Here is a 260,691-nt window from a genome sequence, read left to right as displayed (position 1 = left end):
AACTCCCACAAGCCCCGAGGTGACAATTTTACCCCCACAAGGCCCTACATGAGGACTTTAACCCCACAAATCCGAGATGACGACTTAACCTCCACAAGCCCCGAGATGACGACTTAACCCCCACAAGCCCCGAGACGACGACTTAACGCCCACACGCCCCGACATGACGACTTAACCCTCACACGCCCCGAGATGACGACTTTATCCCCTGAAGCCCCGACATGATGACTTAACCCCCACAAGCCCCGACATTACGACTTAACCCCCACACCACCCGAGATGACAACTTAACCCCCACACGTCCCGAGATGACGACTTTGCCCTCACAAGCCCCGACAGGATGACTTATCCCCCACACACAACCCGACATGACGACTTAACCCCCACAAACCCCGACATGACGACTTAACACCCACAAGCCTCGACATGACGACTTAACCCCCACATGCCCCGAGAGGACGACTTAACCCCCACAAGCCCCGACATCACGACTTAACCCCCACATGCCCCGACATGACAACTTTACCCCCACAAGCCCCGACATTATGACTTATCCCCCACACGCCCCCCGAGATGACGACTTTGCCCCCACAAGCCCCGACATGACGACTTAACCCCCCACAAGGCCCGAGACGACGACTTAATCCCCACAAGTCCCGACATGACGACTTAAGCCCCACAAGCCTCGACATGACGACTCAACCCCCACAAGCCCCGACACGACGACTTAACCCCCAGATGCCCCGAGATGACGACTTAACCCCCACACGTCCCGAGATGACGACTTTACACCCACAAGCCCCGACATGACGACTTTACCCCCACAAGCCCCGACATGATGACTTAACCCCCACACGCTCCTAGATGACGACTTTGCCCTCACAAGCCCCCACACACAACCCGACATGACGACTTAACCCCCACAAACACCGACATGAGGACTTAACCCCCACAAGCCTCGACATGACGACTTAACCCCCACACGCCCCGAGATGACGACTTAACCTCCATAAGCCTCGAGATGACGACTTAACCCCCACAAGCCCCGACATCACGACTTAACCCCCACATACCCCGACATCACGACTTAAACTCCACATGCCCCGAGATGACAACTTTACCCCCACAAGCCCCGACATGATGACTTATCCCCCACACGCCCCCTGAGATGACGACTGACCCCTATATGCCCCAAGATGACGACTTAACCCCCACAAGCCGCGACATGACGACTTAACCCCCACAAGCCCCGAGATGACAACTTAACCCCCACACATCCCGAGATGACGACTTTACACCCACAAGCCCCGACATGACGACTTTACCCCCACAAGCCACGACATGACGACTTTACCCCCACAATCCCAGACATGATGACTTAACCCCTACATGCCCAGAGATGATGACTTAACTCCCACAAGCCCCGAGGTGACAATTTTACCCCCACAAGGCCCTACATGAGGACTTTAACCCCACAAATCCGAGATGACGACTTAACCTCCACAAGCCCCGAGATGACGACTTAACCCCCACAAGCCCCGAGACGACGACTTAACGCCCACACGCCCCGACATGACGACTTAACCCTCACACGCCCCGAGATGACGACTTTATCCCCTGAAGCCCCGACATGATGACTTAACCCCCACAAGCCCCGACATTACGACTTAACCCCCACACCACCCGAGATGACAACTTAACCCCCACACGTCCCGAGATGACGACTTTGCCCTCACAAGCCCCGACAGGATGACTTATCCCCCACACACAACCCGACATGACGACTTAACCCCCACAAACCCCGACATGACGACTTAACACCCACAAGCCTCGACATGACGACTTAACCCCCACATGCCCCGAGAGGACGACTTAACCCCCACAAGCCCCGACATCACGACTTAACCCCCACATGCCCCGACATGACAACTTTACCCCCACAAGCCCCGACATTATGACTTATCCCCCACACGCCCCCCGAGATGACGACTTTGCCCCCACAAGCCCCGACATGACGACTTAACCCCCCACAAGGCCCGAGACGACGACTTAATCCCCACAAGTCCCGACATGACGACTTAAGCCCCACAAGCCTCGACATGACGACTCAACCCCCACAAGCCCCGACACGACGACTTAACCCCCAGATGCCCCGAGATGACGACTTAACCCCCACACGCCCCGACATGACGACATAACCCCCACAAGCCCCGACATGACGATTTAACCCCCAAACGCCCCGACATGACGACTTAACCCCTACACGCCCCGACATGAAGACTTAACCCCCACACGCCCTGACATGATGACTTAACCCCTACAAGCCCAGACAACACGACTTAACCCCCACACGCCCCGACATGACGACTTAACCCCCACACGCCCCGACATGACGACATAACGCCCACAAGCCCCGACATGACGACTTAAGCCCAACAAGCGCCGACATGACGACTTAACCTCCACAAGCCCTGCAAGTGACGACTTAACCCCCCCCCCCAAGCCCGGACAAGACGACTTAACCCCCACACACTCCGAGATGACGAATTAACCCCTACATGCCCCGACATGAAGACTTAACCCCTACAAGCCCAGACATGACGAATTAACCCCCACAACCCCCGACATGATGACTTATCCCCCACATACCCCCCGAGATGAAGACTTAACCCACACAAGTCCCGACACGACGACTTAACGCCCACACGCCCCGACATGACGACTTAACCCTCACACGCCCCGAGATGACGACTTTATCCACTGAAGCCCCGACATGATGACTTAACCCCCACAAGCCCCGACATGACGACGTAACCCCCACACGCCCCGAGATGACAACTTAACCCCCGCACGTCCCGAGATGACGACTTTACACCCACAAGCCCCGACATGACGACTTAACCGCCACACGCTCCTAGATGACGACTTTGCCCTCACAAGCCCCGACAGGATGACTTATCCCCCACACACAACCCGACATGACGACTTAACCCCCACAAACCCCGACATGACGACTTAACCCCCACAAGCCTCGACATGACGACTTAACCCCCACATGCCCCGACATGACAACTTTACCCCCACAAGCCCCGACATGATGACCTATCCCCCACACGCCCCCTGAGATGACGACTTAACCCCCAAACGCCCCGAGATGACGACTTTGCCCCCACAAGCCCCGACATGACGACTTAACCCCCCACAAGGCCCGAGACGACGACTTAACCCCCACAAGTCCCGACATGACAACTTAACCCCCACAAGCCTCGACATGACGACTCAAACCCCACAAGCCCCGACACGACGACTTAACCCCTACACGCCCCGAGATGACGACTTAACCTCCATAAGCCCCGAGATGACGACTTAACCCCCACAAGCCCCGACATCACGACTTAACCCCCACATGCCCCGACATCACGACTTAACCTCCACATGCCCCGAGATGACGACTTTACACCCACAAGCCCCGACATGACGACTTTACCCCCACAAGCCCCGACATGACGACTTAACCCCCACACGCTCCTAGATGACGACTTTGCCCTCACAAGCCCCCACACACAACCCGACATGACGACTTAACCCCCACAAACCCCGACATGACGACTTAACCCCCACAAGCCTCGACATGACGACTTAACCCCTACACGCCCCGAGATGACGACTTAACCTCCATAAGCCCCGAGATGACGACTTAACCCCCACAAGCCCCGAGACGACGACTTAACGCCCAGACGCCCCGACATCACGACTTAACCCTCACACGCCCCGAGATGACGACTTTATCCCCTGAAGCCTCGACATGATGACTCAACCCCCACAAGCCCCGACATGACGACTTAACCCCCACACCACCCGAGATGACAACTTAACCCCCACACGTCCCGAGATGACGACTTTACACCCACAAGCCCCGACATGACGACTTAACCCCCACACGCTCCTAGATGACGACTTTGCCCTCACAAGCCCCGACAGGATGACTTATCCCCCACACACAACCCGACATGACGACTTAACCCCCACAAACCCCGACATGACGACTTAACCCCCACAAGCCTCGACATGACGACTTAACCCCCACACGCCCCGAGATGACGACTTAACCCCCAAAAGCCCCGACATCACGACTTAACCCCCATATGCCCCGACATGACAACTTTACCCCCACAAGCCCCGACATGATGACTTATCCCCCACACGCCCCCAGAGATGACGACTTAACCCCCAAACGCCCCGAGATGACGACTTTGCCCCCAAAAGCCCCGACATGACGACTTAACCCCCCACAAGGCCCGAGACGACGACTTAGCCCCCACAAGTCCCGACATGACGACTTAAGCCCCACAAGCCTCGACATGACGACTCAACCCCCACAAGCCGCGACACGACGACTTAACCCCCACATGCCCCGAGATGACGACTTAACCTCCACAAGCCCCGAGACGACGACTTAATGCCCACACGCCCCGACATGACGACTTAACCCTCACACGCCCCGAGATGACGACTTTATCCCCTGAAGCCCCGACATGACGACTTAACCCCCACACGCCTCGAGATTACGACTTAACCCCCACAAGCCCCGAGATGACAACTTAACCCCCACACGTCCCGAGATGACGACTTTACACCCACAAGCCCCGACATGACGACTTCACCCCCACAAGCCCCGACATGACGACATAACCCCCACACGCTCCTAGATGACGACTTTGCCCTCACAATCCCCCACACACAACCCGACATGACGACTTAACCCCCACAAACCCCGACATGACGACTTAACCCCCACACGCCCCGAGATGACGACTTAACCTCCATAAGCCTCGAGATGACGACTTATCCCCCACAAGCCCCGACATCACGACTTAACCCCCACATGCCCCGACATCACGACTTAACCCCAACACGCCCCGAGATGACGACTTAACCTCCATAAGCCCCGACATCACGACTTAACCCCCACATGCCCCGACATCACGACTTAACCCCCACGAGCGCCGAGATGACAACTTAACCCCCACACGTCCCGAGATGACGACTTTACACCCACAAGCCCCGACATGACGACTTAACCCCCCACAAGGCCCGAGACGACGACTTAGCCCCCACAAGTCCCGACATGACGACTTAAGCCCCACAAGCCTCGACATGACGACTCAACCCCCACAAGCCGCGACACGACGACTTAACCCCCACATGCCCCGAGATGACGACTTAACCTCCACAAGCCCCGAGACGACGACTTAATGCCCACACGCCCCGACATGACGACTTAACCCTCACACGCCCCGAGATGACGACTTTATCCCCTGAAGCCCCGACATGACGACTTAACCCCCACACGCCTCGAGATTACGACTTAACCCCCACAAGCCCCGAGATGACAACTTAACCCCCACACGTCCCGAGATGACGACTTTACACCCACAAGCCCCGACATGACGACTTCACCCCCACAAGCCCCGACATGACGACATAACCCCCACACGCTCCTAGATGACGACTTTGCCCTCACAATCCCCCACACACAACCCGACATGACGACTTAACCCCCACAAACCCCGACATGACGACTTAACCCCCACACGCCCCGAGATGACGACTTAACCTCCATAAGCCTCGAGATGACGACTTATCCCCCACAAGCCCCGACATCACGACTTAACCCCCACATGCCCCGACATCACGACTTAACCCCAACACGCCCCGAGATGACGACTTAACCTCCATAAGCCCCGACATCACGACTTAACCCCCACATGCCCCGACATCACGACTTAACCCCCACGAGCGCCGAGATGACAACTTAACCCCCACACGTCCCGAGATGACGACTTTACACCCACAAGCCCCGACATGACGACGTAACCCCCACATGCTCCTAGATGACGACTTTGCCCTCACAAGCCCCGACAGGATTACTTATCCCCCACAAGCCCCGACATGACGACTTAACCGCCACAAGCCCCGAGATGACGACTTTACCCCCACAAGCCCAGACATGATGACTTAACCCCTACATGCCCAGAGATGACGACTTAACTCCCACAAGCCCCGAGGTGACGACTTTACCCCCACAAGGCCCTACATGACAACTTTAACCCCACACATCCGAGATGACGACTTAACCCCCACAAGCCCCGAGATGACGACTTAACCCCCACAAGGCCCTACATGACAACTTTAACCCCACACATCCGAGATGACGACTTAACCCCCCACAAGGCCCGAGACGACGACTTAGCCCCCACAAGTCCCGACATGACGACTTAAGCCCCACAAGCCTCGACATGACGACTCAACCCCCACAAGCCGCGACACGACGACTTAACCCCCACATGCCCCGAGATGACGACTTAACCTCCACAAGCCCCGAGACGACGACTTAATGCCCACACGCCCCGACATGACGACTTAACCCTCACACGCCCCGAGATGACGACTTTATCCCCTGAAGCCCCGACATGACGACTTAACCCCCACACGCCTCGAGATTACGACTTAACCCCCACAAGCCCCGAGATGACAACTTAACCCCCACACGTCCCGAGATGACGACTTTACACCCACAAGCCCCGACATGACGACTTCACCCCCACAAGCCCCGACATGACGACATAACCCCCACACGCTCCTAGATGACGACTTTGCCCTCACAATCCCCCACACACAACCCGACATGACGACTTAACCCCCACAAACCCCGACATGACGACTTAACCCCCACACGCCCCGAGATGACGACTTAACCTCCATAAGCCTCGATATGACGACTTATCCCCCACAAGCCCCGACATCACGACTTAACCCCCACATGCCCCGAGATGACGACTTAACCTCCATAAGCCCCTACATCACGACTTAACCCCCACATGCCCCGACATCACGACTTAACCCCCACGAGCGCCGAGATGACAACTTAACCCCCACACGTCCCGAGATGACGACTTTACACCCACAAGCCCCGACATGACGACGTAACCCCCACACGCTCCTAGATGACGACTTTGCCCTCACAAGCCCCGACAGGATTACTTATCCCCCACAAGCCCCGACATGACGACTTAACCGCCACAAGCCCCGAGATGACGACTTTACCCCCACAAGCCCAGACATGATGACTTAACCCCTACATGCCCAGAGATGACGACTTAACTCCCACAAGCCCCGAGGTGACAACTTTACCCCCACAAGCCCCGAGATGACGACTTTACACCCACAAGCCCCGACATGACGACTTTACCCCCACAAGCCCCGACATGACGACTTAACCCCCACACGCTCCTAGATGACGACTTTGCCCTCACAAGCCCCGACAGGATTACTTATCCCCCACAAGCCCCGACATGACGACTTAACCGCCACAAGCCCCGAGATGACGACTTTACCCCCACAAGCCCAGACATGATGACTTAACCCCTACATGCCCAGAGATGACGACTTAACTCCCACAAGCCCCGAGGTGACGACTTTACCCCCACAAGGCCCTACATGACAACTTTAACCCCACACATCCGAGATGACGACTTAACCTCCACAAGCCCCGAGATGACGACTTAACCCCCACAAGCCCCGAGATGACGACTTAACCTCCACAAGCCCCGAGATGATGATTTTACCCCCACAATCCCAGACATGACGACTTAACCCCCACAAGCCCCGACATGATGACTTATCCCCCACAAACCCCCCGAGATGACGACTTAACCCACACAAGGCCCGAGACGACGACTTAACCCCCACAAGCCCCGACACGACGACTTAACCCCCACACGCTCCTAGATGACGACTTTGCCCTCACAAGCCCCGACAGGATTACTTATCCCCCACAAGCCCCGACATGACGACTTAACCGCCACAATCCCCGAGAGGACGACTTTACCCCCACAAGCCCAGACATGGTGACTTAACCCCTACATGCCCAGAGATGACGACTTAACCCCCACAAGCCCCGAGACGACGACTTAACGCCCACACGCCCCGACATGACGACTTAACCCTCACACGCCCCGAGATGACGACTTTATCCCCTGAAGCCCCGACATGATGACTTAACCCCCACAAGCCCCGATATGACGACTAAACCCCCACACGCCCCGAGATGACAACTTAACCCCCACACGTCCCGAGATTACGACTTAACCCCCACACGCTCCTAGATGACGACTTTGACCTCACAAGCCCAGACAGGATGACTTATCCCCCACACACAACCCGACATGACGACTTAACCCCCACAAACCCCGACATGACGACTTAACCCCCACAAGTCTCGACATGACGACTTAACCCCCACACGCCCCGAGATGACGAGTTAACCCCCACAAGCCCCGACATCACGACTTAACCCCCACATGCCCCGACATGACAACTTTACCCCCACATGCCCCGACTTGATGACTTATCCCCCACACGCCCCCTGAGATGACGACTTAACCCCCAAACGCCCCGAGACGACGACTTAGCCCCCACAAGTCCCGACATGACGACTTAAGCCCCACAAGCCTCGACATGACGACTCAACCCCCACAAGCCGCGACACGACGACTTAACCCCCACATGCCCCGAGATGACGACTTAACCCCCACAAGCCCCGAGACGACGACTTAACGCCCACACGCCCCGAGATGACGACTTTATCCCCTGAAGCCCCGACATGACGACTTAACCCCCACACGCCTCGAGATTACGACTTAACCCCCACAAGCCCCGAGATGACAACTTAACCCCCACACGTCCCGAGATGACGACTTTACACCCACAAGCCCCGACATGACGACTTTACCCCCACAAGCCCCGACATGACGACTTAACCCCCACATGCTCCTAGATGACGACTTTGCCCTCACAAGCCCCCAGACACAACCCGACATGACGACTTAACCCCCACAAACCCCGACATGACGACTTAACCCCCACAAGCGCCGACATGATGACTTATCCCCCACACGCCCCCTGAGATGACGACTGACCCCTATATGCCCCAAGATGACGACTTAACCCCCACAAGCCCCGAGATGACGACTTTACCCCGACAAGCCCAGACATGACGACTTAACCCCCACAAGCCGCGACATGACGACTTAACCCCCGCAAGCCTCGAGATGACAACTTAACCCCCACACGTCCCGAGATGACGACTTTACACCCACAAGCCCCGACATGACGACTTTACCCCCACAAGCCCCGACATGACAACTTAACCCCCACAAGCCCAGACATGATGACTTAACCCCTACATGCCCAGAGATGACGACTTAACCCCCACAAGCCCCGAGGTGACAACTTTACCCACACAAGGCCCTACATGACAACTTTAACCCCACAATCCCAGACATGAGGACTTAACCCCCACAAGCCCCGACATGATGACTTATCCCCCACATACCCCCCGAGATGAAGACTTAACCCACACAAGGCCCGAGACGACGACTTAAGCCCCAAAAGCCCCGAGATGACAACTTTACCCCCACAAGCGCCGACATGATGACTTATCCCCCACACGCCCCCTGAGATGACGACTGACCCGTATATGCCCCAAGATGACAACTTAGCCCCCACAAGCCCCGACATGACGACTTAACCGCCACAAGCCCCGAGATGACGACTTTACCCCCACAAGCCCAGACATGGTGACTTAACCCCTACATGCCCAGAGATGACGACTTAACGCCCACACGCCCCGACATGACGACTTAACCCTCACACGCCCCGAGATGACGACTTTATCCCCTGAAGCCCCGACATGATGACTTAACCCCCACAAGCCCCGACATGACGACTAAACCCCCACAAGCCCCGAGATGACAACTTAACCCCCACACGTCCCGAGATGACGACTTAACCCCCACACGCTCCTAGATGACGACTTTGCCCTCACAAGCCCCGACAGGATGACTTATCCCCCACACACAACCCGACATGACGACTTAACCCCCACAAACCCCGACATGACGACTTAACCCCCACAAGCCTCGACATGACGACTTAACCCCCACAAGCCCCGAGATGACGAGTTAACCCCCACAAGCCCCGACATCACGACTTAACCCCCACATGCCCCGACATGACAACTTTACCCCCACATGCCCCGACATGATGACTTATCCCCCACACGCCCCCTGAGATGACGACTTAACCCCCAAACGCCCAGAGATGACGACTTTGCCCCCACAAGCCCCGACATGATGACTTAACCCCCCACAAGGCCCGAGACGACGACTTAGCCCCCACAAGTCCCGACATGACGACTTAACCCCCACAATCCTCGACATGACGACTCAACCCCCACAAGCCCCGACACGACGACTTAACCCCCACATGCCCCGAGATGACGACTTGACCCCCACAAGCCCCGAGACGACGACTTAACGCCCACACGCCCCGACATGACGACTTAACCCTCACACGCCCCGACATGACGACTTAACCCCCACAAACCCCGACATGACGACTTAACCCCCACAAGTCTCGACATGACGACTTAACCCCCACACGCCCCGAGATGACGAGTTAACCCCCACAAGCCCCGACATCACGACTTAACCCCCACATGCCCCGACATGACAACTTTACCCCCACATGCCCCGACTTGATGACTTATCCCCCACATGCCCCCTGAGAAGACGACTTAACCCCCAAACGCCCCGAGACGACGACTTAGCCCCCACAAGTCCCGACATGACGACTTAAGCCCCACAAGCCTCGACATGACGACTCAACCCCCACAAGCCGCGACACGATGACTTAACCCCCACATGCCCCGAGATGACGACTTAACCCCCACAAGCCCCGAGACGACGACTTAACGCCCACACGCCCCGAGATGACGACTTTATCCCCTGAAGCCCCGACATGACGACTTAACCCCCACACGCCTCGAGATTACGACTTAACCCCCACAAGCCCCGAGATGACAACTTAACCCCCACACGTCCCGAGATGACGACTTTACACCCACAAGCCCCGACATGACGACTTTACCCCCACAAGCCCCGACATGACGACTTAACCCCCACATGCTCCTAGATGACGACTTTGCCCTCACAAGCCCCCAGACACAACCCGACATGACGACTTAACCCCCACAAACCCCGACATGACGACTTAACCCCCACAAGCGCCGACATGATGACTTATCCCCCACACGCCCCCTGAGATGACGACTGACCCCTATATGCCCCAAGATGACGACTTAACCCCCACAAGCCCCGAGATGACGACTTTACCCCGACAAGCCCAGACATGACGACTTAACCCCCACAAGCCGCGACATGACGACTTAACCCCCGCAAGCCTCGAGATGACAACTTAACCCCCACACGTCCCGAGATGACGACTTTACACCCACAAGCCCCGACATGACGACTTTACCCCCACAAGCCCCGACATGACAACTTAACCCCCACAAGCCCAGACATGATGACTTAACCCCTACATGCCCAGAGATGACGACTTAACCCCCACAAGCCCCGAGGTGACAACTTTACCCACACAAGGCCCTACATGACAACTTTAACCCCACAATCCCAGACATGAGGACTTAACCCCCACAAGCCCCGACATGATGACTTATCCCCCACATACCCCCCGAGATGAAGACTTAACCCACACAAGGCCCGAGACGACGACTTAAGCCCCAAAAGCCCCGAGATGACAACTTTACCCCCACAAGCGCCGACATGATGACTTATCCCCCACACGCCCCCTGAGATGACGACTGACCCGTATATGCCCCAAGATGACAACTTAGCCCCCACAAGCCCCGACATGACGACTTAACCGCCACAAGCCCCGAGATGACGACTTTACCCCCACAAGCCCAGACATGGTGACTTAACCCCTACATGCCCAGAGATGACGACTTAACGCCCACACGCCCCGACATGACGACTTAACCCTCACACGCCCCGAGATGACGACTTTATCCCCTGAAGCCCCGACATGATGACTTAACCCCCACAAGCCCCGACATGACGACTAAACCCCCACAAGCCCCGAGATGACAACTTAACCCCCACACGTCCCGAGATGACGACTTAACCCCCACACGCTCCTAGATGACGACTTTGCCCTCACAAGCCCCGACAGGATGACTTATCCCCCACACACAACCCGACATGACGACTTAACCCCCACAAACCCCGACATGACGACTTAACCCCCACAAGCCTCGACATGACGACTTAACCCCCACAAGCCCCGAGATGACGAGTTAACCCCCACAAGCCCCGACATCACGACTTAACCCCCACATGCCCCGACATGACAACTTTACCCCCACATGCCCCGACATGATGACTTATCCCCCACACGCCCCCTGAGATGACGACTTAACCCCCAAACGCCCAGAGATGACGACTTTGCCCCCACAAGCCCCGACATGATGACTTAACCCCCCAAAAGGCCCGAGACGACGACTTAGCCCCCACAAGTCCCGACATGACGACTTAACCCCCACAATCCTCGACATGACGACTCAACCCCCACAAGCCCCGACACGACGACTTAACCCCCACATGCCCCGAGATGACGACTTGACCCCCACAAGCCCCGAGACGACGACTTAACGCCCACACGCCCCGACATGACGACTTAACCCTCACACGCCCCGACATGACGACTTTATCCCCTGAAGCCCCGACATGATGACTTAACCACCACAAACCCCGACATGACGACTTAACCCCCACACGCCTCGAGATTACGACTTAACCCCCACAAGCCCCGAAATGACAACTTAACTCCCACACGTCTCGAGATGACGACTTTACACCCACAAGCCCCGACATGACGACTTTACCCCCACAAGCCCCGACATGACGACTTAACCCCCACACGCTCCTAGATGACGACTTTGCCCCCAGAAGCCCCCACACACAACCCGACATGACGACTTAACCCCCACAAGCCTCGACATGACGACTTAACCCCCACACGCCCCAAGATGACGACTTAACCTCCATAAGCCCCAATATGACGACTTCACCCCCACAAGCCCCGACATCACGACTTAACCCCCACATGCCCCGACATCACGACTTAACCTGCACATGCCCCGAGATGACAACTTTACCCCCACAAGCCCCGACATGATGACTTATCCCCCACACGCCCCCTGAGATGACGACTGACCCCTATATGCCCCGAGATGACAACTTAACCCCCACAAGCCTCGACATGACGACTTAACCCCCACAAGCCCCGACATGACGACTTAACCGCCACAAGCACCGAGATGACGACTTTACCCCCACAAGCCCAGACATGATGACTTAACCCCTACATGCCCAGAGATGACGACTTAACCCCCACAAGCCCCGACATGACAACTTTAACCCCACACATCCGAGATGACGACTTAACCCCCACAAGCCCCGAGATGACGACTTAACCCCCACAAGCCCCGAGATGACGACTTAACCTCCACAAGCCCCGAGATGACGACTTAACCCCCACAAGCCCCGACATGAGGACTTAACCCCCCACAACGCCCGAGACGACGACTTAACCCCCACAAGCCCAGACATGAGGACTTAACCCCCACAAGCCGCGACATGACGACTTAACCCCCACAAGCCTCGAGATGACAACTTAACCCCCACACGTCCCGACATGACGACTTAACCCCCACATGCCCCGAGATGACGACTTAACCCCCACAAGCCCCGAGACGACGACTTAACGCCCACACGCCCAGACATGACGACTTAACCCCCACAAGCCGCGACATGACGACTTAACCCCCACAAGCCCCGAGATGACAACTAAACCCCCACACGTCCCGAGATGACGACTTTACACCCACAAGCCCCGACATGACGACTTTACCCCCACAAGCCCCGACATGACGACTTAACCCCCACACGCTCCTAGATGACGACTTTGCCTTCACAAGCCCCGACAGGATGACTTATCCCCCACAAGCCCCGACAGGATGACTTATCCCCCACACACAACCCGACATGACGACTTAACCCCCACAAACCCCGACCTGACGACTTAACCCCCACAAGCCTCGACATGACGACTTAACCCCCGCACGCCCCGAGATGACGAGTTAACCCCCACAAGCCCCGACATCACGACTTAACCCCCACATGCCCCGACATGACAACTTTACCCCCACATGCCCCGACATGATGACTTATCCCCCACACGCCCCCTGAGATGACGACTTAACCCCCAAACGCCCCGAGATGACGACTTTGCCCCCACAAGCCCCGACATGATGACTTAACCCCCCACAAGGCCCGAGACGACGACTTAACCCCCACAAGTCCCGACATGACGACTTAACCCTCACACGCCCCGACATGACGACTTTATCCCCTGAAGCCCCGACATGATGACTTAATCCCCACAAACCCCGACATGACGACTTAACCCCCACACGCCTCGAGATTACGACTTAACCCCCACAAGCCCCGAGATGACAACTTAACCCCTACACGTCTCGAGATGACGACTTTACACCCACAAGCCCCGAAATGACGACTTTACCCCCACAAGCCCCGACATGACGACTTAACCCCCACACGCTCCTAGATGACGACTTTGCCCTCAGAAGCCCCCACACACAACCCGACATGACGACTTAACCCCCACAAACCCCGACATGACGACTTAACCCCCACAAGCCTCGACATGACGACTTAACCCCCACAAGCCCCGACATCACCACTTAACCCCCACATGCCCCGACATCACGACTTAACCTGCACATGCCCCGAGATGACAACTTTACCCCCACAAGCCCCGACATGATGACTTATCCCCCACACGCCCCCTGAGATGACGACTGACCCCTATATGCCCCGAGATGACGACTTAACCCCCACAATCCTCGACATGACGACTTATCCCCCACACGCCCCGAGATGACGACTTATCCCCCACAAGCCCCGACATGACGACTTAACCGCCACAAGCACCGAGATGACGACTTTACCCCCACAAGCCCAGACATGATGACTTAACCCCTACATGCCCAGAGATGACGACTTAACTCCCACAAGCCCCGAGGTGACAACTTTACCCCCACAAGCCCCGACATGACAACTTTAACCCCACACATCCGAGATGACGACTTAACCCCCACAAGCCCCGAGATGACGACTTAACCCCAACAAGCCCCGAAATGACGACTTAACCTCCACAAGCCCCGAGATGACGACTTAACCCCCACAAGCCCCGACATGAGGACTTAACCCCCCACAAGGCCCGAGACGACGACTTAACCCCCACAAGCCCAGACATGACGACTTAACCCCCACAAGCCGCGACATGACGAGTTAACCCCCACAAGCCTCGAGATGACAACTTAACCCCCACACGTCCCGACATGACGACTTAACCGCCACAAGCCCCGAGATGACGACTTAACCCCCACAAGCCCCGAGACGACGACTTAACGCCCACACGCCCAGACATGACGACTTAACCACCACAAGCCGCGACATGACGACTTAACCCCCACAAGCCCCGAGATGACAACTAAACCCCCACACGTCCCGAGATGACGACTTTACACCCACAAGCCCCGACATGACGACTTTACCCCCACAAGCCCCGACATGACGACTTAACCCCCACACGCTCCTAGATGACGACTTTGCCTTCACAAGCCCCGACAGGATGACTTATCCCCCACAAGCCCCGACATGACGACTTCACCGCCACAAGCCCCGAGATGACGACTTAACCCCCACAAGCCCCGAGATGACGACTTAACCTCCACAAGCCCCGAGATGACGACTTAACCCCCACAAGCCCCGACATGAGGACTTAACCCCCCACAAGGCCCGAGACGACGACTTAACCCCCACAAGCCCAGACATGACGACTTAACCCCCACAAGCCGCGAAATGACGACTTAACCCCCACAAGCCTCGAGATGACAACTTAACCCCCACACGTCCCGACATGACGACTTAACCACCACAAGCCCCGAGATGACGACTTTACCCCCACAAGCCCCAACATGACGACTTTACCCCCACAAGCCCCGACATGACGACTTAACCCCCACACGCTCCTAGATGACGACTTTGCCTTCACAAGCCCCGAGAGGATGACTTATCCCCCACAAGCCCCGACATGACGACTTAACCGCCACAAGCCCCGAGATGACGACTTAACCCCCACAAGCCCCGAGACGACGACTTAACCCCCACAAGCCCAGACATGACGACTTAACCCCCACAAGCCGCGAAATGACGACTTAACCCACACAAGCCTCGAGATGACAACTTAACCCCCACACGTCCCGACATGACGACTTTACACCCACAAGCCCCGACATGACGACTTTACCCCCACAAGCCCCGACATGACGACTTAACCCCCACACGCTCCTAGATGACGACTTTGCCTTCACAAGCCCCGACAGGATGACTTATCCCCCACAAGCCCCGACAGGATGACTTATCCCCCACACACAACCCGACATGACGACTTAACCCCCACAAACCCCGACCTGACGACTTAACCCCCACAAGCCTCGACATGACGACTTAACCCCCGCACGCCCCGAGATGACGAGTTAACCCCCACAAGCCCCGACATCACGACTTAACCCCCACATGCCCCGACATGACAACTTTACCCCCACATGCCCCGACATGATGACTTATCCCCCACACGCCCCCTGAGATGACGACTTAACCCCCAAACGCCCCGAGATGACGACTTTGCCCCCACAAGCCCCGACATGATGACTTAACCCCCCACAAGGCCCGAGACGACGACTTAACCCCCACAAGTCCCGACATGACGACTTAACCCTCACACGCCCCGACATGACGACTTTATCCCCTGAAGCCCCGACATGATGACTTAATCCCCACAAACCCCGACATGACGACTTAACCCCCACACGCCTCGAGATTACGACTTAACCCCCACAAGCCCCGAGATGACAACTTAACCCCTACACGTCTCGAGATGACGACTTTACACCCACAAGCCCCGAAATGACGACTTTACCCCCACAAGCCCCGACATGACGACTTAACCCCCACACGCTCCTAGATGACGACTTTGCCCTCAGAAGCCCCCACACACAACCCGACATGACGACTTAACCCCCACAAACCCCGACATGACGACTTAACCCCCACAAGCCTCGACATGACGACTTAACCCCCACAAGCCCCGACATCACCACTTAACCCCCACATGCCCCGACATCACGACTTAACCTGCACATGCCCCGAGATGACAACTTTACCCCCACAAGCCCCGACATGATGACTTATCCCCCACACGCCCCCTGAGATGACGACTGACCCCTATATGCCCCGAGATGACGACTTAACCCCCACAATCCTCGACATGACGACTTATCCCCCACACGCCCCGAGATGACGACTTATCCCCCACAAGCCCCGACATGACGACTTAACCGCCACAAGCACCGAGATGACGACTTTACCCCCACAAGCCCAGACATGATGACTTAACCCCTACATGCCCAGAGATGACGACTTAACTCCCACAAGCCCCGAGGTGACAACTTTACCCCCACAAGCCCCGACATGACAACTTTAACCCCACACATCCGAGATGACGACTTAACCCCCACAAGCCCCGAGATGACGACTTAACCCCAACAAGCCCCGAAATGACGACTTAACCTCCACAAGCCCCGAGATGACGACTTAACCCCCACAAGCCCCGACATGAGGACTTAACCCCCCACAAGGCCCGAGACGACGACTTAACCCCCACAAGCCCAGACATGACGACTTAACCCCCACAAGCCGCGACATGACGAGTTAACCCCCACAAGCCTCGAGATGACAACTTAACCCCCACACGTCCCGACATGACGACTTAACCGCCACAAGCCCCGAGATGACGACTTAACCCCCACAAGCCCCGAGACGACGACTTAACGCCCACACGCCCAGACATGACGACTTAACCACCACAAGCCGCGACATGACGACTTAACCCCCACAAGCCCCGAGATGACAACTAAACCCCCACACGTCCCGAGATGACGACTTTACACCCACAAGCCCCGACATGACGACTTTACCCCCACAAGCCCCGACATGACGACTTAACCCCCACACGCTCCTAGATGACGACTTTGCCTTCACAAGCCCCGACAGGATGACTTATCCCCCACAAGCCCCGACATGACGACTTCACCGCCACAAGCCCCGAGATGACGACTTAACCCCCACAAGCCCCGAGATGACGACTTAACCTCCACAAGCCCCGAGATGACGACTTAACCCCCACAAGCCCCGACATGAGGACTTAACCCCCCACAAGGCCCGAGACGACGACTTAACCCCCACAAGCCCAGACATGACGACTTAACCCCCACAAGCCGCGAAATGACGACTTAACCCCCACAAGCCTCGAGATGACAACTTAACCCCCACACGTCCCGACATGACGACTTAACCACCACAAGCCCCGAGATGACGACTTTACCCCCACAAGCCCCAACATGACGACTTTACCCCCACAAGCCCCGACATGACGACTTAACCCCCACACGCTCCTAGATGACGACTTTGCCTTCACAAGCCCCGAGAGGATGACTTATCCCCCACAAGCCCCGACATGACGACTTAACCGCCACAAGCCCCGAGATGACGACTTAACCCCCACAAGCCCCGAGACGACGACTTAACCCCCACAAGCCCAGACATGACGACTTAACCCCCACAAGCCGCGAAATGACGACTTAACCCACACAAGCCTCGAGATGACAACTTAACCCCCACACGTCCCGACATGACGACTTAACCACCACAAGCCCCGAGATGACGACTTTACCCCCACAAGCCCCAAGATGACGACTTTACCCCCACAAGCCCCGACATGACGACTTAACCCCCACACGCTCCTAGATGACGACTTTGCCTTCACAAGCCCCGAGAGGATGACTTATCCCCCACAAGCCCCGACATGACGACTTAACCGCCACAAGCCCCGAGATGACGACTTAACCCCCACAAGCCCCAAGACGACGACTTAACCCCCACAAGCCCCGACATGACAACTTTAACCCCACACATCCGAGATGACGACTTAACCTCCACAAGCCCCGAGATGACGACTTAACCCCCACAAGCCCCGAGATGACGACTTAACCGCCACAAGCCCCGAGATGACGACTTAACCCCCACAAGTCCCGAGACGACGACTTAACGCCCACACGCCCAGACATGACGACTTAACTCCCACAAGCCCCGAGGTGACAACTTTACCCCCACAAGCCCCGACATGACAACTTTAACCCCACACATCCGAGATGACGACTTTACACCCACAAGCCCCGACATGACGACTTTACCCCCACAAGCCCCGACATGACGACTTAATCCCCACACGCTCCTAGATGACGACTTTGCCTTCACAAGCCCCGACAGGATGACTTATCCCCCACAAGCCCCGACATGACGACTTCACCGCCACAAGCCCCGAGATGACGACTTAACCCCCACAAGCCCCGAGATGACGACTTAACCTCCACAAGCCCCGAGATGACGACTTAACCCCCACAAGCCCCGACATGAGGACTTAACCCCCCACAAGGCCCGAGACGACGACTTAACCCCCACAAGCCCAGACATGACGACTTAACCCCCACAAGCCGCGAAATGACGACTTAACCCCCACAAGCCTCGAGATGACAACTTAACCCCCACACGTCCCGACATGACGACTTAACCACCACAAGCCCCGAGATGACGACTTTACCCCCACAAGCCCCAACATGACGACTTTACCCCCACAAGCCCCGACATGACGACTTAACCCCCACACGCTCCTAGATGACGACTTTGCCTTCACAAGCCCCGAGAGGATGACTTATCCCCCACAAGCCCCGACATGACGACTTAACCGCCACAAGCCCCGAGATGACGACTTAACCCCCACAAGCCCCGAGACGACGACTTAACCCCCACAAGCCCAGACATGACGACTTAACCCCCACAAGCCGCGAAATGACGACTTAACCCACACAAGCCTCGAGATGACAACTTAACCCCCACACGTCCCGACATGACGACTTAACCACCACAAGCCCCGAGATGACGACTTTACCCCCACAAGCCCCAACATGACGACTTTACCCCCACAAGCCCCGACATGACGACTTAACCCCCACACGCTCCTAGATGACGACTTTGCCTTCACAAGCCCCGAGAGGATGACTTATCCCCCACAAGCCCCGACATGACGACTTAACCGCCACAAGCCCCGAGATGACGACTTAACCCCCACAAGCCCCAAGACGACGACTTAACCCCCACAAGCCCCGACATGACAACTTTAACCCCACACATCCGAGATGACGACTTAACCTCCACAAGCCCCGAGATGACGACTTAACCCCCACAAGCCCCGAGATGACGACTTAACCGCCACAAGCCCCGAGATGACGACTTAACCCCCACAAGTCCCGAGACGACGACTTAACGCCCACACGCCCAGACATGACGACTTAACTCCCACAAGCCCCGAGGTGACAACTTTACCCCCACAAGCCCCGACATGACAACTTTAACCCCACACATCCGAGATGACGACTTAACCTCCACAAGCCCCAAGATGACGACTTAACCCCGACAAGCCCCGAGATGACAACTAAACCCCCACACGTCCCGAGATGACGACTTTACACCCACAAGCCCCGACATGACGACTTTACCCCCACAAGCCCCGACATGACGACTTAACCCCCACACGCTCCTAGATGACGACTTTGCCTTCACAAGCCCCGACAGGATGACTTATCCCCCACAAGCCCCGACATGACGACTTAACCGCCACAAGCCCCGAGATGACGACTTAACCCCCACAAGCCCCGAGACGACGACTTAACGCCCACACGCCCAGACATGACGACTTAACCCCCCAAGCCGCGACATGACGACTTAACTCCCACAAGCCTCGAGATGACAACTTAACCCCCACACGTCCCGAGATGACGACTTTACACCCACAAGCCCCGACATGACGACTTTACTCCCACAAGCCCCGACATGATTACTTAACCCCCACACGCTCCTAGATGACGACTTTGCCCTCACAAGCCCCGACAGGATGACTTATCCCCTACAAGCCCCGACATGACGACTTTACCCCCACAAGCCCCGACATGACGACTTAACCCCCACACGCTCCTAGATGACGACTTTGCCTTCACAAGCCCCGACAGGATGACTTATCCCCCACAAGCCCCGACATGACGACTTAACCGCCACAAGCCCCGAGATGACGACTTAACCCCCACAAGCCCCGAGACGACGACTTAACGCCCACACGCCCAGACATGACGACTTAACCCCCCAAGCCGCGACATGACGACTTAACTCCCACAAGCCTCGAGATGACAACTTAACCCCCACACGTCCCGAGATGACGACTTTACACCCACAAGCCCCGACATGACGACTTTACTCCCACAAGCCCCGACATGACGACTTAACCCCCACACGCTCCTAGATGACGACTTTGCCCTCACAAGCCCCGACAGGATGACTTATCCCCTACAAGCCCCGACATGACGACTTAACCGCCACAAGCCCCGAGATGACGACTTTACCCCCACTAGCCCAGACATGATGACTTAACCCCTACATGCCCAGAGATGACGACTTAACTCCCACGAGCCCCGAGGTGACAACTTTACCCCCACAAGCCCCGACATGACAACTTTAACCCCACACATCCGAGATGACGACTTAACCTCCACAAGGCCCGAGATGACGACTTAACCGCCACAATCCCCGAGATGACGACTTTACCCCCACTAGTCCAGACATGATGACTTAACCCCTACAAGCCCCGACATGACGACTTAACCGCCACAAGCCCCGAGATGACGACTTTACCCCCACTAGCCCAGACATGATGACTTAACCCCTACATGCCCAGAGATGACGACTTCACTCCCACAAGCCCCGAGGTGACAACTTTACCCCCACAAGCCCCGACATGACAACTTTAACCCCACACATCCGAAATGACGACTTTACCCCTACAAGACGCTCTGCGAGCTGTCTTGTACTGTAATTGTGCGCAAAATGTGCCCTGGGTTGTGTAATTGTGATTGAATGCTGATCTCTTTCGTTCAGCGATATGAATTACAACAACAAAATAAAAGCACGACAAATGGACAAATGCAAACAGGAAGGCAGCAGATAGTGCACGGTAAGTTTGTTGACGCCTGCCTTTTTCAAACGGACCTAGTACATATCATTACCAGTACATACCATTACCAGTACATATCATTAGTAGTACATATATTACCAGTACATTACCAGTAAATATCATTACCAGTATATTAACCGGTACATATTATTACCAGTACATTACCAGAATGTCATTACCAGTACATATCATTACCAGTACATTACCAGCACATATCATAACTAGTACATATATTACCAGTACATTACCAGTAAATATAATTACCAGTACATTACCAGCACATATAATTACTAATACATATTAATACCTGTACATATCATTACCAGTACATTACCAGAACATATAATTACCTGTACATCACTAGTACCAGTACATATTATTACCAGTACATATCCTTACCAGTACATCACCAGAACATATCATTACCAGTACATAGCATTACCAGTACATTACCAGTACATATCATTACTAGTACATATATTACCAGTACATTACCAGAACATATAATTACCAGTACATATCATTACCAGTACATTACCAGAACATATCATTACCAGTACATTACCAGTACATATCATTACTAGTGCATATATTACCAGTACATATCATTACCAGTACATTACCAGCACATATCATTACTAGTACATATATTACCAGTACATTACCAGTAAATATCATTACCAGTACATTACCAGAACATATAATTACCAGTACATATCATTACCAGTACATTACCAGAACATATCATTACCAGTACATATCATTACCAGTACATTACCAGTACATATCATTACTAGTGCATATATTACCAGTACATATCATTACCAGTACATTACCAGCACATATCATTACTAGTACATATATTACCAGTACATTACCAGTAAATATCATTACCAGCACATTACCAGAACATATAATTACCACTACATATCATTACCAGTACATATACATAATAAGGTATGTAAACATAATAAGGTATGTATACATGATAAGGTATGTAAACATAATAGGTTATGTGTTAGAAGACTAGACTAATACTTTATGTCTATCTCTGCGCAGATGAAGTGGATTATTAAACCGTTATAAAGAATCGTACTGACTACCGAACTTCTGCTGGAGGGAAAAAATGCAGCCTTCATTTATTCGGTCGTTTTGGGAGAAGAAGAAAATGAACAGCGTCTCAGTGACGTAATCAATCCGCGCATGCAAGCGCAACACCGCCTACTTGTGGACAAACAAAGTCGTAAACAAAATAATAGTACACAGTAACACATAGTCATACAAATACACTGGTGTCATATCTCAACACTCCCACTTATGAATCATGAGCTTACTGTATACCTTTTCATATTCATAGAACAAAATACAAAAAAAAAACTTGGTATAACCCATACCACTCACATTTCACACATCAAACATTGCCTTAGCAAATGTCTTCAGTTTTACCTTGGATGCGGGCTTCGTCATTACATCTGCAACCATTTCGTCTGTAGGGCAATACACCAATGACATCCTTTCCTCTCTTATGGTAGACCTTATAAAGTGGTATTTGATATCCACATGTTTGCAGCGTTGCCTACACACCGGGTTCTTCGCTAAAGCTATTGTCCCCTGGTTGTCCTCATAAACCACTGTTCTCTTGTATTCATATGAATCAATACCTCCCAGTAACTGTTCAACATAAATACATTCCTGGTTGGCTAAAGCCAGAGCCATATACTCCGCCTCGCACGTAGAAAGTGCCACAGTAGCTTGTTTCTTGGCTTTCCAAGAGATACACTACCGTTCAAAAGTTTGGGATCACCCAAACAATTTTGTGTTTTCCATGAAAAGTCACACTTATTCACCACCATATGTTGTGAAATGAATAGAAAATAGAGTCAAGACATTGACAAGGTTAGAAATAATGATTTTTATTTGAAATAAGATTTTTTTTACATCAAACTTTGCTTTCGTTAAAGAATCCTCCATTTGCAGCAATTACAGCATTGCAGACCTTTGGCATTCTAGCTGTTAATTTGTTGAGGTAATCTGGAGAAATTGCACCCCACGCTTCCAGAAGCAGCTCCCACAAGTTGGATTGGTTGGATGGGCACTTCTTTGAGCAGATTGAGTTTCTGGAGCATCACATTTGTGGGGTCAATTAAACGCTCAAAATGGCCAGAAAAAGAGAACTTTCATCTGAAACTCGACAGTCTATTCTTGTTCTTAGAAATGAAGGCTATTCCATGCGAGAAATTGCTAAGAAATTGAAGATGTCCTACACCGGTGTGTACTACTCCCTTCAGAGGACAGCACAAACAGGCTCTAACAGGTACTATTTAATGAAGATGCCAGTTGGGGACCTGTGAGGCGTCTGTTTCTCAAACTAGAGACTCTAATGTACTTATCTTCTTGCTCAGTTGTGCAACGCGGCCTCCCACTTCTTTTTCTACTCTGGTTAGAGCCTGTTTGTGCTGTCCTCTGAAGGGAGTAGTACACACCGGTGTAGGAAATCTTCAATTTCTTAGCAATTTCTCGCATGGAATAGCCTTCATTTCTAAGAACAAGAATAGACTGTCGAGTTTCAGATGAAAGTTCTCTTTTTCTGGCCATTTTGAGCGTTTAATTGACCCCACAAATGTGATGCTCCAGAAACTCAATCTGCTCAAAGAAGTGCCCATCCAACCAATCCAACTTGTGGGAGCTGCTTCTGGAAGCGTGGGGTGCAATTTCTCCAGATTACCTCAACAAATTAACAGCTAGAATGCCAAAGGTCTGCAATGCTGTAATTGCTGCAAATGGAGGATTCTTTGACGAAAGCAAAGTTTGATGTAAAAAAAATCTTATTTCAAATACAAATCATTATTTCTAACCTTGTCAATGTCTTGACTCTATTTTCTATTCATTTCACAACATATGGTGGTGAATAAGTGTGACTTTTCATGGAAAACACAAAATTGTTTGGGTGATCCCAAACTTTTGAACGGTAGTGTAAGTGCACTTCCCCTGCTCATGCTCACAGTAACCTGATGTGCTGCATCTATCCGCAGTATCTGAAGCCCAGTCGGCATCACTATGCCTGTAAGCCAAGCTTCTCGTCGCTCTTCCTGTAACAGAGCTGTTTGTCTGTGGTGCCCTTAAGGTAATGAAACACATGTTTTACTGTCACCCATTGCTCTTCAGTAGGCTCTGCAAAATGCTGAGATAGCTTGCTCACAACAAAACATAAATCTGGACGTGTACATGTAGCTAAGTATATTAGACTCCCGACCACCTCTCTGTACTTTTTCACATCTAACATTTTTGGTGCATCTTCTGAGTAGTCTAATTTCTGCTCACATGGGGTTTCTCTTACCCTGCACTCCTGCATATCAAAACGCTCCAATATTTTCTCAGAGTACCTTTGTTGTGAAACTGTTACACAGTTGGCGGACTGAGTGAAGTCCATCCCAAGAAAGCACTTTAACCTGCCCAGATCTTTCATCCTGAATTTTGTGGACAGCATCTTCTTCACTTTACTCAGCATCTCTGTGCTGCTTGATGCTATGATAAGATCATCTACCCAGGTTATAATGATCGTTTTCCCTTCCTTTGACTCCTTGGAGTACACACAACGGTCTGATTGGTTTTGTGTAAAACCATCACCTGTCAAACACTCGTGTAACAGTAAGTTCCAATTGCGGCCAGACTGCTTGAGGCCGTAGATTGACTTCTCTAGTTTACACACTAGTTTTTCTCCCTTCTCAATATAACCCTCAGGTTGTTCCATGTATATGTCATAGTCTATGGGGGCATGAAGATAGGCCGTCTTTACATCCATCTGGTGTAAAATCAAGTCATATTGAGCTGCCTTCTGTAGAAGCACTTGAACACTTGTTAGGTTGGCTGTCGGCGAAAATGTCTCCCTATAATCCACCCCAGCTCTCTGGCTATATCCCTTTGCTACAAATCTAGCCTTGTACTTGTCCGTCTATATCTGTCTTTATCGCATACACCCACCTTCCTCCCACTGTTTTCTTGCTCTCTGGCAATTTCGTAAGGGTAAATGTTTTGTTGTCTCTTAGAGACTCCATTTCCTCGTCCATTGCCCTGGACCACTTTTCTGATTCTGGCGATTCCATGGCCTCTTTAAAGGTCAGAGGGACACCGCACACTGCCCTGTATGCATAATCTATAGTAGTGAGTGAGCTGTCATCACTGTCGCCCTGACTATAGTCAATCAGGTATCTCGTAGGGTTGCGTTCCCTTTGGGGGTACCTCCCACTGGCTGAGGCTTGTGACGTCACCCTTGGGTGCTCCTCGTCATCATTCTCGGGTGCTGACTGTGTACCGTCAGTCTGTACATTTTTCTGTACTCTAGGCTGAGTTGCAGCTGTCTCAACAGACTTTCTCTCTCTTACCCAGTCTTCTGGGTGCAGACCTGGTGTCTGAGTCTCATTTTCACTAGTTGCCGTGTGCACAAACTTAACTAGTCTGTGTTTCTGTACTTTCTTTTGGTCAGGGTAGTAGACTAGGTAGGCTGGGCTGTTCTTGTCGTGTCCTACAAAACGCCCCCTCTCACATCTAGAATCTAACTTTCCCTTGTTCTGCTGGTAAGCATAGCATTCTGTCCCGAATTTTTGCATTCTAGCCATGTTGCACTTTTTTCCTGTCATTGCCGTGTATGGCGTAGTGCCTGTGTGCTTGTTGAAGCATCTGTTTCTGGTGTGGGCTGCCTCCTGTGTACAGCATAATGCCAGAGGCTCTTTGGTAGACCACTATCTATTAGCATACACCTTGCCATCTCGAATAGTGTGCGTCCTTCTCTCTCTGCAACACCATTTTGATGGGGAGAGTATGGGCAGGACGTCTCATGTCTTATTTTGTTCCGTCTCAACAGGGTTTGAAACTCCTTGCCTTGCCTTTGTTCTTCGTTTCTCTGAAGATCAGTCCCAAGCTTGTGTTGTCCAATAAAGGCGCCAATGCGCAGTAGGCGTCCGCGTTCCGCTCCTCGTCTAGGGCCTGCTCTTCCGCTGTCAAAGGTCCCACGGGCTCGGTAAGAATGGTGGTTTTCAGCCCCACACCATGCATGCAACAGGACGGGAGCCAAGATGGCGGCGTAGTGTTCGGTCTACTGCAGAACCCGCTCTGTCTTGAAAACTTTTTAAAAGCAACAAAACGAACTTTCAGGATAAAAAATTGAAGCCACATATGATGGCAATAAATCTGGGCTCAGATAAGAGAAAAATTACGACTCCCAGTTCTTCTCCATCCAAACGTTTTGGCAAGAGACAAAACATGGAAACCGACGCCGCAGAAAACATCATTGCTACGCTCAAGATGGCTATCAAAGAGCAAGGAGCTAGTAGCATTGGGAAAAGTATCAGTGACCTGCAGGTTACTGTTAACTTTATTTCTGAAGATCTCAAGGAGCTGAAAGGAAAGTTGACGCACACCGAAGCGAGAGTGAGTAAAGCAGAGGAAAAAATCCAAAATTTGGAAAGCAAGGTGCTGGAGCTGTCACGATACAAACGAAGATGGAATCTGCGACTTCACGGGCTAACTGAGGAAGACGGAGAAGACGTTCGCAGAAAGGTAATTGAAATCTGCCAAAACATGGCTCCTGACCACCGAGAGAAATTCCCGGAGGTACTCTACTCAGTGCACAGGCTTGGGCAAAGACGTGAGTCTTCAGCGGCACCACTGCCCCGTGTAGTAATCATTCAATTCACTATGAGGCATTTTCGAGACATTATCTGGAAGACGGCGAAACGATCCGACTATTTGACGACCAGGAAGCTGCGCTTTAAGGAAGACCTTTCTCCCGAGGACCGAGAGAGGCGCAACCTATTGTGGCCGCAGGTTGAGAAAGCACGAAAGGAGGGGAAGATTGCATACTTCGTGGGAGCCCGTGCGTTTGTGAACAGAAAGGAGATACACTGAAGTGCCTTTCATCATGTAAGCTAATATGACTCAGGAGTTATTTTTCCTTATTCGTTTTCTAAATATACAATATGCTGTTGTTGCTAAAAACACTTAATATGTAATGACAGAGTAGTTCTGTTCTCTCTGTAATTTACACACTTTTTCTCAGGGTGAAAAGTTAGTTAGACTCAAAATTTCATCTTTATCTTTTGTTTCTTTTAATGCTCGAGGATTAAGGGACAATACCAAAAGGAAAGCACTGCTATTATATGCTAAACGCCTGAATACTGATTTTTGTTTGATACAAGAATCTCATTCTGAACCTAATGACATTAGATTCTGGAAATCCCAATGGGGAGAGGACTTGTGGATGTCTCATGGCACAAACCGCTCAGCAGGAACTCTGACTTTGAAACACAAGTTTAAAGGGAAAGTTATCTCTTCACAGACAGATCCAAACGGTCACTTTATTTTGTTGGTTATTTCATTTAATGACCAGGTATTTTTATTGGGAAACGTTTATGGTTATAACAACAAACAGGAGAATATTACCTTAATGCATTCAGTAAATGCAAAAATTGATTCTATAATAAGTAAATTTGCAGATCTAAAGATCATATTCGGAGGAGACTGGAATCATTCAATTAATAATATGTTAGATAGATGGCCAAATAAAAGTAATACAAATAATAGTTATTTGTTAGATTTTATAAATGAAAGAGATCTGATTGATATTTGGAGGTATAAGAATCCTACAGTTAAAGAATTTACGTGGAAGAACAGGTCAGGGTCATTACAGTTTCGTATTGACTATTGGTTGATTTCTGATCCATTATCTGAACATGTCTCTTCAGTTAAAATGTTACCAACACCCTTGACGGATCATAAAACTATCTTTTTGGAGCTGTATATGTCTACTAGTCATCAGACTAAAAGAGTCAACTCATATTGGAAATTAAATAATTCTCTTTTATTGAATGAATCTTTGGTAAAGGAGATTAAAATAAAAATAGATGAATGCTGGGATAGGGCATGTGCTGAAAATATGTATGGCAAAAATTGGGAGTTCATGAAATTTGAATTAAGGTCCCTTATAATGAAAAGAGGAGCTGAAATAGTTAAAAACAGAAAAAAAGAAGAATCAGAAACGATCTCTGGAATTATTGCTTTATCATCACAGCCACTTGAAAATTTATCAGAGGATAACAAGAACAGACTTCAAATTCTACAATTAAAATTAGATAATCTATATATTCACAAGGCAAAAGGAGCCTTTGTGCGCTCTAGGAGGAGATGGCTTGAGGAGGGAGAGCAAAACTCTAGCTATTTCTTCAAATTAGAGAAACAACATAATACACTTTGCAGCATGACCAAACTCGGTTCAGATGGTGTCATCACACAAGACCCTAAAAAGATTTCTGAGACATGTGAACTATTTTATAAAGACTTATATAAGTCTAAACTGTCAACAAATGACATGGAAAGTTTCTTCAACTCTTTAGGTAATATTGAGAGCATCAGCAATGCTAATAAAGATTTGTGTGATGCCCCCATCACAACATTGGCTATTGAGGATGCTATTAAAAAAATGAAACTCAATAAGAGTCCTGGGAATGACGGATTAACCTCAGAGTTATATAAATGTTTCTCCAAGGACTTATCACGCTTTTTACATAAAGTATATATAGAAAGCATTGCTAATGAAAAGCTCCCTCCTTCATTGTCTCAGGGGTTGATCACTTTGATTCCCAAACCGCAAAAAGACTATTTGTTGTTAGATAATTGGAGACCTATTTCACTCTTGAACAATGACTACAAGATAATTGCTATGTGTTTGGCTAAAAAATTGAAAAGTACACTTAATGACATTATTGATGAAACACAGTCTGGTTTCATGACTGGTAGACATATAACAAACAACATAAGACTGGTGATTGATATCTTGGATCATTCAGAATTAATTACAGATAACAGCTTCATTCTTTTTTTAGATTTTTATAAAGCTTTTGATTCCATTGCACACAAATTCATATTTAAAGCACTTGACATTTTTGGTTTTGGGAATATGTTTAAAAAATCTGTCAAAACGTTATATGCAGGTGCAAATAGTTCAATCAAACTCCCATATGGCACTACTAAAAGATTTAACTTAAATCGTGGAATCCGTCAAGGTTGTCCGAGCTCGGCATATCTCTTCCTTCTTCCTATGCAATTACTCTCCATTCATTTCAAAAACAGTGATGTATTGGGTCTCTCTATTGTTGGCAGAACACTGTCTATCACTCAACTTGCAGATGATACAACACTTTTTTTAAAGGATAAATTTCAAGTTAATAAAGCAATCAAAGTCATTAACTCTTTCTAAATGGCCTCTGGCCTTAAACTGAACATTTCAAAATGTGAGCTTCTTCCTGTTAATAGTTGCACAGATACTATTATTTCTGGGATCCCTGTGAAGCATAAGGTTAAATATCTTGGTATTATAATTGAAAAAGACCAAAGCTCCAGACTATCTGAAAATTTTAATCCATTTATAGCTTCAGTCCAACAGAGGTTTAACCTTTGGCTTCAAAGAGATTTGTCTATTACTGGAAGATCCTTGGTAGCTAAAGTTGAATTCCTCTCCAGACTTATATATGCAGCTATGGCACTTGATGTCTCAAAAGACATATGCACTAAAATTGACAGAATATTATTTGAATTTATCTGGAAAAAAAGAATACATTATATTAAGAAGAATGTCATGATAAATAAGTTATGTTCTGGTGGGATTAATTCTTTAGACTTCACGTCCTTAAACTCTTCTTTTAAAGTCAAATGGATCAAACTTTTCTTAAAAAATCCCAACTCAATCTGGAATTTTATTACTGCCCATATATTTAATTCACTTGGAGGAATGCATTTTCTCTTAAGGTGCAATTACAATATTTATAAATTACCGATAAAACTGTCCAACTTTCATAGTCAACTTTTGTTATCCTGGTCAATGATGTACTCACACAATTTTTCTCCCCATAAATATTTCATTTGGAACAATCACGATATTAGGTTTAAGAACAAATCTTTATATATTAAGAGATGGGTTGATAATAAAACTTTACTTGTTATTCAATTACTGAATGACAATGGTCAGCTTTTCACTTATGAAGAATTTCTTTCTGTATATGGTTTCCCTGTTACACCAAGAGAATATTATATTGTATTTGATGCAATACCAGATGGAGTTAGAAGGTTATTGTTGTCTGCTCCTAAAGGTAAAAGTTGTACTATTCCAGGTTTAACTCCTGAAGACATATACATTGGTAACTTGTGTCCTTTATTAAGTGATAAAGCCACTAATCAATGCGTTAGAAATATTATTCAGAGAGACATTGTTTCTAAACCTGCAGCCATTTTCTACTGGAATAATATTTATAATGACATAGATTGGAGGAACACTTGGATTTTATCACGAAAATATTGTATTACAAATAAGGTACGAGAAGTTACATTTAAACTGCTTCACAGATGTTATCCAGTCAAGTCCCTTCTTGTAAAATACAAGATTAATATTGACACACTCTGTTCCTTTTGTGGCAATGTGGATGAAACCATATGTCATTTATTTTGGGATTGTACCTACTCTCATGTTTTTTGGATTGATCTAAATAATCTCATAAATAACAAAATTTACTCTTCTTGTAAACTGGACATCCAACATGTTTTATTTGGTCTGTCACAAAATGAGGAAATAAGTTCAGAAAAAATGTATATTGTCAACCTTCTATTAATATTTGCTAAATTTCATATTCATTGTACCAAATTTGCACACCAGCGTCCAAACATTAGTGTATTCAAAGCACTTCTTTCATCCTATTTAGAATCTTTAAAAGAATGTATGAATCCTAAAGCCAGCAAAACCAGAAGACTATGTGAAGAATATAATTTAACTTAAATCCTGTATCTCGAGCTTTTTTATTTTGTCTTTTCTTTTTTTTATGGATATGTAAATTTTAATTTTGAAATAATTTATATTTTTGTAACTACTTTTTGTCCTATTGTGATGTAATATTTTCTTGTTTATATGTTTTGTTCAATAAAAAAAAAAAAAACATGCATGCAACAGAGCATTCGCTCTTCCCACAGTTCATACTCATCGGCCTGTCCGTTGAATGTGGGCTACCTGCTCTTCTTCCGCTCCATCTCCCTAGGTAGCGTTAACTTAGCTTAGCGTTCCGTTAGCTTCCCGATAGTCTCTCTCGATGCTAACTAGCTTCACACTTGCTAACTTGCTACTCCGTGCTAACCTGCGCGCATCCCGCCATCCGAGGTTATCACACTTCGCGTACTTCTTTTATCAAACTACTAAATAATCCAACGTTATCTGGGCCCATAACCTGTTAGAAGACTAGACTAATACTTTATGTCTATCTCTGCGCAGATGACGTGGATTATTAAACCGTTATAAAGAATCGTAATGACTACCGAATTTCTGCTGGAGGGAAAAAATGCAGCCTTCGTTTATACGGTCGTTTTGGGAGAAGAAGAAAAATGAACAGCGTCTCAGTGACGTAATCAATCCGCGTATGTAAGCGCAACACCGCCCACTTGTGGACAAACAAAGTCGTAAACAAAATAATAGTACACAGTAACACATAGTCATACAAATACACTGGTGTCATATCTCAACAAAACATCATAAGTTATGTATACATAATAAGGTATGTAAACATCATAAGGTATGTAAACATCATAAGTTACGTATACACAATAAGGAATATAAACATAAGATATGTAAACACAATAAGTTATGTATACATAATAAAGTATGTAAACACAATAAGGTATGTAAACATAAGTTATGTATACATAATAAGGAATGTAAACACAATATGGTGTGTAAATTTAATAAGTTATGGAAACAATAAGGTATGTATACATAATAAGGTATGTAAACATAAGTTATGGAAACATAATAAGGTATGTATACATAATAAGGTATGTAAACATAATAGGTTATGTAAACATAATAAGGTATGTAAACATAATAAGGTATGTATACATGATAAGGTATGTAAACATAATAAGGTATGTAAACACAATAAGGTATGTATACATGATAAGGTAGGTAAACATAAGTTATGTAAACATAAGGTATGTAAACATAATAAGGTATGTATACATAATAAGGTATGTAAACATCATAAGTTATGTAAACACAATAAGGTATGTAAACACAATAAGGTATGTAAACATAATAAGGTATGTAAACACAATAAGTTATGTATACATAATAAGGTATGTAAACACAATAAGGTATGTAAACAAAATAACTTATTTAAACATAATAAGGTATGTAAACATCATAGGTTATGTATACATAATAAGGTATGTAAACATCATAGGTTATGTATACATAATAAGGTATGTATACATGATAAGGTATGTAAACATAAGTTGTGTATACATAATAAGGTATGTAAACATAATAAGGTATGTAAACATCATAAGTTATGTATACATAATAAGGTATGTAAACATCATAAGGTATGTATACATAATAAGTTATGTAAACATAATAGCTTATGTGTGCTGAGGGTAAGGTGCCTGTTCCTCTCGCTCATCTGACCAACATTCAAGTATGTGGTGATGTTTGTGACGCGCTTGCTCACTTGCTCTTAGTCTTCGCTCATCCAGGTCTCCTCTATAGGGGGACTTTAATTCTCTGCCCTGCTCCACCTGACCTTTAAGAAGTGTACTGCCCCTCTGAAATGGCTTTAGTACAAAGGGGCACCAACTGATGGGTGATCGATGCCACCTGTGTCAAATGGGTATTCATTACAGAGGCCTTCCCTGATTGGCCACAGACAGCAGGTGACAGGGTATAAAAGGTGTGTGAAGACGGCAAACTGTCGGTCTGTTGTGGTCCCTCTCCAGGACTGTGGAGAGGTTCCGTGTTTTGTAGCTCGAGAGGACTTTTCCACGATTTTTTTTCTGCAGAAGATAAAGTGGTTGAATGTGTTTCTTTGTGGCCGATCTGATATACTGACCATTGTCAAAGTATGACTCATACAGAATCTTAGAAGTTTAATTGGCCCTTTTTGACGTTTTTGGTCTGTAGACGTGTAAACATGGCCACTGCAATTTAAGGCATGTCTAACCTGACCAGAAAAGATACACACTCTGTGTGTGCTTCTATGATAAATACTACTGCTCATCTACCACATCTGAGCTACTATATCTAAAGTTTACAGGTTTTCAGTGCTCTGTTGCAGGCTTACTGTTGGTCTGTAGCTGCCACCCAGATTTAATTAGGCTGCAGGTGAGCAGCCAGTTCTTGAAGTTGTGTTGGAAGCAGAAAAATGGGCAAGTGTAAGAATCTCAGTGACTTTGACAAGGGCCAAACCATGATGGCTAGACGACTGGGTCAGAGCATCTCCAAAACAACAGGTCTTTTGGGCTGTTACTGGTATGCAGTGGTCAGTACCTACCAAACGTGGTCCAATGAAGGACAGCCAGTGAACCAGTGACAGGATCATGGGCGCCCATGGCTCATTGATGCACGTGGGGAGTGAAGGCTACCACATCTGGTCTGATCCCACAGAAGAGCTACTGTAGCTTAAATTGCTGAAAAAGTTAATGCTGGCTATGATACACAGGTGTCACAACACACAGTCCATCCCAGCTTGCTGCATATAGGGCTGTGAGGCCACAGACAGGTCAGTGCCCATGATGACCCCTGTCTACCACCAAATGAGCGTATGAACGTCAGAGCTGGACCATGGAGCAATGGAAGAAGATGGCCTGGTCTGATGAATAACATTTTCTTTTACATCATGTGGACGATGGGGTGCAGGTGGGTCATTTACCTGGGGCAGAGACGGCACCAGGATGCACTATGGGAAGAAAGCGAGCCAGTGGAGGCAGTGTGATGCTTTGGGCAATGTTCTGCTGAGAAACCCTGGGTCCTGGCATTCAGGTGGATGCTACTTTGACAGTACCACCTACCTAAACACTGTTGCAGACCAAGTACACTCCTTCATTTCCAATCAGATTAACGGTATTGTCAGTGTCAATAGCGCAGAAGTTGGTGCCACTTACCAAATGACCAAAGCTGCTACTTACCAAGTATAACCATGTCAACCTATGTGGTCGATCTCCAGTTTGTTAGCTTGGCTGTGACCGGTGCCTACACTGGTATCATCACAGTTGTGAGGGAAAGACTTTGCTGGACTCGACACCTCTGTGATGTTCCGCATCTCCATACATCATACTCAGATATATACATATTTTTTTTATTCCTGTATCACACACACACACACACACACACATATATATATTTTTCCTGTATCTGTGTGTATATATATATATATATATATATACATATACACACACACACACACACACACACACACTTGCTTACTTTAGGTTGTCCGTCGTGTCCGATGATGACAATCCTGCCTCTGTCACTTGTGAGTCTTCTTATGGCTGTAAAGCCCTATCCGCGATCCACAATGTCTGCCGCAGACAGAACAGGTGAAATCACTGACTGGGGGTGTAGGTGTGGTACTGGCTTCATGTCTCTTCAGACGTCTTCTGGTCCGTCGATCACTGCAGTCCTTCTCGAGGTTTTGCACCCCTTGTTGACAGAGCTGCCGCCAGATGGAGCGTTGGGCGGCAGTGTCTTCCAGCTGGCTCGGGTTCAGGCCGCACTTTTTTATGATGGTCTTCAGCTGGTCTTTGTACCGTTTTTTCTGGCCCCCTGTCAAGCGGCGGCCAAGATGTAGCTGGCCATACAGCACTTTATGCGGTAAGCGCTCCTTTGGCATCCTGATGACGTGACCGAGCCATCGAAGTTGGTGCTGGGTGACGGTAGCCTCCATGCTGATGCAGTTGGTCTTGCGGAGTATTTCAGTATGGGGCACTCGGTCATGCCAGGTTATCCTCAGGATGCATTGTAGGCATCTGATGTGGAAGGCCTCAAGCATCCTGAGGTGGTGGCTGTACAGGGTCCACGCCTCACAGCTGTAGAGGAGAGTCGTGATGACAACTGCCAAGTAGACGGATATTTTGGTGTGGAGGCTGAGGTCTTTGTTTTGAAAGACCCTTCTCCTAAGTCTGCCAAAAGAGGATGATGCTTGTTTAATCCGGTTTTGCATCTCCCTGTCGATGCTGCAGTCGTCAGAGAGGAAGCTGCCCAGGTATTTGAAGGATTCCACTGTTGCAAGTGGTTTGTCGGAGATGTTGAAGGTTGGTGAATGAGATGGAGGAGTAGATGCCCACTGGCATACTACTTCAGTCTTTGCCACATTTATAGAGAGCCCCAGCCTACCATACGCCCTTGCAGCAGCTGCAAGGGTAGCTTGTAGTGCCTCGGGTGTGTGGGCCACAACTGCACAGTCATCTGCGTACTGTAACTCGATGATGTGCTCCGATGTCATTTTTGTGACCGCTTGGAGCCTACGGATGTTAAATAGGTTTCCATCTAGTCTGAAGTCCACAGTAACCCCACTGTCCTTCCTGATTTGCTTGTGGAGCAGCAATGTCACACACAGGAGGAATATGTTGAAGAGAACTGGAGCAAGGATGCACCCCTGACGTACCCAAGTGCACACCCTGAAGGGCTCGGATTCCTGGCCTCCAATGGTCACACGTGCCATCATCCCCACGTGAAATCTTTGAAGGATGTTGACAAACTTTCGTGGACAGCCAAACTTCAGGAGGATGTTCCATAGGATGTCCCTGTTGACTGTGTCGAAAGCCTTTGACAGGTCGATGAAGGCTATGAAGAGGTTCTGATGTTGCTCCCTGCACTTCTCTTGGAGTTGCTGTGCTGTGAACACCATGTCCACAGTACTCCTATTCCTCCTAAACCCAGACTGTGACTCAGGCAACAGCTCCTCTGAGATGTGTTTTACCAGCCTGTGTAACATGAGTTTGGCCAGGAATTTTCCAGCAACAGCCAGTAATGAAATGCCACGGCTGTTGCCACAGAGGGACTTGTCTCCTTTGCCTTTATATATGGAGATGAAGTTAGCATCCCTCCACTGCCGAGGGACAGTTTCGTTCTTCCATACGTGTGAGATGAACAGGAAAAGTGCACATTTTTCAGCGACCTAACTACACAATGAACCTCTTCAAAGGTTGGTGGAAGGTCAAGGTCTTAGATGGTGGGGCGGACAGGTAGTTCATCCAAGATCGAGGGATCTGTTGGGGAGGGCTGGTTCAAAAGAGTCTCAAAATGTTCTGCCCATCTTTTTGTGATGAGTTTCTGGTCCTTTATGAGGGTTGTACCATCATCTGACTTCAGGGGGGAGACAGAGCAGTTTCTTGGGCCGTAGATGGTTTTCACTGTATCATAAAAGTTGTGCATATCATTTCTATCGGCATGGGATTGTATTTCATTTGCCTTCGATATCCACCACTCATTCTGCAGGGCACGCAATTTTGACTGCACCTCTCTCCTGGATGCTTGCCATTGTTGCCGGAGTGTAGCTGATGTGGGATTGTTGAGGACAGCACTGTGTGCTTTATGCATGCCTTTGAGTATGGAAGTTATTGTGCCTGTGTTGTCACTGAACCAGTCCTGGTGTTTTCTACTCTTGTAACCGATGGATTGGGATGCTGCCTTGTAGAGTCTGGAGCTCATGGAAGACCATTTTCTGTCAATTGAATCATCCGTGCTCAAGAGAAGCTCAATGTCTTCCAGGTTTTCAGCCAGAGAGAGGCGGAGATAGTTCTGGACCTCAGCCTTTTCTAGCCGGGTACAGTCAAGCCTCTTCTTTCCTGACCTTTGGAGACGAACAGCAGGGCGTACCTCCACCTGGAGCCTGGTCATGATGAGCCGGTGATCTGTCCAGCACTCAGCACCTCTCATTGCACGAGTGAGTAAGACGTCTTTTGTATCAGCACGTCTCACAATGATGTAGTCCAATAGGTGCCAATGTTTGGAGCGTGGGTGCATCCAGGATGTTTTGTGCTTATTTTTTAATTGGAAGAGGGTGTTTGTGATGGTCAAGCCATGCTCAGCACAGAGGCTTAGGAGGCGCAGTCCATTTGCATTGACTTTCCCAATGCCATGTCCACCAATGACACCACTCCACACCTTGTTGTCTTTCCCTACTCTGGCATTGAAATCGCCCAGCAAAAAGATCTTGTCCTCCTTGGGTATATGACGGAGAGCCTCATCTAGTGACTGGTAGAAGCGGTCCTTTACGTCATCCTCTGATGGCAGTGTTGGTGCATAGGCACCTAGGAGGGTGGCATGACGTTTCTTGGCCAGAGGGATCCTGAGTGACATGAGCCTTTCACTTATGCCAATCGGTGTTTCAATGAGTCTTGGTAGGAGGCTGTTTTTTATTGCAAATCCCACACCATGCTGATGTGGCGCTATAGTTTGAGCTACTTTATATACAGTTAGTACAATATTTCCCTCTGAAATGTAATGGAGTGGAAGCATAAAGTAGCATCAAATGGAAATACTCAAGTAAAGTGCAAGTATCCAGAAATTGTACAATGTCCATGTGTACTATTCACAGAGGGTTGGGGGAGAGTTGCAATCACAGTATAGTAAGATGGTGACAGATCGTTCCCTCCTCACATAGATGGCCTCTTTGACTCCCTGTTCAAACCAGCGTTCCTCCCTATCCAGGATGTGCACATCCTCCTCCCTGAAAGAGTGGCCACTGGCCTGTAGATGGTGTAGACTGTGGAGTCCTGGCCTGGCGTGGTAGCTCTCCTGTGTCGTGCCACCCTCATGGCCAGCGTCTGTCTGGTTTCCCCGATGTACAAGAGCAAGTGAAGAGGTCACTTAGATGATGATGAAACGTTTGTCAACAAAAGTTGTGTCCAGATGACCTGATTCAACCTTCTGTGATTCGTTGTCAGAGTACTGTAGTCTGAATCCTTACATCTTACACGAGAGATGACTGGGATGATAAAGCCTGACACTGAGCGCCAGCATTTACAAAATAAAAAATGATTGGGCCAATAAAGTGCCCCCTGCAGGTCAGAAAGACCCCAAGCAATCACAACTTTCTCACGGTACAGCTTGATACTTAAAAATAGTACACGCATGCATTTCCCCCATATTCTTTAAACATTAAGCTTCACCAACTTATATTTTCTTCAAATTTTAAAGTTTTTTTTTTTTGCTAGCTCATCCACAATCACCTCAACATCCACGAGGTGAAAGTTAATAAAATGTGGTCCAATTATTTCAGGGGGACACTTTCAGGGTGTGTCTACAGTGTACATATTTTTACGAGACTCTCCACAGGACATCGATGTGAAACACCACCTGATTCCTCACATTTTAACAAACACAACTCCCTGTACCAGCGGCACGGTGGGTGGTGCAGTGGTTAGCGCAGTCGCCTCACAGCAAGAAGGTCCTGGGTTCGAGCCTCGGGGTAGTCCAGCCTTGGGGGTCGTCCTGGGTCGTCCTCTGTGTGGAGTTTGCATGTTCTCCCTGCGTCTGCACGGATTTCCTCGGGGGCTCCGGTTTCCTCCCACAGTCCAAAGACATGTAGGTCAGGTGAATCAGTCGTACTGAATTGTCCCTAGGTGTGTGTGTGTGTGTGTGTGTGTGTGTGTGTGTGTGTGTGTGTGTGTGTTGGCCTGGTGGCCTGTCCAGGGTGTCTCCCCGCCTGCCGCCCAATGACTGCTGGGATAGGCTCCAGCATCTCTGCGACCCTGAGAGCAGGATAAGGTTTGGATAATGAATGAATGGATGGATGGATCTCCTGGTACCAAGACTCACAACAAATCTCAAGAAATCTGATCTGTGCATACATCTCTTAAACTGGGCATTTTCGTTCCCCATTATTGGGTTGGGAATCTGGATGAATGACGTCTTTTGCCATGGAAAAGCGGAGCAGGTTATTACTGCTGTGGCTGTACTGTCTTAAGCCAGGGGATCACTGCATCACTGGTGGCGGATTATATTTCCTGTTTTATCACAATTCATTTTGAGGAGAATTTAGAATTATCTGTAACACCGATTGACTTGGTATTGTAACATACAACACATCATGTATATTATAGCTTCATCAAGACTGAAAGAAATGTTGGCAATAAAACATCCTAAAACCAATTTGAGTAAAAATAAATACAGTACACATGTGGTTTAAGAGTTTCTTTTATTTGGTGTCGTGAGATGAAGCTCCACAGAAAACCCTTAAGCAGACGTCCTCCAGTAACATCTATCATTTTTCAGTTGAACTCACGAGTTTAATAATGCCGTTTCTTAAAACACTATTCTCACACAGCTAGAACGTCCCAGTGAGCACGTCATCACTCATCTATGTAGGTCAGATGAACAGAGATGCGATCGAGCGGTTTTATTGATGTAGAAACCAGTAAATAGTGGAGCTTGGGCACTGAACTCCAGAGGTGACTGTCAGACAGACACACATTGATGGAAGACCGATTTCCATCCAAAAGCCCAGCATTACTACAAACAATCCACACATTCAAATGGAGCAGTAAGAACATGGTGAAGCAGATGAGGCGGATTTCATAACATATGAAGCCAGTTTTTACCCTGTAGCACAGCAAATAGTTTTCTCTGGTTCAACACAGAGCATAGTTCCTTTCTTGTCATCCTCCAAAAACAGCCCGTAAATGTAAGAGAAAGGTACGCACAAGCACAAAGCTATTTTACTGTTCTACGGGTTTAATCTGTGCAGACTTTCAGTCCATGATACTGTCCTGCCACTCAGCAGGGTCTCTACTGACCTGTAATCACAGTCCACATGTGCCACTCAGCAGGGTCTCTACTGACCTGTAATCACAGCCCACATGTGATGTAGAGGAGTGTCTGTAGCTGGTCCCATTCTCAGACACTTCCTGAGGCCGGTGGGGCAAGCTGAAGGATGTTTGTTGTCTAGGTGTGTGTTTGCACTATAAGTGACGGTGGACTATTGCGCGGGGACAAGGTCATAGTTTCGCCGTCCCTTTTAAGCCATGGAGAAGAAAAGAAGTCAGACAGCAACAGTGGAGTGAGGTTGGCTTGTTTTTCAACTCAAACCTCATTTTCCTCAAAGTAAAAGGCACTTCAATGAATTGTAATAAATTACAGTACTAATATGTCTCTTACTTCCTATTCTTCTTTAAATATATAGCTATATATATTGTAAGTATACGGCATTGTTATACAGGATGGAATGCACAGGGAAGAGTATAAATACTATATAATGTAAAGAATAATACAATAATATGTGTGTGTGTGTGTGTGTATATATATATATATATATATATATATATATATATATATATATATATATATATATATATATATATATATATGTATAGTAAATATGTTTTCATCGATTTCTATGTTTGGAGATAGTGGGACATGGTAAGACATACAAAGATAAGGGGACAGTAGAAAAGTAACGGTTGGGATAACACATTGTGGAGTTATTTTGTGAGGTGAGGGAGATATAGTAATACTTACGGTGATGGCTTGTTGTTTTTAAACAAACTAAAAGAGTTGCATAGACAGGAAAACAACTTTTGTCCATATCGCTTGCATTTTACAACTAAAGAGGTGCACTGGTAAAAAAAAATTACAACATAGAAATAAATAATTTTGAGATTAACAAACAAACAAAAAGACAGGCTTTAACTAAATAATTGTTTTGACTTCTTTGAAAAAAAAATGTTATAGTTTTTTTTGTCAAAGAATTTCAACACAGCAGAAGTTTCTTACGAGTCAGCGGCTGGCTGGTGCAGGGCCAGCCGGGAAGCTGGTGCAGGGCCAGCCGGGAGGCTGGTGCAGGGCCAGCCGGGAGGCTGAGCCTGGAGGAATGGTGAGTACTCAGAATATGTGTGCTGGAAAGGACAGAGTAATCTATACTGTAAGGATATTGGTTTAAGCCTGTTTGTGCAAAGTAGCACCTCTAAGTAGGTGTGCAATATGTCCACAATGTGGAGGGATACGAGCCGTCTGGTGGTCCTACAGTTCAGTGTCTTGGTACTGGGAGTAGGCGGGGTGGTAACCTTGCACAGTGGGGTCATGCTGGAACGCCTCTCGCTCTTCCACCTCACTGGGCAGGAGGTGATAGCCCTCTGGATGTGGCAGATGGGAGGACGATGGTGTCTTTGGCTTTACGTAGGAGTTAAGGCTGGTGGGATACACACACAAAATGCAACAACAAAAGTTAAAACAACTTATTTGTCTCAGTCTGCAAGTGTGAAGATAAAGTTTAGAGCCATAATTTTTTTTCTGTAAATGTATATTAATATTATGTATTTATGCTAATTTAATAGTAATATATTTAATTAATTCAATTATTAATGTATTTAATTGACATTAATATTTAATATCAATATTTTGTACTGACATATGTGCAACCTGTTTGTTTAATCATACTTACCCAGGTAGTGTGTATTTAAAATGTGTAGGGCCTAGTTACGGAGAGACATACTGCTGTGGGAAATAAAACTGAAGATGCCAGTAAACATGAGGTGGTAAACATGACGTGATAAAACATGACGTGGTAAGCATGAGGTGGTAAACATGATGTGGTAAACATGAGGTGGTAAGCATGAGGTGGTAAACATGATGTGGTAAACATGAGGTGGTAAGCATGACGTGGTAAACATGAGGTGGCCCAGCGGTCCTCACACTTCTTCTGTCATGCCCCCTTTGCAGGAAGAAAAATTTCATGCCCCTGCCCCAATAAAATGGTGACAAAATAGGCCACGTTTGGGAACCTCCAGGTGGCGTAGCGGTCTATTCTGTTGCCTACCAACACGGGGATCGCCGGGTTCGAATCCCCGTGTTACCTCCGGCTTGGTCGGGCATCCTTACAGACACAATTTGCCGTGTCTGTGGGTGGGAATCCGGATGTGGGTATTTAATGTGGCATGGGGGAGGTTTATTAATCCTAATTACTGTTATGTCTTGCCTGGTCGCTGCACCAGGGCTGCCTCTGGTCGGTCAGGGTGCCTGTTCGGGGGGGAACTGGGGAGAATAGCGTGATCCTCCCACGTGCTACATCCCCCTGGTGAAACTCCTCACTGTCAGGTAAAAAGAAGCGGCTGGTGACTCCACATGTATGGGAGGAGGCATGTGGCAGTCTGCAGCCCTCCCCGAAACAGCAGAGGGGGTGGAGCAGCAACCGGGATGGGTCGGAAGAGTGGGGTGATTGACTTGGATAAGTACAGTTGGGGAGGAAAAGAGGGGAGAAAGGCCAAAAAAGGGCCGAGTTTAACTTTATTTAAATAACATCAGAATCATGAACACTCCTCTCACTGTTCTTTCAGTAATTTCTGCTGTGCAAAGAACAAACACAGGTTCCACTTCCACTTCATCACACCTCTTTTTGTGACATTTGTCACAAAATTGCTCTATCAGTCCGTGTGCTTTTTCAAAAACAGAGAAAAACGAAATAATGTTTAAAAATCACTTTGCTACAACAATAAAATTCGATCTGTGCAAAAAAAAGAAAATTAAAACAACAACAAATGGAGACTTCTGGGAAACCGATGAGCAAGTCAGTTGTGCGAGCAGGAGTCTTGTCATCACTGCAACAGTCAGTGTGCGAGCAGGAGTCTTGTCATCATTGCATCAGTCAGCTGTGCGAGCAGGAGTCTTGTCATCACTGCATCAGTGCTGCAATCAGCCTGTTTTGCACTGTATATCTCTTTAAAGCGAGGTTGCAGGTTTGATACCACCACCCTCAAGTCCTGCTCAGTGTTGAGCTTAGATGTGTACGTTGTTTACATGAGGCGACAGCAGAAAACCCCGCTTCACACAGACAGGGTGTGGTGCAGGTTGTCTGTCTGCCCCTACACTATAGGACGGGGTAAATGCAGAGAACACATTCTTGTACAGCGACAAATAGTGTGTTTTTGAGCCTGTGGCCTCAGGTTGTATTCTGCACAACCACACATGTTCTGCGTGTGTATCAGGTTTGAGTTTGAGCTGAGGTCACACACACACACACACACACACACACACACACACACACACACACACACACACACACACACACACACACACACACACACACACACACAAACACTTATGTGTGTGTGTGTGTGTGTGTGTGTGTGTGTTTGTGTGATGTCAAAAACTGGTCCCTGGAAGCTGCTGTTTTTCATCAACACGCCAGCACTTCCACCTCGTGACGCACACACACCTTTATTTACTGAAACAAGGGATTGTTTTTGAAAATGCTGTCGTTTACTTTAACTTTCCTGAGTCGCAGCTTCAGACTCGACATGTTGTTAGAAGCAAAGATGCAGTTGAGTTGTGGGGGGAAGAAGCACAGACACAGATGAGTTGTGGGGGGAAGGACCGCTGAGCGTTTTCGCAGTAGCTTGCCATATTTATATTTATTTACACAGCAAAAGGGAGGATAGGAAGCAAAACAGCAACCGGTCTGAAAATTGGACTTTCTTTTCTTTAACGATTCTTGTAAAAGATAAATACAAAATAGGATGGTCTGGCGGCCTGTCCAGGGTGTCGCCCTGCCTGCCGCCCAGTGGCTGCTGGGATGGGCTCCAGCATCCCCGCCACCTTGACAGCAGGAGAAGTGGTGTGGGTCATAGAATGGAATGGAAAGTTCCATCACAGAAACAAACTGGATGGGTGCGGCTGTCCATCACATGAAGATCGTGCACCCCTCCTAAAATAAATAAACAAATTAAAATGTGGCCTACCACATGGACTGGTGGTCCGTGTTATCCAGTTTGGGGGTCTTGAGCGGCACAGCGTAGAGCTCGGGGTTCCTCAGCGCCAGCTCCACCTGGACAGACAGGGAAAAGTTAGTGAAGAACTCGCTCAAGTCCACGCTCTTCCCTTTGCTTGAAAAAACGTGTTAAAGTTGTCAAAATGTTAATTTTGGGGTCAGTTAGCTTCATAAGACATACTGACATATGTAATGCAGTAATATCTCAACTGGGTATTTATCTTGACAGAATATAGAGTTTAAAAACCAGCGGTCATTTTGACCGCCCATGGCCGTTTTAGGTAGGGGTGAAATCCCGGTGGTTCTAGTGTTAGGTGGACCGTGTTCTTCATCCAGGATGCTGCTGTGAGGCTGCTCATTATTAGATGCAGTCAGAGCACCAACAGGAAAGGATTTTACATTTAGCCAAACAAGTGATGTCAATGAGCACATAACAGCATTTTATTTTAAACTAAAAACATGCAAAGCTTTCATAAGCAGCTACGATATCAAGGAGGGGTGACCTGTCCCCATCCCGGCAGCAGGGCACCTGAGCAGTTTCCCCAGTACCCAGATAGCAAAATTGCTGTGGCCCAGACCCGTCCCACACCCGCACTTTCATCCGGTCCACATAGAGCGTGGAATGATGGCACTTGGGCGGTCCGCTCCTGCTTGCCAGATCTGGGCCAGAACCAAGCCATAGCAATAACGCATGTCCCACATATTTGCCGAAGGTGGCCCATATTGGTTTTGTGATATTTGGTCCATATTCACCATTTACCACACGGGCCACTTCAGGATCACAACCAGATTACATGTTGCCCAGAGCACCACATCTTTGCCAAAAAAGGCCCACATTTGATTTGGCATATTTGGGCCATATTTGCTATTATAGATGTGGGCCACTTCAGGCTCACATCCAGTTTGTCAGGGCCAGAAGAAGACCATCAGTGCCGCATCACTGCCTAAAGTGGCCCACATCCGGATGCTGTCTGGGTATAGCTCTGACAACTCAGTGCAATGGTTTTGGTCAGTTTGTCCCACTCGGCTAGATCATTATATGCACCAGGATCCAATAACATTCCATGAGCAAATGCTGGCAACACACCGACATCTGATGGCCCTGGAACACAAAATGAGAAGAGCTCGTTTTTTCTCCCAACTACAGAAAAAAAGCATTCATCTAGACTCACTATCACTCAGAATTTGAAGGCCTATTTAATTGTGTGTGTGTGTGTGTGTGTGTGTGTGTGTGTGTGTGTGTGTGTGTGTGTGTGTGTGTGTGTGTGTGTGTGCAAACCATGTAATGTGCAAACCATCTGAAGAGGCATGCTCACAAAGCTACCCCTGCACCCCCCACCCCCCACCCCGCCAGCACCACTTTTACATGCCCATCTGCAACCGCAACTATGCATCCAGGATCGGACTATTCAGCCACCAAAGGACTCACAAATAGGAGAAGATGGTCATCATCGGATACGATGGACAACCAGCAAGTGTGTGTGTGTGTGGTTGCCATGCCAGGCTAGGAGATGTTGTTTAACGCTCGTCTTGGTGCCTGGTTAACATGATCTGTGATGACGCGTGAGACTTGTATGATTAAACTGTGCTGCATCCAGGCAAGTATGGTTGTGATTGTCTACTGTGGTTAACATCCGTTTCAGAAGCTATGGGGTATGCGTGGTCTTGGATGGTGATTTCTGCCTACAACACTGGTTTTTGCATGGCCTGTGTAAGATGTTGTCCCTTGGGCATGGTTGTAACTGCAGCTGATTTCAAACTACTTTTCAAAATTCAAATCTTGCTCTCCTTCTCACCTGTTTGTGCATTTTTTTATCTTATCATGACTGGAACCCAGCCAGGTTGCTGGAGTAGCACATACAGGCGTGGTCACATCTACTGAGAAGTGTGCAAAGATTCGCTGCACTATTCCCTGTTCATGGTGATTAAAGTACATGATGTCACACAGTGAAGGGTGCTGTGGCATCATTCTCAAGCCAAGATGAGGGACTCTTCTGAGTTGGGTTGTGTCGAGGTCATCCAAAAAGACTTCAGTTGCCCGTAATTTGCGAGTGCAAACTCATGGGTAGAAGTTCTACGTAGTGGAACTGAAGCAAAGTGGCAAAATTGCTTCACAACCACACATGATGCTATTTGATGGCCCTTTTCATGGTTTTAAACAGCAGAGAATGGTCGGTGAAGCAAATCTTTGCACTTTTCTGTAGATGTGACAAAGTGCAATGGCATCAGGACAAGTGTGAACGTGCCATGACTGCATTACAGGATAGGTTTTTAGATGTCTCTTATTCCTGTCCCTTTTGAAAACCTGCTTACTTTGACTTTCCAAGTTCATTCTGCAGGTGGTGCACTCACAAACCCACCCATCCACCCATTATCCCAACCGCTGACCCTGCTCTCAGGGTCGCGGGGATGTTGGAGCCTATCCCAGCATCCATTGGGCGGCAGTCGGGGAGACACCCTGGACAGGCCACCAGACCATCACACAAGCCCCCCCACCACCACCACCACACACAAACACACACATTCACACCAAGGGACAATTTAGTACAGCCGATTCAGCTGACCTACATGTCTTTGTACAGTGGGAGGAAACTGGAGCACCCGGAGGAAACCCACGCACACACAGGGAGAACATGCAAACTCCACACAGAGGACGACCCAGGGCGACCCCCAAGGTTGGACTACCCCGGGGCTCGAATCAACGACCTTCTTGCTGTGAGGCAACCGCACTAACCACTGCGCCCCCGTGCCGCCCCTGACAAACCCTATTCCCCTTAATTCTCTGCCAGTCACTCCCCGCAATTATCTCACAAACTTACCCTGGCTCTGTGAGCGTCCTGTAGCTCCAACATCCTCTTGGCATGCACTAATTGAGCCATCTTCTCAAAGTCCCTGATCTTGCTCAAGATTGACACGTTTTTGTCAGGGCTGTCTTCCAGTGTCTCCTCCTGTTGCCTAGTGGGTGCTGTGGCTGCACTGTCAGGAGCCATAAAGTGCACTGAGAGTTCTTGATTGGCCCCAGAACTGCTGGATTTGAGGTCGCCAGGGGATGGAAGTGCTCTGAGGGGCCAGGCTTTTCCTAGGTTGAACTCAGGAGGATGTGGACTTGAGGAGGTGGCTAGGGAGGAAGCAGGAGGGAGATTGCTGCTGCTGTTGCTGATATGGCTGCTACAGGATAGGGGATCATAGCTTCGGACTTCACTGCGAGGTGGAGAATGATGTTGAGGCTGGTGGTGACACAGGTACTTAGCGCCTGATGCTAGAACTTCATCTTCTCTTAGAGCCAGGTTTACCTAACAAAATTAACAGAATTACAGTGTGCACAAGTACTTTCATGTTAACCATCAACTTGCCCAGTGCTTAAGCCATTTGATAGAGTTAATACATGTTGTTTGAAAGATGACAGACCAGCCCCAGATAGCATCTGGATGTGGGCCACTTCAGGCAATGGTGGCCTTCTTCTGGCCCTGACAAAATAGATGTGAGCCTGAAGTGGCCCACATCTATAATAGCAAATATGGCCCAAATATGCCAAATCAAATGTGAGCCTTTTTGGCAAAGATGTGGTGCTCTGGGCAACATGTGATATGGCTGTAATCCTGAAGTGGCCCATGTGGTAAATGGTGAATATGGCCCAAATATCACAAAACAAATATGGGCCACCTTTGTCAAATATGTGGCACATGCGTTATTGCTATGGCTTGGTTCTGGCCCAGATCTGGCAAACAGGAGCGGACCGCCCAAGTGCCATCATTCCACACGGTATGTGGACCGGATGAAAGTGTCGGGTGTGGGACGGGTGTGGGCCACAGCAAAAGAGGTTACCTAAAACAGAGAGCCATGAATGTGGAAATAAAACCATGGGAACAAAGAAATGTGAAATATATTTTCCCAACATTAGACACCATACCCAGAAGAAAGTGCTAACATGAGTGAATTTGCTAAAATGGCAAGGCTACCGTCCACGGCGCCATCTTGATGGAGTAAGTTAAAAGAAAAACCTACCATTATATAAGATGCAATAGTGACCGAAATATACAGTAAAATGCAAAATATGTGAACAGTGATGCAAACAAATTGGCGACTAAAAGATGAGGGTAACTACCAACGGGTAGTAAGGCTCAAGAAGACAACTCATCATTGCTCTTCTAATGTTTGTGCTACTCTTGAGAATGCCCCACAGCAACCCCACTAACCCTATTCATGCTGTAGCAAGATGTCGGAATGGCCTTCCACTTGCATATGGTTTTCAGATGTCTAAACTGGGGATAAACTGTTTAATCTATGTGTAAAATGTACTGCCTAGCAATGTATTTGTATGTTTGTAGTATACATGAGTGTTTACACACATATGTGTGTGGTTTATTTGTGTCCATCGCAATTTTTTTGTCTGTTTTCCTCTCTAGCACGTTCAAATTTTCTGCTCTGTGGGGTCCCTCCATTGCACAGACCATATGGTGGCAGATGAGGGCAAAGACTTCCATTTTTACCCTCTGATATATGTGGAGTGAGCTAGCGGCTTCTTTATGCTGCCAGCTGCAGGTTTCTGGCCTCGCTAAGCCACCCCTACGTCTTTTGAGCTCATATTTTACTCTTAAGGTCTGGGAAAGCTGTCATAGGTATGAGCTGAGAGCACGAACCAGGCCCACCGGTGAATTACTGGGAGGGTTTAGATGATGACGACCAGTGAACAGCAGAGCCACTGTTCTTGTTTTCAAAATACGATGGTCCTACTTCCCACTGACAGGCTGAATCGAGTCTCAGTGGATGCTTTCCAGGCAAAGGCTGCATTCACGCTGAATCCAGCAATCCGGCACCTCCTAGTAGGGTTGTGCGGAGGTGTGGGCATTTCACTACAGGGCCCATTGTGATCATTGCAATGGGCTATCACAGCGATCATAGCCCATTGGCCTGTGGGCGTCTTTTGTCTGATCGCTGGCTTACATGGTTGGCCACCGCAGCGAAATGTTTGGTTATGTTCCGGCAAAAGTTGATTCTGGCTCTACACTCATTCAAATGAATGGAAGAACTGGCATGCCAGTGTGAATGCAGACTAATATCTTGTAGTGAAAAAAAAACAGAATTGGCAAGATTTAGACTGGCTGTGCGAGGCTAGAAGCTTTCTCCAGTGTAACACAATGTATTTGGACAATCACACTTTCCCTGGGATCCACCTACACCTGTATGAGTCCCTAGTTAAAATGGCAATACTGATTACCCATTCCAGCTACCCACCCATGGTCGGTTGAGCCAGATGCAACACCAGGCTTCAAACTAAGAACCTCAGTGTTGGGCTGCTTTTCCACTAGGCCACCCAAGTACCCCATGTCCATTATTTTAGGGGTGGCTGTGTTTTCATTGGTTGCTTTTATTTGTAGGCAGCTGAAGTAGAGCCATATCTCAATGACGTGCCAAAGAACAGCTTTTTAACCAGGTGTAGGTCTATAAAAGTTCAAGGAATGCAGAGTAGGTCCTGTACGCTGGGATTTTAGTAAGAGACTAACATGTCATCATGATTATTCAGCATTTTTCAAAACATGCTGAATTTTAGTCTTTTTCTCAGATCCCAGCATGTGTGCCATTTACATGTTCCAATTTATATCAGAGTTTGTGTGATCTGATGAGAGATACTAACTAGATATACAGTTGGGCTCACTTCTATGAGTAGCCGGTTCTGGAAGTTAAGTCCTTGATAATGAGACTCTCTTCTCTACATACACAAATAAAATTTCTAATCCCAATCTAGGTTGTTTATTGGTGTTGGACTTATAAAAAACATCATCCATACACCTGTCTGTTAACCTGCTGATGACTGGAGGAATTGGTGTACACACTTATTTTCTCAAAGGTCAAGTGCTGGACTTGTTATGCAAGTGGAAAAACATACACTGAGGGTTAAAGCCCCAGCAATACGTACTTGCAACATTTCACTCATTTGCCATTGAATGCCAAGAGTTTGCAGATATTCGTACCATCCTAGAACTCTCTAAGCTCTAATTTCAACTGGAAAGAGGGGGCTTATCAGTGAATGCAGCTGGTGTAGAGGTTGGTTTGAATGCAAGTCTGCAGAGTCATGGTCCTCCATGACATGACCACGGCTCTACACACTGAACCAAAGTCTTGGGAGCTTGAATCCGGTGTGTATGTGGTTTTTTTTTTCACTTGTGCCCCCACCTGCTGATGGCTGCCTATCTGTTATGCATGGTTTTTTGCTATGTCTAGAAAAACGGCATTGGTCGACACTAGTCCCTCATAAACTTTACAGAAATGGGATGCTGTTAGCTGATCACCAGCTTAGTCAAAGTAGCCAACTTATTTCCCTGCAGTATTCAAAATATGCTCATAAGTCATGAACACTTAACAGTTATGTCCTTTGGATAGAATTTGCTTGTAAAAGCAAACATTTGGGGGTGGCACAGTAGCACAGTTTTTAGCACGGTCACCTCACAGCAAGAAGGTCCTGGGTTCGAGCCCCGGGGTAGTCCAATCTTGGGGGTTGTCCTGGGTCATCCTCTGTGTGGAGTTTGCATGTTCTGCCCGTGTCTGCGTGGGTTTCTGGGAGCTCCGGTTTCCTCCCACAGTCCAAAGACATGTAGGTCAGGTGAATTGGCCGTACTAAATTGTCCTTAGGTGTGAATGTGTGTGTGTGTGTTGGGGGGGGGGGTCCTGTGATGGACTGGCGGCTTGTCCAGGGTGTCTCCCCGCCTGCCGCTCAATGACTGCTGGGATAGGCTCCAGCATCCCCGCGACCCTGAGAGCAGGATAAGCGGTTTGGATAATGGATGGATCATCCATGATCATGAACACAAGAAAGATCTTACGTGTAAGCAACCACCTTAAACCAAAGGTTAATGAGTAACTTTGCTGTTTTATTGGACTTAATGCAGTAATGTTCTGGACACTTTGGTGAAGAGGAACTGATTAATTAACTGATCATGTATTAGTTTTTGGATCAAAGAGCAGAGGAAAATTAGACCTGGAGAATGCAAATATGTCATGTAGTTGGGCTGAGGATGTGTTAAGGGCTTTTCAGACAGCAAGTGGCATCCTCTCAGATGCTATTATTGTGTATGGGGAGTGGCTGAGCAAGCAACATGGCGCGGGTGTGGCCAGCCTGCATGGCCCCGTCAAAATGCAGTGCATGTGTTTGTTTCATGCACACACACATGCACACTCGCCTCCAACTCGAGCAGTTCTCAGGTTTTTGGGTTGCAACAATGGTGCTGGAAAAAAGCCCTCTTAAGAATCAGAGCTTTGGCTAGAAGCTGGAGACAGAAGATGGCTGGTGGTAACTTAAGGTCCAGCTCTGTAAGGGTGCAGTGATGCTGACCTTGACTGGGGGTATGGTAAGTAGGTTTAAGTTTCCCTCCAGGGAACTCTTAAACCTGACAGACATAATTGTTCCATCACTTGAAACGGCTAGAGGAGTCTCTGGAGTATGAGCACATACATATGCTTGGTGGAGGTCATTGAGGTAGTTGTAAAACTCCCCAGTGACAAGGTGCAGAGGATTGCCAAGATTCATTCTGAAATGCTGAATGCTGAGACATTAAATGCAGCTCATAAACCATATGGCCAAAAGTATGTCGACACCTGAACATCACAACCGTATGTGCTTGCTGAACATCATATTTCAAAACTATGGCTATGGAGTTGGTCCCCCTTTGCTGCAATAACAACCTCCACTCTTCTGGAAAGGCTTTCAAACCTAGGATCAAGCGCTGTAGCTCTCTGGGGATAGTCTTGAATATCAGGATTTTTATGACTTCTTTCCAGGTCTTGGGTGATGGCTACCTTTGCTTCTTTGATGGTTGCACTGTCCTCATGTCTTGCAGCCAAGGATTTGAGTATCATTTTCTTCAGTGGGAGGATCATTAACACAGAGGGGGTTGTTTCAGTACTCATGAGGGCTGTTATTGTTTTCAGCAGTCGAGTAGCTGAATGAGTTTCTCTGACAGTTTCAGTTCACTGGCGGTCAATATGGCAATGTCTCTGACAGACCCCTTCACCGCCTTGTCCATTAAGGCAGAGTAGATGGCAGGCTGCTGCGCCACATAACATTCAAGCATGTGGTATTCCATTGAGTTGAGACATCATGGATTAGCTTGGTATGTCTAGCATCTCTTGTTTGGTTGAAAAAACATGGTGAGCTGTGGAGATTTTGTGGAAAAAAGTTGCCACTTTTTTGACCTTCCCCACGAGGTGGAACACTGGATTGAGTGAGACTGCCTTCTTAGCTGCAAGATTTAGAACGTGGGCAAAACATTCTATCTGTGGCCCAAGTCCATCAGCTTCCTTGATAGCATTCACAATGTTTTATGTATTGTCTGTGGTCGTTGTCGGATGTACCATACGGGTAACCTGGGCACATGCCTAGGGGGCCCTAGCGCAAAAGGGCCCTCCGCGATGGGGGGAAAAAAAGAAGTATGTATTTATTTGTTATTTCTGCTCCACAGAAATGACACAAAACTTGACTCATTCTCTTGGTTTTGATAATTATCCAATCAGAATGAAATAACAGTTGTTTCCAAGAAAATTAAGTCTCATGATTGATTGTTTTATTGGTGAGATGGCTGGGCAAATGGTGACTGGTGAGCAAGTGGTAATGCTAATGGTTAATGGTTAAGGTGGGTGGGCATAGAGAGCAGGGGGCTTACATGCACAGATTCAAGATCAGTTTTTCCTCAAGCCAAGTCAATTCAAGTCAAGTAAATTTGATTTGTATAGCCCAAGGTCAAGGTTAAAAACGGTGGAATTAATTTTTACCTGACCCACTATCAGTTAGGTTTTATCAGTGAGATGTGCGTGGGAAAACTTGCCAAGCAGCAGAAAATGGTCGGTGTTAACCAAAAGCCCGGCAGGGCTGCCAAAAGTAAGAAAGAAAGGAAGTGAAAAAAAAGAAAAGAAAGCAAGTGAAAGAAGCGGCCACAATAATAATAAAAAAAGCAGCTTTTTCAAAAAAGCTAAACAAAGTGAATAAGAGGGCATTCTGACGGTAGATGTCGAGCTAGCTAGCAGTAGCGCTAGCCTGGAAGTATCTACTGATGGTTGCAATGATACACAGCTGGATTTTGAGGACTTGATCAAAGAGTTTGCAAAGAAAAAGTAAAGAAAGAAAAACTTCTAAAGGTAAGAAACATTTGATTACGCTGTGTGTGCATTGAGCAGTATCTGTTGTGATTGTGTGTTGTTGTATATTTTGTGGATGAGTTTATTTGATATGCTGTTTGCATAACATGTATTGTACCACTGTGGTGTGATGCTGCTATATTGTGTTGGAGATGGATGTCAAGTTCATTATACAGAACCATTACATGCTGGCTTTTACAGTTCTGTGTGAAGTTGCCTAGCTCACTTAGTGAGTCTTATTTTGAAACCTGCATTCAGCTGTGCTGTGTTTACAACAATGCCTTAGAATGGCATTGTTGTACACCTATTCTTAGTCAGTCACATTATTATGTATCAGCAATAACTTGAGTTATTACTGGTATTATTACTGTTGTTATTACTTGCTTGTTGGTTACCAGCAAGAGTTAAAGGGAAGGTTTACAAGATGGTTGTGAGACCAGCTATGTTATATGGTTTGGAGACAGTGGCACTGATGAAAAGACAGGAGGTGGAGCTGGAGGTGGCAGAGTTGAAGATGATAAGTTTTCATTGGGAGTGATGAAGAAGGACAGGATTAGGAACGAGTATATTAGAGGGACAGCTCAGGTTGGACGGTTTGGAGACAAAGCAAGAGAGGCAAGATTAAGATGGTTTGGACATGTGTGGAGGAGAGGTGCTGGGTATATTGGGAGAATGCTGAATATGGAGCTGCCAGGGAAGAGGAAAAGAGGAAGGCCAAAGAGGAGGTTTATGGATGTGGTGAGGGAGGACATGCAGGTGGTTGGTGTGACAGAGGAGAACGCAGAGCACAGGAAGAAACGGAAACAGATGATCCGCTGTGGCGACATCTAACGGGAGCAGCCGAAAGTAGTAGTAGTAGTAGTAGTAGCAGTACTAACTGGTGTGCTGTCTGCTTGGGTGGTTTTCCATAAACACAAATATTGCCATAGTCTTGAGTCATACACTGCTTGGGATGATTTAATCCATTGTTTCCTTGTCGTGTGATGTGTGAGTGAAATGGCAGTACTTGGTCTGTTGAGCTGTACAGGCATACCTGCTCAGCTGGACTGCTTATTCAGCCTTTGACCCATATGTGTGTGATTAGCGTCTGGTAGTTTTCACATGCCAGCTTGACTGGAAGCTCAAAATAATTAAGGGGGGGGGCTTAATGGCTGCGGTGGGTGGCGTGGGGTGGGTGTGGCTTGTGCGTGGGAGGCTGGGGGGGGGGGTATGAGCTTTAGTGCCCAGGGGCCCCTGGGGGTACTAACCCAGCCTTGTCTGTGGTGACTGGGATTGTGATGTTGAGCCTAGCCAGCTTCCACTCATTCACTGCATTCATCGGTTCATGAGCTAAGTGTGTGCTTGTATGGCTCACATGTAAGTAACTTCTCATCTTCCAGTTCAAAATATAATGAACACTCACAGTCAGGTAACTCTGTCACCCTGGAGGTCCAACCGTCACTGACGAGAGCTGTGTAGGGGGTTTCGGCCAGTTGGTTCTCAATTCCCCCGCGTCTGTTCATAGAGCTCACACTATGAACAGACTCACGTTGTTAGTAACACTATGTTGTGTGTGGGAGGGCAGAGTAGCTCAAGCTATTTCACCAAATGGCGCAGTCATGCATCACTAACAACTGAAAATGGCTGTAAATCTGTAGCTATGAACAGCCCAATACCTTTGGTTATTTCTTTGTATTTGTCTGACTTTGTCTGAATGGTCTGAAAGGCCGCGAGAAGGTAGCGAGAGTTTGTTGTTTCTTCCCTGTGGAGTCCGGCTCGCTCCTCATTCCAGGCAGGGATATGTTTGATTGATGCCAGTGTAGATGCCCCATCATGTTAGATGTATTACCGTTAGCATATGTGACATGTCAAGCAATGCTTAGAGATGTAAGCATTGCTCGACCTATCACTTTTTTTATAGACGACCTTCACTCCCTAGCTATTGTAGCCAACGCTGGGTCCAAAATGTTCCCACACAGCAGACTTAAAAGATGATGGAGCATCCTCAAATGACATATTTTTCCCTCCACATGCCATCTCCACATGTATTCCTGCCTCTAATTAGCTTCCGTTCCATTCTCCTCTCTCCAGTTCCACCTTCATGATCCGTCACTGGTACACTGACGGTTCATTGGACAGCGGATGAGGAAAGGGAAGGGAGTCCTACTCTCTGGCAGAAAGCTCTGAAAGCAAAATTCTCCCGCATGCGCATGCTCACAACTTTACAACTTTTGTTTCCTTGTGGAACCGAAAAACTGCGGCTCACGTGCAAATTACGCTGGGGTTTGAGTAGTGAATGGTTCATTGTTTTATGGGTTGGTTTTACATCCCTAGTGTCCGCATACATTTGCTCATGTAGTGTATCTTCCTGTGATGGTAGTATGTTCCTGTTCCGAGTAGCGTAGCAGTCTATTCCGTTGCCTACCAACATGGGATCGCCAAATCGAATCCCTGTGTTACCTCCGGCTTGGTTGGGCATCCCTACAGACACAATTGGCCGTGTCTGCGGACGAGAAGCCGGATGTGGGTATGTGTCCTGGTTGCTGCACTAGCGCCTCCTCTGGTCGGTCGGGGTGCCTGTTTAGGGGAGAGGGGGAACTGGAGTGAATAGTGTGATCCTCCCACGCGCTACGTCCTCCTGGTGAAACTCTTAACTGTCAGGTGAAAAGAAGCGGCTGGCGACTCCACATGTATCGGAGGAGGCATGTGGTAGTCTGCAGCCCTCCCCGGATCGCAGAGGGGGTGGAGCAGAGACCGGGATGGCTCGGAAGAGTGGGGTATTTCGCCAAATACAATTGGGGAGAAAAAGCAGGAAAAATCCCCCAAAAAGAGGGGGGGTGGGGGGGACTGGAGGATGTGCTCCACCTGCTGAGACGTCAAACTACCAGTGTCGCTATCAGAGCATATGCTGAGGTCCTGACCCATGACTGATGGTTGAGCCTCACATTTAGACAGAACAGTTACAGAATCCCAGTTTCCTGAGCATTTTATCTTACAGCAAATACTCGCAGGATCACAGGAACTTGCAAATCAAGGCAGCATGTGTTGTGTGCATTGTAGAATGTCGATGAATGCATCCCCCGAGGTTTTCTGTAGGTTTGCAGCAGAATGCAGCAGGGCAGTTTAAGGCTATCCAGTGTATTAACCCTTGGATGGCATCATGCTAACGTCGTTGTGTCACAAGGCACACCAACACCTCTCCCCACTCAGCTAATTCAGTTTTGCCATGAGCATCATTTCACAGAGTCAGTCATCTGTATCGACTCTCCCATCTTTACCAACCCCCTCCAAGGCTGTATCACGTCATATCATGCCATCCTGTTACCTTTTAGTGTGTCTTGTGAGGTAAATATCAACAGGTGTGTTATTTGAGTGTACACAGTAAAAATCCCGAGTGTTAATTTAACTTCCTGAGTGTTAATCTAACTCTGAGAGTGTACAAATGGACCCTAAATGATCCATTTGTACACTCTCAGAGTTAAATTAACACATTTTTACTGTGTATGAAAGTTTGTCTATACAAATCTTTTTTTTTTGGCATCCCCCCCCCCCCCCCCAATTGTATCCAGCCGAGTGCCCCACTCTTCTGAGCGGTCTCGGTCGCTGCTCCACCCCCTCTGCCGATCTGGGGGGGTGGGGGGGCTGCAGACTACCACATGCCTCCTCCGATACATGTGGAGTCACCAGCCACTTCTCTTCACCTGACAGTGAGGCGTTTCGTCAGGGGGATGTAGCGCGTGGTAGGATCACGCTATTCCCCCCAGTCCCGCCACCAAACAGGTGCCCCGACTGACCAGAGGAGGCGCCAGTACAGCGACCAGGACACATACTCACATCCGGCTTTCCACCCGCAGACACGGCCAGTTGTGTCTGTATGGATGCCCAACCAACCTGGAGGTAATAGTGGGAGTCGAACCAATGATCCTCATGTTGGTAGGCAACAGAATAGACCGCCACGCCACCCGGACGCCCCTGTCTATACAAATGTTATGAATGGCACAATTCCATGGCCATTCATAAGCACAATTATAGGTGTTTCTGTGTGTGTGTGTGTGGGGGGGGGTTGAATGTGGAGGCAGTTGCATGGCCACAACAGTCCATTTTTTTGCTGACCTCCTCAGCTTTAACAGGTTCAGAGGAGCGGCTGATGGTGGAGGCGTGTGTTGGCTGGTGACGTTCCAGTGAGTTGCCCTCCATCCTGCTGTAAGCATGGGCCCCGCCCTCATCAATCATGTCATCCAGGTCAGAAGCTAGCCGGCTGTCTGTACTGAGGTAGTCGACAGACATCGCTGACAGGTAGGACATGCGGTCCACATCTCGGATGTCCAGTTTAGTTTGTGGCCCCTCCAGCTAAAAAAGACACATGATGGATCTTGGGTGCATGGAAAGGACAGACGGACAGATAGCGCAAGAAAACAGAGGACATAACAGTAAAGAGACACAAACACAACCAAGCTGTAGAGCACCACTGGCAGGAAACAGAAAACAGTGAGCATGCTCTGAGTGATGTGAAGCTGACAGGACCCCCCCCCCTTTTTTTTTCTCTACAATTGTATCTGGCCAACTGCCCCACTCTTCCGAGCTGCTCCACCCCCTCTGCTGATCCGGGGAGGGCTGCAGACTACCACATGCCTCCTCCGATACATGTGGAGTCGCCAGCCGCTTCTTTTCACCTGACAGTGAGGAGTTTCACCAGGGGGACGTAGCGCGTGGGAGGATCACACTATTCTCCCCAGTTCCCCCTCCCCTCCTGAACAGGCGCCCTGACCAACCAGAGGAGGCGCTAGTGCAGCGACCAGGACACACACCCACACCCGGCTTCCCACCCGCAGACACGGCCAATTGTGTCTGTAGGGGCGCCCGACCAAGCTGGAGGTAACACAGGGATTCGAACCAGCAATCCCCGTTGGTAGGTAACAGAACAGACCGCCACGCTACCCGGATGCCGACAGGACACTTTTTAAGGTCATTATAGTGAGAAAGCAACTAGATATAGTATTTGTTGACTCTCTTCATTGTATATATTTAGATGTCTTATGATGGAAAAGTGGGTTAAACTTTAATTTAGAGGGTCGAAATTACCTAGTAATTTCCTAGTAATAAGGTGGTAATTATCACGTAATTTCTTAGAAATAAGGTCGAAATTACCCTGTAATTTGGGTTAGGGTTAGCTGTAAAATTACCTGTAAAAATTGCCACCTTATTACTAGGAAATTACTAGGTAATTTCTGACCCCCTGAAATAAAGTGTCACCGGAAAGTGTAAAGATGGACAGAAATGGTAAAATGAATACAAGAATGCCCAATCAAATTAAAAATCGCAGCCATGAAAAGGCCAGGGAACCAGAATATATAACATAAAACTAAAATGCAGAAAATCGTCTGAAGTGTCTGTGTTGTTTTTTTTACCTTGCCATCAGAGACCCAGACAGATTGCATCTGCTGCTGTCTTATGGAGTCTTTTATACTGCCGTACCAGGCATCGTTGGCTGAGTTCAGATCTATGGTGGCTGCATGGGAGGAAAGGGTGGGAGAAGAACGTCAGAAATAAGGAGAAAGTGGATATTTCATGTTTCTTATCTCTTTTACATATGCACCATTTTGAGGTTGACACACAGCCAATTTGTTGTGCTCGGCACAATGACACAAAGTTGACACAAAGTTCTTCTTGATTCTTGAAACTAAACTTCTTCCATGTTCTTTAAAGTGAAAGATGGTAGTCTATCTAATGTTTTATAACTATCACCACATTGGTGCAATTACCTTAGACAGGGAAATCGCCAGTCCCCTGCCAAGAGAGCTGTACATTACCTACTAACTATTATGTAATGCGTGAGAGTTTGTTAATGGTGTAGATTATGAAACAAACATCTAAGCCAATCAGCTTCGTTGTTCTTTTGCCATCCACTGATTGTGGCAGTAAGCCAGTTTGTTATAACGGGCTATGGCGATACACACAACATTGACAAGAATTATGCACATTATAAAAATGTCACCTCCATGATTGCTCCATGCAAATAAAGTTGGACATTGGTGAAATTTCTCTTTGGCCAAAAACAGCAAATGATTACACCAACACACTAACAATATATGCAACCTTTTTTTTTGCCACATCTGCTTTATTTTTAATGTACACTGCACTACTTACATTGGTTTTAAAAAGATCACCTTGGATGAGGCCATGTACATTACCACAAGTTATACTCCTACTTTCAATCAGGCATTAATTGGGCAGCAATAGGATATCCTGGAGGGCCTATGTACTTGCACATTGGAGGGCAATGAAACTGGAAACACCACCGATTGCAGACCCTTCTATATACCAAGGGAATTTGTATTTGTTATGCCAGTAGCTGTTTACAAACCACCTGTGAAGCCAATTTGTCTGCCATATAATGTACAGTTTCATCTGGCAGATGGTTTTATCTAAAGCAACATACGTCTGAGTTAATAAGACACCAGCAAGGATCCAGTCAGGAGGCGACAACAAAAGTAAGTGTCAACAAACTAGGTTCAAGTCTGATAGGACATAGGTGTCAACAGGCAGTGCACAAAGGCAATGCATAGGGTGCATAGAAGCGACCCCCCCCCCATACAAATACCATCAGGTGTGGAGGTGTTAGAGAAAGAGCTGGGTCTTTAGCTTCTTCTTAAAGATGGACAGGGACTCAGCGGTTTGAATGGATTTTGGTAACTCGTTCCACCACAGGGGAACTACAGAACAGAAGAGTCTGGCTAGTAACTTAGGGCCCCTTTGTGGTGGAAGTGCCAGGCACCTTTCATTGGCAGAGCATAGTGAGACGGACTGAGTGTAGACCTGAATGAGGGAGTTCAGGTAAGAGGGAGCCGTTTTAGTTGCTGTTTTGTAAGCGAGTATTAAGGTTTTGAAGTTGATGTGAGCAGCAACTGGGAGCCAGTGGAGGGATATGAACAGCAGAGTGACATGACGTTTTGGGTTGGTTGAAGACCAGATACACCGCCATGTTCTGGATCATTTGCAGAGGTTTGAAAGTGCATGCAGGGAGACTTGCCAGTAAGGAGTTGCAGTAGTTAATGCTTGATATTACCAGGAGTTGTGCTGCATGCTCAGATAGGTAGGGTCTAATTTTCCTGATGTTGTACAGGGCAAATTGGCGTGACTGAGCAATCAAGGCCACGTAAACCTTAAAGGTTAGTTGGTCATCAATCATGACACCCAGGTTTCGGGCAGACTTTGTGGGCATGCGTTGGGTTGATCCGAGCTGGATATTTGATCTGTCGTTGTAAAGATGGACTGGCTGGGAGTTCAGTCTTAGATCGGTTAAGCTGAAGGTGGCGTTCACTCATCCATGCAGAGATATCAGCAAAGTGTGATGACATCCATGCTGAGACCTTTGAGGTCATCTGGCAGGAATGAGAGGAAGAGCTGGGTATCGTCAGCATAGCAGTGGTATGAGAAACCATGGGAGCGGATGATTGTACCAAGTGAGGTGGTGTATATTGAGAAGAGAAGGGGACCGAGCACTGACCCTTGAGGTACCCCTGTGGATAAGCCATGCGGTTTGGATGCTTCTCCCCTCCAAGATACTCAAACTCAATGAGTGTGGACAGGAGAATTTAGTGGTTAACCATGTCAAAGGCAGCTGACAGATCTAGCAGCAATATAGCTGAGGACTGACCAGCAGCTCTAGCCAAACGCAGTGATTCTATTACCAACAGGAGTGCCGTCTCGGTAGAGTGCCCCCCCTTAAACTCAGACTGATTCGGGTCATACAGATTGTTCTCTGAAAGGAATTAGAGACTTGGTTAAAGACCGTGCGCTCAAGTATTTTTGAAAGAAATAGTCCATGGGCCAGAGCCCAAAATTTCCTATTTCGGTACACTCAAGGTGGCAAAACTTACTTATAATTTTTGAAAGGATCCATGTCTGTAGATGATATTTTGGTATGATAACCATTCCTGAGTGGCAGCTGTATCACAGTTATCAGCTCATGAAGTTAACCACCCCCTAAAGTAAATTGCATTTTAGACGCTGGTGCATATCCTGGTTTAGCCTCATGGTCAGGACATTTTTCAATGTTCTATAATATTGTCTTTGGTATAATTTTAAAGGGGACCTTCTTAGCTTTCATTCAAGCCCTGTTGTGGATATTTCTCACAAATATAGAGGTCACTTGAGCTCTTCAACCCGTCAATAACACACATCTTTCTGCAATGTTCGCCTAAACTATATACTTTCTTTTAGCCCTGTGGCATCTAGGAATATCAGGGACACAAAACACAAAAACTGGAATACTCACAGGACTGTAAAGATTCAGGAAATGTATAATATACCCATACTATTTCATTGTGTGAGGTGATTGTGAACCTTAAATTAGAAGGGCATTATTACTAAGAAACTAACTAGACCAAAGCCAGTTAGTCCATGGGTCAGACCAGATATCGATATCACCCAAGGTGACACAACTTCACTGGTGCCATTTTATTTGGTACACTAACAGAAGTAAAATAATACATGATAACCTTTCCAAATGAGCAGCTATTTCATTTTTCTTTCAGGAAACCTGTTTCTGTGCCTCTCACGATTGTGTATTTGCCCAGATTTTTACAAATATAGCATTTCAACACCCCTGGTACTGATTAGCCTAGCTTAAACTCTGGGACAGTTCTTAGTTGGCCAACAACCAAGGATAACCAGTACTGTGTACTTCCATTCATTGTGCTAAGCTAGGCTAACGTGCAGCCAGATAGCTTTCTACTAAACACATATAGAGGAAACTGGTATCTATCTTCTTGTCTCACTCTGGAGAAGATTGTAAGCTAATTTCCCATAATGTTAGCATGTTCTTTTAATGTATATGTTAATATGATTAGTTAAAGTGGCTACGAGGAACTTTCATCTTGTGTTGATTTTAGCGGCCTCATGTGGACAAAATACAGCTGTTGCATAGCAACTAGGTAATGTATCTATTTGTGGCTATGTAAGATAAATAATGGTAATATGACGCTGGTGAAGCAAAGTAAACTTTGTTTTAGTAGTGTTCATACACCTAAGTTACATGTATTTGTTTGTATGTGGCAGGTAAAAACTGACTGAATATGGCCACTGGTGAACAAGCAAGTTTTTACCCAATACCAAAGCGCCCACGGGTGGAGTGCATTATCCACTGTTCTGATGATACAGATAAGCTGGTTTCACTACAAAGTGTCGACTCATGGAGAACTCTGCTCAGGGCAGCTCAGATACGAAATCATGCACCAGTTTTGAAACTGGCAAAAGACATTCCTGAGGGACAGATTCCAGCAATCTACTACCACAGAAAGTGTCGCAGTATCTTCACTATGAAGCAAATTCTTGATGGCCTCCTTGCAAAAGAAAAGAAAAGTTGTGTCTCTGCTGAAGAGAAACAATCTAAGAGAGTAGCTCGACATGCTCCAAGTACATCTAGGACTTATGATGCAGAGTGCATATTTTATCAGAAAAACAGCAAATATTCCAAGAGACAGAATACGAGAGAAGTACTGGTGCAGTGTCGAGAACTGCGAACTGATGCAAAGATCAGGAGTGCAGCCACAAAGAAAAGGGACAGCAGAATCCTTGCCATTGTGAGTAGAGACCTTGTAGCAGCTGAAGGGCACTACCACAGGTCATGCTATAGACTTTACACCAAAGAAGAGGTTTCCAAAGGAGAGGTTGCCAGCAATGAAGATGATGATGCTGCAGCCCAGTATGAAGCTGCTGTGAATAAGGCATACAATGAGCTGTTCCTCTTCATCAGGATGGAGCTTTTTGGCAATCCTCAAGTGATGACAATGACTGATCTCTCTTCTAGACTGGTAGCTTCAATGAACTCCCAAGGCATTGCCCAAGTCAAGGAATCAACCAAGAAGCACATAAGGCGAAACCTGGAGAGTGAGTTTGCTGGAGCCTTGCAGATATTCCCTGATGAGAAAGGAAAATTCCTCCTCTATCCCGATAACTTGTCCATGAGGGAACTTGCCAAAGAAAATCAGTCTCTCAAAAGGGAGCTGCAGACCCTGAAAAGTGTCAGTGCACAAGATGTTATAGCCAAAGCAGCCATCAAATTGAGAGCAGACATTAAAAGTCAAGATGTTCCTCAAACCTGGCCGCCTGAAGTCAAACCAGAAGCAGAATGTCCTACAATTCCAGAGTCGCTCATTATCTTCCTGTACTCTCTACTCACAGGCTCAAATGATCCTGATCATGCATCCCAGAGAGTGCAGTGCCTTCTGCAGTCATTTGGCCATGACATAGTATATGTAGTGACATGTGGAAATACCAAGCCTTCCAAGCACATTGTTCTGCCATTCAGTGTCAAATCGTTGACAGGAAATGTAGAGTTGATAAACATCCTCAACCGACTTGGTCACAGTGTGTCCTATTCACAGATGGAAGAGATCAACACTGCCCTGTGTCTCCAGAAACTCTCATCATCAGGGAGTGGCATTGCCCTTCCAGCTAACATCCATCCTGGCATATTCACAACTTTAGCCTGGGACAATATCGACCGTCTTGAAGAAACTGTCAGTGGTGAGGGAACATCTCACAGAGTCAATGGGATTGCTGTGCAAGCAAAGCCAGTCAACCCACTTCCTGTCCAACCCATGCCCACTGTTCCCAAAACAAAGAAGAGAAGCATTGATGGACCCCCACCAATGTTACCAACTTACAATGCTGGACAACGGGTAGGGCCACCACAAAGCAAAAAGTCAGATGCCGATACTGCGGCCAATACTAAGCTTGCCAGAGAGAAAAACCTTCTTTGGGCCCTAGCACGCATGTCCCAACAAGAAGAACAGTCAGTCAGCAGCTGGACAGGCTTCAACATCCTGACTCGAGGAGAGATGACGGTCATCCCCGACAATATAGGCTATCTGCCTACCATCAATGCTCCAGCGACACAAATGTCTACTGTCAACGAGGTGCTTAACCAGTCACTGAGCATCATGCAGTGCTTAGGCCTGAGGAAGATTGTCTGTGTCTTTGACCAAGCCCTGTATGCGAAGGCTGTCGAGATCACATGGAAACACCATGACAAGTTCCATGATATCATCGTTAGGCTTGGGGTATTCCACACCATCTGCACACTGCTGGCAATAATAGGGAAGCGTTTCCAAGATGCTGGACTCAAAGACCACTGCATTGAGTCTGGCATGATTGCAGAAGGCTCAATTGCTGGTGTTATGGATGGCCGCAAGTACAACAGGGCAGTGCGACTACACAAGCTCCTGTATGAGGCTCTCATGCGACTGACCTTGAATGGTTTCCTGTCCTGGTTGGAAGAAACTCACAGGAATGACATGGTTCACCTGAATGAGACACTGAAGACCATTGACAGCATTGAGAAAGAAGTCTCACAACATGCTTTGAAGGAGGTCCTCGAGAACAGCTCTTGTACACGCATCATGGATCTATTTGAAGTCTACCGTGAGTTCCTTAGAGGTGGAAACGGCAGCTTCTCGAACTTCTGGATGTCCTATTTGGACATGGTTGAAATCTTGTTGGGGCTCATCCGAGCATCCAGAGAGGGAGACTGGATGCTACACTTGGCTAGCATTCGAGCAATGATCCCATGGTGCTTTGCTTATGACAGGATGAATTATGCACGCTACCTCCCCTACTACTACGCCCAGATGTCTGAGCTGCCCATCACACACCCAGATGTGTACACAGAATTCATGGAAGGAGGCTTCTCAGTCCAACTGGGCTCCACCAATCCCTTTGGCCGAATCCCTGTTGACCAAGCTATAGAAGAAACGGTGAACAAAGACACCCAAACAGCTGGAGGGACAAAGGGATTCAGCTTGAAGCCAGGAGCTGTGACCAAATATTATCTCACAGCTGAGTATAGAAGCATGTACCTCAGACAGCTGAGAGACCTGACAGGTCAAGGCAGGTGCAAATGGTCTCATCCAGATCTACAGAGTCCAAGGATCAAGAGAGATGAAGCAGATGACCAGTCTCTCATGGACCTTATGGAGAATAACTGGCTCAATCCTATGTCCCCTGATGAGATTGATTTGGTTAGCCTCTCCACTGGCAACATGGCTCCACCTGATGTGACCATAGATCTCTTGAGAGCTCTTGAGAAAGGAGAAGAGGCCTACCAAGCATTCCAGCAAACAAGGTTAGATGCAGACCCACCACCTGTGAAATTCCACGACAAGATGACCAAGCAAAGTCTGAAAACATTCTCCAATGTCAGCACAAAACAAGCTCATGGAAAGAAAGCACAGGATGTGGTTCTGAAGGCAGATAGAAACCTTTTCAGTCACATGATCCTGGTGGCTGAAAGCAGGAAGGTGAATCTGAAGGATGTCCTTGCCTACCCATTGGGCCCACTACCATGGGCACTGGCAAATGCTGATGGGTCCTTACGAAAAACAAACAAGGCTGCACTTGCCAGAGAGCTTGAAAAGAATGTATCTCCTGCAGAAGACATCCCAATCCCATCTACTTCCATCATTGATGGGATGAGCCTGGTCCAAAAAATGAATGGCAACAACAAAACCTTTGCACAGGTGGCAGAGTCAGCCTTGACCCAGGTCCTCCATGAGGGAGCACAGAGTGGGAGGATTGATGTTGTTTTTGATGTCTATCACCAGACTTCGATCAAAGATGCTGAACGACTGAACCGGGGTGGAGACATCACTCTCCAGTACAATAATCTTGCAGGGGGACACCACGTGCAGCAGTGGAGACAATTTCTGTGCAGTTCCTCCAACAAGACCAGTCTCATCAAGTTTCTGGTGGAAGAGTGGAAACTCCCACGATACAGAGCTATGCTGCATGGCAAGGTGTTGTACATGACCTGTGAGGAAACCTGCTACAAGTTGACAGAAGATGGGTGTGAGGAAGCAGCAGAACTGCACTCCACACATGAAGAAGCTGACACCCGTCTGCTCCTGCATGCATTGCATGCAGCAAATGCGGGCTCAAAGTCAGTTATCATCACAGCTGAGGACACTGATGTCATGGTGCTTTGTCTTGGCTTCCAGAAGGACATCACTTGTCCTGTCCCATCTACCAGAAGTGTGGGACTCAGAACCGCACACGGTTTGTCGACATCACCAAACTGGCAAGTTCACTTGAAGACAGCATATGTGACAGCCTAATTGGCTTACATGCCTTCACAGGCTGCGACACTGTCAGTGCATTCGCTGGTCGAGGGAAGTTGAATGCCCTGAAGATAGTGAGAAAGCACACTTCCTGCCAAGAGACTTTTAGTCAACTGGGACAGACATGGAATGTGAGTGATGAGCTGTTCCAGAAAATTGAGCAGTTCACCTGTCGGATGTATGTTGCTAATAGCAGCACTGCTGAGGTGAACAAACCGCGTTACCAGCTCTTCTGCACCAAAAGGGGAGAGGTTGAGTCCAGCCAGCTGCCACCATGTAGAGACTGTCTCTTTATGCATGTTCAACGAGCCAACTATCAGGCAGCAATATGGAAGTGCTGTCTGCAGGCTAACCCTGTGGTGCCAAGCCCTACTGAGTATGGATGGACAGACGATGAAGGCAAGCTGGCCATTTACTGGATGCGCTCCCCACCTGCACCAGATGTGGTCTTGGAAATGCTAACATGCAAGTGTGTGCATTCATGCAAAATGCCAAGCTGCATGTGCCTGTCAAATGGACTTCCATGCACAGACATGTGCAGGTTACAGACCTGCAGTAACCAAAAACAGCAGGATGGTCCAGAACTGGACTTTGAACTTGGGGAGTCAGATGATGAGAGAAACGAGCAGTTTGATGAATGACAGTGTGATGATTCTGATGGTATTACTGTGGTAGTAGTCTATTGATGCACAGGATGTTGATTCTGGACTTGGTTACCCAGAGCTTGATAACAATAATGTAACCATATTCACATATACCCATTACCCTACCCATTACCATTACATATACCCACTAATGATATGGGATTACATGTATCATTGACTAAGTATATGTAAATGTCAATGTTGCTTAAAATATTAAAATAGTTCATTACCTCACTATGGTATTCCTTTTTATCATGTATTTTGATTGTGTATTTAAACAAATGTATAGAGACCAGTTTGTGACCTAACTGGCTTTGGTCTAGTTCTCATTTAAGGCTCACAATCACCTCACACAATGAAATAGTATGGGTATATTATACATTTTCTGAATCTTTACAGTCCTGTGAGTATTCCAGTTTTTGTGTTTTGTGTCCCTGATATTCCTAGATGCCACAGGGCTAAAAGAAAGTATATAGTTTAGGCGAACATTGCAGAAAGATGTGTGTTATTGACGGGTTGAAGAGCTCAAGTGACCTCTATATTTGTGAGAAATATCCACAACAGGGCTTGAATGAAAGCTAAGAAGGTCCCCTTTAAAATTATACCAAAGACAATATTATAGAACATTGAAAAATGTCCTGACCATGAGGCTAAACCAGGATATGCACCAGCGTCTAAAATGCAATTTAGTTTAGCGGGTGGTTAACTTCATGAGCTGATAACTGTGATACAGCTGCCACTCAGGAATGGTTATCATACCAAAATATCATCTGCAGACATGGGTCCTTTCAAAAATTATAAGTAAGTTTTGCCACCTTGAGTGTACCGAAATATCGTCTGGCCCATGGACTAAAAGGGTAGGAGTGAAACCAGTTTGTAGTTTTCAACCTGGGATGGGTTGAGTGTAGGTTTTTTGAGCAGCAAGGTGACCCAAGCTTGCTTAAATGCGGTGGGGAACACACCCCTTGTAAGCGAGGAGTTGATGATATGTGTGACTGCAGGGTTGAGTGCGGGGGAAATGTAATGATCAGACTGTCCCAGGGATGCCCAAGCTACGGAATGCAATGCATCAGAAATTACACTGTAACATTGATCCAACACTGTCATATCTGGTGGCGACATGGATAAGATAAGATAAGATAAGATAAGATAAGATCAGATCAGATCAGATCAGATCAGATCAGATCAGATCAGATCAGATCAGATAAGATAAGATAAGATAAGATAAGATACTTTATTGTCATTGTGCACACAACGAAATTACATTTGGTGACTCTCAGACCACCAGCACTAGACAAGGTAAATGATTAAAAAACAAGATTAAAAACAAGGACAAACAACATTTAGTATAAACAAGTGAGGGGGTAAAAAATAAGTGAGGTAGCAAAACAATGAAAATGAGACAATAAAAGATAGCAGCAGCTTTTAAAGTTAAAAAATGTGCATGGGATTATTGTACATAGTTGTCCATATTGCAGTGGCTTTAGTAGCAGTTAGTCCTCAGCAGCTTTAGGCAGGTGTGTGTGGGGGGGCAATGGAGGCTACAGCTCTGGGGAAGAAGCTGTTTCTCAGCCTGTTAGTCTGGGTTTTGATGGTGTGGTATCTTTTCCCTGATGGCAAGGGAACAAACAGACAGTGACCTGGGTGTGTTGTGTGTTTGCTGATGTTGCTGGCTTTCCTCTGTAGGCGGCCAGCATACACAGCATCCAGGTTTGGGAGCACAGCTCCCACTATCCTCTGTGCTGTCTTTACCACCTGGGCCATGTCCTTCCTATTCTCTGTTGTGCAGCTGGCATACCATACTGTGACACATTGACAGAGGATGCTTTTTATAGTGCTTCTGTAAAAGTTGACCAGGAGCTGAGAGGGGAGACCGGCTTGTTTAAGTTTCCTGAGGAGGATAAGTCTCTGTTGTGCTTTCTTCACCAGGTGGGAGGTGCTGAGGTGTAGTTATGTGGATTCCCAGGAGTTTGATGTTATCCACAATATGAACCTCTTCACTGTTTATGTGCAGTGGGGGTGGGGTGGTCTTCCTGGATCTCCTAAAGTCCACAATGATCTCCTTTGTTTTACTTGTGTTCAGGACCAGGTTATTGTCTGAACCCCACCCAGCCAGATGTTGGACCTCCTTTCTGTAGTGTGTCTCCTTGTTGTTGGTTATGAGTCCCACTATAGTGGCGTCATCAGCAAACTTCACTATAGTGTTGGAGGAGTGAAAGGGGGTACAATCGTGGGGAAAAGGGTGAAGAGGGCTGGACTGAGCACACAGCCCTGCGGCATACCTGTGTTCAGGATGAGGGTTGAAGATGTATGGTTACCTGTCCTGACATTTTGTGGTCTGTGAGGGAGAAAGTCCATAATCCATGAACAGATTGAGGTGGTTAATTCTAGGCTGCTGAGTTTGTGTACCAGTTTATGGGGGATTATTGTATGGAAAGTGGAGCTGAAGTCAATAAAAAGCATCCTGACATATGTGTTTGGATGCTCCAGGTGGGACAGGGCTGTATGAAGTGTAACTGAGACTGCGTCCTCTGTAGATCTGTTCCCCTGATAGGCAAATTGGTGGCTGTCCAGATCTGTGGAGATGACGTCCTTGATGTGAGAGAGTATAATCCTCTCAAAGCACTTCATAATAACTGGGATCAGGGCAATTGGGCGATAGTCATTGAGGCAGTTGACTGCTGTCTTCTTGGGTAAAGGTACAATGGTGGTGGATTTAAGGCAAGTGGGGACTACAGCTTGTTGTAAGGAGAGGTTGAAGATGTCGGTGAACACCCCTGTTAGTTGGTCAGCGCATGTCTTCAGTGTGCGGCCCGACACCCTGTCTGGTCCTGCCAGCAGGTTAAACCTTGGTAGAGTCTTATTCAGGTTGGCATGGTTAAAGTCACTGAGTAACAACACCACCGAATCTGAATGCAGGTTTTCAATATCCGTAATGTGGCTTTCTAACATCTGGGCAGCAGCTGATGCCCCAGTTTGCAGTGGAACATAGACAGTGATCAGTATGATGGAGGAAAATCCTGTGGCAGGGAGCAGGGTCTCCACATGATGGTGAGTAACTCACTCCATAAAGTATTATCTATTATGCATGGCCATGGACTAAAACCAACTGACAACGTAAGTGGACAGAAGCTCCCGACGCAGCTTTCACCCAACTAAAACAGAGTTTGGCTACCACACCTATATTATGACTGCCCGATGCAGACAGACCATTCACACAGACTGTGGATGAAAAGGCAGCCTTTATGACATCTGTTCTTTTACAAGAACATGGGGAAAACAATGACCAGTGGCATATTTTTCCTCAATATTAGACAGTGCAGCATTGGACCTGTCTCTCTGTCTGAGAGTAATAGCTGCAGCAGAGAAAGCCATAGTTGCATCATGGGATATAGTGGGTTATCAGAAAGTTAAACTATTGGTACCCCATTCAGTGGCCTCTATTCTGCAAGAGCAGAAAACAGCTAATTTGTCTCCAGCGCTGGCTGGGATACAAAAACATTCTCTTATCTTTGCCGAATGTCGAGATCAAACGCTGCACAGCTCTAAATCCTGCCACCCTGCCTCCTACTGCTGAAGATGGGGAACATCATGATTGTTTGGCCACGACTGTGCAAGTTTGCAGCACATGAGTGGTTTTACAGGAAATACTCATTGACTTTGACTATGTATGGTATGTTGATGGATCTGCTAGAATAAAACCCAGTCACAGTGCAAAATGAAGTACGAGATGCAGCAGTGGGTGATCATGACATCACTAAAAGTGCGTGCCTCCAAGGCCATTCATCTGTAAAGACAGTGGAACTCTTTGATTTAACCCAAGCTTGCAAACTAGCAGAAGAGAAAACATTGACTGTGTACACTGACAGCATATATGCTTTAGGAGTTTTCCATGATTTTGGCACACTGTGGAAACAACCGGGGTTTTTGACCTCTACAGGCAAGCCCATATCACATGGTCCTTGGATTAATTAACAGCCATTACACTCCCCGCAGCTCTTCCTGTCCGTAAATGGGAGGCTCACGCAACCAACAATGAGACGGTATCACAAGGTAATGCTTGAGCAAGACACAGCTGCAAAATCAGCAGGACAACCGAACATGTATTGCAGACGCCACAAATGACTGGGACTCTGTTAGTACCCTGAAAGAGCCAGCGACAGTGCAGGCCCATGCTAATAAGACAGAGAGAGCAGCCTTGCACATTTGTAAATAACATATGACAGTCTGAGGACGGACGTCCTTGCCTGCCCAAGTGTTCGTTTCTTTTTTATGCAAAATGGAAAGCTCATGTGTCAAAAGGATACCAATTGGGTGGCCAATTACCCCACTCTTCCGAGCCATCCCGGTCTCTGCTCCACCCCCTCTGCTGATCCGGGGAGGGTTGCAGACTACCATGTCCCCTCCAATACATGTGGCGTCACCAGCCGCTTCTTTTCACCTGACAGTGAGGAGTTTCACCAGGGGGACATAGCGCATGGGAGGATCACGCTATTCCCCCCAGGTCCTCCCTCCCCCCTTGACAGGCGCCCTGACCGTCCAGAGAAGGCGCTAGTGCAGCGACCAGGACACATACCCACACCCGTCTACCCCCCCGCAGACACGGCCGATTGTGTCTGTAGTGACGCCTGACTAAGCCAGAGGTAACACAGGGATTTGAACCGCAAATCCCCTTGTTGGTAGGCAACGGAATAGACCGCTACGCCACCCCGACACCTCTTCTTCCTCTTTTTTAAAAAATTCTTTTAAGCAAGTGTTATTTTCAATTTTCAAACACAAACCAATACAATCAATGGGACAAACAATGGACCCACAACTACAACACCCTCTGACCCCCACTGTCCACCCACCCTTCCCACCAAGGAATACAATATCCCCCACCAACTGCCACCCCGCCTGGCATGCCACCCGAAATAACATGAATTAAATCAAACCGTAACGAAAGCTGACCCAGAGTGTCAGCTCCTTGTGTTCCTCGACTGGACCGCTATTTGGACCCCTCGAACTGGCTGCCCTTCAGCCACTGGGCCCTTCTGCCTTGCAGTCTTGTCATCAGTCCCTCATCCATTACTTTCTAAATAAATGCCATCAAACTTACGTTTCCTATACACGTGTCATGTTTCCCAATCCAGCCCTCAAGCCCCCCCCCCCCGTTCTGTAGATTTTCATTGTAATCCTGTATAGGGTTGGCCTAGGGTAGACCTGCTTGTACTTACTCAGCCATCCATCCATCCATTATCCAAACCGCTTATCCTGCTCTCAGTGATGATGGAGACTATCCCAGCAGTCATTGGGCGGCAGGCGGGGAGACACCCTGGACAGACCACCAGTCTGTCACACAGGGCCCACACACACACACACACACACACACACACACACACACACACACACTCACACACACACTCACACACACTCACACACTCACACACACATTCATACCTAGGGACAATGTAGTACGGCCGATTCACCTGACCTACATGTCTTTGGACTGTGGGAGGAAACCAGAGCCACTGGAGGAAACCCACACAGACAAGGGGAGAACATGCAAACTCCACACAGAGGATGACCCGGGTTGACAAGGTTGGACTACCCTGGGGCTCAAACCCAGGACCCTTTTGCTGTCAGGCGACTGAGCTAACCACCGCGCCACCGTGCCGCCAGTATAGAAACCCCAGAACATTAAATCAGTTCATCTTATATTGCCAGTTTCAGTCGTTATGTATCTGTACTGTCGATAAGGGCGGGGACACCTGCAGTCAGCTGAGACTGATGAAGTTACTTAGATGATGATGAAACGTTTCTCCCACTGAACTCTGTGTCTGAATGAACTGACTTAACTTCCTGGAATACACCTCCGGCTTGGTCGGGCGTCCCTACAGACACAATTGGCCATGTCTGCAGGTGGGAAGCCAGATGTGGGTATGTGTCCTGGTCACTGGACTAACATCTCCTGTGGTCAGTCGGGGCACCTGTTCGACGTGGAGGGGGGAATTGGGGGGAATAGCGTCATCCTCCCACGCGCTATGTCCCCCTGGCAAAACTCCTCACTGTCAGGTGAAAAGAAGCATATGGCAACTCCACATGTATGGGAGGAGGCCTGTGGTAGTCTGCAGGGGGATCGGCAGGATCGGCAGGAGGGGTGCAGCAGCAACCAGGACGGCTCGGAAGAGTGGGGTAATTGGCCCGGATACAATTAGGGAGAAAAAGGGGGAAAAGCCAGAAAAAACAAAACTTTCTGGAGTACCTGTGCGTGTATGCATATGTTTGTTATGTCCTGGAGGGGGCAGGAAATATGGTTCACATTTGCATGTTGTAGTTCTGTGTATCCCAGGAATCTCTTTGTGCACAGTGCACACACAATACAACACATGTATGTAACACAATGTGCGGCTGAATCAGTCTGTACATGAAGTTTATGTGTGGTACTGACCAGTGAATAAGTGGGAGCAGGCCTTCCTGAGTTTTACCGCCTGGTCAAAGAGTTTGCGAGCACTTCGGTTGGAGCTGGGGATTATTCTCTGTCTCATGGCCTTGATGCCTTGCCTGCTGTCAGGGTTGAGGAAGATGACGATGGGTAACCACTGGGTGTAGCTGAGGGTGCCCACTGCCTTAGGGGTCACATCTAGCAGGGCGTGCTTGTCCTGCACAGGGTGATAAAAGTTGACATTAGATCCTGGATTTTATATCTAGTTTTGTAAGACGGCAGCCAAATGCAGCAGAGCTGATGTAGCTCCCTAACGCAGCGCTATAAACCCAGAGCGTCATCAAGCGCTAAAACTGATGACCCTCAAATCATTGTACATCCATCCATCCATCATCCAAACCGCCTATCCTGCTCTCAGGGTGGCGGGGATGCTGGAGACTATCCCAGTAGTCACTGGGCGGCAGGCGGGGAGACACCCTGGAATGGCCACTAAATTGTGGGAGGAAACCGGAGCCACCGGCAGAAACCCACACAGACACGGGGAGAACATGCAAACTCCACACGGAGGATGACCCGGGATGACCGCCAAGGTTGGACTACCCCAGGGCTCGAACCCAGGACCTTCCTGCTGTGGAGCGACCGCGCTAACCACTGCGGCATCATTGTACATATAACGTTATATATCAAACATATAGTTTTCCAAGCAGTCTTCTGCAGTCCTGCTGGTGGCAGTGCCAACACACGGTGGGCTGGTGGCAGTGCCAACATGTCGTGGGCTGGCGGCAGTGCCAACATGTCGTGGGCTGGTGGCAGTGCCAACACACGGTGGGCTGGTGGCAGTGCCAACACATGGTGGGCTGGTGGCAGTGCCAACACATCGTGGGCTGGTGGCAGTGCCAACACACGGTGGGCGGGTGGCAGTGCCAACACACGGTGGGCTGGTGGCAGTGCCAACACATCATGGGCTGGTGGCAGTGCCAACACACGGTGGGCTGGTGGCAGTGCCAACACATCGTGGGCTGGTGGCAGTGTCAACACATGGAAGGCTGGTGGCAGTGCCAACACACAGTGGGCGGGTGGCAGTGCCAACACGTTGTGGGCTGGTGGCAGTGCCAACACACGGTGGGGTGGTGGCAGTGCCAACACACGGTGGGCAGGTGGCCAACTGTAAATGACTTACTAGAGGCAAGAGAAGTTCGGTTATGGTACAAGTTGTGTTATGTTTGTTACAGTTGAAGTTACTGTGGCAAGTAAGATAATATATTTATCATCAACTAGAGTGAACCCTTTACCTCCGTGGAGGCTGTGTCTGATTAAAGTTCGCACACTGGCTCAACTCAATGACAAATCACATAAAATGCAGCAAAAATACAACAAGAGGCAAACTGTTAAAAAACATATGCAAATTGATACCAGCTACATTCTGCTACAAAGCAGCAGCCGTCTCATTTTGGAATCAAACTCTCCATGTTTTGTAGAGTTTGTGCCACAAAAGATTCAGTTGCATCATCAAGCACACAATTAATAAATGTATTTTCTCAAAAATACTTCTCACACAAGGGATTACAAAAGCACTAAAAGCACTACAGAAGGACCTACTTTCACAATGCATTTTGTGATGCATTGTATATATACATACACACACACACACACACACTCACACACACACACGTGTATATATATATATATATATATATATATATATATATATATATATATACACACACACACATTTTTGTGCATACATGAACTCTCATATATTTCAAAACACGATGACAGTCACTAAACTGTCACCGTGTTGCTGAACCACTGGTTGTGTCGCTATGTGTTGTTGGGTGCCTGCAAGAAAGTTTGTGTACCTGTTCAATGATTTGTCGGATGGTGTTGAGGCGCACCACACCTGAGGACTTCTCAGTCCCTGCGTCTTTCGGCTCTGTTTCTGTCAACAGGGTGCAGACACAACACACATTTAAAGCAGTTTTGAAAGAACGTGCATTTTTAAGATAAATACATGGTTTTGGCCCAAGTTCAATCTTAAAATTCCAGACCTTGTTTTCCAGACTTGGAGACAAGATCTGGAATTCCAGGAGTAATAACAATAACAAATACTTTTCCCAAACAGATAGAGAGCACATTACTTGTTTTTTTTTATAACTGGCAGTTTTTGGTGCCTGTAGTGTCAATTGTGCTGTATGCAGGTTTAATTTACTAGTGCCACACTGTCATTCCAGTTCCAGCTGGTGCTTTATAAATAAAATAATAATCATAATAATAATAGTAAAATAATAATAATAATGATAATTATAATAGTGATGAAAATAATAATAACAACAATAATGATGATGATGATGATGATAATAATAATAATAATACTGATATCTAACAAGAGCAGTGAAATGCTGGGCACTTCAGTGTTCACACTTCACATGTCACACTTATTAGCCGACAAGTTAACGATTCAGTCATGAAACCATAAGAGCACTTCATTTAGGAAAATGTCAATTTTTTCCCAACCAAATATTAAGAAACCCTTTCAGCCAACTATAATAAAATAGATGTGAAAAATCTGACTCAGTTTTGATGGAAAAGTATTGTCCAAGGAAACATTAACTGACAGCAGACATACTAGTGGTCTAGTTTCAGAGTTTGCCCTGCTGTTGGATTCAGAAAATAGAAAAAAAAGAATAAAAATTAGGGGGTTTTTTTTCCCCCTACTTTTCTGTACTTTCCAGACCCTGTAGATACACAGGCATGCAGCAGTTCCCACAAATTCACACAAAAATATAAACAGAGTAAAAGAGACTTACTGGCAATCACAAACAGATCAGGCATCTCATTGGCCAGCCTCTTGTTGGCAGCATCAGCAATTGGGCCGAACAGCACCACAGGCCGCCTGAAACCAGCTGGAAGGTCAGAGAAGTTCACTGTTAGCAGAGCCACATAGAGTATACAGCCTTTGCAGTTACTAAACATATGTTATTAACATATTTGTATGTATACATACATACATGCCAAATTAACATAAAAAATAACATTGAGAATTAATTTAAAGACCCCCTTCCAATGAAAATCAAGTTTTCAATGTCCATGTGGCATTAGGGTAATATTTCAAGACATCAGGGGCAAACTAAGCAGTCGATGCCATGGCTGAGCATATCTGCTTTGAAACTGCAGTGTACCAGGGACAGTCTCAAAAAATGGATTCAGTCAGGCAGGATTTCACACGTCACAATCCAAAACAACCAATCCCGTTAATGGACGAGCTGGTGCTTTACATATCATTATGTGCACCCGCTTCGGCAATGCGAGCTAGAGAAGAAGCCAGCCTACTCATTGCAATTTTTAAGTTTCACTGCTTTCAAAACAATGATCGAGGTGTGGTTTTTTTTTTGGTTTTTTTTTTGGCTGCAAATTTACTAAAGGAGAAACAGTGAGCCTTCATTTATTACCAGAGGATCAAAAAATCCAAGAGAAATGGGTGCAGAAATGGGTGGAAAAATCCTAACATCCCCGTCAAACTTCTAGAGAAAACACAGGTTTGCAGTAGCCATTTTCAAGAGCACTGTTTTGAAATTCTATCTCAAAAACAGATGGGTTTTCCACAAAACTTATATTTGAAGCCCACTCCCCTCCATTCACCCTGAGGACTCAGCGAGTACGAGCCAACATGTTTGTCATCTGCCAAGTTTATTATCTCCACCGCGTGGTACCCTGGAGGGGATACTGTGTTTGGTTGAGTGTGCGTGTGTGTGTATTGGTCCGCAGCTAATCTCGCATACTACTAAATATACTAAAAGCATACTATTTTTGTGCAGTTATGACTGTTTGATCAAGAACCTCTGGTGTTTGTGGTGATTCAAAACCTTTGAAAAACGTTTGTTCTCGCTACCGCCACGCCCTCTCTTCACTCACCCTGTAGCTCATTTGACCAATGCTGCTTTGTCACTACCCAATCTGAGACAACCGTAGATGTGAGTCGTGCATGAGACAACTCGTGCATGTGTTTCTAATGTTGTAGCGAGCCTGAGAGCGATACATAAAACACATTACCATTCTGATACATCCACTTGTACACGACCCTGCGCTATTCCTCTTCGGAATGGGTTTCCGGTTAGACCATGTATGGCTGAATTACTCTTATGTTACCACTTGCCATTTTGTAGCATACAGTAGCAAGCAACGTAGAGAACAAGGGGTCCTCCCTATAGTCCCCGGGTCCTATAGTCCCCGGGTCCTATGTTCCCCGCTTTGTATGAGACAGGGGAATAGCGGACCTTTTTGTATACAGAGGGCCCTATATTCCCCACTTTTCCCCAAAAGGGTCCTATGTTCCCCGTTTTGTATGTGCAGGGGAACATAGGACCTTTCTTTATAAAAAGGGTCCTATGTTCCCCGGGTGCCCTAGGGGAACATAGGACCCTTTTTATAAAGAAAGGTCCTATGTTCCCCGGTCAGCAGGTTTGACGCTGTTTGGCGCAAAAAGTGCATTTTCAATAATGCATTATTTAGGGCAGATTATTAAGAAGACAATGAATCATACGATTCCTATTTTTGTATCACAAAAACGAATTCACAAAGTCCAGGTTGGCTAAAGTATGTGGAAACTTTCGACACTACACCAATTTCAACTTATTAGGCTATAGCCTATATTTGGGCGCATAACCCACCCCGGTAGTTCTCTGATATTTATGCGTGAAATGTGTCACTTATCGAGGAAAATGTGCCTCGCCGAGTAGGTGAGCTGGCTCGTCTGTGTCTGAATGTAATATAGTAAGCCTATGTTCCTTGAGCAACTGTACCCGGGCATAGCTCAGTCGGTAGAGCTCTCGCCTATGGATCGCAAGGTCGTGAGTTCGATCCCGGGTGCCGCCAACTCAGCGTATGAGTAGCACATTGCGCGAGAAGTGCTGGGAGCTGAGGATAGGTGTTGTGTTCCGTCCTCAGCAGTCCATCTCCCAGAGGTCTAGCGCATTGTACCAGGGATAGACTCCTGCAAAAGCTGGCTGATACCGACAATAGGCCAATTCCGACCCACTTCTTCTATGTTCCCTAGAAAGCCGTCGTTCCCATCATAACCACACCAGCTTATTGGGAAAAGCATCTGACAGATATTAGATAGAAACCATCTGCTCAGTAAGGCCCTTTAAGCATCATAATTGTAATGATAATAATAATAGCCTAATAATAATAATAATAATGATGATGATGATGATGATGATGATAATAATAATAATAATAATAATAACAATATAGACTTATATTAGAAATGCTAAAAATTGGATAATTGAAATATTTATAATTATAAAGTAGGCTAATATAGCATGGTAATAACAATAAAATAATAACAATATCTGCCTGGTCTCTTAAGATTCTAAGATGCTGTATGCTACAGAAATAACGGGACATAGGCCTAGGCTAATGAATACGCCTTTTTGACAAAATATGAATGAAAGGCTAATCAACAACGCTAAAGCTGAATCACAAAACACATATTGCTCGAAAAATAATTTATAAATAGCCAAATGCACACATGATTTCGAGTTTGGAAATATTTAAGACTTGTTGTGGATGTGTGGTCATCTGCACGCAAGTTTCCTGGCGTTCTAAACCACATGATCAAAATTCACCAATGTCTAAACCGCCCGCCAACTTGCAACAATTTGCAACAATCGGTTGTTATCGGTGATAACTCGTGGACTCACTGTCATGTGCTTACTAGCCTACAAGAAGACAAACAATGGCGATAGTTATGGATGGTGATCGAGGGGGCAAAGTGTTGGTACATGAGAACTTCAGATATCAGAAGCACCGCACCAATCAAGACACCATTAGATGGAGGTGCTGGAGATGGAACTGTAGAGTGCCACTGATCACAAATAGATTTGAAGTGGAGGACGTGGATGCTAACATTATTGTGCACGATGTTGGGGAACACGTGCATCCCCCTGACGGAGAAATGGTGCACCGTGCAGAATTCCGACAGGGGGTGGTTGCAGAAGTTGCGAGGGAGCCAACAGTCCCAAACAGAAGGATCTATAATGCGCAAAGGGTCCTGCAGCGTCGGCAATGTCAAATCCAGGGTTTTAGCCCCTCTTTGTTGAGTAGCCTAATGGACTAGGACTACTCATTTTGATTTTTTGAAGAAGAAAAAAGCCTTAACGTTAGGCTAGTTAGGCCTTGGAGATTTTTGTTTTAGACCATGCCTTTTCTGGGGGGCTTCTGCCATAGACCAACCCTTTTTCAGCCAAGCTTTTACTAGAAGCATTTTGTTATTAATAGCCTATTATCAGCATTACTATTGATAGTATTATGCCTGTAATTGTTATTTGTTATTAGGCCTCTTTTATAATTAGGCTATTATTATTATTATTATTATTATTATTATCATTATTATTATTAGGCTGTTATTATTATTATTATTATTATTATTATTATGTATTATTTCTTATTATTATTATTGATATTATTACTATTACTATTATTATTATTATTATGATTAAAGAAGAACATCAAAGGATGTAAGGTAGCACTCATCAAATGAAAAAAAGACACAATTCTCTATTTTACCATTTCATTGTTTGGCATCAGTCATTAACTTGGCCGGGTGGTCTTCTTCAGAAACCTTAATGACTGATGCCAGACAATAAAATGGTGAAATAGAGGACTGCCTCTGTTATTTTTTTACCATTTGGTGAGTGTTACCTTACATCCTTTGATGTTCGTCTTTGATTCATGTTTTTGGTTTAGCACCTCCACAAGCCTTTAGTTTTTTGAGAAGCACATATTATTATTATTATTAGGCAATTAGCCTATTGTGTAAGGTAGGCGGCCCCCGTTGATGGATACTTTGTGCTGGTCCAAAATTTCAAGTCCTGGTCTAAGTTCTCTGCCTAAAAAGTTCATCATTAAAGTCTTTTTGAAAGAAAGTCTGCCAAGTGATTTAATATGGAAAACGATCTGCAAAGTAACAAGAAAGTGGCTGAAGTGTCCAGTGCTGTGCAAACTGGACTCTGAGCGAAGGTGGAAATGGCTACTGGTTATACTGGTAGGCGGGCCTACTGCAAGACAAACTTGCGTTGATTGCCGACTGTCCATGCTGAGCCGGAGAGCCAACTAACTAGGCCTACTGCAGTACATTTTGGTAAGAAATAACAATAAAGCAAATTACAGCCTCCTCTATAGGCCGAATTTGGATACGCACTCAAGGTGGCCTGCGATATACAACAGCCAACAATGGTAATACGGCCTAATTTAATCAGCGGAGGAATAGATTGTCGTAGCCTACAACTCAGCCATGACCCAGGTTTTTATTATTTTGGACCCGTTAAGGAAATAATTTGCAAAAAGGGTTCTAAGTTCCCCGGTTTGTTCCTCGATTGGCAATAGCGGGGAATATAGGACCCTTTATTTGGAAAAAGGTCCTATGTTCCCCTGGAAACAGCGGGGAATATAGGACCCTTTTTCAGAAAGAGGGTCCTATGTTCCCCGGTGTCTATTGCAACGGGGATTATAGGACCTTTTTAGGGGAAAACGGGGAATATGGGACCCTTTTTTTTCGAAAGGGTCCTATGTTCCCCGATCGGGGAACATAGGACCCGGGGCATATAGGACCCGGGGACTATAGGCACGGCCCCGAGAACAAGGGAGACTTCTGGTGGCGTAATGAGTGGGTAGGCAAAAGATTTTAGTGGTCTCTGTCAATTGTTAAATAATTCGATAAAAAAATGGTGCTTTGGCATCTACATTGCCCATTTTGTTCAGTTTGGAACAGATAATCGTTCTGGCAGTGGATTTTTCTATTACTATGTCTTCTTGACATAGTAGTAGAAATGTGTTAAGGGTGCTAACATGATGGCTAACACCGACCAAGTTAACTCCACCACCTTGGACAATGTTGTTCTCAGTCCTGTTAAATCACTTTTAGTTGATATAGCATCTGAGCTAACATCACTGAAAGAGGACATTTGAGCTCACATGGATGCTAAAATAGACACTTTGGCAATGTTTCTGAGGTCCGAAATTGCATCGATATGGACAGAACTGCAAGATGACTTAGCATCAATCAGATCCGATGCTGGGACTCTGTCTAGCCGCATGACAGAACTGGAAAAGGAAGCAAATTACTGGTCGGATGAGACAACATCCCTGGAGCATAAGCTACAAAGTCTAAACAACAGGTGGCTTTCCTATGTGATAATTGTGACGATTTGGGGGGAGGGGGGTAATGCAGGAACAATTTGAGATTATTGGTCTAAAATGGTTGTGAGACCAGCTATGTTATGGTTTGGAGACAGTGACATTGATGAAAAGACAGCAGGCAGAGCTGGAGGTGGCAGAGTTGAAGATGCTAAGATTTTCATTGGGAGTGATGAAGATGGACAGGATTAGGAATGATTATATTAGAGGGGCAGCTCAGGTTGGACGGTTTGGACACAAAGCAAGAGAGGCAAGCTTGAGATGGTTTGGACATGTGTGGAGGAGAGATGCTGGGTATATTGGGAGAAGGATACTGAATATGGAGCTGCCAGGGAAGAGGAAAAGAGGAGGTTTATGGATGTGGTGAGAGAGGACATGCAGGTGACTGGTGTGACAGAGGAAGATGCAGAGGACAGGAAGAGATGAAAACGGATGATCCGCGGTGGCAACCCCTAACAGGAGCAGCCAAAAGTAGTAGTAGTAGCAGTAGTAGTAGCAGTGGTAGTAGTAGTAGTAGGTCTACGTGAAGGCATAGAGGGACTAGGTCCAATTGACTTCATTACTGACCTGCTCAAATATGTTCTGCAACTAGAAGAAATACAGAGCACACCATTTCCTGCTGCTGCGTCCCCAATCTGGAGAGAGGCCATGTCCCTTCATTGTTCATGTACACTATTTTAATCTCAAGGAGGACATTATGCAATGCACAAGACAAGCGTGTCCACTTCTCTACAATGGCCAAGGATTTCTACTATTCCCAGACTACACCGCTGCTGTAGCTAAAAAGACAGCGGCATTCGATGAGGCCAAGAAACTGCTCCGAGATCGCCAGGGGGTAAAATATGGTCTGCTTTTCCCTGTGTGATTTAGGATTACACATAATGGAAACCAGTCTATGTTCTATACTCCCAAAGAGGCAATATTTTTAATCCGGTGCGATATCCTGGTCACCTAGTCAGCTCATGTTGGTTTAATGTTATTAACCAGTATTGGGGCCACTCCTTTTTATTATTTACTTCCTCCCTCTTGGCAACATCTTCCATCTCTATGGTATCAATTCTCACTGCTATGCTGATGATACACAGCTTTACAAGTCCACTAAGCCCACTTCCACACTCCCCTCCAGTACTCTCACTGCTTGTCTCCATAATATACAGATATGGATGACTAACAGTTATCTGAAATTCAACAGTAGTAAAACTGAGCTACTCCTCATTGACACTAAATCTACACTCTCAAAAACTAATATTTTCTCACTCCCCATTGCTGAAGCCACCATACCTGTCTCCACTCAGGCAAAGAGTCTTGATTTTATCCTAGATAGTACCCTCTCCTTTCCCAGTCATATAATCAATGTCTCCCAGACTGACTTTTTCCATCTGCAAAACAGACTACGCCCTGCTTTAACACAACACTCCACGGACATCTTAGTCAATGCTTTGGTCATATCACGCATTGACTACTGCAGTGTGATCTTGGCAGGCATCCCCAACAAACTTATTCACCAACTTCAACTCATCCAGAATTCTGCAGCATAGAATTACACATTCAATGTCCACTGATCATGTCTCTCCCCTGCCAATTCAACTACACTGGCTTCCTCTGTCACAGTGGATTAATTTTAAAATTTTATAATTAACATTTAAAGCTACTTAATCTATACCCTGCTTATCTGTGATTTAAGCAGGGTATAGATTATGTAGCTTTGAATTCTGTAATGGAGTTCAGACTTAAACTCCGTCTTGCTCCTTGCGGTCTTCACCAACAGGTCTATTGGCACTACCAGTCATCAACCTCAGCACAATGGGTGCCAGGGCTTTCTCCTATGCTAACCTCAAACTCTGCAACTCGATTCCCCATCACATCCGCTTACTGGACTCCATTACAGAATTCAAAACTACTCTTAAAACCCACCTTTTTAAACTAGCATACTCAATTTAACAGCATTAACAACATCAAACTCCACTGGATTTGTCAAAAACAAGCACTCTTCTTTTAATCATCATTGTCTTTTTAACATTCTTTATTCTAAGCCTTCTCAGACCCCAGATAGGGTGGTATCATTTGCCACAGAAAAGGCTTTCGACCGGGTAGAGTGGGACTACCTTTTTTTTACTTTGCGAAAATTTGGTTTTGGTGATAATTTCATATCCTGGTTCAGATTGTACTCATCCCCGAAGGCCTCAATACATACCATTGATATAATCGCTTCTTCTTTCAAGTTATGCAGAGGAACTAGACAGGGTTGCTCTTTAAGCCTCTTGCTCTTTGTGATAGTAAAAGAAACTCTGGCCATAGCTCTGTGTAGTGACCACAACATCTGTGGTATTCATAGAGAACAGAAACATAAAGTATCACTTTTTACTGATTTGTTGGTTTTTGCATCTGACCCCTTAATCTGCATCCCTATGATCTTAACATTATTGGAGGATTTTGGATTTTTTTCCGGATACACATTCAACTTTCATAAAAGTGAATTAATCCCAATTACCTCCGCAGCAGACAAATCTCTGCTTAGCTCTCTTCCATTCAAGATTCCAACTAGCAAATTTACTTATTTTGGCACTGTTGTAACACGGAGATATAATGATGTTTTTAAATGTAACTTTCTAACTCTGTTAGGCTGTACTAAACTTGATCTGGAATGCTGGTCTGGGCTCTATCTCTCACAGGTCGTATTAATGCAGTTAGAATGAACGTCTTACCCAAAATGTTATACCTTTTTCAAGCTATACCAGTTTATATCAAAAACTTATTCTTCTCTTCGCTGGATAAATTTATTTCATCATTTATTTGGAATGGAAAAAATGACTCGCAATGCAGTCCTTCAGAAACCCTGTGAGGCTGGTAGAATGGCCTTACCAAGTTTATAGCAACATTACTGGCCTTGTGATGTAAGGACACTGTCCTTTTGGCAGTCTAAGTTCACAGGCACCAAAATTCCATGTTGGTTAGCCTTTGACATGTCATCTGTCTCTCATGTATCTTTGCACTCGCCTCTCTGCTCAGCACTCCCTTGGGCTTACTCTATATCCAGATTTACCGATAACCCAGCCATATGTGAGTCTATTAAGATTTGGAAACAATTTAGACGGGCTTTCAAATTTAAAGATCTCCCTATTGGTACCCCTATTACAAAAAACAAAAAACAGTCTCTATTTCTGATGGAGCCTTTGAGCTTTGGAGACTTAATGGAATATTCACTTTGGACGACCTATTGATGACGATTTTATGTCTTTCCATCAGCTGTCTGAGAAGTTTAATTTACGTGGAAGTCACTTTTTCAGATAGTTGCAGATTCATGGTTTTACTCAATCTAAATTTAATAATTTCCCAGTTCTGCTTCCAAAGATTCAATTGGAGCACATTCTTGAAATTAATCCTTCTGAAAAAGGGTACGTCAGTAAATTTAATTATGCAATTAATACTTTTGGCCAAATACCACTTGAAATCCTAAAACAATCGATGGGAGAGTGATATGAAAATGTCCATTCCAGAGGAAACTTGGGATCTAGTAATTAAGAGGAGATTCTCCTCCTCTATATGCACAAGACATGGCATAATCCAGTTGTACTGCCTTCATTGGTGAAAAGAGAAATTGGCTCAAAATAACCCAGATTTAGATCCAACATATGACAGGTGCAAACAAGCCACTGCAAGTCTCTTACATACTGGTCCTGCCTGAAACTAACTCAGTTCCCGCATTCCATCTTTGAGGCCTTCGCCGCTGTTTTACATTTCCCACTTGAACCTTCTCCTCTGAGGGCCATCTTTGGGGTCGTTCCAGCTGGTGCACATTTAAATGCTACTCAGGCAACTCTGCTAGCTAGGTGATTGATACTGTTCAAATGAAAGGAGGCTTCCCCTCCTACTTTCACACATTGGACTGCAGAGGTTATGCAGTCATTGAAATGAGAAAAGATCAGATATACCATGAGAGGATCCATCCATCCATTATCCAAACCGCTTCTCCTGCTCTCAGGGCCACGGGGATGCTGGAGCCTATCCCAGCAGTCATTGGACAGCAGGCGGGGACACACCATGAGAGGATCTATATCCAAATTCCACTCAACATGGAAGCCCTTTTTAGACTTTGTGGAGGAGTTAGATGCTGGTGTTTGTGGTGGCTGGGGTTGATGGGTTGCAATCCAGTTCTAAACCCTTTCTCTTCTATTCTCTGTTTCCTTTTTGCTTATATATTTACTCATTTTTTTCTAGTTAATTTTTCCCCTTTTCTTTTGTTCATTTAGTTGATGCTTGCTACTGTTACTTGTTTACAAGTAACAAGCATAAAAGTAAAAGTTTTAGTGGGTTTGATACGGTTTAATTTAATTCATGTTATTTCGGGTGGCATGCCAGGCGGGGTGGGGGTGTGGTGGGGGATGTTGTATGGGTCTGTGGGGAGGGTGGGTGGCAGCAGGTTTGGGTTGTAGTTATGGGTGTGTTTTGAAAATTGCAAATTGGAAAAAAAAAACAACCCTTGTTTAAAAAAACAGAACAAACAGAAGTTACAGTGATCGATGAGCAGTCGACGGTGAGCAGGTATGCGAGCAGCGGAGGGGTGGGGGGATCTGAATTGAGGGCCGGGATAATTTGTATATTCATAGATTCTGGATTTTTTAATAAGGTAGAAAGAGCAGATGTGATTATAAGGATTTTAACAAGAGAATTGAACTTACTTTTCAGAGAAAAAACATCATCAGACAATTTATGAAATCACACAGAGCATTTTTTATGTCTTAAGACATGACTGAAGGGGGTCTTTAAAATCCATTATACCATTATAACGGCACAATTCTGCCCGCCCAGTTCATTCAATTTTTGGAAGACTACTACCTATGCTCACTACAACAAGGGCTGACCTCTACGCCCAGAACCTCTAGGTCCAGACTTCTCTCAGCCGGCTCAAAAATGGTAGACTGAACCTCTTCCTTCAATCAGGGCTGCAGACCTGCTTAGTCCATTAGAAAGCCTTCCCAGGCCTACCGTAATCCAGGGATGGCCCTAAGCATAAGTGTGATGCTGACTTGTGGCATTGTCTTGCTATTTTGCATTCTGAATTGCACATTATGTGTTGCTATTGGTGATATACACGGTTGCATACTTTACATTATCCACATCATTTATATTCCTGATTCATTTGACTGTTGGTGATCTGCCTGTTATGGGCTGACATTAACTTCACTTGTCATGACATGCACTCATGCCTACACTGTTTTACTGTTCGATGCTGTAAAACGCCGGTAGGTTCACACATGAACACATCTGCTGATTGTTGACTCGTGTGTAAGTGGCTGTGGGTGAAAGCATCTGCTGAATAAGACAATGGAAAACTGCTCAAGTGAAAGTGTAGCTGAACTGCATCTGTACCGTCTCATAGCAACAGCAACTCCACACAGCACTGATGCCACATTACTATACAAACACTCTCACTCATGAGAGATCTGCAAATCAACTTTTTCTTTTCTTTTAAAGATTTTCCCCCTTTTTCTCCCAATTGTACCTGTCCAATTACCCCACTCTTCCGAGTCGTCCTGGGCTCTGCTCCAACCCCCCCGCCGCCGATCCCGGGAGGGCTGCAGACTACCACATGCCTCTTCCGATACATGTGGAGTCACCAGCCGCTTCTTTTCACCTGACAGCGAGGAGTTTCACCAGGGGGACGTCGTGCATGAGAGGATCGCGCTATTCCCCCCAGTTCCCCCTCCCCCGTGAACAGGTGCCCCGACTGACCAGAGGAGGCGCTGGTGCAGCGACCAGGACGCGATATTATGAACCCTACATAGCCCTCGCCAAAATCCCGTACCCTGTCCCAAATCTCGCGAACGGACGCCGGATTTCCGCTGCGTTGCTAAGGAAACAATCAACTATCAACTCGGTGCGAAGCAAAGCTAACGTTAGCTACCTTCAATTTTGTAATTTTGTATTTTTCGCAATTTTGGACAGCTGGCTGCTTTTGTAATTTTGGACTGCTGGCTGTCAACAACAGAACGGAGGTAAGTAACGTTAGTTGTCTGAAAATGAACATATATCTAATAAATAGACTTTCTCACATTTAAGAAAGCTGATCAGTAAGTTGTTACCTGTGTATAAAAAGCAATCTCACTATTTACCAGCTAGCTAACTTACTGCACAAGTAGAGTTGACTTTGTGAAGGAAAGTGAGGTTTAACATGCCAAAACGCGCACTCCAGATGAACTTCCCCTCGCTGCACACCCATAAGTCCCTTCCTATCTCTCTCGCCCCCTCTCTCTCTCGACCCGCACGCACGCGCGCGCACGCACGCACGCACACACACACACACACTTTCTGTCTGCTCATCCCCTACTTCCTTTTGCTTTACAGAAATGGCAGATATTCTTTGCTGTCAGATTTGCAAGCCCACTCAGATTGCAGAGGAGAAAGCAAAAGAGCTCGAGGTTAGGTGCAAGTATTTTTTTAAGAGTAGTGTAGTGTAATAAGCTGACACTTATTTAAAGATGAACCAACAAAACATTTGAAAATATTCGTTTTGATTGTTTTGCTCACCATGTTACCCCATATTGTGGCAGTCATAATTCACTGTTGTTACCGTATTGATTTGCCACAGTCCAAATCTCATCTTTACACTGCTATCTCGAACCCACTCGCCATTTCATGCAGTCATATCTGTCGATTGGGTTGAAATTATGATTGTGAGGGAAAGAATAGCCTTAAGTTGACTAACCTAACAATTTTAGGTTACAAGGTCTGCCTCTGCTCCTTGGATACGTTATTGGTATTATATTAATGTTGATTGTGGATAACTTAGACAGGTTAAATTGTGGGTGTACAGCGTTTCCTTGATGAGCGCTAACCCCATAACAACATGTTTTCGCGTTGCTACGGTGGCGCACACGTGACAAAGCCAGAAACGGGATTTTAGCGAGGCCTATGTAGGGTTCATAATATCGCGACCAGGACACATACCCACATCCAGCTTCCCAACCGTGGACACAGCCAATTGTGTCTGTAGGGACGCCCAACCAAACTGCAGGTAACACGGGGATTCGAACCGGCGATCCCAGTGTTGGTAGGCAATGGATTAGACCGCTACACTACCCGGACGTCCGCAAATCAACTTTTTTAACCTGGTTACCATTTGTCAGTGCTGAAGCAATATTAAGAGCTCTTATTTTGTAATTACAACCCCCCCACCCCCAAAAACCCCAAAAAACAAACAAAACAGTATTGACGGTGTAGAACCCCACCCCACCCCCCAAATACAACCCCCACACCCCCCAAAAAACAAAAACAAAAAAAAACAGTATTGACAGTGTAGAGTTAATTGTGTATTTTTACACAATTAACTCTATTAACTTTAATTAACCGGGTGTATTTTTAGACAGCATGCCACCTGGGCAAATGGTTCACTGTAATGCACCTACTCCTGTGTATTTCATCTCTTCTGTTCACTGTCTGTGCTGTTTTGTGTGTCGCGTCATACCCTCTCGCAGCACAACCCTCTCGTATGCTGGGAAGTGGGGGGCGACACACTGGTTGCTCAGGTCATCTTGGCTCCTCTTGAGGTTCTTCTTCTGAGCTGCCCGCTGGCCCCGCATCCGCCAGAAATCAGCTCGGTCCCCAGCGCTGACCTTCAGGGGGCTCTGGACCGTGGCCATCTGCTCCGCTCTGAGACAGGGGAGGAGAGAGGAGGACGAGAGATAAGGGGGGGATGGGTGGGGGTTACATTTTTCCACAAATTGTTTTAAAAAGAAACAAAAAGAAGAAAAAAAAGAAAGAAAAAAAAACTAAACGAGTGAGGAGAGCTCTGTAGGGTCTGTTGTCCTGGGGACTTGATCAGCAGTGTTGAGCCATTGCGACACAGAGAGAGCAGATGTAGACTAAAGTGAGAGAGATCTGGAAGATCAGAAAGTGAGACAGAGACAGGGGAATGCAGGTGTTATCGAGCACGTGTCACAACGTTAGATGATGACCAAACACAGGAACGGGGACGGACAAAGTGAGAGAAAGAATGAAAGAAGGCAAAAAGGGAAAAAAATCAGCTTAAAGTTTAGGAAAAACTATTTTTTTCTGAAGTATTTTTTTTCCTTTCTTTGTTAAAACGAGTATTAAAAAGCGGTGCTATCTGGCCTTCCATGATGTCCTGTACATTACCGCATCACTCCACATGTAAAAGAGTAGCTGGTTGCATCTGCAGGTTTCTATAGGAGATGACTCTCATGAGCTAACCGGAGTAACATGAGCTAATGAACTGTTTCTCTGAGGGACACTTCTTTGCTGCAAGGCTCTGTCCAGCACAACATGCTGCCGTGCTCATGACACCAGTCATAGTCGCACTTCTAGAGCCACGACAAGGTGAGGTATTTGGAGAAGTTAACATCAAATAACAGCAAACTTCACCAAATACCTCACCTTGTCTTGGCTCCAAAAGTGGGACTATAACTGGTGTCATGAGGAGCAGTGGAAATGCGTTCCCTGGAGGGATGAATCACGCTTCACTATCTGGCAGTCTCACCAACCAGTCTGGGTTTGGTGGATCCCAGGAGAGTGCTACCTGCCTGAATATACTAGTCCACTACTACTTTTGGCTGCTACTGTTAGGATTCGCCACAGCGGATCATCCGTTTCCATCTCTTCCTGTCCTCTGCATCCTACTCTGTCACACCAACCACCTGCATGTCTTCCCTCACCACATCCATAAACTTCCTCTTCTCCTCTTCCCTGGCAGCTCCATCTTCAGCATCCTTCTCCCAATATACCCAGCACCTCTCCTCCACACATGTCCAAACCATCTCAATCTTGTCTCTCTTGCTTTGTCTCCAAACCGTCCAACTTGAGCTGTCCCTCTAATATACTCATTCCTAATCCTGTCCTTCTTCATCACTCCCAATGAAAGTCTTATCATCTTCAACTCTGCCACCTCCAGCTCCACCTCCTGTCTTTTCATCACTGCCACTGTCTCCAAACCATACAACATAGCTGGTCTCACTACCATCTTGTAAACCCTCCCTTTAACTCTTCTTGCTGGTACCCTTCTGTCACACATCACTCCTGACACTCTTCTCCAACCACTCTACCCTGCCTGCACTCTCTTCTTCACCTCTCTTCTACACTCCCCGTTACTTTGGACAGTTGACCCAAGTATTTAAACTCAAGCATTCATCACCTCTACTCCTTGCATCCTCACCATTCCACTGTCCTCCCTCTCATTCACGCATGCCTGAATATATAGTGCCAACCGTTGAGATTGGTGAAGGAGGAATAATGGTCTGGGACTGTTTTTCATGGTTTGGGCTAGGCCCCTTATCCAGTTAGAGGAAATCTTGATGCTACAGCAGACAATGGCTTTCTAGATACTTGTGTGCTTCCAACTGTGTGGCAGCAGTTTGAGGAAGACCACTTCCTGTTTCAGCATGACACTGCCCCTGTGCACAAAGCAAACATCATGACATGGTTTGCTGAGTTTGGTGTAGAAGAACTTTTTTGTGAAAGGTGGGGAACTCAGCGAGCTGGACTCAAACTCTGTGGAGCAACAGGTGATGGCTGTCCTTCAGTCTAAGGGAATTGAAGATGACAACAGCAACACTGAGGCATGCCACCCTCTCCCTTAGAAAAATAAGAGTGATAAATCAGCCATAATAATAAGGTTTTCAAACGCATAAGAAAGAAAGAAAGCATAGAAATGCACTGCTAAGGCAAGGACAAAAGCTGATGGGCTCAGATGTCTATGGACATCTGACTAAAAGGAATGTGGACATCGCCAGAAAGGCACATTTCCTGAGAAAGCAGAGGAAGATCCAGTCTACATGGTCAGCAAACTGCAACATCTTCATCAGACTGAAGGGAACGCCAGTAGAGGGGAAAGTGCAGGTCATCAGAGACAAAGAGGAATTGGACAAATACCAGCGAGTCCAAAAGAACAACACAACAAGGTAATGAGAAAAGCTTAAATGGTGACTAAATAAAACACACTACATACATCCATGACAAGTTCTGACAAATCATTCTTCTCCATTTGGAGACAATGATGAATAGCAAACAACAAGGATTACAGAATATGGTAAACCCGGATCGAAATATTCAAGGATGGGATGGAAGAAACGCATCCTGGAACAAATCAAAAAGTTATGTTTGTTTGTGGGGGTTTCAATATAGAGCTTTTAAAATCCAAATAAGAATAAAACAAGACACGAATTTATCAATGCAATGTACAGCATGACCTGGTATCCAAAAATCACTACACCTAACTGCACCATGCTAATATATAATATTAATAATATAACAAGATTATATATATATATATATATATATATATATATATATATATATATATATATATATAACAAGATAATATAACAAATGTTATGGAAGACAATATAGACAGAAGGCTATTAATAAAGGACATCAGTGACTTTTACCAGTATTTGCAGTCTATAACAGTAACTACAAGAAGGATGAGGATGCCATAACTTGAAATACAAGTGAGTAAGACAAACGAACCCATGAATGCATTTAGAAATTAATTAATAACACAAAATTGGAGAATAATATAGGATGAAGATGTCAACAAAGCATATGACACATTCTTAAAAATATTCAAATCATTATAAGACAAAAATTGCCCATAAAACAATACAGTAGGAAACAAATTATACAGATAGTCCATGGATCATAAAGGGATTACAAAATGCTTGCAAAAAGAATTCTCTATATATAAAGTATAGAACTAAAGACACAGAAAAGAAATATAAAAATTATAAAAATACGTTTACTCATTAAATTATAAAAATAAATTTACTCATTAAATTATAAAATTATAAAAATACATTTAAAAAATTATAAAAATATAAACAAATTATAAAAATAAATTTACGCATTAAATAATGATCATTTATCATTATTTAAGAAGGAATACTATACTAAGATATTAGAGACTAATAATAACAACATGGGAAAAACAAGGCACATTCTGGCTCATGAAGCACTGTACACACTATATTGTTCACTTGTCTTGGCATATCTGAGTTACTGCATGGAGGTATGGGGTAACACCTACAAAATCAACCTACACCCATTATGCATACTGGAATAAAGGGTCATGAGGATAATTAACAAGGTAGGATTTGGTGAGCACACTAACAAGCTGTTTTTAGTCACATGCCTTGAAGTTCATGGATCTCGTAGAATTAAAACAGCACAAATAATGTATATAGCAAGACATAATTTACTAGTGGATAATATACAAAACTGTTCTTCAACAGAGGGGAGAGGTTACAATTTGAGAGGAAAGTCTGATTTAAAGAAACTGTGTTCGTACAACTACGGAAAATAGCTGGAAACAGATGACCCGCTGTGGCGACCCCTAATGGGAGCAGCCGAAAGTAGTAGTAGTAGTAGTAGTAGTAGTAGTAGTAGTAGTAGTGTTCCAGCAGATGAATAACATAACTTCTGAAATAAGTAATAACTTTATGCATGCTCAATAATCCAGGTAAGAAAATCAAAGAAAGTTGAATCAGTTCATCTGGATACAATGTTTATTGACAAGCAATAAGTTATGTATTGAGGTGTTTTTGAACAACAAGCTAGTCACTGTTGGGTTTTTTTTTTCTGTGTCACCATGCTAACTTCTACATTCTAAGGTTACCTGCTCTTACTGGGGATGATGCCCTGGTCCTGTAGTTGCTTGTCCTTGCCAGTGCGTATTGCCAGCCAGTTGCCCAGCTTGCCATCATAGAGGGTGTCCACCACCTTGAAGATCTCTCCTCGTCTAAAGGCCAGGCTCTGAGGGGTCTCCTTCTCATATTCAAAATGGGTTCGAATAAAAAAAGAGTCGCAGCAGCCAGACACCAGGATGTCACTGTAGACTAGAAAGATGAAGAGGAGAGAGATGGAAATATTCGATCAGGATAAATAAACGAGATAGGCTAAAGATAAGAGGCTTTGAGGAAATGTAGTTGGAAGGAAAGAAGGTGGGAATAAGCAGCAGACTTGTCCATTTGCCCACTATGTGTTACATGATAAACACTGGAAAATGTGGTGTGTTACCATCTAGACCAGGGGTCGGGAACCTTTTTGACTGGGAGAGCCATAAAAGCCAAATATTTCTAAATATATTTCATTGAGAGCCATATAGTATTTTTAACGTATAATAAATTAAATATGTCTTACTTTTAATGCGACTTCTGGTGCTGCATGGTTTTGCTGATGGCCTTGTAGTCTGGTTCATACGTGGTGAGGTTGAGCTTCATGCAGGCGTTGAGGCTTCCATCAGTTAAACGTGAGCGTAGGTTGGTCTTAATGTTCCTCATATGCGAGAAAGACTGTTCACATGCATATGTAGAGCCAAACATGGTCAATACTGCAATACTCACACGCTGCATTGTGTGGTATGTCACAGGAAGCTCGTTCCAAGTTTTAAGAATCAGCTGGTCTTCAGGTTGAAGATTTTTAATTTCTGTCCACTTGTGTTCCCTCGCCAGCTCTGCTCGCTGTCGCGCAAGACTTTCCAACTCTCCATTAAGTGACTTGAACTTACTCATCCACATGTCTGATGCCTTCAGGTCAGCAACTTCCAGCTCAAAGTCTCCGATAGAGACCCCGGGGATGCATGTCAGGTCGATTTTGTCCACTGCACACTCATGTGGATGAGTGATGAACTTGAAAAGACCAGTGCGCGCACGAAATTCTCCAAAACGTGCTTTGAATGACTGCAGGAGATTGAACGTAAAGCCAGCTAGCTGCTGGAGATCCAGATGTTGAGTGGAGTCACTTGCTAAGCATGCATCTCTAAATTGTTGCAGTCTTTCAAAGTGCAGAAGACGACCTGTTTCAATGTCCCTGAGAAAGACTTCCAGCTTGCTTTCAAATGCAAACACTGCTTGTTGAAGGGATGAGATTGTATTTCCAATACCTTGCATTTTCACATTGAGCTGGTTCAGATGGCCAGTTATGTCCACGAGATAGTGAAACTGCAGGAGCCAGTCAGTGTTGTCTAGCTCAGGATGCTTGACGCCTTTCATTTCAAGAAAAGTCCGGATTTCACTCAGGCAAGCTGCAAAACGGCTGAGCACCTTCCCCCTTGACAACCAACGCACGTTGCTGTGTAAAAGCAGACCGGGATAATGATTCCCAACTTATTCTAACAGAGCTTTAAACTGGCGATCATTTAAAGCTCGGGCAACAATAAAGTTGACCACTCGAATGACCAGAGACATCACCTCGCCAAGCTCCTGGCCACACGTCTGAGCGCAAAGCGCCTCCTGGTGCAGGATGCAATGAAAACTTAGGATGGCTCTCTTTTCATGTTCACGGAGAAGCGCTACAAATCCTTTGTTCTTCCCCAACATACAGGGTGCACCATCAGTACAGACAGAAATAAGTTTATCCATCGGTAGTTTTTTTTCTTTAGCAAACTCCATGAAAGACATGAATAAATCCTCTCCTCTTGTTGTCCCTTTCATTGGCAAAACAGCCAAGCTTTCCTCACGCAGTGTGTCACCTGCAGCATACCTGGCAATGATACTGCACTGAGATAGATGGCTAACGTCTGTTGACTCATCTAACGCGAGAGAAAAGTATGTCCCGGCGTTTATGTCCTTAATTTGTGTTTCCTCGACTTGATTTGCCATCATGATGCTACGATCGTGCACAGTTCTTGCTGACAGGGGCATGTCTTTTATTCGTTTGATTATCTCGTCTTTATTTGGGAAGTCATCAAACAGTTCATTGGCCACATCAAGCATGAATGTTTTGGCATACTCGCCATCTGTGAATGACTTTCCATTCCTTACTATTGCCAAAGCCCCCGCAAAGCTAGCGGAATTCCCGTCACCTTGCTTGGTCCACACACATAGTTGCTGCTGACTCGTCTGCACTCTCCGCTGTAGCTCCTCGCATGCCCTTTTCCTGCTGTCCCCCGCTGGATATTTCGATGCAAATGAAGCATGGTGCGTATCGAAGTGCCGCTTTATATTTGACCGTTTCATCGATGCAATTTTATCATTGCATATTAGACATACCGCAGATCCTGCTCTCTCCACAAATGCAAATTCCTCTGTCCACGCAGCCTGGAATGCACGGTAATCATCGTCTTTTTTTCTTTTCGCCATCTTTTCCGTTACAAGGGTTGAAGCGGATAAACTAGTTGGCTATCTGATAAAATTGATTTCTTCACCTTTACAATGACCCGGACATGCTCGCGAGCCATTGGTTCCCGACCCGACCCACGGGTGACCCGTGACCCGTGAAATTTATCTTCAAAACTAATTTCTGTTTACTTTAAAATGACACAGTATTATTAAGAAATATCACAAGTATTTTAAAATCAGTTCCAAACAGATTTTTTTGAAAAAAAAAAATGTTCAACTCAAAATTGTCTGGGAGCCATATGCCGTCACCGGAAGAGCCATATATGGCTCGCGAGCCATAGGTTCCCGACCGCTGATCTAGACCATGGTCTACATCTAGACCATCTTAAGGTAGCCATTATTTCCACAGTAATGACAAGTAATGTGTACATAAATATTAGACGTCAGCGAGAGCCCAGGTTTAACTATAGCCTTTTATGTTTGGCCAAAAATCCACCTAAGCAGATGGAAACAAAGCGCCTTCTTAAAGACTCTTTACTACTGGTTGAGAAGAAGATCTCTGTTAAAGTTCCTACAACTGATCTAGGGATTTAAACTGGCAACTTTTTGAACACATGTTCACTTATCTCACGTCTCAGGCCTCTGTGGCACAATGACATAACTGCTGCAACAGTAAAATGCAACCTCTGAAAGAACATTTATTTATTTATTTGGATTTACCTCCTTTTGTCTCCCCAATTGCACCTGGCCAATTACCCCCCTCTTCCGAGCCGTCCCGGTCGCTGCTCCACCCCCTCTGCCGATCCGGGGAGGGCGGCAGACTACCACATGCCTCCTCCGATACATGTGGAGTCGCCAGCCGCTTCTTTTCACCTGACAGTGAGGAGTTTCACCAGGGGGACGTAGCGTGTGGGAGGATCGCACTATTTCTGCCTTAGTTGCTCCTACCCCTGAACAGGCATCCCGACCGACCAGAGGGGGCGCTAGTGCAGCGACCAGGACACATAACCACATCGGGCTTCCCACCCACACAGACATGGCCAGTTGTGTCTGAAGGGACTCCCGACCAAGCCGGAGGTAACACGGGGATTCGAACCACCGATCCCCGTGTTGGTAGGCAACAGAATAGACCGCCACATTACCCGGACTCCCTGTGAAACTTCTTTTTTTTTTAACTAATTCTCACAAACTGATCAACTTTTCTGAAATTCTAGCCCTATGGAATGAAGGCACAAGGTTTCCTGAGGTGCAAGAATGGACTGGCCATCAGGACTACTGGGAGAATTTTTTTGTTTGTTTGTTTTTTGTTTTCATTTTTTATTATTTTTGTATCCAAGTGGTCCAAATAACTGCAGGCAGAAAAGGAGAGTGAATGAGGATGAACAAGACAGTAATCAGATGAGCGGGATACATCCTACACCTGTTTGTGGATACAGGTGCAGGATGCCTCTTCATGGCAATCAAAGTTAAAACTGACTTCTACAGACAACAGTAGCTTACCAAATCAGATAGCTAAGCGCTAAGCTAAGGATAAGCAGCAAGCAAAAAAAGGTGTAAAAGTGCAAAGGGGATGTTGAGAAAATTAGGGGGGGGGGTTGCTGTCTAGAATTGGAGGGTGCAATATATGATGAGTTCCCAATGTAGGACATTTGGGGTTGATGTGGTGGTGGTAACTTTGGTCGGGTGCCTGGAGAGGGATTTTAATTTTTCCATACACAAGCATATGCTGTCACCCGTGCAGATAAATTGTTAGACCGCTTAATAAGCCTTACTGTTTAAACTATAGCTCATCATGAATAGTGTGTACACTAATACTGTACTGTATTAGTGACTGGTGTAGACCACCATGTTAAAGGTTTAGGTCTTATGTGGTGAGATGACTTTAGGCCTTGGCCTGTAGGAACCAAGCTTCTCATAGTAGGAGTGCTGCTCTTTATCGCTCATAAAGAATGAGGACAGGACATGAAATGGAAAACCTAAACACTGTTTGGACTGGATTAGGTTTTCTAAGGAAGGTCAGTATTTTTCGTGTGACAGACATTTCAAACAAAATTAATCCCGTGCAGATCGACCATGTTGTGTTTTTCATGCACTACCTCGGTGGAAGCTATGGAGCATCACCTCGTGTTTTCCATCAAACTGAGAACTGTAATGCCATATGTGCTGAAGCCCAGCTGTTTAACAGACACTTCCTTTCACAAACTCTTTTTGACAAACAGCTTTTCCGTGATTCCACTGGCATGGGTAGAATACATATCAGTTTATAACTCAGCCATTAATGATCATCCTATCAATGTCAACATGTTACCAACTTCCCATGACCACTCCACTTTGATCTGGAACAGTTTTGCTAAAATAACATAGAAAAACACGAGTAACAAAAGTGCATCACCAAAGATGACGCACACATCTTAGGCAAGTCACACTGGATCACACATGAGTGAAGCCAGAGTAATCAGTTCATACTGCAGTGACCTGTACTACTATATAACCCCATTCAGAAACAATCACATGAAACATTGCTAAGATGGGCAAAAAACACCCACCCTACTGAGCCCTGTTTTAATTGGTCCAATTATTCTTCCATATCATTTATTTATTTTTTATTTTTTTGCCCTATCTTAGAAAGTAAAAGGCTTAGAGGAACCAGAACTGGCAGATAGGCTCCAAAACTTCCTCCTGGCTCATGCAACAAAAATGAGCCTGATTGGCCGGATGTTGATGTGTTACAAACTGGTTTACATGTTGCCTAATCTACACCTATTGCATGCCCATCCATCCTGGAAGAGGAATCCCTCCTGTATGCTTCCTGGGGTCTCCTGCATTGTTTCGCTGAACAGGTCTTTTTGTGGAGCTTTTCCTCACCCAAATCAAGGGTTTAAAGACAGGAGAAACCTTACATGGTCATTTACTGTTTTTACCCATTCTGGAGAATGTAATGTGATTGACATGTAACTATGAAGCTCTTTGGGCCAGTAACTGTGATTTAGGTCAAAGTAAATAAACCTGACTTGACGAAGCATCATCCAGAGAGGGCTGAGAACTTCTTTATTTTGGTAGTGACAATGAGGATGATGAGGATGTCTGAATCCATAATTCACATGAGCATTTCATAGAGTCAAGCTAAATGTGCTGCTATGCTAACAGGCTGACTCCTCATACTGTAGTCATGAACCAATGAACTATTAGCATTTAGCGTCACTTTATCTTCACCTCCAGCCGACTGAAATAAGTTGTTGTTTCATTCCATTAACAATAAAACAGATGGGGATGTTGGCTGTAGATACATCTGATGAAAAAGCTTACGTGAAAATGATAAGTAGCCTGTTTAGCCGATTGACAGCTGCTGGTAAAGCTAGCTAAATCAGGCTAAAAGGAATAAACAAATAAATAGGCCCTGTGATGGCCTGCCTCCCCGTCTGCCGCCCAATGACTGCTGGAATAGGCAACAGCATCCCCATGACCCTGAGAACAGGATAAGTGGTTTGGATAATGGATGGATGGAAGGATTTTGAGTCTAAATTGGTAGCCATCTTCAATAAATGCTAACGTGAAAGGGTGTTGCCGCTGATAGTCTCACTGCCATCATGCCCCTGGTATTGACCAGGTTTGTCACAGTGTACAACTGGGAAAAGCAGTATACGTAGAAGAGAATGAAATGACTGCCAAGTTTCATCCACTCTTCACGGCACTGATGGCAAAATAAATAAATAAACAATCATAAAAACTCACCGACAGGCCCAAGGACCAGAAGTAAGTCCAAATGACAGTGTTGCTAAACATGTCTGACATCCTAACTGTATTAGCAGACTCCAATGGCCTTTCCTCTGCTCCAACCCACCATGCGAAGGAATTAAACAGCATAGCAGCTCCATGGTGATCCACCACCCCTTTTCCATTCACGTCCATATTTCAACCAGTTAACTCTCAACACATATTTTTATACACAGTGTCATGTGTCATTGCTCGGCTCTTTAGTTATCATAGAAGGATGCAACAATGTTATCTGACCAGGAAAATATATCCCAGAGTCGTTCATGTAGTGATATAATGCTATGTATATCCAATGGAACTACACTAGGTGTTATGTACAACCGGACTGCTATTATGGTTACACCACTACCATGTATGGTTATTACGTCTGCCTACTGAGCCACGATTAAAGCTGAGTTCTATAACCCGGTGTGGTCATTGATCCTCTACCAATACTACCCCAAGTATTACTTCATGGTGGCAGCAGTAAAGTACTCTCTATGAAGAATGAAGATAGACTGTGTACTGAAGCCCAGAGTCATACCTATATTTCCTCAGTTGATTTAGTTGATAGAAAGATCGTTTTCACCCTGGCCCCGCCCCACTAGGTTCCCTAAGTTTATTATTTCATGTTTGTTATTTTCTATAACTAGTTTGTTATATTCAAGTATGTCGCGAGCGTAGTCTTTCGTTAGTGTAACGTGTATGTTTTTGATTGGACGAGAGTACCACGTGCCCCTGTGTGTGGGTGTATGTGTGACGCCTGACTAGACGGTTTTTTGTGTGTCAGAGCCTCTCTGCTGAGCGCGAGAGAGAAGAGAGACTGCGTTTCCACTCAGACCAGAAAAGGATCCGTGTACAGTAGCAGCTAGGCTGTTACTAGAGTAGCTGAAACTCAGTTCGAGATTAGTTCGTCTGGTGAACTTCGTTCGGTCGGACGTTCTATGACCAAGTGAAAGCGTGAAGAGGAGATTCGGGACTGTTCACCGCTAGCCTTTTGTGCTAGCCTGGTTAGCTGTTCAGAGTGGGTTGCTAGTTTAGCTAGGTAGCGCTGGCTAGCCTCCCACTGTCCGCGTGATTCACGACCACACGGACTCCAGTCACTACAGCTTCCACCTCATCGGACAGTCCGTCTTCCCCCTTCCACCCTCCCTCAGCCAGTGGACCTTTTCACCCCCCCCACCCCCCCCGTTTGGACCGGGACCCTAGGACACGCTCACCAACATCGTCTGGCCACCCTTCCCCACCATCAGAGCTCCACCTACCCGCGGCACCCTGGTACCATTATAAATTAGGACCTTCATAATCTAAATTCTAAATTGCTTATGTTATATATTTGTTTTATTATTGTATATTACATAAGTTTATTATACTGTGTATATATATATATATTGTGCATTTATTGTGTTTATATTAAAGTGGCATTATTGTCTACCCCCGGTGCCCTCCCTTTTAGTTTAGTTAGCTACACGAGTATCCACCTGTACATTCCTTTATGTCCATAGCGGGACGCCGGCGGCAGCGGTCAGCGACAGGGAAATACAGTACGTTTAGCGAGTTTCAGTAATTGTAGTTTTGTAGCCCCCGCTACAGACTGATAAAATTGTCCGTGGATAATTTCTGTCATCATTCAAGCAAGAGTGCGCCGGAGCTGAGCTAGCCGCAAAACTAACTAGCTAGCTAGCAACAGGAGACGTCATGGCATCGCATCTATCGACGATGAATTGGTCAGACCCGGACCTGGGTGAGGCAATTTCACTGTATAAACAGAAAATGACTCTGTATTTAGAAGATGAAGAAATAAATGGCGCAGCTAAACAAGCTAGGAAAATATGTCGTGGAATCGGAGATGAAGGATTAAAAAGACTGAACGCCAGTGGTCTCACCGATGATGAAAAGAAAAAGCCTGCCAAACTATGGGACTTCTTTGAAAAACAGCTAAAGTTGATCGTAAATTTCAGAATCCGTAGACTGCAACTGATGCAACACAGACAGAAACCAGGTGAGAATATTGAGGATTTTGTGACCAGAGCCAGAACACTAGCACAGAAATGTCAGTTTTCAGACGAAGAGCTTAACGAGCATATGATTGAGCTTATTATTGCAAGCACTCAGTTATCACCGAACATGACTGCCTGAAGTACTATGATTCAAGCACACTTGAGGTCGATGCATCACAGAAAGGACTGGGCGTGGCATTAGTGCACAACAACAGACCCATAGCTTTTGGCTCAAAAACACTGGATGACTGCCAATCCAGGTACAGCAACATAGAGCGAGAAATGCTGGCCATAGTCTATGGAATGCAGCGATACCATACCTACCTGTATGGGAAGTCATTCATTGTAGTTACAGACCACAAACCCCTCGTTACCATATGCACAAAGCCACTGCATGCCACCCCGCCACGGCTTCAGCGAATGCTGATAAAAACACAAGGATACAACTATGAGGTCACGTATCGACCAGGAAACCAGATGGTCCTGGCAAACACACTCAGCCGACTACCCAACCCCGAGAACAACAGCAACATCAAGCTGGACGAGCGCATTGATGAAATAGAGGCAGAAGTCGAGGATTCAGACATCCTCACTGTTGCAATGATAAACTTCTCTCTCGAGAAACAGGACGCACTCCGCACGGAAACCACCAGCAACCCCAGACTCAATGCACTGAAAGAGCTGATCCACCAAGGATGGCCAGACAACATCAAAGCTCTACCAAGACAACTACGTGAGTACTGGTCATTCAGAGATGAGCTCGCAGTTGAAGCAGGAGTCATATTCAAAGGCAGACAGGTGCTCATCCCAGACTCCATGACTGATTCTATACTCAAACAGCTGTATGTAGGACACCAGGGCATCAAAAAGACATGGCGACTGGCGAGAGAAAGTGTCTACTGGATCAGAATGAACAATGACATCGAAAGAGTCTGCAGGTCATGTAGCGTATGCGTGGAACATCAGGATGCAAATCCAAAGCAACCTCTCAACCCACACAACACACTGTCAAAACCATGGCAATCCCTAGCTTCTGATCTATTCAAGGTCGATGGACATCAGTATTTACTGATTGTGGACAGATATTCTAAGTTCCCTCTAGTAGATGAAATGCCCATGCCTGTGTACAGCCAGGCAGTTGCACAAAAAATGGAAATGTACATGTCTCTTTTTGGAAGGCCTGACGAGATACTTACAGATAATGGACCCCAGTACACAGGGCAGGCGTTCCAGAAATTCACGGCTGACTGGGGAATCAGGCACGTGACAAGCTCACCCCACTATCCAAAAAGCAATGGATTCATTGAGAGGCATGTGCGACACATCAAGTCCATTGTGAAAAAAACCATGAGACAAGGAGGTAACATACAAGTGGCCTTACTACAGGTCAGAGCAACACCCATCAACAGTAAACTACCATCACCAGCAGAACTGATCTTCGGAAGGCCAGTCACCACCCTGCTGCCAAGTCAAGGGGACCCAGGCAAGGAGGAAAACCGACTCCACCTCAAGCAGAGAACAGCAGACATGAAGGAACATCATGACCGCAGCAGCGGCAGAGAACTACCTCCACTTGGTCCCGGACAGCACGTATCTGTCCTAAACAAGGAAAGAGGGACTTGGTATCCAGCCACCGTCGTACAAAAGTGCAATGAGCCAAGGAGCTACATTGTGCAAACATCAAATGGGAAGAAACTCAGACGTGGCAGGAGCCACCTGCGGGAAATTCACCACCCCCATGCACTGAGGAGCACAAGAACCCGCTTCACAGAACCTCAACAGGACACTCATGCAGCTGGAACTTCTTCCAGCCAAACCTGTGAAACACACAAGACAGTACGCACAAGATATGGAAGAGCTGTTTCCAAACCAGCTCACTACAAAGACTATCAGTAGAGACAATCACACACAAAAGGAGGGCTCTGAATATGTTTATTGTTTCGTGAGATGGACAATTCTGAGTGTGTTGTCTAAAAAAAAAATGAAGAAAAAAAAAGAGAAGGCAACCTCTGTGTAATGACTGTACAATGCTGATCAAGGATTGTACCACATTGGAATTGTGTGATATGTTGGTTTATATAACTGAATGTTCTAGAGTATTTTGATACTGAAAAAATTGTAAACTAAACAGGGGGGATGTAGTGATATAATGCTATGTATATCCACTGGAACTACACTAGGTGTTATGTACTACCTGGACTGTTATTATGGTTACACCACTACCATGTATGGTTATTACGTTTGCCTACTGAGCCATGATTAAACCTGAGTTCTATAACCCGGTGTGGTCATTGAACCTCTACCAATACTACCCCAAGTATTACTTCAGTTCACAGTGTTTTATTTTCTTCCTATCTCAAATTTTATGGAGAACATAAGAGAGAAAGTAAGCAAAACAGGCAAGATTTAGATGGTTTGGACATGTGTGGAAGAGAGATGATGGGGATATTGGGAGAAGGATGTTGAATATGGAGCTGCCAGGCAAGAGGAGAAGAGGAAGGCCAAAGAGGAGGTTTATGGATGTGGTGAGGTAGGACATGCAGGTGGCTGGTATGACAGAGGAAGACGCAGAGGACAAATGTGTAATTTGTGATATTGGGCTATACAAATAAAATTGACTTGACTTGACAGGAAGAAATGGAAATGGATGATCCGCTGTGGCGACCCCTAACGGCAGCAGTCGAAAAGTAGTAGTAGTAGTAGTCATAGCAGTAGTAGAGATAAGAGAGAAACTGGCTCATCATCTCACTGTTGTTCAAAAAGAGAACTGATTCAAAACAAGATTTACTTCTTCCCTCTCACCCAGAATTTCTGGTGTTTCATGTGTTCCCAAAGATACCCCCAAAAATGGAGAATCCTCTTAGAAGACCCGATAATCAGTGGCAACGATTCTATTACTAAACCTGACCTCAAATATGTTGACTACTTTTCAAGCCACTTGCAACCAAAGTTGCGATCATTTATTGCAGGAATATATAAATTCCTAGCAAGATACAGAAAATACAGTATGTGGCCTTGTGCATCCTGTCTAGAACGGAGCTTGAATCCCCACATAAAGTTACACAAATGAACGTTTTGAGGCTCTGACAATTTCTACAGATTCTATCATCTAAGGCCATTTCACCCAAACCACACGGTCCTACTTACTAAGTGCACCTTAAGGAACAAAATGTTTAAGTCCAATTTCTGTACATATATCCCATTACAATTCAAATCTTGACTCTTAATTCAAGATATTATGACAACTGGAGATTCTGCAAGAAAGACCATTGCAACGTTTTGGATCCACTGAATGAAGCTTTTGGTAAATAAGGTCTTCGATCATCATCATGTGCAATGAAATGGTTGATAGCAGTTCAATTGATGTGTTCAAGATTCAATGTGCTCAAGTGTTCAAAGCGTTGTGAAACCAGGTCATGTTAACAGCTAGATGCATATTAGGCCCGAGTGCTAGCTTGCTCTGCAGTAAGGAACGATTGGGTTTTTTTTGTGTTGTTTTTTTTACTGAATAAGGAGGTTGAGCTCAGGTCACAAATATCTCATATTTGATCAACTGGCTTTGGGTCTTTAGTCGGTATACCCTAGCAGAGTAGGAATCTTTTACCATTAGGTTTGCTCTGGGCCAAGATGGTGATGTTCTCTCCTTTTGGAATCTCCAACAAGAAGCGCACTGCCTCCTCTCTCACAATGCCCTGGAAATCTACATTGTTCACCTCCAAAACACAAACAAAACAGAAATTCACATTCAAATGTCTTTATTTTATTTATTTATTTTGTTTCCCCCCATTTTTCTCCCCAATTGTACCAGTCCAATTACTCCACTCTTCCGAGCCATCTCGGTCGCTGCGCCATCCCCTCTGCTGGTCTGGGGAGGGCTGTAAACTTCCACATGCCTCCTCCGATACATGTGGAGTCACCAGCCGATTATTTTCATCTGACGGTGAGGAGTTTCTCTAGGGGGATGTAGCGCATGGGAGGATAATGCTATTCCCCCCAGTTCCTCCTCCCCCCTGAAAAGGTGCCCTGACCAACCAGATGAGGCACTAGTGCAGCGACCAGGACACATACCCACATCTGGCTTTCCACCCACCAATTGTGTCTGTTGGGATGCCTGACCAAGCCGGAGGTAAAACAGGGTTTCGAAACGCTGATCCGTGTGTTAGTAGGCAACGGAATAGACCGCTATGCTACCCGGATGCTCTCAAATGGCTTTACTGGCATGACATAACACTGCATATTGCCAACATACCATTGTTGGGATTATGTCCAGCATAAATATGGCCAGCTCAGCAGGCTTTACTCAATTAACATACAACAAATTTTCTTGTAAAATCACTTTAAAACTATAAAGTATGCACAGAAAATCACAATTTTTAATAAGCATTACATATTCTATGTTCTGAACAGATACACTCCTCTCCAAGCTGTACAGCAACCAGGATTTAACTGTTGTGATTCATGTAGGGTAATATTGAATGTCATTCCAGTGCACATTGGCATGGCATTTTGTTGCAGGCAAGACCTTTCAGCTGCATGAAGACAGTGCTCAGAGCTCAACATCTCAACGTTTACTGAAGTCTGATGATGCTTATTTAGAAGGGAATTGTTTGTTTTTAAAATGGCTACCTTTATGATCTGGTCTCCTGTGCATAGACCTTCCTCCATGGCAGGACTGCCTTCCTGAACATCAGCAACGAAGATTCCGACATCATTCCCTCCTGACAGCCTCAGCCCTAAACTGTCTCCTTTCTGGAAGTTCACCATTACGATGTCAGGCCTAGAGGTGGAGGATGGGTGGTGTGGAGATTAGGTGGTGGGGAAGAGAATTAGGAAAGGGAGAACATGGGAAGAGAAAGAAGTGGAATTGAGTGGGGTTTGGAGATGAATAACTGAATAGAAACTGGAGCTTTCATTCATTCATTCATCTTCAGCTGCTTCTCCAGGGCTGGGTCATGGTGGCAGGAAGCTAAGTAGGGCACTCAAGACGTCCCTCTCCCCAGCGACGCCCTCCAGCTCCTCCAGGGGGATTCCAAGGCGTTCCCAGGCCACATTGGACATGTAGTCCCTCCAGCGAGTTCTGGGTGTACCCCGGGGTCTCCTCCCTGTTGGTTGTGCCTGGTAAACCTCCAAAGGGAGGCATCCAGGAGGCATCCTAATCAGATGCCCGAACCACCTCAACTGGCTCCTTTTGATGTGAAGGAGCAGCGGCTCTACTCCGAGTACTCTGAGCTCCCTCCGGATGTCCGAGCTCCTCGCCCTATCTCTAAGGCTGAGCCCAGACACTCTACGGAGGACACTCATTTCAGCTGCTTGTATCCGTGCTCTCACCCTTTCAGTCACTACCCAAAGCTCATGACCATAGGTGAGGGCTGGAATGAAGACTGACTGGTAAATTGAGAGCTTTGCCTTCCGGCTCAGCTCCCTCTTCACCAAAATGGTCCGGTACAACGTCCGCATTACTGCTGATGCTGCACCAATCCACCTGTCAATCTCCCGCTCCATCCTACCCTCACTCGTGAACAAGACCCCGAGATAATGAACTCTTTCACTTGAGGCAACAACAACTCATCCCCAATACGGAGGGAGCAATCCACTACTTTCCGGTAACTCTCCAGAAACTGGATCTAATTCTGTTAATACATTTTTCTAGTTAATTTAATCACGTAATTCATAACATTCACTTTTTATTAGATAAAATAAACACCTATATTAACAGCATTGCGTTGATTGTATGTGACTGGTACCAAGTAGAATTATTTAAGTTAGTGGTGTGTGAGAAGGCAACGTCGAGTTGTGCAGCTGTAGTTATGTGATGTTGGCCTGAACTACAACACACACACACACACACACACACACACACACACACACACACACACACACACACACACACACACACACCCAGCGAGAGGAACATTTAGAGCTCAGATAAAGAATTACTGTCCAACTGTCAACAGGTTGACTGCAAGGACAGGGAGACAATAAACCTCCGAACAGACAAAACCATAGAAAGAGAAGAAATTAAATCACAAATATCAATGTTTAAAGAGGAAATGAAAGGAGATACACATGATGAAAGCACTGAGAAGAGAGGGGATAAGAGAGAAGAGCCTGGAGAAATGAGAAGGAAAAGAGGAGAGAAGCAGAGATGTGGAGGGAAGAGGACTCACCCATATATCTCTTTATCTTCTGGGCTCGGCTGGAGGAGAACCTTAGGGGTTGTTTTGACAGTATCTACGAGAGAAGAAGTCCAAACTCAGACAAACAACAATGCTTGACAACCATTACACCAACAATAAACTGATTTCAGCTCAAGGCAGTACTCATTTGAGCATCTCTCCCCAGATAGCAAAGAATCTTTGGCCCAAATATGGGCCACATCTGCAGTTGTCTTACGGCCCACATTTGGCCTTGAATAACAGCGCTGACTCAGGGTGAGTCTGGCTGCCTCAACTCAGCCACAGGTCCACCTTATATGGCTCACATCTGGAGTTCTCTTATGGTCCACATTTGGGCCATGTCTGGCCCACACAACATTAAATTTGGGTCACATTTGGCCCACACAACCTTTGCCGTAACGTAAGCCAGGCCGGGCTCATGACATTTGGACCTCTTCATGTGCCTTAACTAAAGTCAAGTCTGACTCATTAAATTTGGGCCACATCTGGCCCACATAGCATGGGCTGTAAGCCCGGTTCATTGCATTTGGGCCATGTCTGGCCCACACAACACTTGCCGTAACCCAAGTCAGGCCCGGCGTATGACATTTGGGCCACATCTGGCCCACACAAGAGTTGCCAGTGCTGTAACTAAGCCGTAAGTACCAAAAGTGCCCCATATTAGGCCCAAAATGTGTCTGCTATCTGGGTCCTGCCACCTGTATTTCACACATACACCTGTGATAGATAGAAATATCTGTTGGCTTTATTATTTATTAAGATATTTTATTGTCATAGTAGTTTTGACCCCAAAGAAATAATAGATATATGCATAAAACATTCCGTTGTCACTGCAGCATTAATATTCTTGGACATAAACGTACTCTAGATTTAATCTGAGATCGACTTGATTTGAGTGAATGGTTCATTGCTTGATTGGTAATGCCTAGGATTGCCACAGGGGGGAGGATGCACTGACTTTTCAATACATTGAAGCAAAGGAAAAGCAACATGCCCGTCTCTTTCTCTTCATTTTCCCTTTTTAAGGTAGCTATGCCACCATTCTCGTGAACGTATCAATCAAGCAGTGGTTACACTTTATAAGTTCGGTGATGTGTATGAAATATATGTCTTCTGGTTGAGAAATTACTATGCAGAAACACATGCTAATCGTTAGCCGAGTTCCGTGTGTTTTTATGCTAGCTACTAGCCGAGTCCCGTGTGTTTGTATGGTAGCTACTAGCCGAGTTCCATGTGTTTGTGTGCTAGCTACTGGAGATCTCGTGCTCGCCACACAGTGTGGGGTAGCATCAGGGTTGCCAACTGTCCTGTATTAGCCGGGATGTCCCTTATATTGGGCTATATTGATTTGTCCTATACGTGACCTCCCTTGTCCCATTTATTGACTGCTACTCTACTCCAATCACGAGAGGGCACTCTCACAGTTGTATCAACTCTCATACAACAGCAGTAGCAGCAGTGCTGATCACGATGGGCGAGAATGATCACCTGTCATCATCCAATCACAGCCTCCTTCACGTACATCAGTTGTACATGTAGAGTAAATGCGCCAATTCCTTCAAAAACAGAAAAAGTGCAGGCAATGTCTGGTGCTGTTCGGTCAGTTTGGCATGTGGAAATATAGTTTAACCTGCAAATATGGATAAACCTGCAAAAAAGAAAAGACTGTGCAGCTACAATAAGCAATGGGAAGTAAAAAAAGACGTGGGTTAAGCTCGTGAGCAGTGACTCAACCTAAACCTTCTGTACTTTGTGTCGCAGGGAATTTTCAGTAGGCCATGGAGCTGAGAATGACCTGACTCAGCATGCTTCCACAGATATGCACAAGAAGGCCACACTAGCTAAAGGTGCAAGCAATATCGGTGCATTCTTCATGGCGTATACTGTGGAAAATGACAAAATTGCGGCACGTGAAACCTCATACGTGTATCACACTGTTAGACATGGACTCAGCTACAACAGCACACTAACTGTCTTGTTAAGCTCAATGGTACATTGTTTCATGACTCAAATGTTGTGAAGAAGATGCACTTGGGAAGAACGAAAGCTGAGATGATCACAATGAATGTTTTAGGACCAAAGACAGTGCAGGATATTCTGGGAGATCTGTCCCCGACTAAAGTGAGCCAGTGTTTTCCTCGGTTGTCACCAATGCCTCAAACAAGGGAAATAGAAGAATGTTTCCAGTGTGTGTGAGGGAGAGAGACCTGGCTGATATGACGGAAGAACAAAGGTAGGCATACTGTGTGTGCAAGAGACCAGGTGGAAGGGGAGTAAGGCCAGGAGGTGGGTTCAAACTCTTCTACCATGGTGTGAATGGGAGGAGAAATGGGTAGGGGTAATTTTGAAGGAAGAGTATGTCAAGAGTGTGCTGGAGGTGAAGAGAGTGTCAGACAGAGTGATGAGTATGAAGCTGGAAATCGAATGTTATCAGCACACATGCCCCGCAAGTTGAGTGTGAGACGGAAGAGAAAGAAGAATTCTGGAGTGAGTTGGATGATGTGGTGGAGAGGGTACCCAAGGAGGAGAGAGTAGTGATTGGAGCAGACTTCAATGGACATGTTGGTGAAGGGGACAGAGGTGATGAGGAGGTGATGGGTAGGTATGGTGTCAAGGAGAGAAATGTGGAAGGACAGATGGTGGTAGATTTTGCGAAAAGGATGGAAATGGCTGTGGTGAATACATATTTCAAGAAGATGGAGGAACACAGGGTGATGTACAGGAGTGGAGGAAAGTGCATACAGGTGGACTATATCTCATGTAGAAGGCACGATCTAAAAGGGATTGGAGACTGCAAGATGGTGACAGGGGAGAACGTAGCTAGGCAGCATCGGATGGTGGTCTGTAGGATGACTTTGGAGACCAAGAAGAGGAAGCGCGTGAAGGCGGAGCCGAAGATCAAAGGGTGGAAGTTGAAGAAGGAAGACTGTTGTGTGGAGTTCAGGCAGAAGTTAAGACAGACACTGGGTGGTAGTGAAGAGTTGCCGGATGGCTGGGCAACCACTGCAGAAATAGTGAGGGAGACAGCTAGGAAGGTACTTGGTGTGTCATCAGGACAGAGGAAGGAAGACAAGGAGACTTGGTGATGGAACGAGGAAGTACAGCAAATTATACAGAGGAAGAGGTTGGCAAAGAAGAAGTGGGATAGTCAGAGAGATGAAGTAGACAGGAGTACAAGGAGATGCAGCGTAAAGTGAAGGAAGAGGGGGCAAAGGCAAAGGAAAAGGCATATGGTGAGTTGTATGAGAGGTTAGACACTAACGAAGGAGAAAAGGACTTGTACCGATTGGCTAGACAGAGGGACCGAGCTGCGAAGGATGTGTAGCAAGTTAGGGCGATCTAGGATAGAGATGGAAATGTGTTGACAAGTGAGGAGAGCGTGCTGAGAAGGTGGAAGGAGTACTTTGAGGGGCTGATGAATGAAGAAAATGAGAGAGAGAGAGAAGGTTGGATGATGTAGGGATAGTGAATCAGGAAGTTCAGTGGATAAGCAAGGAGGAAGGGAGGGCAGCTATGAAGAGGATGAAGAGTGGAAAGACAGTTGGTCCTGATGACATACCTGTGGAGGCATGGGGATCTTTAGGAGAGATGGCAGTGGAGTTTTTAACTAGATTGTTTAACATAATCTTGGAAAGTGAGAGGATGCCTGAGGAGTGGAGAAGAAACATACTGGTACCGATTTTCAAGAATAAGGGTGATGAGCAGATCTCTAGCAACTACAGAGGTATAAAGTTGATCAGCCACAGCATGAAGATTTGGGAAAGAGTAATAGAAGCTAGGTTAAGAGGAGAGGTGACGAGTGAGCAGCAATATGGTTTCATGCCACGAAAGAGCCCCACAGATGTGATGTTTACTTTGAGAATGTTGATGGAGAAGTATAGAGGAGGCCAGAAAGAGTTACATTGTGTCTCTGTAGATTTAGAGAAAGCATACGACAGGGTGCCGAGAGAGGAGGTGTGGTATTTTATGAGGAAGTTGGGAGTTGCAGAGACGTATGTAGGAGTAGTGCAGTATATGTATGAGGGAAGTGTGATGATGGCGAGGTGTGTGGTTGGAATGACAGATGGGTTCAAGGTGGAGGTGGGATTACATCAAGGATCGGCTCTGAGCCCTTTCTTGTTTGCAATGGTGATGGACAGGTTGATGGACAAGATCAGGCAGGAGTCTCCATGGACGATGACGTTCGTGGATGACATTGGGATCCATAGCGAGAGTAGGGTGCAGGTTGAGGAGAGCTTGGAGAGGTGGAGGTATGCATTGGAGAGAAGAGGAATGAAAGTCAGTGGGAGCAAGATGGAATAGCTATGCGTGAATGAGAGGGAGGACAGTGGAATGGTCAGGATGCAAAGAGTGGAGGTGAAGAAGGCATATGAGTTTAAATACTTGGGGTCAACTGTCCAAAGTAACAAGGAGTGCAGGAGAGAGGTGAAGACGAGAATGCAGGCAGGGTGGAGAAGAGTGTCAGGAGTGATTTGTGAAAGAAAGGTAGCAGCAAGAGTTACAGGGAAGGTTTACGAGATGGTAGTGAGACAAGCTATGTTGTATGGTTTGGAGACAGTGGCACTGACGAAAAGACAGGAGGTGGAGCTGGAGGTAGCAGAGTTGAAGATGCTAAGATTTTCACTGGGAGTGATGAAGAAGGACAGAATTAGGGATGATTATATTAGAGGGACCGCTCAAGTTGGACGGTTTGCAGACAAAGCAAGAGAGGCAAGATTGAGATGGCTTGGACATGTGTGGAGGAGAGATGTTGGGTATATTGGGAGAAGGATGCTGAATATGGAGCTGCCAGGGAAGAGGAAAAGAGGAAGGCCAAAGAGGAGGTTTATGGATGTGGTGAGGGGGAACATGCGGATGGGTGGTGTGACAGAGGAAGATGCAAAAGACAGGAAGAAATGGAAACGGATGATCCGCTGTGGCGACCCCTAACGGGAGCAGCCAAAAGTAGTAGTAGTTTCCAGTGTGCATGTGATATTTTTCTGTGTCTGGTGAAGTGCAGTGTAAGTTACTTGACTTTTATTACCACAGTGATGAAACTGCAAATTGTATACATCAAGCTCTGGTGAACTGTCTGGAAAAGTATGTTAAACACATCACAGCCTATGCAGCAGATAATGCCAATGTCAACTTTGGAAAACACCACTCTGTTTACCAGTTATTGAGCAGTGCCAACAGTCGCATTCTGAAAGCTAATTGCCCCACTCACATAGCTCATAACACCTGCAAGCACACCTGTGATCAGCTGTCAGTGGATATTGAGTCACTCATTTTAAAGATCTACAGCCACTTCTCAGTATCTGCTTCCAGAAGCGAGGAACTGTATTTATTCTTTGCCTTTGTTGACATTGAGTGGCATGAAATTCTGCATCATGTTTGCACGCGATGGCTGTCTCTTCATCCAGCTGCCGATCGTCTCCTGCAGAGCTGGCCAGCTCTCACCTCATACTTCAGGTCCCTTGGGGAGACCTGAAGTTGATTTTTGAGGACGAAGAAAAAAACTGGAGCTGTTGAGATTTATCTGTGCTTTTTCCACAATGTGGAGTGTGTTTTTGACACACCCGTTGGAAAGCTGGAGCAAACAATGCTGTGCATCACAAATGTTAATGAGGAGGTGGGAAAATTCAAAGCGAAGATGCTTCAGCAGAAACAAGACAGCTTTTTTTTGGATATCAGACCAAGCAGCTGATGGACAAACAAGTGTCAGCACAAAGATCACAGCAGCAAAAGGACTTTCTGAGGTTCTATGACCCTGTCATTGCATACATTGACAAGTGGTTTGGTTTCTCATCAGAAAATGTAATGATGAATCTGAAACCGATCAGCCTACATGAGGAGCGCTCCTTCACTGACCTGGAGCAGGTGGTGGCTGCTCTCAAAATGACAGGGACAGTCGGTATGGACCAACTCTATGAAGAGTTTTGTGCTAGCAGGGAGGAAATACAGAAAGCCAGACAGGATACCACAAAATCCACCAATGAGAAGTGGGTGGCAGTTTTCCAAAACATAGGGATAGCCAACTTGATCAACATGTTCAGGATTATCTCATTTGTCCTCAGTGTGACAGGCTCAAATGCCTTTGTAGAGAGGATTTTCTCTCTAATGACCATTAACTGGTCAGACTCAAGAACCAGATGCAGCACAGAGCTGATCCAAAATGAACTTCAGGTATCTGTGAACTGTGACTTGTCATGTAAGGACTTTTCTCTGGCTGCACAAAAGGATGAAAGACTGCTTGAATCAGTCGAGAGCAGCAAAAAATATCCATGGAAGAAGTAGACTTGGTGAGCAGAGGCATGCCCCTCTTTTCCTCTTTTGCATTTAAATGTTTTTGTTGTTGTTGTTGTGAGGGTCCAAGTTGTGATTTCCAACTTATATATAGTTTTAGTGAATAAGAATATGAAGCATTCATTCCCCACCACTGTTTGTGTATGTAGAGGGTGCACCTTCTGTGAGTCTCTGCTGTTTGATTCCTCTGCAGAACTACAGCATACAGAAGCTATTGTTACTTCTAGTTTATCATTTGTAGGATTAACAAGAAGGGGATAACTTTTTCTAACCTACACTGCAAGAGCCACAGGTGTTTTGACTCAGACTAATAGTAATGGTAATAGGCAATGGTTCAAATAAAGGACTGTGTTAAAGGTACCTGCTGTAAATTAACAAACGATTATTAAACCTACCATATGTTGCCAAGGCATGAGAGTTGTGTACTGATCTTTAATTTGACTGTAAGTGATTAGCTATCATTATGACAAATGGTTTAAAACAATACACTGTATATTCACACAACACCATACCCACACCGCCACGGCACGCCGCCTTTCGTCTCTTATTTGGTAGTGAAAAAGTTGGCAACCTGTCACGTGTCAGGAAAGAACCCAAAAGCAGACGGGACAACCAGGTAAGGGAAGAATCAAGTCTTTATTGAAGTGACCGATCTCGGGGATAGAGCAGGAGTTGGCTCAGTGGCAGGTAGGCAGGCAGGCAGAAGTCAATGAATGGCGACGTTCCAGCGAAGACTGGTCCATAGTGGAGGCTTTTTAAGGGTGAGGGCGATTGCTTGATGGCCAGCTGGCGTGCCGGGGTGAAGGGGGGGTCAGCAGGTGTCAGCTGGTGTAGCAGGTGTCAGCTGGTGTAGCAGGTGTCAAGGGCGATCGCTTTGATGTCAAGGGCGAGAGGCTGTGACAGTACCCCCCCTCCGAGGGGCGCCACCGGGCGACCTACCAGGCCCATCAGGGTGCGTCTTGTGGAAGTCCTGGATAAGGTTCGCGTCCAGGACAAGGCGACGAGGGACCAAACACCTCTCCTCCGGGCCATATCCCTCCCAGTCCACGAGATACTGCAGGCTGCGACCGCGGCGACGAGAGTCCAGGAGACGACGAACGGTGTAAGCCGGATGATCGTTGATCATACGAGGAGGTGGGGGCGGGGGGGCCGGAGGAACTGGAGGGCTGGTAGAGACAGGTTTGAGGCAGGACACATGGAAGGAAGGGTGAACCCGGAGAGTGCGGGGCAGCTTCAGACGGACCACAGAGGGGTTAATGACTTTGACAATGGGAAAGGGACCAATATACCTGGGGGACAGTTTTTTAGCGTCCGATTTCAAGGGTAGATCCTTGGTAGAGAGCCATACCTGGTCACCGGGGGAGTAGTCCGGAGCAGGGGTGCGATGACGATCCGCCAAGCACTGGTAACGGCCGGAGGCCCTGAGCAGTGCAGCACGGGCTCACCGCCAGGTCCGACGGCACCGACGGACATGGGCCTGGACAGACGGAACCAGAATGTCTACCTCTTGAGAAGGAAAAAGGGGAGGCTGATAGCCGTAAAGGCACTGAAAAGGGGACAACCCAGTAGCAGACGATGGCAAGGTGTTATGGGCATATTCTACCCAGGGAAGTTGTGAGGACCAAGAGGATGGGTTGGCAGACACCAGACAGCGGAGAACAGTCGCCAATGCCTGGTTGGCCCTCTCGGCCTGGCTGTTGGTCTGAGGATGGAACCCCGATGACAGGCTGACGGTGGCACCGATGGCAGAGCAGAAAGCCTTCCAGACAGCAGAAGTGAACTGGGGGCCAAGGTCAGACACTATATCACGGGGGAGACCGTGGACCCAGAAAACCTCCCTGACCAGCAGATCCGCAGTCTCTCGAGCCGAAGGCAGTTTAGACAAGGGCAAAAAATGAACAAATTTACTGAAGCGATCAACAACAGTCAGTACAATGGTGTTACCGTCGGAGGCGGGCAGACCAGAGACGAAATCCAAGGACAGATGCGACCAGGGACGGTGTAGAACAGGCAGGGGGCGCAGCAGACCCGCACTGGCCCGAGTGGAGGGCTTATTCTGGGCACAAACAGGACAGGCAGAAACAAAAGACCCAGTATCCTCTGTCATGGAAGGCCACCAGAACCGCCTACGGAGGAAGGCTAGGGTACGGGTTACTCCAGGATGGCAGGTAAGTTTGGAAGAGTGAGCCCACTGCAACACACTAGATTTAACAGCATCTAGAACAAACAAGCGCCCAGGGGGACCGTTACCTGGGTCAGGCTGAGTCTGTTGTGCTGCCACGACCTCCCTTTCAATGTTCCAGGTGACAGCCGCAGCCGCAACCACACAGGTAGAGGGAACGATGGTGTCAGGTTGGAGCTAGGGCTCAGACTCCTCCCCATGCACACGAGACAGAGCATCGGGCTTGGGATTCCTGGAGCCAGGTCTGTACGTCAAAGAAAAATTAAAACGACCAAAAAAGAGCGCCCACCTGGCTTGGCGCGCGGTGAGTCGCTTTGCTGACTGGATGTATTCCAGGTTCTTATGGTCAGTCCACACTATAAAAGGAAGCTCAGACCCTTCCAGAAAATGTCACCATTCCTCCAGTGCCAATTTCACCGCCAGGAGCTCACGATTCCCCACATCATAGTTCCTTTCAGCTGGGGAGAGACGGCGAAACAGGAAGGCACAGGGGTGTGTCTTGCCATCCTCACTGGAGTGCTGAGAAAGGACCGCCCCCACCCCAATCTCAGAGGTGTCCACTTCTACAACGAACTGTTTGGTTGGGTCTGGCTGGATGAGGATAGGAGCTGTGGTGAAGCGGTGCTTGAGGGCTTGGAAAGCTGCCTCTGCTACAGGGGTCCACAGAAACTGTCTGGAGGTGGAGGTAAGAGCGGTTAGTGGGGCCGCAACGTGGCTGTAATTACGGATGAACCGTCTGTAGAAGTTGGCAAAACTGAGGAACCTCTGAAGCTGCTTATGGCTGGTCGGGCTTGGCCACTCAAGAACCGCTCTGACCTTGGCGGGGTCCATTCTCACCTGCCCATCGGCCACGATGTAGCCCAGGAAGGTGACTGAAGGGGCATGGAATTCGCACTTCTCTGCTTTTACGAAAAGGCGGTTCTCCAGTAGCTGTTGAAGGACTTGGCGGACGTGCATGACATGCTCTGACAGGCCTCTTGAAAAAATCAGGATATCATCCAGGTAAACAAAAACGAAACGATCCAACATGTCACGTAGGACGTCATTGACCAGACTCTGGAAGACAGCTGGGGCATTAGTGAGACCAAATGGCATCACCAGATATTCAAAATGCCCCAGGGGGGTGTTGAAGGCAGTCTTCCATTCATCTCCGTCTCGAACCCGGACCAGGTGGTAAGCATTGCGGAGGTCTAGTTTAGTGAACACTGTGGCTCCCTGGAGAGAATCAAAAGCAGAAGTCATGAGGGGCAGAGGGTACTTATTCTTGACTGTGATGTTATTGAGGCCTCTATAGTCAATACACGGTCGGAGGGTTTTGTCCTTCTTGGCCACAAAGAAGAACCCCGCACCAAGGGGTGATGATGATGGGCGAATAAGACCAGCCGCCAAGGAGTCCTTGATGTACCTCTCCATGGACTCCCGCTCAGGCTTGGAGAGGCTATATAGACGACTGCTGGGGAGGGGAGCACCCGGCAGCAGGTCAATAGCGCAATCATAGGGGCGATGAGGAGGCAGGGAGAGAGCTTGCTGCTTGTTGAACACGGCTTGGAGGTCATGGTACTCTGGAGGCACCACTGACAGGTCAGAGGTCTCAGAGCTTGACACCTGACTGGGGACAGACTGAGGCAGAGCAGACTGGAGGCATATGGCATGACAGATGGGACTCCAACTTGAAATTCTGGCCGATGACCAATCAATATGGGGACTATGCTTCACCAGCCAGGGATGACCAAGTATAATGGGAACAAATGGAGAATTGATAACGAAAAAACTTAGCTCCTCTTGATGGTTTCCCGACAACAGGAGGCGCACAGGCTCAGTCTTAGAGGTTATCTGGGCCAGGAGACGTCCATCCAGGGCATTAGCTTCAAGAGGCTGGTCCAGACTCACAGTGGCAAGACCTAACTGATTCACAACACTTGCATCCAAAAAGCTTTCATCAGCTCCAGAGTCAATTAAAGCCAAAAGTCTAGTGGACTGACCTTTAAAGCTGATGGTAGCTTGCAACTGGGTACGTGGACGAGGAGACAGAGGGCAGACAGCTGGGCTCACGAGGATCCTCCCCCTCCCTTGTGAGCCTGCTAGTTTGACGGACGGTGAGGGCAGGAGGCGAGAAAGTGACCAGGCTGACCACAATACAAGCAGCTGTTCTCGGTGATACGGCGTTGACGCTCCTCCGGGTTGAGCCGGAAGCGGCCGAGTTGCATCGGCTCCGAAGCTGGGGAGGAGTTACGCCTCGGGCTTTCTCGGAGGACGTCAGCCTCAGTCGAGCGAGCTCGGCCCCCAGCGTTTGGAGGTGTGGCCCGTGGAAAGTTGTTGTGACCAGAAAAGTGGCGCGTCCTCTCTCTCCTCCGCTCCCGGAGGCGATATTATGAACCCTACATAGGCCTCGCCAAAATCCCGTTCTGGCTTTGTCACGTGTGCGCCACCGTAGCAACGCGAAAACATGTTGTTATGGGGTTAGCGCTCATCAAGGAAACGCTGTACACCCACAATTTAACCTGTCTAAGTTATCCACAATCAACATTAATATAATACCAATAACGTATCCAAGGAGCAGAGGCAGACCTTGTAACCTAAAATTGTTAGGTTAGTCAACTTAAGGCTATTCTTTCCCTCACAATCATAATTTCAACCCAATCGACAGATATGACTGCATGAAATGGCGAGTGGGTTCGAGATAGCAGTGTAAAGATGAGATTTGTACTGTGGCAAATCAATACGGTAACAACAGTGAATTATGACTGCCACAATATGGGGTAACATGGTGAGCAAAACAATCAAAACGAATATTTTCAAATGTTTTGTTGGTTCATCTTTAAATAAGTGTCAGCTTATTACACTACACTACTCTTAAAAAAATACTTGCACCTAACCTCGAGCTCTTTTGCTTTCTCCTCTGCAATCTGAGTGGGTTTGCAAATCTGACAGCAAAGAATATCTGCCATTTCTGTAAAGCAAAAGGAAGTAGGGGATGAGCAGACAGAAAGTGTGTGTGTGTGTGTGTGCGTGCGTGCGTGCGCGCGCGTGCGTGCGGGTCGAGAGAGAGAGGGGGCGAGAGAGATAGGAAGGGACTTATGGGTGTGCAGCGAGGGGAAGTTCATCTGGAGTGCGCGTTTTGGCATGTTAAACCTCACTTTCCTTCACAAAGTCAACTCTACTTGTGCAGTAAGTTAGCTAGCTGGTAAATAGTGAGATTGCTTTTTATACACAGGTAACAACTTACTGATCAGCTTTCTTAAATGTGAGAAAGTCTATTTATTAGATATATGTTCATTTTCAGACAACTAACGTTACTTACCTCCGTTCTGTTGTTGACAGCCAGCAGTCCAAAATTACAAAAGCAGCCAGCTGTCCAAAATTGCGAAAAATACAAAATTACAAAATTGAAGGTAGCTAACGTTAGCTTTGCTTCGCACCGAGTTGATAGTTGATTGTTTCCTTAGCAACGCAGCGGAAATCCGGCGTCCGTTCGCGAGATTTGGGACAGGGTACGGGATTTTGGCGAGGGCTATGTAGGGTTCATAATATCGCTCCCGGGCTAGCGAAGGCTCTAAGATGGGTCTGGATTCCGGAGATCTTTGAGCCGAGCTCACGGAGGGCGTCAGCCATCTCCTGTAGCACCTGGCTGTGCTGGCCGAGGACCGATTCCTGGTTGGCTACAGCCTGGCAGACTGTGGCCAGGTCTGTGGTGGAATGGACTGTTGGGTCCATAGTGGCTGGAACGTACTGTCACGTGTCAGGAAAGAACCCAAAAGCAGACGGGACAACCAGGTAAGGGAAGAATCAAGTCTTTATTGAAGTGACTGATCTCAGGGGTAGAGCAGGAGTTGGCTCAGTGGCAGGTAGGCAGGCAGGCAGAAGTCCATGAATGGCGACGTTCCAGCAAAGACTGGTCCATAGTGGAGGCCTTTTAAGGGTGAGGGCGATTGCTTGATGGCCAGCTGGCGTGCCGGGGTGAAGGGGGGAGTCAGCAGGTGTCAGCTGGTGTAGCAGGTGTCAGCTGGTGTAGCAGGTGTCAAGGGCGATCGCTTTGATGTCAAGGGTGAGAGGCTGTGACACAACCCTAGGTAGGGCAGAACTGATCTAATTCTTTTTTTTTAACAATTGTGGAGTCTAAGTGTTTAAAGTTAAAATGCATTCCTGAGCAATAAGTTGACTGGAAATATGATCTATGGATTGTTACATTGTAATGGTTTTTGATGGGGATAAATATATATAATGCATGCTCTGTTAAAAAACTATGATTAAAAATATGAAGTACTGTGGTTAAAACCATCTGAGAGAGAGGTAAAAATATAATTTGCTTTTGGGTAAAGACTAACATTTGATATATGTATTGATTTATTTTGGTTAAAACAAGCCTGGAGCTGTTAGTGTTTCTAGTTGCACATTATTGTACTGTGCTGCACTGGAGTGCTACGAATGTGCGTTATTGTAAAAAATGTTTATTGTTTCTCATACAATACACTGAAGCAAAGGTAAAGCAATGTGTCCATCTCTTTCTCTTCATTTTCCCTTTTTATGGGTACAAAAACCACCCAGGAAAGTCTATGCTCCCAACAGATGGTCTTGAGATTAAAGGAAATAAAAATGGTGAGTGAAGAGAAGGCTTTTTTACATTATTTTTTTTAGCAACCTAAGTGCTGCTGGGAACTCCACAGAACACTAACAGATAACGGTGTGTGGCGTAGCGGACAAAGATGTGTGGTGTAGCAGGTGACTACCTAGCGGCACCTCTGTCTGTGGTGCTTCTTGGTCCAGCTCAGCCAGGTTCTGAGGGTCTGCAGACACTTTGAATAGAAGGTCCATGGGCAATGTGTCAGCTGCTCTGCAGTAGTCCCTGTCACACACACAGACAGGCAGATCCAGACAGGAAACAGCTCGACCAGACACAGAAGCACTGACACATACTGATCAAACCATGTTGGCTATCAACAGTATGTATTACTTCAGTCTGGAATTCATTTCTTTATAACTGTTTTTCCACAAACCCCACCCATCATCCTTACCTTGGATTGTCTCTTTCAGCAGAGGAGTGAGAGGACAGGTCTGACTGGTGGGATCTTCTGTCCTCCGGTGGAGAGGAAGAATGGTACGACTCCAACTCTGAGGGGTCAGACAGACAGACAGATAGACACACTACAGTTACTCATATATCTGAAATATGAACTGAATATCCTTTCTCCAGACGTGAAGCCGTAACCTGTTATGCAGTCAGAGGTAGTTGCCTTATAAAGCCCAGACAGCCCCTCTGTGATGGGATGGATAGTGGTTTTCTACAGGATTTTATAAAGCCCAGACAGCCCCTCTGTGATGGAGTGGATAGTGGTTTTCTACAGGATTTTATAAAGCCCAGACAGCCCCTCTGTGATGGAGTGGATAGTGGTTTTCTACAGGATCTTATAAAGCCCAGACAGCACCTCTGTGATGGAATGGGTAGTGGTTTTCTACAGGATTTTATAAAGCCCAGACAGCCCCTCTGTGATGGAGTGGATAGTGGTTTTCTACAGGATCTTATAAAGCCCAGACAGCACCTCTGTGATGGGATGGATAGGGGTTTTCTACAGGATTTTATAAAGCCCAGACAGCCCCTCTGTGATGGAGTGGATAGTGGTTTTCTACAGGATCTTATAAAGCCCAGACAACCCCTCTGTGATGGAGTGGATAGTGGCTTTATAAGATCCTGTATAAAGCCCAGACAGCCCCTCTGTGATGGAGTGGATAGTGGTTTTCTACAGGATCTTATAAAGCCCAGACAGCCCCTCTGTGACTGTGTGGATAGTGGTTTTATACAGGATCTTATAAAGCCCAGACAGCCCCTCTGTGATGGAGTGGATAGTGATTTTCTACAGGATCTTATAAAGCCCAGACAGCCCCTCTGTGATGGAGTGGATAGTGGATTTCTGCAGGATCTTATAAAGCCCAGACAGCCCCTCTGTGATGGAGTGGATAGTGGTTTTCTACAGGATCTTATAAAGCCCAGACAGCCCCTCTGTGATGGAGTGGATAGTGGTTTTCTACAGGATCTTATAAAGCCCAGACAGCCCATCTGTGATGGAGTGGATAGTGGCTTTATAAGATCCTGTATAAAGCCCAGACAGCCCCTCTGTGATGGAGTGAGTAGTGGTTTTCTACAGGATCTTATAAAGCCCAGACAACACCTCTGTGATGGAGTGGGTAGTGGTTTTCTGCAGGATCTTATAAAGCCCAGACAGCCCCTCTGTGATGGAGTGGATAGTGGTTTTCTGCAGGATCTTATAAAGCCCAGACAGCCCCTCTGTGATGGAGTGGATGGTGGTTTTCTGCAGGATCTTATAAAGCCCAGACAGCACCTCTGTGATGGAGTGGGTAGCAGTTTTCTACAGGATCCTCTGAATCTAAAAGACAAACCTTGGTGCTTCATGTCAGTTCTTTAAAAAGGCCAGTTGTGTATTATTATGTGGATATGTAAACACTCCAGAAGTCTTTACTGTGATCAGACAGCTGTGTGATGAATAACAGTGCCTTCTGAAAGGAATGTGTGTGGAAGCCTTCAGTGCTGGTGTGAATCCATCAGTGCTGGTGTGAATCCACCAGTGCTGGTGTGAATCCATCAGTGCTGGTGTGAATCCACCAGTGCTGGTGTGAGTCGATGTTTACATGGTGGTATGACAACAACGTTGGATTCTTTCTTTTCCAAGTAGTGACTAGCAGAAATAAGATGAAGTGGATGATGAATCATCAGAGGGAGCCTGCGGTATTCTCCAGGCAGTTATTCTGGGCTTTATTTGGCACATGTGATTATTTCATTTGAAGCGAGCGCCGACAGCCGTGCCTTTACTGACGCCCTAGCTGCCATCACAGGTTTGTCCGGTGGCACTGGGACTCTGCAGATGCAGAGGAAAGGAAAGAAGAAAGCACGGGGAGAGAAGAAAGCAGGAAAACAGAAAGGACCGGAAGATTCCAGAAGCTTTGTGGACCAAGAACCATGTCATAAAATGACCAAGTGGAACCAAAAGAAAATGAATGAAAGAATGCCGTTAGAGTTCCCACAAAAACTGACATACTGCAAAAAAAAAAAACAAACAAACAAAAAAAATAAACAAACTTGGAGAACAAACAGATTTGTTACTCACAGCTGTGTTTGGCAACTCCACCTTCATTTCTGGACGAGTTAGAGGTCAGTCAGTATGAAAGAAGTGATAAGCTGGGTCCACCATTACATTTTCACAAGGGACCGTTTGTTAATTCTCTTTTTGTTTAATCAGCATTACAGGCGGTCTGCATGTAATGCTGCAGCTAGAAGCGATGTCCTGTGAAAAGTGATAACCACCCAGAGTGAGAGAGAGAGAGCGAGAGAGATGGGAGGGAGATGGAGATGGAGAAATATAGATGAGAGAGAGGGAGAGGGAGAGAGATGGAGAAATATAGATGAGAGAGAGGGAGAGAGATGGAGAGATGGAGAGAGAGGGAGAGTGAGGGAGAGAGAGATGGAGAAATATAGATGAGAGAGAGGGAGAGTGAGGGAGAGAGAGATGGAGAAATATAGATGAGGGAGAGGGAGAGGGAGAGGGAGAGATGGAGAGAGAGATGGAGAGAGTGAGAGGGAGAGAGATGGAGACAGAGGGAGAGATATAGATGGAGAGAGAGCCAGACAGAGAGAGATGGAGAGAGGAAGCGTGAGGGAGAGAGAGAGAGATGGAGAAATATAGATGAGAGAGAGGGAGAGAGATGGAGAGAGAGTGAGTGAGAGGGAGAGAGGGAGAGATATAGATGGAGAGAGATGGAGAGCGAGAGATGGCAAGAGAGAGAGATAGATAGAGAGTGAGAGTGAGAGAGATGGAGAGAGGGAAAGATATAGATGGAGAGAGCCAGACAGAGACAGCGATGGAGAGAGAGAGAGAGAGAGAGAGAGAGAGAGAGAGAGAGGGAGCCCATATGACAGAAGTAAAATAAAAGTAAGGATGATCCATCCAGTGAAACAAAGATGGCACATGGGCAGTGACGTTTGTAATAAAGAGCTAGCTGTGATTTTAATGACTCATGAAGATGACCATGGGGACATAAAGACGACTACATGGACATACAGATGACTACGTGGACATAAAGATGACCATGTGGACAGGCACACACATCACCTGATCTGACTTACAGATCCAATGTTTCCCTCAGCTGGGTGGGCTGTCCAGGTATACCTGGACTTCCGTCTTAACAATCTGCTGTCTTTTTTCATTTGTTTGAGAATACAACACCATCTAGGGTTAGTTTTTAGACAAACTCCCTCCTTCACCCCTCCCTCATCCCTTGCTCCATAGTGTGCTATGCAGCATGCTCAGCCCAGGCGAGGAGGGAACGAGCACAACTCCACCTCCTCTGCTGAGAACCAGAGAGACACTCCTCTGGCCCTCAGTAGTAGAAACCATGCTCTAGTACTGTATTTCTCTATGGGTTGTTGTTACCAAAGAAATGGACTAACTAGGTTAACTAAGGTTAGGTTACTTATTTTTCATACACCAAAGCACTTTTTAACAACACTACTACTACTACTACTACTACTACTACCTCTGGCTGCTCCCGTTAGGGGGCGCCACAGTGTATCATCCGTTTCCATCTCTTCCTGTCTTCTACATCTTCCTCTGTCACACCAGCCACCTGCATGTCCCCCTCACCACATCCATAAACCTCCTCTTTGGCCTTCCTCTTCTCCTTTTCCCTGGCAGCTCCATATTCAGCATCCTTCTCCCAGTATACCCAGCATCTCTCCTCCACACATGTCCAAACCATCTCAATCTTGCCTCTCTTGCTTTGTCTCCAAACCGTCCAACCTGAGCGGTCCAACTAATATACTCGTTCCTCATCCTGTCCATCTTCGTCACTCCCAGTGAAAATCTTAGCATCTTCAACTCTGCCACCTCCAGCTCCACCTCCTGTCTTTTCATCAGTGCCACTGTCTCCAAACCATATAACATAGCTGGTCTCACAAACCTCTTGTAAAGCTTCCCTTTAACTCTTGCTGGTACCCTTCTGTCACAAGTCACTCCTCACACTCTTCTCCACCCACTCCACCCTACCTGCACTCTCTTCTTCACCTCGCTTCTGCACTCCCCGCTACTTTAGACAGTTGACCCAAGTATTTAAACTCATCACCCTTCATCACCTCCACTCCTCATCCTCACCATTCCACTGTCCTCCCTCTCATTCACACATAGGTATTCCATCTTGCTCCTACTGACTTTCATTCCTCTTCTCTCCAGTGCATACCTCCACCTCTCCAGGGTCTCCTCAACCTACACCCTACTCTCACTAAAGACCACAATGTCATCCACAAACATCATAGACCACGGAGACTCCTGCCTGATCTTTTTAACAACACTAATAGACCTTTTTTGTGCCACTGCTGATGGGTCATGACACATGACCCCTGGCACTGGAAACACTGAGATCCCTAATTTTTTCCCAAACAGATTTTTGTTAACATTTATTGCATACATTTATTTGTCCAGGTTTTGCCAAGAAAATCAATCCACCTGACAGTTGTGGGAAAATAAGGTGCTGGTAAAGGGAGCATAGGCATAGGTGTGCCTTGTGTTGAGGCAAAAACACAAAACAAAACAATACGTCCATCTTGTATTTTGACCACAACAAAAGAATAATTTCCAGTTAGTTACTTGTGCTGCTTGTATACTGTGCACAAAGTGCACTGCCATGATGTAACACTGAATATGAGACCACGATTGTCTGGGACCAGACACTCAGAGCACTGAGGACATTTCTGCACAAAATGTCCAGACCTTCTCAGGAAAACTTGTCATCTTTACCAGGTTCAAAGACGTGCCTGTTAGGGTTGATACTCCTGCCTGGGCCCCTGAGCAAGCCAACAGGGAAAACAACTGGACTTGGTCCCCTGGTGCTGTAGCTGCCCGCTGCTCCTATACGATAGGATGGGTTATATGCAGAAGACACATTCAGCCCAGACAGCATCCGGATGTGGGCCACTTCAGGCAGTGATGTGGCACTGGTAGTCTTCTTCTGGCCTTGACAAAATGGAAGTGAGCCTGAAGTGGCCCACATGTATAATAGCAAATATGGCCCAAATATGCCAAATCAAATGTGGGCCTTTTTTGGCAAAGATGCGGTGCTCTCAGCAAGATGTGATCTGGATGTGACCATAAAGTGGCCCTTGTGGTAAATGGTGAACATGGCCCAAATATCACACAACAAATATGGGCCACCTTTGGCAAATATGTGGCATTGCTATGGCTTAGTTTTGGCCCAGATCTGGAAAACAGGAGTGGACCGCCCAAGTGCCATCATTCCACGCGGTATGTGGGCTGGATGAAAGAAAGATGAAAGTCGTGCGTGGGACGGGTCCGGGCCACAGCAATTTTGCTATCTGGGATTGTAAGAATACAATGACAAAATAACTTGGCTTTCATTCATCCTTGAAAGACTGCAGTGGGCAGATACTCATGTTGGATGGACACTGGCATGGTGAAGAAGTGTCCTCTTTCCCTGGTTTCAACTGTACTAGCCACATAGAGAGAATTCATGACCATGTGTGGGGTGTGTGTCCCCTTTTGTTAACCTTGCGAATCGAGTGGCCCATTGTGGTAGTGGGTGTACGTCTTAGGCAGGCGTAAGGTACAGTCAAGAAATACAAATGCATTATCAGTATTAATACGAAGACAAGGAGTACTGTGATGAGAACTTCAGGTTGGCTATCTTGCTATTTATCTGCTGTCATCACCTTCTTTACCAACATTATCAGACAGACCCACATGGCACATGAGTTGGAGCCCAGTTCCTGGGGGCTGAGCATGTTCCAGCTCTTCAATATCCCAGAAAGCTGAATCAGTTCTTATGGACACAGCATAGTGGGATGAACTGGTTCAACCTTCTGGGATTTCCTTACCTGGATTATTGAGAATGCATCAAGGCACTTCTCCGATGCCTTACCAGCTACTGCTCCTACCCAAGCTGCAGTTAAACACCTGATTATGTCTGAATGCAACCCCAGTCATTCCACATAAAGCTACTGCCAGCAAGGGACTTGCCTTTTCTTCTGACTGACTTCCTTAATGTTCGGTAAAAGTTTAGTAATTGTTGCACATTCTTCATGTTTGTTTGGAACACACAGCTGAGATGGCTGCTCATACAGAGAAGATTATGCGGTTTGGTTGTGTGGGCAAATGTTTTTTGGTGCGCAAAAATGTGTGCCTGCTTTTTTTGTTTGCTTGTGGGCATGAAATTGTTGGCACCTTTAGCATACGTCTTTACAGCGTGTCGAGGTTTGTGTGTGAGGATGTAATCTGCGCTGAGCTGAGTCCTCAGTTCCTGCTCCTGTATTGTCTCTGTCCTCCAGAAGCTCCCTGATTTTCCTGCTTCATGCAGGTGTTTGGTTCATTGTCTGATTGTCTTCACCCTTTTACGCAGGTTTAAGTTCCCCACTCTCCTTTGTGCTTTGCTTAGTTTTCATGTGTCGTCATCCCTGTGTTCACTTGTGTGCTTTGCCACTAGTCCTATCGTGTCGAGCACTTTAGTCCCCATCTTCTCTTGGTGTTTTAGACTGTACTCAAACCAGATCAGCTTTAAATAAAGCTGCCAGTCTTCGCTCCTGTTACTCCTCCCTTGTCTCTCCGTGCCTGGTCTCCATTCTGTCAGTGACCTCACACAGTTTGATACGAGGTGTAGCTTTAGTTCTCAGAGCAGGGCTGATGGTTTGGCAGGTATGTTAAAATGATGAAGCATCAGTGTGTGAAGACAGTGTCTGTGGTCCTGCCATGATCCCACTGTCTGTGGCCCTACAGACACACAGCCACATACAGAGCAAAAGGGTTTAGCTTAAAATGTATTACTTTTAACTTATTTTATCTGTATTGTTGTTGAGTATTATTGTTTCCCTTGTTTTTAAAGCACTTTGAGCTGCATTTTATGTATGAAAGGTGCTATAAAAATAAAGTTTATTATTATTATTTGTATTATTATTATTATTAAAAGACCCAAAAGTATTGTAACGACTACAAATGACCAGACTCGTTAGCCCTTGGCTAAAGGGGTCGAACACTTTAGTTGACTGGTTAAAGTAGTCGCCCGTGGTGCGGGCGACCTGGGTCCACATCCCGGCTGTGGTGGTTCCCGGCTGCCCCCTGAATTCGCTACAGTATTATAGGACACTGGATTAAGAGTCCCTTCACATACACTTTATACACAATCATCAACACAACCAGAGGAATATTTATGTGCTAACAAGTTGTTGAAGAGGAATGGATTGAAGCACGTTCTCACAGAGAAGTAGATATTCAATCTTGTGTACACATGCACATCCAATACAACAAACCCACAAATAACAAACAACAAACAACAACAAACAAATAAATTGACAGAGAATGCTGTATTATTGTCCATTCCTGCATGGGAATTAACCATCCTAACAGTCCAATACAGGTCACAGAACTGGTGGCACTGGTTATTTGTTGGAAAACTGGGCGTCAGTGTGAAGTGAGAGATTTACATAGCGATAACCTGAGCATAAAAAAACTGCATTCTTATACATGGGAAAGCAAGGTGGTAGATGCTATCTACCAACTGATCCTGACAAAACCAAGCTGACACCTTTCAACATAGTTTTCAGGTGCAGGAAGCTGCATCTCTCACACTGACAGGTCCCATCAGCCGCCCAGCCAAGCAGCTACACACACGACACATGGCACATAAGTGACACATAAACATGGCGCATGGCACATAAACATGACACATGACACATTAACATGGCACATGACACATGGAAAATGACACATGACACATGACACATCACATAGCACATGGCACATGACATATGACACATGGCACATAACATGACATATGATGCATGACATGGCACATAACACATGGCACATTACATAGCACAAGACACATGGCATAAGACACATGGCACATGACACATGGCACATGACACATGGCACATGAACATATTCCACAGCTCATTGGTGTGGAGTATTTAGTCTCAGAGTGAAAACAGTGCATGTATGCACATGCCAGAAAGAGAAAACCAGAGAATAAGTGTGATCACACTGATATGGCACATGTATGGCACAGACAATGACAAGTTCACTGCTAGGAAAATAAATCAGCATTTATCTCAGTCACTCTATGCATTGGGGTTTGTCAAGCTACTTTAAAGCTTTAAACCTTTGTCTGAAAATGTAAAACTATTAAGGCATTTGAAAATAAGTCAGCTACATGTGATAGCTGTTCAAATGGGAAAAGAAACCAACACACTGCACGTGTGCACTACCACAATACAATGTCTACTTCAATTGCAAGTATTCAATTTAAATACTTAATAAACCACACAATTCAAAGTAAATCATGATTAAAATACTTTATTTGGATTAAAGGATTAAGGTGATTTTAATACTTTTTTTCAAAAAGTTAAAATATTGGGGGCAGTAGAAAACAGAAGTTTTACAGGGTTTTGTGGAGAGGCACAGCTGTTTTATAGCATCTTATAAGGCAACCAATCACTACATGCGTGTGTCTGGGCAGGTCCTTCATCTAAAAGAATGACATATTATCTGGAAGAGAACACAGACAAACAATTCCCCTTTCAGCGATTATAGAAATCGCTTCTTATTGACAAGATGATTTATAAAAATCAATATGGTCAATTCAGTTCCAATGATGAGTTTCACATTTCTGTAACTTCCTGAACAGCAGTTCTCTGAGCTACAGCCAACAGGCAGCAATCTGCTGTGTGGTTAATAAACGACTGTAGCTTGACTGGTTTCTAAGGCACTGCGAACAGAAAGCTGACACTGTTCACCTTCAGGTTTTATTTTTCATTCCTTCAAAGCATGGGAGTGTGTAAACAGGATCCATCCATCCATCCGTTATCCAAACCGCTTGTCCTTCCTTAAGGTCGCAGGATGCTGGAGCCTATCCCAGCAGTCACTGGGCGGCAGGCGGGGAGACACCCTGGACTGGCCGCCAGTCCATCACAGGGCCCACACACACACAGTCACACCTACGGACAATTTAGTACAGCCGATTGACCTGACCTGCATGTCTTTGGACTGTGGGAGGAAACCGGAGCCGCCGGAGGAAACCCACGCAGACACGGGGAGAACATGCAAACTCCACACAGAGGATGACCCGGGACGACCCCCAAGGTTGGACTACCCCGGGGTGCGAACCCAGGACGTTCTTGCTGTGAGGCGACCGCGCTAACCACTGCGCCACCGTGTCGCCCTAGTAAACAGGATCATGACTGTTTAATCTCAACTTCACAACTGAAGTAATACAAAAGAGTCCCTTATATACCAAATGTCTTAAATGACAAATTCTTTTATTCATCATACCGTGACGACGTTCAGGTTTGAGAACTGGCCTGATACAAAAAAAACGGTAAGAGAGAAAGGCCTATAAAATGACTTAATAGAACAGGCTATGTTATTTCATAATTTTCCAACCTATGCCCATAAATCATGACTGCAGTAATATGTAATGGATGTCAATAGTAATAGATGGTAATATGCAGGCAATATGGATGTCAGTGTAGCCCTGTCGTTAAGGTTTTGAGTCCGTCAGTGCAGCTGGTTCAATGACTCACCATCGTTATCCGAGTCAGAATCAGCGAGGGGTGGGATGCTGATCAGGGTCTGCTGATGGTCTCTCTGGATGACAAGCTGCAGTTTGCCTCTGGACCTCTCTATCAACTTCCCAGCATCATTCAGGGACAGGTTCTCTGTCACCGTCCCATTGATCTGCACACGGGACACATGACAGGGGGCGCTAGAGGCGTGACAAGGACTGAACTGTGTGTGTGTGTGTGTGTGTGTGTGTGTGTGTGTGTGTGTGTGTGCAAAAACGTTATTGTTATATGCCCTCTGAAAGTGAAGTTATGAAATCCTTTCAGGACGTGAAGAATTATTTCCTAATTTCAAAGCATGCTAAATAAATATGGTGGATTTGATGCTTTTTGTGACCTTGTGAAAGCAATTTAAATGTACAATCTGTGGGTGTCTGGGTAGCATGGCGGTCTACTCCGTTGCCTACCAACACAGGGATCACCTGTTCGAATCCCCGTGTTACCTCCGGCTTGGTCGGGCGTCCCTACAGACGCAATTGGCCGTATCTGCGGGTGGGAAGCTGAATGTGAGTATGAGTCCTGGTCGCTGCACTAGTGCCTCCTCTGGTCGGTCAGGGCACCTGTTTGGGGGGGGGGGGACTGGGAGGAATAGTGTGATCCTCCCACACTCCTCACTGTCAGGTGAAAAGAAGCGGCTGGCGACTCCACATGTATGGGAGGAGGCATGTGGTAGTCTGTAGCCCTCCCCGGGTTGGCAGAGGGGGTGGAGCAGCGACCGGGACAGCTCGGAAGAGTGTGGTAATTGGCCGGTTACAACTGGGAGAAAAAAAAAAACACACAAAAAAAAAGGAAAGAAAAAAAGTATTGTGTGTGCACCTTGAGAATAATGTCTCCCTCTTGCAGGTTTCCATCTTTGGCTGCCAGGCCGGTGCTCGTCATCTGCTTGATGAAGATCTGACTGCCAAGACGTAGCCCATACTCTGCATAAAGCAACACACACACACACACACACACATTAGTGCAACATTACCTCTCTATAAGTAGTACTGCGTGTTGATGAAGCAGACACTATTATAAAGTATGTAGTACTGCGTGTTGATGAAGCAGACACCATTATAAAGTATGTAGTACTATGTTGATGAAGCAGACACCATTATAAAGTATGTAGTACTGTGTGTTGATGAAGCAGACACCATTATAAAGTATGTAGTACTGTGTGTTGATGAAGCAGACACCATTATAAAGTATGTAGTAGTACTGCCTGTTGATGAAGCAGACACCATTATAAAGTATGTAGTACTGCGTGTTGATGAAGCAGACACCATTATAAAGTATGTAGTACTGTGTGTTGATGAAGCAGACACCATTATAAAGTATGTAGTACTGTATGTTGATGAAGCAGACACCATTATAAAGTATGTAGTACTGTGTTGATGAAGCAGACACCATTATAAAGTATGTAGTACTGTGTGTTGATGAAGCAGACACCATTATAAAGTATGTAGTACTGTGTGTTGATGAAGCAGACACCATTATAAAGTATGTAGTACTGTGTGTTGATGAAGCAGACACCATTATAAAGTATGTAGTAGTACTGCGTGTTGATGAAGCAGACACCATTATAAAGTATGTAGTACTGCGTGTTGATGAAGCAGACACCATTATAAAGTATGTAGTACTGTGTGTTGATGAAGCAGACACCATTATAAAGTATGTAGTAGTACTGCCTGTTGATGAAGCAGACACCATTATAAAGTATGTAGTACTGTGTGTTGATGAAGCAGACACCATTATAAAGTATGTAGTAGTACTGCGTGTTGATGAAGCAGACACCATTATAAAGTATGTAGTACTGCGTGTTGATGAAGCAGACACCATTATAAAGTATGTAGTACTGTGTGTTGATGAAGCAGACACCATTATAAAGTATGTAGTAGTACTGCGTGTTGATGAAGCAGACACCATTATAAAGTATGTAGTACTGTGTGTTGATGAAGCAGACACCATTATAAAGTATGTAGTACTGTGTGTTGATGAAGCAGACACCATTATAAAGTATGTAGTACTGCGTGTTGATGAAGCAGACACCATTATAAAGTATGTAGTACTGCGTGTTGATGAAGCAGACACCATTAAAGGTGCTGTGAGGGAGGACAGAATGATGTCACGCATCACAGGGACTTCTGAACAGCTTCTGAACAGCATGACAGTAATGTTAAGTCTCTGTTAAGCAGAGCATCGACTAACTTATGGTTTACAAACAGCAGTCAAACAACTCATCAAAAAACAGAGAGAAAATGTTTTGCGGTTCATGTCTCTGGTAGTTATGAAAGGCTGAGTCCAGTACCGAGATCTTTCTGTTTTCACTCAGAAGACTTCTGCAGAGACAGAACAACCTTGTCTCGGTGAGTTCTGCCTATCTTTAACAAATTCTCTCATGAGGTAAAACAGTCAATTTTCTCATCTCATCTCATCTTCAGCTCCTTCTCCGGGGTTGGGTCACGGTGGCAGCAGGCTACGTAGGGCACTCCAGATGTTCCTCTCCCCAGCAACGCCCTCCAGGTCCTCTTGAGGGATCCCCTAAGGCGTTCCCAGGCCAGTTTGGACATGTAGTCCCTCCAGCGAATTCTGGGTCTATCCCCGGGATGTCCTCCCAGTTGGACGTACTTGGTAAACCTCCAAAGGAAGGCGCCCAGGAGGCATCCTAATCAGATGCCCGAACCACCTCAACTAGCTCCTTTCGACGCGAAGGAGCAGCGGCTCTACTCCAAGCTCCCTCCGGATGTCCGAGCTCCTCACCCTATCTCTTAAGGCTGAGCCCAGACACCCTACGGAGGACACTCATTTCAGCCGCTTGTATCCACGATTTCACCCTTTCGGTCAAAACCCAAAGCTTATGACCATAGCTGGGGGTTGGAGCGAAAATTGACTGGTAAATTGAGAGCTTTGTCTCCCGGCTCAGCTCCCTCTTCACCACAACGGTCTGGTACAACGTCTGCATTACTGCTGATGCTGCACCAATCCATCTGTCAATCTCCCGCTCCATCATACACTCACTCATGAACAAGACCCCGAGATACTTGAACTCCTTCACTTGAGGCAACAACTCATTCCCAACCCGGAGGGAACAATCCACCATTTTCCACTTTTGTCATGGTAAACTGATTAAGCTCAATTCAATCCTTCAGTATATTAACTGTACCTTATATCAAACCTGTCAGTCCTGTAACTGACAAGCACCCAACTCCTGCTACCTCCATGGCAGAGAGGAACATGGACTGCTCTGAACAGGATGGGCAGGTGTTAGAAATCAGTGAGAGGAAGTCGAAAGAAAAGTAGAAACTAATCAGGTGGCTAAACAATCAACAAACGTACGCATCCCGCCTTATTGAATATACAGTAAATTATCTCGGTTAACCGGATAACCAGGCTGCGTGTGCAGGCAGGCGAAGCCAAATTGTCTTGAATTACCCCTGAGAGAACCACAAAACCACACAAGTAAAGCTACATGCCTTTCCCGTGTACATTTTATTTAGCACAAATAAAAATTAATTAATTAATTGTGTATATTCGGTGTGGTTAACATTTCTAAACAATCTGATTCAAATACCATGCCAAATCAATGTGGTTAGCCAACACATTAAATACTAACCAAAATATAGCTCGGACCACCAGGACCAGCTGCAGCAGCCTCAGAAAGCAGCACTGCTGCTCCAGGGACTTTCTGCCTCAGCTCACTGGCTCCTCACAGTGCAGGATATAGCTACACATATCCACAGTGCAGGATGTAGCTACACATATCCACAGTGCAGGATGTAGCTACACATATCCACAGTGCAGGATATAGCTCCACATATCCACAGTGCAGGATATAGCTATACATATCCACAGTGCAGGATATAGCTACACATATCCACAGTGCAGGATGTAGCTACACATATCCACATTGCAGGACGTAGCTACACATACCCACAGTGCAGGATATAGCTACACATATCCACAGTACAGGATATAGCTACTTATATCCACAGTGCAGGATATAGCTACACATACACACAGTGCTGGATGTAGCTACACATATCCACAGTACAGGATATATCTGTACACATGGGTTTGGACTGATAGAGTCAACAAATCCATTTAAGACATACAAACAATCGAGAAGAAGAATCTGAATGAGCAGAATCATTTTAAATGAATTCAAATACAAACGTGTCCCTCTGGACAGGAATAAAATTGTTGGATCACCTTTTTGTGCACCACCAAAAGTGTACAAGAAACAGGTAAGGTAAGCATAGGCAAGCAGGTTCGAAATTCACATACAGTCATACATACATTATCTGAACCGCTTATCCTGCTTTCAGGGTAGTGGGGATGCTGGACCCTAGCCCAGCAGTCATTGGGTGGCAGGCGGGGAGACACCCTGGACAGACTGCCAGGCCGTCACACAGCCCCCCCCCCCCACACACACACACACACATTCATACCTAGGGACAATTTAGTATGGTCGATTGACCTGACCTACATGTCTTTGGACTGTGGGAGGAAACCCACGCAGACACAGGGAGAACATGCAAACTCCACACAGAGGATGACCCGGGACGACCCCCAAGGTTGGACTACCTTGGGGCTCAAACCCAGAGCCTTCTTGCTGTGAGGTGACTGCACTAACCACTGCGCTACCATGCCGCCTCAAATTTACACTGAGGGCTGAGATCACTGGCATCATTGCCTCCTAAGAAATTAGAATAAACAAACAGCTCACATATCACACTGTCAGAACTGTATGAGGTTAATGATAGCGACAAGGCAGAATAGATGCGAAAATAAATTGGTTATTTGACAGAGACAAAGGTATGCAGAGTTGTCTACCTTCGCTGGGTGTGTTCTTCACCAACAGCACAGTGACAGGCTTCTCCAGTGGCTCAGGCTCTCTGGAGGATTTGGGGGAAGGAGGGTGAACCTGATGTTGGTCCCTGCCTCTGGCCTGGGTTGTACGTCTTCCACCTTCCTCCCCTCCTCGTTCATAACTGCTCCCTGGGTTATAAGCGTCGCATGTACTCCACCTGTCTCCACTCCATGCCCGCCTCTGATTCTTCTTACAGTCAGAGCGGGGTGTTGGTGACCGACCATAGCTCCTTCCCTTCCTGGATCTCTCTGGGCTGGAAGAGGCTCTCTCCTGACTCTTCCCTCGCTGGTTATAGTCCCATCCTCCTCTGTATTCAGGATCGAGGTGTCCCTTGTTGTCTGCTTTATGGTCTCGACCGCTGTCGTGGTGCCAGCCATTTTCGCGGTCGGCATCGTAGTAATGGGTGGAAGAGGGGTAGTCACAGCTATCTTCCGCTGGAGAGTGGGGCTGTCTTAGTGAATGGACTGCAACATTACGGGGTCTCTTCACCATCTGATAAGAAGACAGGACAAATAAAACCCTAGGTTAACAATCTTCAATGCTTGATGTTGCACAAAACTTATCCTAAGTCTGCAGTTCACTGTGCATGATGTACAGAGCTGTTGAACAACATTCCAAATAGCCACAACAGACGTCATCATTATTTGAACTGGACCCAGCAGTTGTTAAACCTGTCCAAACTATTCCTAGAAAGTGATCATCCTGGATTCCTATAAGATATGGATTTAAGTGGAACAAATGAGTGTTTTTGTGGTTGTGCAGTTTGCCTTTTTCTTTTCTTAAAAATATATCATTGAAATTTAAATAGGCCATTAGTGCAAGTACAACAACCACTGAATAATGTGTAAAGCACCAGGTAAATTAATGTCTGTGAATGTTCTCATTCATCCAGGTCATGGTTATCCAAAGGAGTTGAATCAAGTGCAAGTGGACTTGGTATATACCTGTGAAGACGTTTCGCCTCTCATCCAAGAGGCTTCCTCAGTTCGTGCCTTTCTGACTAGACCAAGCTAGTCTGAAGGTAAATTAATCCAAACCAAAATACATGGAATATATGAATACATGTCAACTCAAGACAAAACAAAGCAGAAATAAGACTTGGTCTACATCTAGTGTATGGCTGGACTGGGTATGGTCAGTGGCTGGTCAGTGTTAGACACTGTGGCCGGTTTGTTGAAGGACTAGTCAGCAGTAGAATATATAATGTTCATCTGCAGTGATCCCAGTAATATCTGTTGTTAAAATATAGTACTGAAGGAACAGACGACAGATGACATGCTACATTCGAGTAAAAAAAAAAATGTTATGTGTGTTTGGACAGAGTGAGTCTGTACTGAGTGTTTGGTCAGAGTGAGTCTGTACTGAGTGTTTGGTCAGAGTGAGTCTGTACTGAGTGTTTGGCCAGAGTGAGTCTGTACTGAGTGTTTGGCCCGAGTGAGTCTGTACTGAGTGTTTGGTTAGAGTGAGTGGTATTCAACTATGGACTCTCCCTCATGCCTCTCAGCGCATGGAGAGCTGTTTTCTCTCCTACTCTGCTCCATGCTGAACTGTTACAGTGCATAACCAGACGTGGAAAAAGCAGTAAAGTATTCTGTTCTTAGTGTTTCGGTAGTACCCACAAGCAGTAATATATTCCACTTGTTACCGTGCGATAAATGTGGAATGAGCTGGAACTGCTACACCAATTCATTTTGAAAGAGCAACGGTCAGTAGGGAAACTCCCACTTCTGTGTTTACCGGCGACGTTGTTGGTAGGCTGACCAATCATGTAAAACTTCAGTGACATCGTCAGTCACCTGATCCAGCAGCCCAATTGTGTAACTTGTTCACCCAGTCACTAACATGATCACTCAGTCACTCTCAAGATCATGGACAGACATTCACAGTTGCAGGACTGGGCCCGCTGGCCGGTCCAGCCAAAAAAGAATTAAAAGGAAAGAAGAAAAAACATTGGGGAAAAAAGCAGTGAACATATTATGACAGAGAGAGAAAAAGAGAGAGAAAGAGAGAGAGAGAGAGAGAGAGAGAGAGAGAGAGAGAGAGAGAGAGAGAGAGAGAGAGAGAAGGGGAGAGTGGTGGCGCAGGGTATTGGCAGGGTAGTCCAAAGGTGGATTATATTGGTTCACGAGCTCCATTACCATCCCTGTCCCCAATAAACCCTGTATCACAGGATTAAATAAATATAGGCCCATTATCCGAATGTCTGTGGTCATGAAATCCTCCGAGAGACTGGTGTTGGCCACCTGAAGGAAATCACAGGCCCCCTGCTCGACCCCCTGCAGTTTGCCTACCGAGCAAACAGGTCAGTGGATGATGCAGTCAACATGGAATTGTAATACATCTTCCAACACCTCACTTCCCCAGGGACATATTAAAGGGTCCTGTTTGGACTTCAGGTCAGCGTTCAACACCACCATCCCAGAGGTTCTCCACTCCAAACTCTCCCAGCTCACTGTACAAACCCCCATCTGCCAGTGGATTAAAAAATTCCTGACAGACGGGAGGCAGCTAGTGAGGCTGGGGAAAATCACATCCAGCACCCTGAAAATCAGCACTGGCGCCCCCCCAGGGATGTGTGCTCTCCCCTCTACTCTTCTCCCTCTACACGAATGACTGCACTTCAGGTGACCTGTCAGTTAAACTCTTGAAGTTTGCCGACAACACAACCATCATCGGCCTTATCCAGGATCGTGATGAGTATGCATATAGACAGGAGGTTGATCAGCTGGCCATTTGGTGTGGCCACAACAACCTGGAGCTGAACATGCTCATACTCAACAGCACGGTGTCTACCGTGAAAACCTACAGATTTCTGGGTTCCACAATATCCCAGGGCCTAAGGTGGGCATCAAACATAGACACAATCATCAAAAGGCCCAGCAGAGGATGTACTTTCTCCACCAGCTCAAGAAATTCAACCTGCCTCAGGAACTGTTGATCCAGTTCAATAATCCAGTCTGTCCTCTGCACATCCATCACTGCCTGGTTTGGATCAGCCACCAAACAGGACAGGGACACTACAGTGGACAGTTAAGTCTGCAGAGAAAATCACTGGTGCCAACCTGCCCTCCATTCAGGACTTATACACCTCCAGACTCAGGAAACAGGCAGGCAACATCACTGCAGACCCATCACACCCTGGTCACAACCTGTTCCAACTCCTCCCCTCTGGTAGGCAGAGAGTACTGTACCCCAAAACAACCAGATATAAAAACAGTTTCTTTCCACAGGCTGTCATTCAAATGAACCCTTAACACTGTCAAATAAATCCAACTATTTTGTATATACTGTACTGTAAATTGTACGCATACTAGTACACTGTCATGTACATCTACCCCAGTCATGTATGTAAGTAACCTGCTAACATCTATTTAAGCATCTGTGATATATTCTCTGCACCATTGCACTTTATCACCTCTTATTTCACCTGTATATAGTCAATCCTTGTGTAAATATCTGAAGAGTATTCTATGTAAAGGATGCTGAGCAAGTCATGAAACTGGAGTCAAATTCCATGCATGTGCAAACCTACGTGGCCAATAAACATGACTCTGACAATGGAGATGCTCTTGGATTTCCTGGGTTTGACCTTCAACCATGTCATGTTGGAATGAAGTTTTTCCAGCAGATGCTTTGTGCATGTGTGACCGGTGTACTTTTTCATTGCGTTGTGTAGGAAAGACAGGACAACTTCTCTCATGCATGGGATCTGTATTCTGTCGCATATAAATGAAACAGGACAGGTTTCAGAAAACATCAGATCAGCTCCTGCTGTAGCCTCTTTCTACATGTCCAAAGCGGAAAAGAGCGGGTAGCTAGCAACACAATTTTTTTTACAAAAAGAAATAAAACATACCTGTCGCATATAAACAAAACAGGACAGGTTTCAGAAAACGTCAGATCAGCTCCTGCTGTAGCCTCTTTCTACATGTCCAAAGTGGGAAAGAGCTCGTAGCTAGCAACACAATTTTTTTTACAAAAAGAAATAAAACATACCTGTCACATATAAACAAATCAGGACAGGTTTCAGAAAATGTCAGATCAGCTCCTGCTGTAGCCTACGCAAAAAATCGGGACCCACATTAGACATAAGACACATTAGGAATGGATAAAATAAATTACAGGGGCAGACAAAATGAACAGATACCTCTTTCTACATGTCCAAAGCGGGAAAGAGGCAGAAGTCAGGGGCAACATATGTTTTGGAGCTACTAACAGGAAATGGGGTCACAACAAGGAGGGGCTACTACAAGCGTTTCCTGATGACATAATAAAATAAAATAACAATGTTGGCAATGAAAATAATAATAATAATAATCATGTAGTGATACTTCGTGTAATTATATAACATTTTTTGGTTGACGTTTTTAACCATGCTACACATGCAATGGTTGAGGTCGGATGGGAGATAGGAAGTAGTAGCTAGACAGACAAACGGATGGACGCACAGACAGACACATGGACAGATAGGCAGACAGATAGACTTTATTGATCCCAAATTGGGAAATTCATGTGTTACAGCAGCATGGATGCACAAGCCAGTGCATTCTTAGTGCCGGTCCCAAGACCAGATAAATGGGGAGGGTTGCATCAGGACGGGCATCCAGCGTAAAATCTTTGCCAAATCAAATATGTGGATCATAAATAAGATAGGTTGAGGCCCGGGTTACCAACGACCGCCACAAGTACTGCTGGCCAGCAGGGTGCTGGTGGAAACTATGCTACTGTTGGGCGAAAGAGAAGGAGAGGGGGAAGGCATGGCCGGGGGCAGTGGGAGAGGAGGAAGGGTAGGAGTGTGGAGGTGAGAGCCGGAACTTTGAATGTTGGCGCTATGACTGGTAAAGGGAGGGAGCTGGCTGATATGATGGAAAGAAGAAAGGTAGGCATACTGTGTGTGCAAGAGACCAGGTCAAAAGGGAGTAATGCCAGAAGCACCGGAGGTGGGTTCAAACTCTTCTACCATGGTGCGAATGGGAGGAGAAATGGAGTAGGGATAATTCTGAAGGAGGAGTATAACAAGAGTGTGCTGGAAGTGATGAGAGTGTCAGACAGAGTGATTAAGCTGGAAATTAGAGGTGTATTGATGAATGTTATCAGCGCATATGCCCCGCAAGTTGGGTGTGAAATGGAAGAGAAAGAAGAATTCTGGAGTGAGTTGGATGAAGTCGTGGAGAGCGTACCCAAGGAGGAGAGTGTGGCGAATCGAGCAGACTTCAGTGGACATGTTGGTGAAGGGAACAGAGGTGATGAGGAGGTGATGGGTAGGTATGGTGTCAAAGAGAGAAATGTGGAAGGACAGATGGTGGTAGATTTTGCGAAAAGGATGGAAATGGCTGTGGTGAATACATATTTCAAGAAGAGGGAGGAACACAGGGTGACGTACAAGTGTGGAGGAAAGTGCACACAGGTGGACTATATCTTATGTAGAAGGCGCGATCTGAAAGGGATTGGAGACTGCAAGGTGGTGACAGGGGAGAACATAGTGAGGCAGCATTGGATGGTGGTCTGTAGGATGACTTTGGAGACCAAAAAGAAGAAGTGAGTGAAGGCAGAGCCAAGGATCAAAGGGTGGAAGTTGAAGAAGGAAGACTGTTGTGTGGAGTTCAGGGAGGAGGTAAGACAGACACTGGGTTGTAGTGAAGAGTTGCCAGATGGCTGGCCAACTACTGCAGAAATAGTGAGGGAGACAGCTAGGAAGGTACTTGGTGTCATCAGGACAGAGGAAGGAAGACAAGGAGACTTGGTGGTAGAATGAGGAAGTACAGCAAAGTATACAGAGGAAGAGGTTGGCAAAGAAGAAGTGGGATAGTCAGAGAGATGAAGAAAGTAGACAGGAGTTCAAGGAGATGCAACATGAAGCGAAGAGAGAGGTGGCAAAGGAAAAGGCGTATGGTGCGTTGTATGAGGTTAGACACTAAGGAAGGAGAAAAGGATTTGTACCAATTGCCTAGACAGAGGGACCAAGTTGGGAAAGATGTGCAGCAAGTTAGGGTGACCAAGGATAGCGATGGAAATGTGCTGACAAGCGAGGAGAGTGTGCTGAGAAGGCGGAAGGAGTACTTTGAGGGGCTGGTGAATGAAGAAAATGAGAGAGATGGTTGGATGTGAGGATCGTGCATCAGGAAATACAGTGGATTAGCCAGGAGGAAGTGAGGGCAGCTATGAAGAGGATGAAGAGTGAAAAGGCAGTTGGTCCTGATGACATACCTGTGGAGGCAAGGAGATGTTTGGGAGAGATGGTGGTGGGGTTTTTTACTAGATTGTTTAACACAATCTTGGCAAGTGAGAGGATGTCTGAGGAGTGGAGAAGAAACATACTGGTACCGATTTTCAAGAATAAGGGCGATGTGCAGAACTGTAAAAACTACAGAGGTAAAAAGTTGATCAGCCACAGCATGAAGATATGGGAAAGAGTAATAGAAGCTAGGTTAAGAGGAGAGGCTACAATTAGCGAGCAGCAATATGGTTTCATGCCATGAAAGAGCACCACAGATGTGATGTTTGCTTTGAGAATGTTGATTGAGAAGTATAGAGAAGGCCAGAAGGAGTTACATTGTGTCATTGTAGATTTAGAGAAAGCATACGACAGGGTGCTGAGAGAGGAGGTGTGGTATTGTATGAGGAAGTCGCGAGTTGCAGAGACGTATGTAGGAGTGGTGCAGGATATGTATGAGGGAAGTGTGACAATTGTGAGGTGTGCGGTTGGAATGACAGATGGGTTCAAGGTGGAGGTGGCATTACATCAAGGATCGGCTCCGAGCCATTTCATGTTTGCAGTAGTGACGGACAGGTTAACGGACAAGATCAGGCGGTAGTCTCCATGGACGATGACGTTCGCGGATGACATTGTGATCTGTAGCAAGAGTAGGGTGCAGGTTGAGGAGAGCCTGGAGAGGTGGAGGTATGCATTGTAGAGAAGAGGAATGAAAGTCAGTAGGAGCAAGATGGAATACCTATGCGTGAATGAGAGGGAGGACAGAAGAATGGGGAGGAGGCAAGGAGTAGAGGTGATTAAGGCATGAGTTTAAATACTTGGGGTCAACTGTCCAAAGTAACGGAGAGTGCAGAAGAGAGGTGAAGAAGAGAGTGCAGGCAGGGTGGAGTGGGTGGAGAAGAGTGTCAGGAGTGATTTGCGACAGAAGGGTACCAGCACGAGTTAAAGGGAAGGTTTACAAGATGGTTGTGAGACCAGCTATGTTGTATGGTTTGGAGACAGTGGCACTGATGAAAAGACAGGAGGTGGAGCTGGAGGATGTTAAGATTTTCATTGGGAGTGACGAAGAAGGACAGGATTAGGAATGAGTATATTAGAGGGAGAGCTCGGGTTGGACGGTTTGGAGACAAAGCAAGAGAGGCAAGATTGAGATGGTTTGGACACGTGTGGAGGAGAGATGCTGGATTTATTGGGAGAAGGATGCTGAATATGGAGCTGCCAGGGAAGAGGAAAAGAGGAAGGCCAAAGAGGAGGTTTATGGATGTGGTGAGGGAGGACATGCAGGTGGCTGGTGTGACACAGGAAGATAGAGAGGGCTGCTGAGCAGCCAAAAGTAGTAGTAGTAGTAGTAGTTGTGTCACAGCAGCAGGTTTCCAGGCATCGCATGGGAACACTAAATACAAAGTAAACATTCATATCAAAACTAAAAGAAAGTACATCCATCCATCCATTATCTGAACTGCTTATCCTGCTCTTAGGGGCGCGGGGATGTTGGAGTCCGCCAGGCCATCACACACACACACACACACACACACACACACACACACACACACACACACACACACCCATTCATTTCTAGGGACAAATTAGTATGGCTGATTCACCTGACCTACATGTCTTTGGACTGTGGGAGGAAACCGGAGCCCCCGGAGGAAACCCACACAGACACGGGGCGAACATGCAAACTCCACACAGAGGACGACTCGGGATGACACCCAAGTTTGGACTACCCCGGGGCTCGAATCCAGAACCTTCTTGCTGTGAGGCGACTGCGCTAACCACTGTGCAACTGTGCTGTCCGAAATAAGTATATATCGATAGAAAAATAAACACAACAAATAAATTAAAATAAAATAGCTCAATACAGAATATATAGTAAAAAACTTAGCATACTCTATATATCTATAGAAAATCTATAGAATACACAATATAAATAATATACTAGAATACACTACAAATATAATAAAATGTAAAATACATAGGATGACATACTATCTACATTAGTGAGTGAGAAAAGTAGTTAAAGTTTTAAACATGCAATAAGGTAGAGTAGGAGTATATAGATGTACAAATCCACCATTAGCAAAGTTACTGAAGGAGTAAAACAGAGAGGAGTTGAGCTGAGGCAGGAAGTATAAGGCTGAGATTTCTGAGAGTTCTCTGTTAGACAGAGATGAGGTGTTGTAGAGAGTTACCTCTTTGGATTGAAGAGATTACCTGTATCTATCGTTGTGACAGCAAAGCTGAATCAGTCTATAAGTAAGCGCTCCGCTGTCTGTGCAGTAGGTGGTGGAGAGGGTCGTAAGGATTATCCATAATGAATAACAGATTTTTCATGTTTTTTTTGTGTCCAGACTGCAGGCATGGGTGCTCGGATGATCAGTTCCTTTGCCATGATGGTAAAGGCTAAAGGGGATATGGGCAATGCACCCTGCCATTATTCCTATTTCCAACGATTGCCGTGATGTAATGTACTCAGATGGTGTGAGACAGAACTGCAGATCTTGCACATAGTTTCTAACCACATTTGTGATGGTCACTGGCACGTGGAAGAAACTGAAGGCTGTCCAGAGCAGAGAATGCAGGAAAGATACAAAAGCATTGGCTAGGTCTAGGAATAAGACACAAAGATCTTTCTTCCCTATTTGCAGCCTGAATCTGATGCCATATCATGCGTGTGTGGTCTAAGCATACAGAGAAGCCTGATCTACCATATTTCTGTACCAACATGTCAACCGAGTTGTTCTGTTTCAGGTAATTTGGCATCCCTTGCACAATGCTGCTAAAGACCCCCCCCCCCCCATAGCGACATGATCCAAACACTGCCACAAGTGTTATTTGACCAGCTGGGCACGGACACTTATTGTGCATGTTGGAAAAAATGACACTTATCCTGGAATGAAACATGGCTCAGAGAGGCATAAAAGGGGACTTCATACACCTAATGGGCATTCTACAACAAGTCCCAGCCCAGATATTTGTGTCAGGTCCAATCCCCATTTTGGGGAAAGGAATTGAACGTTTCAGCGCGCTCTGGCATTAAATACCTGACTTTCCTCCGCATGCACTGCTTAAAAACTGAAATTAATTGACAACTTCAACCTGTTCTGGGAGCAACGAAACCGTTTCAGAACGGATGGGGTTCATTTAAACAGAGTGGGGGTCCACATGCTTACTGCCAACTTAACCCATGGCCCCCAGCACCCCACTGCTGGCATTTGAAAAGGGTCAGGAAAATCTGGGAAGAGTAGAGAAAATCTTCCCTACGAAGGAAAACAAGGACAACACCATGGATCATTCCAAGCACCCCCTGCCTCACCTCTCAAGAGTTATCTCACACAAGCTAAGGATGCAGATAAAAGGGATTGATGAGGTATGTGGCACCAAAAGTTCCCACTTATCCCAACAAACCAAGGGCAATCTCCCTGCAGTCAGCATTACAGGGCATGCTGACTAATTGGACCAACTGGGTCCTTACCCCCCCCCCTTCAGCTCATGTCTCCCTCTGCTTACTGGGTATGGACCCTTTGCTGCTGATACAAGCCACCCAAGGCTGCGAGGAGGTCTGCAATTTCTGTTTTGACCAGCTTCAGGAGGAACAAAGTGTACTCAAAGCACACAGCTACTTTATCTAACCTGACTCCCGTTGTACACCATTAGCCACATCCTGTCAGAAAAAAATGTGCAGATAATTTTCTTAACACACTAAATCTAGCATTACTAATCATCAGATCTTTGGAAGGAAAAACATTTTTAATCAGTGATTTTATCACTAAGCACAATCCCAATTTTGTGTTTTTAACTGAAACTTGGTTTAGCAAGACAACAGCACAACTGTTCTTATCGAGTCAGCCCCTGCCAACTTCAGTTTTGTGCGTGAAACCAGACAGCATATATAAGAAAGGAGGTGGTGTTGCCATTTTGTTTGATTCTTCACTCCAATGCAAGAAGATATCTTCTGGAAACTTAGCTTCTTTTGAATATGTGGCTCTTCAGTTGAGGTCCTCTTCTCGAATTATAATTCTAAATATCTATAGGCTGTAATATTTGCTAGTAATATTTGATTTGCTAATGTCCCTTACGGCTTTCCGTAGCGCCACAACAAAGTCACGTGATGTACGTAACAACGTCAGTCGGAATCCGGTCGGTCAATAAACACCCAGCACGAGAGAAGTCGTCCTTGCTTCATTAATGTTATAAGTTAACATAGCCAGAGGGCACAGATCATTACATGGTGTCAGAGTAGCGGAGTTTAAATACCCAATATGGATTCGTACGGCGTTCCAGCTCCACGGATGGACTGGGAATCGGCGAACTTACCTGAAGCATGGAGACGATTTCGACAAACAACGGAGCTAATGTTCACGGGCCCCCTGCGCGGGAAGAACGAAGAGGAGAAATGCAGCTACCTCCTGCTCTGGATAGGGGAAAAAGGGCGCGATGTACACAACACTTGGACACTCAGCGGAGAACAAGCCAAGAAGCTAGGAACGTACTACGATAAGTACACTGAGTACATCACCCCCAAAGCAAACCCGATTTATGCCAGATATAAATTTCATGAAAAGATGCAGGGAGAGAGTGAATCCTTCGAACGATTTGTAACTGAGCTAAAGCTCCTAGTCAAAGACTGTGGCTACCCAAATGCCGACGAGATGGTCAGGGACCGCATCGTGTTTGCCACCAACTCACCCAGAGTGAGAGAAAAGCTACTTAGCCAGGGAGCTGAGCTAACGCTAGAAAAAGCCATAGATGTAGCCCGCTCACACGAGCTAGCAAAGCAACAGCTAACGTTTATGGGCCAGGGCAGCACACATGAAACGGTGCACGCAATAGGCAGAAAGACTTACAAACCGAACGCACCCAAAGCAGCTAACGCTAACTTCAGACAAAGGGACGTTAGCACCGCCGCCAGGGCGTGTAGCTATTGTGGAGGGCTACACGGCGCTAAAGCCACTTGCCCAGCTAAGGGTAAACAATGCATTAAATGCAAGAAGCTCAATCATTTTGCTAAAGTATGCAAGTCTAGCTCCCAGGGACAGACAAAGTACTACCGCGGCACAGTACATGCCGTCGGAGAGAACCCAGAAGAGTACACCACTGACAGAGAGCAGGAAGAACTGTACTTCGACAACATTACAGTGGAGAGCACCGCTGTGGGAGAACAGACAGAGCTGTACATAGACTGCATCTCAATAGAGAACAACGGAAAAAGCAACGAGCAGGCTTACGTAGAGGTTGGAATTGGCACACCTCCACAGAAGGTAAAGTTTAAACTAGACACTGGGGCACAGGCCAATACTATTCCCACCAACCTGTTCCAGGCGCTGTTCAAAAATGTGACACTGAAACCAGCAATACACAGACTCACTGAATATGGAGGAGGCGCGCTGAGCGTGAAAGGCACATGCAAACTCAAATGTAAGTACAGAGACAATGCAATGATGCTGGACTTTTACGTCATTGACACAAACGCCCCACCAGTCATGGCAATGAAAACATGCCGTGACCTAAACTTGGTAAAAATAGTGATGGCTGTGAGCGAGGAAAACAATGTCACATCACAGAGCATAATGGATGAGTATGCAGATGTTTTCCAAGGAATAGGAGAGTTCCCAGGCGAGTGCACCTTCCGCGTCACACCAGATGCAACGCCGGTCGTCTGCCCGCCACGCAGAATCCCCATCGCCCTACGCAGCAAACTGAGGGACGAGCTTGACAGCATGGAGAAAGGCGGCATAATCTGTAAGGTAACAGAACCCACAGAATGGGTGAACGCACTCGTCATTGTTGAGAAGCCAAAGACAGGCAAACTTAGAGTGTGTTTAGACCCCAGAGCTCTTAACAAAGTGATACAACGACCTCACTACCCCCTCCCCACGCTGGAGGACGCCACCACAAAGCTCGTTGGAGCTGAGTACTTTAGCGTGTTAGACGCGCGGTCAGGCTATTGGGCCATCAAACTGAGCACTGAATCCTCAATGTTGACGACATTTAACACAGTGTTTGGCAGGTATCGTTTCCTCAGACTGCCATTCGGAATCGTGTCCGCTCAAGACGAGTTCCAGAGACGCGTGGATGAAACATATGAAGGATTGGACGGTGTGACGGCCATAGTGGACGATATACTAGTGTTCGGCAAGACTAAAGAGGAACATGACCAGCGTCTCAGAGCGATGCTGAAGCGCACAAGGGAGCGAGGGGTGAGGCTCAACCCCGACAAGTGTCACATATGCGTGTCCGAGGTAAGCTACTTCGGCCACACGCTCTCACACGAAGGCATCAAACCAGACCCACACAAGGTGAAGGCGGTCAAGGACATGCAACCCCCACAGAACAAAGCAGAGCTGGAGACAGTCCTCGGCATGATCAACTACCTCGCCAGATTTGCTCCACACCTCTCACAGATAAACTCACCCCTCAGACAGCTTCTGAAACAGGACAGTGAGTTTGTGTGGGATGCAGTCCACGACAAGGCGTTCCAAGAGATGAAGAATCTCATTACACAGCACCCAGGTCCAGTACTCTCATATTTCGACCCGCAGAAAGAGCTGCGACTCCAAGTGGATGCATCCAAAAGTGGCCTTGGGGCTGTCATGCTCCAAGATGGCAAACCAATTGCCTATGCGTCCAAGTCACTCAACAGCACTGAAGAAAACTACGCACAGATAGAGAAGGAGCTCTACGCTGTGGTCTTCGGCTGCAAGAGGTTCCACGAGTACATGTATGGACGAAAAGTGATTGTGGAGTCAGACCACAAGCCTCTGGAGGCAATACTAAAAAAGCCACTGACAGCAGCACCACCCCGGCTGCAACGGATGATCCTGGCGCTCCAAAAATACGACATCCAAATCATCCACCGCCCCGGTAAGGACATACCGGTGGCCGACACACTGTCACGCAAGTCAATAGAACACCACGACAGTGACCTACAGGAAGGGATGGAGGCCCAAGTGCACACAGTCCTCAGCAACATCCCTGTGAGCGACACAAGACTCACAGAAATCAAGCAGGAAACAGCGCAAGATCCACAGCTCACCGCACTCAGACGAGCCACACTCACTGGCTGGCCAGACACAAAGAAAAAGTGCCCGCCCAGCATCCAGGAATACTGGAACCACAGAGCAGAAATCTCAGAAATGGACGGTATCCTGTTCAAAGGTGAGAGAATCATTGTCCCCCAAAAGCTTCGCAAGGACATGATACAGCGCATCCATGCCAGCCACCTTGGCGTGGAAAAAAGCAAATGCCGAGCAAGAGACTTACTGTTCTGGCCTGGCATGGGGAAACAGATCGAGGATGCGGTAGCAGACTGCAGCATATGCCAAGAACGGCGCAGCGCAAATGCAAAGGAACCAATGATGTCACACGCCATACCCGAGCGGCCGTGGCAAGTGATAGGCACAGACCTATTCACATGGAACTCACAGGACTTCATAGTCACTGTGGACTACTACTCCAGATTCTTCGAGCTAGAGAGACTTTACAGCTGCACCTCATCTGCCGTCATCATGAAGCTGAAAGCAGCAATGGCTCGACACGGAATCCCCGAGACTATCATCAGCGACAACGGTCCGTGCTACAGCTCTGGTGAGTTCCGCAACTTCTCACAGACATGGGGTTTCTCACACACCACCACAAGCCCCCACTACCCACAGAGCAACGGCCTCTCCGAGAAGACTGTCCAGACGGCCAAACGCATCCTGGACAAAGCCAAAGCTGAGAACAAAGACCCCTACATGAGCTTGCTGGAGTATCGCAACACACCGGTGGACAACCTGAAATCACCGGCACAGCTACTGATGAGTCGGAGGCTGCGGTCCATTCTCCCATCAACAGCAAAACACCTGCAGCCACAGATCGCCAGTCAGGAGGATGTTCACAAAAGGAGAGAGGTATGTCAACAGCGCCAGCAGGCATACTACAACCGAACAGCCAAACCTCTGCCCCACCTGCCCGCAGGCACACCAATCCGCTTCCGGCAGGAGGATGGATCCTGGAGACCTGCAACTGTGGAAAGACCAGCGAACACAGACAGGAGCTACCACATCCAAACCAAAGAAGGTCAGATCTACCAACGCAACCGTCAACACCTGCGACAAAGCAGAGTGAACACTCACACTACGCACACACACACTTCACAGCAGACTGTTACCAGCGCTAACAACAACACACAAGCCCATCAGCAAGAGCATGCTGAACCTCCAGACACGAACAATCAGCGACAACCAGACACACAGCCTGGTTACACCACGAGGTCAGGTCGCACGGTCAAACCAAGACAAATCCTTGACTTATGAATGTAAAAAAAAAAAAGAAATGAAAAAAAAGATGAAATGTTATTACGGTGTCACATTTAGACAGTGAAGGAAATGTTTTACACTACTTTGTTGCAGTCCAGTTATATAAGAGTTCCACTTTCATATTCTTTCTTATTAAGATTGTATTCGCTTATAAACGTGCTCAACGTGGTCTGTATCTCTGCAGAGAAAGCAGCACTTTTCAGAAAAAGGGAGATGTAATATTTGCTAGTAATATTTGATTTGCTAATGTCCCTTACGGCTTTCCGTAGCGCCACAACAAAGTCACGTGATGTACGTAACAACGTCAGTCGGAATCCGGTCGGTCAATAAACACCCAGCACGAGAGAAGTCGTCCTTGCTTCATTAATGTTATAAGTTAACATAGCCAGAGGGCACAGATCATTACATAGGCCAACTAAATACAATGCAAACTTTTTGATGACATATCACTAGAACGACCAAGGCCGTAATTTTGACGGTTTTAGATATTCAACGTTTAATAAATTTGCGAAAGAAAAAAAAAGAAAAAGATACAGACCTGCCGCTCCGTGAATGCTCCTAAAATTGCACATATTTGCATTGAGTTTAAGATCAACTGCGCAAAAAAAGGTATGATAGGTGTAGTGTATGGAGATACACACGAAAGCAAATGGTTTTATTTGCAGTAATATGTATTTTATGTTTGACATCTGACCCTCGATGTCTATTGGTTGTGTATGTTATATAAATGTACGTGCGCCACTCTGGTGCGCGCCCTTGGAAGAAGACAAAGCAAGAGGGTCACTCTTGTGTTTTCGTGCCTGCTTAACGCAGTCGTTTTGTAATGTTACTACGGTCTAGCAAATAAAAGAGGAAGACCAAGATACACCTTGTGTTGTATAATTCAGTTATCCTGTAGATACACGACAAGTTTTGGCGACGAGGATGGGATTTTCCTCTTTATTTTTATGTGCAGCAGGTTCCTCCCGTCTTGACCGGTAATTTTTTTAACGATGCTAGCAGTTTAGCAGCTAACCTACGTGATGGCACTGTATAGTACAGATATAGGACTGCAGTTCGACGAAATGGCAGAAACCATCAACAATTATGAAGAAAGGCTTATGCAATTCTTGTTTGCTAACAAAATTGAGCAAGATAGGAGAAGAGGCGTATTTTTGTCCGTGGTTGGACTGAAGAATCTTGCCTTGCTTAAGGACTTGCTACTGAAAAAGTTCAGTGAAGTTGCTTTTGCGACCTTGCTACAGATGTTGCGGGATTTTTACACGCCAAAGAAGAACGTATTGGCGGAAAGATTTGCTTTTAGAAGCCGTCGACAACAGTCGGGAGAGACTTTTGCTGGTTACATTGCTAGCTTGAAAGGATTAGCTTCTACTTGCAATTTTTGCGCAAGCCTCGAGGAGCAGCTCCAAGATCAGCTCGCGTGTTGGATGTCTAACAAAGAGCTGCGTCGAAAGTTACTGAATGCCCGCTATTTTCCAGCGCACTATGGACGAAGTCTTACTAGGGCTTGATGGCGTGGTATGCTACTTAGATGATATTTTGATAACAGGAACCGATACCACCCCACATCTGCGCAATCTTAAACAAGTGTTACAGAGACTGGAAGAACATAGGCTTAGGCTTAACAAAGAGAAATGTGCCTTCTTTCAGAACAGTGTGGCCAATTAAAGAGAAAACTGAGGCTATTGACAAAGCTCCTGTGCCGAAAAATGTGAAAGAATTGAGGTCGTACTTAGCCATGCTCAATTACTATTGCAAATTTATACCAAACCTGTCCAGCGAGATTAAGCCTATGACTGAGCTCCTACATAAAGATAAAGAGTAGGATTGAACAAGAAAATGTCAAGAGGCGTTTGAGCGTACTAAAGCACAGCTTGTAGCCGCGCCAGTGCTTACACATTATGATCCTAAACTGCCTGTAATTTTGGCATGTGATGCTTCGCCTTACGGCATAGATGCCGTGATTTCACATCCGTTTCCAGACAACAGTGAGAAACCTATAGCCCACATGTCTAGGACACTCACTAAAACAGAATTCAACTATTCTCAGATAGAGAAAGAAACACTTAGTATCATCTTTGGGGTGACCGAGTTTAATGACTATCTGTATGGACGAAAGTTTACTCTGCTTACAGACCACAAACCACTCCTAAAGATACTAGGGCCCAAGACTGGAGTGCCTACATTGGCAGCAGTTAGGCTGCAGAGGTGGTCATTAATTTTAGCAGCATACCAGTATGAATACGTTACAAGCCATCCTTACAACATGCAAATGCGGATGCATTATCACATTTACCACTACAGACTCAAGAGGCAGACTCAGATTATAGTTCTGTGTTTAGGGTCTCATTCTTGGATAGAGTGCCAGTGTCCTCACAAGAGATTGCAAAACAGACAAAGACTGATGCAGTACTACAGAGAGTGAAGCACTTCACATTGAATGGTTGGCCAAGGCATTTGAATGAAGATGAGTTAAGGCCATACTTCATAAGAACTGACTGTTGAATCTGACTGTGTGATGTGGGGTTCCCAGGTAAACATACCAGAGGTGTTAAGACCACAGATGTTACGTGAATTGCATGAAAATCACCAGGGAATGGTAAAGATGAAGGCATTAGCCCGTAGTGACTTTTGGTGGCCAAACCTTGATTCTGACATAGAGTCACTGGTAAACAGTTGCCAGACATGCCAGTTAAACAGACACCAACCTGCCACAGCTCCTGTTCACAATTGGAGCTGGCCTAACCGTCCTTGGCAGAGGATACACATAGATTATGCTCAGAAGGGAAAGTTCAACTTCCTAGTGGTCACTGATAGCTATTCACATTGGCCAGAAGTAGCTTTGATGAGTAGCACTACACCTGAAAAGACTATAGAAGTTTTGAGGGAATAAATTGCCACTTGGGATCTTCCAGACGAACTTGTGTCTAATAATGGACCACAATTTGTATCTGCTGAGTTTGAAACATTCCTGAAAAACAATGGGGTGAAACACATTGAGTTCTCCTTACCACCCAGCTTCTAATGGGGCTATAGAGCATTTGGTGCAGAACCTGAAAACAGCTCTTGAAAAGGGAAAGAGTAGCAATATGACGTTGCAGCACTGCATACACAATTTCCTATTCTGTTATAGGAGTACACCACAGTCTACTACAGGGAAAACACCTGCAGAATTGTTTCTCAGACGTCAATTCAAAACCAGGTTGTCTCTCACCAAACCGAATTTCACAGAGTCCGTGCAACAGAGACAGGACAGTCAACAGTCCAAGCAAGCAGATAAGTTGGCACAAGTCAGACACTTCCTACCAAAACAGAAGGTGTTGGTTCGAAACCACAGGGGAGGGGAAGGTGTTATATGGGTGCCTGGGTGCATTGTAAAGGCACTTGGTCCTCTCACATATCTTGTGAAAGTGTATGGAAAGGTGTACAAGAGACATGTCAATCAAATGGTCAATACTGAGATTGAGAACTGTAATGTGTCAGATGAATCTGATGATGATCTGAGGGTTGTTCCAAATGTATCACATGCATGTGTAGCAATGCCTGTAAACGTTCCAGAATCCACTGAGAGGGTTGTGCAGCAAGGATCCAGTGAGACTGCTCCCTCCTCAGTTGCAGAGGGTGTCCAGAGGCCGCAGTGGCATGTGAAGCCGTCTGATAGATTAAATCTGTGAGAACCCAGTTGTTGTTATAACAATGTAATGTTGAAAAGATGTAAAAAAAAAGAAAAAAGAAGAAGAAATGTTGTTGTACTGTAAATGTACTGGGTTCAGATTTCAGGGGAGGAGTGTAGTGTATGGAGATACACACGAAAGCAAATGTTTTTATTTGCAGTAATATGTATTTTATGTTTGACCTCTGACCCTTGATGTCTATTCGTTGTGTAGGTTGTATAAATGTACGCGCGCCACTCTGGTGTGCGCCCTTGGAAGAAGACAGAGCAAGAGGGTCACTCATGTGTTTTCGTGCCTGCTTAACGCAGTCGTTTTGTAATGTTACTACGATATAGCAAATAAAAAAGGAAAACCAAGATAGTACACCTTGATCGTTGTATAATTCAGTTATGCTGTAGATACACGACAATAAGATCTACCTAAAACAACCACGCACTGTAAAAATGACCGCTCATAATTTGTGCGTGATCGTGTGCGTCATGTCGTTATTTTTGACGTGTGTTGGTGGCGTCATTTCCTTCGTGAAGTTCATTGCACTGTCATAGAAACACACTAGCATCCTCCAGTGCAGAGAAATAATCTAAACTTGATTTTTGACTATTTCCAACATGTCTGGTTACAGACGCCATTACAGACGCAACATGACTACCACCGCAGTGCTGCAGTATTTACAGGCGTTGGACAGCCGCCATTTTAAATTGCTTGAAAAATAGTATTAAAGTTGTTAAAATGTTAATTTTGGTGTCAGTTAGTTTCTTAACAGACATACTAATATATGTAATGCATTAATATCTCAACTGGATATTTATTTTGACAGAATATAGCGTTTAAAACCGCGGTGGTCAAAATGACTGCCTACGGTCATTCTAGTAGTTTTTAAGTTGCGGTCGTTGTTTGGAACTGTTTCAGTATTTACTTTCAGTTCTTTTTTTATATTTCACATTTTATAGGCCTTGTTACGTTTGTTAGCAATATGTGTTTTCTGTTTTGTTTTTCAGGTAATATTTTCACTTTTTCAATTTTGCTATTCAAGTTTGACCATGTCTCTCTGAAGTTTAAATTATTTAAAAATAGTATTATAGTTGTTAAAATGTTATTGTTATAATGTTATTAGTATTATAGTTGTTAATTCTGGTGTCAGTTAGTTTCATAACAGACATACTAACATATGCAATGTATTAATATCTCAACTGGGTATTTTTCTTGACAGAATATAGAGTTTAAAAACTGGCCGTCATTTTGACCACCCATGGTCGTTTTAGGTAGGCGTGAAATCCCAGTCGTTCTTGTGTAACTGAACTCCTGTCTATAATTTGTATTGAATTTGACAGTGTAGTTATTGCTGGTGATTTAAACATCCATGCTGACAACCCCCAGGGCAGAGGAACTAAAGAACTGTGTCGTGTTCTTGATAACCATGGACTGTTTCAGCATGTGACGGAGCCCACACACAACAAGGGGTACACTCTGGACTTAAGGATCCAAGGATCTGAACAATTCTCAGGTTGTAGTGACTGATGTCGCTCTCCCCGATCATTCCTGTGTCTTCTTTGAGTACTATCTCCGTGCACACAAATGCTCAAAATAACAGCATATCACTGAAAGCACCAGTGAAATATTTATTCAGGCTTTCTCTTCCACACCCACCCTTGTCTTGGGTTACAGTCAATGAGCTTGTAGAACATTTTAATTCTAAGATTACAGATGTTATCGATTACCAAGATCTCAATGGAGATGTGCCACACTGGCCAGAGTAAAAAAAAAAAAAAGTGTCATAAAGCTGAAGGTGGCACAGCTGGCAAAAAAAAAACAAATCTTACTGTTCATTATGACATCTATAAAGACAGACTGCACATTTTTAATTTGGAACTGAGAAATGCAAGGCGGTCCTACTTCTGTGACATCATTGCCAAAAACAATGTACGTTCCTTGTTTTCTACTGCCGACAGACTAACAAACCCCCCTGTGGCAGTAACTTCTGAATTTCTATCTGTCAGGGCCTGCATGAATTTGCCTCCTTCTTTAATGACAAAATTCAGAAAATTAGACAGGCAGTTAACTGCCTCCATACTTGGTACAGGGCATGTGTTATCCCTGGGTCCATCTAAAATCAATTCAAATAGCATGACACAATTTGATCCCATCAACCATACAACATCTGAAATTCTCCTGCTGGCTTGATATTCTGCCAACATGCTTTTTCATAAATGTTTCTAATTGCATGGCCTCATATCCTCTACAAAACATCTCTTCTCTCGGGTGTCTTTCCAGAAGCCCTGAAAACTGCAGTTATCAAGCCACTCTTAAAAAAGAATAGTCTAGACACTGCCGATGAGATTATAGTGTATAGAGTATTGACTATTGCAAACTGCTCTCTTCTTTCATTTTTTCTCTCTATGAATGATGTCTTCTCCTTTCTCTTTTTCTGTGTGAATGGTGTGATGTGAGTCTCCCTTGTGTGCATGGGCAGTCTGTCCTTCTCCCAGGTCTCCATGGTCCAGGTGGTGACCACCTGGACACTGCTTGGCAACCCCCTCATCACATTTTCCTTTTCTATAGCTTATAAATCCATATAATTTTATTATCCTGTTTTAATGTTATATCCTTAATCTCTAAGATGTGTGACTAACTTTTTTTTTTTTACATGGTGATGGTGGTCGTGTGGCTTGGGTCCTGGGCTATTCCAGTGGCATCTGGACACTGCTTGTGTGTGTGTGTGTGTGTGTGTGTGTGTGTGTGTGTGTGTGTGTGTTTGTGTGTGTGTGTGTGTGTGTGTGTGTGTGTGTGTGTGTGTGTGTGTGTGTGTGTGTGTGTGTGTGTGTGTGTGTGTGTGTGTGTGTGTGTGTGAGCAAGAGACAGGGATAAAGAGAGAGAAGGAATGAGGTTTGAATTGTTCAATTCAAGCCATTTTCCTGATAAAACAAGAATGTATTTAACTTCAAACACATTATTAATGTCTCCATTATGTGGTGGAGTGAGAAAGGTTGTTGTCTTGTGTGGAGATGGGATTAACTCTTCTTCCTGTGATCAACGGTGAAGATAACCCGAAAAGGGCATTAACTGGTCCCACATCCCCTTTTAGATCGGATAACCAAGTCAGGCATAAACTCTCCCGAGAGAGTTTATTATCTGGTTAATGTCCATCTGTTATGTTTATGTGAGGTGAAGGAAAGGTGACTGTGCAGACCCACTTAATAGATGAAAGGCTCCTCATCTCTGGTAATTTCCGTTTTGTGTGTGTGTGTGTGTGTGTGTGTGTGTGTGTGTGTGTGTGTGTGTGAGAGAGAGAGAGAGAGAGAGAGAGAGAGAGAGAGAGAGAGAGAGAGAGAGAGAGAGAGAGAGAGAGAGAGAGAGAGAGACCTTGTTACAACCCAGATTTGAATACATTTGACCCAGTAAAACCTTCAAGCAAGTACTTAACCAGAACACTATGCTTTCTAAAGAAATCCATATTATGTCTACTTTAACTTACTCTGCGCTCAGTTGTGTCTTATGTGTGGCACACTAAAGCACATACTACTACTACTACTACTACTTTCGGCTGTTCCCGTTAGGGTTCGCCACAGCAGATCATCTGTTTGCATCTCTTCCTGTCCTCTGCATCTTCCTGTGTCACACCAGCCACCTGCATGTCCCCCTCACCACATCCATAAACCCCCTCTTTGTCCTTCCTCCTTTCCCCTCCCCTTGCAGCTCCATATTCAGCATCCTTCTCCCAATATACCCAGCATCTCTCCTCCACACATGTCCAAACCATCTCAATCTTGTCTCTCCTGCTTTGTCTCCAAACCGTCCAACCTGAGCTGTCCCTCTAATATACTCGTTCCTAATCCTGTCCTTCTTCATCACTCCAAGTGAAAATCTTATCATCTTCAACTCTGCCACCTCCAGCTCCACCTCCTGTCTTTTCATCAGTGCCACTGTCTCCAAACCATATAACATAGCTGGTCTCACAACCATCTTGTAAACCTTCCCTTTAACTCTTGCTGGTACCCTTCTGTCACAAATCCCTCCTGACACTCTTCTCCACCCACTCCACCCTGCCTGCACTCTCTTCTTCACCTCTTCTTCACACTAAAGCACACAGATGGATAATCAGGATGGTACCCCATGGCTTACAATAAACCAAACGGAAAGCTGGTGACTGTTTCATTTGGAACTAAACAAATAATAATGAAAGGTGCTATATACGATATCCAGCACTAGCATCTCAGACCAAACCACACCCCCCCAACCGCGTTCTTGGCTATTTCATTCGGTTTGGTTAGAATATGTATTTTTACAGCATAGCTTTTTTTTAAATTTTAGTTATGCATTCAGCTTGGTAACGAGCTATTTCTTGGATCTGCCGAGTAAGCTAAATCCATGTAACATAATTATTAGCTTGCTAGCTATCCTGCTAATACTAGCTACCTCACATGAACTGACATGCACACGCAGCTAGACTGGCTTCCAAAACAAAGAAACTCAGATTACAACACACACAGAGGGAGGGTGACATCATTCACTACTCAGGTCAACATTACTCCACTATCTCTTTAAAGTAAACAGTTGTTTGCTGCTATATTAATGTTTGAAATCTCACATATGGCACCTTCAACTCTGGTGTAAATGTTTCCATATATAAGTGCTGGTTAAACCCTGAGACAAAATACTTTGGTAAGCCTAGGCAACTCCTCCAGCTGGCAAAAGAGAGAGCACTCATTCATTCATCTTCAGCCGCTCCTCCGGGGTCGGGTCGCGGTGGCAGCAAGCTAAGTAGGGCACTCCAGACGTCCCTCTTCCCAGCAACGCCCTCCAGCTCCTCCTGAGGGATCCCAAGACATTCCCAGGCCAGATTGGATATGTAGTCCCTCCAGCGAGTTCTGAGTCTACCCTGGGGTCTCCTCCCAGTTGGCCATGCCCAGAAAACCTCCAAAAGAAGGCACCCAGGGGGCATTTTAATCAGATGCCCGAACCACCTCAACTGGCTCCTTTTGACGCGAAGAAGCAAAGGAGAGAGCACATCGATAAAATTCAGTTCAGAAAAATAGCCTTCTTCTTTTGAGTTGCTCCCCGTTTCTCAGGGATCACCACAGCCGATTTTACAGTTTCCATCTGTACCCTGTGAGGGCACAGCACCAATGGCGGCTATGGTTAACCCAGGCTTTGACCTCCCTATGGAGCCTCGACCAATCCGGTATGGTCTTGTCAATCCACATACCGATTTGGCAAAATTTTTCGTCGGATGCCCTTCCTGACACAACCACTAACCTGATGGATGAGCTACAATATATTCAGAATGCTGCTACAAGAGTTCTAACTAAAACTAGCCAGTCCCATTCTGGTATCCTTACACTGCATTGCAGTTTAATACAGGATTACATTTAGGGTTTTAGCGATTACCTATAGAGTCTTGGGTGGTCAGGCACTCTCCTACATCAAAGATCTAATTTACCTCTACATGACATCAAGATCACTTGGGTCCTCTGCTAATTTTTTATTGTCTGTACCTCATACCAGGCTCCAAACCAAGGGTGATCGAGCTTTCGCAGTAGTTTCCCCTCAACTGTGGAATGCTCTCCACTTGGCATCGTGGTCTGTTGACTCTGTCGACTGTTTTAAAAAGCAGCTAAAAACGTCCCTGTTTAGTCTGGTTTTTGTTTAATTTTGCATTTCTTGTCATTGTTTGGTTTATGCAATCTCTATTTATCTTTTAATACTTTATCTATGTTCTTTCTTTTCTTTCACTGTGAAGCACTTTGTGACTTTCTGTGAAAGCCCCTACGACTACTGCTACTACTACTACTATAATAAATAAATCAATCTTATATAGCGCTTTTCAAGTACTTAAAGTCGCTTTACAATAAATGGAGTGAAACAAGCCGACAGATGAACATAACACAGACATACAGCGGTGGATGGGAAGGGGGGCTACGAGAGGGAGAAGCGGCAGCCACAGACAACGCCAGCAGTACTCTCTCTCTGGGGTACTACTACTACTACTGCTACTGCTACTACTACTACTACTGTTGGCTGCTCCCGTTAGGGGTCGCCACAGCAGATCATCCGTTTCCATCTCTTCCTGTGCTCTGCATCTTCCTCTGTCAGACCAGCAGCCTGCATGTCCTCCCTCATCGCATCCATAAACCTCCTCTTTGGCCTTCCTCTTTTCCTCTTCCCTGGCAGCTCCATATTCAGCAACCTTCTCCCAATATACCCAGCATCTCTCCTCCACACATGTCCAAACCATCTCAATCTTGCCTCTCTTGCTTATAAATACATTTTACTTACTTACTACTACTTACACTAACTAAAGACCTCAGGCATGACTTGAGACTTGTGCCAAAAAATTTAAAAGCAACCCAGCCGCTAGCTCAGGGTATTGGGCAATACTGGCATGTTAAAATGCATGATGCATCATATTCTATGACCCTTTGATTAAATAATGCTTCTGACCTTGCTAATTACTAGATTAACAGATTTGTCATTAATACATTTGAAAAGTTTAGTTCTTAAACTGTCTGACCATGCATAGAATGTGGTACTGTGTAATCACTATTGTGAAATATCCAGTTGGCTTTCTTGAAAGCACATCACGTGACAGGCAGAAGTGGGCTTTTACGGGCCTTTTTTTAAATTTCATGTCATTCATGGTAAGAAGGCCAAGGATCTCAGCTTTTCAAGTACACACAAAGCAGGTTAATCTGAAAAATAACATGGCAGAAGGCATGCTTCATCACAGGGTCACACAATTTGATGGATCAAAGATTTTGGTACAGCATCTCGGCAAGTCTGTCTCATCTCAAACTGTAATAATTTGAGCTACATGCTTGTGAGTTTGTACCCTCAAGTTCAATTTGACATGCATGTACTCATCAAGAATGAGAGTTTGTACTTAAGAGTCATCATCATTATCAGTGGTCACTCGAAGCGAGTATGACCATACAACCCCCCCCCCCAAAAAAAAACTTAATCCACGATGTTAGGGTGAATTCCCTTTATGGAGGACGCCTGTGTGTGACTTTATTTAACGTGGAGAGACTGGTGCACAGACAGCCACCACACAGTCCTTGACAGATCTGGGTGAGAATCCAGTGGAATGGAGTCCAAGACAACTGGGGTCCCATTTCTGCTGCAGCCTTCATCCGTCTTCCCAGCCATTGTGACGCTTCTCTAAAGTCAGCCATCACCCTCCGCTCCGCCTGGCCACCATTGAGGTTTTGGTTAGATTGCTCTCTGTCAGGGACCTCCCCCTTGACCTTACTGCCATGGGTGACCCTACCAGGAGCATAGCTCCAGACAGCCTTGCTCTCAGGATCTCAGGACCACGCAAGCTTCTCTACCACGACAAGGTGACAATCCACGGAGAAGTTTACTTAGAATACTCAATATTACAAATGCCCTGTGTATTAGGCTACTGGTAATTACACAGTCTGGGGAACAAGCAAAACCAAATCCCAGACATTTTTAGTAATTTTATTAATCCCTGCCTGACTGATATTCTAAGCCTCTTTAAAAAAAGAGGACATCTGGTCAGCCTCCAATTCTTCTTTCTCAAAATGCACCACATCGATGTTCAAGTTCAAGGGTAGCTACAGCAGCTTCTGTACGGTTTTCTCTAAGTGGGTTTGTCCTTTTGGGCCCCGAAAAAAACATGGGGGTGCAACATGGTGGTGGAAAATGGCAGCCTGCATATGTAGGAACCCATTGCTCTGCAAACATATAAGCTATAAGGGCACATTCTAGGCTTTGCTAACATTCTTAACATTCATAACAACAATCTTCATAATATACACTATTAAAAGAGCTATGAATATTGAGGTTAATTTCTTTTAAAATTTAAGCTGAATTTTACACATTATATGCTATGTTCTGTCCTGGGTAAGATGCTAAACTGCAACCGCAAGCTGTAGAGGGGTAGCATCTTACCTCAGCAAGGGCCCTTTGGCCAAGGACGATGTCTCTATTGATAGATCTGGTCCTCCTTGCATGCCTGTATGGTACTTCCCATGGTGCCCAGCCCAGCCAATACATGGGATAGGAGAAGGGAACTCGGATTTCAAATCCACCTGCTGCCTTGTGGGTTGATGCCTCTTTAGGCAAAGGCTAGGACAGGGTAACTCTGAATTCAAATCCCCGGGCACAGTCTACCCAGCTGTCAGTACCCGGAAAGGGTAAACCATGGCGGCTCCGCTCAGTCAACTCGGCAGCGGTTCCGGCAACCGGCAGCTTTGTTTGTCAACTCATCAGCAGTTCTGGCAAAAAGCAACAGGATTCTTCTACGGCCGTCTCAGCTACGCTGTGCCACTGAACAACAGAAAATCTTGCCAAGGGACACTATAGAGCACACAATAGTGTCGTCATCTAGGGTGCAGCCTCATATTTGAATATGGAGATCGTGAATCATAGATTTGATATACTATCTTTGTATTAACTTGTGTTTTACTCGTTTCGGGTGAAGGCATGTATGTATGCTGATGCTATGTTGTGGTTCTTAAGACCGATATAAATTCTGCCAACATCGGTTAAAGGAACAACTCTTGACTTTCACAGGGAACATGCATTCAAACACCCAAAACAGTAACTTGGCAGGCTCAAATGCACACTCATACACTTACATAAAAGCACTTTCAATTTAGCCATGCAGTTGGTCTTTGCTAGAGTATCACAGATTTTGGTGTTGAATATTACTCTCCCTCATTTCCTATTTTTACACATGTTAATTTTCACACAGACACTGAGCAAGTCCTTTATGTATGTGGGAATGTACAAAAAAAAGTGTATGCACTTGAGTGCACACAGAACAAATCATACTTTACATACAAATTCATATCTCGGCTTCAAAAGCCACATAAAAAGGGTCTGCAATAAAGTTTAGTTCGGCAAATTTCAGGTTTACCAGAGACTTCCTATCAACTGAGGCAGCAAAGATATACTTCCACGCAATGGTTGTTTCCTACATCACCTACTGTCTGATAAGCTGCTCTAACACACACTCTGCAGCATTAAAACCACTGATATCATTATACAAACAAGCACTCAAAACCTTAGACAAGAAGCCATTCACTTTCCATCATTGCCACATTATAAAAAAGTATAATCTACTTAGTTGGGAAAACCTCATCAAATACAAAAATGTCTGCCTAGTTTATAAGATCATGTAAGGTTTAGCTCCTCCTCCTCATGGTTTAGCTCCTCCTCCTCACGGTTTAGCCCCTCTTCTGTGCAGATTTGTCAACTTCAAATCTACCACAAACAGAGCTACCAGAGGTGCAGCTAGAGGGAACTGCACAATCCCACTCAGGAGAACTGCAGTTACTCAGGCTGTCTTCTCCTTTAGAGCATCACATCAATGGAACTCAGTACCACAATCAATTAGAGTTCCCATCCTATCATTTAAGTGTAATGTCAAGACATGGCTTATTAAGAACCAACAATGTCAACATTGATGCTATTCACACACACCTTTAACACGCTGTTTAACTGTACTGTACATTAGCTGTGTTGTATGTCTGCTTTTTATATATATATATTATTTTCTATATTATCTTTATTGTCTTTTTCTACATTATTTGTATATTCTGTATATATTTTCTTGTTAGTTTGCTCTTGTTCTCGTATTGTATATTAACTATGTTGTATGTTTATTTTATTTATTTATTTGTACTATTTTATTATCCTAGCATGCCTAACAACATCAGGCAAAGGGACTGCCGATGGAAACTAGCCTCTCAGCTAACTCGAGTACATTTACAATTTGTTTCAAATGTTGATTAATGTACATTGTCCCTTCCCAAATAAACATTTAAACTTTCATGTCATTCCTGAGATTAAGGCAAAGAATGCAAAGCATCACTATCACTGAAAATGATCTTGTCAAGTAACATATTGCTTGTTGCCTTAACTGATCATGTTAGAAACCAGTTGCCACGACTGAAAATTCAAATTGCACAATTCAGGTCAGACCTTTCATTTTACTCCTAGAGCCCCACTACTGGGAGCTTCCAGTAGCATTTCTCTCACACCGCTAAACCTTGCTGCTGCAGCATTTTATCTATACATGAGCCTGGCCTGGGACCACTGCTGCTCCGGAGGGACAGGGACATACTCACAATCTTGGCCACCTTGCCACACTTGCGGAGGGACTGCACGGCAAAGGAGTGAAGCACATTCTCCATAGGGACCGAGTTGACCTGAATGACCCGGTCATTTTCACTGGAAGAGAAAATTATGCATTAATGGTTCAAGTTTAGGGATTCTGGCATGGAACAAATCTGTTTAATGGCATAACAAATCTAGAGAAAAAAATCATATTAGGGAGGCTTACATTTTCCCTTTAATTAATGACAGTAATTAATTAATGAATTAATCAATAATTACAGTAAAGTAGGTGACAAGTAGAAGAAGAAAGAAGAAAGACACTTTATTTTGTCATTATGTTCTTACAATGAATGTGTTCTCTTTAACCCATCCTATTGTCAGGGGCGTAAATTGGGTATGGCAAGGTGTGGCAGCTGCCATACCTTGGTTACCGGGTCAGTGTGAAAAAATGTATTTCAATTACACATTTCTCAGTGTTTTAAATGATCCTATTACTGTAGCAAAATCATTCATTGCACGAAGTAGAATAAAATCGAGTGAATCGGCACCTCACTTGGCTCAACTCCTGTCTTTCGGTCGTCACTGACTCAATAGTGAGAGTAGCTGTCTCTCTCTCTCTCTCTCTCTCTCTCCCTCTCTCTGTGCATGGGGCACATGTGTTGCTAACTGACGCAGGCGCCAGAAACAGAGAGGAAGAAGACCATGTGTACTGTGTAGCTAGCTAATAACTGTAGCATACGCAATGGATGACTTTGAAATTAAACAAAAACTCTCAAAGGGAGAGCTTCTTAAAATCCCAAATGAGTCGGGGAATGCTTCGTTAAGGAAACAGAATGACCTCGTTGTGACAACAGTAATAGTCTAACTTGTTTTAACTGTTGCCTTGATCAAGGTCAGTTGGCGGAGATGATTTGTGAACTGTTCAGCCATGTTCATTTGGCAAAGATTGGATTATTGAACCGTTGCCATGTCGTTATTTGGTGGGTGACAGTTCACTGTTTTACTGGAATTGCCGCGAACAGGTAAGATGAAAAAGTGGTTTATTATTATACTGCTGTGTTCTGTGTTGGTTGCCATGCCTAGCAGTGTGTAGACTACAACGAGCCTATGTGTTGCTGATTTGGACCACTATGCATAAGAAGTAGCCTAATTAGTTGGTTTGGTTTTCTGTGATTTATTTTTATTTCTGTATGCTGGTTGTGGGTGTTATTAGCTAAGCCTGTCTGAAGATGTAAATGAACTGTGCCGTTAATTGTCACATTTCAAGAGCATGATGACTCTTCTGAAATTGTGATAGATATGGTTCAGTGCCCGGTGCCAGATGACAAATTTGAAAGTATTTCAATATGTGACTGTCGTATGGGTCATATGTTGTGGTTCTGGTCTATTTAAGGGCGCTTGTGAGTGCTATGCAAGGTATAATTCTTCACCGATTTGAATAAATGTGGCAAGAAAAAATGCAGTGGTATATAAGTCAAGTCAAGTTTATTTACTATATAGCACATTTAAAACAACCACAGTTGAACCAAAGTGCTGCACAAGCTTAAAATACAATATAAAATAAGTAACACATATGAATATAAAAATATATGTAAAAAATACAGTAAAATAAAGAAATTAAAATGTAAACAATAAAACACAAGAGTAAAAGTATATTTCCACAATAAAATCATGGTATCAAGCTCAACTTGAATTGAATGTCAGTGAGAAGAGGTAGGTCTTTAACCAAGATTTAAAAGTCTCTAGGGTCTGAGCAGATCTTATGTGTACTGGTACGTTGTTCCAGAGATCAGGGGCAGCAACTGCAAAGGCTCTGTCACCCCTATTCTTAAGCCTGGATCTCGGAACAAGTAAGAGCATCTGGTTTGCTGACCTGAGTGCTCTGACTGGTGTATGATAATGTATTAGCTCAGATAAATAAGATGGTGCCAGCCCATTTAAAGACTCGAAAACAAGTAATAAAATCTTAAACTGGATCCTAAAACAGACAGGAAGCCAATGAAGGGAGGCCAGTACAGGCATTATGTGATCACGTCGCTTCTTTCCTGTCAGCAGGCAAGCGACTGCATTTTGTACAAGTTGCAGGCGACGAAGCGACGACTGAGCTACGCCAACACACAATGAGTTACAATTATCTAAACGAGAGGTAATAAATGCATGAATTACCCTTTCAAGATCATTTGGAGGGAGATAGGCCTTTACTTTTCCCAGAAGTCGTAATTGAAAAAAACTTGTTTTGACCACTGAGCTTATTTGTTTGTCAAAATTAAAAGAGCTGTCAAAAATCACCCCAAGATTCCTAACAGAAGAGTGACTGTAGGAAGCTAAAGGGCCAAGAGCACTATCATAACTATCCAGCAGATCAGGCTGTCCATATGCAATAATTTCAGTCTTATTTTGATTTAGTTTCAAGAAATTTAACTCCATCCATGTTTTGACATCCTTTAAACAATTCAGCAAAGCCTGTATAGAATCTCTGCTGTTTGTTTTTTAAAAATGGACCCCAAGGACAGCATATACAATGAGAAGAGAATGGGGCCCAAAATGGAGCCTTGGGGGACCCCACAGTTAAGTAGGGCCGCAGCTGAAGAGAATTGGTCTATATGGACAGAAAAGCTTCTATTTGACGGGTAAGACTTGAACCATTCTAGGGCAGTACCTTTAATGCCTGCACATAGCTCAAGACGTGATAAAAGAATATTATGGTCAACCGTGTCAAAGGCAGCAGTCAGGTCCAAAAGCACCAGAACAGCAGAGTTCCCAGAGTCCACAGTTAAAAGAGGATCATTAAAAACTCTTAAAAGGGCTGTTTCATTGCTGTGACATGATTTAAAACCCGACTGGAACTTTTCACAAATGCCATTAATTTCTAGGTGCATTTGTAATTGTACATAAACTGCTTTCTCTAAGACTTTTGAAAGAAAACGCAGCTTAGAAATTGGCCTAAAATTAGAAAGAACACAGGGATCAAGATTACTCTTTTTGATGAGGGGCTGTACTACAGCATGTTTGAAAGCAGCAGGAACACAGCCTGAGAGAAGAGAGGTGTTTATCAAATTTACAATACAAGACCCAACAGTGGTAAAAACATCTTTTAACAGTCTGGGTGGAATACTGTCAAGGGGGCAATCTGAAGGCCTCAAATGGTTAACTACCTCAGATAAAAAGGAGGGGGACACAGGCTCAAACTGCTCTAAGATGGCTGGGCACATAGAATAAATAGCAGGATCTGAGGCCGAAGAGGATGGTGAGGCCCTAATAGCAGAGATCTTATCTGTAAAAACTTTAAGAAATTCTTCACAGAGCGTGGGCGTTGGCACGATGCAAGGAGACTCACATGGATTTATAAGAGAGTTAATAGTATTAAAAAGAACCTGAGGCCTATGACTATTGTTGGACACAAGGTTTGATAGAAACTGTGTTTTTGCAGATTTAACGGCTCTCTGGTAGTCTGATAAGCAGTCTCTTAGAATTCCTGAGACATGAAGTTTGTCTTTCTTCCACTTTCTCTCAGCGCGTCTACATGTGCGTCTAAGAGCGCGGGTGGTGTCGTTGAGCCATGGCTCTTTCACTGGTTTAGGGCATTTGGTTCTAACAGGAGCAACCAAGTCCAGTATGTCAGTGCAGTTAGAGTTAAAAAGAGTGGTAATGTCATCAGATCTGAGATTACAAGAGTCATCCAGTGTGTGAAGCATATAATCTTTAAAAGCAACAGAAAACTGAGATGCCATCAAAGGGTTAATTGTGTGCAGGGAGCGTGCCGGGGCGCGCGATTTAACCTGAGAACAAGGCAGCATCACAGTAAATAACACAGGCAAATGGTCCGATATACGTGTATCACATATTTCAGTGATGCATACACTTAAACCAAAGGCCAACACAAGGTCCAGTGTGTGATCCTTCTCATGCGTCGGACCAGTCACCAATTGAGTGAGATTAAAAGAGTCAATAAGATTCAAAAATTCTTTGACCAGAGGTCTGGATTCCCAACAGACATGGATATTAAAATCACCGACAAAGTCTGTGAATTCCTGAATGAAGTCCTTATTGAATTTTGGTGGACGGTAGACCACTGCGCACAGCACGGGACGATTACACTTCATTTCAAAAAGTGTCAGCTCGAAGCTGGAGAAGCTGTCAGACGGAGTCTGTCGGCAGTGGAAGCTGGATTTAAATACAGAAGCTAGACCTCCACCTTTGCCAGTGGTCCGAGGCGAGCTGATGAATAAACAGTCAGGCGGAAGAAGTTCAGAAAATGGGGTGAACTCTCCAGCGTGAAGCCGGGTCTCCGTCAGAAACATAAAATCCAATTCCCGAGAGGTAAAGAAGTCATTCAGCAGGAATGTCTTATTGGCTAGCAATCTAGCATTAATGAGAACCAGACAGACAGTAAGTTCCTCTTTATCCGACGCTGATGCACGATCCAGCGGGCGAAGGTTCCTGTTATCCACGCCGCCTCTGCTGCTTGCGTCCTTCTGGGAAGAGGAGCCTCCACCGGCAGGTGAAGTTGGCCCACAGCAACGCCAGGAACAACAGGCAGGAGCCATCGAACCGGAAAAAGGTGATAACCACTGCGAAGGAGGCGAGGATCATTTCCATGAGAGGATGTTAGGTAAGCGTTGATTCTCACCCGAACACCACCTCGCTTTCCCCGTCTTCTGGGGCGCTCCTACGGGGAATGACACAAGTGGGCGGCGCAGGTATGCCGGTATAGCCGATAGCAATGGAGGAAGGTTTGAAAATGGATCTCCCAAATTGTGCTTTAACAGCAACTCATAGGACGCTCGGATATTGAGAAGCGCTTGGCGATCATATACGATTAGAGCAAAGACACCATGACAGCATATGCGGCAAATCAGAACAATCGCAAACAATACGCCAAACAGACCCGACAGACGGCTCGTCGCACACACTAGCGCCATTTTGCCGGACGTCTCTGAATGCATCGAGTTATTTGCACAAATACTTGCATCAGAACTTCTAATATAACCCTAAAATGTAATACTCTTAGAAGCTTTGATGTCTGTAATCCCACCTAGGAATTTCGCTCTAGATATCATAACCTGGGTCTATGTTGGACTCATGGGCGTAGTTTGGCTAGGGTAAGTGGGGTCACTGCATCCCCTAGCGTCCAGAGGCGCAAACTGCAACTCATCCAAAATGTATTCTGTGTAAGATTGAACGTTTGTTGGCTCTTTCGCAAGTAAGTTCTAAAATGTGTCAATGCCAATGTTGACAATTCATGTATTCCGGTGCTTGCTTATACTATGTGCAAGTCATATACAAGTGCAAGTCATATGTTTGTGGCTAGTAATGCTCCCACTTTTCAAGCTGTGTTGAGGAATTTTATGTACAAATTTATGTGTCGATTAATTGATTCTAAGAATGTAATTATAATGCTTTTAACGGAGGCTACACAGAGTGACACCAGGTACTCCTCTTGTTTCTGGAAAAATTGGAACGAATGTCTGTATAGCTTTTAATCACGGTGGATTTGTGAGCTGCTGTTTTTAACTATATTTTTGTGTTCTTGTCTTGTGTTGCATTTCTTTGTTGTTATGTTTAACATGGACCTACCTTTGTGTCTGAATAAAGTACGATTTGATTTATTGATTGGTTGACTATGTTATAAACATAAGGTACACAAAATTGTGTTCAAAGAGGCCAGGTTACTGTGGTAAGCCAATTGTATCATGGCTGTTGGTCGTAGCCATTATTTGTTGTTAGTGGTTAGTTTACCCTCAGCGAGAAATAAAGTTTTTTGAATCTAAATGAATGGACGATTATTCATAGAAGCCAAGCTTCCCCCAAAAGAAGGGACCAGTAAAAAATGTAACGAAATGATGAGAAAGTCTTAATTTTTGTTTCTTTGTGTTTTTTATTTCCAATGCGTGAATCTCTCTCCTGTCCAGGAAGAATGAATCGAGCGAGCGAAACTGCGGCAGCCCCCCCCCCATCTTGCAACGCCACTGATTGTACACAGTATCCGCTGTTGTCTTGAAAGTTTTTAAACAGCCATCCTGACAATAGACATCTTTAATTTGATTATTATAATGTATTAATTTTACATATTATTACTGAGAATAATATTTTGTTTATTATTGATGTAGCCATTTTAGCTGGTGAAGGAGAATGGGCTTTGCAAATAGCAACATAGCTTTTGACCGAGCTTTATTACCGTGATTTATTTGAACATTTCTTGTTTGTATTTCTTTATGATTATAGGATCAGAGGCTACGTCAGCTCCATATTGACAGGAAGCTATGTTTACGATGTTTTAAGAAACTCGCAGAATCAATTAATTGGATAGCTTTAGTAGGCCTTTTGTTTTTATTTATGTAATTAATGTAGGTTGATAAGTAAAACGTAGCCTATTATTCACCTGTTAAATGTTACAAGAGAGTGTTCAAGAGGATGCAATAAACTAACATTACACTGCTCTTTCTTTATTTAATGCAAACAATAATATTGTAGCATATCAGGATTTGGTAACCTAGCAACGAATGGAGGTGGGCTTTTTGGGGGTGGTCTTTGAGCGGGAGTCGAGAGGAAGTGGGCGTCTTCATGTTTTGGTCTGCGCGGCGAGCAGCTAGTGCGAGTCGTGGGTGTAATAAAAAAGGGCAATAAAACTCACATGTTGACCTGACATGGTGTCTCCGGGCCTCATCATGGATCGAAATGCTTCTATATTGTAGCCTAACTGGGGGTGCAACGGCAAAAGGAAAATACTTCCATAATAATTGCCATTAGCATGCCTAATGTAAACAAAGTGTAGTTAAAATGTTAAAACAATCTGTGCATTATTGGACATTTTAATTGTAACAGAATAGGTGGAGGAGCACAATACAACGTTCATGCAGGCCACATATTTTCGCTCATTATATCATCTATTTTTGGCAACTGCCCCCCCCCATTCAGAAAGTCAAACTACGTGGTTGGAATTCCCAGTGGCATAGATTTATAACCACAGGCATTATTCCAAAGCAATTTTGAACCATTGATAATCTTGGAAAAATAAACTGTTGAGTATGTGGTTGTCTCCTGTGGGGTTTTGTCCATTTACTGGGGACCATTTTTTATTTTCAGTAGCCATCTTTTATTTCGTGGAAAAAAGTTTCACTTTGAAAACATGAAAAACAATAATACATAGTTGCCATATTATAATCTGTAGCAGGGCCAAGGCGTTACACCTGTGGCGGGGGATACAGATTCCGTTGCGGGCGATGAGGAATGTCGAGGTGAATCAGTCAAGGCTCTGACTGTATTAGGGTGACGCGATTGTATAAATGAAATAAATGGTTGTAGATAACTATTGGCACAGAGCCACATGGTTGAGCTGGAATGAGAATCTGAGGGACTTGATTTTATGTCACGTGATGTCAGATGTGATGTCATCTGACTTTGACATAACTTGGCTTCTGGTGAATTGACGCCCCTGCCTATTGTATAGGAGCAGTGGGCAGCTGCAGCGCCCAGGGACCAACTCCAGTTCTTCTTTCCACTGCCTTGCTCAGGGGCACAGGCAGGAGTATTAACCCTAACATGCATGTCTTTTTGATGGTGGAAGGAAACCCACACAGACACGGGGAGAACATGCAAACGCCAAACAGAAAGGACCTGGGATGGCCTGGGGTTCAAACCCAGAACCTCCTTGCTGTGAGGAACAGTGATAACCTGGACCACCGTGCCACCTTTTTTTTCCCGTTTTTTTTAGTAGTATTGAGACTTTGTATTTCAGAGTAAAATTCATGTTCGTCATTACAGTTTGTAATCACAGCTTAATTTAATCCCTCCCAGTGTTTAGTTTAGGTAGAGCGGTGTGACACCAAGTAGTCTAACCAAAGCCAGCTTTACTCCATTAAAGGTGTCCAACTATTCAGTTATGTGTTGAAAAGTCTCATGATAAATTCCCCATGCAGTAGAAACCTGCATGCCTCTGGTCACTGCTAGAGAATAAAGGTGGTGGTCTCTTAAAGTTAAAAGACTGCAACGAGAGTGGTTACAAACCTGTCATGAAGCGGATTTGAGTAAATAATGTGACGTGTACATGGTATGCACCCCAGTCTTTTTTAATAACTTACAAGAGAAGTCCCTCAGCTGGGCCTCCCTGCAGCACATCAGAGATAATGATCGACGTCTCACCATTCTTCACATTGGGGTTGTCGTGCCCCCCAGACACAGCAATGCCAAAGCCCATCTTTGCATCCTGGCGTGACAGATAGAAAAAAGGGAGAATAAAGGAAACGAGATACTATAAGTCAGAGATATCTGGTACATATTCAACAGAGTAATGATCCACTAGACAGAGAGGCAGACAGATTGAATATAGACATGTCCCTAACAATTACAGAAAATCAGGAGGTAGTTTTTTTATATGCTGACAAAATATAATAAATACAGAGAGGATGGAGAACATGGGTGAGCTGGAAAGAACCAGGTGATACTGAGATGGCCTCCCTTTCCTATACGCATTTACAGGTCACATCACATCAAGTAAAGTGATTACTGAATTGCCCGAAATGATGAGATTTAGGCTTCGGGTACTAATAGTTAAGAAGCTGCGATTCAAGTTTTATTTATTAATTTTTAGTCACTCGGTAAGGTGTGACTTTGGAATGATGAGTATCAGGTGTACTAATGCAAACCTCAGCGTACCATGTATCTTAATATGGTTGCAAACAGCATGTGAGTCTTCAAGTGCACTCTAATAATGATTGGTAAATCACATAATCCCAAATAAATCTGTCAATGGTTTCTGGTTAAACTCTGTTCCAAATTGGAACCGGTTCCAAAACTCCGAATCCAAAGGAATCGTTAAGAAATTCAAATTTCGGTTCTGCCTATCGGTTCTAAACAAATTTCACTCGCGCTAAAGTTCGTTTCAGTTTCTGTGGTGGCGGCATGCAGCTTCCGCAGCTTCCGCCTCCGCAAGATAAACGTGCGCCATCATGGACCAGAGCAAGTGGCGGTCGAAAGTGAAGGGTTGGCACAGTGCAACGCCTGCGGCAAAAGTATTTCATGCCAGGGAGGATGCACAACAAATATGGCCAAACACCTTGGCCTACACGGTGAACAAATGAACCAGTGTACTGTGTCTGGCACGTGGCGCCAGTCTCCATCTCCTGCCTCAGTGTCCTCTTCAGCCACCCTGAGCAAACAGCAAGCAGCACCTCATCGCAGTTGGGTAGGTGAACATTAATAACGTTTGTCTTATTCACAACAGCGAGACAGCAAACAACTTATACATGAGCGAACTGCTATAAACTGTATGCAAACACTGAGATGTGTGTTTTTTCTGTGCTGAACGCTCGCGTGTACAGCCTGAGAAGGCAGAGATGCTCATTTGTCTAAACAAGAGCTGTTTCTAATTTAAGGAGTTTAATACCTGGTAGTCCGGACCAGGGTGTGACTGTGTCTTTATTTCTTCATCTTCATGTATGACGACACAAGTAAATGTAAATATATGAACGAGACATTCACATGAAGGATCCTTTCAGAATGGCTTGTATAAAGTTTTTTTTAATAAATGTTTCTTCTGTGAAAGAAGCATGTGACCTGTTTTGACCCTGCCTCTCAATGAACCGGAATCGAGAATCGTTAAGAACCAGAATCGAAAAGCAGAATCGGAATCAGGATCGTTAAAATCCCAACAATGCCCAACCCTAAGTAGAAGTCCCCCTACTGTTGGTATTTGTTGCTAGTGGCAGCGGCAAGTTGCCTTGCCCACATACAGTCAGTTCAGTAAAGTTACAACTCCTACATGATGCAGCACTTCCCTCCCTCTATAACCATGTAAACACAAGGATGAGAATTACGGTTGTCCCGAAACCAGTTTACAAGCTCTGGATAGTCACTGTATCTTCCAAAGGAATGTGGCGCTCATCAGAATCACTGTAAACTAGCCAGTAAAAACAAATCAGGGCCTAAGACATGTGGCAGATAGTGAATGCAGCCACAGAGGTCATTTGTTACCTTTTAATCATTTAATGTTGACTGAAAAACAATATAACAACAACAAAGTATGTTTTTGAAACTTTTATTAACGTTCGTTTGTGGCTCTGCTTACTTTTTAACAACTCCCTGCACTCCTGATGAGAACCGTGTGGACTCAACCCTCAGCTAATGGCATTCAAAGTGGAGTAAAAAAAAAGTGGAAGTGACCAACACTTCCACTTTTTTTCTACACTTTTTATCCTTTTTTACACGTTTTTCACTTTTTCTTCCTTTCATCGATCAGCTGTTCTGCAAGGATTTCCACAGAGCAATAAATGACAATATTAACCTCAAGGATGATATCCGACAGCTCCAGATGAACTGCGAAAAAAGAACTCTCTCTTATCTGATTTTATTGACACCGCAGCCACAGTCCAGTCTATCTGTTATGAACACAGCCATCTCCATTACCATCCCCTGGGACCCATCACCTCGCTGCCGGCCCTCCTCCTTCTCCTCTCCCAGCTCACAGGCTACCTGGTTGGAGGTGGTAGGCAGACATGGCAAGATGGAAATACCCTGAGCTGCCTCGCCTCCATCCATAAACCTTGCTTTACCATCCTGTCGGCTGATGCCATTGTTCACCCTGTTGATGCCCCCGTGAATGACGCCGTTCCCATGGCCGATGTTGCTCCTTCCAATGTGGAATCGGTCCCTGATCCAGCTAGGACTACTGCTGCTGCAAAGGCGGCCCTGGCTGCTGTGGTGGCCGACCCACCTCCTACAGTTGCTGCCATCATGGGTCCTCCTGGTACTTCTTTTATCAGTTTTTTTACTCCCCTCAACAGTTGTGGAAAAACTGCTTTTATTTCTGGCCCGATTGCGATGCTTGGTCACAGTGTTGGGCATTTTAGCAGAATTCTCAGCCTTCATTCCTCGCTCCAGTCCGTGAGTATAGTGCGCAACATTGGTTTTATTCGCAACTTTGACTTGTTCTGGAAGTGCTCCTCTCTGCATAGAAGAGATGGTTTTCACTTGAGCATGATAGGCAGTCGCATGCTTGCTGCTAATTTGCAGCACACTGTTCTGTCCTCCACATGGGACTGACTATTTACATCACACATGGGCCTTCCTGAACCTGCTTCATCCACTTGCCCACAACAATGACTGTTGCGTCCTTCGCTCACACCAGCTCCCAACTGCTGTGACCATTAACTGGAGTTACAATGGCAATGTGTACTATTCCCAGAGGATTGGGGAATAGTTCCAATTACAGCTTTGTAAAATGGCGACAGATGTACTCCTAGCCCCCCTCAGTTCAGGGATGGACGTTCCCTCTTCACACAGATGACCTCTTTGACATCCCATCCGAACCAGCATTCCTTATCAAGGATGTGCACATCCTCATCCTTGAAAGAGTGGCCACTGGCCTGTAGATGGGTGTAGGCCGTGGAGTCCTGGCCTGATAAGTTAGCTCTTTTGTGTTGGGCCATCCTCTTGGCTAGTGTCTGGTTTCCTCAATGTACAAGTCACGGCGATCCTCCTGGCACTTAACAGTGTACACTATATTGCTCTGTGCTGGGGGACCCGATCCTTGGGGTGGACCAATTTCTGGCGCAGCGTGTTTTGGGGTTTGAAAGCAACTGCGACACAGTGTTTTCAAAATACATCAACTGTTCTGAAACTCCCATATATGTCTCATGTTTTCAATTCTTATTACCTGGGATGATGAAATTGTTGCCACTGACAGATTGGCATTTTTATTTTTCAGCTGAAAACTGTTTCCTTTGCTACACTGATATTTTCTATCAGTAATAAGTGAAATCTACCAAAAAAGGGGCTGCACAATACAAAAGGTGTTGAATATGTTATTGAATAATTTTCACACAGAACTGACTTCCACCCAGGGGTGAAATAAATTTAAGCAGAAACTTCACATTGATTATACAACTTTTAGGTTTTTCAGGAAATAGCAAGACTTTGACCAGTCTATCACAGACTTCAGTAGTACAGGAAACCCAATGGAATAAATCACTCTAAGAATGCTCCTTATGACAGTAGCTACAATAGATGGATAGCACTAGGAGCTTTCAAATCTTAAAGTCGGTTGTTTTATTTAAAGGGAAAGTAAATCCATCCATTATCCACACACACAGACACGGTGGTGCAATGTTTAGCGTGGTCGCCTCACAGCAAGAAAGTCCTAGGTTCGGGCCCCGGGGTAGTCCAACCTTTGGGGTCGTTCTGGGTCGATAGTACATTTAAAATAAATACATGCTGGGTTGATTGCATCTAATCTTAAGAGTTTTTTTTTAAAGAAACTGTAAGTTGGTTATGCAACTTTTTGATTTTTCAGGAAATAGCGAGACTGACCAGTCTACCGTAAACTTCAGCAGTATAGGAAACCACACACTGGGACCCAATGGAACATAGAATGCTCTTAAATACAATGTTTCCCACACATAGACTTTACTTGGGTGGGCCGACCGGGTATACTAACGGCTGCCAGAGTATATTTGCTGACCCATTTTTCCCAATCTTTTTATTGATTTTTTTAAATTCATTCAACAGTCAGTACTGTACCATCAGTAAGAAACGAAACAGAGAATTTCTAGAACATTACTAAACTTTCATCCCCTTGCCCCCACCCTAACCCAACCTAGGTTATGAAATACATTAAAAAAAAGGACGAACAACAAAGAGAAGGCATGCAAGAGGAGTTAGGGAAAGGGATAATTTGGGAGGGGGTTCAATCCTCTCCATGTCTGGTGAGACTTTGAGCAGGTCAGTATGTATATTCGAAAAAAGGTTACACGTTTGCTGAAATGTTTTTATCGAGCCCATGAGAGAGAATCTAAGTTCCTCATGTCTTGATGCATGCTCAATAACCCGGTAAGAAAATCAAAGAAGGCAGAATCAGTTCATCTGGACACACCATTTATTGACAGATACGTTTCATCATCATCTAAGTCAGCGTTTTTCAAACCTCTCCTGGAGGATCACTTGTCCTGCATGTTTTAGATCTCTCCCTGCTCCAACACAGCTGATTTAAATGATCAGTTTTGTTATTAGGCAACTTCGGGAGCTCATAACGAGTTGATCATTTGAATCAGCTGTGTTGGAGCAGGGAGAGATCTAAAACATGCAGGACAAGTGGTCCTCCAGGAGAGATTTGAGAAACGCTGATCTAAGTGACCTCTTCAGTCTCAACTGACTGCGGGTATCCCCCCCCCCTTATTTACAATACAGTTGCATAACAACCGAAAGACTGACCAGTTTCATATGCAGATAATGTATGTGTACTCCCATATGTGGCGGGAGTGTCAGAAAAGTTGAGACACATATTTTCGAAACACCACGTCTCAGTTGCTTTCAAACCCTAAAACACGCTGTGCCAGAAGTTGGTCCACCCCAAGGATCGGGTCCCCTGGCACAAACAGAGTAATATAGTGTACACTGTTAAGTGCCAGGAGGATTGGCATGACTTGTACATCGAGGAAACCAAACAGATGTTTGCCAAGAAGATGGCACAACACAGGAGAGCTAACGCATCAAGCCAGGACTACACAGTCTACACCATCTACAAGCCAGTGGACACTCTTTCAAGGATGAGGATGTGCACATCCTTGATAGGCAGGAATGAGGCTAAGAGTACATCTGTTGCCATCTTACAATGCTGTGATGGCAAACATTCCCAAATCCTCTGTGAATAGTACACATTGAAACTCTAATTAATGGTCACACCCATATTTGCATATGAAACTGGTCATTGGTTTCAGTCGTTATGCAACTGTATTGTTTATAAGGGTGGGGATACCTGCAGTCAGTTTAGACTGAAAAGGTCACTTAGATGAGTGATGAAACGTATCTGTCAATACACGTTGTGTCCAGATGATCTGATTCAACCTTCTTTGACTAAGTTTGTCATGTTTATTATTAGAGAACTTCTTTAAACCATCTGTCGTGTGTAGGGGAAGAAGTGTGCTTCCATTTCAGTAAAATCAAACGACTCACCAGTAAAGTTGTGAAGGCTAGGGCTCACCATGTAGCAACAGAAAGGCCGGTACCAGGTGAAGCGCCAAAGATTACATAAAGAATTGGGGGCAGTGACCACAACATAAGCCTGGCTTATAGTTTCAAATATGTTCGACCAGAAGTTTATTAACTTGGGACAAGACCAGAACATATAAGATTGGCGGGGGATTGTTTGCACCAATTGCAAGCATCACTGACATCAGGATATATTTCGGCCAGTCTGGCATTAGTATAGCGGATTCTGTGTAGAGTTTTGCATTGAGTTAGCCCATGATGGACACATATGGAGGAGGAATGGACCAGGTCTAGAATATGGTCCCATTGTTCATTGGATACTTTTGTTCCCAGATCCTGTTCCCAGGCGTTTTTAGTTTGGGTAGGGAAACGCCCTTCCTTTAGAATCCATAGACAGAGGGACATCAATATCAATCAAGGTCGTTTTTTTAGGGGGGGGCGATTAGGGAAATGAGGAAAGTGTTTTGACAAAATCTCTAAGGTGGGAGAGGTGGGAGATAGGTAAGTGGTATTTTGATGAAACCTCAGTGAAAGATGAGAAAATCCCATCTTTATACAAATCCTTAAAAGTTACTATGCCATTATTGAGCCAGAATCGGGATGCTAAATCTGAGCATGAAGGTTTGAAAAGGTGATTGTTAAATATTGGAGCAAGATTAGAAGGTCTCTGCAGGCCCAAGTGTTTCATAAATTTGAACCAGATTTTGAGAGTTGGTCACAACAGGGTTGGTGCTAATCAGTATGGAAGGGAGGGGGAGCTGGGAGAACAGTATAGAATGTAACAACATTTGTGAGGCAGGTTTTTCCAAATAAACCCAAGCACCCAGCCAGTATGGGAGTTTTTGAATGTTGGCTGCCTAGTAATAATGTATATAGTTAGGGAGGACTAACCCACTCCCCTGTTTGGGGAGTTGCAGAACTGACTTCTGGATACAGACAGGTTTAGTCCCCCAGAGGACTTTGGTCTCTATCTTGTCTAATTTACCGAAAAAATGCTTTTGTAATGAGTACAAGAATAAGCTGGAAAAGGTTTAAGAACTTGGGTAGAACCATCATTTTGATCAGGCTTATTCGGCCTGGGGGTCTTTGATCTTTGATGATGATGAGGGGGTCTGTCTTTTTTAAGAACGAGTGATTGTAGCCTTCGATGGGGTGTCAGGGAGATGACGGAGTGTGATTGCCTCATTATATATACTCTGCAAAGAAAGGAGGGAAGGGAATGTTTTATAAAATTCCACAGTGTATCAGTCCGGGCAACTTGCCACTTTGTAGTGGCCTAATTGCCTCCTGTATCTTAGTAGCAGATATGGGCTTACCTAGGTCCCTGGCAAGACCACTTTCAATTTTGGGAAAACTGATTGGGTCTAATTTATTGTCCTCTGATGTATATAAATCAGAGTAGAACCTGACAAATGTTTCATTAATACTCTCTGGGTCCAGTAAAACATTGCCAGATGGAGATTTAATGGCTGGAATGACTTTCTTTCTTTTTTACTACTTTATTAATCCCCCGTGGGGAAATTCTTTTTCTGCAGTTAACCCATCCTAGCTGTGTAGCTAGCAGCATTAGGCAGCCACTGTGCAGCGCCCGGGGACCAACTCCAGTTTGTCTTGCCATGCCTCGGTCAGGGGTACAGACAGGTGTATAAACCCTAACATGCATGTCTTTTTGATGGTGGGGGAAACCGGAGCACCAGGAGAATACCCACTGCAGACACCGGGAAAACATGCAAACTCCACACAGAGGACAACTTGAGATGACCCCCAAGGTTGGACAACCCCAGGGTTCGAACCTAGGACCTTCTTGCTGTGAGGCGACAGTGTTAACCACTGGGCCACTGGGCTGCCCAGAGCAGAGGCGGCATCAAGAGGGCGCCTCTTCTCTGTCCTGGTGAGGCAGGAGATTACCAGCCTTGTCGCCAGATTCAAAGAAGCGATGTCTAGCCCTAAGTACAGGTAGTCCCCGGGTTATGAACAAGTTCCGTTTTTGAGTCTGTTCTTACGTCGAATTTGTATATAAGTCGGAACAGTTACATACAGTTCACATCTAGTGTCAATTAGTCAAATGTTTGTCTTAGTATCTAGTATATAGTTTAACTAAAACATCATAAATATTATAATGCAGTTGTATAATGTTGATGTGCTCACATTAAGGGCTCAGGGTGTGGCCATGGTGATGCAGCACCATGTGGTTGGGCGGGGTCATGTGTGTCTGGTCAGAGAGAAGTTGTTCGTCTCCGTTTTCACCCAACCACTACACAGTAACAGTAATAAATGCAGTACAGTATTGATAATTGAGAGAGAGAGAATGTGTGCATAGGTATAAAAAACATTAAAAGAAACAATTCTTACATTTCAAATTCCCAGAGCCGGCCCAAGGCTTTATGGGGCCCTAAGCAGAATTTGAGGAGATTAAAAGGAGGAGATTAAAAGGAGATGTTTATCTGTTTTAGGTGTTTCAATATGGAACGGTGCTAATATTAATTTAAGAAGGTGTAGCACATTTCAGATTTTCAAAAAGATGGTTTGTAAAGCAATTTTCGAGGGCTATAAGTGTCCATGATTTTGTAAAGGTTTTTTGTGTTCTTTCTATAATTTTGTTTCATTATTTTCTTCTACAGACTCTGTAACTTTATTTGGTCTTGTAAAAACTGTTCATGGGTAGCTTCATTTGTCCTAAAGGACAGGCTTAAATATAAGCATTATGCTTCTGCCTGTGCCTTTTCAGTCACTGTTTTGAGTACATTGTTTGTATTGTAAACATTTGTTAATTGTGGGTGACTGAATAAAACTTAAACTAAAACTAAACTAAAACTAAATTAAAGCCACTTTATATTGTCATTGTATTCTTACAATGAATTTGTTCTCTGCATTTAACCCATCCTATTGTGTAGGAGCAGCTGGGCAGCTGTAGCGCCCAGGGACCAACTCCAGTTCTTCTTTCCATTGCCTTGGTCAGGTGCACAGGCAGGAGTATTAAGCTTAACACGCACGTCTTTTTGATGCCTTGCATGTCTTTTTCTTAGTGCCGATTCCAAGCCTGGATAAACAGGCAGGGTTAGATCAGGAGGGGCATCTGGCACAAAACCTTTGCCAAATCTAATATGTGGATCATAAATCAGAGTTCTGTAAAGGATCGGTCAAGGCCCAGGTTACCAACGACCACCACCGGTACTGTTGGTAAGCAGGGTGCCGGTGGAAACTGTGCTACTGTTGGGCAAAGGAGAAGGAGAGGGGGAAGACATGTCCAGAGGCCGCAGGAGAAGAGGAAGGGCAGGAGTGTGGAGGTAAGTGTTGGAACTTTCAATGTTGGCACTATGACTGGTAAAGGGAGAAAGCTGACTGATACGATGGAGAGAATGAAGGTAGATATACTGTGTGTGCAAGAGACCAGGTGGAAGGAGAGTAAGCCCAGGAGCATCAGAGGTGGGTTCAAGCTGTACCATGGTGCAGATGGAAGGAGAAATGGGGTAGGGTAATTTTTAAGGAAGAGTATGTCAAGAGTGTGTTGGAGGTGAAGAGTGTCGGACAGAGTGAAATCGAAGGTGTATTGATGAATGTTATCAGCGCAAGTTGGATGTGTGCTGGAAGAGAAAGAAGAATTTTGGAGTGAGTTGGATGAAGTGGTGAAGAGTGCACCCAAGGAGGAGAGACCGGTGACTGGAGCGGACTTCGATGGGAATGTTGGTGAAGTGGGATAGTCAGAGAGATGAAGAAAGCCGATATACCTCTAGCCCCATTGTCACATCCACGCTTAAAATTTGAACACAATTCCGTCAACATTTTAAATTTCCAAAATGTCTCCCTGCTGGAGCCTATTTGTAATTATCATTTATTCCTCCCTGCAAAGCTGGATACTATTTTTGGGCAGTAGAACAGAAGGGGACTAAAATATTTTAGTGACCTTTATAGAGAGAAAAAAAAGGATGAGAGTAATAATAATAAAGATAGACTCCCTTATGATACATCCACACCCATGTATATGCACAACTCTCAGATATGTATTCTCTCACACACACACAGTCGTGTTTCACTATCCTTGTGCGGACCCCTCATTGACTACATTCATTTCCTAGCCCTTAACCCTAACGTTACCCATGCAAACTACATGCCTAACCTTAACCCTTACCCTAACCTTAACCTAACCCTAATTCTAATCGTAACCCTAAAACCAACTCCTAACCCTAAAATAGATCCTTTTCCTTGTGAGGACCTCTGAAAGGTCCGCACAAGGTACGCCCTGTCAGGTTTTGCTATCCTTGTGTGGACATTTGGTCCGCACAAGGATAGCTAAACATGTACACACACACACACACACACACACACACACACACACACACACACACACACACACACACACACACACACACACACACACACACGCACAGGCAAACCTCAAACATCCGAACAATACAGGAATGGGAAGAGATATAATACCGGTGGTGTTTAGCTGGTATGAAAGAATAAAAACAAGGTCCATTGGGCCAACTAATTGGGAGAACTTGGATAAAAAAATATTTTTTTTAAAAACACACAAATAAAAAGAACTAAAACGCAAACCAGAAGGAACATAGAGTAGTTGTCGCTGAATTGGAGAGCGGCATCAATAACTGAATCGAACCCATGTTGCATTAGGTAGCCGGTAGCTAACGTGGTTAATAGTAAAACATATTGTCAAAGTCACAAAAAAAGATCCAAAAAGGATTCACTTGAAACTTGACAGTTTAAACAGAATTTCAAGAACGTTGGTTAGAACGAGATTGTTGATTACCTATCGCACCTATCCATGTTTAAGTCTTGGGTAGCTGACCGCTAGTAACAACTAGCCGCTAAGGGCCAACAGTTAGCTTCTCATGATAACTCTCCGTAGTCTCCCCCAAGTCATGTAGCCATGCAAGTGTCCCTTAAGAAGCCCTGACTGTCCGACGTATGACAGCAGATAGCCACTAGGGGCTTGTAGTTAGCCTCTCATGTCAGCTCCATCCAGAGCTAGTCCCTTGTCAATTCTGGGTTGCGTAGTTGTTATGAGATGATGAATTGGCGAGCGTCCTGTAGGGTGGAGAGCTGCCTTCTTCCCCCTTTTCGGTCATGATAAACACCTTGGCTTGTTAATGAAGGGCAAGTTTGAGGCCTAGGTTATACAGCTCCTTCATGACATCTCGGTACGCGGAGGGCTGTTCCAGTATTTCAGGGCTGTAAGTCTTCAAATATGTGAATCGGGTTGTCCTTGTACTCAAGTTTACCTCTCAGTTTGTGAGCTTCCTGGACCACCAGCTCCCAGGTCTGGAACTTATGGAAACATATCACTACAGAGCTGGGTTTTTCTCTGGAGCCTGGTCTAGAGGTCAGGGCATGGTGAGTGCAATCAAGCTCAGGGGGTGATGTGAGAATCTACTGCCCCAAGATCTCAACCAGGAGTTGTGAGAAGAATGTTGCGGGGCAAGGACCTTCAATATTCTCTGGGAGGCTGACGATGCGTGTGTTGTTTCTGCCACTTCTGCCCTCCAGGTCAGTGATTTTAGCCCTTAGCTTAGCATTGTCTTCGGTTAGCATAGCTAGCGTTTCCAGGGACTATACGCTCTGGCTGATCATGTCAGCGTGCGATTCTAGAGATGAGATACATTGCTGATGATCCGTCATGGTGGTCTGAATTTTGTCCATTTTGCTTCAAGCTTTGCAGATTCTGAATTGAACTCTGCCAAGAGCGGGCTGATCTCTGTCGAGAGCGAGGCCTTGTTGTTATGTATGCACACATCGACAGTGCTGCATTTGATTTGGTGCTGTTCTATTGTGCTGGGATCGATTGGTGATGCCTGCGGGCTCTGGGTTGTTTGATCGGGTCTGCCTTTGATGCTGTGTCAGTCTAAATAAAGAATGCCACGGAGAGGTTGTGTCAAGCGACAGCGCTGTGTCCTGACGTGATTTCTAAATACAATATTGGCGACGAGGATGGCTGATATCTCTCTCCCACCACCTGCCCCCTTCCTGGCATTACCTGGCGAGCCTCCGGTACCATGGACTCGCTGGCTACATAGTTTTGAAAATTACATCATCGCCTCAGGGCTCGACGACGTGAGCCAGGCTAGGAAGACGGCTCTGTTGCTACACTGCTTGGGAGCAGAGGGTCATCGTGTGCTCGGGTCTCTGGGGAACGTCACAAGCTTTGCCGAAGCTGTGGGACTTATGAGCACCCATTTCACTGCTCCACAGAGTGCCCTCCTTCGGCGATTTATATTCCGTCAGCGACACCAACTGCCTGGTGAGTCTGTGCGGCAGTACGTAGCTAATTTGCGAGGGCTAGCTAGCTCATGCAAGTTTGGCGCGCTTCAGGACGAGATGGTTCGCGACCAGCTAATCGAACACACCAACAACGCAAAGGTGCGTGAGACTCTCCTGCTGGAAAAAGACGATCTGCTGCTGTCCAGAGCAATTACCATCGCACTACAGGTTGAGGGAGCAGCTGAGTGTGCTGCTATGCTAAATACACAGCAAGTGGCCACCTCCAGTCAAGCTGCCAACGACTCCTCCCTCTACTCACGGCTGCCCCTCGGGACGCAACCCAACCAGAGCGAGGCGGGCGCCGACTCCACTGGGGACGTCTTGCAACTGCAACGACGGCGTTCTCGGCCCCGCCCTCAACAGTCCTGTGGTAACTGTGGGTCTCAGTCTCCTGTTTCAAGGGCTCAGAACTGCCCTGCCCGTGGCCAGACATGCCGTAGCTGCGGTAAGCACAATCACTTTGCCAACGTCTGTCGATCTTCCCCGGCTGGGTCAGAGGGCCACACCCCCCAGTCTTCAACCGCCGTCATTCACAAGGTGAGCTCTGGGCCAGTGTCATTCAAATCATGCACAGTCAACATTAATGATGTGTGCATCCCCCTGCTGTTGGACACCGGTGCAAGTGTGTCTCTCTTGAATGTTGATACCTACAGTCAATTTTTCGGTTCACTGCCACTGTCCGCACCCTCAGCTGTCCTCTGTGGGTATGGTGACTCCAAAATCGATCTGGTTGGCTCTCTCCAACTGACTGTCCGCTATGGAACCAAGCTGGTGCCCAATGCAGTTTTTCATGTGGCACGCCGTGGGGCCAACCTGATGGGCCTGGACCTGTTCTCCGCTCTGGGGTTCTCCCTCTTAGACACAAGGGGGGCAGCAATCCTGACTGTCGCCACACCTTGGCAGCAGAAGTGGCCATCGCTGTTCTGTTAGCAGTGTTGCTAGCACCACCATATCCGTGTTGCCAGTCATATCTTCCCTTTTTGTTCGCCTTTCTTTGACTCTTTGTGCCAGATAGTTATGGTAACTTTGTTTGTTCAGTTATATCGAATTACACCATCAGAGCTGAACTAGACAAACAAACTAGCAACGATTAAGATCATGGTAGCATGGAAATATGCAACGTCTACTCCATGCTGGCGTCAACCGAAGTCCCCCATTTTAGCTTTTTTTTCTTTCTTTTTTTTATCCAGTTGAGGGAACGACACCATTCGCGATAGATTAATTATTGGACAATCTCCCCTTGCTCTACCCCTCCCGTACCTGTTCGTTCTGCTATCGCGAGAAGGGTCTACTACAATCTCGCACGTCCTCTGCAAAGACAACAAGAGGGGGAGTTGTCCCCTGGTATTACGCTAGAAGATGAAGACACAGTGAATATTTTACAAGCACAGACCGGGTAAAGTAACCCCTTTTCTCCTTATTGTATAACGGTTCTGTGTAGCTTCAAATTCTATGAAAGAACTTGCGTAACATGTAGTAAAGTTATCCTGACTAAATGTAAGAAAGATTATCATTTATTTTCTCTTCAGGCTATGGCAGTTGGAAAGACACAGACTAACTTTAGGTTAGACTACGCATTTTTCATGCACTTACTCAGGAGGGTAAATTAATTTTCTTTTCAGCACTAAATATATTTTTCATCTAATTTCTATAAAGCTAATTTAGAGGCAAGTCTTCGTTTTTCATCTGTTTTTTCAGGTGAAAACTGTCCTGAGAAACGGGCTGACAGGGGAGCGAGCGCCTGGCTGCATGTCTGCGAGTATCGATAAATGGATCAGCACCAGAGGTGTTCCCACATGCACAGGCATTGGAGCTTTTTGAAAAACCTAGAAAGATTAAGTCCTCTGACAAACAGTGCCATCTTTGTACACACTAAAGAGTGTTTCATTCTTTTTTTTCTTTTTTTTTTTTACGTTGCCTTACTCTTCCCATGTGGGTAGATGGAAGGGAGGGCTGGTGGGGTTGGATCTGTTAAATACATTATGTGAAATTGACAGAAATATTCAATAAATAAAAACACTGTGTTAAAGGTCCACGTATTTGTTGTTTGTTACATGTAGTAGAACATTTTTGTGCCGGCAGGTAATGCCAGCCCTTTCTGCCGACCACCACCGCAAGTATATTTCATACCTGTGAGAAACACTAACATGCTGGGTTGGAGACCTGAAATCTTGATAGCCCATAAAATATGTTTCAGGCATTTAACCATTCATGAGAAAGTTGTAAACGATTTTGTGCCAATGCTCTACTGCAACTAGGGGGGGGCAATATGCTGGAAAAAATCCAGAAGGGTCGAAACACTTTGGCTGATATCCACATCCAGACAAGATGGCAGAAAATGACAGAGAAAGCAGCAAATACAAATTGGACTAACGGGGTCTTTCAGTGCAGGGAAACTGCGTATACATTTTTTATTTAATGATCTGCTCCCTACATGCGACAACAAGCTCCTGTGTTCTTCATGTGTCTGGGCTGTGGAGTAGGGTGGCAAGACGAAGCCTTTTCACGTGAAAAAAAAACATCCAAGCCCAGCTACATTTTGCAAAAAGATATATCCAGTCTCCCAAATCCGTGTTGTGGTCTGATGAGACCAAGGTTGAAGCTTTTGGCTACAATACAAAAGGTATATTTGGTGTGAAAACAACACAACACATCACCAAAAGAGCACCATACCCACGGTGAAGCATGGTGCTGGCAGTATCATTTTTTGGGGCTGCTTTTCTTCAGCTTGAACTGGGGCTTGAGTCAAGATGGCGCAAAACCTCCAGGTGTCTGCTAGAAGGCTGAAGATGAAATGGAAGCATGACAACGCCCCCTAGCATACATCCAAATCAACAAAGGGATGGCTTCAGCAAGAAAAGATCAGGATTTGGAATGGCCCAGCCAGAGCCCAGATCTGAATCCTGTGGGGTGACCCTGAAGAGGGCAGTGCACAGGGGATGCCCTCGCAATTTGATGGATCTAGGACACTTTAGCAAGGAAGAGTGGGGACGATACTGCCAAGTTAAGATGTGCCAAGCTGATAGACTCTTACCCAAAAAGACTGAGTGCTGTAATAAAATCAAAAGGTGCTTCAACAAATTGTTAGTTTAGGGCAATGAACACTTGTACAACCAGGTTATTATAAGTTTTTATTTCTATTTTTTTTTTACCTTAAAGTTTTCAATTTGTTTTTCACTTTAATTTTATAGGTTGCAATTTCACATTAAAGGTGGAAAAAGTTCTGACATGATTTATCTTGGTTTCATTATTTTACACCACAAATAACTTTTTTTTAATACATTTAAATAATTTTAAATTTTATTTAAATACACGTAAATAATTTAATAAACCGCTTTATTTTAATAAATAAATATTTACATTTTATTTATGTTATTTAGATAATTTTATTTAAATACCATTTTAACAGGGTGTCTAGACTTTATATCTACTGTATCTTATTTGTATGAGCTTTTTATTTTCAATGATTACCATGAATTGTAGATTTATATCAAGTTCTGTGTTCTGTGTTTTTACTGTGGCTTTACTTTTCCTTTACATTGATGTTTCTGACTTTTTGGACCTTCTATTTCTGGGGTAAGCCATTGTCAAGACCCCAAATCCAACATCCCCACTTTCAATCCCCCACTCCACCTATGTGTGTATTTGGCATGGACTGGGACCATTTTCTCTCCCTAGTTCCCTCTAAGTGTACAGGCAACAGGAGACAGAGGAGAACTCTGCCAGTGGAGCTGTCGGGACACAGTACGCAGACACTCAACTGGAATTTTTTCCGTGGAGTAGCCAGGAAAATACAAACATCTCAGTTTCAAACAGCAGCTAACTATGAGGACAGGATCGTCAACCAGCCACAGCATTGGTGCTCCTAAAATGAAAGAAATTAGGGGTGACTGGGTGGTGTCGTGGTCTATTCCATTGCATACCCACACGGTGGTTCGAATCCCCATGTTACCGCCGGCTTGGCCGGGTGTCCTTACAGACACAATTGGCCGTGTCTGCGGGTGGGAAGTCTGGTGTGGGTATGTGTTCTGGTCGCTGCACTAGCGTCTCCTCTGGTTGGCTGGGCTGCCTGTTCAGGGGGGAGGGGGAACTGGGGGCAATAGCGTGATCCTCCCATGTGCTACATCCCCCTGCCGAAACTCCGCACTGTCAGGTGAAAAGAAGCGGCTGGCGACTCCACATGTATCGGAGGAGGCATGTGGTAGTCTGCAGCCCTCCCCGGATCAGCAGAGGGGGTGGAGCAGCGACTGGGATGGCTTGGAAGAGTGGGGTAATTAGGGAGAGTGGGGTAATTGGGGAGATACAATACAATTGGGGAGAAAAAGGGGGGGGGGGTCGACACAAATACTCAAAGCCATGTGCTGATGCTCATCTCCCTCTTCCAAAACAGCTGCTCACAAACACATATGAACACACAAAGCCAACATGAACTGGACTCACCCTCTGTAGCGTGACCGTGAACTGCTCCCAGACCCTCTCCTCCATCCCTGAGCTCTGTGAAGAACATAGAGCAAAAATTAGTAATGGCACCCGCAAACAGGGAGATTTTGATGTGTATCTTTTGCCTGAATGAATTTGGAACACACACACACACACACACACACACACACACATACACACACACACATATCACAATTTCGCACAAGGGTCTGTGGATGTCTCACACACCATCTACATGCCCTTTCAAATGTAAGAAAAGCTTGAGACATTGTCCCCATGCACACAGCTTGAGTTGTACACGAATTGCCTCAAGACATGTTAATGGAGGTCCCTGGCATGCTGAGTCAACAACATTAACAAACCTTATTTAAATAAAATATTTTACAGCCCCAGCAATAACACAAGAGATGCTTCTCAGCCTATCTCCACTTCATATTAACCCTTACTCTCCACCAATGCATTCATCCATCCAAACAATGCATACTTGCACTTCCTACCAATTTGAGTAAACAGGAGTTGCCAGCAGGTGCATAGAGGACAACAAGGCTGCCTTTTAATTTTTTCGTGTCCAGCCCCTGCAGCAGGATCCTTGCATCCCCACCGTGGTTGCTTCCAAAGCTGCCTCCAGCGCCTCCCCTGTCATCCGTGTCATGCATCATGCACGCTTTGGCTTGTTTGCGCCAGTGCCACCTGGGGTAGCCAGTGCAACAACTGGTTGGCAGACACTTCAGGCTCATGGTTCACAGAAGAATGTTCTCAGTGTACCCTCTTCCCAACCGGAACAGCCATGCCTCAACCAGCTGCTGCCCTGCCCTCCTCATCCATGCCGGGTTGTGCCATTTAATAAGGCAAACTTACAGCTTGCTGGGTTCAGACTAGCCAATCCTCATCAGAAATAGTGGAATTCCACTTCAGCCTGGCATGACATCTCACAGCTTCTTCTCGGCAGAGCTGCCTAACTGCCTTAGAATACTACTTCCTGTTTGGATAAGCCTGTGGTGTGGTGGATTAGCCTGAACAGGGGAGAGAGCGAAAGACTAAAAATAACCACTAACTCAGAGTGTCCCCACCTACCCCTGCAACTCTTGTTCCACGTAGAGTCCTGAGCATGTGCACTGCACTGATCCATTTCAAGTGTAGGCTGGATGACACGGCTAGACACGAGCAGCGCATCACAGGATTCATACGTTCAGAAACAGCAAAGAGCTGCCTTGGAGATGTCTGCTGCATTCCTCTCCTCTTTTCTGCTCCCTTTGTCTGTCACTCTGGATATGACCCTGCAGTTGTTGTTTCCCCCCCCCCTTCCTCTCTTCCTCATTCACGTTATCTCACACACACAGACATCACAGTCTGTTCTGGTTATGTGTGTTCCTTCAGTTTACCAGATGGCTGATACCACTCTTATGTAACCATCATAGAGGGACGTCCTACATTTATACACACACACCGAAGTCATCATAAGCAATTACATTAGGGGACTATTAGTAATTTCAAACAAATATACACTGGTTACTCAAAATCTCCCATTTTTTAAGAATAACTTTATTGCAGATTATTGTTGGATACAGTCCACATTGGTACATAGAAGCAATCTTATTCTTCCACTTTTTTTCCGTTCAATAACAACATAATAGCAGCATAAAGGAACATATAATTATTACTTTGGCGGATTTTATACATATCAGTGGGTGAGGTTGCTAAAAAGCAAGACTCATGCTGAAAAACGAGAACAAACCGAGAGAGCAGAACAAGAAAAAAAGTATAAAACAAATGACTGACAGCCTGTCCAGGGTGTCTCCCCGCCTGCCGGCCAACGACTGCTGGGATAGGCTCCAGCATCCTCGCGACCCTGGGAGTAGGATAAGCGGTTCGGATAACGGATGGATGGATGGAGGATGGATATATACAGCTACCACTGTCAAAGGATTAATATTGTCAATCACTCATCCCACACCTTCACCCTCCCTCAGACTCTTTAGATGTCTAAATGCTGGTCTCCATGCCTTATCCAATACCCACCTCCTTCCTGCAGTCTTGAATCTAAGCTTCTCCACATGGAGGATCTTGCCCAGCTCTCTGTTTTTTAGCAAATATAGTACCGGCCATTTGTCACTGAAAGAGTACAGAGCTGTGTCATTCGTAGACCCCAGAATGGCTACAAGAGGGGTCAGGGTCCCATTGTTTATCCCATTATTTATATATATATATATATATGAACAGTTCATCTGGACACAATGTTTATTTAGTCCAGATGAACCGATTTAAATTCCTCTGATTTTCTTACCTGGATTACTGAGCATGCATAAAGACTGTAGCAACTCTTTCCTCTCTTGTACTACTGCAGTGACTCTATTTTAAGGTGGCCTATATATTTTTCAGTCCATCTGCAAAACAGAACAACGATCAATCAAATTGACCTACAAGAGACAGCAATTAACAGTTGTATTGTCATGTCACCTAGCAAGCATCTTCAATCGCTGAGTGGTGATCACATCATAGCCAGCTGTGCATGTCACTTCGGGTGCAATTAGAGTAAGTTCATCACAGGAAGATCAAAGTAGGGATGTGAGTAAGAGGGAATTCCAGATTAGCTGGACATACGTAGCTACAAATCAGTATCACAGTCATGCCTAAGGATCTATATGGATTAAAATAGCCCTAGAAAAGGAAAGCTTTTAGACCTTTCTTGCATGAAGCAAGTGAGTCTGTAGCTTCCATGAGCTACCAAGAAAACCAGCAGCAAGGGTTTGAGCTTTATGTGGACGCAGAGGACAGGAAGAGATGGAAATGGATGATCCGTTGTGGCAACCCCTAATGGGAGCGGCCAAAAGTAGGAGTAGGAGGAGTAGTAGTAGTAGTAGTAGTAGTAGTAGTAGACAGATGTATTGAGCCTGGTTGATCACTAGGGATGGAGGCTTTGGTAATGATGAGCAGTAGCTCAGCTTTGGGCACACTGAGCCGGAGGTGGTGTTCCCTCATCCAAACAGACATGCCAGTATATTCTGATGGAAAAGAAAGGTACAGTTGGGTGTTACCTGTGCAGCAATGATAGGAGAAAGGGTATGCCGAGATGAATGGCCCAAGGCCAAGCACTAAGCACAACCATTGTAACCAGTTAGTGCACAGACACCCAACTTCTTAATGTTACATGTTATGACCTCCCTGTCAACTATGACTGGATCCACTTTAGTCCTGCGCCAACAATGCCTTTGTCCATCTGTGTCACCAGTGGAATCTGTATCTTGAAAAAATCTTGTATCTGAATATTGGCAGATAGGCCAAGGAGGATAACAGCTGATGACTTGGAAAGACTGATTTGGACTGAGTAGGTTATTCTAGGAGATAAAAGAGAACTGATTTCATGGTGGTTGTTCAAGAATTGGTGCGAGGAATGGAAGCAAAGAGACCGGCCGATTTTTGAACAAGAGTGGGATTGATGTTATCTTTGTTTCTTTTTTTTCAGGAGTGGTGTGATGCAACCTAGCTTAAAGATGGATGGAAAGAAACCAGATATGAGTGGTGGGTTGAAAGAGTGGCTCAGATTCGAGATGATGGACTGAAGAGGAGGTGTGAAAATGGGGTAAAGGGAACGAGTTGTGGGACTGTGAGAGGTAAAGTTTGAAGACTAGTTTCAGAGAGGCGGGAGAAGTCAGACATAATGAAAGTCTCAGTACTAGTGGTAGTGGAGGTGGAAGTGGAGATAGAAACAGGGAACTGACCACTCATGGCTGCTACCACTCCATGAAGTAGAGCGCAAAGTCATTTGGAATGAGGGAGGACGGTGAGGGCAAGGAAGGCAGAAAACAGCTTGCAGAAGCTTGAGGAATTGGAAACCATGTACTGGTAAAAGGACGGTTGCACAAGGTTGTGGAAAAAGAGAACACAAGTGATTGATCAAGCATCAAACCATTGTCTCTGGACTTGCACCATGTTCTCTCAGCTGTCCAAAGATTTGTCCTATCCTCCCTTGGAGCATCACAGACCTCACAGACCTCCCTTGGAGCATCGCAGCAAGGAAGGTGTGATTTCAGCTGGTCAAGTGCTGAGAGCAGGGGAGAGCACAGTGACAGTTGAATGTCAGTTTTAACAGCAACAAATTCTTACATTTGGGTAGGTTGGAGGACATCAAATTTGATGGCTTGAGGCTGGTTGAACCCTGATAGAAGACAGGAAGCAGAGGTTGTGATGGAAAGGGTAAGAGTGACAACGTTGTGAAGGAAGGCGGAGAATTAGAGAACGAAGTGTTCTGTTTGTATGGAAGTGGAACAGGGGGGTTTGAGAAAACAGTTTTAAGAGTTAAGATGAGGTCAAGTTGTTTTCCTGCCTTGGCTGAGGCACTGAAGAAGGATAGGTCAGAGGAAGCCATAAGGCAGAGAAACATAGAGGCTTGTGAGTTAACAAATTGGATGTTAAGATCCCCAGCAACATGTCAGACTCCTCCACAAAGTTTTTTTAGCTGAACAAATGGTTGACAGAGAACCATGAGTATGAACTAATTCATAAAAAAGTGCAATGTGAGACAGAAATCAACACTGAAGAGGGGCCCTTATCTCTCCTGCTGTGAAAAACAGATATTTTCCAAATCATCCTCTGTAAAATACTAACATCAGTATCACTTACACACCAAAATATACACACACACACACACAAAACCTCAAAATTCAATTTCCTCATAAAGTAACTGAAAAATGGTTCATTCATGTACATGTGCAAGCCCTTTTGAATAGGCTGTTCTTGGAGTCCGGGTAGCATGGCGGTCTATTCCGTTGCCTACCAACACTGGGATGGCCCGTTCGAATCCCCGTGTTACCTCCAGCTTGGTCAGGCACCCCTACAGACACAACTGGCCGTGACTACGGGTGGGGAGCTGGATGTGGGTATGTGTCCTGGTCGCTGCACTAGCACCTCCTCTGATCGGTCCAGAGTGCTTGTTCAGGGGGGGGACTGGGGGGGAATAGCGTGATCCTCTTATGCGCTACGTCCCCCTGGTGAAACTCCTCACTGTCAGGTGAAAAGAAGCAGCTGGCGACACCACATGTATCGGTGGAGGCATGTGGTAATCTGCAGCCCTTCCCGGATTGGCAGAGGGGTTGGAGCAGCGACCGGGACGGCTTGGAAGAGTGGAGTAATTGGCCAAATACAATTGGGGAGAAAAATCTAAAAATAAATAAATAGATAGGCTGTTCTCTGCTTAAATTTGTCGTAGTTTGGTTGACAACAATACAATTGCAAAATGTTCAAATAAATGTAAATTAAATTAAAAGTAAATTGAAACCCTTACGCATCCTCAATTATGTTATACTATCACATGATATGAAGTACATGAATATAACATTACCTATGAAAAATTTAAGTACATTTTGTAAAATGCCCAAGAGATGCACAGCTAATCCTGGCCATCTAGTAAAGAGGAGAACAAACAAGATGCATTCTTCCTGCTCCTCATCACTCCTCTCTGTCTGCTGCTCTTCTCTGCATGTGTGGCTATTTGTTCTATATCATGTATGAGATGCGGAAAAATAAGACAGGGAGATTTATATGTGTGTGTGTGTGTGTGTGTGTGTGTGTGTGTGTGTGTGTGTCTGGCGGTGGCTCTTACGGCTCCAGGGAGGCCAGCCTTCTGTTGTCAGACCACATTGCAATCACATCACCCTCATACTACGAACAGTTGTTTCTCCTCTTCTTGTTCTTAATCAGTGTCTACAGTGGTAATAGATATGGCTAATGTGTAGACATACAGTAGCTACAAAGGGCACCAATAGTGATTTTCTATAACTATCATTTCATCTAATCTTCAGCCGCTTCTCCGGGGTCGGGTCTCGGTGGTAGCAAGCTAAGTAGGGCACACTAGATGTCCCTCTCCCCAGCAACACCCTCCAGCTCCTCCCGGGGGATCCCAAAGCGTTCCCAGGCCAGATTGGACATGTAGCCCCTCCGGCGAGTTCGGGTCTACCCCGGGGTCTCCTCCCACTTGAACATGCCTGGAAAACCTCCAAAGGAAGGCGCCCTGGAGGCATCCTAATCAGATGCCCGAACCACCTTAACTGGCTCCTTTCGACGCAAAGGAGCAGCGGCTCTAATCCAAGCTCCCTCCAGATGTCCAAGCTCCTCACCCTATCTCTAAGGCTGAGCCCAGACACCCTACAGAGGAAACTCATTTCAGCCACTTGTATCCACGATCTCACCCTTTCGGTCACTACCCAAAGCTCATGACCATAGGTGAGGGTTGGAATGAAGACTGGCTGGTAAATTGAGAGCTTTGCCTTCCAGCTCAGCTCCTTCTTCACCACAATGGTCCGGTACAACGTCCGCATTACTGCTGATGCTGCATCAATCCGCCTGTCAATCTCCCACTCCATCCTACCCTCACTCGTGAACAAGACCCTGAGATACTTGCCCCCCTCAGCACTTCCGCAAGGGTAAAGAGTTGGTCCGTTGTTCCATGGCCAGGATGGAATCCGCATTGTTCCTCCTGGATCCAAGGTTCGACAGTCAGTCGGAGCCTCCTTTCGAGCACCCTAGAGTAGACTTTCCCAGGGAGGCTGAGCAATGTGATGCCCCGATAATTGGAGCACACCCCCTGGTCCCCCTTTTTGAATATGGGAACTACCACCCCAGTCTGCCACTCCGCGGGTACTCCCTGACCTCCACGCGACACTGAAGAGGCCACTCCCCGACCTCCACGCGACACTGAAGAGGTGTGTTTACCAAGACACCCCAACAATGTCCACAACCTTCAGCATCTCAGGGCGAATCTCATCCACACCCAGTGCCTTGCCACCGAGGAGCTTTTTAACTACCTCAGAGACCTCTGCCAGGGATATGGGTGGGGCTTCCCCTGAGTCTTCAGACTCTACCTCCTCCACTGAGGATGTGTTAGTCGGGTTCAGGAGCTCCTCAAAGTGTTCTTTCCACCACTCGACAACATCCCCAGTCCGGGTCAACAGTTCCCCTCCCCGGCTGAACACAGCCTGAGTCAAGTCCTGCTTCCCCTTCGTGAGTCGCCACATGGTTTGCCAGAACTTCATCGAAGCCAACCAAAAGTCCTCCTCCATAGCCTCGCTGAACTCCTCCCACACCCAAGTTTTTGGTTTTGCGATCGGCAGCCCTGCTGGCCTCCCGGTACCTATCTGCTGCTTCAGGAGACCCGTGGGCCACCAAGTCCGAAAGGCCTCCGTCTTCAGCCTGACGGCTTCCCTCATCGCTGGTGTCCACCGGCGGGTTCTTAGGTTGCCGCCTCGACAGGCACCGATGACCTTATGACCACAGCTCCTGCCTGCCGCATCTACAATAGAGGCTTTGAACATGGTCCACTCAGACTCCATGTCCCCAGCCTCCCTCGGGATACACGAGAACTTCTTCCGGAGGTGGGAGTTGAAGACTTCATGGACAGGGGCCTCTGCCAGACGTTCCCAGTTCACCCTCACTACACGTTTGGGTTTGCCAGGTCTGTCCGGCAGCCTTCCCCACCATCTGATCCAACTGACCACCAGGTGGTGATCACTTGACAGCTCTGCTCCTCTCTTCACCCAAGTGTCCAAAACATATGGCCGCAGATCTGATGATACGACCACAAAGTCTACCATCATTCTTCGGCCTAAGGTGTTCTGGTACCAAGAACACTTATGAACTACCTTATGTTCGAACATGGTGTTTGTTATTGCCAAGCCATGACTCGCACAGAAGTCCAATAACAAGGCACTGCTCGGGTTCAGATCGGGGAGGCCATTCCTCCCAATCACGCCCCTCCAGGTTTCTCCATCGTTGCCCATGTGAGCGTTGAAGTCCCCCAGCAGAACTATAGAGTCCCGAGGCAGCGCCCTATCCAGGACATCACCCAGAGACTCCAAGAAGGCCGGATACTCCAAACTGCTATTTGGTGCATAAGCACACAACAGTCAGAACCTTTCCCCCAGTGACTCGCAGTCACTGGGGGAAAGTAGTTCAGGTTAGGGGTCATCACAGCGGATTATCTGTTTCCATCTCTTCCTGTCCACAGCATCTTCCTCTGTCTCACCAGCCACCTGCATGTCCTCTCTCACCACATCCATAAACCTCCTCTGGCCTTCCTCTTTTCCTCTTCCCTGGCAGCTCCATATTCAGCATCCTTCTCCCAATATATCCAGCACCTCTCCTCCACACATGTCCAAATCATCTCAATCTTGCCTCTCTTGCTTTGTTTCCAAACTGTCCAACCTGAGCTGTCCCTCCAATATACTTGTTCCTAATCCTGTCCTTCTTTGTCACTCCCAGTGAAAATCTTATCATCTTCAACTCTGCCACCAGCAGCTCTGCCTCCTGTCTTTTCATCAGTGCCACTGTCTCCAAACCAAATAACATAGCTGGTCTCACAACCATCTTGTAAACCTTCCCTTTAACTCTTGCTGGTACCCTTCTGTCACAAATCACTCCTGACACTACAGGCGTAACTTATGGGGGGATCAAGGGGGACATGTCCCCCTCAATATTTAGAAGAGGTGAATTTGTCCCCCCAAAAAAATATATCAGGAATGATAATGTTAACTCCCTCGCCAAAAAAGGTAAAATAACAACACAGACAGTCGAACTACTTAAAATGTGATTCATACTTGTTTTCCAACGATTTCATACACCCCTATGCTTGGACCATACCATTTTAACCTTGCCACTGGGATTGCCGACCTCGTTGCTTTCTTGCAGTTGCTCCTGACAACCAGGAGATCGGAGCATGAATGATCGTGTAAGCAAGTGTAGGGAACACAGCTAGCCAGCTTGCTTGTCTAGCCCAGTACACCACCCTTTCTTACCTTTGGGGTTTCTGAGTTAGATTTTCTTACGTATTTCCGGATGAATTATAGCCTTATCTAGTTTATAACTTGTGTTTGGGGTTATCAGTTCAGACCCCCTCACAAACTAGCTAGCTAGCTAGCTAGCGCTTGCTAACTGTAGCCCCTAGACGTTTATGTTAGCTTAAATGAGCTTGAACTGATAATTTCGGGCACATGAGATAACATAATAGGTACATCTACAAACCAATTTGTGCCAAGGGTATTGTATTAGTTCAAATGCATCTACTACTTTCATTCACAGAGTCAACATGAGCAAGAGAAAAGTAACAGAAGATATCTGATAGGCTAGCCTATATGAAAGTTGTTTTTCTTTTACATAAATAAGACATTTCCACAATAAATTGATGTAGAAAAAGAGCAAATTGGTGCATACAAATTCACCAGAATGCAGGAAATTAAATGTGTGATGCTCCAAATTTCCAGGGGGAGGACCCCCTGACCCCCTACTAAATGTGTCCCCCCAATGTTCAAGTGAAACTTACTCCACTGCCTTACACTCTTCTCCACCCACTCCACCCTGCCTGTACTCTCTTCTTCACCTCTCTTCTGCACTCCCCATTACTTTGGACAGTTGACCCCAAGTATTTAAACTCATACACCTTTGTTGCCTCTACTCCTTGCATCCTCACCATTCCACTGTCCTCCCTCTCATTCAAACACATGTATTCTGTCTTGTTCCTAATGACTTTCACTCCTCTTCTCTCCAGTACATACCTCCACCTCTCCAGGGTCTCCTCAACCTGCACCCTACTCTCGCTACAGATCACAATGTCATCCGCAAACATCGGTGTTTGCGGATGACAAACTATTGTGTATTTAATACTGTTCTACAATTCAAAAGAGAAATGGTTCCTGATAATAATGTTTTTCTTACCCTGAAAAAATCATTTTCTTTTTTAATTTTGCCACACTGCACTTGCATTTAGCATACACTAAAACTATATCCAGTGAATAGGGTGCAAGTTTGGGTGGCAACGAGTGAGAGCATTCTTTTTTTTCACAATTATTAAGGCAATCAAAATGGATGCGAATATTACAGAAAGCTGTTACTAGTACAGTCCTCCAGATTAGTGTTGCGACGGGCATAAATTCACTGTCTTTAAAGCTGTGATCCGTAACATTTCTCCAATCATAATCATTCCAGCCATCAAGGTCTTCTTCAATGGTTATGAGAAATTGAGTGAAACTGAGCAGAAATAATTCTGACAGTTTGGTGGGAATATCAATACCATGGTATCTCATGTTGCCCAATGCTATCACAAAAGCAAGTGTAATGGTCACAGCATTCCAGTTTTCCCCATGGAGTGGTAGAACTGGATTCAGTCCAGTTTACTTGAATTACGAGTTAAAGGTATCCAAGTACCAAATGTAGTTTTCCCTGTAAACACAGTTTTGTTTACATTCAAAATTTCTCAGCAAAACACAAGCATGTCCATTAAGCCTAATAAACATGTCCCATACATTACCTACCTCAGGACTCGTTTGCAAAGCCTTATTCTATAATGTTTTGAAAGCAGCATTACTTACAACTAAGGCTGGACCCGAATACCTGAGTATTTGGATATTAGTTTGTTGGGTAGGGTATTCCGTTTCCATTTTGGGCTTTGGGTATTCATTTTTAAAAAACATTTTTTTTTGCTTAATGTAGACTATCAATAAAGGCGAACTGCAAAACAAAATTTGTCAGCCCATTCTTGTACTCTATTTATACTTTTTAATTGCACTTTTAAAATGTGGAAATATATACTGTCTCAGCTTCGGCTCCTTTTTTTTCCCCTCCACAAAGGGTCTCTTTCCACCAAAACTTCCGGTCCCTTACACCAGGGGTCGGCAACCCAAAATGTCGAAAGAGCCATATTGGACCAAAAAAAACAAAAAACAAATCTGTCTGGAGCCACAAAAAATTAAAAGCCTTATATGAGCCTTATAATGAAGGCAACACATGCTGTGTCCATATTAGCTATATTAGCCTACTAAGTAGGCTACAAATACATAATGAGCATTCATGATTACTAGTAAATGTTTATTTTCCCTGCAGCGCATCCTGGAGAGAATGACGAACCACTGCTACTCTGGTGCTTAAAATTTAACTTCCAGTATAATATTAATGTATTATGTTTCGTTGCATTGATGAAATTATAGAAATACAATAACGAAATCAGATTTTTGATGTCATTTTTATTTAAACAACAACAAAATGTGCAACGTGCATACTAGGCCTGTAATTTCAGACCTCCCCATGGAAATAAAATGCAGTCCTCTTCAATCCTAAAACGCAGCCTGCAGTTAAAACGCAGCCTGCAATTAAAAAAATAAAACAGCAGCCTTTTGAAAAAGTAAGTAGGCTATATAAAACGAAAATAAGCCAGTTTAATTTAGATTTCATTGCATTTCTGTGCATTATCCTCTTCCCTTTAGTTTTCTGCAAATGCCAGCCAAGTAGCCAGTGCAAGTCAGTGCAAATGAATAAAATGCAGCACAATCCTCTTTCCAATCCACAATTAAAACGCAGCCTGCTTAAAAAATAAAACAGCAGCCTTTTGAAAAGCTAAAGTATATAAAATAGAAATAATAGTTTAAGTTCGATTTCTGTGCATTATCCTTTTCTCTATAGTTTTCTGCAAATGCCAAGTAAGTCAGTGCAAGGGTAAAATGCAGCAGCATCCTCTTTTTTGACATGCACAATGCAGCCATCCTCGGACCAGAGCAACAAAACACAATAATTAGTATGTGTCATTTACTGACAAAAATCAGAAGTCCCTTTATAAAAACAGCCACTTTGTTACTAAATATGTGCCTATGACAGGATTGTGTTCTTACCCGTTTAATGTGACTTCTGTTTTCGGACATCACTGGACAGCTTCTCAACATCGGGCATGTAAGATGTAACTTTAATCTTCACGCAGGACTGCAAGCTCTCATCTGTGAGGCGGGTGCGGTATTTGGATTTGATGTAGTTCATGTTTGAGAATATCTGCTCGCATAGGTATGTTTATCCAAAGATGGATAATACTCCAAATGCATATTTCGTCATGTTCCTATAACTGTCAGGAAGAGCATTCCATGTTTCAAACACAAGTTTCTCGGGTGTTGGGAGGTTTTCAATTTCGCTCCATTTGTGGCTTTGGGCAAGCTGGGCATCTAGCAATGCACAGAACTGACGGTGGTTTAATGCTTTTGCAATTATCTTGTTCACCATCTCGATGACAAGGTTCATCACCTCCATACACTCCGGTGGGAATGTTTGTGCACACAGTGCTTCTTGGTGCAAGATGCAGTGAAATGCAAGCAGATTTCGATCCAATGCTTTCTGTAGTAAAGTCACAAACCCCTTTTGTGATCCTCTCATACTGGGTGCCCCATCTGTAGCCACTGAAATCAGGTGGTTGGTGTTTATTCCATTGTCATTTAAACACTTCAGCACAGCCTCACATATGTCCTCCCTGCGTGTTTGGCCTTTCAGTGGTATTAATTCGACCATTTCTTCTTGCGGCCCACCAGAGTTCACATACCTGCATAACAGCGCTGCCTGTTCAATATCGATCACATCACACAACTCATCACAGGCAATTGAGTATGCTGGAGCTGAATTAATGTCCTTGATTTGCTGATTGGTGATGTTGCTTGCCATTTTAATGGCCCTTTCCTTCACTGTCTTTGCGGAGAGAGGCATGTCTTTAATTTTCTGTATTATCTCGGTTTTGTTTTTGAAGTCTGAAAATAGGTGCTCTGATATTTTAATGAATGAATCCTTCATGTAGTCACCATCTGTGAACGGTTTATCCACGCTTTATCATCTCCCGGGTTGCAACAAAACTAGCAGCAGTAGTGGAGTTTGGAGATGCAATCCACTTCTTGAATCTATCTTTGCGCTCCTGTAATTTCTCCAGAAGTAATGCAATCGCACTTTTTCTCTCACTCCCAACTGGGTACTCGGCTGCAAATGCAGCATGCCTTCCCTGGAAATGTCTTTCCACATTACTCTTTTTGTTATTTGACAACTTCTCATTACAAAGCAAACATGCAGGCAATCCTTCCGCATTGGCAATGAAAGCAAATGATTCGGTCCAAGAACTGTTGAATCCTCTGTTCTCCTCAGCTATCTTTCTCTTTTTCCCTTTGGGATCGGGGCCGTGCCTATAATCCCCGGGTCCTATATTCCCCGGGTCCTATGTTCCCCGATCGGGGAACATAGGACCCTTTCGAAAAAAAAGGGTCCCATATTCCCCGTTTTCCCCTAAAAAGGTCCTATACCTGCTGACCGGGGAACATAGGACCTTTCTTTATAAAAAGGGTCCTATGTTCCCCGGGTGCCCTAGGGGAACATAGGACCCTTTTGGGGAAAAGTGGGGAATATAGGGCCCTCTGTATACAAAAAGGTCCGCTATTCCCCGGTCTCATACAAAGCGGGGAACATAGGACCCGGGGACTATAGGACCCGGGGACTATAGGACCCGGGGACTATAGGGAGGACCCCTTGGGACCATGACACACCCGCCGGTTTGTTTGCAGCCGCCTCCTGTCTGGCACCACACCGAGCTGAAAGAAACGTGCGTCGCAGGCTATGACGTAAATCTTCGTTGACAGAAATGTTGAAATTAAATATTTATTATACACATTTTTACAGCATTGGAAAACTTTAAGACTGTTTGTCATGTTGTTCCTCCTACAGAACTTATATTAAAACAAGAAATATATTCACACCATCTCCCATTTTCATATTTTTGAAAAAGCTCCAGGGAGCCACTAGGGCGGCGCCAAAGAGCCACATGCGGCTCTAGAGCCGCGGGTTGCCGACCCCTGCCTTACACCGACCCAGCTCTCCAATGAGGTCTTGGCTTCCATGCTTCCTCATAATGAATTCTCTTCACTCCCTGTCAACGAGGCTACAGACACACTCTGTTCCTTACAACCCTCCTCTCTTAACAATCTCTGCCATCTAGCATCCAAACCTGCTTGTAATGCCCCCCCCCCGTCCATGGCTCACTGAGGTCATCAGAGAGCAAAGGGTGGGGCTCAGAGCGGCAGAGAGAAAATGGCGTAAAACCAGAGTCCACTGACATCAGTGACTATCAGTGTCTCCTAGCATCATTCTCCTCGATCTTCAAAACAGCTAAAACCACTTACTATCAGACAATTAGAGCCTACCTGTCTGAGCATGCAGCACAACTCCTGGTACAGGCTGTTGTTATATCATGCATCATGCATTGACTACTGCAACTCCTTATGGGCAGGTCTCCCTGCATGCACTTTCAAACTTCAGCATATGATCCAGAAAGCAGTCTGGTCTTCAACCAACCCAAAACAGCACATGTGACTCCGTTGTTTATAGCCCTCCACTGGCTCCCAGTTGCTGCCCACATCAAATTCAAAACCTTAATGCTTGCTTACAAAACAGCAACTAAAATGGCTCCTGCCTACCTGAACTCCCTCATTCAGGTCTACACTCGGTCCCGCTCACTACGCTCTGCCAATGAAAGGCACCTGGCACTTCTGCCACAACAGGGCCCTAAGTCACTAGCTGGACTCTTCTGCTCTGGAGTTCCCTGGTGGTGGAACGAGTTACCAAACTCCATTCGATCCACTGAGTCCCTCTCCATCTTTAAGAAGAAGCAAAAGACCCAGCTCTTTCTCGAACACCTCCACACACGATGGTATTAGTATGGGGGGGGGGTCACTTCTATGCACCCTATGCATTGCCTTGTCCACTGCCTGTTGACACCTATGTCCTATCGGACTTGAACCTAGTTTTTTGACACTTACTGTAACAATAGGAACTATTGTTAGGAACCATTGTTTAGTTCCTTGTTTACACAGGGGTCGTTTAGGTTGTTGCACCTGGAATAACGGACCGAGCATGATGCATAACCTTACGTGCCGAAGTTATTATTAAAGTTTATAGCCCCGTGGGGTTGAAACGAGTTGTAACGTCTCATTAGTAGAAGGTAACAACACACTTTAACATGGTGGCAGCGGCGGACGACTCGGTTTGAAGTTTGGTGCGGAAAAGTTTTTAGGAGCGGGAGAGCGGTTAGTGTTCCTAAGCAACGTTCAGTATATGTTAGCATTAGCTGCTAGCGTGAGACTGCCGTATGACATGGATGGGCTTAAACCACCGCAAACGTTATGTCTGGACTCAAGCAACCTTTCGAGGACATGGAAGACCTGGAGGGACGAGTTTGCTCTGTATGTGGATTTAGCCATGGCTGACGCCGATGACAAACAGAAGGTGAAACTGTTCAGCTATCTTGTCGGGGAGAGTGGCAGGGAACTTATGGACACGTTACTGGGCGACACACCGAAGGATGCATGGACGTTAGATGACGTTATCGAGAAGTTTGATGATCACTGCGACCCCAGCGTTAACGAGACTGTGGAACGTTATCGTTTTTTTACAAAAAACCAGGGCACCAGTGAAAATATAGACCATTATGTCATGGAACTGAGAGTGTTGGCAAGAACATGCAACTTTGGGACAGTGAGAGACTCGCTCATTCGGGATCGGATTGTGTGTGGAGGTAACAACACAATCGTAAGAGAAAGACTGCTCCGAGAGAAAAACTTGACACTGGACACATGTTTGCAGCTGTGCAGAGCCGCTGAGCTCTCAAAGGACAATGTGAAAACCATCTCGGGATCGATGGTGGAAGAGGTACATGCAGTGCAAGGAGCACAGTATCGGAAACAGACGAGCAACACTGTGGAGTGCAGATATTGTGGAAAAACGCATGAGAAAAGTAAACAAAAGTGCCCAGCGTTTGGGAAGAAGTGCACAAAGTGTGGAAGAGAGAACCACTTTGCAGCAAAATGCAGAGTAAAACCGGAACTAAGGAAAAATAAATATGTGAATAAAATAACAACTGAATCTGAGAGTGATGAATATGAAGATATTATCACCTGTGTAAAAGAAACTGAGAAAATGAAGAAAACTCAGCTTCTCTATGCTGGCATGCTTCTAGGCAAGGACATGATCAAATTCCAAATAGACTGTGGTGCCAGTTGCAATATCATCCCAATTAACCTGCTGAATCCAGATGCCAAATTAGAACACACGAAGAGTGTACTAGTAATGTACAATAAAACCAAATTAAAACCACTGGGAAAATGTAAAGTGAAAATAAGAAACCCGAGAAACAACAAGCTATATCGCTTAGAGTTCCAGGTGGTGAATGCAGCTGGTACAGTGCCACTGCTGGGTAGGAGAGCCAGTGAGGCCATGAAATTGATAAAAGTGCAATATGAAAACATCATGACAATAGACAGTATTGTCACAACAGAAACAACAACAGGACAGTGGATAATGGGACAAATTAAAGATGAGTATGCTGATGTGTTCATTGGCGATGGCTGCCTCGAGGGAAAATACAAAATAGAGGTGGACAGCACAGTGAAACCAGTACAGCTGCCAAAGAGGCGGGTCCCAGTCGCCATGATGAAACCACTGAAGGACGAGCTACAGGACCTACAGCAAAGAGGGATCATAACACCTGTGGAATGCAGTACAGATTGGATCAGTGCAATGGTGGTGGTACAGAAACCAAGTGGGAAACCAAGAGTGTGTATCGATCCCAAGCCTTTGAACAAAGCTCTAAAGCGCAGTCACTTCCCACTGCCAACCATTGAGGACATTTTACCGGACTTGTCAAAAGCAAAAGTGTTCACAGTGTGTGATGTCAAGAGTGGATTCTGGCATGTGCAGCTGGAGGAGGAGTCCAGCTATTTAACAACATTTGCCACTCCATTCGGACGTTACAGGTGGCTGAGGATGCCAATGGGGATAAGTCCGGCCCCAGAAATCTTTCAGAGAAAGCTCACACAAGCGCTGGACGGTGTACCGGGCTTGTACATTATAGCTGACGATGTACTGATCACAGGCCAAGGGGAAACACAGGAGGAAGCTGAGCGTGACCATGATGGAAAACTGAGACTGTTTCTTGAAAGATGCAGACAAAAGAACATCAAGCTGAACAAAGACAAATTCAAGCTGAGACAAAAGGAGACCACATACATTGGACACCGCCTGACGGCTGATGGACTCAGGGCGGATCCAGAGAAAGTGCTTGCCGTTGAGAAGATGCCGGCACCGACTGATGTGAAAGGAGTGCAAAGGCTGCTAGGTATGGTAAATTATCTAGCCAAGTTTTGTCCCCACCTCTCAGACCAGTGCATAGTGTTGAGAGATTTGACACACAAAAACAGGAGGTGTAACTGGATAGCACAGCATGAGGAGGCTTTCCTCAAATTGAAAGACACTATAGCAAAGGTCCCAGTACTGAAATATTACAACCCAGATGAGGAACTCACAGTGCAGTGTGACGCTTCAGACACAGGTTTAGGCGCAGCGCTCATGCAGATGGGTAAGCCAATAGCATTTGCAAGCAGAGCACTCACTCAAACAGAGCGTGGGTATGCACAAATAGAAAAGGAGTTCTTAGCAATGGTTTTTAGCATGGAAAGATTTCACCAGTACACATACGGCCGAAAAGTGACGGTGCAAAGTGATCACAAGCCGTTGGAAACAATAGTGAGAAAACCTCTACTAAGTGCACCCAAAAGGCTGCAGGGAATGATGCTGCGCATACAAAAGTATGATATAGATGTAGTATATGTGCCAGGTAGAGACATGCTGCTAGCAGACACTCTGAGCAGAGCTTATCTTCCTGAGAGTGCACCGGATGCAGAACTAGAGACTGTCAACATGGCACAACACTTACCTATCGCAGCAGACAGGCTACATGATATACGATCTGCCACAAAAGAGGATGAAACACTGCAGCTTCTCATCAAAATGATGCAGCAAGGATGGCCTGACGATAAGTCAAAAACACCAAGGGAAATCAAGCCCTACTTCTCATTCCAAGAGGAGTTAAGCCACCAAGATGGAATAGTGTTCAGGAGTGAGCGCGCTGTCATCCCTGATGCATTGAGGAAAGACATCACTTGCCGCCTACACGCATCACATCTGGGTGTGGAAGGATGCCTACGGAGGGCTAGGGAGTGTGTCTATTGGCAGGGCATGAACGACCAAATAAAATCATATATAGCAAAGTGTGACATCTGCAGATCAATGGACATTAAACAACAAAAAGAAACACTAATGTCACATGATGTGCCAAGCAGGCCGTGGGCAAAGGTGGGCACGGATCTGTTCATGTTTGAAAACAAAGACTACCTCATAATTGTTGATTTTTTCTCAAATTTTTGGGAAATAGATTACCTGGCAGATACCAAGTCAACCACAGTGATACGGAAGCTGAAAGCTCATTTTGCCCGCCAAGGTATCCCAGATATTGTAATCTCGGACAATGGCCCACAGTATTCGTCACAAGAATTCCAGAAGTTCAGTCGACTGTGGGGATTTCAACATAAAACCTCATCACCAGGTTACCCGCAAAGCAACGGCAAAGCTGAGTCAGCTGTTAAGACAGCAAAAAGACTCTTGCTCAAAGCCAAGGCTGCTGGACGGGATCCTTATCTCGCCCTTCTGGACCACCGCAACACACCATCACAGGGTACTGATACCACACCAGCACAGCGGCTGCTCAGTCGCCGTACCAAAACACTACTGCCAACCAAGGCAAGCCTGTTACAGCCGAAAGTTGTGCAGGTGAAACAGGATTTACAAAATAACCAACAACGGCAGAGGGCATACTACGACAGGTCGGCTAAAGACTTGGACACGCTTGCCCCAGGTGAATGTGTGAGAGTTCAGCCTCTCGCACCCCACACTGGCTGGAGAGTGGGCAAGGTGCTGAGGCCGGTCGATAGGAGATCCTATGAGGTCCAGCTGCACACGGGTGGTGTCATCAGGAGAAATCGCAGACACCTCAGGCATGCACCAGGGGCAATCTTCACTGACACTATGGACATGGAGATCAGCAGCCCCAGTCAGCCAGAGAGTGTTGAACCCGGACATTCAGAGAGTGTTCCTTCTCGCAGTGTCTTAGCAGGAAACAAAACCAAGGACACTGGTGACAGGGCCAACCCTGTTACCACCAGATCAGGCCGCTCTGTTGTGCAGCCGCAGCGATACAAAGACTTTGTGACCTCACATAGATGAATGGATCTGTAGCACTAATGGACTTTGGGGGGGGCATGAATGAAAAAGAAAAAAAAGTGAATCACAAATGTTGTGCAAATGTATTAAAGGTTCTACAAAAAAAAAAGAAGAAACTGAAAAGAGAAAGGATGTAACAATAGGAACTATTGTTAGGAACCATTGTTTAGTTCCTTGTTTACACAGGGGTCGTTTAGGTTGTTGCACCTAGAATAACGGACCGAGCATGATGCATAACCTTACGTGCCGAAGTTATTATTAAAGTTTATAGCCCCGTGGGGTTGAAACGAGTTGTAACGTCTCATTAGTAGAAGGTAACAACACACTTTAACACTTACCTGCATTGTCGCCTCCTGAGTAGATCCTTGCTTGTGTTGTATTAACTGCTAGCCCATGCAGACCGGCAGTTCTGACAGTCAACCTGGCTGGCGTTCGTTCTCTAGACGCTGGAGTTTTTGGACTATGTTGCACTGGGTGGACTGTGCTGTTTGTTTTGTTGGGGTTTTTTGCTTTGTTCTCTGTTTCTGTATGTTTTTGGAGAGTTTTTTTTTTGTTTTTTTATATGTGTTTTTGTCTTTTGTGTTGCACTGTTGTGGGCTGGGGGAAACGGAATTTCGTTATCTTAAATTGTTCCTGATTCCTGACTGAGTTTGATTTTACTTGCATTTACACAATTTGAATTCACAGCTGCATGGAGAATTTAGATATTTATAGACATTTGTTTAGACAGGTCCATAATTTTCCTGGCGAGGAGGATGTCTGAGGCTGTAATCAGGGAACACTTTCTAAGAGTTGCAAATCATCAGCCAGAACTTCCTTTTTATCCTCCTGTTTCCTTCATTCTAAATTAAGGTCAGGCTTTCATTTCTTTGCCTTTGCAGGAGCAGCTTCACTCTCGGCGGTCAGCATAATTCTCTCTCAGATGTTTCACGCCTCATTTCTGTTTTAGTAGCCCCTCTTCTTCATGCCCACCCCCCCCCCCCACAGATATGTGGAAAATGTCACCCTGTGCTTGTGGCATGCATGTGCATCCTCATGTGCGGAAGAACACATTATACAAACAATATAGGGACCCAATGCCTTGTAGTGCCACTAGTGGCAAAAACTACACTGGCTACTTTAAAAAAAAACAACAAAAAAAAACCAGTCGATTTAAGAAAAGCTTTCATGAGAGGATGAGTAATATGAGTATTCTCTGTTATGTGACTTTATTGATCACCAACAATCATTTAGACTAAAATCATCTCTATACTGTTTCACAATGGCAGATAAATGCTGAGGTCTGTGAATACTTCTGATGTTTGACAGTCTCTGTTTGGATTGAGGACTGTATTGAAAGCATCTCCTACTGTAATACTTGAGTCTGAAAAATCCACCAGTTTTGAAAATAAGGTGTGTAAAATATGGAAAGAAGTTTGGATTGTCATCATTAAACCTGCAGATATTAGCTGCTCAATTTGATCATTTCAATGTTGCCAATGACAATAGCTTCATTCTGAGTCTGCTGGGGTGGTTTTGTTTTAATCTGGAAATGTTTTATCAAGCAATATGGACACATCTGTTTTTAGACGTATACAATGAAAATGGGGTATAGTTGTTAACCCAATTGGTTTTCAGTTTAAGGTGCTCGGATATAGTTTTCTTCCTCATCATGATGAGGTGGTTAAGGATTTTGCTGTGCTTCGCCAGTGAGTCAGTAGCCCTTACATTCCAGCTAATAAACATATTAGCTAACATTATCATTACTTGTGTTAGCGGCTTTCACAGTTACCTGCACTATATTCCCACAATAGTATCACAGTGCTTACACCAATGTGACATTAACAGTTTCCCTTTTTACAATCATTTCCCCTGTCATATTATTACAAGAATGTCATCTGCATACATGTTGACACAGAGGACAATCAAATTAACTGAGTAAAACATGGAACATGAGAGTAATAACAGTAACGATAAAACTACAAATAATAATACAAACACGGATGGTGATTACATCTGTGCAGGTGGATAGGATCCCCGTAAGCTTTCAATCACTTTAAGTGATGTTCATTTTTTTCTTTTTATGACCATCTAACATGTACACTTATCAAATAAATGCAAAGTAATGAAACAGACATCTCTATTTTACTGGATTAACTGGCTAAAAGACAGTCTACTGTAACACGGGATCAGCTTCTTCAAACACAAATTTGAGGTAAGTGATGTTACTGAAACCTGTAGTCTAACATACATGTTTAATAACAGTTGGCCGAGGCCTAAAAATGAAACTACTAAGTCTGTGACATTTTAGGGTATCTAGTGATTTGAAAGGCAGATTTTCGGAGCAGAGGTGGCACCATTACCATAAAAAAGTACTTGAACAATTCTTTAAATTTCCAATGTATGAAAGTGATCACATTCAGCAGACAGTTTGACCACAACAGCCAAATTATTTTAACACATTAGTATAGGAATGATCCTGTCTGGCAAATCTGATCAGTATAAGCAGCAAGTTTGATTGCTATAATCTTATTAGTGCCCGTATACTCTCTCTGAATGTTCTGAGGACAGATAAAAGAGGTTATGTGATGTCACACAGTCCATCAAACATTTTCTCATCCCTTTACTCCAGCCCAAAAACAACCACACTATGCACTGTATTTCTTGCAAATGTGGAGACAAAGTACTTGTTTGAACAGCATCTACTTCAAAATAGCACTGCTGAAAGGGAGTGTCTGAATAGTTGAGACACGTATTTTGCAAACACCGCGTCTCAGTTACTTTCAAACCCCAAAACACGCTGCACCAGAAATTGGTCCACCCCAAGGATTGGGTCCCCCCGGCACAAACAGCAATATAGTGTACGCTGTTTAGTGCCAAGAGGATTGCCGTGACTTGTACATTAGGGAAACTAAACAGACGTTGGTCAAGCGGATGGCACAACACAGAAGAGCTAACACGTCAGGCCAGGACTCCACAGTCTACACCCATCTACAGGCCAGTGGACACTCTGTCAAGGATGAGGATGATGGAAGACGGCGGCACGAATTCACGTTTGCAGCCGCCTCACCCAATACCGGTGTGGGAAGATGACAGCACAAACTTACATTTGCAGCAGCTTCACCCCAAGGATTGGGTCCATGCAGTGTCTTTGTCCACATCTGCATCTAAGTTTGTGTCTTCGTTTGATGGCTGGGAGAGCTGGCGCTGGATCAGCTGGGGGAGCCTGGTCTGCTGCGTCCTGTGGGCCCAGGGAACAGAGCCATGCCTGGAGCTGCACCTGAACAGGAAAAATCGAGGGCAGTCTGACAGGACGCGGAAGCAGGGCAGGCTATGCTAACGGCTAGCCCATGCAGACCGGCAGTTTCGATACCACCGAGGGTGGTCTGGCGGCGACCTTGCCTAGCATTGACTGTGTTTTTGGTGTCATCATGTTGAGTGTGGGGAGGTGTATCGAAGGTGTCTGGCTGGGAGAGCTGGCGTTGGCTCGGCTGGGGGAGCCTGGTCTGGTGCATCCTGTGGGCCCAAGGACCACGGCCCTGGCTGGAGCTGCACCCGACGAGGAAACACCGAGGGCAGTCGACAGGATGCGGAAGCGGGCAGGCTAAGCTAACTGCTAGCCCATGCAGACCGGCAGTTCCGACAGTAATCCTGGCGTTCGCTCTCTTGAACAGTGAATTTTATTTATTTTTATATATATGTTGGATGTATGTGTTTTTGTAGTTTGTTTTTTTTTCTTTGTAGTTTGGATGTGTTTTTGTCTTTGTGTTGCACTGCCGTGGGCTGGGGGACGCAAAATTTCATTTCGTTTCATGTGCGCAGTTGCATGGAATGAAATGACAAATGTTCCTGATTCCTGACTGATCCCTGAACCGGGGGGGGGGGGGGGGCTAAGAGTATATCTGTCACTATCTTACAATGCTGTGATTGCAAACATTCCCAAATCCTCTGTGAATAGTACACATGGCCATTGTAAATCTAATTAATGGTCATGGTAATTAGGATATGAAACTGATGGTTGGTTTGGGTCGTTATGCCATTGTATTGTTTATCAGGGTGGGGACACCTGCAATCAGTTGAGACTGAAGAGGTCACTTGGATGATGATGAAACGTATCTGTCAATAAACACTGTAGCCACTGGCCACATGAACTGATTCAACCTTCTTTGACCTTGTTTGCTCCCCAGTAACAGCATATTTTTTTTCAACAATTAATGCCAAAAAAAGAAAAAAGAAAATGATAAAAAAAAACATCAAAATGTAATCGCCCTAACCTCCTCTGAAACAGCAGGTCTTGTGATTGTGTCACTGAATCCGATCGGGCAGGCAAGCATAACATTCCCACCAATAAGATCATAAAATGCCCCCCCCCTTCCAGTACCAAAAAAAAAAACCTGTGAGGGACAAAATTGCACGATTCAATCAAATCCGGAAGGATCAAATCACATCCTCCCTATATGTTGTCCCGCCCTAATATCCTGTTTGACTTGGACACGCAATCACACTATGGAAGTGAGATGCACTCTGAATGCCGGTTCACCTCATCTTTAAATTCCCGTCTCCCGGCCTACTTAAAGAACACGGCATTCCGCAACATTTCAGGGAGGAGCAGTGGTTGCTAGAAAATTCTGAATGTTATTTCTTAGCATATCGTATCAGAGCTGAGGGGTAGCTGTGGTTTGACATATGAACCGTGAAGAGTTCTGCAGTTCCAGTCCAGGGATTTGAGCAGGCAGCCTGAAAGTGGAACTTCTCTGGAGTAGAGATTGCAGGCGATAATTCACTTAGCCTGCGGTCCAGAGTCCCGGGGCGTGGTGCTGTGGAAACTCAGAAAAGAGGCTACTGATGAAGGATGTGCTTTGTACACTGTACCTCCGTCTTCCTGTCATTGCAGAGATAAGGACATCTCAGTAGTCGTGTTTACTGACAGGAAGTAACAAACTGTACTGGGACGCAGAGCCTCACAAACAACACATTCCAGTCCTAACCGAGCACACAAACACGGCTAGGCGCACACGCACACACGCTCAAGCATTTATGGGTAAACAGTTTGCCCAGATAAACATCCCCCTCCCACACACACACACACACACACACACACACGTTAATGAGAAATTACCACTAACCTTCCCAAAGCATCTTCTCAGCTCGACCATGAATGAATCAGCCTTACCTTAAAATGTGTTGACACAACACACACTGGGTTTAAACTACAAAAGACCATAGAATCAAACACTGTGTTTTGTGATGCCTGGCATAAAAACCTGTTTTTCGCCCTGAGGCAAACAGAACAGAATAGGTCCTGAAACGGGTACAAGGTTCACACCTGGACATGGTGACTGCAGGTACAAACAGTTACACACAGTTGAAGTTGGGTGACCAGAAAGCTGGTGGATTGGGAAAAGTCAGTGTTAAGTAGAAAGCCAAAAAGCACAACAGTTTTGGCCTCGGGACATCCAAAATGTATTGGTGCTCAAGTTATTTTTTACACTTCGCTGCCACACTGACTACCAAATAAATGACGTGGCCCTGAGGCTTCCTGGGGAACCACGCTACATGTCGCTGTTAGAAGTGATGTGGTTTGAGGTCAAATCAGCAGGTTGACAGACTCGATGAGGGCTTGCCTATGATGGTTAGTTTCAGAAAATGCTCCGCACCCTTTCATCTGCAAATCATTCATCAAATTTCCACATTTCCAGGAGTCCTACGCGCGGGACTCTGGTTAGAGCGAGGCTCTCCATCCATCCATCCATCCATCCATCCATCCATCCATCCATCCATCCACTATCCAGACCACTTATCCAGCTCTCAGGGTCACGGGGATGCTGGAGCCTATCCCAGCAGTCACTGGGCAGCATGCGGGGAGACACCCTGGACAGGCTGCCAGTCCATCACAGCCCCCCCCACCCACCCACCCACACACACATACTCACACCTAGGGACAATTTAGTACAGCTGATTCACCTGACCTGCATGTCTTTGGACTGTGGGAGGAAACCGGAGCCCCCGGAGGAAACCCACACAGACACAGGGAGAACATGCTAACTCCACACAGAGGACGACCCGGGACGACCCCTGAGGTTAGACTACCCCGGGGCTCGAACCCAGGACCTTCTTGCTGTGGGGCAACCGCACTAACCACAGCGCCACCATGAGGACTAGGCTTTACAAGTCTTAAAGTAACATTATGATAGACAGAACAAGTGCATGAAAACATTACTACACAATAAATACCTTGACTAATGACACCGCATGTATAAACAGAACAGCTACAGTACTTAGCACTTAGTAAAAGGAAACAAGTACAGAAAAAACCCTAACTACACTGCATACAGGGTACTAGAGGCCCGGGTGTACTGACCGTGGTACTTGACGGGTGTCATTTGACATGCCATATTTGACCCTTGTGGCTCAGGCCCTGCAGGTCCAACAGGCCACCCGCGGCAGCACAAACCACAACCAGCAGCGTTTTGGTCACTCTGTTGATGTTCCATAATTGACACAAGTTTGGAGTAGGAGCGTCAAGGCCGTTGTGACAAGCCCACTAATGATACTTCTGCTTCTCATTCAGCCATCTGACACAATCGCAGTACATGCACATCAACTTCCAATAAGTTCTTGCCTTAAAGGGTGCAGCTGCCTATGGACACAGTTACATTGCATTCAATGCACAAGTGTGACTGGGTACATGAGGTGCTACCCAGCAGGCGCAAGAAATAACTAATATAACAAAACAAAGCAACTACCAACATTTCATGATGCAGAATGAAAAGACTTATGATGACTATTTTATCCATACCTTTAAAGTGCAATGTGAATTACAACAAATCATAGCTAAAGTTGGTACACAGCACAGCTGCCAACATCTGTCATTTTCAAAACCCCTCAGCAGAGATTGTTTGCTGCAAACACTACATACATAAACTCTACACAAACACTACATACATAAACTCTACATAAACACTACATACATAAACACTACATAACACTACATACATAAATTACATAAACACTACAAACATAAACGCTACATAAACACTACATACATAAACACTACATACGTACATAAACACTACATAACACTACATATATAAACTACATAAACACTACAAACATAAATGCTACATAAACACTACATATATAAACACTACATAAACCCTTTATACATAAACACTACATATGTACATTAAACACTACATAAACACTACATACATAAACATGACATAGTACATAAACACTACATAAACACTACATACATAACCACTACATAAACACCATATAAACACGACATACATAAACACTACATAAACACCACACCACATAAACACGACATACATATACACTACATGAACACTACATCGTACATAAACACCACATAGACACGACATAAACACTACATAAACATCCATCCATCCATTATCTTAACCACTTATCCTGCTTTCAGGGTCACGAGGATGCTGGAGCCTATTCCAGCATTAAACTCTACTTACACAAACACTACATAACCACTACATACATAAACACTACATAAACACTACTTACATAAACACTACATAAAAACTGCATACATAAACACTATATAACCACTTCATACATAAACACTACATAAATAAACACTACATAAATACTACATGGTTTGCAGACAAGAGCAAGTAAAGCCAACATCTTTGGAGACAAAAACAACAACAGCCCAAATTGTCAAATTAAAAAAAAAATCATTTCTTTTTGCAGGCAACAATCTGGTACACACACACACACACACACACACACACACACACACACACACACACACACACACACACACACACACACATATATATATGCCGTATATCTAAAAAGGGCATCAACTTTAGCAGCTGCAGTGAGAGCACGTGCACGTGAAGCTGGTGTTATAGGAAGGGTGAAAAAACATGGAGTCACAGACACTGAACACAAGCTGGTGTCTCAAAAAGCAGCCATGGAGTCACAGACACTGAACACGAGCTGGTGTTTCAAAAAGTAGGTAAAATAATTCTGCATCCGACTTGCTGCTGAGCGCTCTACCGTTGCCTTCTGAACTGAGGAAATGTTCTACCTCTAGACTACTGTCAGTTTCATATTCAGGTGGGTCTAAGCAATCCTCAGCAAAAGTTAGCAAGTGCTACATACATTTTGAAATAACACTGCAAAATAATCTGCCCCCATACTTCTTTTTTTTTTGTTGCATCGTGAACGTTCAAACTAACTAACAGCAAGAAGGGACGAGAAGAAACGCTGGTCTGCAGCTCTCCTGATTTTCTGTCTGTTTACGGCACCATCAGCAGCCACACAGACCTGGTTTTTCTTCAGTGCATCTACCTACTTGATGGCTGTTGAGATGGAGAAAGAGTTTGAGCTAATATTTTCAAAACTGTTCTAAATCAAAATCACTGATAGCCACTGTAAACCAGGAAGTGATATTTTAGATCAGGCACAGCTGAAGGTTGGAGATGGTGCCCAAACACGCTATTAAGAGCGCCTCCGAGAGTGACGTCTGATTCCACCAGATGACGAGTCTTCAGCTGATGGCACAGAGCACTCCCTCATTCACCAGTCTCTAAACACATGCACCCAAATTAATCATCCATCCATCCATTACCCAAGCCGCTTATCCTGCTCTCGGGGTCGCAGGGATACTGGAGCCTATCCCAGCAGTCACTGGGCAGCAGGCAGGGAGACACCCCAGACAGACCGCCAGGCCATCACCAGGCCAAGGCACAGCAATATAAGTCTGTATAAATACCACCAAGATAAGGGTTGGCGGTGGCATGGTGGTGCAGTGGTTAGTGTGGTCGCCTCACAGCAAGAAGGTCCTGGGTTCGAGCCCCGGGGTAGTCCAACCTTGGTGGGTCATCCCGGATCATCCTGTGTGGAGATGCATGTTCTCCCCGTGTCTGCGTGGGTTTCCTCCAGGGGCTCCAGTTTCCTCCCACAGTCCAAAGACATTTACGTCAGGTGAATCAGCCGTACTAAATTGTCCCGAGGAACGAATTGGTGTGTGTGTGTGTGTGTGTGTGTGTGTGTGTGTGTGTGTGTGTGTGTGTGTGTGTGTGTTGGCCCTGTGATGGCCTGGTGGCCTGTCCAGGGTGTCTCCCCACCTGCCGCCCAATGACTGCTGGAATAGGCTCCAGCATCCCTGCAACCCTGAGAGCAGGATAAGCGGTTAAGATAATGGATGGATGGCTGGATGGATAAATACCACATCCATATAATAAAATAAATCTTAACAGAGAGCTTTTGAGTACGAATGGAAAGTGATATGAATTAAGATCCCAGCTGAACATCATCCCTCTTAACAGACAGCCTTCTAGATCATAGTATCCAAACCTGAACTTCATCCCTCTTAACAGACAGCCTTCTATATCACAGTATCCCACCTGAACTAAATCCCTCTTAACAGACAGCCTTCTACATCATAGTATCCAAACCTGAACTTCATCCCTCTTAACAGACAGCCTTCTATATCATAGTATCCAAACCTGAACTTCATCCCTCTTAACAGACAGCCTTCTATATCATAGTATCCAAACCTGAACTTCATCCCTCTTAACAGACAGCCTTCTATATCATAGTATCCCAGCTGAACTTCACCCCTCCTAACAGACCGCCTTCTATATCATAGTATCCCAGCTGAACGTCATCCCTCTTAACAGACAGCCTTCTATGTCGTAGTATCCCAGCTGAACGTCATCCCTCTTAACAGGCAGCCTTCTATATCATAGTATCCCAGCTGAACTTCACCCCTCTTAACAGGTAGCCTTCTATATCATAGTATCCCAGCTGATCTTCATCCCTCTTAACAGACAGCTTTCTATATCATAGTATCCCAGCTGAACGTCATCCCTCTTAACAGGCAGCCTTCTAGATCATAGTATCCCAGCTGAACTTCATCCCTCTTAACAGACAGCTTTCTATATCATAGTATCCCAGCTGAACTTCACCCCTCCTAACAGACCGCCTTCTATATCATAGTATCCCACCTGAACTTCATCCCTCTTAACAGACAGCCTTCTATATCTCAGTGCCTTTAATGTGCAGGTTGTTAGAACACATCACTAGTAAAAACTGAATACACTGATAAAACAATAATATTACCATGAAGTCAACTTGAGTGAGGTAACATGCAGAATGGTTCCTCCTCTTTTAGTTATCTCATTAGGCTTTCAGCAGTGCTGTGATGCACCCCAGTTCCTGTTCATCCTCTCTGTTCACTCTCACTCCTCCCATCCAGTCCATAGGACAGAGCATTGTTTAGCATGGGAGAGTTGCTCACATGGAACAGGGACTTCATTGAAACTGAGACTACATGCAAATGGATGATGACTGGCACTGTCAAAATAAAGATCTACTACGTCATCTGAATAGCAGGGATTTTTTCAATGAAAACAGACTTGAAATTGTATTACTGTATATGCCCATGTTCCAAACAGTGCTCACTTTTGTTGGGAATGGCTGCGTGTAGTCTAGGTAGCTATTTGCGAATCAATGTATCTTCGTGTTTTATTAAGGGACAAAGGAATGAAGACATTACAGTGATTAAGCTGAATTCAGAGCAACTGCACACAACATTGAGGGCTGTTAGCCGTTAAAGGGTGCCAATCTGCAGTTGTTTTTTGTTTGTTTGTCTGTTTTGGGTTTTTTTTTACGGAGGCCAGTGACTACCAGATAGGACACCCTGCTGCCCACGTACACATATACATAAGATGGATCTGGACTCTAGACTAGAGGAAGAGTCATTTACAGAGTGAAGGGTATTGAGAAGTATGGCCCCGAGTGTCTTCCCAGATAGCAAAACTGCTGTGGCCCGGACCTGTCCCACACCGACACTTTTCTCCGGCCCACATACTGCATGGAATGATGGCACTTGGGCGGTCTGTTACTGTTTGCCAGATCTGGGCCAGAACCAAGCCATAGCAACGCTGCACGTGCCACATATTTGCCAAAGGTGGCCCATATTATTACTATTGTTGCTGCAGTGTTGAGGAGCCAAAACACACAAGAATTTTACTCTCTTGTACTTGTATATTGAGACATAACAAAAAGAATCTTGAATTTGTTTTGTGATATTTGGGCCATATTCACCATTTACCACAAGGGCCACTTCAGGGTCACATCCAGATTAAATCCAGAGAGCACCGCATCTTTGCCAAAAAAGGCCAACATTTAATTTGGCGTATTTGGGCCATATTTGCTATTATACATGTGGGCTACTTCAGGCACACATCCATTTTGTCAGGGCCAGAAGAAGGCCACCAGCACCGCATCATTGCCTGAAGTGGCCCACTTCCAGATACTATCTGGGTTGTGGTGCAACCACCCCACAGCTAACCTTACACTCAAATCCACACAGCCTCGTGGGCCCTTCTTCCACAAAAACCATTTACCACATTTCTATATTCCTTTAATCCACACTGCTGCTTGGCCAGACATGCCAGAATGAGCAGATGAAGCCTTATGCACATCCATACATGCACATACACCTGTTTATACATACACACAGCCAGCCTGAACCCCCAACACACATCAGTGGACTCGAATAACAAAAATGTTGCTGTGTTCAGGTTTTAGACAAAACTTAGATACGACATAAAACACAATTTTGCATACTTATCATGTTATACCATAGCCTATTACATCTGTTTCCGAAATAATACACCATGTCGCAGCCTCTTCATTCTACCTCCTACCAGAGGGACTGTTTTACACTCAGATTAAACACCACACTCGCTTTGTATTTTCGTGTAGTTTCAGAACAGGTCGAGTTGGAATTTAAAATGAGTTTAAAGGCTCTCTAGAATCGGGAGAACATATATGACTGGTTCTTCTGAGCAACACCATGTAACGGGATATTTCTCTCGGAGGACAGACGGCGCACAACAGGTGTGTTCGTGTTGGTCGTCAACTGGTGGACCTGACTTGTCGAGGTTGACGTAAGGCTGTGGTCTACCTCCACATTTAGTAAAACTACGAGTTTGTGGCTTACGTCAGAGCTGAAGCTTTTGTTTTTGTTTTTGTGGAATGCACTGAAACTACTGAATGTTATGAATGTTAAACGTTGTCCGACTTACTCCAACAGTTGCGTCTTCGCTCGGATACGCGGTCCTCTCCGGTCCACCTTTCTTGTCAGGCGGTCCAAACAGCCCACTTCTCTAGCCAAGTGCAGAATCAACGCGCCGTCGCACTGGAAAACTGGTATTCTAGTGTCTGGGTTATGCTGCGAAACAGCTTACCAAGGGTGCCGGTACCTCTATCCGGTGACGGGATCTCTTCCCTCGCCGCTCCCTGGGCCACTTGCGTGTGTACTGAACTGACTGACTCACTTCCTGAAGCAGTTCGTCGTTCTCAGTTCGTCGTTCTCGGCCGCTTCAGCGGCGCGGCTCCACACAGTGATTCGCTCGCAGGGATACAGAGCGAGTGATTCAAGCTGCTCGTTCGCAGGAGGAATGGGGCGCATTCAAGACAGCAAACACACAGCTGAGTCGGGTTGCTAACATTTCTCTGCCCTGATTTAACAACGTCGGTCGCTTATTTTACATTGATCTGATATTCTTTTTCAAGCTCCTTACCAAAATAACTCAGAACAAAAAGGCAATGAAAACATCTCTGATTTTGGAAAAAATACTAAACACATTAGATAAATGTGTTTGATATTTAATTTTGCACTGTTTTTTTCTGAAAGACTCCTAACACAGTGGCTCTTATCATCATCATCATCTGATCATCGACCTCATACGTTTATTTTTGTGTTAACCTTTCTTTGGTTATTTATTTTATTTTATTTTATTCTTTTTATTTTCTCTTTTTTTGCAACGTATTATATTTAAATTATAATGATTATCTTTTTACGTTTTGACTTTCCCCTGTACTGAAACTGAAAATATTGTATTGTTGCAATATAAAAAACAAATTGTACATGATAAAAATGAATAAAAAAATGGAAAAAAAACAAACAAAAAAACGACAACATTGGTCTTGGACTGCAATCCAGTCCAGCCAGCAGTCTTCTCCATTGCTGCTTCCTTCCCTGTGGAAGTCCCTCCCCAAACACATCAGAAAACTGCACCCATCTGTCCATATCCCGTCCCATCCCATCCCCCGAACCGCTCATCCTGCTCTCGGGGTCGCGGGGATGCTGGAGCCTATCCCAGCTGTCACTGGGCAAATCATTAATCACAACTCACTTCTTCAGAATTGCTTTTAATGTGTGATTAATTTTGTGGGGTTTATGCTTTTAGTGTGTTATTTTTACATTTATTTTAACTTAGATAAACTGTGTGAAAAGCGCTGTGTAAATACGGCGGCCTGTCCAGGGTGCCTGTGACTGCTGGGATGGGCTCTAGCATCCCCGCGACCCCGACAGCAGGATGAGCCGTTGAGATAATGGATGGATGGATTATTATTATTATTGTTGTTGTTGTTATAGGCTAACATTTCACGTTACTACGCACAGTGCCGCACGCACGCAACACGCACGCACGCGCACACACACACACACACACACACACACACACACACACACACACACACACGAAGTAGGACCAAATATTTTATTTGATAATTAGGTGTCACGTGCTGCAGCTTTCAGTTTGCAAACGGCATCTTTATCCAACTAGATCCCAGCTCGCGGGCTTATCCTTCACGTTTCAGTTCACTGAGTGGGACTACGGAGTTGGAGCTCCGGTCAAGCACTGGACGATTCGGTGAACACATCTTTTAAATGAGCCGATTCTAATGACTCAGTACACTGTAAGGAATCGCTTTGCCCATCGCTACACTGCACAAGCTGGCGGAGAAACCACTTTCAATAAATCAACCTACACCGCGAGGACTCCGGTACGTGAAGGGGAGGAACTTCTCTACATCAGGCTCCAACACACACACACACACACACTGTGGCATTAGAGAAACACCGGCAGTGCGTTATGTGCGACATGAAATAGGTTTTTATGCATGCTCAATAATCCAGGTAAGAAAATCAAAGAAAGGTGAATCAGTTCATCTGGACACAGCGTTTATTGAGGGAAACGTTTCATCATCATCTAAGTGACCTCTTCAGTCTCAACTGACTGCAGGTGTCCCACCCTTATACCGTGGCATGACGACCGAAAACGATCGGTTTCATATGCAAAGTGTCGTGAGCATTAACAACCGTTATAATAGGATTGGGAATGTTCGCAATCACAGCATTGTAATGTAGCCGGGTGGTAAATCTGTTAAATCTGTTAAAGGATTTTCCACTTAAATTTAGTATAGTTTAACTGTTAATATATGTAATTGTTACACTGTCAAGCAATGTAAAATGTAATTTGATGTATTTAAATTGTGAAGCAGATTGTGAGTGTATTTTTATAGTTTTGGTTGTCATTGCATGTTTTGACCAGTAAGTGGCAGTGTTGCGGACTTTTATTGTAACTCCGTGCAAGTTATCCAAGTGCATCTTGGGTACTCTTTCTGCAAGTTATCCAAGTGCATCTTGGGTATTCTTTCTTTTTTCTTGTGTGAACCACCTGAAGATTGTGGTGTGAGGGTGCTCTGACTCCGTAGTAAGTAGGTGTAAATATCTTGTGAAATATACCTGTAACATTATTCCAAACAATATTGCATGTCGGTAATTTGACATGATGGTTTCATTTAGACGCTACTGGAGTTGATGTTCGGTGATTTTGGGCGCGAGCCGTCGACCACTGTCCGCCATTGCAGGCATGACAAGGTAATGTTGGCGTGCATAAAGCCACACCATGCCATTGTATTTGGGTAGTAAGGGAAATGTAAAGGTTTTATATGCATTTTAATTCTGTTTAAAGGTAACTGACAGAGTGAGAAGTTGCGCAATCTTCAGGAAGTTCCACATGTCTTTGTTAAACCCTGTTTAACATACATAGTCCACTGCCGTATTTTGCACCGTATTTTGTATTTATTATTTTCCTTTTAAAATCTTTTCTGTTAAACTTGCCACATCTGTGAACATTTACGAGCTGTTTGCTCGAAAGACACAGGAATTTATGCACTCAGTAAAACGATCTGCATTCGAAGGTTCAAACAACAAAATTAAAGCTACAAGAACCCCGGAAGTAATTGTGTCCTGTGTGGTATCTAATTCCACGGGCTACAGTAAGATGATGACAGATGTACTCTTACCCTCCCTCCTCGATTCAGGGATGGTCGTTCCCGCTTTACACAGATGGCCTCTTTGACTCCCCGTTCAAACCAGCGCCCCCCCCCCCCTAGTATTGGCCCTTTGCACGTGACGTCACGGCCCACTCGCGGGAAATATGAACGCCATGACGGACGGCAGGAAGTGATAGACCGGGAAATTCAAAAGCGAACAACAAAAACAAACAAAATATTGCGACGGATGAGTAGCTATTATAGTTTAAATTTAAGTGATGGCTACCAATAGTCAGAGTAATGTTGTGGAGTTGTCCTGTGAAGTGAGTCACCTTGTAGGACGGCACAAAGAGCGATATGTGGAGAAGCTAGCGATAGCAGGGTTAGCTACCGACCCGTACCTTCTTTCTACCGATGTGTTCACGGATCTAGAAAAATCGTCCAGTCTGCCCGAGTTCAATCCACACTATCTGTACCACTATGTTACCAACGGAGTGTCCCCATACACAGGTGCTGACCTAAAAGCATACAAAAGTCTGGATGCTTACCAGTTCTTTGGGTTACAGAATCGTGGTGCTACGCTCACAGCAGGGCGATGTACCTCATAATGGCAAAGGTAAGACATAGCTAGCCAGCTGTGTATGTTTTTAACCTGTTTCCCCTAGGATGCCATCAAAACTCAAATCGACTGTAAATTAAAAATCCAAAAATTATGCATTTTTAATTTAATTAACACATTTCATACGAAGGGGGAAGTATTTTTGCTCATAAGAACAATAAAAGTCTGAGATTTATGTGATATTTTTTAAGTGTAACCTTACATGAATGTGAGAAACGGTCAGAGTGGACATGTCACGTGTCAGGAAAGAACCCAAAAGCAGACGGGACAACCAGGTAAGGGAAGAATCAAGTCTTTATTGAAGTGACCGATCTCAGGGGTAGAGCAGGAGTTGGCTCAGTGGCAGGTAGGCAGGCAGGCAGAAGTCCATGAATGGCGACGTTCCAGCGAAGACTGGTCCATAGTGGAGGCCTTTTAAGGGTGAGGGCGATTGCTTGATGGCCAGCTGGCGTGCTGGGGTGAAGGGGGGGTCAGCAGGTGTCAGCTGGTGTAGCAGGTGTCAGCTGGTGTAGCAGGTGTCAAGGGCGATCGCTTTGATGTCAAGGGCGAGAGGCTGTGACAGTACCCCCCCTCCGAGGGGCGCCACCGGGTGACCTACCAGGCCCGTCAGGGTGCGTCCTGTGGAAATCCCGGATGAGGTTCGCGTCCAGGACCAGGCGACGAGGGACCCAACACCTCTCCTCCGGGCCATATCCCTCCCAGTCCACGAGATACTGCAGGCCGCGACCACGGCGATGAGAGTACAGGAGACGACGAACGGTGTAAGCCGGATGATCTTTGATCATATGAGGAGGTGGGGGCGGGGGGGGGCCGGAGGAACTAGAGGGCTGGTAGAGACAGGTTTGAGGCAGGACACATGGAAGGAAGGGTGAACCCGGAGAGTGCGGGGCAGCTTCAGACGGACCACAGAGGGGTTAATGACTTTGACAATGGGAAAGGGACCAATAAACCTGGGGGACAGTTTTTTAGCATCCGATTTCAAGGGTAGATCCTTGGTAGAGAGCCATACCTGGTCACCAGGGGAGTAGTCCGGAGCAGGGGTGCGATGACGATCCGCCAAGCGCTGGTAACGGCCGGAGGCCCTGAGCAGTGCAGCACGGGCTCGCCGCCAGGTCCGACGGCACCGACGGACATGGGCCTGGACAGACGGAACCAGAATGTCTACCTCTTGAGAAGGAAAAAGGGGAGGCTGATAGCCGTAAAGGCATTGAAAAGGGGACAACCCAGTAGCAGACGATGGCAAGGTGTTATGGGCATATTCTACCCAGGGAAGTTGTGAGGACCAAGAGGATGGGTTGGCAGACACCAGACAGCGGAGAACAGTCGCCAATGCCTGGTTGGCCCTCTCGGCCTGGCCGTTGGTCTGAGGATGGAACCCCGATGACAGGCTGATGGTGGCACCGATGGCAGAGCAGAAAGCCTTCCAGACAGCAGAAGTGAACTGGGGGCCACGGTCAGACACTATATCACGGGGAAGACCGTGGACCTGGAAAACCTCCCTGACCAGCAGATCCGCAGTCTCTCGAGCCGAAGGCAGTTTAGACAAGGGCAAAAAATGAACAAATTTACTGAAGCGATCAACAACAGTCAGTACAATGGTGTTACCGTCGGAGGCGGGCAGACCAGAGACGAAATCCAAGGACAGATGCGACCAGGGACGGTGTGGAACAGGCAGGGGGCGCAGCAGACCCGCACTGGCCCGAGTGGAGGGCTTATTCTGGGCACAAACAGGACAGGCAGAAACAAAAGACCCAGTATCCTCCGTCATGGAAGGCCAACAGAACCGCCTACGGAGGAAGGCTAGGGTACGGGTTACTCCAGGATGGCAGGTAAGTTTGGAAGAGTGAGCCGACTGCAACACACTAGATTTAACAGCGTCTGGAACAAACAAGCACCCAGGGGGACCGTTACCTGGGTCAGGCTGAGTCTGTTGTGCTGCCATGACCTCCCTTTCAATGTTCCAGGTGACAGCCGCAGCCGCAACCACACAGGTAGAGGGAACGATGGTGTCAGGTTGGAGCTTGGGCTCAGACTCCTCCCCATGCACACGAGACAGAGCATCGGGCTTGGCATTCCTGGAGCCAGGTCTGTACGTCAAAGAAAAATTAAAATGACCAAAAAAGAGCGCCCATCTGGCTTGGCGCGCGGTGAGCCGCTTTGCTGACTGGATGTATTCCAGGTTCTTATGGTCAGTCTACACTATAAAAGGAAGCTCAGACCCCTCCAGAAAATGTCACCATTCCTCCAGTGCCAATTTCACCGCCAGGAGCTCACGATTCCCCACATCATAGTTCCTTTCAGCTGGGGAGAGACGGCGAGACAGGAAGGCACAGGGGTGTGTCTTGCCATCCTCACTGGAGCGCTGAGAAAGGACCGCCCCCACCCCAATCTCAGAGGCGTCCACTTCTACAACGAACTGCTTGGTTGGGTCTGGCTGGATGAGGATAGGAGCTGTGGTGAAGCGGTGCTTGAGGGCTTGGAAAGCTGCCTCTGCTACAGGGGTCCACAGGAACTGTCTGGAGGTGGAGGTAAGAGTGGTTGGTGGGGCCGCAACGCGGCTGTAATTGCGGATGAACCGTCTGTAGAAGTTGGCAAAACCGAGGAACCTCTGAAGCTGCTTATGGCTGGTCGGGCTTGGCCACTCAAGAACCGCTCTGACCTTGGCGGGGTCCATTCTCACCTGCCCATCGGCCACGATGTAGCCCAGGAAGGTGGCTGAAGGGGCATGGAATTCGCACTTCTCTGCTTTTACGAAAAGGCGGTTCTCCAGTAGCCGTTGAAGGACTTGGCGGACGTGCATGACATGCTCTGACAGGTCTCTGGAAAAAATCAGGATATCATCCAGGTAAACAAAAACGAAACGATCCAACATGTCACGTAGGACGTCATTGACTAGACTCTGGAAGACAGCTGGGGCATTAGTGAGACCAAATGGCATCACCAGATATTCAAAATGCCCCAGGGGGGTGTTGAAGGCAGTCTTCCATTCATCTCCGTCTCGAACCCGGACCAGGTGGTAAGCATTGCGGAGGTCTAGTTTAGTGAACACTGTGGCTCCCTGGAGAGAATCAAAAGCAGAAGTCATGAGGGGCAGAGGGTACTTATTCTTGACTGTGACGTTATTGAGGCCTCTATAGTCAATACACAGCCGGAGGGTTTTGTCCTTCTTGGCCACAAAGAAGAACCCGCACCAAGGGGTGACGATGACGGGTGAATAAGACCAGCCGCCAAGGAGTCCTTGATGTACCTCTCCATGGACTCCCGCTCAGGCTTGGACAGGCTATATAGACGACTGCTGGGGAGGGGAGCGCCCGGCAGCAGGTCAATAGCACAATCATAGGGGTGATGAGGAGGCAGGGAGAGAGCTTGCTGCTTGTTGAACACGGCTTGGAGGTCATGGTACTCTGGAGGCACCAGTGACAGGTCAGAGGTCTCAGAGCTTGACACCTGACTGGGGACAGACTGAGGCAGAGCAGACTGGAGGCATATAGCATGACAGACGGGACTCCAACTTGAAATTCTGGCCGATGACCAATCAATATGGGGACTATGCTTAACCAGCCAGGGATGACCAAGTATAATGGGAACAAATGGAGAATTGATAACGAAAAAACTTAGCTCCTCTTGATAGTTTCCCGACAACAGGAGGCGCACAGGCTCGGTCTTAGAGGTTATCCGGGCCAGAAGACGTCCATCCAGGGTATTAGCTGCAAGAGGCTGGTCCAGACTCACAGTGGCAAGACCTAACTGCTTCACAACACTTGCATCCAAAAAGCTTTCATCAGCTCCAGAGTCAATTAAAGCCAAAAGTCTAGTGGACTGACCTTTAAAACTGATGGTAGCTTGTGTAACCAGGTTAAAATTAATGTTTTTATTTTATTTTGTTTGAGTATGAAATATCACCAAATCCTGTCTGTGTGCTGTTATTTGTGTTTACTACATTTTATTTTATGTCATTATTTACTTTTATGTATGTTTTCCAACGACCGTCATATACATGTACTGTCGCTTTAAGAGAGAGGTCTTGTGGGTACACGGAAGAGGGAACGCGGGAGAGGCCATTTTTGTTTTGTGGGAGGAGTCTCAAGCAGCAATCGAGCCGAGCCACACGTATTTCTTACCGTAGGACAGTTTTGCTGGTTGAGGAGAACGTAACCTTGAGTATCCCTGTAAGAAGATACTGCAAGCTGTGGGATAAAATACTTGTTTATCCTTTCTTACATCGGAGTCCCGTGGACGGTTTCTCCTTCTAACGCACACGAGTGAAGTCCGGGCAGTGGTTGAACTTCGACCCCCACGTCCGTAAGAAACACCGCTCCCGCTGGAGGACTGGACGTTTGTCGAAGGGTTTGAAACCAAAATAAATGGCAAGGTGGGCCAAATAGAGTCCTGTGTGTCCCCCCTCCTTCCTTGATCATGATGATGATGATGATGATGATGAGAGACTGAGGGCCCCCCACAACATCTGGGACCCCACCGAAAATAGAACACAACGCAGAGCTGATGATGGAAGTGACGGGCGTGCAGCAGGCTGACCAGCAAAGAACAGCATAGGACTGCCCCCGTTACATTGGTGCCGTGACCCTCCTGGATCCTGAGAGCGACATCAGTTGCTCGCCGCGGGAGGCTGCTGTCGTCATCAAGCCCCAGACGTCCTCAGGTATTTCTATAGACTGTACACTCATGTTACAGTGGACTGGAGTTTAGCTGTGTGGACACTGGACAGTCATAGCTGTGGTTACCATGGCCTGGGCTTGTGAACAGGACATTTGTATATACTGAAGGAAGAAAAACACACGAAAAAAAAAGGAAAAAAAGGTTAATGTTGATGTGATTGAAGGACTCGTGTGAATAATCTATTGATCTAAACTACTGGATATGTGCATATGTGATTAATCTATTGGTGAATTTGTTGATTGTGTGTGATTGTTTCAATCTCTTAGTGATTTCTAGATTCAATTATTTAAATGAATTGAGCTTTTCACTTTTTTATTTTATTTTTTATTTTATCTGAGTGTTAGAGGTAGGAACATGGCAGAGGGTGGTTCGTACGTAGGTGGGGGTAACATTGCTGATCAGGATCTTTTGGATCGCCAGTGTGCTATGGAGAGGGGGTACCAGTTAGATGTGGGTGGGGGTTTACGGCTAGGTGTAGGTAGGAGTTTCGGGCAGCTCTTAGAGGGCGGGGAACCAGACACCAGAGCACCAGGACCTAGAGACCCGACCACATTTGGCACTCCTCAGTTCACCTCCACACGCTACGTAGAACGGGCCAGGCCAGGTATCAGCGAAGGGGCTGTGCTAGGTAACAGCGAGCAGCCAGTGGGTGAGTTAGCCATGCTCATTACTCGGTTAGCAGAGAAGATAGGAGAGTCAATCACTGCTAAGCTGCAGGAAACACAAGTGCTTAGAAACACACACACAGACAGTGCTAGGTCTGCTGAACAGCGTTTGGAGACAGCTCCTAGTGTTAGAGTAGTAATGCAGACAGACGCTAGGGAGCCTCCTATTTTCAGGGGCGATAGCTCTGATAAGTTTACAGTTCATGAGTGGGAGAGCCTTATGACTTTGTATTTGAGGAAGCGAGCCATTCCAGTTAGTGAGCAGTCACATGAGATTCTAGCTAAGCTTATGGGGAAAGCAGGGGACGTGGTGAGGATAAAGCTGCGCAACACATCTGTCGACCACATAGCGAACCCCCACATTATTTTTGATGTACTGAAGCAACACTTTAGTGACCTCACATACTCGAGCATGCCCCTGGCGGACTTTTACAGTACGCTGCCCAAGCCAGGTGAGGACGCTATGGAGTATTGGATTAGGCTTAATAAAACAGTGGAGGTGGCTGACGAATGCTTGAATTGGCAGGGCCGTAGTATTGAAGAGCCAAGCCACGAGGTAAGCATGATGTTTATCAAACACTGTCCAGATCAGTCTCTTGCCAATGTTTTTAAGTTCAAGTCCGCAGGGAAATGGTCTGCTAGCGAGATCCAGGAGAGGCTTGATGAGCACATGCTGGAGAGGAAGTCCCGTGTTGCTGCAGGTGGACAACGTGAAGCAGGCGCGGTAGAGCGTAGGTTCCATTCACAGGTTCATGTCCCTGTAGTCGACATGGCTCCCGACTTGAACACGACCGTGCCGGTGGTGCCATCTCCCGTCCCGGCTCATGCGTCATCTCCTATACCATTTTGTGCAAGGTCTCCTACACCGTCTCCCGCACCGTCTCCCGCACCTGTCTCTGGCGGTGATGACTATATGAAGAGTTTGGTGAGCTTGCTAGACCGTTTGGTCACAATGCAGACTCAGGTTCCAGTTAGCGCTGCAGTCTGGACACTGACGCTGACTCAACCGCCAGCTAACGCCGCAGGGCGGGTGCCAGACGCACCACAGAGGTTGTGCAGGGTTTGTAAGTCTCCGGATCACTCCACATTTTCCCACTGCAGCCGGGAGAACCGATGTATAAACTGTTTGTCTCCTGGTCATTGGAAGAGGGACTGTCCTCACCCTCAGCCGCCCAACCAGCTCCGTTCTCAGCCTGGTGGAAGAGCTGGTCGTCAGTCTCGTCCGTTAAACTACTAAACCCACACCTAGAGAGGGATGGTGTGGGTAATGTAGATGTATCCCTCACTGATGTCTCCGACCTGGCTCACTTGTATGAAGACAAGTGTGCCAAAGCACCTCAGGGTTCGCGTATGGTCATTCAGGCGACACAGAGGATTCAGGCTTTCAGTGACTTGTTCTATGCTCCTGTTCTTGTCAACCAGAGTGTGCAGCTTAATGGCATGTTGGATACTGGCTCTATGTCATGCAGTATCAGTGAAAATGCAGTAGAGAAGCTCCGCTCTGGGGGTGTTTTACCTGAGAAGCAGCAGCCTGAAGAGAACATTGTCTTGATTGGCTGCGGTGGTCTGGAGACTAGGCCTGATGGTTTTTATGACCTCAACATGCAGCTTTATGGTGTTTCCTTTGTCATACCCACTCTGGTCGTGCCCGGTCAGCATGATGATCTGATAGTCGGCACAAACGTCATTAAACATGTGGCCCATGTACTCAAGAGTGGTACTGAGTACTGGGACATCGCGTCCAGACAGGAACATCCGTCTAGTCCTGACGTTGAACAGTTCTTGTCCATGTTCACGAATGTAGAGCGCTGGAGGGGTGGTGCAGTTCCTGAGAAGATAGGTACTGTTAAGCTCACCCAGGCCGTGACACTCTTACCGAGGCACGAGCACTTAGTCTGGGGCAGACTTCCTGCTAAGGTGCCTATGTCAGCTGGAAGCACTGTTGTTGTGGAGCCGACAGACTCCAAGGCCATGCCACGCAGTGTCCTCGTAGGTCGACTTGTCACACCGCTCTGGGGTGATAGGTGGGTACCCATGACTGTTGTCAATCCATCTGACAAAGCCATCACACTGAAAAGGAACTGCAAGTTGGCTGATGTGTTTCCATGCTTGGCGATTGAGGACTTTAATGTTTTCCAGGGACTGCAATCAGTTGCAGGGAGGCACGAGTCCAACGCCACAGATAGTGCCTGTCCCCCTGTCCAGCCGGACTCGGACTCAGTGACATTGACCTCAGCTCCTGTCAGGTTAGTGAGGCATGCAAGTCCCAGCTCACTCAGCTGCTCACCGAGTACCATGACATCTTCTCCAGGGACTCTCTGGACTGTGGCGAGGTCACAGGATACACACATCGCATCCATCTGGTGGATGAGCGCCCCTTTCGCTTGCCCTACAGGAGGGTTCCCCCAGCCCACTATCAGAAGTTGAGACAGGTTCTCACTGATATGGAGGAGAAAGGGATTATCCGGAAGTCCTCGAGCGCATACGCTTCACCGCTGGTTATGGTATGGAAGAAGGATGGCGGGCTTCGGATCTGCACTGATTTCAGATGGCTGAATGCTCGGACCTTGAAAGACGCTCATCCCTTGCCACACCAGTCGGACTGTCTTGCCGCACTGGGTGGTAACTGCCTCTTTAGTACGATGGACCTCACCTCTGGCTTCTTCAACATCCCAATGCATGAAGATGACAAAAAGTACACTGCTTTCATGACTCCCCTTGGGTTGCATGAATACAATCGCATGCCACAGGGCCTTTGTAATAGCCCTGCAGCCTTCATGAGAATGATGATTGGGATCTTTGGGGATCTGAACTTCACGAAGCTTTTGTGCTATCTTGATGATCTTCTTGTCTTCGCGCCGTCAGAGGTTGAGGCTCTGTCGAGGCTCCGCACTGTGTTTCAGAGGTTGAGGGAGAACAACTTGAAACTGGCTCCGAAAAAGTGTCATATGCTGCAGAAGCGGGTGCGATTTTTGGGCCACGTGGTTGATGGCGGAGGTGTGTCTGTCGATCCCTCCAAAGTAGAGGTCATCTCCAACATGACGGTGCAGGATCTCATGGAAGGTGATGGATGCACGCCTTCTGTTCGTAGGATCAAATCTTTCCTTGGTATGGTATTTTACTACCAGCATTTCCTCCCGAACTGCTCCTCCGTGGCTAAGCCCCTGTTCGCCCTTACAGCTGGACAAAAGAGGAGGGGGAGGTCAGCTAAGGATAAGAAGCCCCATGGCAGCTTCCGTAAGCTTACCTCCGCAGACTGGACGGTGGAATGTGGGGAAGCATTTGATCTGTTGAAGACGATGTTACTGGAGTGTGTGGTGCTTGCCCATCCAGACTTTGAGGTGCCTTTCATTTTGTCGGTCGATGCGTCTTTGGACGGACTCGGTGCGGTGCTGTCTCAAGTGCCCCGAGGAGAGTCCAAGGCCAGACCTGTTGGTTTTGCAAGCAAGTCCCTCAGTGCCTCACAGCGGAAGTATCCAGCTCATAGACTGGAGTTCATGGCGCTGAAGTGGAGTGTTTGTGAAAAGTTCAGCCACTGGCTGAAGGGTCAAAGCTTCACCGTTTGGACAGATAATAATCTGCTGACTTATCTCCTAACGAAGCCGAAGCTTGACGCGTGTGAGATCCGCTGGGTGTCTAAGTTGGCGTCTTACACTTTCGATCTCAAACACCTGCCAGGGAAGAAAAACGTGGTGGCGGATGCCTTGAGTCGCGACCCTTTTTCCAAGCCCGTCAGTCAGAGGCTACTTAGGGAGCCCTACCTGGCCCTTGTTCAGGAAGCCGACGGGGTTGAGGGGGACTCTGTGCAGGATGTTTTCAGACTCAGTTGCCAGTCCCAAACAGTGAGTAGTGCGCGATCTGGGTTTGCTTGTGATGCAGCTGAGGTCAGGGCTTTTTGTCAAGCCAAATGTGACTGGCCTGATGCATCAGTATTCACAGCACTCAGTTTGGTCCAGCACGTTCAGCATCTGTCGGGTGGTCAGGATACACTGCCAATGTTATCCACCGAGGAGCTCAGGTTGAGTCAGGAGCAGGACCCCTGCGTCTCCAAGGTGTTGCCTTTTGTCGCTGTTCGGAAGCGGCCATCGAGACGTGAGAGGCATGGTGCTGACCAGAAGGTCCTCAGGCTGCTGAAACAGTGGGAGAAGTTGGAAGTCAATGATGGTGTCTTGTACAGGGTGACAAAGGACCCAGTGTCCAAGCAGAGGAGGTCTCAGTATGTTTTACCTCTGAGTCTGAAAGACAAGGCACTGTCTGGCATCCACGATCACGCTGGTCATCAGGGCCAGGACCGTACTCTCTCTCTTGCAAGGCAGCGTTTTTATTGGCCTGACATGGAGAGGGATATCAGAGCATATGTCAGATGCTGTCGGAGATGTGTGTTTGGGAAGACCCCAGAGCCAGCTGCTTGCGCGCCCCTGGAGAGCATTAAAACTTCCGCACCGATGCAGCTTGTGTGTATGGATTTCTGGTCCGCTGAGGACAGTAAGCAGCGGTCAGTCGATGTCTTAGTGGTTACTGACCACTTCACTAAGCTTGCTCACGCGTTCCCCTGCACCAATCAGACAGCGAAGCAGGTCGCCAAGAAACTCTGGGATCATGTATTCTGTGTTTACGGGTTTCCAGAGAGAATACATTCAGACCAGGGCACAAACTTTGAGAGTAACCTGATTGCAGAGCTTCTCAAGTTGGCGGGTGTAGCGAAGTCCCACACGACGGCCTACCATCCTATGGGTAATGGCGGGACAGAGCGTTTTAATCGCACGATGGGGAATATGCTCCATTCCCTTCCGCTTCAGCAGAAGCAACAGTGGCCTCAGCAGATCCATTCTCTCACGCTCGCGTACAATGCCACTGTTCACGAGACCACGGGTTATGCACCTTTCTTCCAGATGTATGGGCGTGTCCCAAGACTGCCGGTGGATGTTATGTTCAGGCAGGTTTTGCATGATCCTCACGTTGTTGACTATGACTCTTATGCTCAGTCTCTGCTTTCCTGTCTAAGGAGTGCAATGGAGATCGCTCAGAAGCACTCCACGGCTGAGCAGCAGCATCAGGCGCGACAGTACAACAGACACGCCAAGGGCACTGTCCTGTCTGTCGGGGATCGTGTTTTGGTTGCGAACCAGAGTGAGCAAGGGAAGAGAAAGTTGGCTGACAAATGGGAGAACGGAGTGTACACGGTTGTCGGTGTCAACCCCAATATCCACGTCTACAAGATTCAGGATGCAGAGGGGCACACCAGAGTGGTGCACAGGAACCGTTTGTTGGAGGTCAACTTCTTGCCCCTTCCTGAGTTAGATCAGGGTGAGGAGTCCAGTACATCCAGTCAGTTGCTTGACTGCGCAGAGTCCGATGAGGAGGACAGTGCAGATGGCCTGACGGTCTCAGCGGATGCAGTGGGGCTAGCAGTCTCATCACTTGGAGACTCGCCTAGATCTGAGTGGGCAGAAGCGGAAGAGTTCATTCCGTCTAGTCTGGTAGTCAGTCCTGTGGGGGCCACTGCTCAGTCTCCACCCAACACACACGCACCACACAACACACATGCACCACACATAGAGGCATCACACTCACTCGATGTAGGTGTTATATCTCACACTGATTCGCACACAGGGGCACCACCCTCACTCGATACAGATGTTGCAGCTCGCACTGTCTCACGCACACAAGTAGAGAGCGATGGTCGGGTTAGGACACGCACAGGGAGGGTGGTGAGGTCAGTGAACAGGTTAATAGAATCTATGGCTCAGATGCCATTTCTACGGAATGTGAGGGTTTGAACTTTGATGGAGGTTGGAGTCATTCAAACTAGTTTAATGTGAGTTATTAGGTGTCTATCAGACAGGGTTGTTTTGGGCCAAGTGCATGGTGTGGCATATCAGGCGTCACATTGATCTAAGGGAATTCTGAGACTTGATCAACCTCATTATTTTCTGGACCTCGTAACCGAGGTAGCTCCTAAGTTGACTGGAGGACTAGGTCCTTCTTTTCACTTGTGCCAGTAGTCAGTGATGGACTTTTCCTTTCCTCGTTCTCTTTTTATCCTGCTGTCAGGATGTTGGTGAATTTCAGGAGGGGTGAATGTAACCAGGTTAAAATTAATGTTTTTATTTTATTTTGTTTGAGTATGAAATATCACCAAATCCTGTCTGTGTGCTGTTATTTGTGTTTACTACATTTTATTTTATGTCATTATTTACTTTTATGTATGTTTTCCAACGACCGTCATATACATGTACTGTCGCTTTAAGAGAGAGGTCTTGTGGGTACACGGAAGAGGGAACGCGGGAGAGGCCATTTTTGTTTTGTGGGAGGAGTCTCAAGCAGCAATCGAGCCGAGCCACACGTATTTCTTACCGTAGGACAGTTTTGCTGGTTGAGGAGAACGTAACCTTGAGTATCCCTGTAAGAAGATACTGCAAGCTGTGGGATAAAATACTTGTTTATCCTTTCTTACATCGGAGTCCCGTGGACGGTTTCTCCTTCTAACGCACACGAGTGAAGTCCGGGCAGTGGTTGAACTTCGACCCCCACGTCCGTAAGAAACACCGCTCCCGCTGGAGGACTGGACGTTTGTCGAAGGGTTTGAAACCAAAATAAATGGCAAGGTGGGCCAAATAGAGTCCTGTGTGTCCCCCCTCCTTCCTTGATCATGATGATGTTGATGATGATGAGAGACTGAGGGCCCCCCACAACATCTGGGACCCCACCGAAAATAGAACACAACGCAGAGCTGATGATGGAAGTGACGGGCGTGCAGCAGGCTGACCAGCAAAGAACAGCATAGGACTGCCCCCGTTACACTTGCAACTGGGTACGTGGACAAGGAGACAGAGGGCAGACAGTTGGGCTCACGAGGATCCTCCCCCTCCCTCGTGAGCCTGCTAGTTTGACGGACGGTGAGGGCAGGAGGCGAGAAAGTGACCAGGCTGACCACAATACAAGCAGCTGTTCTCGGTGATGCGGCGTTGACGCTCCTCCGGGTTGAGCCGGAAGCGGCCGAGTTTCATCGACTCCGAAGCTGGGGAGGAGTCACGCCTCGGGCTTTCTTGGAGGACGTCAGCCTCAGTTGAGCGAGCTCGGCCCCCAGCGTTTGGAGGTGTGGCCCGTGGAAAGTTGTTGTGACCAGTTGTCCACACGAATGGCCAGGGTAACCAATTCCTCCAACCCTCTAGGCTCGGGGTAAGGAACCATTCGTCCTTTATGGATTCACTTAGACCGTTGGAAAACCCGGCCTGGAGGGACTCGTTGTTCCATCCGCTCTCCGCTGATAGCGTACGGAACTCAACTGAGTAGTCAGCGACGCTGCGGGAACCCTGGCGGAGAGAGATCAGTCTTTTTCCCCGCACGGGATGATCAAAAACCTGGCGAAAGCAGTGGTGAACTCAGCGTAGGATGAGGAAGTGGAGGCCCGCATCTCCCACACCTCTGTAGCCCAATCCAGAGCGCTTCCCCGGAGAAGACCTATGATGTAAGCGACTTTGGCTCCATCCGTGGAATATGACTGGGGCTGCTGGTTAAACACAATCTCAGACTGCATCAAAAAAGGGCGACAAAGTCCAAAATCTCCATCATACTTATCGGGCGGGGCAACCCATGGTTCCTTAGCCGAAGTTGATGGCGCTGAGGGTGACGGAGCTGGAGGGGCGGGTCCCGGGCTAGCGGAGGCTCTAAGTTGGGTCTGGATTCCGGAGATCTTTGAGCCGAGCTCACGGAGGGCGTCAGCCATCTCCTGTAGCACCTGGCTGTGCTGGCCGAGGACCGATTCCTGGTTGGTTACAGCTCTGCAGACCGTGGCCAGGTCTGTGGTGGAATGGTCTGCTGGGTCCATAGTGGCTGGAACGTACTGTCACGTGTCAGAAAAGAACCCAAAAGCAGACGGGACAACCAGGTAAGGGAAGAATCAAGTCTTTATTGAAGTGACCGATCTCAGGGGTAGAGCAGGAGTTGGCTCAGTGGCAGGTAGGCTGGCAGGCAGAAGTCCATGAATGGCGACGTTCCAGCGAAGACTGGTCCATAGTGGAGGCCTTTTAAGGGTGAGGGCGATTGCTTGATGGCCAGCTGGCGTGCTGGGGTGAAGGGGGGGTCAGCAGGTGTCAGCTGGTGTAGCAGGTGTCAAGGGCGATCGCTTTGATGTCAAGGGCGAGAGGCTGTGACAGGACATGAGAAAATGATTGTAATTTAACAAAAACAGCTAAAAATATTCAAATTGTATATTTATTATTTAATTGTATTTTACTTCATGCTAACCAGTACACTTGAATCAGTGGCTTCAGACACTGAAAACATTACTGACAGTTTTATTATATCTCCTTGTCCCCTTTGAATGTTGTGGACTCAAACTTAACACTTTCTATGGAATGACCCAAATGCTAGCTAGATGGCAAGACTGTGTAACCTACTATGAAATGGCAAGGAAAGTAAGCCGCTTTTGGTTACAGTCGATTTGAGTTTTAATGGCATCCTAGGGAAAACAGGTTAAAAACAAACACAGCTGGCTAGCTATGTCTTACCTTTGCCATTATGAGGTACATCGCCCTGCTGTGAGCGTAGCACAGTGATTCTGTAACCCAACCAGCTACAAAGAACTGGTAAGCATCCGGACTTTTGTATGCTTTTAGGTCAGCACCTTGTATGGGGACACTCCGTTGGTAACATAGTGGTACAGATAGTGTGGATTGAACTTGGGCAGACTGGACGATTTTGCTAGATCCGTGAACACATCGGTAGGAAGCTAACCCTGCTATCGCTAGCTTCTCCACATATCGCTCTTTGTGCCGTCATACAAGGTGACTCACTTCACAGGACAACTCCACAACATTACTCTGACTATTGGTAGCCATCACTTAAATTTAAACTATAATAGCTACTCATCCGTCGCAATATTTTGTTTGTTTTTGTTGTTCGCTTTTGAATTTCCCGGTCTATCACTTACTGCCGTCCGTCATGGCGCAGTCTCTCTCGTCACGTGATAATTGTGACGCGTCTGCAAAGGGTGAATAGCGGAAGATATCGCGAGAACAGGGAGACCGGAAGTGGGGGCCGAGAAAGTACTGGGGTGAGAGGCTGGACAATAAAGAGAGTTAAAAATAAGTATTGCTTCTTTATTGGATGACACAACACTCCCTATCAAGGACGTGCACATCCTTATCCTTGAAAGAGTGGCCACTGGCCTGTAGATGGGTGTAGACCAGGGGCAGATCTACCGGGGTGGCACGGATGGGGGGGTGCCACCCCTAGAAAATGCCTTGCCACCACAGTTCTGAACAATGTAATTTAAAAAAATATATGAAAAGTTGTGGCTGGCTGGAAAGAGCGAAAGTCCCCAAAGAAGAGGGAGAACGAGCGAAATTCCGATGTCCGTGTGCAAGTGAATGCACCAAGACATGGCGCTGCTCCTTGATTCTACTACGGGGCAACACGACCCTCCCTCAACAGGGGCTTGCAGACCACGGTGCGGGAAGGAGGATGGCAGTCAGACTCGGCAGACCGTACGGTAATACTACTGCACATGATCTATTAAGAAATAAGAAATTAGAGAAATCATAAAAGTGCAACGCTAGTGGTGTCGAAGCCACATAAAGTGTTTGCTTGCGAGACGAGCCACGGTTTCCAGTGAGTCTTTAGCCACGTTTGCTAGCTAACTGTTAGCCATTAGCCACGTTTGCAACCAAGCTAACTGTGCCAACTTAACTGTGTGTGTACGGCAACAACGTTATGTTACAGAAGGATAGTGGCGGGGTCGTTTTGTTGAAGCGTGTTTTGTTTGCTAGTCATGACTGGTGTTTCTGGGACGAATTAAACCTGACTAAAACTAACGTAAATATTCACCGGCGCTTCTGTGTGTCTCTGGTTTTGGGGCAGGCTGCTAACGTTACCAACATCTCTGAAACTGCTCATTCTGCGGACAATTTGACAAACATGTCCAAATTTCATATCGGTCATGCAAGTGTTGTAAGTTATACAAAAGCACCCAGTTTAAAAAAGCACTTAAATCACTCTTTCTAAAGAAGAAGTTATATAGCAATGCAGTGATAGGCATTTCAACGCTTAGCAAGTTACCTGAGAGTTTGCAATTTTACATTTTCGAATTGAAGCTCAGAAAGAAATTATTTTTGCTGTGCAGTCAGCATTACTGCTTAAACATTGGATATTTTGGATCGTTGGCAATATGTGGCTATGTGGCTGTATGTAAATTTCTACCTAGGAGCCAATTGAAAACTTGGGCGGACATTACTAATCACTTTGAATCTTATTTCGGAAATCTGTTGGAACATTGAGGGGCTTGAAGGAGTTTAAAGCAGACTAAGTGGAAAAAAAATCACACATTCACTCAAACTTTACATGACATTAAGTTTTAAATTGTACATAAGATTGTATCATTGTTAATAATGATGACTATTAAAGGAAAATCATGGTAGAAGTCATGCATTCTTGTAGGAGACAATTGTAAAAAAAAATGAAGAGGAAGGGTGACACCACTAGCCTTTTCCTACCTAAGAGAAGAGAGCAACAGGCAAGTAAGAAGGTGGAAGGCAATGATGACCAGGGAGATGATGATGTGGAAGAACGCCACAGAGAAGAGATGGAAGAGGGAGAGCATCACAAAGAGGAGATGGAAGAGGGAGAGCATCACAGAGAAGAGATGGAAGAGGGAGAGCATTACAGAGAGAAGATGGAAGATGCAATGTTCACATGGGCAGAGAACAAAAAAAAGACTGACAAAAATACCTCTCTGTTGGGAATTATCAATGAGCAAAACAAGAAACAAGTGACTGAAAATCAAAACTACATTAAAGCTCTAGCTGAGAGTCTCCTTTTGACTGCCACAGAAAACACAGCCCAGTGGGACCACAGGGAGAGTCCTGACTCAGAAAAAGGTGTGTTTTTTTTTAGACATGTTATATTTGCAGGGCAACCACAGCCCTATGATTAAAAAAAGACTTCAACAGCAAGCTAATAATGCAAAATACACCAGTAAAACTATCCAAAACAAAATGTTGGAATGTTTGGCTGGAATGGTTAAAGAAGAAATCATTCAAGTGGTCAAAAAGAGCACATAGTTTTCAGTGATTATAGATTAAACTAAAGTTGTTCAGAAAAAGAACAAATCTCATTTGTTCTCAGATACTACTATAACGGTGTGGTTCATGAGAGCTTTCTGGAGTTTGCAGAGGCAGAATGCCTAGATGCTGCTACCTTACCTGATAAGATTACACACTTTTTTGAGAAGCGCAGGTTGGAGTATAAGAAAAGTCTTGTTGGCCAGGGCTACGATGGTGCTGCTGTGATGAGCGGGGCACATTCAGGTGTCCAAGCCAAAGTAAAAGAAGTAGCCAAGCATGGTTTCTGTGTTCATTGTAGTGCACACTGTTTAAACTTAGTATTGTAGACTCTGTCAAAGGTGTCACTGATGCTGGAAATTTCTTCTAATTGTTGGAACGACTATACGTATTCATATCTGGGTCTTATATACACAACAAGTGATTGGAAGTGCAGCAAGAGATGTTTGATGGTCCGCCAAGGGGAACTCCCAACGGCTCGGCGATACACGTTGGGCTTGCAGACATACAGCATGTCGCAATGTTATGGACAGGTTACTTGCAATTGTACAGGTGCTTGAAGAGATTGCATCTGAGAGCCATCCACAGAGAGCTGTTGAAGTCAGTCGTTCACTGGTTCAGATTGATCTGAATTTTGTTGGATCTTTTGTACTTCTCAGAAAGGTCTTGAGTGACTCAAAATTTTTGTCAGAAGTGCTCCAGTTTAAAACAGTGGACCATGCTAAGGTTGTTGAGCCAATAAAAGCGCTCAAAGAGACATTGTTACATTATCGTAGTGAGGCCTTTTTTTATGAACTGTGGACTGAAACACTTGACATGTAAAACAAAAACACTTCAAGATTGTGTCATTGCTTCAATGCTTGGACAGCATGTAGTACCTGATAACAAAGACAGTCTTCGTGTCAAAGTGTAGTACCCAGTCATTGATAACATGGTTGGAGAAATAGAAAGACAATTTTCCAATACCAACTGCAACATCACCCAGTTTCCCCTCGGGGATGAATAAAGTATTCTGATTCTGATGAAAGTTATCCAGGCACTAAATCCTTCAAGCAGTAATTTTTTTGAGAGAGGAGGCTGTTCTACTATTGGCCAATGCTTATGAGTCAAATACCGAAGATTTAAAATATGAACTTCATCAGACAGGGAGAGTATTAGATAGAAGGAGCGTTCAAATATGTCAGTTTGGGGGCTTTTCCGAGCAAATATTGATATATGTGATCGTTTGTGATTAAATCACCATATATGTGTGTGTGTGTGTGTGTGTGTGTGTGTGTGTGTGTGTGTGTATATGTGTTTTGGGGTCTTTCTTTCCCCTTCCGTTCTATTTTTTGTGCAGAGCTGATTGTAAACATGAGCTGCCACAGCTATGATTATTATTATGTGTTGTACGCTGTGTGACGCCTGGGAGATTTAAAATAGAGAAAAAAACTACAAATCCCAGTGCAACAGGTTTCCTGAATGTGACGTCACGTCCTGCTCATTCGCTTGGCACGACAGGCTGATTAATCATTGGTCACCGCCGGCGGGCACAAGAAGTCAGGGAACTGTATGACACACGCTTAACGGAAGGATCAGCGTTTTCAGCACACACCTCTCTCTCCACTAAAAACAAGAGACTTGAACACCATCCACACGAACAGGACTGGCCGCTCACGGGAGCTTGGATTGCATTATTCGGACCACTGAGAGGAGACGTCCTCACGGGGGTCCCGAACCGGCTTACGGCTGCAGTGACATAAGCATAGCTGCCAGTTTATTCGCCTCTGTTTTTATATCAGCTCTGTTTGGTTTTCTCTCTTCTTTTCACATTGTGCTACTGCAGTGGCAAGTTCCGGCTGTGTGCTTGTCGCGGCTGTACCATAACAATTGTGGGCTCGTCCGGGATCTGACAGATAGCATAGTCAGGCTATAAGGAAGCTAACGTGATTAGCATGCTTTATTAACTGACCAGTTAGCTAGCTACTCATAAGCAGAAGCGTTGTCGGGGTTCAGGTGTGGTTGACTTTTTGTCGGCCTGGCAGTAGGAAACTTCGGTTTCCACCTGCAACGATAACTCGATCTAACATTCTGCTTGTGTGAATAAATAGCGATAGCTCAGGTAAACATCTGATCACCAAGACAGGTCTATTACCAATACCCTTTGTGGGATTTATTCAGATGTGAGCTGTATTAATGTGGAGAAATTAGCGTGGTGTTTATGTTGAAGGAGTTATTGGTATAATTAGCTTTCGGAGTGCGGTTAGGTACAGGCCAGTGTTTGAGTGACCGTGACTAGTGGAGGCTGGTTCGTACACCGTTATAGTACGATGTAATTTGCTCTTTCTCCTGTTTGTTGTGCTGTGTTGCTGTGGTTTGCAACAGATGACATAATATTGAGAAAAGTGGGTTGCTTGCTTGTTGTTAGCAGCTAACTTGGCTAGCTATACATTGTGTCACCAGATAAGCTATATATTGTTAGTTATTTTGAATTAATCTGTATACACGTGGGAAAGATAGCATCCAAGGACGGAGCTGTTTGTTGCGTTGTGCTGTGGCAGACAGTGTTGTGAGTGATTCCTCAAAGAGAGGGTCGCCGTATTTGCCTAGTTTATTTTGGTTAATCATTGTGGCACTATTGTTAATTGACAGTATTTGCTATATAGCTAATCTGTGTGTTTCTGTTGGTCTCATTTGTGTATTTCAAAACGCTTTGCAAAATGGACACCTTTGATGTGGAAGAATATTGCAGTAGGCTTCCTAGCCGTAGTGAGCTCTTCAGGTGAAGAAAGAACAGTTGGGGGCTGTAGCCCAATATTATGAGATAGTCACTGGGTCTAGAACAAAAGTGAATGAGGCCGTGCAGCTCATTGGGGATCGCCTGAATCTACCTGATCCAGAGAAGGAAGAGGCAGCCAGGCTCAAGCGGGGAGAGGAGAATAGGAAGATGGAAATGGAGAGAATTGTGTTCGAAAGAGAGAAGCTCTGGATTACATTAAGAGAGGAGGAGCAAAAGACTGAGCAAGCCCGTCTGGCACTAGAAAGAGACAAATTGCTGTCTCAAGACCCTGCTTTGCGGCAGGTCGCAGAAAGCCGCCTTGATCCCACTAGCTGTCTGAGGCTAATACCCAAGTTCAATGCAACTGAAGTGGGTGTTTTCTTTGAAGCCTTTGAGAGGATTACTGAGGAGATGAAATGGCCACGGGACAAGTGGGACATTGTTGATTCAGGTGAGTTTGGAAGGGAGAGCTCAGGAAACATATGCTGCTTTAGATGCCACGCAAAGTAAGGATTATGGTGTGGTAAAGAAAAATGTGCTAGCGGCTTATGAGTTAGTTCCAGAAGCGTACCGCCAGCAGTTTCGGTCCCTAAAAAGGAAAAGTGATGACTCTTTTCTGGAGTTGGCTAAGCAACTGGAGCTGGTGTTTGGCAGGTGGCAGGCCTCTACTGGGACCTCCACTTTTGAAGGCGTCTGTGCACTTGTGCTAATGGAACAGTTTAAAAAATGTGTGCCCCAGCCCATAGAACTATATCTTAATGAGCGGGATGAGAAAGATCTCAGAAAAGCAGCCACATTAGCCGACCAGTATGAGCTAACTCACAGTAGCATGTCTGATAGCTGAAGATCTTTCAGACAAGATAGGGAAGCTGAACAAGATCCTAGTGCAGCAGGGAAAATGCTTCTGGCTTTAAGAAGTTTTCTGACCGACCCCAATGGGTCCAGGTTAAGTCTGAACGTATTAGTCAGGGGGCTTAGGACCAGATTTGAGAAGGATGGGGACACGCTGGACAAAAGCGCCAAATTTTTTCCACATGCTCTCCATCACCATAGCTTTCAATTTTTGATGGGAGCCACTTCATCAAGATGGCGGCCATCTTAGATTGGCCGCCATGTAAAATCTTTAAGTGCCAATATCTCAGCTTCCAAGCCACTTAAAGGTCAATCTTGGTGTCAAAATATACATTTTCTGGGTCAATGAATGCATTAAAGCTATTGAGAATATCACTAGATGATTATTTGTGCCAAGATCAAATAAATATGTTCATTCTGACAATGTATTTACATAATTTTCAACTCAGTTCCTAAACGGTCAGACATACATTAATATAGGTCATATATACATGTACACTGAAAAACTGACAACATGCATGAATTGAATTAAACTTTATTATCTTCACTAAGATAATATATAATATTCTAAGTTAAAGTATATTCAAATTATGTCACATTTACAACTGCAAAGATCTGTGCAATTCCAGTGTGCCTTCTTGCATGAGCACCTTGCACCACAACCACTTGTGCTTTGACAACTGCACTTGACTAGTTCACTGCAGACTTTTGACGCCATCGGTAGAATGCTCCACACAGGAAGCCAGACCTGGCTGTCTCCATCCAGTGTCCATCCCCATCCTTCTGGACTGGGTGTCGGCTGCTGGGCCAGTTCAGATGTCGCCCAGATCCCAGACTGGTAAGCAACTCGCTTCACGTGCTGCAGCAGTGAATCTTGCGTTGGTGGAATGTGTTCCATCTTTTTGTTCTTCTGGCAGAAGAACTCTCTCCGTGCTTCATTGACAGATTCCAAATCACTCGTCTTGTCGTAAAGGACAACTGTGTAGCGCTCCAGAAGTCGAAAGTGTTGGGCATCTATGGTCACGGGAGTGTGCGGATTCGCTGCCATGTAGTTGAAGGCCTGTGTAGATATATTGTGTAGATATATTGCCAGAATGAACTAAATTATCTAATATCAGAAAAAATAGTCAGCTATTGATATTCTCAATAGCTTTAATACATTTGTTGACCCAGAAAATGTATATTTTGACATCAGGATTGACCTTCTAAGTGACTTGGAAGCTGAGATATTGGCACTTATAGATTTTACTTGGCGGAAGATGGCCGCCATCCGCCATCTTGATGAAGTGGCTCCCATCAAAAATTGAAAGCTATGGTGATGGAGAGCATGTGGAAAAAATTTGGTGCTTTTGTCCGCCGTGTCCCCATCATTTTGCTAAGCCGCCTGACTATATCTCTCCTCCTCCTGAGTCAAGAAGAGTTGAGCGACCTCCTCGAACTGAGGTGTATTTCTGTTATTGTAAAAAAAAAAAAAAAAATCGGTCACACAAAGTCTGTGTGCCAGAGGTTGCAGTGCAAGGAGGCTAGTAAGCCCATAGCCTGTGTAGGTGTTTTGCCTCAAGTACAAGAAACTATTGAGTTTGTGGATCCCTCTGAGGAGGAAGTAACAAAAGGTTACACAGATTTTGTATCTCAAGGTACAGTTGCAGTGTCTGGGGATGGTCCACAGGTCCCAGTTAAGGTGCTTAGAGATTCTGGAGCAGCTCATTCACTACTTCTGAAAGAAGTGTTGGATTTACCATCGTCCACCGCCACTGGGATTTTGGTTTGGTCAAGGGGGTTGGTGACCATTATGTTCCTGCTCCTAAGCACAACATTTTTGTGAGAACTGAGCTGGTGACTAAGGTAGTGGCTGTGGGCATTATAGACACTCTCCCAGTGAAAGGTATTAACTTCCTTTTAGGTAATGACCTGGCAGGCACTCGGGTGTGCCCAAGTGACCCTGAAGATGCTCCAGCAGAGGTAATTCAGGGTGAAAGTGTTACCCCTATTGTGCAGGAACAGCCATGTGAAGCACCACAAACTGTAGCCCTAGTGAAAGAGCACCGTGAAGTTCTCACGACCTGTGTCATAACCAGATCTGGGTCACGGTCCCAGGAGCTGTGGGAGGCTCAGGTAGAGGAATCTCCTGTCGACCTGTCTGACACATTTTTGGCTCAGTTGGCTGGAGTGGAGGAAGGCAGTCAGTTTACTCGAGAAGCTCTGGTTAAAGCTCAGTGTAACGAGCCCTCTATAGTGGCCCTCAGGAATATAGCTATATGTCATTAGAACAAAGCCAAGAGGTAGCCACAGAGTACTGTTTACATCATGATGTTCTAATGCAAAAGTGGCACCCACTGCACCGCCCAGCTGAGGAACACTGGACAGTGCTCTCACAGGTGGTATAACACAGTAACTTAAGGAGAGAGGGGATGCACTTGGCTCATGAGAGCACTTGGGCCGGCCATCTCAGTGTCAAGAAGATGCAAGATAGGGTTATGCACCATTTTTATTGGCCGGATGTACGTAAGGATGTGATGAATTAATGTAGATCCTGCCACATGTGTCAGCGAGTGGGCAAGCCCAATCAAACTATTCCAGTTGCACCATTGAGTCCCCCATTGAGTCCCCCCCCCGCCGTTTTCCAAGGTAATGATTGATTGTGTAGGCCCCCTCCCCAGAACTAAGAAGGGGAACGAGTACCTACTCTCTATCATGGATATGGGTACCCGATTTCCAGAGGCAGTGCCATTACACAGCATCAGAACCAGACCTCTAGTAGAAGCCCTGTTACAGTTTTTCTCTTGGGTAGGGCTGATGAAGGAAATTCAGCATGATCGAGGCACCAATTTCACATCAAATCTGTTTCAGAAAGTTGCCTGCCAGTTAGACATTAGGCAGGTGATGTCGCCTGCCTATCACCCAAAGTCCCAGGGTGCAATAGAGTGGTACCATCAAACACTCAAGACTATGATAAAAGCCTATTGCATGGAGTGCCCTGAGGACTGGGATATGGCTATGCCTTTTCTGTTATTCACCATTAGGGATGCCACTAATAAGTCTACAGGTTTCAGTCCATTTGAGTCGGTCTACGGACATGAGTTCCGAGGACCACTTAAGATGATGGAGAGGTTGCTGCAGTATGTAGCCACATTTAAAGATAGACTACAGTCAGCTTGTGCAGTGGCTAGGCAGAATCTGCAGGCAACGAAGGGCAAAATGAAGCAGCAGTATGACAAGAAAGCACCTTTGCAGAGAGCGATAAAGTACTGGGAATGTTGCCAATGAATCAGCCTAAATTAGGGCTAAAATTCTGTGGTCCCTATACTGTGGTCAAGTATGTGGGTGAGTGCAACTACATCATTAGCACCCCAGATCGTTGGCAGAAAACAAGGTTGTGCAACATTAACCAGCTCAAACCCTATTTTGAGCGGGATGCTGAAAGCCCTGTGTGTCTGGTAGTAGCCGTTGAGAGTGGTGAGCCTGATGGGGAGGGGGGGTCCTGAACCCCTGGAACCAGTATCTGCTTGCTTACTCAATTTGGGATTACTAGCCAATCTTAGCCAGCACTTAGAGTACCTACAGCCTGAACATGCACAAGTACTCTGAACATGCACAAGACATCATGAAACATAAAGAAGTACCCAAGTTTATTCAGGGACACCCCCGGTCTCACCAACCTAGTCACCCATGACGTAGATACAAGGGATGTGGCTCCTATTAAGCAGAACCCTTATCAAATTCCACCTTACAGGCAAGATGCTGTTAAGGCGGAGCTGCAGTACATGTTAGAGATTGGGGCTATTGAGAAGGGGACAAGTGCATGGAGTTCTCCGCTGGTACCAGTCCTTAAGCCAGATAATACTGTGTGCCCATGTGTCAATTTCAGAAAGGTCAATAGTGTGACTAAGACAGATGCCTATCCCATCCATCGGTTAGAGGATTGCATCGATCGAATTGGTCAGGCCAGCTTTGTATCCAAGTTTGATCTTCTGAAAGGATACTGGCAGGTGCTGTTAACGCACCAAGCGAAGCAGGTGTCGGCCTTTTGTACTGCTGAGCAGTTATACCTGCGTCAGATGTTGCCCTTCAGCATGAAAGAGGCCCCAGCAACCTTCCAAAGTTTGATGAACACCATTACAGCAGGGTTGGCCAGTGTGGTAACCTAGTACATTGACGATGTTGTTGTGTATAGCTCGTATAGCTTTTTGAGAGATTGGAAGCCGCTGGCCTAGTTGTGAATTCCCTAAGTGTGAGTTTGGAAAGGGCCAAGTCACTTACCTTGGCCATTTACTAGGGAGCGGATCAGTGAGAACTAGACAGGCTAAGGTTCAGGCGATTGCAGATCTCCCCACTCCCACAACAAAAAGGCAGTTAATGCGCTTACTCGGGATGAGTGGATTTTGCCGACGTTTTGGATCCAACTTCGCCGAAGTGGTGGCTCCCCTAACCAACCTCTTGAAGAAAGGCGTAAAGTTTGTGTGGATGCCTGAGTGTCAAAGTGCAGTAGAAAAGGTGAAGGCTATCTTGTCATGCGAACCGGTGCTAAAGGCCCCTGATTTCTCTGTTCCATTCAGGCTGGCAACTGATGCTTCAGACCTAGGAATTGGAGCTGTCCTTCTGGAAGCAGATTCACAAAGAACAGAGAAGCCCATAGCCTATTGCTCTAAAAAGTTTAACCGTCATCAGCAGCGCTATTCAACCATCAAAAGGAAGGCATTAGCCCTGGTATTAGCCATACAGCACTTTGAGTTCTATGTGGAGGGTAGTCAGGAGTTGTTGGTTTATACAGACCATAACCCTCTTGTCTTCATTGAGAAGTTTAAAGGGAAGAACCAGAGGCTATTTAGGTGGAGTTTGGTGTTACAACCCTACAACCTCGTGATCCAACACCTGGATGTCCTACTGGACACTTTTTCCAGGGGGGGGGGGTGGGGACATAAAGGCTGACCTTTTAGTGAGATTCACTAAAGTTTTTAGAGAAAACAGCGTTTTAGCACCACCAAACAGATAACTTGGCTCCCCGCATGAACAACAGTTCAAGACCTGTTTCCTGGATGGCATGGAGGAAAAAATCAGCCGCCAGATACACAAACACTATGTGAGCTGGGACAGAGGACGTTTGGCTGCCATTTAAGAGCTTCCCATCCATATTGAAAATAATATGAACTCTCAGAGACAAAAGCGTACCAAGCCAAACCTCAATTGACTTACAAGCTTTAAATGGCAAAGCTGGCACAGTTCCAGACTCAGCAGAGCCCCAACTTGGCAGAGGGAGAAGCAGAGGGTGTTGTGGTCCCCCTCAGAGCAGAGACTGAGCTCCAAGTAGAGGACCCTGCAATGCAGGCCCTCGAGACGAGGGCTGTTTGAACTGTGGGGCCTCTGATCATTGGGCAAAAGACTGTACTGAACCAAGAAAGAGACTGGGACCCACTGAACACACACGCGGTGTGCACACCGAAGATGATGCGTGACTGGCAGTGGGGAAGGGGGAGATTCTGGAGTCTGGTGAATGCACCCCTGGCATCACACACACACACACACACACACACACACACACGACAGCCAAGATGCAGTCAACGTGACAAAAAAAGTAGATTTGACATTTTATTTGAAATGATTTTAGAGGTGGCAGAAAAAAAAACACTTATGTTTTGGTTGACTCCAGAGCTAAAGTGTCAGTAATAAAACAAAATCAATTTCAAATTCCCCCAAAATTGAGTGGTAGATATATTAACACTGTAGGAGCATCAGGCATTGCAGTAAGAAAATTATATACCATGCCATTTCCAGTTGTCACATAAGATGGTGATAGGGGGAGAGAAAGCGCGAGAGAGAGAAAAAAGGCACTCTTTCCTCTCTTTCAAATGTTGCCCTGTAAATCTATTTGCCAGAGATTTGATGTGGGCATTTGGGCTTGGTGTTACATTGTACAGAGGAAGGAATGAAAGTCACTAGAGTATCAAACATCCCAGGTCAGTATGTACAATTAGGGTGTGGCAAGCCACTGTACATATATTGATAGAATCTGCCACCGTCAGGGCCAAGATCAATAACCTCTGATTTGGTTAAATGGTCATCAGTCATCAGTCAGTCATCGGGCTCATATCAGACAATGAAGAAGCGGTATACAGGGGGGAGGTTCAGAAACTGACAACGTGGTGTGCTGACAACAACCTGGTCTTAAACGACGAAAAGACCAAAGAGATTATCGTGGACTTTGGGACGTCCGAGAAGATCACAAAGTCCTGTCCGCATCAACACAGAGGCTGTGGAGAGAGTCCCCAGCTCCAGGTTCCTGGGAGTCACCAGCAAAGAGGACCACTCCTGGTCTGACAACACCTCAGCAATTATGAGTAAGGCACAACAATGCCTTTATTTTCTGAGGAGGCTAAGGACAGCCAACCTCCCCCAAAAGCTGTTTGTCAACTTTTATAGATGCTCCATGGAGAGCATCCTAACAAGCTGCATGACATCCTATTATAGAAACTGCACCAAAGCTGACAGAAAAAGCTCTCCAGCATGTTGTGGAAACAGCACAGGACATTGTTGGCATTGAGCTGCCTTCACTAGAACATCTTCACAGCACTCGCTGTGTGAGGAGGGCTAAGAACATCACAAAAAATATTACACACCCGGGACACCATCTGCTTCAGCCCCTCCTGTCAGGTAGGGGCTTCAGAGCAATCTACACACACACACAAAGATACTGAAAAACAGCTTCTTTCCAAAAGCTGTGGCACTACTGAACTCAGGCATCTTCTCAGTCTGACAAGGCTGATGTGCTGCCACCATTGGGCGTGTGCAATATTTGCATATATTTACACATGTCACTTTAAGCCACTTCATATCTGTCCACCGCACCTTTACTGCTTTTTGCTGATGATGTTTTTGCACCTTGTAAGTTGTATGTTATCGTTAACTGTATTGTATTTTATATGTTATACCGCTTATATTTTGCACTTATATTGTTTAGACTCTGTAGTCTTTATTGCTGATATTTTATATTTTCTTATCTATGTATGCACCATTTTGAGGTTGACACAGCTGCTTTTTGTTGCGCTTGCACAATTTTGTTGTGCATGCACAATGATAATAAAGTTCTTGAATCTTGAACTAGACACCTTGTATTATTAGTTGACAATTTCGAAGACCTACACTTTGAACAATGCATGGTCGCGGTTCTGTAGATTAGGTTCTTTGTTGCACATTTCACCACCACCAGTGGTAGGAATGATTATTAGATTATTGTGAGTCACACATTTTGGAGAGGAGCGCTTGGGAGCAACACTATGTGTTGATTGGTTGGTAGTAACATTTGTGTTGATTGAAATTGCCCGATTAATTGATTTGATTTAGGCACTGATGTTTTGCGTGTTCAACTGCACAATCTGAACCACTTCAATGAGAAGTCACTTCAGTGAGATCAATTAAACTATGGAAATGAAACGAGAAGAAAGGAATAATTGAATTGCATTTCCTCAATCAACTCTCTTTAATTGGAGACCCTAGGTGGTTAACTTTAACCAGATCAATTCGTGTGGGAAAATATTTCCAGTACATTGCCCAACAAGCTACATTCTCTTCTATTGTTTTCATAATTTCTGCAACAGTTACAATAGTGTCCTATCTTAACTTCCATCCATCCATCCATCCATTATCCAAACCGCTTATCCCAACTGGGGCCATGGGATGCTGGAGCCCATCAATATTTAAATTTGTCTCTATGACACTATTGACCCCTCCCTGCCTTAGATGGTTTACAAAGTCCAACTGTCTTGAACCTCAGAATAACTGCTAATGGCTATATATTTACATTACAATTTCTTCTTTATTAACTCTTTGTTAAATTTCTTGTTTTACACAATTGCTTTGTTTTACACAAAAAAGCTAAAACATTGAATTTTAATTTAAAAAATTTAAATGTACTCCAGAAAGACAAGCATACTTGAAATATGCTGAATCCCCCACCCAGCCAAACTGTTTATTGTTACCTTACATAACACATCTCCTGTGTAACACTCTGCATATTCCTCGGGGTATTTGCTAGTGTGTGTGTGTGTGTGTGTGTGTGTGTGTGTGTGTGTGTGTGTGTGTGAATATTGCCTTAATGGGCTGTTGCTTACCTCAGGGAGCCATATATCCGCTCAGGCAGATGGACAGGTCATTAGGGGAGCGTCAGTCTATGTAAGTACTCTTCTTTTTCCCCAACAAGGACAGCACTGATTAGAGTAATAAATACAGATCATTCCCACTCACAAATACTCACTCAACTGATTCAACTTAGAGCATCACTTTAGATAGAGTTTAATTTAGCTGTACTCATACATGTGGATAGACACACAGAATCATAATTTGTTTGAATATTTTTTGGCATTTCCATTTTATTTAATAATAATAATTATGATAATAATACATTTTATTTGTGGGCTCCTTTCAGAGCACTCAAGGACACCTTACAGAACACGGTAAAAAACAAGCAGCGCTGTATCAGACAGCATAAAGTCAAAGCAGGGTAGACAATAAAAGGTTAACACAACAGATAAGTATAAAATCATCATCTGCACAAAGCTCAGTGAAGCGTGGATCAGATCGAATATGCCAGTTTGAAAAGGTCCGTTTTGAGATGCGATTTGAAGGTTGAAACAGAGTCAATGCTGTGAATGTCTTGTGGGAGAGAGTTCCATCGGTGGCGGCGGCGGCGGGGGGGGGGGGGCAGAATGACTGAAAGCTTTAGACTCCATGGTAGTCAAGCGGGCCGATGATGTAGTGAGTTGGAGAGCAGAAGAGCAGAAGAGGATCTGAGAGAGCGGGAGGGTGTGTGGATATGAAGGAGTTCAGAAAGATATGAAGGAGCTAGGTTATTAAGAGCCTTAAAGGTGAGAAGCACATCTTGAAGTCAATACGGTATTTAACAGGGAGCCAATAGACTTGCTGAAGAACAGGAGTGATATGATCTATGGAAGGAGTTCTGCTAATGATATGGGCAGCTGAATTCTGGACCAATTGAAGTTTATAAAGACACTTGAGGGGAAGACCAAAGAGGAGAGAATTACAGTAGTCAATACGGGATGTAACCAGGGTGTGAATGAGTATAGCTGTGCTGTTAGGTGTAAGTGATGGGTGAAGACGATTGATATTGCATAGGTGGAAGTATGCAGACCGAGTAACATTGTTGATGTGAGCTTCAAAAGATGATGTGTTGTCCAAGATGACCCCCAGACTCTTAACCTGAGGTGATGGAGGAACTATTGAATTGTCAATAGTCAAAGAAAAACTATCAGGTTTAGCAAAAGTAGATTTTGTACTTACTAGGAGGACCTCGGTTTTATCACTATTAAGTTTGAGGAAGTGGTATGAAAACCAGGATTTAATTTCTAGTAAGCAGTCAGAAAGGGAAGTGGGCGGAAGAGTGGAGGTAGGCTTGGTGGATAGATAAAGCTGAGTGTCATCCACATAGCAGTGAAATTGAATGCCAAATTTCCCGAAAATGTGGCCAAGAGGTAATAGGTAAATAATAAATAGGAGGGGTCCCAATACAGAGCCCAGGGGAACACCGGTAGTAACAGGAAAGGACTGCGATCTCAAATTTTTATGTTGGACAAACTGAGTTCGGCCAGAGAGATATGATTTAAACCAGTCAAGGGGGGTGCCCGTTATTCCAATGGAAGCTAATCTCTCTTGGAGGATGTTATGTGAGATGGTATCAAAGGCTGCATTCTGATCAAGAAAAACAAGTATGACGAGGGGCCCAGAGTCAGCTGCCACCAACAGATCATTGGTGAGTTTCACCAGCTGTTTCCGTACTATGCATAGAGCAAAAACAATACTGGAATTGTTCAAACAGATTGTTGTTAGCCAAGTGAGCGTGTACCTGAGATGCAACTGTTCTTTCAAGTGTTTTAGAAAGAAATGGTAAATTTGAGATTGGGCGAAAATTATTCAAATTGTTGGGGTCTGCACCAGGTTTCTTAAGTACTGGAGTTATTGCAGCTGTTTTGAGAGATGAGGGAACAAGACCAGAGATAAGGGAGGAATGTATGATATCATTTATTAAAGAGGATAGAGAAGGTAGACAGGCTTATACTAAATGAGTAGGAAGGGGGTCTAACTGACAGGTAGATGATTTTGATTGCGAATAAGACCAGATATTTCAGCAACAGTTGGGAGTTTAAAACTAGATAATGAAAAAGAGAGGGGAACATAGAAGGGTGAATAAGATGAACTGAATGCAGTATTGTTCAACGAGGTCAAGTGCTGATGAATATTTTCAATATTGGCATTAAAAAAGGTCATGAAGGCGTTACATTGAGCAATTGAATACAGGTGAGGTGCAAGAGTGTCCAGTGTCCGTAAAATATTGTTACCATGGAAAAAGGGTCTAGTGTTCCCTTCGCCTGATCTAATTACATTTGCATAATAAAACAATTTAGCTGTGGACAGAGCCTCCTTATAATGAAGTAAGTGGTCATTATACATGTTTTTATGAACAACAAGGCCACTTTTCGTGTAAAGGCATTGCAGGCGACGGCCTTTAGCTTTAAGCTGGCATAGTGCAGGTGTAAACCAAGGGGCACAGTTGGTAAAGGAAACAGGCCGGGTTTTTAAAGGAGTAAGATCATTTAAAAGACTCCAAAGTCCATCACTGTAATGACAGACAAGTTCGTCTGGGTGGATAAATTGTCTTTGCTGGGGAGGTTATCAATTCCACTAGAAAGAGCAGATACTAAATCAATATTCTTAATGTTATGGAAGTGATGGAGCTTGACAAATTTGTTTTGGATACTGTTAAATTAACATCGTAAGACACAAACTTGTGGTTGTAAAAGGGCAAATCAGATGCATTGCAATTAAGAAGGAGCAGCAAATCGGATCATGTATGTGTCCTTTGGACTGCGTAGGAAAATCAATACATTGCTGTAATCCAATGTCCAGGCATGATGTAAAATCCCTTGTGAGAGTGCTGTTGACATTGTCCATGTGTATATTAAAATCACCAGCAATATTACATTATGAGACAAAGAACATAAGAAGGTTAGAAAAACAGAAAATTCGTTTAAGAAATCATTGTTGGGCAGTTGCTAGTATAGTAGGATTTGGCCCATTGATTTGTAGGGCAAAGGACTCTAATGAAACATGTACAGGCACAGTTATGGAAGACACTTTCCACTTTTCACTGTAAAGTATCCCCCCTCCCCCCGCCGGTGTCATGGGATTTGCAGGTGTGCACAAATCCAGGAGGAATAGTTTGATTAAACTGAGATGTCATTGGGTAGTTGCCGCATCTCAGTCAAGCATAAGAAACCAAACTTACGGTCATTCGGTAGATTGTGAAGTAGGAGTCCCTTGTTGGTTAGTAAGCGGATGGTGACTCCCAACCCAATGGTGAGATTATTTTTTTCGGGTTTGATGCTAGCTGACCTGATGAGGTTAGCTAGTGCACCATGGTCAACAGTCCGTCGGGATTTTCTTGAGGGACCAGGAATGGAAGACCAGAAGGAACATATTGGTTTTGTATCGTCGAAATTGAAGCTCTGGCGGGATGCACGGTGAATGTACTTCTGCCAAAAATGACAAACAATATCCCGGGGATGATGCAACGCTGGTGGTGGCTCAGAGAGGTGAGGTCGTAATCAAAAAAGTTCCATTGTTGTGTATTGAAGTAACGGTGTTACTGGACGGAGTATCAAAGATAGGGTAATCCAGGCGAACATAATCCATATAAACAGCCCATTGATCCACATTTTTGCCGGTGTTGTACCAAACGTATGCTCCAGAGTAGAACGGATATTTGATAGTGATAGGAAAGACGGGAGAGGGGATTACATGCAGCAAAGGCCGGGCTGGATTTGAACCCAGGCCGCTCCGATCAGGACTCAGCCTCATGTTGGTACACACTCACCACCATGACTCCCAGATAGCAAAGAATCTTTGGCCCAAATATGGCCCCCATCTGCAGTTATCTTACAGCCCACATTTGGTCTTGAATGAAGGCGTTGACTCGGGGTGAATGTGGCTGCCTCAACTCAGCCACACTTGGGGCACATCTGGCCCACATAATATGTGCTGTAACCCAAGTCAAGCCCGGTTCATTACATTTGAGCCATGTCTGGCCCACACAACACTTGATGTAACCCAAGTCAGGCCCGGCTTATGACATTTGGGCCACATCTGGCCCACACAACAGTTGCCATTGCCGTAACTGACCCCAAAGTACCAGGGGCCCTTTTGGTACTTACTTAAGTGTAGCAGACACATTTGGGCCTAACCTGGCCAGATTAGGCCTAAATGTGTCTGCTACACTTCTCTTCCTCTCTCATTCTCTGCCTCCCTCTGCTCTCCCCAAACAGGTCCTACACCTCCTCTCACTGATGGCAGGGACAGAAATTCCTCTGTCACTTTGTGGAGCCAGAGACGCTACCAGAGACACACAATCCCACCACCTAACCAAGGTGTGAAGACTCACCATGTACACGGCAAAAAAATAATACAAAAAATCTAATTAATTAGGAATAGGTTTTTGTTTAGCGATGAACTAAATGCACCACAATGTCTGAAATGAATGTTGTTTATTAAGGGTGTAAGAAAAGATCAATACACTCGAGTATCACGATATTATCTTTTGTGATACTGTATCGACTCTCATAACCACTATATCGATTTTTAATTGTTTACATGTAAAGGTTCATGACAAACATTTTGTGTTGTGTGTAACCCCACGACTGCTAGACAACAGTGTTGTAATCTATCTTCAGCCATTTCACTCTTCTACTCCAACGCAACAACGTAAACTGTGACAGGAAGTAGAAGAAGCACAAATATATCGTCTTTCCTACAGTACCGCAATATATCGTGATATATTGAATCGTAACCCCTGTATCATGATACGTATCGTATTGCCAGGTTCTCGCCAATACACAACTCTATTGTTAATTATGACACCTCTGCATGTTAGTGTGTCAATGATAAGAGACACGCCAGAGGGAGGAACATAAACACTGGGCAGCCCGAACAGCACCATCCATCTGCCATCTATGCTCAAATCACACACACACACACACACACACACACAAGCTTAAACATGCACATGCCATGACCTCCAGTTGACATATACCTGGAAGGTGCTGTCAGGGATGTGAATATTCACTTTGCCACAGACAACTAACTCTCTAGTGGTCCCATGTGCAGCATTCAAAACAACCCCTAGCTGCCCCCATATCCAAAGGACACGTGTCAATACAAATATAGTCATGTAACTGTCACGCATGCAAGCACTCTCCACTCTTTGCCTGTGCAGCATCATTTATAGCCCATCCATCTTGGCATATTTACAAGTCCTCCAACCCATATGACCACATAGGTCGTTTGTCCTCTACTACGACCCACAGGAGCATTTCCTAAATTAGCGCCCCTACTGGCGGCAAGAGATATGCCACAGACACTTTTCGCCTCTGTGCATTGTGGGTTTTTAAAACCATGTGAGAACAATAGAATATGTATTCAGTGCGTTTTGTGTTGTTTCGCCATCTAGTTAGTAACTAAGATTGCTATTGGCAGTACGTTTACCTATGAATGACGTCATAAGAGCTAACTAACGTTAGCCAAAAGTTAGCAAGTCAGCTAGCGTGGAGATTATAACCGCTGTGTGACATTACACTTTGCTTTTATTAATATTCCTCATCGCGGGAGCTTATGTAAGGAGATGCTTATTGTTACAGGGAAGTCACATGTTATAATTACGGAGGAGCGCGAGGAAGTAGCTTAAAACGTCACTACAGGTCGTAATAAGCTGCTTATACAAACCACCTTTTGGGGTCGGGTTTTGGTAGAGGACAGTCTCGAAATTTAAATGCACACAACATGAAATTTAACCTGCAGACGTTGACTCACTACCTTTTCTATCTTACCCAAGCACTAGTTACAGGACAGCTCTCCCTCTTACCCCGCAGACACACACACACACACACACACACACACACACACACACACACACACACACACACACACACACACACCTTCATACTGGACATCTCGCTCTGAACATGGCACCACACTGTAGCAAGGGCATGTCCCCTCCAAATACACGTGTGTGATCGCACACACTTGCATGCATGCGTGTACAAACAGGGCATTGTCCATCTAAACGTGATCTCAGTTCACATGATTGACAGCTGATCACGTCTAAATGCAGACACACACTATCTGAGCAGATGGTTTACAACAAGCGATCACATGGGGAGATGTTTCCCAGAGTTACACACAGCATCAGACCCCAAAGCTTACGGCACAACCAAAAGGCACAGAACAGAATTCCCTAACACAACACTACACAACACCAACATAACACTAACACGGCACTAACACAACACTACACAGCACTACACAACACTAACATAACACTAACACAACACAGCACTAACACACTAACACGGCACTAACACAACACTACACAACACTAACATAACACTAACACAACACTAACACAACACTACACAACACTAACATAACACTAGCACGGCACTAACAACACTATACAACACTAACGGTAACACAGCACTAACACAACACTAACACTCTAACACAACACTACACAACATTAACACAACATTAACACAACACTACACAACACTAACACAGCACTAACACACTAAAACAGCACTAACACAACACTACACTAACACAGCACTAACACACTAACACAACACTGCACGGCACTAACACAACACTACGCAACAGTTACACAACACTAACACACTAACACAACACCAACACTACACTAACACACTAACACGACACAACACTAACACAACACTAACACATTAACACAACACTAACACACTACCACAACACTAAATAACGCTAACACAGCACTAACACACTACACAACACTACACAGCACTAACACAACATTAACACAACACTAAAACAACACTAACACAACACTAACACACTAACACAACACTAACACACTAACACAACACTAACACAGCACCAACACAACACTAACACAACACTTACACAGCACTAACACAACACTAACACAGCACTAACACAACACTGCAACTCATCACAAGCACCCCTGCGGGACACAGGTCCTCTCGCAGTCGAATAGGAATGTGAAGGCAGCGGCGTCCTGGCCTGACTGCCGCTGCCTCTTTCTTCCCCCCCTCTTTCTGTCTTTCTGTCTTTGTCTTTCTGTCTTTGTCTGTCTTTCTGTCTTTGTCTGTCTTTCTGTCTCCGGAGCACAGCAGCAGATAGCTACCTTGCCTTCGGTCCAGCAGAAACAGATGTTACTGGAGGAGCTCAGGATATCCGATAGGAAGGAGGAGATGCCAAGACGCATGGTGACAGACGACAGGAATGGCTGACAGACGGTGCAGGAGACAGACGGTGCAGGAGGGAACGGTGGAGGACAGAGAAAAGGTGTGCAGCTCCCAGTAAGATCTGATGACACAGCGAAGATCTGGGCAGACTGAGGAGAAGGTGAAAACGAAAAGAAGAGGGGGGTAGAAGAAAGGAGAGGCAGAGGGAGGAGGAGGAGGGGTGAGCCACAACCGCTGCAGCATGCGGAACTCCTGTGTGTGTGGGTGGGGGGGGGTAGGGGGGATAGGTGTCAGTATGTGGTTTCATCCTGGCACATGATGAAAAGATAACAGGTGCAGTTTCTGATGTGAATAATCCACTTCTTTTACCCCTTCACCCCCCAAAATAAACACATTTAAATACATACAAATAGTATTCAGACTGGTCCCAAAACTACCCCCCCCGCCACACACGCACACACACACACACACGGGGTAACTGTAGTGCTTCATCACTGTTAGTCCACCAGAGCACGTGGTGACATGTAGACAGGACACACGGAGCTGGCCTGCATACGGACAAGGTGGCAGTGCTGTAGTTGAACGCCACACCCCAGCTGCCCGGAAGACCACCCAGAGTTCAGCTGGCTAGCGCTGGCGTGGCGGCTCTGTGGTGGCTGTTGCAAAGCATGGCAACGTTTCACAAAATGCATTAACAACCCAAACATCCAAAAAAAACATTTGACAAAACGAATAAAAAGTGAAAACAGAACATTTCACCAGACGGACTACGTAGGGACTCAAGGTAATTTTTACATCAAGCACGATTTTTTTGTGTGATTTATTCGCACATCGGTGGAAAATTGTTTTACTGAATACAGCCATAAATATACAACGTGAAAGTTGGCACTGTGAGAATGTGCTATTTATTTTATTTGCAGTGCATCAATGTTTTTCCTCACCTATCGCTTGCAAAAGAACTGGTCAACCAATCACAACCAGTCACGTGACACGGCAAAATGCAAATTGGCTTGTTTTTATGCAAAGAGACTACATACTGTAGGAAGAGGCTGGCTTGTATGTACCTGTATTTATGTCTGTAGGTACATGTATACGTACATACATGAAGCCCAATAATACACTGCAGTACATCCACAAAGAAAGCAATCATCCACCCTCGAGCTTGAAAAATGTCCCAGTGAGCATAAATAAGAGACTCTCGTGCTTATCAGCTAGTGAAGCCATCTTTAATGAAACAGCCCCCCCCCCATACCAAGACGCCTTACAAAAATGTGGATATGATTTCAGGCTTAAGTACAACCCACCATCAATTAACGACAGCCAGCAAAAAAAAACAAAAAACAGCAGAAGGCAGAGCATCACCTAGTATAATCCTCCTACAGCGACACCGTGGCCTCTAATATTGGAAAACTATTTTTCAAGCTTTTGGCTGAGTGCTCTACCCCAGAACATCAACTAAGAAAAATATTCAACAGAAACACTGTCAAAATGAGCTACAGCTGCATGCCAAATGTTCAGCAAGTTATTTCATCCCACAACACAAGCATCATGACCAAGGCACAGACCCCCTCACCGCAACCAAACACCTATAACT

General features: G+C 45.7%; 1 protein-coding gene across 1 annotated transcript; it reads right to left on the bottom strand.

Annotated features, from left to right (window-relative positions):
- Nucleotides 1-41,688: 41,688 nt before the first annotated feature.
- On the bottom strand, nt 41,689-220,507 carry LOC130111823 (tight junction protein ZO-2-like). The gene is made up of 23 exons (XM_056279117.1): nt 220,374-220,507; nt 220,122-220,200; nt 189,172-189,225; nt 172,551-172,675; nt 164,481-164,583; nt 136,159-136,687; nt 132,163-132,266; nt 131,308-131,461; nt 121,730-121,826; nt 121,445-121,560; nt 108,242-108,305; nt 106,701-106,851; nt 105,679-105,787; nt 93,879-94,098; nt 89,718-89,902; nt 76,864-76,959; nt 75,916-75,995; nt 74,063-74,273; nt 59,279-59,379; nt 57,984-58,220; nt 47,582-48,055; nt 44,734-44,819; nt 41,689-42,188 (listed from the first exon to the last, which is right to left on the bottom strand). The coding sequence occupies exons 1-23, from the start codon at nt 220,505-220,507 to the stop codon at nt 42,020-42,022; spliced, it is 3,678 nt and encodes a 1,225-aa protein (XP_056135092.1). The 3' UTR covers nt 41,689-42,019.
- Nucleotides 220,508-260,691: the final 40,184 nt, after the last annotated feature.

This window comes from Lampris incognitus, chromosome 1, assembly GCF_029633865.1.
Source record: "Lampris incognitus isolate fLamInc1 chromosome 1, fLamInc1.hap2, whole genome shotgun sequence".
NCBI classification, from domain to species: Eukaryota; Metazoa; Chordata; class Actinopteri; order Lampriformes; family Lampridae; genus Lampris; species Lampris incognitus.
This window is presented reverse-complemented; position numbering and strand designations above follow the sequence as displayed.

What these genes read in the sequence shown, in the direction of transcription:
- LOC130111823 (XM_056279117.1), bottom strand. Translation starts at nt 220,507, where the DNA reads ATGCGCCCCATTCCTCCTGCGAACGAGCAGCTTGAATCACTCGCTCTG. An exon ending in ATCATCCCCAGTAAGAGCAG is followed by an intron (nt 89,903 to 93,878) that starts GTAACCTTAGAA and finishes CCCCTGTCTCAG; the next exon opens with AGCGGAGCAGATGGCCACGG. An exon ending in AGGACGCTCACAGAGCCAGG is followed by an intron (nt 44,820 to 47,581) that starts GTAAGTTTGTGA and finishes CTGTCTGTCCAG; the next exon opens with GTGGAGCTGGCGCTGAGGAA.